The 281,630-nt window shown below is 49.5% G+C and overlaps 10 protein-coding genes across 16 annotated transcripts; 4 read left to right on the forward strand and 6 right to left on the reverse strand.

The window, feature by feature from the left end:
• Window positions 1–9,990: 9,990 nt before the first annotated feature.
• CORO2A (coronin 2A) lies at window positions 9,991–70,556 on the reverse strand. 2 transcript variants are annotated; one of them, XM_075411205.1, is made up of 12 exons: window positions 70,492–70,556; window positions 34,726–34,926; window positions 30,939–31,055; window positions 26,264–26,413; window positions 25,535–25,714; window positions 24,741–24,857; window positions 23,051–23,155; window positions 22,584–22,680; window positions 17,853–17,965; window positions 15,551–15,641; window positions 14,987–15,258; window positions 9,991–13,571 (listed from the first exon to the last, which is right to left on the reverse strand). In XM_075411205.1, exons 2-12 carry the CDS (start codon window positions 34,924–34,926, stop codon window positions 13,440–13,442), a joined length of 1,575 nt encoding a protein of 524 aa, XP_075267320.1. In that variant the 5' UTR covers window positions 70,492–70,556; the 3' UTR covers window positions 9,991–13,439. The 2 variants fall into 2 exon arrangements, with proteins under 2 accessions (XP_075267320.1, XP_075267319.1); XM_075411204.1 differs by lacking the exon at window positions 70,492–70,556 and adding an exon at window positions 63,824–63,945.
• A 4,858-nt stretch (window positions 70,557–75,414) lies between these two features.
• Window positions 75,415–96,721, reverse strand: TBC1D2 (TBC1 domain family member 2). 2 transcript variants are annotated; one of them, XM_075411102.1, is made up of 15 exons: window positions 96,441–96,721; window positions 94,835–94,928; window positions 94,211–94,715; window positions 93,417–93,513; window positions 92,365–92,506; window positions 90,110–90,246; window positions 88,938–89,125; window positions 87,443–87,829; window positions 86,493–86,603; window positions 84,666–84,853; window positions 83,007–83,477; window positions 81,735–81,855; window positions 79,526–79,711; window positions 78,732–78,853; window positions 75,415–78,042 (listed from the first exon to the last, which is right to left on the reverse strand). In XM_075411102.1, exons 3-15 carry the CDS (start codon window positions 94,562–94,564, stop codon window positions 77,841–77,843), a joined length of 2,706 nt encoding a protein of 901 aa, XP_075267217.1. In that variant the 5' UTR covers window positions 94,565–94,715; window positions 94,835–94,928; window positions 96,441–96,721; the 3' UTR covers window positions 75,415–77,840. The 2 variants fall into 2 exon arrangements, with proteins under 2 accessions (XP_075267217.1, XP_075267216.1); XM_075411101.1 differs by having other exon boundaries at window positions 75,416–78,042; window positions 93,417–93,549.
• Window positions 96,722–99,143: 2,422 nt separating this feature from the next.
• Window positions 99,144–132,770, forward strand: ELP1 (elongator acetyltransferase complex subunit 1). Of its 2 annotated transcripts, XM_075447247.1 has the most exons (36): window positions 99,144–99,355; window positions 100,806–100,958; window positions 102,704–102,785; window positions 106,573–106,653; window positions 106,998–107,083; window positions 108,347–108,446; window positions 109,349–109,439; window positions 109,935–110,058; window positions 110,741–110,831; window positions 111,288–111,518; window positions 111,808–111,978; window positions 112,624–112,723; window positions 112,976–113,158; window positions 113,944–114,050; window positions 114,554–114,657; window positions 115,493–115,546; window positions 115,648–115,753; window positions 116,419–116,534; window positions 117,258–117,331; window positions 117,955–118,033; window positions 118,305–118,384; window positions 119,247–119,387; window positions 120,470–120,555; window positions 121,133–121,281; window positions 122,135–122,258; window positions 122,724–122,821; window positions 124,005–124,206; window positions 125,565–125,626; window positions 126,134–126,196; window positions 126,315–126,375; window positions 127,177–127,290; window positions 127,988–128,099; window positions 129,247–129,374; window positions 129,778–129,932; window positions 131,192–131,270; window positions 132,241–132,770. In XM_075447247.1, exons 1-36 carry the CDS (start codon window positions 99,206–99,208, stop codon window positions 132,306–132,308), a joined length of 4,005 nt encoding a protein of 1,334 aa, XP_075303362.1. In that variant the 5' UTR covers window positions 99,144–99,205; the 3' UTR covers window positions 132,309–132,770. The 2 variants fall into 2 exon arrangements, with proteins under 2 accessions (XP_075303362.1, XP_075303363.1); XM_075447248.1 differs by lacking the exons at window positions 125,565–125,626; window positions 126,134–126,196; window positions 126,315–126,375; window positions 127,177–127,290.
• Window positions 132,771–134,831: 2,061 nt separating this feature from the next.
• Window positions 134,832–136,013, reverse strand: LOC104338457 (actin-like protein 7A). The gene has a single exon (XM_009944501.2). The coding sequence runs from the start codon at window positions 136,011–136,013 to the stop codon at window positions 134,832–134,834; it is 1,182 nt and encodes a 393-aa protein (XP_009942803.2).
• Window positions 136,014–137,617: 1,604 nt separating this feature from the next.
• Window positions 137,618–148,919, reverse strand: APTX (aprataxin). 4 transcript variants are annotated; one of them, XM_075411531.1, is made up of 8 exons: window positions 148,798–148,919; window positions 147,423–147,559; window positions 146,426–146,472; window positions 143,728–144,045; window positions 142,183–142,242; window positions 139,206–139,432; window positions 138,294–138,397; window positions 137,618–137,990 (listed from the first exon to the last, which is right to left on the reverse strand). In XM_075411531.1, the coding sequence occupies exons 1-8, from the start codon at window positions 148,818–148,820 to the stop codon at window positions 137,836–137,838; spliced, it is 1,071 nt and encodes a 356-aa protein (XP_075267646.1). In that variant the 5' UTR covers window positions 148,821–148,919; the 3' UTR covers window positions 137,618–137,835. The 4 variants fall into 4 exon arrangements, with proteins under 4 accessions (XP_075267646.1, XP_075267645.1, XP_075267648.1 ...); XM_075411530.1 differs by having other exon boundaries at window positions 148,786–148,919; XM_075411533.1 differs by lacking the exon at window positions 148,798–148,919 and adding an exon at window positions 148,354–148,436.
• Window positions 148,920–149,131: 212 nt separating this feature from the next.
• Window positions 149,132–157,630, forward strand: DNAJA1 (DnaJ heat shock protein family (Hsp40) member A1). Its single transcript, XM_075410558.1, has 8 exons — window positions 149,132–149,392; window positions 149,583–149,760; window positions 150,965–151,069; window positions 151,168–151,395; window positions 152,763–152,877; window positions 154,844–154,959; window positions 155,518–155,618; window positions 156,343–157,630. The coding sequence occupies exons 1-8, from the start codon at window positions 149,261–149,263 to the stop codon at window positions 156,559–156,561; spliced, it is 1,194 nt and encodes a 397-aa protein (XP_075266673.1). The 5' UTR covers window positions 149,132–149,260; the 3' UTR covers window positions 156,562–157,630.
• Window positions 157,631–164,028: 6,398 nt separating this feature from the next.
• On the reverse strand, window positions 164,029–187,085 carry SMU1 (SMU1 DNA replication regulator and spliceosomal factor). Its single transcript, XM_075411321.1, has 12 exons — window positions 186,922–187,085; window positions 186,160–186,370; window positions 185,902–186,054; window positions 185,229–185,339; window positions 184,203–184,331; window positions 176,123–176,242; window positions 175,576–175,692; window positions 175,250–175,377; window positions 169,209–169,335; window positions 167,731–167,898; window positions 167,285–167,437; window positions 164,029–165,954 (listed from the first exon to the last, which is right to left on the reverse strand). The coding sequence occupies exons 1-12, from the start codon at window positions 186,945–186,947 to the stop codon at window positions 165,856–165,858; spliced, it is 1,542 nt and encodes a 513-aa protein (XP_075267436.1). The 5' UTR covers window positions 186,948–187,085; the 3' UTR covers window positions 164,029–165,855.
• Window positions 187,086–216,360: 29,275 nt separating this feature from the next.
• B4GALT1 (beta-1,4-galactosyltransferase 1) lies at window positions 216,361–240,034 on the reverse strand. Its single transcript, XM_075447213.1, has 6 exons — window positions 239,745–240,034; window positions 227,723–227,958; window positions 220,241–220,428; window positions 218,814–218,936; window positions 217,174–217,278; window positions 216,361–216,590 (listed from the first exon to the last, which is right to left on the reverse strand). Exons 1-6 carry the CDS (start codon window positions 240,013–240,015, stop codon window positions 216,455–216,457), a joined length of 1,059 nt encoding a protein of 352 aa, XP_075303328.1. The 5' UTR covers window positions 240,016–240,034; the 3' UTR covers window positions 216,361–216,454.
• A 12,859-nt stretch (window positions 240,035–252,893) lies between these two features.
• On the forward strand, window positions 252,894–256,178 carry SPINK4 (serine peptidase inhibitor Kazal type 4). The gene is made up of 4 exons (XM_009944503.2): window positions 252,894–253,061; window positions 254,063–254,097; window positions 254,426–254,538; window positions 256,018–256,178. Exons 1-4 carry the CDS (start codon window positions 253,004–253,006, stop codon window positions 256,070–256,072), a joined length of 261 nt encoding a protein of 86 aa, XP_009942805.1. The 5' UTR covers window positions 252,894–253,003; the 3' UTR covers window positions 256,073–256,178.
• Window positions 256,179–262,771: 6,593 nt separating this feature from the next.
• HEMGN (hemogen) lies at window positions 262,772–268,263 on the forward strand. The gene is made up of 4 exons (XM_075411356.1): window positions 262,772–262,911; window positions 266,104–266,197; window positions 266,653–266,921; window positions 268,052–268,263. Exons 1-4 carry the CDS (start codon window positions 262,830–262,832, stop codon window positions 268,156–268,158), a joined length of 552 nt encoding a protein of 183 aa, XP_075267471.1. The 5' UTR covers window positions 262,772–262,829; the 3' UTR covers window positions 268,159–268,263.
• The last annotated feature ends 13,367 nt before the right edge of the window (window positions 268,264–281,630 follow it).

A 281,630-nucleotide genomic window follows, 5' to 3' on the forward strand; every position in this document is an offset into this window, starting at 1 on the left:
CTGGCTGGCACTTTCCCTTTGGAAGATTTGAGAAAAAGCATATGGGCTGGGGGAGACGAGAGAGCCATAGGGTGCTGCAAGTGCCCAGCAGCAGCCCCTGTGCCCCATATATGCAGCAGTTTCACTCATGTGTCCTTGACAGCCACCTTGCGCCTGCACTGTGTGACAAACTTCATCATCTGGTGGTCAGGTCTTGCAGCAGGGGAGGTGCGGGGTGCCATTGCAAGGATGCACAGCTCATACCTCTCCCTGATGGAAAGCAGCAGGGGCAGAGCCCTGTCTGCACTGCCTGCAGCAAGGCCTGGCCTCTGGCCATGTGCCATCCCACCTGTTGCTGCAAGGAGCCGCAATCCCATGGTGAATGCCACCAGTCCCCTTCCAATCACAGCTGGGATGCACAGGGGATGGGCTGGAGACATGTGTCTGTGGGTACCAAGAAGCAGACTTTGTCCCTGGTGGCCACGGCCCCCACAGTAGCCACATGGCACTTCACCCTGGAGGCCATTAACCTCACCTCCTGGCCACAGCTCCCACGCTATGTCCCAGGAAGCTGACCTGGTGTGCTTACCTCCATGCGAGGGCTCTGGGTCTCTCTGCTGTACCACCACCAAGCCTGAAAAGGAGAAGGTGAGGGCTATTCAACACTGGTCCCCTGCTGATATTCCCCAGGCTTCCTTGTTCTGCACTGGTGCCTTTTGGAGGCTCCTGGCTCCAAAGTAACATCGCACTGGATGTGGACAGTAAGCCTGTGCATGTCCACAATTCCTCCTCGCCTCACAGCCCTGCCTACTCTCTTCCTCCCCAGAGCTCTTGCTTGCCCACAGCCTCGGGAGGCTGATGGCACCCACAGACTGTGACTCCACGTCCACATCCCTGCACTTTCCACCCACGTCCCCACAGATGGTAAAAGATCAGCTGGTACCAAGCTCTCTGCAGGAAAGGGCCTGTATTTGACCAGAACATCCCTAAACAGAGATTGCTCAAAACAGTCTGTTAGGAAAGCACCCTCGGTTTGAAATAAAAGTGCCCCATTGAAAGGAAGGAGTGAGACTCTGTGGAGGTTCACATGGACCTGGGGAGAGTGAAAACTGTAAATCCAAGTCCAGCTCTAGAGCCTATAATCCAGCAAATCGGAGTCTTCATTAAATATCAGAAAGTTTTATTCAAGACTCTGGAAACTGTGCGTTAGCAAACTTGCCCAGCGCCTGGGCTGACACCAGTACGTCCTTCTAGCTAGACATGCAGAAAAGACAGATACGCTTGTCTTCTGTTTTTTCTGTGCTTGGTTGATTTGATAATTTTCTGAAAAAAAACAGAGTGAATTCTACCAGGGAACTGGGTGGCAACCATCCTTTTCTGCTCTGAGGTCTAAAATATACTGCTCCAAGAGATACATACTCCCATAATTAGTAACCCAATGCTTGCTGTTGGAATATATGATAAAAAGCTCATCTCCACACATACAAAGGAGCCTGGGGCTACAACAGCCCTGTGAGAGGAACATCTTCTGTAGCAACAGGGTCACCTTCAACTAGCTGAAGGAACAGGACTCAACAGCTGGGATATGAAACTGCTCCTTTCTGGTCTCAAATTAAAATAAATGGCTGTACATGTTTTCCCCCGTTGATTTCCAACAGGGAGAGAAGCAGATGTTTAGTCAGGTGTTTCTCTGCATGTGCTTTTTATGAAAGGATCTCAGACACCTGTTCCATCACTACGAGACGAACCAGGCTAGAGTCAAAGATTTTGCTCTTTTCCAGTGAGCAGTGGAACTGAAACTCATCTTTTCTTCACCCTGTATTAGTTGCACTTCCACTGACTGCATCTGATTTTCACAGAGGCTTTGCTGGTTTTTGTTGAGTCTGTCTTCCTCACTTTCAGAGATTTGCAAAGCTTCCCAAAAAATCGTGACACCCCTTTGCCCACAAGGGCCAGGGCCAAAAGCGCTGTCAGTGCCCGGGTATGAGCTGCTATAATTCCCTTCTGTGGCCCTAAAAACAACTCTCTTTTCACCACTCTTCTTGAATGAAAGGCAGGCTTTCTTAGCTGTCCCCCACTTTTTAAGGGTACTTTACTTCCTTAAAAGAGAGCTCTGTATTCAGCTTGAGAAGGGCCGCACTTGTAATTTCACCACCACCAAAAGGAATTGTGGGCTTGTGGGCAGTAAAAATTTGTGGCTGTAGAAAATTGTGCAACACACCTCAGATCAGAGTGTGTCCAAGCCTTAGGAACACCAGTGTACTCTCAGTCCCTCCCTTAAATCTGTTTTCAAGCAGTTTCAGCAGCACTGGAAAGCAAAACAATTTTCCTTATTTTGTAGCTCTCCATAAACACCACTGCTTCCACCACTTTTCAGATTCTAGCTGGGACAACGCTTCTTTGCTCAGTGTCCTTGTTCAGGAAAGTAGTTCTTGAGCATAATTTCACTCTAATCTTCTCAAAGAAGCTATCTCATAAATCACAATGGGTGTATTAAACATTCTTTTTGTTAAAGACTCAGATAAACTCACATGAAAAAATTCTGCAGGAACATCTTTGTGAAAATTGAACAGAAGAATCCATGGTCCCAGCCCTTGGCAAAAAAACCATCCTGCAATAATCAGGTTGAGTCGCAACTCTCCAGCCTGTCCTGGGTTCGGCCAGGACAGGGTTAATTTTCACTGGCATCCAGGAAGCGGCACAGCCGGGCAGGCTGACCCACCCTGGCCAAACAGAGCTGGGTATTCCACACCATGTGCCATCATACTGGGTTCTGGTTGGGGGAAGCTGGGCGGCGGGAAGGCAGTTGCGGCTGGGGAGTGTGTGCAGGGCAGCGGGCGGTGAGAGCAGCTCTGTGCGTTCTGCTGTTTGTGTTGTGTATTCTCCTAATCCATATTGTTGTTGTTGTTACTGTTCCCTTTGTTTGCTTCTCTGTTAAACTGCCCTTATCAGAACCCACCAGTTTCTGCCTGTTTTCTTTCCCTTCTCTTCCCCACTCCAGCGGGGGAAGGGGTGGCAGAGTGGCCCCATAGACCTTTTGTTGCTGGCCACGGCCAAACTATAACACAGCCTTATATACACATGCTAGACTTGCTGCTAAAATGTGCCTAAACATTTTGCATCACAAGAAGATACACAGAAACTGACATAGAAATTAGGCTTTCCAGGCATTGCAGTCCAGAGAGGTGAATGTAACAGGCAACATTTAAAGCAGTTGAAGGCCCAAGCTCTCTCCTATTAAAGGAAATAAAAATTATACTGACTCGAGCTACCTCTAACGCCCGTCCGCACGCCTTCCATATCTGATGGTTGAGTGCTGGGAAAGAAGCAAAACATGGATAACTCCTTGCGCTGTTAAGTCCCTTCCTCTGTGGATCCTCAGAGGTGTTACTGGATATGCATATTTCTGCTTAAGAAAAAACTTGCAAAAACAAGAGGAGAGAAAATCAGTAGAGGAAACCATCTTGACTTATGCATACATTGATTTTAAGAACTTAACTGAACAGGTTATTGTGCATCACTTTGTTGCAAATAGAGGTTTGAAAAGAACTGGGCATAGTGTTATTAGCCATGCTGTGATGCTAAAAAATGAAATTCAGAAACTTTTCTGCTCTACTTCTGCATGAGGATCTTATTCGGGAGAGCTTTCCTTGATGACAGAAGCAGCAATTGTCAACGGCTCAGACGAGTAGGATTTTAAGCATATATCCAAAAAAAGCAAAGAGAAAGATGCAAGAACTACAGGCCTGTCAGCCTCACGCAGTCCTTTAGAAGATGGTGGAGAAAATCCTCCCGGAGAGCATTTCCAAAGGCTTGAAGAACCAGAAGGTTCTCAGGAGTAGTCAGCCTGGATTTTTGAAAGGGAAATTGACAACTGTTTACGAAACAAATCCAGAGATGTTGAATCTCTCCATCTCCTTCAGGATGGAAAAGAGTGCACCCTCAGCTAGTTTGCAAAGCACACAAAAGTAGGAGGAATGGCAGGTGCTGCAGACAGTTGTGCCACCCTTCATAGTTTCAGCAGGGGGGGTGGACTAGATGACCCACAGAAACCACTGAAGATGAAGAGCTCTGGAGCAGAGGCTTGCGCTGAGGGACCCTTTCTGAAGTGGCAAAACCACAGCTGCAAGGCTGCAAAAGCACCGGGAGAGAGAGGACACCCCAGCCCCCCCTCCCCCAAAGCGGGAAAGAGGGAGTTGCCAACGAGCGGCAGCTCTGACTCAGCGGGAGCGGGATCGAGTGTGACAGCGGCCAAACACCCTCACATATAAGAGCAGCCCCCAGGGAGCGCCGGCGACCAGGAGCGCTGGTGAACAGAGCCAGCAAACAGAGCTGGCAAACAGGGGCGGCAAACAGGGGCAGTGCCTCAGCCAGGGAGCGGCGCAGCACTTTGTGCAGCAGTTCGTGCAGGGAAGGCATGCAGGCAGGGTGCGGTCCCCCCTCCTGGCTACTCAAGTAGTGGGCATCGCCCATCCAGGTGATATTCTAGCCATGGTGTCCACCCATGGGAAAGCCATTGCCAGAAGGAGCGTGGGGACACAGACTGAGGTCCTGCACAAACACACAGCTGTCCAGGTCTCTGGCTGCAGGGACTGCCTGAGCCTGGCGCTCGTACCGGAGGACAGCAGAGACAGCGGCTGTGTTTGGTGCGAGCAGGTGAATGACCTGCTCAGCCTGGTGGCAGAGCTGAAGGAGGAAGTGGAGAGGCTGAGGAGCATCCGGGAGTGTGAGAGTGAGATCGACTGGTGGAGCCGCACCCTGCCCTCCCTGAGGCCGAGGCAGCAGGAAGCGGCTCCACGAGAAGCAGAGGACCCCCTACCCTCTTGCGACCAAGCAGAAAGAGGGGACATAAGAAATGGGGGAAAATGGAAATGGGTCCCTGCTTGGGGTGGCAAGAGAATCCCCTCCCGGCCTCCCTCACCTCCCCAGTTGCCCTTAAGCAACAGATACGGGGCTCTGGAATGTGAGGGACCGGCAAAAGTGGATGTGGGTGAAGGTGAAGCTCCATCCAGGGGGTTGCCTAGGACAAGTCACTCAGCCCCACGTAGTATGACTGCCTCGGATAAGAAAAAAAGGAGGGTAATTGTCATAGGTGGTTCCCTTCTGAGGGGAACAGAGAGCCCGATATGCCGACTGCACCCATCTCACAGGGAAGTCTGCTGCCTCCCTGGGGCCCGGGTTAGGGATGTTGCTCAGAAGCTCCCTGATCTGGTGCTGCCCTCTGATTATTACCCCCTCTTGATAATGCAGGTTGGTGGGGACGAGATCACGGAGAGAAGTCCCAAGGCCATCAAAAGGGACTTCAGGGCACTGGGGCGACTGGTTGAGGGATCAGGGGCACAGGTGGTGTTTTCCTCCATCCCATCACTGGCAGGGAACAGCACTGAAAGGGGCAGGAAAACTCACCTGGTTAACAGGTGGCTCAGGGACTGGTGCCATCGGTCGAATTTTGGTTTCTTTGATCATGGAGAGGTGTACACAGCACCGGGCCTGCTGGCAACAGATGGAGTCCAGCTGTCTCAAAGGGGAAAAAGGATTCTTGCCCACGAGCTGGCAGGGCTCATCGAGAGGGCTTTAAACTAGTTCAGAGGGGGAAGCTGACATCGCTCAGCTCACTAGAGATGAGCCCAGGCATCGCATGCCAGTGTCAAGGGTGAGATCGACAGCCCAGCTCAAGTGCGTCTGCACCAACATACGTAGCATGGGCCATAAACAGGAGGAGCTGGAAGCCATTGTACAGCAGGACAGCTATGACTTGGTCGCCATCACAGAAACGTGGTGGGACAACTCACATGACTGGCATGCTGCCATGGATAGCTACAGACTCTTTAGGAAAGACAGGCCAACAAGGAGAGGTGGTGGAGTTGCTCTGTACATGAGGGAGCAAGTGGAATGCATTGAGCTTGGCCTGGGGGTGGATGAAGAAGGAGTTGAGAGCTGATGAGTTAGAATTAAGGGATAGCCTCGTATGGGTGATGTTATTGTGGTTGTGTACTACAGGCCACCTGACCAGGAGGAGGAGGTTGATGAGGCCTTCGACAGCTACAAGTAACATCACAGCCACAGGCCCTAGTTCTCATGTGGGGCTTCAACCACCCTGACATCAACTGGGAAGACCATACAGCTAGGCAGGCGCAATCCAAGAGGTTCCTGCAGAGCATCGATGATAACTTTCTGATGCAAGTGGTGGAGGAACCAACAAGGAAAGGTGCTCTGCTGGACCTTGTACTAACAAACAAGGAGCAACTGGTTGAGGATGTGAAGGCTGGAGGCAGACTTGGCTGCAGCGACCATGAAATGGTGGAGTTCAGAATCCTGTGTGGAGGAAGCAGGGCGATAAGCAAGATCAAAACCTTGGACCTCAGGAGGGCTAACTTTGCCCTCTTCAGGGAGCTACTGGGAGGAATCCCGTGGGCCAGGGCTCTCGAAGGCAGGGGGGTCCAAGAGTGCTGGTCACTGTTTAAACATCACTTCCTCCATGCTCAGGAGCAGTGCATCCCCCTGAGAAAGAAATCTAGAAAAGGAGGCAAGACCCCAGCATGGATGAACAATGAGCTTCTAGCGGAGATCAGGTGGAAGAGAAAGGTCCATGGAATGTGGAAAGAGGGGCAGGCCACTTGGGAAGAGCACAGCAATGTGGTCAGAGCATGCAGGGATGCAACAAGGAAGACCAAGGCCCACCTGGAATTGAAGCTGGCAAGGGATGTCAAAAACAACAAGAAGGGCTTCTTCAACTACATCAGCAGCAAAAGGAAGGCTAGGGACAATGTGGGGCCGCTGCTAAACGAGGCGGGTGTCCTGGTGATGGAGGATGCGGAGAAAGCAGAGTTACTGAATGCCTTCTTTGCTTCAGTCTTCAGTACCTAGGCAGGACCTCAGGAATCCCAGGCCCCGGAGGCAAGAGAGGAAGCCTACAAAGAGGATGACCTTCCCTTGGTGGAGGAGGACTGTGTGAGGGATCGCTTAAGCAATCTGGATGCCCACAAATCCATGGGCCCCGATGGAATGCACCCACGAGTGCTGAGGGACCTGGCGGATGTCATTGCTGAGCCACTCTTCATCATCTTTGAGAGGTCCTGGAGGACAGGAGAGGGGCCCGAGGACTGGAGAAAGGCCAGTGTCACTCCAGTCTTCAAAAAGGGCAAGAAGGAGGACCCAGGGAACTACAGGCCGGTCAGCCTCACCTCCATCCCAGGAAAGATGACGGAGCAACTTATCCTGGAGGTCATCATCAAGCAAGTGGAGGAAAAGAAGGTTACCAGGAGTAGTCAGCATGGATTCACCAAGGGGAAATCATGCTTGACCAATCTGCTTTCTATGATGGCATGACTGGTTGAGTAGATGAGGGGAGAGCCGTGGATGTTGTCTACCTTGACTTCAGCAAGGCCTTCGACACTGTCTCCCATAACATCCTCCTAGGGAAGCTCAGGAAGTATGGGCTGGATGAGTTGTCGGTGAGGTGGATTGAGAACTGGCTGAATGGCAGAGCTCAGAGGGTTGTCATCAGCGGTGCTGAGTCTAGTTGGAGGCCTGTAACTAGTGGTGTCCCCCAGGGGTAAGTACTGGGCCCAGTCTTGTTCAACTTCTTCATCAACGACCTGGATGAAGAGTTAAGAGTGTATCCTCAGCAAGTTTGCTGATGACACCAAACTGGGAGGTGTGGTAGATACACCAGAAGGCTGTGCTGCCATTCAGTGAGACCCGGACATGATGGAGAGTTGGGCAGAGAGAAACCTGATGAGGTTCAACAAAGGCAAATGCAGGGTCCTGCACCTGGGGAGCAATAACCCCAGGCACCAGTACAGGCTTGGGGTGGACCTGCTGGAGAGCAGCTCTGTGGACAGGGACCTGGGTGGACAACAGATTGACCATGAGCCAGCAGTGTGCCCTAGTTGCGAAGAAGGCCAATGGGATCCTGGCGTGCATTAGGAGGAGTGTGTCAAGCAAGTCAAGGGAAGTTCTCCTCCCCCTCTACTCTGCCCTAGTGAGGCCCCATCTGGAGTACTCTGTCCAGTTCTGGGCTCCGCACTTCAAGAAAGATGAGGAACTCCTGGACAGAGTCCGGTGGAGGGCTATGAGGATGATGAGGGGACTGGAGCATCTGTCCTGTGAGGAAAGGTTGAGGGAGCTGGGCTTGTTCAGCCTGAAGAAGAGAAGGCTGAGATGGGACCTTACAAATGCCTACAAATATCTTAAGGGCGGGTGTCAGGAGGATGGGGTCAAACTATTTTTAGTGGTGCCCAGCGACACGACAAGGGGCAACGGGGACAATCTGAGGCAGAGGAAGTTCCAGCTGAAGATGAGGAAGAACTTCTTTACCCTGAGGGTGACGGAGCACTGGAACAGGCTGCCCAGGGAGGTTGTAGATTCTCCTTCTCTGGAGATATTCAAGACCCGCCTTGCTAAGGTCCTGTGCAGGCTGCTGTAGGTGATCCTGTTTCGACAGGGGTCTTGGACTAGATGATACCCAGAGGTCCCTTCCAACCCCTACCATTCAGTGATTCTGTGATTCTGTGCCTTCCAACCTCTAACATTCTGTGAAATGCAGAATGGGGCAAGGAGGAATGTGATGAAGTTCAGCAAAGGCAACCGCACAGTCCTGCATCTGGGAAGGAATAGCCTCATGCACCGCTATGTGCTAGGGACTGCACAGCTGGCATGCAGCTCTGCTAAAAGTTCCTTGGGCTCCTGCTGGACAATAATCAGAGTTCGAGCCAGCAAGGCTCCTGTGCCTCCCACACTGACCTGCCAGCTGCTGCCTTTTCCTAGGCTTTGCTTGCAGCAGCGAGCCTGTGTCGGTGCCAGAGGAGGGACACAGTGCCCTGGTCCCAGGGCAGTACCTACCCAGCCACCCTCCCAAGGTGCCTTACAAGACAGGGAGGCCAGGAGGTGAGGCCAGGAGGTCACAGTGCACAAAGTTCCCAGCACAGACTTTCTCCAGAAATTTCCATGGGGTTTTTTCCCTAACACTGGCCTAAAATATGTTTTATCAAACAGAAGTTACATCCTGAATGCAGCCATGAACATTTCCACACCCAAAGCTGTGACTAATCAACAAACCCCCACAGCAGAAGGAGGCTCCGAGGAGATGGGCACAGGCAATGCACCCATGATGCTCAGGGATGAATACAGGGAACAACCACAGCTGTCATAAAGAAAGCTGAACTTATCCCAGTAGAAAAGGGACAGGAGGGTGGCTTTTGTTGTAGATCAATTGGCATATCAGTTCAGTGATCAACTGGTTGTGTAGGTGGCCTGAGTCAATCAAAAGGTATGATTGTCCTCCTGAGCCAGCCAGACCAGCATGGCGCACAGCCCAACATCAAGCATAAAAACTGAGCAACCAACTTTGAAAAGAGCTATGGGCTTGAGTTGGTTTCAACCCACATATTTCTTCCTGATGATTCGAGATACCCAGCATCATGACAGTAAGTGTATGGAGACCCGTAATGGGAGCTTCATTTGTATTGTGATCCACCTGGATTTTGCAACTGCTGTATTGTGCTTGTATTGTGATTGCTGCTTCACTCTGCTAAATCAAAATCCCATCTAACATCAAATGTCTTCAAATAACTAAATTTGGTAATAACACATTAAACCCTGCTCATATGGAATATGTAAAAGAGCCTCATCAGAGTGTATTGGACAAGAGAGCACCAGGACTGAAAGACAGCATGGTCAGGAAACCCCTCAGTATGCATCTCTAGGGGGGGCTCAATTTACTCAAGACAACATACACTGGAGTATAAGGCGGAACAGTTTGAAATGACCATACCTTTGTAGCATCAAAGGCAGACGGGGAAGAGGTAAGAAGACAGGTCCATGTCTTCTGTGCACAACCCGCCTACTACTGTAAGGCCACAACTTCATGCAAGCAAAAGAGACAGCAGGTGATACTCCTTTCTGGCCTTGATTCAGTGTAATTTTTAGTCGCTTCAACAGTACAACAATAATACGAAACCAATAACGTCGCATGTATGAAAAAGTAGAACTCTATTTATTATTCAGTTACATTTTCTTTTCATTGCACAAATTTGGTTTTTATCCCCATGTTTTACAGTTTTTTACAAAGCTGTTAGGAGTTTTAGAAACTATTAAAATGATCACTTAGGTCTATTTAGGCACAGTTCATTAACACGTAACTCCATTTCCTCAACTCTTTTTCTCTGTGTGAAAGATTTATGGTTGCATTTAAGCTCCAAATTGACATACATTTCACAGTCTATGCTTTTATGGGCATACCGTCCAAAAAATAAGTTTTGCTTAAATAGTCTTCCCTTATCAAGTGTTGCCAGCAAAGCCTAAATGAAAGTAACTTCTTTTCCAGGAATGTTGGAATCAACACAGCCCTAAGATAAGAACCATGGTGGCTGACAATTTTCTATGCTAGCTAGTCACAAGACAACAGAGGAACAGTCCTCAAGAGCATTTAAAAATCCCCTGGAAAAAATCCTTTCTAGAAATGCTGGAATCAACGCAACCCTAAGACAAGAACCATGGTGGCTGACAATTTTTTATGCTAGCCAGTCACAAGACAACAGAGGAACAGTCCTCAAGAGCATTTAAAAATCCCCTGGAAAAAGTCCTTTCTAGAAATGCTGGAATCAACACAACCCTAAGACAGGAACCATGATGGCTGACCATTTTCTATGCTAGCCAGTCACAAGACAACAGAGAAACAGTCCTCAAGAGGATTTAAAAATCCCCTGGAAAAAATCCTTTAACTCAGAAATAATTTAAATAATTTATTCTGTACGAAAAATAAGCAAAAAAAATCCAGCAAATAAAACACATACGTTGACAAGGAAAGTGTCCTATCCCGTAAACTGACGAGGCTGTCTCAAGTGCTCTCCTTTCTGATAATGATAGCTTGAAAATCAGAGTGTTATAACCCTGGGGCTACCCTCTGTGAAAATGGCTTTGAAGATTGAAGCTGTCAAGCCTGTTTGACATGGCTGAAAAACTGTGAGCTTCTTGATTTCTTACGTAGCTCTTCTCTTTGGTGAGAAAGCCTGACTACTTCTGGCATAAGATTCTTACGTTCGGATTAAAGCTCTGTATCTGGGGTTAGCTGCTTTTGCACATTAACTGCATTCTGCAGATCATTCCCAGGGCACAGGGAAGTCCATTCTAGAGGATCTGAAATGAGCTGAAGCTTGTTTCAACAACTTTGTTACAGTTTTTATTTTTCACAAAGAGAGTAGTGTTAAGCAAGTGACTGATGCTAAAGGACTCTTCCTGAAAAACAGAAAAAAAAAACACCCCCGCCCTGCAATGCTGCAGAAAGGAATAGTATTTGTGACTTTTTAGCACCCACATCTGTTGTTGCTATTTAGACATGAATGAAATATTTTTTTGACAGCTGGGTGACGTCTTTGCAGCAAAGCAAAAGAGATGCTGAAATCTTTGTGTGATTCTCCTGCAAGAGTATTCAGTGCCCATGAGCTCCCTGCTGGCTATTGCTTTCAGGGATAATCAGAGCAGCATCTCACATGAGCACAGGCAGTGCACAGCCTCTAGTCCCCTTGTTAAGATGTCTTCTTTTCAGGAATTTCTGACTAGGGAGCTTTTTTTTTTTTTGACTTTGGGAAATCATTACGCTTCTGAGAACTAGCAGGGCATAGTATTAATTCTTACATGTGTCACAACAGAGGTGTACAGTTACAGGTGAAACTGCGGTTCCTCGCTCTGCTTGGGTTTAAGTCATCTCCACAAGTTCTGCCTTTAGGACAAGGAAAAACACTCCCCCTCTGGTGCTGCTGCTCTGCTCAGACCCCAGTGCACCTGATGGCACGCTCTCTTGCCCCACCCAGGGGGAACAGATGAGAGCAGACCCCCCCGGCAGTGACCAGGCTCCCTTCAGTGCTGTCACCAGCCCAGCTCCACAAACTATGAGCAGACTGCAGAGAGCTGGGTGCAGGTGCCAGCCCTGGAACCAAGGATGAGACCTGCACCCTGCAGCTGCTCTTGCCCTAAGCAAAGGGCTGGGGAAGGCAGCAAGCTAGAGAGCTGGTGATGAAGGGCAGAGATGAGTGTAGCTGCAGGCCTCAGGGAGACTGGGCAGCCCTGGAGATGCAGGGGTCTGGGCACACAGCTAGGAAGGGGGAGCCTGCAGCTGTAGGTGGCTGCAGGCATAGGACTAAGCACTGGCACCTGGACTGAGAGACGTCTGCTGCACCTGCAGCTTCTCTGGTGAGACCCAGCCCACACCACTGCCCCTTTAAGGTAGGACCTCCAAACACCAGCGCTCCTTTGATGTGGGGAATTGAAAATTAGTTTGATTTTGCTATAGCTTTAGTTTAATTTTGTTATATAATTTTGCATCTATGTTAAAGTAAGAGTTAAACACTGTTACTCAGTTTAGTTCTGTTCTTTGTAATCTTGCTAACAAGGACTGTTGTGGCTCAAATGTAGCTAACAAGGACTGCTTGCGAGACAGACGAATAGAAACAAGGACTGATAACCAGAACTTTGTTGGCTGTAAGAAGCAACTCTCTAGCTGAAACTGCTTCTATGGTTTGGGACTCAGCCAACACAGACAACTTAGGAATTTTTGAGCCAAAGGTGAAAGCACACAGTGAGGAAGACTACGAGCCTTCATCCAGGAGACCCCCACAGACAACCACCAGACGACACTGCGCAAGTGCTAAAGGGGGGCGGAGTATGATAATGAATTCCTAGAAATAATTACAATAGTCCAGCCTACTTACATAAGCTTTGTAATAAATAGGTGCATGCTTCGTGACTCGGTGTGCAAGTTAGGAGGAGCGATCCCCCTTGCACCCAGCGCCGCAATAAACATACCTGCTTTATAACTCTCTGAGTTGTGAAGTTTGATTCCGCACATCACCTTTACCTATCACAAAAGTGCTGGCCCTTGGCAGCCCCAGTACAGCCTCCAACATGGAGCAAGATTACACCCAGCACCAGGTTTTGGCTAGCCACTCAGCTGCAGGGCCAAGCCTTGAGGCGAGAGGGGTGCATGAAGGTCACTTTGGAGCTAGAGGTGCATCTGCAGCTGAGCTGCAGAGTCATCTCTCAGCGCAGGAGGACAGCAGCCGCTGGAGCCGCACAGCTGGGTTCAGGGATGGGAAAAGAAGCTGGCAGCTGCCTTCAGTGTCCCATCCTCTTGTCATGTGGAGGGGTGGCAGAAGAGGTTGTTCATAGAGCTTGACAGTTGTTTTCTCCAGGACCAGAAAAGCAAAATTTTCCAAAGTCTATCACCAACACTAATGCATGAGCTTCTGACATGAGTAAGTGGGCAAGCAAGGGGAGCCTGAGGAAGTGCATCAATAACTGCCCAGTGATGATTAGGGAAATGTGACCACCACAAGTCAGGAAAGTCCATGCTGCCTGAAGCATCAGTTTTTCCCCCCAGCAAAATATCTGGGAGGAGTTATTCACAGGAATTGGAGTCTGCTGCAGTTGCTAGGGGTGCAAAGAGCTGGAGACCAGCACCCTCAGTAAATGCCAGTGTTCATGCAGATGTTTCTGAGCTCCAGCTCCATCTGTTTAATTTGGACATCTCTCTGGTTTAGCAGCTCACGTAGTCTACGGATTTCTTCCTGTTGCCGGTAAAACATCTGCAAAAGCTGTAAGAAAAGTCACATTTTACTTCCTTTACACTAAGAAAATGCAGGCTTAACCTGTCAAATGCCATCAGTTCTGTCACATGACTTCTGAGAGAAACAGCATCTAAGGAGGAGGCTTTCAAGCAACAGACTGAACATCAGCCACATTCCCACTGTCCACTAGTCTGGGTTATGAGTACAGGTGCTGTTTCTCAGCACCACTTAGTAATGCTACATCTGCTTAATTCAATGGAAAAGATCAGGGAAAAAAAATCTTCATACCACTGATCACTCAGAGAGCCTAGACACAGAGAGTATTTGGAGCCTAAATTCTTGGATCTGCCACATCGCCTACTCTGACCCTGGGCAAGTCCTTCTACTTTTCTTTTTTCCTGTTGATCATGCTCTGTCCTCTACAGTTGAGACTAGCATGGCCTTTCATTGTGCATGCAGCAGCGCACCCAGCTCTGCACAGATTGCTTCTGTAACCTCAGGGCACCAGCTCAGAAACACGCAGCAGAATATCCTTTTTCACATCACAGGGAAATTCAGCTGTGGAAATTCCTGCCCCATCAAGGTAGAGATGCTAAAATCTTGCAGAGCCACAAAGGGGACCTGAGCACGGCTATGGGAAGGAAATACTTCCAGGGTTCCTAAAAGCAAACAAGCTGCATGTAACTCAAAAATGTCCTTGAGCTTCCAATGATGGGGGGCTTGCAAATCACCATAGAGATCTACCACTGTACAGGCTTTGGTTACTACACAGGGAGGGGGCTGGCCATGGCTGAAGACAGATCATGGAGCTGTCAGGATCTTTTCTGGAGCCATTCCCGGGGCAGGTTGTGACCAGCAGCCAGCCTCAATGACACTGGACTGCCAAGGTGACCCCCAGCAGTGAGCTACCGAAGCAGAGGCACAGCCAGCCCCTTTCCCATGTCAGGGTCCACAACATGGTTAGGTGCTTCAGACTACACAGATGCGCCATGGGCCAAGGGAGCCAAGGGAGAATGGTACACCCACTGCTTCCACAGGCATCCTCGCTGCCTCACTGGGCTCTCTGAGTGCAGCTGCTATGGAAGGGTTACACCGCATAAACCGCTTTCTCTTCTCCAGAACCTGGAGGTCACAAGGACCTTGTCCCCAGCCAGCTACCAGACCGGCCTGTGCCACAAGAATGCCTAATAAGTGCGAATACTGATTACTCCCTCCTTTCCAGATCCTTTCTGCTGGGGTGGTGCTAGGCTACATTTCTGCTTGCCATGTGATAGCCAGGGCACGCAGAGCTTCTGCCCCTACAATGAACAAAGCGCTCGCACTGGCCCAGGTCTGCAAAATAAACTCTCCCCAGATTCTGTCACCCTGTGAACAGCATCCTTTTGCCAGCTGACTCTGGGCTTCCCCCTACGGCCCCAACCCTTCACCCCAGACATTCATACCTCATTTTCAGTTTTTGGTGGTGGACACTCAAATATGTCAAAGCCATTGGAGAGGCACATTTGCTCATTGTTCGGCAATTTCTGCTCCAGTTTCAGCTGTTTCCTGCTGTCTTCGATTTCATTTGGCTTCTGCTTCTCCTCCAGTGGCGTCCTTCCTCCCCAACCCTGCTGCTGGCTCAGGTCAGTAGTTGTCATGAGTGGCTCTGGCTCAAGAAACTGTGGTGAGGAATTCACAGCTCCAGAGCCTGGTCTCAAGGATACCAAGACAGGCCCTAGGAAGGGAGGCAGGTGACAGGTTAGCACTCACAAATTGCACTCAGAAATCAGCTGTAAACAATCCATTCAAACAACCTGCAGCGATAAACATGGAGGCAATTGATTGAAGTAGCTTCCATAGTTCACAGATGTGGATATTTTAGCCACCAAATTATTTTAGCTTATGGTCATATTTGTTATGTCTCTGCTTTTCCTCCCTTCCTCCTTCTCTGGCAGTTAGTCCAGAGAGCGATCAGTTTACCCAGGCCCTGGGGAGCTGAAGGGCTGGGGAGCTCTCCACGTGCTGACCTTTATTAACTCCATTCAGCCACTCTTGTGCTGTCAGTGCTGGATGGGATCCTGTGGTCAAGGGGTAGATGTCTTCCTGGTATGACTCCGACTGCAAGCAAACAGAAGTCCAGAGTCACTATGTCAGTGAGGTTTCAGGTTAGAGGGACCATGCTGGATTATGGTGGAGAAATAAGTTTGTTCCACCTCAGCACAGGGAGTGTCATGAACACTCACCCACAAGGACATAAAATCTTCTCACCTGCCCTGAGTCTCTCTCCTCCTCACCTCAACTCAGAAGAATTGCATCTGAAGGTCTATTTTAATCCCTGCCAGTAAGGCCTTTACAAATCCAGACAACAGACTAGGGGAGGCTGGTGTAAAGGTCTGGACAATATGAGGTTAAATGTCTCAAACACTCATCTAAGGTGCTAATGTGAAGGACAAAGCCTGTGAGTGTTGGATACAGGAGCGCTGCACTTCTCTTGTGCTGATCAGCACTGGGCGTAAGCAAAAGGCCTGCTCATCCTGCCGGTCTGATGCTAAATCAACCAAGTGACATCTGGACCGAGGGGAAGACCCTCACAGCCCGATGCTGCTCTGGTAAAGCTAAGCAGTCCACTCTCAGTTGCCTCCATACCCAACTCCCTTTTTACTGCTAACAAGCCAACAGTCCTGCACCGGGAAGAGGTCAAACAGAGGTAACTGTAGTAGGGGAAGATCACAACCACCGACTTAAGACCAAAAAAACTTGCCCCCCCACACCTGTAAGGAGCATGCACGCTAATTTACATGGAAAGTGAGGCTAACATAGCCTATAACAGAAAAGGTGGTTATCACCAACTAATTCATTAGCATGAGAAGCAAGAAACTCACCTAAGCGGAGGGGGCTAACTACCTACTAAGAAAATCACTGTAAGGGCGGCATCCCCCAGGACCTGGACCTCTGTTGGCCAGATCAACACTGGACCCAGGACTGGTGATATCTTTTTATTTCTTCGTCTTTACCTCTCTAACTTTTCTGCCCCCCCCTTATGTTCCTTTCCTTCTCATTTGCAACTATAAAAGCAAGGTTTATCATATTCATACCACAGCAGCTTGTTTATCAGAACTGTACCACAGTAGCTTGTCTATAATCATACTACTGTAGTGTGCTTGTTGTAACCGTACTACCATAGTTTGCTTGTCATAATACTACCACTGTAATTTGCTTATCATAATCGTGCCTCAGTAGTTTGCTTGTCATTATCATGCATAATCGTGCCTAAGTAGTCTGCCTGTCGTAATTGTGCCACAATAAGTTGATTTATAATAATCATGAATACACCTTGTAAAGTGATACATGATCTCTGGTGTTGTTTCACATTAATCCAACTGAGGGGATCGGCAAATCTGAGTCACTCTCATTAATGGAGTGGGACATTTAATCACTCTCATTATTGGGGTGTGTCAGCTGGTGACACAGGCTAAACCAACTCTCATGACCTCAGTGTTCCTGAGGATGAAGCAGTGGATGCAAAGGCTGGACACTTGTCGCAAATCATCAGCTGATCACCTGCTGACAGAAACTGGCCAAGGAGATAATGTAGGAGGAACATGCCTGATTGACTGGTAGTTGTAACAAACATTAGCTCTGCTGCCTCTCCGAATGCAAGGCACTAATACCTTTCAATGTTTCTGGAAGTACAGGGCACAGTGCTGACATTTACGGTGTACCTTTGCTCACAGAGTCACATGGGAGCTATCTTGGCTAGCTACAGATTCATGACCTGGGTCATTCTCTAGCCACGTCAGCTCCGAGACTCGCTTCTACAACACTCTCAGTGCAATGGGTCTCGTCTTGCACGCTGCAGAACAACTGTCTGTAACATACCTGCACCCGCTGGGTAGGGACCTAGGAACCCATTGTTCCCTTTTCCCAGGGTGATTCTTCTTCCTTCCACAAGGAGATTTTCATGTCACCCAACATCATCCCCAATCCCTCTCTCTCTTTCTGTCAAACAGATGCCACCAGCTGAGGAAGTTTACAGCCAGCTAGCTGACCTGACAGTCAGAGAGAACTCTTGTTGCACCCAAGCAGAGCAGATTGGTGAGCACGTCTTAGAAAGCTGGCCAGTAGACAGAGACCTAACTTGTGAGTTACCCAACCAGGGCTCACTGGCAGGGCTGCCGCACAAACTGACCAGCTTTGTGCCTCAGACCAGGAGAGAGAAAATGCCTTGTTCTACTTACTCTCCTGCCCCGCCAAAGTCAGAGAGGAAACACTGCCCTCTTTTTCATTGGTATTTGTCCCAGACATGAATGTGACCTGAGATTAACTTACCCGACGAGGCACAATCATGGAGATGGGCTCAATCAGGCTTTTAGTTGGGATCAGTTTGTAGAAACGGAAAATCTCACAAGCTGACACTTCAAGGCCTCTCTTTGGCATCATTCCTGGTGGGGTAGCATGAAAAAAACAGGGTGTAAATCTCCCCAGGAAAGTTAATGTCGTCTGCCATGGAAAAAGGGTCACCAAACAACAAAAGAAGTCACAGCATCAGCTCCACAGCAGCATGGCCTGAAATCTGCACCCAAAACTGGCTCAGTGGTACACACAACGAAACTAAATAAAGTTTTTTCTATCAGGCCACAGAGTTACGCACATGGTCTGTGGATCTCATGCTAAGTCTCCTCTTCCTTCTTCATTCTCATGAGCTGCAAGTAGAGTTACCAGGACTGAGCAAAACTGGCAGGTAATACCACAGAACTTGGCTATCAGTCAGGATCAGCAGGAAGGGATTCATCAACATCAGAATAGCTATACGGGTCAGGCTGAAAGCCCTTGCAGCCCCGTATCCTCCCGCCAACACTGTTTCAAAGCAGAATGGAGTACGAGAAGAGTGTGAACATCTGCTCTGTCAGACAGCATATTTGCATTTCAGGGACTAGCTACACCACACAAGGTCTTTAAGTATCTGGTAACCTCAGTGGATTTCTCTCCCATGAACTTGCACAGTCCAAAGCTTACAACCATGCCCATTTCCTTAAAAAAGAGATTGCCTCTCCTTGAAGACCTTCCTTCATGGTGTCCTACACAGGCTTTGTTTTCTAGTAATACCAAATTACTTCATTAAACAGTATATTCTATGTGAACGACTGTTGCTCGTTACTTTATGCATTCACTACGTAGGCTACATAGCCATAGGCTATGGCTACAACTTGGTTGCCATCACAGAAACGTGGTGGGACAACTCGCATGACTGGCATGCTGTCATGGATGGCTACAGACTCTTTAGGAAAGACAGGCCAACAAGGAGAGGTGGTGGAGTTGCTCTATATGTGAGGGAGCAACTGGAATGCATTGATCTTGGCCTGGGGGCAAATGAGGAACGAGTTGAGAGCTTGTGGGTTAGAATTAAGGGACAGGGTCACACGGGTGACATTACGGTGGGTGTGTACTACAGGCCACCTGACCAGGAGGAGGAGGTTGATGAGGCCTTCTACAGGCAGCTGCAAGCAGCCTCACAGTCACAGGCCCTGGTTCTCATGGGGGACTTCAACCACCCTGACATCAGCTGGGAAGACCATACAGCTAGGCAGGCGCAATCCAGGAGGTTCCTACAGAGCATCGATGATAACTTTCTGATGCAAGTGGTGGAGGAACCAACAAGGAAAGGCGCTCTGCTGGACCTTGTATTAACAAACAAGGAGGGACTGGTGGAAGATGTGAAGGTCGGAGGTAGACTTGGCTGCAGTGATCATGAAATGGTCGAGTTCAGGATCCTGCGTGGAGGAAGCAGGGCGATAAGCAGGATCAAAACCTTGGACCTCAGGAGGGCTAACTTTGCCCTCTTCAAGGAGCTACTGGGAGGAATCCCGTGGGCCAGGGCTCTCGAAGGCAGGGGGTCCAAGAGTGCTGGTCGCTCTTTAAACATCACTTCATCCATGCTCAGGAGCGGTGCATCCCCCTGAGAAAGAAATTGAGCAAAAGGAGGCAGGAGACCTTCATGGTTAAACAAGGAGCTTCTAGCGGAGATCAGGTGGAAGAGAAAGGTCCATGGAATGTGGAAAGAGGGGCAGGCCACTTGGGAAGAGTACAGCAATGTGGTCAGAGCATGCAGGGATGAGACGAGGAAGGCCAAAGCCCACCTGGAATTGAAGCTGGCAAGGGATGTCAAAAACAACAAGAAGGGCTTCTTCAACTACATCAGCAGCAAAAGGAAGGCTAGGGACAATGTGGGGCCGCTGCTGAATGAGGCGGGTGTCCTGGTGATGGAGGATGCGGAGAAGGCAGAGCTACAGAATGCCTTCTTTGCTTCAGTCTTCAGTGCTAAGACTGCCCTCAGGAATCCCAGGCCCCGGAGGTAAGAGAAGAAGCCTACAAAGAGGACGACTTTCCCTTGGTCAAGGAGGACTGTGTGAGGGATCGCTTAAGCAATCTGGATGCCCACAAATCCATGGGCCCCGATGGAATGCACCCACGAGTGCTGAGGGACCTGGCGGATGTCATTGCTGAGCCACTCTTCATCATCTTTGAGAGGTCCTGGAGGACAGGAGAGGGGCCCGAGGACTGGAGAAAGGCCAGTGTCACTCCAATCTTCAAAAAGGGCAAGAAGGAGGACCCAGGGAACTACAGGCCGGTCAGCCTCACCTCCATCCCGGGAAAGGCGATGGAGCAACTTATCCTGGAGGGCATCATCAAGCAAGTGGAGGAAAAGGTAATCAGGAGTAGTCAGCATGGATTCACCAAGGGGAAATCATGCCTGACCAATCTGATAGCTTTCTACGTTGACATGACTGGCTGGGTAGATGAAGGGAGAGCCGTGGATGTTATCTACCTCGACTTCAGCAAGGCCTTCGACACTGTCTCCCATAACATCCTCCTAGGGAAGCTCAGGAAGTGTGGGCTGGATGAGTGGTCGGTGAGGTGGATAGAGAACTGGCTGAATGGCAGAGCTCAGAGGGTTGTCATCAGCGGTGCTGAGTCTAGTTGGAGACTGGTAACTAGTGGTGTCCCCCAGGGGTCAGTACTGGGCCCAGTCTTGTTCAACTTCTTCATTAACGACCTGGATGAAGAGTTAAGAGTGTATCCTCAGCAGGTTTGCTGATGACACCAAACTGGGAGGTGTGGTAGACACACCGGAAGGCTGTGCTGCCATTCAGTGTGACCTGGACAGGATGGAAAGTTGGGCAGAGAGGAACTTGATGAGGTTCAACAAAGGCAAATGCAGGGTCCTGCACCTGGGGAGCAATAACCCCAGGCACCAGTACAGGCTTGGGGTGGACCTGCTGGAGAGCAGCTCTGTGGACAGGGACCTGGGTGGACAACAGATTGACCATGAGCCAGCAGTGTGCCCTAGTTGCGAAGAAGGCCAATGGGATCCTGGCGTGCATTAGGAGGAGTGTGTCAAGCAAGTCAAGGGAAGTTCTCCTCCCCCTCTACTCTGCCCTAGTGAGGCCCCATCTGGAGTACTCTGTCCAGTTCTGGGCTCCGCACTTCAAGAAAGATGAGGAACTCCTGGACAGAGTCCGGTGGAGGGCTATGAGGATGATGAGAGGACTGGAGCATCTGTCCTGTGAGGAAAGGCTGAGGGAGCTGGGCTTGTTCAGCCTGAAGAAGAGAAGGCTGCGAGGGGACCTTATAAATGCTTCCAAATATCTGAAGGGTGGGTGTCAGGAGGATGGGGCCAAGCTCCTTTCAGTGGTGTCAAGTGACAGGACAAGGGGCAATGGGCACAAACTGAAGCACAGGAAGTTCCGTCTGAAGATGAGGAAGAATTTCTTCACTCTGAGGGTGACGGAGCACTGGAACAGGCTGCCCAGGGAGGTTGTGGAGTCTCCTTCTCTGGAGATATTCAAGACCTGCCTGGATAAGGTCCTCTACAGCCTACTGTAGGTGACCCTGCTTTGGCCAGGGGGGTTGGACTAGATGAACCACAGAGGTCCCTTCCAACCCCTACCATTCTGTGATTCTGTGATTCACCTAAAGGTGACTCTAAACTCCAGTCCTCCACATTGTCTTTTGTTTTGGCAATATTTGGAAAGAAGCTACTATGCAATAACTTTAGCAGTATTTTTGATCAGCAAAACAGATCAGGTTAGGAAAGCAGATCTGAATCACTCAAGACTTTTAAAAACATTTGTACACTTCCTTTTCATGGAATGATTTTTAAAGAGACTATGACATTAAAATGAGGATGCTGTGCATTGGAAGGATTAAAAAAGCTGAATAACAGAGGGAATTTCCAGCTAAATTTTTAGTTATTTATTCCTTTTTAAGAACAGTTTTTTGAAGAAGACCTGAAGGCACAAAATCTAGCTGCTAAATATCTGTACCAATGTCCTAGAAGAATAGGAGTGCTTACAGGTAGTGTGGAGTGGTGGCAAACGGTCCTAAAAACACATCAGTCTGTAGAGGAAAATGGCTTACAGGATAGACTGGAGAAGGCTCAAGGGCTACCAATAAAGTCTGAGGGCCAAAAGTGAAATTCTGTAGCTTGAATTAGTTAAACAGTGGGTAGTATGCCGACAGGTTAACAAGCAAGGGTCTTCAACAGAGGAGAGGTGACCTAATCACAGCAGGTCTACCTCTAAATGGGAAATGGCAGTACAGAAGAAGGTAGGCAAGTGATAAGAGTAACGACATTAAGATTTGGAGTACCCATGGTCACTGAAATCCCATGGTGGAAACAATACCAACTGAGTTCAGTGCCAAAGATCTTGGAGCAGATTCAAAAAGGGCAAGGAGCATCTTGCACCTTTAAATTAAGACTACCTTCCCTTCCACCTTGACCAGGTGTGTGAGAGGGGATGTAGAATGACTGGTAAAGCTGCCCAGCCCATACTCTGCTTGTCAGAAGGGACCCCTCCAAGCTGTGACTCTGTAATACCACCTGTGATATACAGGTGAGCTAGGCCAATTTGACTGTTGCGCACCTGTAAACTGGGGTGGAGACTTGAATCTTATCCACTCTCTTTTCTAAATGATGTTTTGGATAGCCCTGGACTCTGACAGGCGTCTAAAACAGAAGTCACCATCCTCTTGTAACATGAGACGTACGCTGCCACTCACCAATTCCCTTCTGTGGTAAATGAGAACGATATTCCATCAGGTAGTTCAAGTATGGTTTCTCAGGGCTTATCTCATAATACCTTATATTTCCATCACCCTAAAAGCAAAGAAAATGAACATAAGCCAGGCTCTGCTGTTCGGCATGAGGGTCTGAGAAGAATGACTGGCCCCAGAAACCATGCAGGGTTAAGAATGAACCAAATATTTACCCCCAGATTACTCTGTGGGAAGGTTAGGGCTCTGCAGTGTATCTCCCCATAGTAAACGTGGTATATCTCCAGTGGAAAATGAGGCCTGATGCTGCAGCACCCTCAGGCCCCATGCCATCAGCCCTTGGGCCCCATGACATCAGCCCCTTTGCTTCAGGAGGTGAAATGCTTCAGGAGCATTTTTTACTTCAGCCTGACATAACGTAGACGGGAGAAGAATCGGACAGACCAGCATTTGCTGACGTGGAAAGCACTTACCTTTCCCACAACATAAAGCATATGTGTGTCTGAGTCGTAGAAGGGAAACAGGAGTCCTGAGGAGCCATCCAGATCCTCCTCCAGTAAAGGCACAGAAAGGTCATTCTGGGCAAGACACAGGAAAAACAGATAGCTGTGATCACCGCTCAGTCACCTCAAGTCAGGGACACCTTACCTGAAGCCCACCTGGCAGAGGCATATGAGCGCAGCCCTGAGAGAAGGGCCACACACAGACTTCTTTAAAGCTCTGTGGGTGGGAAACAGGTGCTCTGTCCCTGGCTCTTGACTGAGTGCAGCACCTCCTACCACTACATCATCTCAGGCACCTGATGACAGGTAGATCTGGTAAGAAACACTGCCTGCCTCTATGGGGGCCACCACTCAGACAGATGGAGGGGCTTTCGGGGCATTCCTGCATCGCACACTGAATTACTCATGTTCCCTCACTACCTCTAGTCAAGGCAATACCTCCACAATAGTACACCACCTTCCAAAAGAACAGCCTACATCAGCCAAGCAGTCTTCACACTGCACAGTGGGAAGGTACCCACCACAAGGGCAAAAGCTCCCCGTGGCCTTCTGCAGGTAAGCCATGTAGGAGCGCACAGCACACCACACACCAGGATGGCATGTCTTACACAACGCTATCCCTGCACTGCTGCTATTGTCACATAAACATGTATTTAGCATAGGGTTAAAACATGTATTTAGCATAGGGTTAATACATACTTTGTCCTGCAGAACTGCCCAGCTGCAGGCTCCAGAAAGCCAGAGCTTGTGTTCAGATGCAATGATTACATGGGTGGATGTGGACCTCAGATATGCCTGCCCCTAAGGAGGCTGTACATATCAGGCCTTCTCACTGTGTTCTTAAAATAAGTGTGGCCAGCTCCTCCAGCATCTCTGAAGCCAGTGAAACCCTGATGTGAGACCCATGTTCAGCTCTGTTGAAAGCCTCCAGACAGCAGCACAGTGCTTTGCCTCTCACATATGCAAAAAAGCCAAGTGGAAACATAGCCACATGGCAAATGGCAGACCTGGTCTACCAGCTTTGTCTGGTACAAAGGGTGACAGCACAACTAAGAGGCAGAAAATCATGCCGCAAGGTGGTTGACACAGAGGGACAAAGTGAGTGCTGACAAAGAAAAAGCATCTCACTGCATTTGAGAGGGGTAGAGGAGATCAGGGTTTCATAAGGCTAGCAGCCATCATGATAGGAGATCATCTCTTGGAAGTGACCGGTAAGTGCTACCTCAATACTTGACTGTCAGGAATCATCAGAAATAAAAAAATAAACCATACCTTTTGGGGGGTTAACCTGAGTAGGCTGTGTCTAGAGTTCATTCCTCTTTCCAGTACCAGTAACAATTTGCCAGTAAGATCAGTGAGAGCTGCTTTTAAGTCAGAGCTACAGTGAACACCCAAAGGTCCTTTGAATTATTTCTTCCTCTAGTGGGCACAGCACTCTTTCCATTCTGGGGGTCTTCTATGCTGAAAGCTTTGAGAGCTTCTTCAGAAACTCACACATAGTGAACAGTGTCACACCCATCAACCATTAAGAATTTGACAGATCACTTCTCAGTTGCAATTATAAACCAATTCTTGGGTATTTGTCAGGTGGAAAAGTTAAGGTGACAGCAAAAGAGAGAAAACTGAAGCTGGTATGGTTAAGGTTGCTGGTCCAACTCACTTGATCCCATAATGCAATTTGCCTGTTATTCCACCGAGAGGTTCCAGTAGAGAACAGCTTTTTCATGTTTCCAAGGAACAAGACTTTATTGACTCTGTGAGATTTGTAGCTGGCTTCCTATAGGAAAAGAAAGGACACTGCATAAATAAGACACCACCTACTGCATAGCTATATTTCATGTTACACGAGACCTTTGATTTAGTCACATCTGAAAGATCTGCTCAGTCTGGCTGAACTACAGTGAGCAGGATTTCAAGGGGACCCAAGAAAGGTGGCCTAAACTCTTGAGGAGCATTCCCAAAAGCCTAATGAATTTCTCTAAGTATTGATTTGTAAGACAGCAATCCCTATTAGTTGCAGGCAGGACTTTCTGTGTACACAAACCTGTGCAAATACCTATAAAATGCAGTCAGTTTCACCTTACCAACAGATATAAAGTACAGGCAACAAGAAGAAGCCTGGCAGCGGGACAAAAGTACACTCAAATCCACCTGTCCACCTGATCTCTACAAGCCCTCCCAAGGCGTCCTACAGAGTGCAGGAGGGAGCCATGAAAACAGTGCACTCCAGGAAGGGCTTCAGGGAGAAAGGAGCATGGTAGCAAGATGCAGAAACCCTCTTTTCAGCAATGACAGCAAGTGTTCCATGAAAAGTAAAAGGCAATAGCACCATCTGGAGCCTTGGGCAACACAGGGCACAAATGCATCTTCTTTAATGGCAATGAACATACCCAGAAGAAGAAAGAGTCCAATGGGTGAGATCAGCTGGACCACAAACCTCTGAACCCAACCTACTTGTAGGACTGTTCCTGCACGAGGGTCTATCAGCCGTATCTTTCTGTCCCTGCACGCTGTGGCAAGCAGACTGCCATCTGTGTTGAAAGACATGGAGAGGACCACATCCTTGTGAGCGTCAAGGATCTTCACTGGGTTCGAGATGACAGCCTCCTTGATGTCAAGGTTCCAGATCATTATCTGGGGCAAAATAACAAAAAAAATCAGCCCTTTGCTGCCTGACCAATTCAGGACTTTGTGTACCCTGCTCACTTCTTTCTCTCTTCTCTACAAACGTAAGTCTTACCATCGTAAGTGGTTGTTCTCCAGCATTTAAAATAATTCCTGGGACTTACAGCAATATATCAGCGACAGTGTCTGGTCAGAATGTCCAATATTCCAATTTCCTTTGCAACTACATTTTATACATAAAAATGGCCAGTATCAGTGCATGTTTGCACTAGCACAAGAACGAAGCCAAACAAAAGTGCATGACATTGCATATTGCATCCAATCCAGTAAATGAGAAGGGCAGACTAGACTTAAGTTCATTAAAGACTGGAAAATTAGCAAGTCCTTTTGAACTTGTAGCAATGTCCTTTTGCCTTTGGGGTCACCATGGAATTTCCCCCTGAAGAAGGCTTCTCAATTCTTTAGTATTATCTTACAGCTTGAAATTAAAACAAATTTCAAAACACTCTGCCAAACAGGGCATCCCAAAAGGAGAACTCCACAGAGAAGAGACCCAACCTTGTAGTCATAGCCGGAGCTGAAGAGGATGTTATTAGCAGTGGGATGCCATTCAATGAGGCCCACTCTTCGCACATGCCCAAGAAGTTCCTTCTTCGGACGGGTAACGTTTCTTGTCAGCAAGTGCTTGGGGATGTCCCAGATTTTAACCTGAATGGCACAGGATAGGTCTTTGTGAGATTCCTAAGAAGATAATTTGGAACTTGCCAATAACTATTATCCCCTTGGTACCACTATTCCCTTGGTAGTGAATAGGAATACTCCTGGCTTTATTGAATGCCCATCCTTTAAATTAGTATCTTTACTTTTCTGTGGGCCTGAAGATTACTCTTTCCCTCCTACCTTTAGCCAGTAGTTCTAAGAGTTTGTTCTAACTTGGCAATCCAACCCTTACACCTGGCCAAGCTGTCAGCACAATTACGAAAAGTTATTCATACGGATCTTGCAGACTTTGCCTCCTAACAAACTTTGAGCAGGAACAAGCAAATCTGAAACAAACTTCAGCAATGAGTCCCAGAAGGTATTATAGCCGTGATATTGATCCAAGCAGTCATCAAGTCAGTGCTTCCTGGTAAAAGAACTGAGAACTCCCCTGGTCAGGTCACAGCTATAGTACTGTTTGTCCCATAAAAAACTGCACCGGTGCTGAATACTTTGGAAATGACACAGCCATTTGTCAAAGTACACAGAAGCCGACCCAGGTGGCCACACGGCAGATGCCCTGAGCAGAGAGACTGGGCAGCACCCCGCTATAGTCACTCAACACTGGGAGTGTGCTGTCTCGTAACAGGTCTACCTGCAGCCTGGGATTCTAGAAGGATACTGCATGAAGACAAAAATCCTCTGTCCTCCGGGGCGGAAGAAGACAGTAGAGGAAACCTGCAAAAGGGGCTGAGCCTATGCAGATAAAACAAAAGAGTCTTTCCCATACTAACCGTAGAAGCACAAGTATTTAGGATGCTAACAGACGATTAGCCCTTTGGCTCAATGAAAATTGCTATGCTTGTCACAATTTTTCTAGGACTTAGCCAGAAGCAAAAGGGAAATGCTCTTTGAAGCAGATAGTTCATGGAAATTAGCCGCACCTGCCTGAGTCGCCCACTGTTTGGCTGATGAGGATCACACCTTGTAAGCCAAAGAAGGGAAGACACAAATTCTGGACCTGCTGGGAAAGATCATGAGCACCTTTCTCAACAGTGTTTAACCCACTGAGGAATCAAGCCAATCAGAAACCTAAGGACTGTAAGGCACCCAGAAGAACCACTCTACATGCTTCTGCTACACACCACTAAAGATAGCTGTGGTACCACCAAGACAAGCTCTAGAAATACTAGTTAACAGCCAAGAAACCTCTGAGGAATGAGTGTGATGGGAAACTTCCATCATCTTCACAGAAGCCTGTAGCCTTCCTCGAAAGTTCCAGGGTGACCCAGCCCAGCAACAGCAATTCGATGCATCCTTGCACACAAGAAAGAACAGTGGCTTATGTTAATGTTGAGAAACGGCAAAGAGCACCAGGCCTTTAACAACAGACTGCAAGGAAGGCTTTGGCTCTAATGTCCAGCCCAGTGGAAGTGGTGGACAACTCTGAGACCCTAAAAACCCTCAGACTCTCTCAGGACAGAGAAAGTGGTGCTGTGAAGGTGTCCCAACAGTACGTCCAATCTGAGCTCTCCAGTACAGGCCAGAACAAGTAAGACAGACATTGACCCCATGGAGTGAGTCTAACAGCAACCACTGAGATGAGGTGGGGATGGGAGCACAGCAAATCCAAGGAGAGCTGGAAAGAAACAAAATTATTTGGCCCAGGAGCGAGCAGGCTGCACTGCAGGAAGGCACACAGAAGATGAAGACAGACCCTTTGGAGGTGCACGAGGAGAGCACCAAAGGCAATGGAAACAAATGGCAAAATGGGCACTGCCTGGAGATCACAGGAGCCCTATTTTCCCCAGAAGCGTACTCAGCCTCTGGAAGAAGGGCCCAGTGAGGCCATGAGATCTGTAGCCTCAAAGATCTTACCAGCTTATCTGGGCAAGGCTTGGAGCAACTTGATTCAACCAGCCTGCTTTGAGCAGGGCTTGGACCATGTGACCTCCACAGATCTAGCTACCAGGTACCAGGAAAGACAGTCGCACTAAGAAACACAGTCTGCTGTCATTACTATTTAGTGGGAAGAGGTGACCCTATGCTGTGTCACTGTGGAGGACACCCCTAAGATCCCATTTCCTGGTGCCAGGACGATGATGGGAGAGTTGTACCAAAAAGAGAGAGTACAGTCACAAACAGCAAGGCCTCTTAGAACAACTTCTGGTGCTGAGACCAGCATCAAGCTCAGTGTTTCCATTCTTCAGCCTGAAGAATGATCCAGTGCCAAGTTTCAGCAGAAAATTGGAAAAGAAAGCAAACTGCCTTCTGCACAGATCTTGGGGTCCTGGTGGACAACAGAATAAATATGACGCAGCAGCATGCCCTGGCAGGGATGAAAGCCAGCAACATCCTGGTCTGCAACTACAAGAAGATAGGCACTAGATTAAGGGAATCGATTTTCCCCTTTATTCAGCAATCATCAAACAACAGCTGGAAAACTGCATCCAGTTCTGCACCTCCCAGTGCAAGAAAGATGCTGATAAACTTAACTGAGTCCAGTGGAGGCCACCAGGATGCTCAGCAGGCTTCAGCACTTGCCCTGTGAAGAGAAGTGAATGGAGAAGGCCTTGATCAGCCCGGAGAAGAGACAGCTTCAAGGCAAACTGACAGAAGCTTTCAGTACTTACAAGATTACTAAGAAAGTAGAGCCATGCTCTGTCCTGAAGTGCAGGGAGGGAGGACGGGATACAGCGGTCACTAACTGCACTATGGAGGTTCTGACTGCATACAAGGAAAAAAATTTCCCTGTGGGAGCAATGAAGAACAGGAGCAGGTTGCCCAGAGAGGTGGTGAAATCTCCGTCTGTTGGGGTCGATGTAGCTTGAGAATTAGCACAACTAGGCCGCTTAAGCAAAACAGTGTGATTTAACAGGCTTGCTGGAAAAGACAGCTAAGAATAGCCATTGAGAAAGTTCTGATAGCGCACATGGTGTGGGTTAGCAAAATAAGATGTGTTCAAGGACGTGGAGGCAGTCTGTTGCTATTAGCGTTAGTGCATAGTTGCCAATTATAAGGGAATGTGGGGCGTGTGAACAGCGTGTGATTTATGTCTGTAGCCTATCTGATGTAAGCGTAATCGTATGTACAGATATGGTAAATGCATATAACTGCACAAGTGAGAGAATAAAGTATTCTGACTGTGTATCTTAGCAATGCGTGTGAGAGTCGTTCCCGTCCTTTCACGGATGCTGAGACCCGGCATCCATCCTTGGAGGCTGTCAACACTCAGTTCCACAGACCTACACAGGAGGTGCGAGTAGAGACCGACCAAGCTCCCTTTCAACACGAATGGTTCTGTGATTCTGTAACTACAGCAGAAAGCTTGTGTGCATTCTCCATCTGAGGCTCAAAAGAGAGGACATGGCAGTCGGTGCCTTCCTGCCACAAGTCCTTCTGAGACAGCACGAAAACCTGGCAAACGGGTTGCAAGATAAAATAAAACCCTCATAGGCAACCCAGAAATTGAAAGAAGCCTTCAAAAAAGACATGAACATTGAAGGAAGCAAAGGCACGTCACTAAACAGGAAGGACAATTCCAAGAGCTTAGATTTCCAATTCAAGAGTGACTTTTGGCAAAGCTTAAACGCCAGAGGATGTGCACCAAGCCAGGGCTGGAGGAAATGACAAGGGAAACTTCTCTGATGCCGTGTGGCAGAGGGGGAATATACCCAGTGGGAGAAAACAGGTATGGGATCTCTAGAAAAAAGCATAGTAGTTAGTCAGATGTCCTCACTATCACAGAAGTCAGCATCACACATTTGACAGGACATGGAAAGCAACTTTTCCATGGGTAGATGTGGGCTAAACTGTCCCTTACAAGCACGAATTGAATCTTTCAATTCCTAATTAGTTCGCAGCTTCACTGAAGTAAAATTTATGACTGCATCTTAATTATACTAACTTCAGCCAAACCATTTGTTCCCTAAAACTTAAACCTGATGTGATATATTTGAAATGTTTTTAGAGGTTTGCATTAGCATGAACCTTCGCATTTCTGGAGTCTTACTGTGGTTTCAGCAGGAAAATGTTCATTTTATTTACGCCTTTTGCAGAATAGTATGATGCAGAGTCCTCAGCTACCACATAATTGATCCAGCATGACTTTACAGAGTAACTGAGTGCAGGAAGAAGTTCAAATTTGCTCTGCAGGGAAATAATCTGAAATAGCTGTTCCAGATTACATTGTGTTGAAGCTTTTATTCTAAAGTAAAGGAAAAGTTTCATAGCAATTAAACTTGAGTAATCATTCCATTTAAAAGTCACATTCTGCTTTTCTCATGCAAACACACCCAAAGACACGCAAGACCACACAAAATAGATCTCCCTCCTCACACTGATTTTGGTACATCACCTGGAAGGGATCACACAGGTCTGACTTCAAGAGAAAGACAGGAGTCTTACCTGACATTTTTATAAGTATCTATGTACTTTCACATCTCATCCATGGGCGTTTTGGTTTATGTTTTCTTTCTTTCCCCAAAAAGCACATTAGCCAGGTAATAACACAGAGACAAGCTGGTAAACTTACCGTGGCGTCTTCTGAGCATGAAGCTATTACAAAGTCATTGAACGGGTTCCACTTGATGTCCAGAACATTCCCTTTGTGACCACATATTTTGGGATAATGTGGGTCAAGCTTTCCTGTCTGGAAAAAACAAATATCACCAAACCTAAGGTGAGCCATGGAATTAGAGGACATTTTCGATGAAGATCCAAACCAGCTCCAGCAAGAAACCTCTTTATGTTTGTTACGTTCCAGATGCCCTGGGTGCTCCCTATCTGTTGAGAATGGGTTTTTGCTGTCCCTGCAAGGCAAGTCTTGATGATACCACCGAAAAGAAAGGCAAGAAGTGCTCAGGCCTTCCCAGGTACACACTGCTATCAAGAAATCCATGCAAACACAGCAGAGACGGCTGAAGTTAGAAGACAGTATTTCATTCAGACACTTAGAGGGGAAACGCTTATGAATGAGATGCATCTTCCACATTTTTTGAAGATCTTCCGGAAAAAAACCCAGAATCTCTTTCAGAAGACATTTCTTATAAGCAGGAAAAAAAATTAGTTTTATATGTTTCAGCCTCACCAGCTAGAATTTATTTTATTTTTTAAGCAAAAGACATCTCTGACACAAATTATAAATGCAGTGTTTCTTTCAACAATCTATTTATTTCTCTCTGACAGTGCTCAAATCCAACCATTCAATGGATTCAGTCAGCATTCTGGACTCTCAAAAAAAATGCTGTGTTTGGGCGGCATCTTCCCTGGTAAAAGTCCTGCACGAAGTGCACTAAGGAGTATTGAGTGGCTTGTGCCACATGGGGGCTGTGTTGGACCAGGATAAACCCATGCTGCAGGCACAGTTTCTGCTACAAAGTCAGTATAATTTATTGCATGCTGGTAGTGTGCTGGGGAATTTATTCTCCCTATCAGGAGCAGAAGTATGGGGAGCTCCGGGAACCACCTTGCATCCCAGACATCTCTCCAAGAGCAAAGGTCAGTAACCTAAGGAGAGAGACCCGGTGGTAAGCTGGAGATGCTTACCTGCTTACTTTTATCCCACCTGAAGGATCGTAAATCAAAATGAATGCAAATGCGTGGTCTGCTGGAAAGCAGACACTTCTGCTGGTGTGCTCCCTGCACCTCTCCAGAGGTGCACAGCAGAGGGGAACCGGTGCTGGCCCTAACCTGGATGTGGCTAGGATGTCGTTTCCCAGCCTTGAGAATTTGTACACTTTTGAATACAGAACAAGACAGGACAGGTGTAACTATTCTGGCTTCACCAGCAAGTTTGTCACATAGACTAGGACTAACATGCTTTGAACTGAACACCCAGAGGGCTTTGAGATGTGAAAGACTGTGCTTTTTTAGACTACAGTCTAAAACAATTCCCTTTTATAACAGTGACAATACAAAGTGGCTTGGGAAGGCAGAAGACAGATAAAAGGCCTTTAATAAGCAATGTTCCCCCACCCACGGTGTCCTTTTGCAGGCTTCAGGGTTTGGTTTCAAGCTGGCAACTCAATGGGCTGGGCAGCCAGCTCCACAGGGTTTCCTTGATCCCCATAGGAACTCCATTCCCTCCCAGAGCTGGCTACCTGTCTGCTCTCTGCTCCATTTGGGAGACTCCCAGACTGCCCTGAGCCCGCTCTGCCTGCCCCAACCTGCAAGGCTCTCCTACCCCCACATCCCCAGCAGGCTCAACAGGCCCTAGGAAAGGAGCCCTTGCCCTCCCAGCCACCAGTCCCACCTGCACCAACGCAATCCCACAGCCCTGGGACAGAGCAAGACCCACAACACAACAAGATGTCCTGGCTTTTAGCTGTTCCTCCACACTGTGGCATGCTTGGGGTGTGGCTTCTCCCTGTGAATCCAGTCCAAAGTAACCACGGATCAGCTGTCCGTCATGAGAGGGCAATACTGTCCTAGGCACATGCCTCCAGACCAGGCTGCCTTCAGTGCCCTGGCAGCCACGGGCACAAGCCAAGAGCCCAGTACGCTGTCTACCACAGGTCACCTCCACAAATACCATCACCAAGAGCACAAGTCGAAAGTTGCCACTTTTCACCAGGTGGCACCAGTTTGGAAGTGTGTCATGGAAAAAAAGTAACTGGTACCGCAGTCCGCAGACTAAGGGAATCCCTTTCTGTGGGTGGCTGAGGCCACTCTTTCCCCCCAGCATGCGTGAGGAACAGGTATTCGGAGAATGGCTGTATGAAGTACAGCACATACAACTCCTTCCTTGATCCACCACCAAAGGTCAATCCTTCAGAAACTTGCTGAACTAGGGGACCCATATCTGAACAAATACAGTTTGTAAACCAGCTCCTCTCCATAATTCCATCCTGTTTTGAACCCCTTCATTCTTCTGGGCTTGTCAGCATCCAGAGTAGTGAGCTCCTCATCTGAGCTGCAGAAATGTTCACATCTGCTTCTAATGATCTGCTTCCTGGTCTCCAGGATCCCCCTCAGCACACAAATCAAAAGAATTGCTGCTTACGCTTCTTGGCCACCCTCTTCACAGTTTTATGTATCTCCCTCATTTGTCTTTTTCCCCAGACTGACTGAGGCCTAACCCACAAAGTCTTTCCTCACATGAAAGCAATTTCACATTTGTGTGTACTTTAATTATCCTTTTCTGTATCTTCTAGTTCTACCATGCCTTTGACTTCTATAAGCAGTATTTCACCTCTGGGTGGAGTAACTGAGTAGGTGTTAAGAGTGGAAGAATTGCTACTGAAGGCTAGACAAACTGAGAAGAGGTGAGAAGACAGAAGAATTAATAGGGAGCAGTGCAAGCACCTTCAGCTCAATTTGGTAACACTCAGAGTCGAGTCCCACCCCACATCCCACAGTCACCAGTTGCCTGATTATAGATGCAGCTCTATGATAAAGACAAGTTCTTCAGCCTCAACACATCATGGTCGAGGGGGCAGAGGTGACTCAGTCAAGAGAAACAGGGTAGTGGTTTATTTTAGAAGGACTGTCTCTGAACAGCACCAGCGGTGAAGGAGCCGAATAAACAAACTCTAGAAGGGCCGGGAACTGTGCTGTGTTCTTCAAGCATAGCCAGTTCACCTTCATCCTTAGCAAATATATATTGAAAAAGTGGCATTGCAATAACACCATCAATTAACTTTTAATTAAAGGCTGAACTTTTGCCTTTCATCTGTTCTGCCCTGATTCCAGAGAGCTCATAATCTTATATTGAAGTTACGCCACATTAATGTGTGCCTAATTTTTCTGAAGCAATAAACATCAGACAGTCAGCTTCTCCCTCTCATTAGATACCTAAGCCATCAAAACCCATAAACATGGGATTTGTTTCTGAAAGGTAACTTTTTCCAGCATCAGCACTTGAAGCTTAAGAGCTTCATTGCCTGATAACCATGTCTCCATTCATCCACAAAGGAGAAGGTAGAGCAAAACATAACGTATTCTCCTTTCGTCACAGCTGAAGCCATGCCATTAGAGCACCTTTCAGTTTTTGCCCTCTGTACCTACTGCTTTTTTATTTGCAATTTCTCCTAGAAGAAAAACATCTGAACAGCACAGTTCCTGCTGAATATACAAGAAAGGCAAATGAGATAAGAAATGCAGGAAGGTGTTAAAAAACTGCAAGCAGCAATGTAAGACATGTAAGCACACACATGCCAAGAATAACCTGCCAGGGCATCTGGGGCCGCTTGAATCATTTTAAACATCAGGCAACAGCATTAAATGAATATCCTCTGTGCAACCTAGCTCCCTAGAAAGTCCATCGCTCCTCCAGTCTCTCAGTGTGCTTGTGAAAGCCATCTCACCTCGGCAGAGCTCACCTGGTTGATGGGAATGACGAGGAAGGCCCCTCCGCCCGCGCACTCAGTCACCACTGCAATGAAGTGGGGGTTCACAGCACAGAATTGGTTGTCATAGACGTTGCGCGTGATGGGCACACAGTCGTAGCACTTCTCCTTGCTGGCGGCTTTGCCATACACATGGCGGAACTTGGAGCTACGGTACTGTGGGTGCCACGACATCTGCAAGGGGAGAAACACAACACCCCATGACACACGGACCAGTCGTCCTGGCAAGACTTGCAGACCCCCACTCCCCTCTCCACAGCACAGGCTCACCCTCCCCATTCAGGATCCTTGCACCAATGCCCAGCCAGCTAGCCACAGCCGTATTTTTTTCTGCTGGCCCTCACCTCCTTGGCACGACCTGTCTCTGCACCCATTGCACACCTCTGATGGAGAGAGGAGAGCGCAGGAGAGAAAAGACAGCTCTCCATCACCACCCAGCTGGGCTATGCATGCACCAGCAGTCCCCATCGCTGGGGCAGGGCCACATGGCAGCAAATTAAAGACAAGACGAATCCTGGTTGCACAGAGCTCCGGAAGCATGAAAGATACAACATTTTGGATGAGGAAAGCCTGAAAGATGCCAAGTAAACAAGCCAGTCTGGACATTTGCTTTGTTTGGCCCTCAGGTGGTTTAGGACCAAAAACAAGTCTAAATTTTGCTCACATGAAGGGAAAAAAGAGGTTTGGTAGATCACAGGAATAGTTACAGCCACCTGTTGTTTTTTTTCCTCACTGACAATGACGTTCTGCATGTCTAGTCTATAACTGCACCACAGCCCTCTGACAGACAGCATTTTAAATGGTGCTTTAAGCATGCTGAATACAAGAATCCCTCCCCACAGTAACCAGTGAAACTTAGTGGAACTGATGCAGCTGATTTCAAATAGGAAACTATCAGTGTTGAGCAGAAAAGCCAATTCAGACTAGTAACTCCCGCTCTTTCCACAAGACCTAGACAGTAAAAAGCACACAGCAGGCACAGTGAGAAGATCCTACTGCCCAAAGCAAAAGAAATGCAGATCAGGCAAGAAGGTTATGGGTCAAAGAGAGCCCCACATAATCAGCTGGGAGTCTGAGCAAAGACTCTGAGAGGGCTTGGTTTTGCCCCATATCAATCTGTTTAACCTGCGTTTGTTGAACAGTATTATCAGTGGTGCTGGATCAACAATACCCCAGTTCGAGAGGGGAACCCAGCCAACCCAACCAAGTAGCTCTTGAGTTGCAGCAAGACTCAGACCGCTCACTCACATGGGTAAGCACTTGAAGGCAAGCACGCACTCAATGGCAGGAAGCCAAGCGATTCATTGTCTGACAAGCAGGGGTCTAAGCAATTCTAAACCAAAACGTCCTTGTTGTTGGGATGGTACTGCATCCTCCTGGGATGTCTATTAAATGCTAGGAATCCGTACTGCTTGATCCTGGGCAGTCAGACTGGAGTTTTACAAGCACTCTTCAACACAAAGATTCAAAAAGCTCACACCTCACATCACACTGGAAGACTTGGGCTGTGAATGGTGCTAGGACGCAAGTTCAGTCCTATTCCCTGTCTCCTCCCAGTCTACTGGCACAGCTCAGAGCCAACCCCACCTTGGACAAATACACATGCCTGTGAAAAATCAGTCCTGGTAGATCACTGGTCACTTTCACAGTCATTTTTGTTGCTCACTTTTACCTTGGCATGTTTTACCTATGTTAACCCTGCATTTGTCCATATTCTTAGCTCATTAAACTTCTTATGCAGAAAACATTAGGTGCAGAGGATATCCGACACAGTGAGGGCTACCTGTTCCACACACAAAAAAAAAGAAGTGCAAGGTTTTTGAAGAAAAAAGCAGCAATCCTGGGAAGCTAAACTTAGAAGAAGGGATGTTCACAGGCAGAAAGAAAGCTGAGGTTATATTCAAGTGGCTAGCTCCCCAAACAGCCCCAGAGGTGCAGTGTTCTCAAACAACTTCACGCTCATTACTGCTTTAGTAGTTATGTTCACTTACACCGGTGGGAAAAAAAAAAATCACTGTATTGTCTGGATGCAGCAGTTCCTTCTTACAGCTGGAACATTATCTTTTCAAAAGGAAATTAATTGCCTGGCTCCAAGGAACTTCTAGCTAAGCTGCTCTTGAGATGGGAGAGAGTGTGTGGTCTGGTGGCTCAAGGCTCCTCTGCAGAAAGGAGTCACCAAGCACACAGAAGATATTCATTATTGTGGTACAATATTGCAGCAGGTTCTCCAGTCACTTCTTATCCTCATCCTCCTCCCTCTACCTTCCTGGAAGGAAGGGGTTGGTTTATTCTCTCCTTCTCTTGTACATCAGCCATCTGGACCACCCTCCACTCTTTGTCCTGCTAGACACAATGCCATATTTGTTCCTGGGAGAGACAGTATGACTAGGTACCACGTCCACTCTCCAGGGCTGAAGGTGGAGCAGGGTGACTGGCCAGAGAGAAGAGAGGCATCCCCACTCCTTCCTCTTAACAAGAAGAGGGGAAAGCACCACAACAAAGGCAGAGCTGGGCAAAAACCACTCCTGGTCAGGCAAGGGGAAGAAGCATGTTTTCTACAGTACCTCCCATTCAGGGGTCAAAGAACCTGTTCTGGTGCAGCTGGAAAAAAAGCTGCACTTGCCTTCTTACACAGGTGTTAGAGAAGGCAGCTCTGCAAACGCTGTGTGGGAGACGAGGGTCCCCTCAGCTTACAAGCAAGCACAAGGAGATGCTGGTTTCTGATACATCTTCTGCTCCCAGAGGTGCTGCAGTGTGGCTTGAAATGCCACGACACGTTTGCAGTGCGAGAGCATTGCAGATGCCACTTCTGAAACCAGCTGTGGTGAGACACACAGAGAGCCAAGCAGCAGCCTGGAGAGAGAAGCCGGGAAGGGCTGGGCAAAACACTTCCCTGCAAGGCTGTACTTCAGCAGCTCCCCAGTGCCTGTTACAGAAAAACAACATAATGTTATCTGTTACTCTCCTGTACCAGGCACAGATAAATGGTCTGTCCTTTTATATTCTCCACCCCAGCAAGATTGTCGGCTACTCAAAACAGCTTCATTGCACAATGGAAACATCTTCCTGGCAGTGAGCAGAGGTGACCACCTGGGCCACCGGCAGCATTTCCCACTGCTCACCCGTGGAGGCAAGCCCACCTTGAATCCTCTCCCATCTTTGGTGAGTCCTGCAGTAGAGCAGTCCCTGCCTTCCCCATAAGGGTCTTTAAACTCCCAGATGACCCCCACACACCAGCTAATTTCACATCAAACGAGTCAGCCCAAGCCGTGCCACACTGCCACATTTCCACGTCCATCCCACCCTTGCCTACCACCCTGATATTAGGAGCAGGTCCTCTTACTGCTGGGGACAGGGGGCAGCCTGGGGCTGCCGCATCGCCAGAGTGGGCTCCCTGGGCCACACGGAGCTAACTGCAAAATGCCCCTGGAGCAGGAGGCAGAGGCACCTCCTCGTGATCCCTCCTCCACCATCTTCATCAGTACAGGCTTGGGGCGGACCTGCTGGAGAGCAGCTCTGCGGAGAGGTACCTGGGTGTCCTAGTGGACGACAGGTTAACCATGAGCCAGCAGCGTGCCCCGGCTGCCAAGAAGGCCAATGGCATTCTGGGATGCATCAAGAGGAGTGTGGCCAGCAGGTCGAATGAGGTTTTCCTTCCCCTCTACACTGCCCTAGTGAGGCCTCATCTGGAGTACTCTGTCCAGTTCTGGGCTCCCCACTTCAAGAAAGATGAGGAGCTACTGGAGAGAGTCCAGCGGAGGGCTACAAGGATGGTGAGGGGACTGGAGCATCTCTCCTATGAGGAGAGGCTGAGGGAGCTGGGCTTGTTCACTCTGAAGAAGAGAAGGCTGAGAGGGGACCTTATAAATGCTTACAAATATCTGAAGGGTTGGTGTCAGGAGGATGGGGCTAAGCTCTTTTCAGTGGTGCCCAGCGACAGGACAAGGGGCAATGGGCACAAACTGAAGCACAGGAAGTTGCGTCTGAAGATGAGGAAGAATTTCTTCCCTCTGAGGGTGACGGAGCACTGGAACAGGCTGCCCAGGGAGGTTGTGGAGTCTCCTTCTCTGGAGGTATTCAAGACCCGCCTGGACAAGGTCCTCTACAGCCTACTGTAGGTGACCCTGCTTCGGCAGGAGGGTTGGACTAGATCCACAGAGGTCCCTTCCAAACCCCTACCATCCTGTGATTCTGTGATCTTTCTGTGGCAAGCACGAGACCTAGTGTACGAGTAACTTTTCTCAGTTCTTCCAAATATGATGAGGCTCTGGCTGCACTTTCCACCTACCTCCCTTCATTCAAGGGCCCATCACTCTGCAGGACCTTCTCACCAACCTCCTGAGCACACAGGCTCACGCTTCCAGAGAAAAAGGGAGCTGGACAAGGAGATCCTGACAGTAGCAGGGCTACGTCTGCTCCCCTTCTTCTCACAGCACCAGCCAGAGCCCTGGGTAACCACCACCTCCCCAGGCCCATCCTGGGGTGATCGGATCTGCCACGGAGCTCTGCTCAGTGCTCCCTGCAGGGTCCTGCTTTTCCACTTTCGGATGTTCACTTCCCTCTTATCTGTTTTCAGGTTTTGTTAGTTTTATTTTATATTATTTGACTTCCTCCCAGGTTTCCTCTCCTTTACTGCCATCAGAAGACGGTGCAGAAGAACAGACAGGGGCATCAGGCAAAAGAAGGTGACCACTGTCCAGATATGCAGGGCTGGGCTTAGGGAAGCTAAAGCCCACCTGGAGTCCAGTCTGACAAGGGATGTGAAAGGCAACAAGAAACGTTCTTACAGGTACCACAGCAGCAAAAGGACAACTAGGGAAAAAGTGGGCCTGCTGAGGAATGGGGCAGGAGCCCTCATGACAAAGGACACAGTAAAGGCCGAGACACTGAATGGCTTTTTCACCTCAGCCTTTACTGCTAAGATGGTCCTTAAGCTATCCAGGACCCCTGAGACCTGTGGAAGATCCAAGGTAAGGAAGACTTGGATGTAGTTTATCTCAACATTAGCAAGAGTTTTGACACTGTCTCCCATAACAGCCTCATATACATATACAAGTACAGACTAGATAAGCAGACACTGACGTACGTAGACTGTAAACTGGCTGAACTCCTGGGCTCAAAGGCTTGTGATCAGCAGCATGAAGTCCATCTGGAGGCCAGTCTCCAGTGGTGCATCCCAGGAACAGACACTGGGGTCAATGCTGCTTAACATTTTCATTAATGATCTGGATGATGGGCCAGAGTGTACCCTCAGCAAGTCTTCAGATGACACAAAACAGGGAGGAGTTCCTGATAACACCAGAAGGTTGTGCTCCCATCCACAGGGACTTTGACAGGCTGGAGAAATAGGCACACAGGAACCTCATGAAGTTCAACCAGTCCAAATAATAACTCCATGCACCAGTATATGCTGGGTGCCAACTGTCTGGAAAGCAGCTTTGCAGAAAATAACCTGTGGGTCCAGGTGCACAACAAACTGACCATGAGCAACGTACTCTTGGAGCAAAGAAAGTCAATGGTCTCCTGGGCTGCAGTAGGAGGAGTGTTGTCAGCAGTTTGAAAGAGGTGGTCTTTCCCCTCTGCTTGGCACTGGTGAGACACACCTAGAGTGCTGGGTCCAGTTCTGGGCTCCCCAATACAACAGAGACATGGATATACTGGTCCAGGCAAGGTGCATGAAGACAATGAAGGGACTGGGAGCATCCCCCTTATGAAAAGAGGTTGGGACAGCTGTGACTGTTCACCCGTAGAAGAACAGGCTGAGGAGGATCTAATCAATATGTACAAATATCTCAGGAGGTGGAATAAAGAAGACAGAGCCAGATTCTGCCTAGCAGTACTCAGCAACAGGACAAGAAGCAATGGGCACAAACTGAAATACAGAAAACTCGATTTAAATACAAGGAAACCTTTTTTTTTTTTTCTGTGAAGGTAGTCAAACACTGTCACAGGATGCCCAGAGAGGCTGTGGAGTCTCCATCCTTGGAGATACTTCAAACTTGACCAGACATGGTCCTAGACAGCCTGCTCTAGTTGACCCTACTTTCAGCAGGAGGGTTGGACTAGATGAGCTCAAGGGATCCCTTCCAAACTCACTGTTCTGTGATTCTGTGACTTTAGGGCCTCAGGATCTCGGCCATGTGTATCTTGTGCTGCCCTAAAAATGCGACTGGCAACATACCAAGATGCACACTCATATGATGTGGACTTTCAACTTAATAAACCCTGAAGTTTGTCTTGCAGGCTCAGCTCTCCCATCTGTTCCTCTGACAGGAAGTAATAACAACACATTTCTTCCCCATTCCATGAAAACTGCTGTTTGGAGGGGCAACCATTTTAAAAACTATACAAATAGCAACAGTTATAAGGGGTGGGAGGGAGAAAGAGAGGGAAAATACACCAACATTTTGTCAACAATACAGGACTTTTTTTTTCATCACAAAAACTTGCATCATGACCTCAAAAAAAAAGGCACATTTCTGTGTTTTATAGCACCCTCAAATTAAATGCTTTGCATAGTCCCTTAACAATATGCCTTCCTGGTTATTTTTTAGGACTAAAGGCTTTCTCCCAGCACTGCAGGGCTGGCCCCAGTGTACAGAGGGTCTCTCCTTGCACAGCCATGTCTGAGCAGGGTAAGCCAGCACAGGCAGAGCCCAATGTCCTACAAATCCAGGGTGTGCAGCACCGGGCAATCCTTGAACCCACAGCTCATGGATCCTTAAGCTCATCCCACCTGCTTACGGGGCAGCAAGGAGCCAGGGTGCCCACAGCAGGGGCATGCAGATCATCCTGTTGTTTTGAGGAAACACAGACATATGGTAGCCTAATCCAGACCCAAACAAGAGCACCTTCTCCTCTGGTGCACAGTAATTTGTGAAACAGTCACAGCAGCCAGGTCAGCCCTAACAGTCCAGAAACTCAAGATATCGGCAGCACTTTATTAGCATCTTTGATATCCTTGTCATTGATGGTGCCAGGAGCTGGAGGGCGTATAAACCAGGAAGTTATTTTCCTTATACCCTGAGGAACGCCTGAAAGAAGATCAGTGGGCACCTTATCTCCTGGAAATACCAGACCTTGGGTGTGGCTCCATACACTGTCAAGAGCTGACCTCTCCAGCACACACTCCTGGCCTATTTGTGTTCCAGCACTTTCAGTCCCATCCACGAGCTGCTTTCTCTTGCTCAAAGACCAGAAAATTAAGGGGGCGGAGGGGGGGTCTGGAGGGGGCAGGCCGCATTTAAAAACAAACAACAAACGCACAGGGAATTGGAGTGTCTTTGGCAGCGATAAGATCTTCTCAGCCCACCAGGGAACCACGGCCGGGCAGAATGACAGGTCACTCCAGGAAAGGAGGAGTAGCTAGAACCAGATCCTGCCTCGTTCCCCTGTGAATGGGAAATGCCATGGCTGGGCACTCATAGTGGGCTGTGCTGCACCCAGTTGCGGCAGGGAGGAATTTAGACTACATCAAGGTCTGATGGGAGATCCGTCTGTAACCTGACGAAAAAGTTTAGGGGCAGGAAATCCCACCTAGCGTGCCCATCTCCTATACTGCACACTCTTCAGTGTGTGCTAGCCTTCTGCTCTTCTCCAGTCCTCAGCGAACAGCAAACTCCAAAGCACACACATACCATCTGCCACCCAGCATCTCCTATCATGTCATGCACACGAAATGTAACGGCAGATCCCCATACTGGGAAGGGAGAGGTGACACCAGAAGACGTGGGAGCCAGGACCTCCATGCATCAATAAGGTTGGAAAAGACCTCTCAGATCATCAAGTCCAACCATCAATCCAAACACCACCATGCCTGCTAAACCATGTCCTGAACATGTTTTGAACACCTCCAGGGATGGCGACTCCATCACCTCCCTGGGCAGCCCGTTCCAACACTTCACAACTCTTGCAGTAAAGAAATTTTTCCTAATATCCAATCTAAACATCCCCTGACACAACTTGAGGCCATTGCCTCTCGTCCTATCGCTAGTTACCTGGGAGAAGAGACCAACACCTGCCTCACTACAACCTCCTTTCAGGTAGTGGTAGAGGGCAATAAGGTCCCCCCTCAGCCTCCTCTTCTCCAGACTAAATAACCCCAGCTCCCTCAGCTGCTCTTCATAAGACTTGTTCTCTAGCCCCTTCACCAGGTTCTTTGCCCTTCTCTGGACACGCTCCAGCACCTCAATGTCCTTCTTGTAGTGAGGGGCCCAAAACTGAACACAGTACTCCAGCTGCGGCCTCACCAGTGCCAAGTACAGGGGCACGATCACCTCCCTGCTCCTGCTGGCCACACTATTCCTGATACAAGCCAGGATGCTGTTTGCCTTCTTGGCCACCTGGGCACACTGCTGGCTCATGTTCAGCCGGCTGTCGACCAACAACCCCAGGTCCTTTTCCATGAGGCAGCTTTCCAGCCACTCCTCCCCAAGCCTGTAGCATTGCATGGGGTTGTTGTGACCAAAGTGCAGGACCAGGCACTTGGCATTGTTGAAACTCATACAACTGATCTCGGCCCATCGATCCAGTCTGTCCAGATCCGTCTGCAGAGCCTTCCTGCCCTCAAGCAGATCGACACTCCTGCCCAACTTGGTGTCATCTGCAAACTTACTGAGGGAGCACTCAATCCCCTCATCCAGATCATTGATAAAGATATTGAAAACAAAACTGGCCCCAAAACTGAGACCTGGGGAACACCGGTTGTGACCAGCTGCCAACTGGATTTAACTCCATTCACCACTGGGCTTGGCCATCCAGGCATTTTTTTACCCTGCGAAGAGTACACCTGTCTAAGCCACGAGCCTCCAGCTTCTCTAGGAGAATGCTGTGGGAGACAGCATCAAAGGCTTTACTGAAGTCCAGCAAAGTTTATTAAGTCCAGCAAAGTTTACTAAAGTTTAGCAATGGCCATCATTCCTGCCATTAACAGGTCAGAGTAGCTCCTTTCAAATGTATTACTGTTCAGGGTCACTATTAAGAGTGGTATAATGGTTGGTGAAGGCCAAAAGTTTAATTTGAATTCATTTGTTCAATGCTGCATTTGAACTGAAACTTTCTCTACTGCCCTCATGAAAACAAGCAGGCCCTATTTCCCTGAGATTAACCTCAACAACTATATGGGACTGCAAAAAGGGCGTGTGGAGGCAAAGAACCATCCCATCCAGATGCAGACCTGAGGATGATGAAACCTGAAAGGTTTCCTTCACTGAAAAGGAAAGAAACCGAGGAACAAAAGCATTCAAAGTGGCACAAAACAGTATCTGGAGAACTCCCAGGAGTCGAACAAGCCCAGTGAGCACAAGAAACTTCTCATCTTGGCTAGACCACCTGGACCTCCTTTAGGGAAGGTGTCTGAGGTCTCTGGCTACAGAAACTTTTTCAAGCTAATCAGGAGGGAAATTGCCAACCTGTTTGCAGAGAGCTGGCTCTCCGTGCCTAGGGCTGTTCCTGGGCCACTCCAGTGCCCAGCTCCTGTGGCACCAGGCTCCAGACATGAACTAAGCCCCTCTCTCCACCTTCGTGCACAGCACATGTGGGGGCCTGGCAGCACCCAGCATGGATCCACCGAACATTCATCCATTGAGACACAAGTCCTTGGCCCCTTCTGTCCCCACGCCAACACATATTCACATTTCACTGACTTAAGGCTGTAGAGGGAGGAGGCTCACTGCCAACTCACAAATGGGTATCCTACTCTACTAGCCATAAGATCATCTTTATGCAAAGCCATAAGATACCTTTATGGTTTCAGCAGGGATAGAGTTAATTTTCCTCCCAGTAGCTGCTATGTTTTGGATTTAGTATGAGAAGAATGCTGATAACACTGATGTTTTCAGCTGTTGCTGTGAAATCAAAGACTTTTTCCAGTTTCCCATGTTCAGCTAATGAGCAGGTGTGCAGGAGCTGGGAAGGAGCACAGCCAGGCACCCAGCCCAAGCTGGCCAGTGGAAATATTCCATATCATGGACATGATGATAGTTTATGAATGGGGGTTGGCTGTGGGGCAGGAATCTCTCTTCTCTTTTCTGTGAGTTTGAATCATCTCTTGTCCAGGAGCTTGAACTTTTCCAGGAGTATGGTCTTTTTGGGGATTTCCACAAAACTCATGAAATCTGTGAGTTTTGGGTTCCACAATCGCTGCTTGGGGACTGACTGTGAACTGGTCATCGGGTGGTGAGAAAAATTATATTGTGTATAGTTTGTTTTGCAGATTCAGTAGTAGCAGTCATAGCAATAATAGTAGTATTTACTTTATTGTCTCATTAAACTGTCTTTATCTCAACCCTTAAGTTTTACCTTTTGACCATTTCTCCTCCCCATCTCACTGAGGGAGGAAGAGGAGGGGTAAACGAGCGGCTGTCTGGTGCAAAAGACTATATTACAATCCTAGTATGGAAGCAGGGCTCATAAAGGCTGCATGGGCTGCAGAAACAGCACTCAATTCAGACAATGCATAATTTCTAGCCTGAATAACAGCTTGTAAGCTCTAACAGAAAGCTCTCCATCTCTGCCTGCTGTCAGGTAAGCAAGGGGAGAAGCCTGTCTCTCCCCCTGACCTCAGGACTACCGCAGTGATCAAAGGACAGCCAGAACTCTTCTGGAGACCAGAATCTGGCACAGCATCTCCTGAAGGGACAGACTTGCATCCTCTCCCCATCCAAACACACACTGAGATGCTCTCACTCCTCAGAACACCCCATGCCTGGGCTGAGAGCCTTCCAGTTCATCATGCATGATGTGGATGGTACATGTCCCTCGACAAACATTTGTTTTCTGTTTTCTTGGACGGCTCACCTCTGAGCAGGGTACAAATACATGCCAATGAATTAATAAAGCTTATGCTTGCTTCACACTCCCCCAGTTGTGCAAATGAAGCCTCAATTCTTCTAGAGACCTGTTCTCCACATGGCCTGTATTGCGCTCCTGCATGAAAGCTGCCCTAGCATCAGGAGACATGGGCTGAAATCCAGCCATACCTCTGGAGACCTTGCCCGAGTGCACTCCTGGAGAAAGCACATAGCATGACAATCTCCCAAAACACTTTCAAATACTGTTTTCTATTGCTCATAGGCAGGTTTCCAGACTCTGCCTATACCTCAACTGCCACTTTGAAAAGTCCTTCAGATGTTCAGATGATCCAGCTTGGGAAAATGGACTGTCTTCCTCACCTGTCCTTATTGCCAGAGAATCAAGAGAATTTACAGTTCTGAAGGACTTCTCTGATGTCCAAATGTCTTGAAATAACTGATAATTTGAAAAGGAGAGGGACCAACAGAAAAAAATAAATTTACCCCTCATTCCTTCTCTTACATGTAGGGTCAAACAGAGATAAAAAGGGAAGAAAGGAAAGAATGTAAATGCTAATAAGGGGGATTTTGAAAGTTACAATGAACATTTCCATCTAAAATGCCACGAAAACTTTTCATTTATCTTTTCATTTTCTCTTTTGGAATGCTAAACTTGTATTGCATAGGTAATGCCTTTTCCCTCTCAGCTTCATTATTATTAGGTGACACTTCTATGGCCAAAAAACCCATAGGGCAGTCTTGCTAGTCTGTTAAAAGCACTGTTTGCAAGTATCCAAGGAGAGTGTCACAAGAGATTCAAACTTCCAGCTCCATGCAAATAAGCAGACTGAATCTGGCACAGGGATACATAACTAGAAGGCTCCAGACAAGACACACATCCTCTTCTCAGTCGTGTATCAGCACTCCATTAAATAAAATCTTTACATGCACTCAGGTCTGAGTAATAAAATCAAACAAAAACAACGATCACTGGCCTTCCCAAAATCTGCCTAGGTCCATGATTTTCTCTGGCCCCTTCTCTCCTACAGTGTTCAACTCAGTTTCATTCATCTTATCCTTCTCTCTTGCTAAATCCTCCCTCCTCCTCTCCCTGTCCTTTTCTTCCACACAGCTGATCCTCTCAAAATTCACCCCTCCCCATAAAAAAATGAATAATGTAACTTGCTGCCAAAAGACAAGAAGAGTCACTCTGGGAGACCTGAAAAGCCTTTTCAGCTATCTTGTCTCTGCCAATGGCAATTAGACAATGCTTAGAGCCAGATGACAAGAGCAAGATGTACATGAAGTCAGCTTCAACACTGCCCTACACTGAACACCAACCTGCATATGAGAAATAGGAGAGACATTCCCGTTCCCAGTACCCCAGGACTTGTCGAAAGGAAGCAATTAAATACATTATGTTAAATGAGGCAATTAATATATCATGAAATACTGCTGGTTTTCTGCCTGAGAGCCAGCTACATGCACTGTAAATTTCATGACATGACTCCATACAGAGCAGATCGTACAAGAGAGCTCAATAAAAAGTACACCCACCCTCCTCACTCTGCTGTCCCCGCAACAGACGTATCTTGAAGCAGGAAGAATCTGCTACCTGCTCCCAAACCAGGCTTGTGCATTCTTCACACAGGCACAAGGTCTCGGTTTCAGTGTTTCCACTTTACAGAGACTGTTGGCCCCTCTTCTAGTCAGAGAGGCGTGTTTCTTGCTGCATCTTGCTTCTTGCTGAATCACTGCAGAGCAGGCTGCTCCACCATTTTCTGTTCTTACCTAGCCAGCATCAGGGCACAGCTGGGGGGGGAGCAGTGCAGTACATACATCAGGTCAGCAAGGTCAATACTTCTTACACCTCCTGCAGAAGACATCTGTCACCTGGATGTGGTACACGAGCAAGACTCACATACAATCACATTTCACTGGGAAACAGCTGCTCTTAGCAGCTGACGAACTGACCAAGCCAAGTAAGTCCCAGGTCCACCCAGCTAGACTGGAGTGGTTTTGGCAAAGACAAATACATCAAATCATTATATCTATTCTGAATAATGCCACAATGTTTCCCCCACAGATCAAAGACCTCTGTCCCCGAGACCCGGTATTGCAGGCCACGTGCTTCAATACACCCTGGCCTTGCAGCTGAAGACGAGCGTTCAAAGTGACAAGCATTGAAAAAACAGCGTGTAGAGGAACTTTTCCCTCCCAGGTAGTTTTAAAACTTTCAACCTCACGCCACTCCACATGCACTTCTCACCCTTTCTTCTTGCCTTATGCAGAGAAAAGGCTGTTGGCTGCAACCCTGACAGGAGCACACTGATCACATAACAAGCAAGGAGCAAGAAAGGTCCCTACTTGTTGTGCTGGTCTGCAGGTGCCACTTTCCAGCTACAACCAGCGCTGGGTTTCAATTTCCCATCCCATGTGTCCTTGTTTGCCACCAGCCTTCCTTGCAATGAAAAGGGCTTCGTTAGAAACAGCTGAGTGGGAAAATGTGTCCTCTTGCTAAATCAAGCAAGTATTGTAATAAGATACAGTTTTCTGCAAGTTGCATGCGCTCATCCCGGCAGGGTTTTGGACAACAGGACAGGGTCTCTCATGCTAACATGGATCAGACTCAGGCAGGAGCAGTCAGCCTGTTGGAGCACTGTCTGGTCCGGCCATCATTCGTTCTACCCTACACAAACATTATTGCCAAGTGATTTCACCAGAGCAGCCATCTCTTTATACCTCACCCTGTTCCCACCCTCCTCTCTCCCCTATCATCACAAGCAGCAGTAAGGGACATTTTTATCACAGATGTTAGCGAACAATCCTCTGGCTCAGAGCAAGGCCACCCCCAGCACCACATCAGCGTGGCTGCAGCTTTCTCCAGCTGTACCTTGCAAACGCCCAGGAGGGAGACCGCCCTCACTCTCCTGGTGCCCTACACCACTGTCTTTAGGTTGATCTACCCCAGGGACTTCTGCTCACAGCTCTCCATGCATGGCCTGGAGAACGAGCAGAGCAGGGAGTACTTTCAGAGACAGCCACCTCCTGCCCCCAGAGCGGACTCACCAGCAGCCTGGGGGGAAGCCTCCTGGGTTGGGCTGGTAAGTCTTTTAATAACAGGGTCACTAATGACATGGGTGTACTCATAAACACCAAGTCCTATGCACCTATGCACCACCAGGCAGATGCCATCCCTGGTTTGTAGCTAGAAGGAAGAAAGAGAGAAAGGAGAGAAAGGAGAGAAAGGAGAGAAAGAGAGAGAGAAAGAGAGAGAGAAAGAGAGAGAGAAAGAGAGAGAGAGAAAGAGAGAGAGAAAGAGAGAGAGAAAGAGAAAGAGAGAGAAAGAGAAAGAGAGAGAAAGAGAGAAAGAGAGAGAGAGAAAGAAAGAAACTAAAGGAGACCCCTCAAAACACCATGGGAATCACTGCACTGTCGCACTGTTGCAAGAGCAGCTGGAGGCTTTGCCAAGAAACCCTTTCACACCATTGGTCTGGGACCATCCTCATCCTATTAGCAGCTCTTACTTCCCCATGACAGAGGTTTCCATCACAGAGGCAAATGCTCCCCTCTCCTGTCCTCTCCAGCTCAGTGACAGCTCATTTATATCATGCTCTTCCCAAGAGAACACACACCAATAAACCAAAGCAAAACCCTCATACAGCCATCCAAACCTTATGTTGAAAGGGTTATGCTGTCCTTTCACATTTTAAGCATTCCTTGCCTTGGGGTGTGAAAGGTTTTGGGTAAGGCTGTATGAAATGAACTGCTGTCACTATGGAGGAATTATTGCTAAGAACTGATCATGGAGATGAGCTGGTTATCTTGTCTCCAACAACCACCAACAGTGGTGCTGCAAGGGCCATCTTCCCGTCCCCTAGTACCTAGGAGGCTGCTCGCTGGTGCAGCAGGAAGATGCAGGTGTCGTAACAGATCTCCAGCATTTTGGCTTCTTTCTTAAAGGAAATGTAAACCTTATCCTTCGCCTAGAGAAGGCAGAAAGTGCAAACATTAACTGCAACTCTCTTTCAGCCCAGGAAGTAGTTTCAAGCACAAATAAGAAAGTTTGTTGCAAAGGAGCGATAGAAGCAGCAGCTAAAATAGTTAAGTCCTTTAAGGTGGCATGAAAATATTCAAGAGCACTACACTGAGAGCAAGAGAGGCTAAAGTTGAAGCCAAATTAAGAAAATAGAAAGGGGCTCAAGTTTAGGCAGATTTCATGTAAAAAACCACAACTAAGGGGATGAGGAACAATTTCTAAATGGCACAAAAGCTACTAAAATCTTTCACAAGCACAACCCCAGCAGGATTTTCAAGATTCACCTCCTGCAAGTTCATAATGGTCCATCCCAAAACGCAAGAAAGCAAGGGCTGCATAGATGAACCAGGACATCCTCATAAAATTCAACCACAAAAAAGGTACACACAGGCCGTGGAAGCAGGGACAAGTGTGCCGGAAGGAATATAGAGACACTGCCCAAAGATGCAGGGCTGGACTTAGAAAAGCTAAAACCCATCTGGAGTTGAATCCGGCAAGTGATGTGAATGAAGGGTAACAAGAAAGGTCATCAGCAAAAGGACGACTAGGGAAAATGTGGGCCTGCAGAGGAATGGGAATGTTGACTTGGTGAGAAAGGACACTGGGAAGGCCGAGACACCGAGTGCCTCCTTCACCTCAGTCTTTACTGCTAAGACCAGCCTTCAGGTATCCTGGGCCCCTGAGACCTGTGGAAAGTCCAAGGCACGGAAGACTTACCCTTGGTGGAGGAGGATCAGGTCAGGGAAGATTTAAACAGACTGGACATGTACAAGGACCTGAAGGGACGCACCCACAGCAGCTGAGGAAGCTGGCCCATGTTGTTGCAAAGTCATTCTTCGTTTTCTCTGAAAGGTCATGTCAATTGGGGAATGTCCCTGAGCAGTGGAAGAAAGCAAATATCCCCTTTATCTTCAAAAAGGGCAAGAGAGAGGATCTGGGGAACCACAGGCCCTTCAGCCTGAACTTGATCAGGCAGTTAAATGTAAGAAGAAACATCTACTGTTAGAGTGGTCAAACACTGCAGAGGTTGCTGAGAGAGGCTGTGGAGTCTCCATCCTTAGAGATACTCAAAACCCAACCAGACGATGCCCTGAGCAACGTGTTGTAGCTGAACATGCTTTGAGCAGGCAGTTGGACTAGATGATCTCCGGAAGTGCTTTCACCCTCAGCCATGCTACGACCCTGTGAAATCTGCATATTCATCTCTAGAGAGCGCACCATGAGCAGAAACAGTGAAAGCAGACCAGAACTTTCCATGTGCATTCAGCACAAAGGAGATGGGAGAAGCTCCCATTACAAAACACTGCCTCCAGGGCCTCATCAGATAGGCCATGTTCAGGGGCAGGAAAACAAGAAGTAAATCAACCAGCTGACTTAAAGCCACAAAAATAGCCGGACTACAGCGTGCACTCTCTTCTTTGTTTTTAAATCGAACGATATGAGGAAAGCAAGAAAGCAATGTTAGGCTTTTGGGGGAGGCTGAGGAAAGGAAAATGACATCAAAGAAGTAAAATACAGAACAAAGTCAGCAGATACACAGATAAAAGTGAGATAGATGGAGAGTCAGCACAGCTTCTGTGGACCCTTGCCAGGTCTCACAAGCCAAACTGCACTCCAAAAGCCAAAATCTTTGTGACACAGTGCACTCAGTTTCCAGTACTAGTATGGTTCCTCACCACAGTGATAAGGCAGCATGAGGTTAGCAAGAAGGTCCTCAAATGGATAAGTGGTTGGTGAAAAATGAGAAATACCTACTTTTTGCATGCTGCAGGGTTAAGTTTGTAATCGACTCTCACTACCCTATTTATATGCCTACATGTCTCCCAAGAAGGATAAACTCGTGCAACAGAGACAGATCGTCACAGGTCTTTTTAGGGCACCTTTTTTCCTCCACGTCTCATTCATTTCTCTATACACTTTCCTAAGCATCTTTTTCTAAAATTCTCCAGTAATGGACAGACCATCATCCTCCTGTGAAACTTATCCCAGCACTCAGCTGTCTTTATGATTACAAAGCTTTTCCCTGCTTTCAAAGTTAAATCTCCTTTTGTGCAATCAATGTCCCTTGCCTCTTCTCCTATTCAGCCAGATCACAGGAAAAAGACTATTCCCTTCTTCCTGCAGCAAGCTTTCCCCTGTAGTTGACACATAGCTTACCTGTCTTCTCCACTTTTTACCTCATTCTCCTTCTGTCAGCCACGTTTTCTCAACAGCTCATGAATTTGTCTTTGTTGCTTCTGCACTCTTTGGCTGATCTGTATTTTTCCAGAGCGGCTGCACCTAAAACTGGCATACAACTATTTTACGAACATGGATGAACAGATGCTTCCTTTATAATTTACCAGACACTTTCCTTTTCATATTTATCATTTTCTTGCTACAGTATGTCTCTGGGTCGTGCTTAGCCTGGAATGAACTGCAGCCCCTGGACACTTTTCTGCAGAATGGCACTGGGTCTCACGGTACTGTGTCATCTGAAGATCTGAACCTCTCACTACTGAACTGCATCCTGATTTTCCAGTGGCATTTCTTCAGCTCACCAAGGCAGTTTCAAACCAGAGCCCTGTCCTTCTGCAGGCTTCCTGCTTCTTCTGGTTTCCTATTTATTATTTATTTCTTTGTCCTAATTACTAACAAAAAAACAAACAGCACCAGATGGCAGGAAGAACCCCGCAAAACTCTTCTCTATAAATCCTCACATTTTGGTAATTAACTGTCACATAAACTCTCCTGTATAGTTCCCTCACCAGATTTACATGTACCTTACCATAGGCACATGTATCTAGTGCATATTCCTTTATCTTAATGCTGGCCATCACAGGTCATGCCAAGCCTGCTGGGTGGAAACCCACTGTCTAAGCAACCTGTGCCCCAGTACCCACTGGGGTCCAGGGACTGGCCTGCATATGAGACAGAAAGCTGCTCGTTGTTCATAACAGCCTACCACGGGTGCAAGTTCTTTGGGATCGCCAAGCTTCTGTTCTCATGCAGCTTCAGAAATAGCTTTCTCCAATACAGGAGACCAAGCTCCAGGTCCAGGACATCAAATATCTGTATCACCAGCAGGCCACTCACAGAAAGTCTTACCTGCAGCAAGAGGAGAGCTCCTGTCTCACCTGTGACTGGAAATCTAGAGCAACACCCAGGAGTCCAAATTAAAAATCTGTGACCCAGGACACCTCCTTGTCACAGCACACCTTCTCAGGCTGCACAAAGTCTTGCTGCTCCTACTGCGGAAAGTCATGCCAGCAATGCTGTGCATCCTGGTGGCTCTCTGCATGACAGGCTGTCTCACACCCCTGCTTGCACTGCATTTTGCTCAGCACACCAACAAATCCCCTGGGCAGACATGCTTATCTACAGGCAAGATGGGGACGAAGAGCATCTTCATCTTTTCCCCTGTGAGAATTACCCCTTTTGGATTAGTTTCCGCATGCCAAGGTGGACCAGCAACACTGGTGCAATTAATATGATTACAGGCTTTAGCTTCTACTGAAAAAGTATTCCCACATAAACAGGCCTGGAAAGCGCAGTGGTAGTAACAGGATAAGTAAAGGTGCCTGCGCTTTGCAGTACGTGGAAAGCAACAGCTCTAGAAATCCAGAGAGCAATCACAGCTTACACTTTACAGCTCAGCAGGTAATGCTACCAACCTCTCTTTTCCTCTTCCTTTTATTTTAGCCACAGCTCTTTGATTTCAAAATAGAAATTGTCTTTTCCTGCACAGGAAAGGCACAGGGGATAGCTCCCAGGGAATTTCTTCAGAAATTTTATGCATTCCTGCCAATTTGATTGCTTTTGCAAATAATCTATCATCCACCTCTTCGGTCAAGCGTGTCTGACTGTTGCCCTTTGCCAGCCGTTTCCCTGCACCCAGCAGCGCAGTCAGGGCACAGGCATACGCTCACAGCAGCTATACCATATGGGCCTGCTGGCCTACACTAGGCATTTCACTTGCCCCGGTGCATGGATTTGCCACAGCCATGTTACAGGCTGGCACGCTGTCTCCAACCCTCATCCAGGCAACATTTTTCACTAATTTGATGCTCTTTGGTTTAGATCTTTGATTTTGCGGGTTTTGGGTTTTTTTAAATCCACCCACATGCTTCCATCCTCAAAGTTTCAAAATGTAAGTATGTCCTCAAAAAGGCAGCCCTGAAGGCAAACAGAGGAATATAAGTATTATCTACAATTTGTAAGACGAGCATACGAAACAGTCTCCTGCCTTTTACAGATGTTTTATCACCGTTTGTGCAGAGCTACTACCTGAAGACAAAATCGGAGCCCCCAGAACTTCATCACCAGCCGTGAGCCTCCTAGGTTGGGTGCCAAATAAGCACAGGCTGTTTTGTCCCTGGTCCAGCTTCTCCCAAACTGGCCACACCAAAAGGTTTGTGAGCCTCAGAGCTTAAGCTGGGCTCCCCTCCAAGCCACGGACACTCTCCTAGGCACAACTGCAAAAGAGCAGGTCACAAACGCTGGGACGCACCTCACCATCCAAATTCCATTTCTGCTGTATAATAACACTATAAAGGAGAAATTATCAGTAATAAAATCCTTTGGATCCAAAGTCGACCAGACAACATGATTATGCAGCAACCCAGAGCTTTAAACGCCATCTGTATGTGTCATCTCAAACAATACTACAAGCTCAGAGGCTACAGATTTATTGTTACGAGAGTAATAAACAGTACGGATACGGTGGTTTTCACCTTTTGGTTCACAGATAGGTTTCACCTAACACCAGGCAAACAGAGGCAGTTGCCTCTTCCACAACCATACACTGTGAAGCAAAATCCTGCCTCCAAGGATGTCGCCTTGGAGGTGAGATTTGTCAGTTCAGAGTCCCCGCATGGACAACCTGACCACTGGACCCATGGCCTTGGCCCTGCCACTTGACAGCCAGTTACTAAAAAGACAGCGAAGCTACAGAAAGAGACATGTTCCCAGGCTGGCTTTTTACGCATTTGGTCCACAGACTAGTGGAACTACAGTCAGTGGCCACAACTGGGAAACAAAGTCTGCCTTGCTCAGTCCAGTAAGGTCTTGTCCCCACCAGCTGTGGTGCAAGCAGGAAAAGCATTTCCCATCTTCGACTCCGGGGTTTGCAGTACAATTTAAAGCTGTTTCTGCAAGAAGCGCATGCTGCTGGCTGCCAGCAGCTCAGAAGCAGATCTCTGGGGGATCAGGCAGTCCAGGCACAAGCAGACATGCTGCAGTTGTGCCTCTTCGCACAAAAAAGCATGTGGGGTATCTCAAAGCATGGCACCCTGAATGCTGCGTGAGGTCCTGCCACCGCAGCCAGCATGCAGAAATGCAGGAGCTGTCTCCCACAGCCCTGCGGCTGGTGGTGGGTGCCCCAGTATCTCCATTCAACAGCAGCAATCTTCATGAGTAAGACTACGGAATATGGATTAATGGAGGATCCAATGTTGGGCACTGTTACTGCAGACACTCAGTTTTCAAACCGAGCGTTGGCATGCATAACACACCTCAGACACCTGAGCAGCTTAAGCTGGTGCCACAAGCAAACTGTGTTACCAGTGAAGTTGCACAGACAGGACCAGTCTAGCAAGCAGTTCTGTATGAATAATGAATTGGAAAAAAAAAAAAAAAAAAAAGCCGGGAATAGTTTGTAAACAAGCAAGGAGGTGGGGAACCATTAGCTAAGTGATCTCCCATTCCTCAGTTTGCCTTATGAATCTCAGTATTCAAAAAAAGAGCTTAAGAGCAGTCCAGGCTCTCCAGTGAATCAACAAAACCACACAAAGGACTGTACCACTTCTCTCAGCCTCCAGGCTGTGCATTAGCTTTTAGCAAAGGTATCTACCACATGAATAATGCAGCATGTCTTCCAGAGCATCTGTAGTCCAATCAATCCACAGTAGCAAATAAAAACCTTTCAGCACGCCTTTCTATCAGGCAGCAGGACCTTTTTACAGCTGCTCAGAGGCATATCCTTGGAAAAACAACCCTATCTGCTACCAGAGCTGGAGGCTTTTTAAATCGGCCAGCTGGCAACGAGCCTTTTAAATCAGCCATCCTGCCATGGGTCTTGATTTTATCAATTGCCTTTCTTTGTCTTTTGTTCCTGAAGGATCCACACCCGTGGTTACAGGGCTCAGATTAAGGGAGCTCACACTCAAGGATTCAGTCCACTTTCGGAAGCAGACACGAAGCAGACACACGCCACCCCCCAAAAGCAGCAGCCCACAGCCCACCGCCTGCCCAGGCGCCTGCTCCTTCCCGAGAGGGACCAGGTAGCCCACCGGCCGCACAGCACACATGCCGCATTCCTCTCCTGCATTGTGAAGCAGCCTCCTAACCAAAGCACCCTTCCGCAATGCTGGGGTACGGGCAAAGAACCTTCACCAAACCAAGCCTCAGTCACACGCTGAAACCTCTGTATGTTCAAAGGCAAAGCAGGTGATGGGAAGTGGTGCTTAGACCATGTCCATCACTAGCATCAGTTTGAACATCAGTCCTCTGCAGAAGCACGACGGTGCCTTCTCCTTGGCAGCCCACTAGGAGCTGAGGGAGCCACCTCTGTCACCTCTTTTCAGCAGCACAACTCACAGGACACTGGCTACCTGAGGAGGACATGCTGCTGGTGTGGATGGACTGGGATCTGCAGGGGTGGTGTGGGACAAAACGACAACAGTGAGCAAGATCTCAAAGGAGACCGTGATGTGTTATCTTTCATCAGAAAATCCATCTCTAAATACCACTCCAAAGTATTTGCAGTTCTCCAGCGTGGCAAAGATACTTAAATACAGTGCCCTGGAAAGCTGGTTGTGAAAAAACACCTCTGCCTGTAGTATAAACACTGCACAAACACAGAGGACATGAAGCAGCGGATGAACAAGTCACTCACAATGGAAATGAGTTGATTTTCTCATCCACAAAACAGCAAGGGCCAAACTTTCCTCTGAGTAGGCACAGCAGCTCCTCCTGCCCCTTGCTTTCAGTGCATGCTGGCCAGGGCAGGACCTGAGCTCTCACACGTGTCCCTGGGAGGACATATTGTCAGACCTACTCCCGTGCTAGCAGCAGGTCAAAGCTGACGCAGAGGGTACTGGGTGGACACAGCCCCAGGAGAGGTGAGACAGTGGCTCCTCCACTGACATAGGCATCATCTGCTTGGACCACAAGCAGAAGGGGGTTCCAGTACTTGTGGCTCCCCCAAATATCTGCTTGGATTGTGGAAGGCACACATTGCATAGAGACCTGGCCTGTACTGAACGGCAAGACTCCAGCTGCCCACTGCAGCCCTGCACCCTAAAACTTCATTACCAGCTGGTAGCACATAGTCTCAGGGCATCTTTCTAGTGAGGGACCCCAAAGCAACCCATAAAGGGCCAAGGGCATACCAAAGCCCCAAACTTGGCAAAACATACGTTGTGCAAATTTTGTTCATGTTAAAAGATACATCAAGTGGTGTGAACCTCAAAATAATTTTAAGCATGTCCAGGGGCAGGCTAGCGCTGCCACAAGTGAAACAAAACCACTCTCCACAAGGCAAGGCTGAGACAGCAAAAATCCAGTGGCTATCATGGATGAGCTTTCCATCTGCATTTTTACTCAGTCAAAGCTGAAACCACAACACACTCCCCAAGGCAGGCAGCAATGCCCAACATGGTCCAGCATAAAACCTCCCTGATGATGACAGCTGCTCATAGTATTGCACATCCTCACCACCTGGTATTACTTCATGGCTGTGCTCTTCTGCACAGTAGGGAGACGAACAAGGGAGCATATGTGCCTCACAAAAATAGCTCAGCCCATGTTATTTTTAACTGGGTCATCCCAGCACAGCCAGCGGCAATAGCCAGGAGCAGAGAAGAAAGCAAAGAGAAAAACTGGAAGAGACCACAACCTCAGGCAGTTCCCAAGAGGTTCAGACTTTCCTGTCACCTGACCTGAAGAGGAGCCCAAGACTGCATTTTGGGTAGGATGCCCCAGAACATTGTAAAGTGTAGCCACACCATGAAGTATTGGCTGAACTGTCACCCGTTCTTTATTTTATTGCTGGGGTCACTTTCAAGTCTGACACCGAAGGTGTACTTGAGCCTCCCCTGGGACAAGTGGGAGAAGCCACATTAGTCCTATCCTCGGCCACCAGCAAAGCTCACTGCAAAGGCAGGTCATGTTGCTTAGACCGTCCAGCTGAGTTTGGAAGACTGACGAGGAAGGAGATCCCACAGCCTCCTTGGGAAACTTGTCTGCCTACAGTCTTGTGGAGAAGCCCAGGCTGCAGTTGGCCTGCAGGGCTTGCAAAGTTACCCAGATGGCTCCGGTCAAACTTGCTGCACACCAGGACGCTCATGGCTTTCACTGAAGAGCTGCCAGTGGGACCTAGCCTGCACCATTGCAAGGAGCTGCTGCAGAGCGGGGGCAGAAGTTGACATTTATCTTTACTGAAGTACATGAGTGGCTGCTTTTCCCTTCATGAGAGGCTTAAAGCAGGCTGGGAGCTTCCAGGTTGCTTAGGAAGCCCAGGGGCTGGGAAGTGCCTGTGGAGGGTCTGTTGCCAGACCTTGGGCTCAGACAAGCATCACTCCTCCCACAAGCAACCTAAGTGATCCACCCTGAAGCAGGGAGCCCAAGACAGCTGTGGCATCATTGCTCTGCTGCCAACGGCGCCTGGAGCTCCGCTGCCTGAAGGTTCACACCTCTCACTGGGGCACAGGGAGTGAAACACCACCTCGCTGCACATGAATTGCCCCAGGCCACAGGAGAAGTTGCTTCATGAATATTTTTAAGCAAACGTCAGCTAGAAATCAAGTGAAGAGCACAGCCCACCCTCCATCGAGTGTGAAGAAACTTGTGCTCGGTCAATGTAAAGTCAGTTTGTACCTCCCAGGAGGGACAGGGGAATCCTACGGGGATGATCCCACACTCGGAGGCAACATCATTTTCTGGCAGTTCAACCTCGCCCTTCACCACACATCCCATATTTGCTTCACACGGTGCCCCTACTCTGCAAGTTCTGACAGAAAGAAAGATGAAGTATTGAGGACACAAATGGCTTCAGTCAACATGGCCTTTAAGGAATGCAGTAGTGGGTCGGGGTGGGGGGGGGAGCGCGAAAGGCTGGCAAAACCCAAAATGACACTGAAACTCATCCCAGTTTCATTAGGCTTATCAGAGCTCCCACAAAGGGCAAAAGGCAGTATATGACTGAAGCAGAGGATGGGGCCACCCCAGCCTCTTTGGAGAGCAAGCCCCTCCTTCCCCTGGTTCACCTCCAGCTTTCCAAGATAGCCCATGTACTCCAGCAGAATGATAAAGCCGACTTGCCTGCATTTTCCAGAGACAATACCCTCTTTCACTCTGCCAGTTACCTGGGCAGCAAAGAAAATATTATTGCTTATCAACTTCCTTGTGAGTACTAATGTGCTGAATTCAATGAGAGGGCAAATTCCACCTTACAGAGCTTTTCTACCCTGGCAAGATCCTGCTCTGTTATGAAAGAAAAGCAAATACAACAAACCCAGTTCAAAGAACTATAAAAACTGGAAGCCTCCTCCACCCCCCTGCCCCTACAAAAACTCATTATGAAAAGGAAGTGGTGAAATGCATAAACTTTAAGAGATGTTGCCACATTTCTTGTCAGAAAGGCAGCTTGAAAAACTCATCAACTGACCCTCTGCAAGCTCAGCAGTTTCTCCTGAAACCAGAGCACCATGCTTTCATTCTCTTATTTCACAGGAGGAAGCTTCCTGCTATTCAAGGCCAAGCTGGCTTCTGAGTTTCAGGAACCAAAGTTCAGCTCCCTGTCAAAAAGATGCAGCTGGGTCTCAGTAGCCTGCCATGTTGTTTGGGAAGACAAAAAGAGCTTGGTCCCGCTCCCTTTTATCTTGAGGTCTAAGCATGCCTGCAGATATCTGGCAGATTGGGTATCTCTGCTAAAGGCTACCGTACAGAAGGCTTGCCTTGCAGCAAAGCTGAGCGTCACTGCTTTTGGGGGTTTTGCCACCTTCAGAGAACCCCAAGACCTTGGTTAGTTGCACACAGGAGTCCAAGTGTGGTCCATTGGGCTAGCCAGAGTTCTTCACAAACCTCTTCTGCCTAGCTGAGGAGTTGTGGCTGCCACCAGGACGTAGACGCATCAGGAAATCTGAAGTGGCCAGCAGGATCGCAAGGCAGTGGAAATACACCAAGTACGGATGTTTCTCCTGAGCTCTGTGAATGTTTGCAGGCTACACGCTTCACTTGAATGCCTGAAGATACTGCCCTTACATCTAATGTGATCTAATGTAACCACATCCCCCCATGACTGAAGGTTTGTGCACTAAATGCTTGCAGGGTGTGATGAGATCCTTGTCAGCGAGATCAAGCCTCGCCTTAGGATGTCGTCTCTAAGGCTACCTGGGAAAACTGAGAGTCTGATCAACCATGTGAAAATGGAAACTGCTACAGCACTGGGGCACTAAGCAGGCTCTGACTGTCTGGGCAGGAAAGCAGAAGCACAAATGCAAGGACACAGTCTAGGCGACCTCACCTCTGGTGGTCTCCAGTCCTGCCTCACGGTGAACCTGCTCATAGCTCTAAATCAGGGCAGATGTGGAGTCTTCAAAACCCCTAAGGATGAAGGGCTCCACCTGCCTGGTCCCGGAGCTGCATCACACTCCTGGGGATGCAGCTTTCTCTAACGTCTGACCTACTTCCCTCCAGCTGCAGCTTGTGTCCTTTTCTCCTTGTTACACTGTCTGTCACTGCCAAGAAGAGTCTGGCTCTGGAACTGACCTCCTGGAATTTTATCCCACTGTCAGTAAATTGGTTTGGCAGCAAAAACCACAAGTACCTACTACCATGGACTAGAGGAGAACCAGCTGTGGGTTTCCCAGGTGTGAGCCAGAAGCAAAGGGAAACAATCCCTGTTCTTCTGGGAGCAATGATAGCAGGACCTTGTTCTCCAAAAGGTGGTGGGCAGCATCAGAGGTCTTCTCTGGAGCCCATGGCTGCAGAGTTCTTCCTTGCACCTCCCTTGCAGCATCATCTGCATGCAAAAAACATTTAGGGGCCCACGGAAAAGAGTAGCATGGGGAGCTCTCCCACACCCATGCAGCACCTGTGGAATTGCTTTATGGTTCCATGTGAGGGTTTTCTTTTTGACTGACTCATTAAATCAGAATTGACATCTCCCTGTTCTCAAGAAAACTCCTAACACACTTTTGAGCTCCGTAACAGCAGGCCCCATTTATCTGATGCACGACAAGCCAGCAAGAAAGTGTGGCAAAGGCAGATGTTACAGACACAACAGCCAATGGTTTTAAAATCAATTCACTATTTAGAGCAGAAATAGCAGGTTTAGTTTTGCTCATTTTGGTTCTTAGTCTTGGCTTTGATTGATGCTGACTAAGTGGGAGCACTACCCATGTTTCCTTTGCCAGGGAAATGAGATTCTGTGCCCATTCATTCACGTGCTGGGCTTGGTAAATGCACAGTCTCTGGGAAACCAGTGTCATCACTCTGAACCAAATCCGTCGGTGCAAGTGCAGAAGCAGTGTTTGGTTCAGACTGGGAGCATGCTTTTGAAGCAAATCTCCTTCTTTCTGCCATTTACTGCACTCCAGTTTGCACTGTAAAGCCATCTTGGAGCATGCAGACAGGATTCCCTCCAGATGAAACTAATATCATTCCAGCATCAGAACCCAGTGCACTCCGTCTGCTAATGCAACCAGCTGGGTCAAATTAAAATGTCCAAAATGCCTGTGGATATGAAGTCCTGGTACCACCTCTTTCACTCCACAGGTCTACTCTTCTTGCACTCTAGATGTGGCTGTAATCAACAAAGAGGTGAGGTCAGTCACTGCACAGACACTTTTCCATAGACATCCCTCTCTGTTTGACCTTCAGCCTTGCCTGTCTTCAGACAGACCACTTTCTTTACCTCCTCTCCTCCAGGTGTGGGTCTCTTATTCTGGTTTTGGATGTTCCTCCATCTCTGATCATTTTGTTCAGCATCACTGCTCTCCTCTGTGACCAGTCCCTCACTCCATACCTCCCATCTACCAGCGATGAAGACCAGCATCTCCTCCCATATAGTACTTCATTTCCTACCTATTTCATTCCTGCCAGCCTCTTTGCATATCTCCTCCAGTACCAGTTTTCATCACCTTCCAGCTCCGTCCCTCTGCACCACCCCTCTCGCCAACCCTTCCAGCTGGGGAGCACCCCTGGCAAAACCTCCACATCCCAGCTCAGCTCCCTGCTAGAGGCTCACCCTCGCTCCTTCTACCACCGCTACTTTCCATGCCAGCCTATTTCTCCAGCATAGCTGATATCCACACCAATAAGATGATCTTTCCTCTGAGTCAGCTCTGGGCATCTGTGCCTCAGGGACTTTTTGAGCCAAAGGCTTATCTGTCTGTTTAGCCACGCCCAATGGATTTTCCACCTGCAGATTCATCTAATGGCATTTCTTGAACCACATCCCCAACATCCTGTGTCAATGAGTTCCACTGTTTATCAGTATCCTGTAGTTCCGGGCAGTGATAAACAAAGGAACAATCACTCCCTATCTGAACTCTCCATCCCATCATCCTACCACACGTCACAGGCCATATTTCGTAACGTTTTCAGGCATACATTTTCCAAGATAAACAGTTGTCCCTCCCTGGTGTCTCTTCTGCACTACCAGGTTCTCAATGAGCTGCAGAAAGCTAGCATTGCATGAGGCATTCAAGACATAGCTGGACTGTAGAGGTATCCAGACAGTATTTGATCTTTTCACGGTGCCAGGGGAAAGGAAAAAAACAAAAAACGCCGGGGGGGGGGGGGGGCGGAGTGGAGATGGGGAGCGGGGAAGGAAAGGTAGCACAGCCCTTGAAGTCTGCCTATGAATTAAAGCAGCATTGGAACTCCTGGCATAATACAGGCCAGGCAGCTTGGGGCATGATTTCCGCATCTTCAACAGCAAAAACAAAGACTGTCTGTGTGAAGAAGAGTGAGAAGAAAAGCACTGGGTAGGACACACTGGGCCACACTGCAGCTAACTCAATATGCAGTTTTCTCTGGATAACTTATGTGCGTTCATGAAATTACATCTGCACCCTGGGCTTTTTAGTACATCTCCAGACTCCAGGAAACTTCTCCAGACTGCTCAGATCCAGAGGAGAGTTGGTGGAGTGCTCCCAGCCCTTGCTGGGATTGCAGAACTTGCAGATTTTGCGAAATTCCCTAAAAAGGTCAAACTCCCGGAAAAGGTCGAACTGCCAGACCAGAGAGGATACCAACTCCTAGCAATGAGAAGAGCTCCCTGCCCCCTGGCCAACCCCCATTGATATACCGAGCATGGTATCCATGGTAAGGAATATTCCTGTTGGCCGGCCTGGGCTGGCTGCCTGGCTGTGGTCCCTCCCAGCTCCTGCACACCTGCCCATTAGCTGAATGTGGGAGACTGGAAAAAGTCCTTCATTTCATAGCAACTACTGAAAATGTCAGTGTTATCAACATTCTTCTCGTACTAAATCCAAAACACAACAGCTACTGGGAGGGAAATTAACTCTGTTCCTGCTGAAATCAGGACAACATCGAACAGACCTACTCTCAATTAATTTTAAGAAGTCCTATTCCACTAACAGCCCACAAAGGGCTGGGGACCAAAACCAAGCTCTCAATAGTATGGGATTCCCTGAGCTAACAGCAAGATGAGCTTTATCGAAACATTTTTTGAAACCTGAAGGATGGCCACAATATTCTTAAGGACATCCTTTGATATTTTGCCTCTGTCCAGTCAATGGACCCGTAAAGCAGATATGTGTGCTGCAGCAGAAGGTTAGGGATTCTCAATATTCATCCAAGTTCAACAGTCGGCATGACCATTGGGCAAGAGCCCGGGAGTTAAGGACCGAGGTGGACTTTCCAGGTGGACTTTAGCTATGGGTTTCCATGTTTTAACTCCTTGACACTTTGGTTCCTAATATCATTACTAGGTTTTCACTTCTACTATCATCACAGAATCACAGGCAAATTTAGGATGGAAGGGGCCTCTGTGGGTCTGTAGCCCAAACTCCTGGTCAAAGCATGGTCAGCTTCTAAGTCAGGCCAGGCTTCTCAGGGCCTTGTCCACCTGAATTCTGAAAATCTCCAAAGGTAGAAGTACTACAGGCTAGCAAACCATCCTAAGCCCCTGCCTGGCTATTAACTGTGATCTCAGTTGGTCAATACACACCAGCCACAGAGGAAGGTACTGGTCCTACACAGTGCTCTGCCTCCACAAGGATGAGTCACCTACCCCTTCCTCTCCAGATCTCCAGCCAATGCAGTCAGCGAAGTCCATCTCCACTTACAGGCAATGTCCAAAGTGGCTCAGAGGACTCCTGCCTTCAAATTGTCATGCCTTCAGTGACTGTAAAACAAAACTCAGGAAAGAAAGTTAGCTGTCATGTTGAGGAACAACAATACCACCTTGAGGCCCTCAAGGCAAAGCCCAGCAGAACATGCTGAGAGCTTGAAGAGAGGAGTGTATGCTCTCCACTATGGTGAGACGGGATGCTCTGGAAGTGACAAGCTGCGGAAAGAAATCTCTGCAGGATGGCAGGTAGCTGCTGTTCAGCTAATGGCAGGCTGAGGGATGTCACCTACTTCCAGAGAACACTGCTGTCTGCACTGAATGTCATTATTTAGAAGATCATCCTGTTCAGGTTTCTAGCAATGCATCATCCTGGGAAGCTCTTCCCACGATTCCTCCTCTTTGCTGCTAAGAACACAACTGCCTTATTACTTTGCCAAATAATAAGTTCTGCTTCCAGCTACTGGTTCTCATTCTCTTTTGTCAGCCAAATTGAAGAATCCGTTATCTGTAAAGACACAAGAGACTTCTGATCTTTTCAACTCCACAGGCACCAAGAGTTCACCAAAATACAATCTGGACGCCAAGAAAGATGGAAGCGCCAACTTTCCACTTGAGCTTTTACTTATAAAATCTCAGTGAAGGGTTGGGTTTTTCGGCTCCGAGACTTGGTTTGCCTTGACAAAGGGTGAACCACGTGCACAGCTATTACACAGGGCTTAATGTATAGCGGGGGCAACAAGCCTGAAAGAGATGCAAGGGCCCAAAAAGTCAAGGCCTTCAACTCCTATTAAGCCTTTAAATGAATGCCATGACTTTTAAAACTGTGAGACACTGAACTCTTATTGATTTCTAGGGAAGCTGTCGGATGCTAGGCTATCATTAGAAAAATCAATCTTTTCAATTAAGACTTCAGGCATCAGTTACTGACATCAAGACTTCCATAAGTTCAAAGAGGAACATGAGCCACAGCCACAACCACAGGCAGGAGGGGTCAGAAGATAGTCTCTGATCCTCCCCGACTCTAAGGAGAAGAGCCTCTACACGTAGGAGGAGCTGAATATTATGAGAGCAGGAACTTGGAGCAATGCTATTCTGATTTCGGTTTTGTTCCTCTGTGTGTGTATTTTGGTATTCAAATTAAATTAGAGAAAATGGCAGAGAAAAATAATGTGAACTAATTACATTTAAGTAGATGTTAGCAAGACAATCTTTGACTACTTCTGTTTATCTATTGCAATTAAAGAGCTCTCTGGGTTCTCTGTGCCTATTACCCTGCAATTTTGCTGCCAGCACAGGCTCCTTCTAGGGGCCAGATAGAATGGAAGAAACCAGAGGATGACATGAAGATTGGTCCTTCCTGGCATCATTCACGTTACCAGACAGTGTTCATAATAACATCAATGTGAGGTTCCCTAGAAAGGAGCGCTGCAACTGTGCCAGCAGTTCAGGCAAAATGGTAGCTGCACTTTTCTAAGGCAGTATGTTTTATATTTTTCAAGATTCGTGTATCCTTGCTCAGGGCAAACACAGTGAAACACTGGTTTAAATAAGTGGGTTTAGACAACCTTACACACAACCACATGGAAGGTGGCTGAGAGCTGAACTGGCACTGGCAGAGCGGAACATTCCACAGCCTGGAAAGCAAAACTCCACGGATACCCGACGGCAGAAGAGCTACCGTGCTACAGGGAGTGGTGAAAAGCTGGTTGCTGGATCTTTTTGGGAGATGTGCAAACGATCCCTGGCTAAACAAGACCCAGGCGAGGCTGCAGTAGGACAGGCAGCTTCGGGAGAGATCTGCTGCTCCCAGCCCCGCACTTCGTTCACCTGCTGCATCAGTCCACATCCCAGCCCAGCCAGAGGGCAACGTCTGAGAAAAAGGCACTTTACCTTGCCTTGGCTTCTGCCTGCGCCTTTTTTCTGACTGTCTCTGCTCTGCTCTATGCACAGGCTGGAGCCAGGAGGCTCACATTCGCTTTGCTGGTGTAACCCTGACCTGGAGAGCCTTGCCTGGCCACCTCTTCCTGGGAGGAGATCCCCCCTAGCGTTGCCTCCTCTCCTGTTTAAGCACAGCTCCCAGAGCTGCAGGAGAAATAACAAGATGGAATTTGGCCTCCCCTGCTTTCCTGGAAGCTATCTAACCACTTTCCAAGGACCTTGTCTCAATCCCAGTGATAAAAACATGACAAATGCTGAGAGTTTCTGCTGTTTTGTCTTCCTTATCATTTTCCTCTGTGACTTTGTCCCACAGAGGGAGAGAGGCAGCACAGAGTTATCGGTGCGAAAGACCTCCTCTCTGCAGGTGCGAGGCACGGAGATAAGGAGCACAGCGACTCACCAGACTGGAAAGAAACACTTGCACAAACCAGGGACCAGAAGGATGCTTGGAAGAGAGAGGGAGAGAGAGGCTAAACTTTGGGCACTGCCCTGGAAAATGTGAAACTGTGTGAAATCAGGCAGGGAGTGGGGTCAACAGGGGAAGAGAGAACAGGGCTTGGAGCTGCACATTGTCATTGGTTCTACCCTCAGCAGCAGCATGTCTCCAGGCTTTAGAAAGGGCTTTGCTTGGCTGAGGGTCAGAGAGTCGTATTTGTGAATTTCAAAGCGCTTTGGAAATAGTAAGCATCAGCATTGCCCTAACAGCCCTGCAGGGTGTATTTTCAAAATGGAGAATTGCTGGCAAGCCTTTAATACCGCAGAGGGGAAATCCCTGGAAATACTAGGCCAGTCTGGCTTCTACTTGCAAGCCAGCGTAACCTTGTGCATGTCAAACTCTCTCAGCCCGTACAGCCTCCTCGATGATCTAAAGGTCTTTCCTGTTTCTCCTGCGGAGAGGCAAAAGGCGCGTCAGCGTAATTGCTGTGTGCTGCAGGCTGCTTGCCTCAATCAGCTCTCTACAGCCAGAGCAGCTTACTGATGTGCACTTAAGGGAAGCCAGGTAATGATAACACGCAAAACTCCTCACCGCATTATCGCTCTGGTGTCCTCTTGCCGTGGGAGCAAGACACCAGACCACCCACGGCCCTGTTGTGCATCCAGAGGCTGTCCAGCCTCACCAGGGATAGGTCCACAGGTCCCCTTGGGTCTGAGCAGGAGGCTTAGCAGCAACTTCCTCAGCAACTGCCCAGCCACCAACCAGCCCCGTAGCCAACTGTAACACTGGCTACCATTTTATTGCCAAAAAAGACTGCTAATGTTTATAACTGGCAGATGGGAATACTCAGATAAGGTAGTGGGGTTTTTTTTTCGTTCAAGCAAACACTTCAAGCAAACTTTCTCGGAGAAGGTTTATTTATGAGAGTGGAGGGACAGGGTCTAGCCATTAAGGATCAGGACTCTGCTGAGGTCCCCTTGGAACAACCAGGAGTGGCTGGTGGGGATGTGATCTGGCATAGTCGCCCTCCACTCTGTTTCTTCATAAAGGTCTCTGTCACACCCTGTCACAACCCACCCTCCAACAGTTTCCCCATCAAAATCCCTGCTGTGGAAACCAGGGCCCGGCAGGGTGGGATGAAGAATTCATGTTGTGCAGCTGCTGTGGGCCAAGGAATGCAAAAGCATCAGGGGCAGCAAACTGATCACAACATAGAAGGAGTCTTCGAGGTCATGCGCAGAATCTATCTTAGCTTGTCCTTGAGGCAGCTGCCTCTCACTCCAAAACATCACCTTCACTTCCGGGGATTTGCCAAAGCCTTCAGTTCTCTCCCTAAGTCTCTGGAACACTGAAGCATCCATGTGCCTGGGCACCTGCAGCTCACAGCACAGGGACCTGCTCCATACTCGAGCGCACACCCCCAAAACACAGCCCGCACAGCACTCAGGCATCTGGCAGTCCAGAGAGCACACAGGCATGGGAGAATGGCCCTAGCACAGGCACCACAAACCAGTTCCAGGGATCAGCAGCCTGGCCAGTGACAACCCACCTAGAAAGAATCGCAGGATCACAGGATCACAGAATCACAGAATGGTAGGGGTTGGAAGGGACCCCTGAGGGTCATCTGGCCCAACCCCCCTGCCGAAGCAGGGTCACCTACAGCAGGCTGCACAGGACCTTGTCCAGGCGGGTCTTGAGTATCTCCAGAGAAGGAGACTCCACAGCCTCCCTGGGCAGCCTGTTCCAGTGCTCCATCACCCTCAGAGGGAAGACGTTCTTCCTCGTGTTCAGACAGAACTTCCTGTGCTTCAGTTTGTGCCCGTTGCCCCTTGTCCTGTCGCTGGGCACCACTGAAAAGAGTTTGGCCCCATCCTCCTGACACCCACCCTTCAGATATTTATAAGCATTTATTAGGTTCCCTCTCAGCCTTCTTCAGGCTAAACAAGCCCAGCTCCCTCAGCCTTTCCTCATTAGGAGAGATGTTCCAGTCCCCTCACCATCCTTGTGGCCCTCCGCTGGACTCTCTCCAGTAGCTCCTCATCTTTCTTGCACTGGGGAGCTCAGAACTGGACACAGTACTCCAGATGGGGCCTCACTAGGGCAGAGGAGAGGGGGAAAGAGACTCACAGAAATCCTCCGCGGAGTCAGACAACCCAAAATCCACTCACTATCCAGCTATGAACAAACGTAGCAAACACAGAATCATTCAAAATATTATCCACTACTGACATTTTCTGAGCAAGAAATCTGCTTAGAGGGGACAAACCAACATACTCAAGAGACAGGCAGAAATTACCCAGCGGGGAAAAACAGAGTGAGAAACCCACCACACTTGGAGACAGCCTGGCCCGCACCAGGAAACCCACCTGCCGCACAGGCACAGCCAGTGACCGGCCTGGTAACGGGACAGGGGTGAGCAATGCTGCCGGCCCGGCTGATGCCGCTGGCGCAGAGGGCAGTGGTCTCCCTCTCCCCTCAGACTTGCAAAACCGGCACACTCAATGTCAGAGCCACTTTGCCTCCGAGGAAGAGAAGTCAGGAGGAGCTTGGGGCAGGGCTGGGGTGCAGGCAGCAGAATTGTCTGGATTTTTGTCCAAACGTCTCCAGTGCCTGGGCCTCGCGTTTCACAGGTTTACGGCAGCTCTACAGAAATGACGGCATTTGATTTGTGACTGTGGCCTAATGGACTGAATGAATTTTAAATACCTGTCATTATGGGAGCTATAGCTTGTCTGCAATAACGCTAATTCACGAAACAACGTCAGCGCAGACGGAAACACCTCCTTTTTGCCTCGTCTTTAAGAAGCAACCAGCTCCCCCCCATCCTGCCTCCCAAAGCTTTGCTCTAGAGTTTCCCGAGATGCTCACACCAACACACTGACTCCCTGCGCGTCCCCATCAGTCACTCCCTATCTCTGATCGAACCAGGAGAGATCCGAGCTCTCCAAAGAGGGCACAGCCAGCGGGAGAACAAAGGGAACAGCAGGACTACACAGCCTGCTCCTTTGTTAACCCACCGGGGAGCCTGTGCTGGGAAGCCTAAAAGGCAACCAACACCCAAAATCCCCGCGAGTGTTCTCTGAATGCTCTGCAGAAATCGTTTCCCTTGAGCACCCAAGAGGCCAGAAGAGGTTAAGCCTGTCCAGGCAAACTGCCCTTACAGGGACTTCAGCTAACACGGTGCCTGCTTAGGAGGTGTACGTGAACCGGCGTGGGTTATCAGGAGCAGCCGGGATGCTGCAGGGCTGTTTTTCCGCGCTCCAGAGCGAGAGAAGGAGGGCACCGCTCCCTGCAGGGTGAACAATGGATGCTTGGCAAGACCCCGTACACAGCCGGCCTTCCCAGGCCACCGGGGACTTGTTTGCGAAGCGCTGTCATCACCGCACACCCCTCCGCGGCAGGCTGCCTTCGTCCCCTGACAGAGCCGCGGCGTCGAAGCCGGAGCCGGGTGGGAGAAGCTGTACCCCAAAGCTGCGCCGCCTGAAAGCCAGACCCCTCGAGGGGCTTGCACCGAAGGGAGAACCGGCGCCAGGAGACCCCGCCGCCCCACAGCCTTGGCCCAGACGTCGTGCTGGGGTCTGCCATCGGGCTGCCACCGCGACCCGCCCTGACACCCCGCACCCGGCACCCCCGCGACTCCAGCACGGAGAGGCCAAACTGGACCCCCGGAGCGCAGGCACACCCGGCCGCGAGGAGGGTCTGCGGGCAGCGGGCGGCCTGCGGGCACGCTGCGGCCTCCCCCCCCCCCCGCCTCAGGCCGGCGAGAAGCCGCGTTGCTCCCCGCATCGGCCGCGCACCTCGGAGCGGAGCCCGGCCCGCTGCAGACCCCCACACACATACCCCCGCTCCCGGTCCGCCACGCTCCGCGCCGAAAGCCCCCGCCACGGCCACCCGCAGGAGCAGCCCAAGGGCAGCGAGCACCCTGCCCGTCCCGGACACCGGGGAAGCCCCCCTCCCGCTCGGACGGCGCCCACCGGGGGATGCCCAGGCCCGCGGCACCGGGCGGCCGCCGCACCCCGGCCCGTCGGTGCCTCCGCGGGCAGCGGCTCCGGCTCCGCACAAAGCGGGGTGGGGCTGGCGGCGGGGGCCGCGGCACCCAGGGGCACGGGTCCGGCGGGCGGACCCCCGCTCCGCTCCCCGGCACCGCCGGACCCAGCAGGCCGGCCGGCCGCGGCAGGTGCCGCCCGCTGCTGTCCCAGCCCCGCGGCTCCCAGCCCCTTCCCCGGGCTCGTACCTTGAGGTGGCGGCAATGGTCTCTGCAGCGAGCAGAACCCGGGCACGGGAGACAAGCACCGCGCCCCTCCCGCCGGCCCCGCCCCGGACCGTCCCGTCCCGCCCCGCCCCCCGCCGCCGGGAGGGGGCTGCCGGGAGGGGGTGCCCGCCGCCCCGTGAGCCCGCAGAGCTTCGGGGGGTCCGGTGCGCTCTGGCGCCCGAGCCCCGGCGCGATCTGGCGAGGGAAGCAGCGAAGCGCGAAGCGCTGCTCCTTCCCCGGGTCGGGGAGCCGGCCGGCCCACGCTGATGTTGCGCGGTCCCGCAGGTCGGCTCCCGGAGACACATCGTGAGGACCGGGTGCGTTTTGCTCGGGTGTCATCCCGACGGCATCAGGACTCGGCCGCCATCGACGTGGAGGGTAACCGCAGGCCTCGTCGCCTTTGCTGACGAAGCTGCTGAGGACACGGTGGCACGTTCCTGCATCCTCGGTGTGACCCACCGGGCACCACTCTCTGGACGCTGCACACAGCCTTGCCGCACATGTTAGTGTGTGCCAGCCTCAGCTGGCAGCCTCTGGCCGGCTTGGCAGACCCTGGCAGATGAAGAGACACTGGCTCGTGTGGACCCAAAGCTGTAGGGCCTCCATCGATGGCCGATGGCTCTCAAAAGCTCCTCATGCCTGCAGAGCTCATGCTTAGACTTTGGGGTTAGCTGGTACACTGGCAGCACTACAAGCCCACCTCGTACTCTAGATGAGGAACATGGCAGGCAGACAGCAACGCCCAAGATCAAAGGGCAGAGGAGATTTCCTCTGTCAGATCACCCACCCACCCACCTGACACCACTCTGGTCCTGACTGAACAGAGCCTGAGGCAGCAGGCCCGTCTCCAAGCTTTAGTCCCACCAGTCTGTGGGCAGCAGTGGCAGCTCTAGGCTGAGCCGGCGGGTGTGAGAAGACAGTAAGACTGGGTGTCCCCCACAAGTGAGATGCTGCAGTTCAGGTGTCTCTGCTTCAATTCCGTGGTGGTGAGACGGGAGTCTGCCAGTCCCTCAGCACAGCTGAAGTCCTCTGGGGGAAGGAAGCGCAGGCCCTTAACAAGAGCAGTTCCACTGAATCCTTTGAGAGAGCTGATCAGAATTTCAGAGGCAACAAGCAGTCCCCAAGAGTGATCTTCATGCCAGTGCCAGGCTGGGACAGCTCGGGAGACTGAGGCAGTCGAGCAGAGACACGGCTGTTAAGTACTGTCCATGGATGGAGCGCAGGAAACAATTCACATATCGTACACAATATCAGACACGAATCGTGGCTGCTTGTGCAGCAGCTGTCCTGGACCTGCCCTGCCTACAGGAATTGAGATGATTTCTGGAACCCCTCAGGATCCTCAGAGCGCATGTTCACATCTCCATCACGGAGAAGTACAGGGCAGGTCAGATGCACGGATAATGCCTAGTGCTTCTCTTCATACACACTGTTCTCTGGCCCCGACTGAGCTGGAGAGGATGGCATACAGGACTGATGGGGGGAGCAAGATTTCTTTGCCTGAGGTTGTTTGTGGGAAACACTTCTACTGCCTGCAGCCCTGTCCACTGTAGGCATCTAGCTACGCTAGCCGTGCACAAGTGCTGCTCCTCAGAGCTGATTTAGGTGAGGACAAAGTGAATGGTTTTGCTGCCCTTTGCCCTTTGCAGTCCGAGTGGCTGGGAGTGGTGTCTGTACCAGGGTGACCTCGGTGACTGGGGTGAACTCTACTCTCTGTCTTCTTTCCTGGGACTTCCCAACAGGTCATCCAGCAGCAAGGGCCTGGCTGAAAAACTGCTGTTGGCAGCCGGTGTCCACGGCGGTGGCTTGTCACAAAGAGGACCCTCACACACCACTTGTCCTGCTGTGTGGAAAGCCTCCAGCAGCTCCAAAGAAAACACTGCTGTCAGTGCTTTCTGTTGGGATCCAACAACACATCGGAGCAATGTGTCCTGTAACTCTGCCATCCCACATCCTTAAGTGCCAGAAACCAGGCCAGAGGCAGGCGACTGTCACCTCTGGACATCTCTTCCCAGCCTGTGCAAATCAAGGAGAAGCAGAGAGATACCACCGCAGACAGCAGAGTTCATTACAGAGAGGAGCTGACAGCAGCGCAACCAAACAGCCCCGTCGGCCCACCGCTAGCCAGAAACCACGTGCAGCACTGCGGCCCATGGCAAGCCACTGGGAAGAGCAGAGCCAGCATCCGTTGTGGCTGCTCTGGTTGCAGGAGCTATGTCGGTGTGCCCGCGTTCATGGTATCTCCGCAGCTATGGGCAAAGCACCTCTCACGGAGCCGGGGGCGGGTGCCAGGGAGCAGGGTCCTGCCTTGCATGGAGCATCTGCAGAAGTGGATGAGAGGAGAGAGAAGGAAAGCAGCTTTCTGCTCCGTGGTACGCCTTGCAACCCTAGGAAGGGCTGACCAGTTTGCAAACACAGTATCCTCAAGTAGATTGAATTCAAGGCTACACTATACTGGCGCAGAGCCCAGCACACCTGCACTGAGGAGGAGGTGCTGCAGCGAGCACTGTACTCTGCTCCATCCCAGGATGAAGGGATGAAGGACAGGGGGCCTGATGTGCACGGGGCAGGTTTGGATAGAGCCGCTTGGAGGAAGCCACTAATTAGCTACATCCCACTAGCATCATATTTAACAAGAACTTCCCTAGTTCCCACCTCTCCTGCTGCAATTATTTCCAGCCCTGCAAAGTTCAAGATCGCTGGCTCTGCTGCGCGTATGGGGGTGGGTGGCACGGAAGGGTAGGATGGTAGCTGGGCCCACGCAACACCCACCAGCTTCGGGGACTGATTTAAAACGCCATTGTGATGGCAGTGTCAAAACTGGAAGCCTTTTCAGAGTCTGGAGCATCAGCATTCCCCCTCAATACGCAAGAGCTTTTATCACGTTGAAAAATGTCAAAGTATCAGAAGATGAAGCAGAAAATATCAGTTGGTTTTAATTTCCTTTTGGAAATTTCCTCCCTGCAAAATACCGCCATAAATAATACTTCTGAACTAACAGCATCACTTTACAAAAGGAGAAATAAAGGTACTATTTTCAGCAGGGGGCTGTGATGTTGGGCTGAGTACTATTTTGTCCCAAGGGACCCTGAAATTTAATTTTACTTACCTTGGATGTTGCCTCAAGTCTCAGAGCTTCCTACCAGCTTGACGCCAGAACGTGCCAAAAAGGTTCTGCATTACGAAAACTAAGCTTAAAACCAGAGCAGATACCGATCCACCAGCTGGAACCTCAAAGCCAGACTTTGCACTCGGCAGGAAGCCATCAGCCAACAACAAGAGGAAACGGGGACTTTGTCTCAATGGTTGTGGACCACGCACCTAAAGTAAGCACCTGGCTGCAGCGGGACAGGGGACACCTCACCACAAATGTCCCTGTCACAGTTAGTGACATCTCCTCTTCCACTGCCTAACCTGGTGCGCTGCTTTCCTCTCTGGAGATCTCCTGAGGCCGGGCAGAAAGCACACAGGGGTGTTCTCACCATGTAGCGTCTCAGTGCGTTCCGCAGCCGCTCACTGAACTCCAGTAAAGGGGTTAAATTACCTCGGAGGGCATTAAATTACGTCAGCTCCACCACTATAGCCCTGGCGTGGGAAAGCTGTTTGTCTTCTCGCACTTGGCACGTCCCTAGGCCAGACAGAGCTAATGTTCTGTAGAGAAGCTCTTAGCACTGAGAAGCAGCTGGAGAAGTCCCAGCCCTGGCCAAGGCTACCAAAGTGAGCTCTTAAATGGGAAAAGAGCCAGCCCCAGGTCTTGTGTCTGTGATGGGGGCAGGAGGTTGCCCAGCCTGCAAGCTGGAGGAGAAGCTCAGCACCTTGCAATAGCTCCTGCTGCAGGTGTTGTTGCTTCCCACTCATGGTCAATGCCTTGTCCCATAGCTCTCTCCTTCAGCCTAGAGGAGAAGCTCGAGCTTGGGATAAACATTAACCTAACACAGAAACAACCTCCCTGCGAATGCCTCTTTCCAGGGCAGTGTGCCAGGATACAGGAGTGGATCAAGTGTCTTTGCTGTGCACTATTGCTTTTGCATGCAAGGGCTTAGCTGCAGCATACAGAGGTATGGTGGTTCACACCAAAGGTCCTTCCAGCCCAACAGCACCCGGGGGCAAACAGGGGTGAAGAAAGGAAGCCACCCGGCCTCTATCTGCTTGTGGCTCAGGGACTTTCAGAGCCAGCCATGGCTTCCTGTGTGTTTGGCCACTCTCCAACAATTTGTCCTCTCAGAACCATATAAAACCTTGGTGGCCTCAAAGTTCCGCAACAAGTTCATCTACAGATTAATTGCAAATTCTGGGGAGAAAAAAATTCATCCATCCTTTTTAGTGTGGGATCTGGAATTTGAAGTTTTAGATTAATGCAGAGACAGGAGGCTTAATTCAAGAAGTAATGAAGTTAGGCATACAGCAAAGCTCAGCAAATGCTGACTCTGGGTGGAAAGACACCTATTTTATCCACAGGCACCAGCCCAGACAGAGTAAGCTACTGGGCTGTGCAACCAGGTCAAACTGTTTTTCAACCACAACAGTTGGCCGCAGCAGCACAATTGTCCTTGTGCACTTCGTGCAGGGGTAACCTCTGTTCAGACCACTCCTGGCAATGAGTGATACGCGCTGCAGGTCTTGAAAAGGCCTGAGGGACTTGCATAGGGCTAAGCTAACCTCTGGGGCTGGCTGGCATTTTGTGACATGAGTTCAGTGCTTTTCAGTAGCCCTAAAGTTTGTGGAGCAGCAGGGAAATAGGGCAGGGCCCATGAGGACATGCCAGCTTGGCTCCAGGGTGCAGGTCTGCACAGGCCTTGCAGATATCCCCGCATCCACCCCATTTGAGTAAAGAACGACCGCAAGTGACTGGATGACAGTATGACCAGCGGAAATGGCCCTCAGCGAATATACATGTGGAGCAAAGCCGAGAGCTGGTGTCATGATTTAATCCAGCAGCTGGCAACTATGCACCAGAGAGCCGCCCAGTCACCCCTCCCCTTCCCCCCAGCAGGATGGGGAGGCCAAATGGACAGAAGGGGAAACTCATGGGTTGAAATAAAAGACAATTTATAAGACAACAAAGGAAATACTAGGGCTAATACTACTACTAATACTACCACTAAGAGTAATAATGATAATAATGAATACGCAAAACAAACTATACTCCATACAATTTTCTCACCACCCAGTGACTGATTTGCAGCCAGTCCCTGAGCAGTGATTGCAGAACCCAAAACTTGTGGATTTCGTGAATTTCACAAAATTCCCTAAAAAGACCACATTTCTGGAAAAGTTCGAACTCCCAGACAAGAGAGGATTCAAATTCATGGAAAAAAGAACAGGGAGATTCCTGCACCCCCAGCCAACCCTCACTTATAAACTGAGTGTGACTTCTGTGGTATGGAATATTCCTGTTGCCCAGCTTGGGCTAGCTGCCTGGCTGTGCTCCCTCCCAGCTCCTGCACACCTGCTCGTTAGCTGAATGTGGGAGACTGGAAAAAGTCCTTCATTTCAGAACAACAACGGAAAACATCAGCGTTATCAGCATTTTTCTCATACGAGATCCAAAACACAGAATCTACTGAGGGTGAAGTTAACTCTATCCCAGCTGAAACCAGGACGAGTGGAAGACACAACAGAAGACAAACTTCTAACAACTCTGAGACGTCCTTCCCTTCTGATTTCAGAATAGAAATTATTATAGAAATTATTTTCAGAATTTCCCATCAGGGACAACAGCATTGTCCTTACATCTTCTTCAGAAAAGTTTCTTTTTTAATGGGTCATTATATATAGCACTATCCTGAGTTCGGCCAGGACGGGGTTAATTTTCACCAGAAGCCAGGGGGGAACACAGCCAGGCGGGTTGACCCAACCTGGCCAAATAGAACAGGGTATTCCATACCATGCACTTAACAGTATGAGTAAATTAGATTAACAATATAATCTGTGGAGAAGAACCTTCTGCCTTTTGAGCTTCTCTAGCAAAGTGGCATCATTTTAAAGCCAGTGCATTTTTCTGAGATACTGTGGTAAGACTTCAGCAACATTTTCTTCTCATTCCACGATTTCACAGCTGTCAGGGAGGCAGGGGAGAAGGTTATCAGACCCCACTCTCAGAGGCATGCAGAGTATCTCTGTGTGCTAGACCCATGGAGGCCAGCTCCTTGGTTCAGGGGAAATTAATGTTTTTCTAAAGAATACCAAGCCATCTTTTGTGACCTAGCCCAAGTGGTTTGCAGGTTCACCCCCCGAGTGCCATATTCCATGGGTCAAATACCTTCAGTATTAGAAACTCCCACAGAAAAGACCTCCTCCCTTCCAGTATGAACAGGAGTCAGAGACAGGGATATCAACATAGAAACCTGGCACAGGAGGAGCATAACTGTGAGGCAGAGAAAGACGGCCACACACTCATCCAGGCCAAGTATCAGGCAATCAGAAGACCCGGGTGTCCCCAGCAGTCAAATTCTCCGTAACATTAGGCCCTGCCTGCAGCCAGGCTGTGGCTGGTTTCACACTGAGATGAGAGCTCCTCTGTTGAGCAAACTCACCTCTAGAAGGCACAGTGCTGCCAGGGTCAGGCCAACCCAGAGCTGGCTCTGGTCAAAGCTAAACAAAGAGGAGAGGTAGCTCCCAGCATCTCTCAGCCAGGCAGCGAGACACACCTTGTTCTCCCATGGACTTCCACAGGAACCAAAATAAAGTGGAGAGGCAACTCCGCTCTCCCACAACCCATTTCACTTGTCCCAGCCTGAGTCCTCCAGCTTCCAGGACTTCCTCAGGCCCAACACTCATCTGGAGACAGTGTCATGACTCGGTAACTGCAATCTTAAGCGCGCACTCTCTTGGCAGGGCAGCCACTGAAGGCACTATGCCTTCAAAGAGCAGGTTTCCTTCCTGACCAACTCAGAAGCTTTACATACCCATGAGGGAGTGCTCTCAGTTTATTATTTCTGGTGATTTTACTTGTACATAAACATCTCTTTCAAGCCTCCATCAGAATAGGTAGAAAAGCCCTGCCTGGCTGGGTCTTTTGCACCATGTCAACTTCTGTCACAGTACCACAGCTGGTATTTCCTACAGACCTTCACCTGTAATCCCGAACTGCACAAGACAGAGTGGGCTGAATGGGGAGAAGTACAGAAGAGGATGAAACTCCTTTGACATCTTCCAATCCATTACAAAGTCTGGCTTGCTCCACAGATGGCGCTATATCTACAGCCTTGCTTCCTGGGGCAGATGAACTCCTGTGACCACCTTTCCCCCTCTGCTCCATCTCTTACAGACAGTTGCTACTGCAGACCTGCTGCAAGGTGGGAGAGAAGTGAGAAGGAACTCAGTTTTCATTAAAACTCTTCTTCCTCTTCACTAACAACTTCCTTCAGGTCCTGAGGTCTCTGCTCTGCTCTCTCTTTTACATAGGCTGCCTTGATCTGTTCCAGCTCACGCAGCTCTGCCTCCAGCTCTTCCCTGTGCATTGACCGTCGGTTCCTCAGCAGTTTCATGGGGAAGGGGTTTAAGTCATTGAAGGCAATGTTCATCAGCTTCCTACAGTGGAAAAGACAGGTCTGGTGAACCGATTTACTGGCTGGTAACAGGTGGTAACAGACACACCAAATGCATCCTGGGATAGGCAAAGAGTAGGGGCTCAGATTTCAGCTCTCTGAGCTCAAAAGTCACCAAGCAGCAGACCCTTAAAGGAATCACAGGCAATTCCGTCCCACACAAGCACCAACGCAAGCAACAATTCAAACAGTCTTACACCACACCACCTTTTAAAGTACTGGTGTGCAGCCACCAGCCAGGAGACAGTGGATCAATTGCCAGTTCTGACGGCCCCTGGGAGATGAATATTCCAGATGTTGAGCTCTTCTGATCACACAAATCCTGCTCTCAGATGCACGCTGCCGTTAAAGGTTGTGAGCGTTGCTGTGTTCCCAAATACCCCAACTACAGTTGAGAGAAACCCAGCAAGTGGCAGCACAAGTTCCAGCTGCTGCATAAAGGAGGCTGGCCCAGACTTGGTAGCCTGCTCTGCTGTAGCATGCCTTTGCCCAAGACCCTAAGTAACACCATGAAAGGGAAGTCAAAGCGAGACAAACTGATCCGTGTCCCGTGGACCTGCCAATGAGCATGCATCTCTCATAACAGTCTGGTCACAATTCTTTTTAGGCTGACCTAACAGGCAAGCAAGTACAAATCCAGGATGTAAGGTTGTTTGCAACCCACCGTCCTACCTGCCATCCATGATCATTCTCGTGAAAAAGCGTAGGTACTGGTAGATCTCCACACTGTCATGAATTCTTAGGATTTCCTCCTCATTGTATTTAAAAATTGCAAGAGCATAGCGGAAAATCACCTGGAGGATTGAAAGGTATTTGAGTTGACAAAGTCTTAGGCAGTTAAGGGACCAGGCCACCCCCCCACCGCCCCCCTCGGTGTAAAACATGGGGTGGGGCACAGAGCACTGCAGTACAGGCTAGACACTGGGCTTCTCCTGCTCTCAGCAGGCTGCATTAGGGCAGGCCTAAAGAAGCACAGAGCTAATCCCAAGAGAATGTCCCTCTGTAAGCTAATTTACAACCCCAGAATGGACCAGCTCGTCCAAAAGGACGCCACAGGGATTTCGCAAGGGTTCTCTAGTCCTCCCTACGCACAGGGGCAATGGAAGACTCACGTTTTCAGATACTAACTCTCTGCCCATCTTCTGCTCCCTGTATCAGACTCTCAGCTGTGTCCAGGTCACAGAGCAGAAGACACCATGGCCTGTCAGAGAGCTGTTTCATAGCAGGACTAGCTGCTACAAAGTGCCAGGGACACTGTGCACAGTGTCAGGCACTAGGTCTGCCTACTGGCAGCAAGTACGCAGACAACACAAAGGTTGGAAGGCATCAAGGCACCCCACCAAACAGGCAGGATAGGACAAGAGCCTCAACCGCACATCTCTTTGACACATGCATATGTCCATTGCCCTGCCATCATGTCACAGAGGTGGTACAGATGGGAGGAAGGCCTAGACTGAGAGTTGTACCTTAGTTCCCTCATACAAGAAGGCATCCCACACTCGCAGGAGGATGTCACTGACCAGGCTGTCCACAAAGGCCACCAGAAACCAATTGAAGGTGATGAGTGAAACATCAATCCGATACTGCTCAAAATGAGCCATGAGGCGAGGCAGCTTCTCTGACAGGAAGTCTTTGAAGACTCTCTGATCTACCTAAAGTTGTCAAAAAAGAAAACAATGAAGTCCTAGTCAAGAGCAGCCCTGGTGTTGGAGAGGAGCGGTGCAACAGGTCAGTGGACCACACATGTCACAGTAATCACTGGTGCTGACTTGTAGCCTAACCACACCCTAGGAAGAACAGAGCATCCTTAGTCTCACAACCCTTCAAAATTACCGAGCAGCGTACTTGTACTCTGTGCCCAGTGCCAGGTGTGGAGTTCAAACAGAGTCAAGAAACAAGCAGAGATAACATACATTCTTCTCACTCAGAGGATCATATTCCTTCCCAACCTCAAAGTCAAGAGGGAAAATGCTGCCACATCTTCCTGCATAGGTCTTACCAGGATTTTCTGTGATGTCATGAGCATCCAATTGAATAACAGGGATTAAAACCTGCCCGAGTCAAATGACTGCACATGGCCTAACAGAATAAACACCTAGAATCCCTCTGAGTTCACAGGCAGGACCTGATCTTCTCACTTGGCTTCTCTTTGTGGTCTGAGTACTGTCTGTGCTCTGCTTCTGGTTGCATGAGCCGAGACACAGACATGCAGCTGGGGAGATCCTTGACCCAGGTTTATATAGGCTTCATCTCAGGGAAGCTGTTGTCTCATGAGTGGAAGTGCTAAGGAGCAAGATTATGATTAGGGCTTCCCCTATCCCATGTCATACTGCTATCCCAGCTGTGTCAGCCCACTTAGCTGCGGCACAGTGGTACAAACCAGGCGAGGTGATATGCTTGGTCTTTAAAATCTGCAAGAGCTAAACTTTACGTTTTCCAGTCAAACCACTTTCACTTTACCAAGTCAACCCACAAATCATCACCCTAGACCTTCCTTTTTATGTGTGTCTTGGTTAGACTTACAGAGACCAACAATGAGGTCAGGAAGTCTTTCTGAAAAAGGCTCCCTCAGCTGAGAGTCTTTCTCACCAAATGCAAAGGAGCCTCTATATCTTCAGCCTGCCATGTTCTCCCTGTCAGTCACTCATCTGCCAGGTGTTGAGCACTGCCTATTAAATCTCACAGCTAACACTACCTGCTCCAGATAGACATTTGGCTCTCTGCATAGTGATTTGGCTGCTTCCCCAGCCTGTGGGTTGACCTTTCCACCAGCACAACACTGTTCCAGTAAACATTAGTCAACCAGTTCAGTGGTACAATCAGTCACTCTCGGCTACTGATGCATGTAGCCTTATCTATTGTGGGCCCACAGATACAACCCTCTTCTCTCTGAAAGGACCACACACAATAAAGACACCAAGGTCACAGCCGGGCTCACCAGATTGGGCACTGCTGAGTGTGGGTGGTATGGGCACACAACTACAATTCCATAGGATTATTTGGGATTTATTTGGCTCTGTGTCTGCCTGGGAGGACATAGCATATCTGATACAAGACAACACATCTTGAAAACCTTGAAATCCAGCAACTTTGAACCAGAAGGGTAACTTAGTCACAGAACAACTTTTTACATCAAATGGCCAGAGGGCTTTCTGATCTGCAGGGAACCCCAAAGCTGCAGTTAACACTGTATCTGATCACGAACTCAGGCAAGCACAATGAATACAAAAACCTCAGTATTTTCTTCTGCCTGCACATGGCACTCCAAAGGTAGGGTGCAGCTGCCAAAAAAACATCTAAAGGGCTGCAGAAATGGTGCCTTCTTCATACTTAGTTCTACACACGTTGGAGCTTGCTGCTTCACCTCAACTAGGCCCTGCTTAAAATAAGTACCATGCAACTACTGGGCACCTTCCTTCTGTCTAACCTGACCTGGAGGTGATTACTCAGGAGCAGTGCCCAGTTTCCTAGTGTTGGGGATCAATTTTGCTGCTCCTGTGTGTATAACAACTTTGTGCTCTTAAGTCTACAACACCTCTGCAATGGAAGGGATTGCAAAGTGGTATCAGTGGCCCGTGAGAAATCAAACACGCTGCAAGCTGACTGCTTGCTTTTAAACCTTTGCTGTAAATCACTGTATCAGAGTCCAAGCAGATGTGAGGGTGCCCAGCTCACCTGTGATGTTATCAGTGTGTCACTGTAGTAGTCTGCCGGCATGAGGTTCTCCACAATATGGACTAGGCACCAAAAAGCACTTTCCTCATCTTCCAGGACCAGAAGGGCAACAGCTGCCAATCTGTGATGAACAAGACATGGTGAGGGAATGCAGCAGTGCAGCAGGAGACACAGGCCAGCACAGGAACTGGAGAATCCAAGATTCCTCTTGGTTTGTCTCTAGCTCCATGAGCATCCAAAACATCAAACGTGGCAGGACAGGTGGTCAGAGAGGCAAGTGATCTGCTCTGCGGGTTTCTGAAGGAACCATGGGGCTGTGATTTTCTTTCCCATGTGCCTCTGTCATCAAACAGGAAGCATCAAATACAGAACTGGTGTGACAAAGCTCTCAGTTAATGGGATGTTCTGTAGGTCTGCTGCAGTTAGCAGTGTGCTGATTTTTGGCTATTTCAGTGCAGGAAAGAGCTCATTCAGAGATACTCCATATTATGTAACATAGCTCACCTTCCCATACATTATTCTACAGCCTTTACCCTCGTCAGCTCTGACTCACCCCCTTTCAGCCAGACTAGAAAGATGGTATCTAGTATCAAGGGCTCACTAGAGTGGAAAATGCCTTTCTGAAGACCATCCAAAGAACAACACGAATAGCTTACACAGATTTTCCTCACGAGAAAAGGTCCAACCAGAAATTCCCTTCTTGCAGCTAGCGCCCAGTGTCTCTTTTATTTGGCGGCACACTTCTAAGAAGTCTGGTTTTACCTTTCCTATAGCCTTCTTTGGGAAGTTAAAGAAGCTTTTAGATTCCTTGAACCTCCTCTTCTCCAGACAGAAACCCCCAGTTTCCTCAGCGTCTCCTCATGTCATTTGCTGCTACTCCCTCATCTCTAACACTTCTCAACATTTCCTCGAACTCTTCTCAGCAAAAAGGGGAATCACCAGGGTGGTGTTCTGCGGAGTACATTAAGACTTAGAAATTCAGCCCCAAGCCTCATGCTGTTACTCTGGGACTGCCTCACTACTTCCTACAGCTGCTCCTTCCTATTCAGTAACTATGGAGATGCCAAACAAGTGCATCCTGCTGCTTGCTTGATACTAGCAACAACACTGGATGCAAAAAGACACCAAATGCAGAATTCTGCGGGAAAACACCTAGAGCCAGGACAGAACTCTAGAGGTAGGAGCCTGGGGTTGCTTCAGTCACAGCCGAGAATATGTGTCTACACCTTCTCAGTACTATCCCACAAAGAAGCAGCATACCTGGCTCCTCACCTGTTCAGTCCCTGGCAGTACCCAATGGCAGGATTGTGCCAGGAGAATGCCAGCAACACCCTCCGGAGCTTGGGGATGAGCTGGGAGGTGGGAGATGAAAAATGTTTGTTGTTGGTCAGTGTGCGGGGCAGGTCGAGCTCAATCTGCCGGCAGGCAGGGTGCTCGGTGCTCTTGCTCTGCCGTAACAGCCGCTGGTAGTGGTCAGGCATACGGCTGCAATGCTGGCTGACAATCCACCTCCAGACCCGTTGCCGATACTCCACTGGAATGCCACTTCGGATCAGGCTCTTCAGCTCTGCAGAGGGGCTCAGCTCTCCAACGCTGTTCCACCTGTCACGGAGGGGCTTCTCCACTACTTCCTGGCTCCGCAGGTTGTTGGACTTTATCTCCAGGGCTTGTATTTTGGCCAGAAGTTTCCAGTCCTCAACTTCATAGTCAGGTACAGTCATAAATCCATACTCATCATACTCACTGGAGGGACACAAGGCAGAGGTTAGTTCAGAGGACAGTGCAGGTACCTGTGTCAAGGGCCACTCACTGCTTGGGGCCATGACAGCTACAGCCTGCTGCCAGGTTCCTGTCACCCATGCCGGAGCACAGGTACCCTTCCTGCACTTCTCTGGCAGCTACATGTGACAGCCTGCCATGCCCACCATCTCAGAGCCTTGAAGACCAATGACAGCCTGTAGCAATGGCATACACACACGAACCCAAGTGTAGCTTAGCTCTGAGCTACAGCCCAGCCTCATCAGACCTCTCTAACCTCGCCTGCTCCCCTGCCCCTAAGGGAGTATCTACCTCAAACTGTGTACCTTCTCCCTGCCATGTCCTAGTGCAGGGACAGTTGTGTAGCAAGGGATTGCAAGGCTTTGGGGCATCAGACCAAAGAACAGAGATCTACAGTGCCTGCTGATGTCTCCCAGTACACAACGCGAATCTCCGACTGATCAGAAAACACCAGGAGTGCTCATTGAGGGTTTGCGCATCGTCAGTCCACAGGCTGGGATACCTGTAAGACACCTCATTCTTCACAGAGAGATCAAGCCTGGCCTTGAGGTCTCATCTCCAAAGCTACCTGGAGAACCCACGAGTCTGACCAACCAGATAAAATTGAAACTGCTAAAGAATTGGGGCACTAACTGGTCAGGAAAGTATAAACACTAATGCAAGGTCCCCAGCAGCACTGGTAGCAAGGCTCTCTGGAGGTCTCTAGTCCAGCCCCACTTCACTGCAGGATTGTCCGCAGCACCAGAACAGGGCAACGGTGGCTTTGTATGGCTGGGACTAGAAAACCCCAAAGGATGGAGAACTGCCACCTCCCAGGTGGTGTCTTCTCCTACAGAAGTTTAGAGTTTACCCTCATGTCCAGCATTCATCTCCCAGGCACACCAAGGCTGTTGTCACTCGCCATACTGTTTACCACTGCCAAGAAAAGTTCCGCTGCACCATCTTTAACTTCCCCTTCCTATAGTGATATGCTGCTATCAGATACTCACGGTCTCCACACACCAAACTAAACAGCCTCCTCAACCTCCACTCCTAGGCCATGGCTCCAAGTCCCTGCTATGGAAATGTCCCTGCACCTTTCTTGCCTGCACATTCACCTCCATGGCCAGACTCCTACAAGGGTGTGAACATCCCCATGCTCTTGCCTCTTACCTTACAGGGTTCAGGTTAAAACCTTCTTCTGCTTCTTCCTTCACATCCCACTGGAGTGCTTCCTGGATGAGGTTCCTCACCAACTCAGCATGGGACCTGGGCAAGCCAGGCACAGCCTCCTGCAGCTTCCGCAAGACTGTCAGGTATTTGCTCTCCATCTGGCAGTTTCGTGCTTGCAGGCAGGCACACTGATGGGGAAACAAGTGGGAATAAGCTGGCTTATCGGTGGTTCTTCCTGCGTTGCCACTGCTCTCTGCTGGCCTGGTGTGCGCATAAAGTGAAGACTCCTGCACAGCAAAGCCCCAGAAAACACATCCAGCAGTCTTCCATAGTCAGTGGAATTGCAGCCATGAATGAATCACCATGGTCTATGAACAAGCATGAGCTGAAGTAGCTAGCATGTGACAAAGTTGCTTATTGAGTGGGAGACCTGCTACAGCATCACCTACTTTAGCTACTGCATTGCATCAGCAGATAGTCATATCCCAGCCAGCTCTGCTCAGGACCCAACCAAAGAGCCACCACTGCAGCCAAGTTCTCTGCAGGCCTTTTCCTTGCTCCTCAGACAAGTTCTCTACCCCACATTGAGCTGTATCCTGAAAAAACACACCACTCCTGGGACTGGGCTATGACCACGCCATTTTAAGTATACATGGTAGCACCCCAGACAAAGTGACCACATGCCCCTCAGCAATCCCAGTCCCATGGCACTGGTACACAACATTTCTCAGGCACAGGAAGTCCAACGGAGTTCAGACAGGAGGACAGTCCCTGCTACCACCATAGTCCTGGGCACACAAAGCAGAAAAAGGGAATGAAGACGGTTATCCCTACTGAACAAGTGGGAAACCGAGGCCACACTGGTGACAAGACTCACCCACAGTCTCACAGGAAGCTCACTGAAGACTCCTGCTCAGTGGGAAGCAGCAGTTGGAAACAAAACAGAAACCACAGAGAGAATTAGGCTGCATATAGAGCAGACAGAAATGAGTGTAGGATTCTGTCATGATACCACTTTAATGAGCATTTTGCCTCACATGGAGCATGTTGGTCTGACTACTTCCTTTCTGAAGGTTATGGCAGTTTCAGAATCGGAGAAGGGCAGTAAGTTAGGAGGTAGGCCGGGTTTCAAAGGACTAGAAAGTAAACAGATGTAAGAATGGCAATAACACTTCAGAAGCAGCTTTTTGCCCTGTTCCAGAATCTAAGACTGTGGAGACATACCTTAAAACCCAGGGAAGTAAAACCCAGGGAAAACCCACAGATCAAATGCCAGCACACACCACCAGCCTCGGGAAGTGGTTCAGGACCAGCAGGTAGGATTAGACAAGTCTGAGAATAACCAGGTTATGCCCACTTACAAGGCTATAAATAAAAGCAGAGCTTAAGAAAACATAAGAACTCTGATCCAGCTGCAGGACCTGAAAGTGCTGCCACCTGACAGTGCCAAGCCTGGCAGAGAAATCAAGGCTAGATGGAGCTAGGGCTCAGTCAGTCTGCCAGCTCCCAGGAAAATTTCCTGATTCCCTACACATAGTGTTGCTTTTTTTATTTGTAGTCAAAAGCATAGCTGAAATACAGAAGTCTGGGTTAAGTTTCAGCATCCTTAAGACTGAGCTTTGCAAATATTTTACTTATATTGAAGAATGAAAATGATCACATTTGATTTGGGAACCACACAAAGCAGAAGAAAAGGTCACACTAAAAAACCACATTGGGAAGAAAGCTTATTCCTGGTGTGCTTTGGACCAAAATCCATTCCAGTGCCAACTTTGAAAAGAAATTAATAACAACTCCCACCAAGGAAAAAAAGTCATTTTGCCTCACCTTCATCAGAAGGGCTTTTTCATTCTCAGCAACGCTTGTCCAGAGTCGAGTAACCTGGTGGATCTCCGAGTTGAGAAATTGATTCTGGGTTTTGTATGCATCAATATCATCCTGCGACAAAGCAAAACAGTCACACAAAGAGAATTCTTGAAGGGCTTGGAATTCCCTCCCTGTTCAGGGACCTCAGGTGTGGACTGTGTTAAGGACAAAAAAATACCTCAACAATTTTGTGTTCTGGGGAGAAGACAGGACTCCCCAGGACAAATATTTCCCTACAACGGCAATCCAGGCACAACATTAAATAGGAGTGTTATGCATAGACAAGACACGTGAAAATGCCAAGTGCACTGCATGTACATGCTTAGAGAACACAGAGACATCTGAGTGATATAAAGGTAGAGAAGTACCTAAATAAGATGAATAATATATGTGTTTTGTTCTATCTTTTTAAAAACTGGCACAAATCTCAGACCCATGGCTGGCAGCAAAACCAAACACCATCTCACAATGCAGTAAGTGGCTCTTCTGGCAATTCTCCACTACACGGCAGTTGGTCATTATAACTGTGCACAGAGTGACATACAACAGGCTGGATCTCAAAGAACCAGAATGTATTGGGCAACTGTTTGCAAGAGGGAAACACAGAAGAACAAAGCTACTGAAGGCACCAAGTGAGACTGCAGCTGTGAAACAAAAGAAGGGCAAAGAAAGAGGCAGGCACCTAATAGTGACACTAAGTCAAACAAAACAGGGGCTGAACTGAAACTGACCCAGGAGCTTTTGAGCACCCTGTTGGTACCAGGTGATCCCCTTCCAGCCTGCCTCTGGTTTGGAGACAGATGGAGCAACCAGCAGAAGTACATTCTGTGCTTCCCACAAGGGACACCCTCCCACCGAACCAGAGGGCACAGAAATGAGAGCCCCCAAACAACCTGTGCCATCTCACACACCTTCAGGTGCTCAATCTCCTCCTGCTGCTTATACAAAGTCTCTGCAGCAATAGTGTTGGCTTCTTGGAGGGGGTCAGAGAGCTCACGGGCCATCTGCTCCGTCAAGGCCATGATGACTTCCTGTTTGGCATGGTTCTTCTCCATCAGAAGCTGCACATGCTCCTTGAGTTCCTGGATATGGCTGTCTCTCAGAGTCAGTATCTCCTCCAGTTCCTTCTTTTCTTGCTCAAGGGCTTCCAGTCGACTGGTGAGATCAGCGATTTGTCTCACTTTGTGGCGCACCAGCTCCAGCCTGTCCTTCTCTTCCACTGCAGTGAGATACATATTAGATACTCGCTTCTCCTGCTGGGCTGCCTCCAGAGCTTTGTGGAGAAGTTTAACCAGCTCCTGCAAAGGAAATGTAAAGCCATTATATCACAGTGCAGTACAGACCCAACCAGTAATGAGTGAACAGTGAAAGGTCCTCAGGATCTTGAAATTGACTCCTTTCAGAAGAAAAACCAAATGCAGTGATCTTGAAATAACAGTGCTTCCCCAGCAGGGAAGCTCTGCTCTTAGAACTGGGCCTGAAAGGTCTCTGCAGCAGGCCACAGATGACTTGACTTCAGGTGGATTGCTAAAAGACAAGCTGCTGCTCACACTGTCTGAATTCTCACTCCTACAGTCATCCTTCTTGGGAGGCCCAGACCAGTGAAGCTGGAGATCTGGTCAGCAGTACAGTAAAATATGAGGGGAAATAATGCAGTCTGCATCTATCTATTCTACCAGAAGGAAACTGCTGTATCAATTTTAACCTTCCTTCTGCCAGAGTGGTCCCTCACTCCATCCCACGTCAGGGCACAAAAGCTTTCTCCAGCAACATACTGCTGGTTCAGGCTCTGCCATCTCAGCCATTTAAGGAAGTAAATCAAGGATGTAACCGATTGCCCACCATGGGACCTGGATCTCCTGCCTCTTCTGCTGGAAAAGCTACCAGCACCATCAGCGGAGAGCCTGGCATTGCTCCAAGCTTGTGAAGAAGAACAGTACCATTCAGGAGAGACAGCCCTTGAAGTGACCCATGTGCTGACTTCTACAGCCAAATCATCTCTTAATAGTGGACCACTGTTCGAAAAGAATGACCTGCTGTTAATGGCATGACTTAACCTGGCAGTTCCTGCCAGTGTCACGGTACCTATTCAGGACTGCACTTCATACATTCACTGAGTAGTAGAGATCTATGAGCAAGACACCGACAGAACACATTTGGATTTGTTCTATCTCCCTTTTCCAGCCCACTTGCTAGCTGTACTTCCTAGCAATGGCTGAAGGACAGCCCATTCTCCCTTGCACTGGTCACAATCAAGCAATACAAAGGGGTAACACCAGAAGCTTCAACTGGTCCCCAGTGAGTGCCTGCTGGGCACCTGTCAGCCTAGCACCAAGGTATCAGGGAGTCCCTGTGACCATCTCAGGGCCCTGCCCCTAGAAGCAGCAGACTCTTCGCCACACTTACCTTCTGTGACTTGACTTCCTCTGTGAGCATCAGGATCTGTTGCTGTAGGACACTCACTTTATCCATTGGGTTCCTCTCCCCGGACTGTTCTTCAGGCAAGCCTGGGAAGCCACTGTTCATCCACCTGGCTTTCCTAATCCAGTTCAGCCTGGGCTCCATTCTCCCATCCTCCAGGGTCCCCTCCTTACCTGAAGGGAAATAAGGTTAATTTACACAGAATTGGGTTTCTATTATGGAGTCCTGGGTTGTGCTATGGGGGGACTCACAGCAGCTCAGCAGAGAAGACTGACACACAGGACAAGGAAAATCGACCTGCTGGGATCCACAAGGCTGAAGCACAGACAGTGGTGATCAGCCACAGCTACCCCCACAATAAACAAAGCTCTACAGTTTTCAGGTGCCTGTTAACCCACCTTGCACACCACGCACCTATCTTGCACACACCAAATGCAAGTTACCATCATGGAGAGGTAACTTCCCTGAAGAAGAGAAGGCTGCGAGGGGACCTTATAAATGCCTACAAATATCTGAAGGGTGGGTGTCAGGAGGATGGGGCCAAGCTCTTTTCAGTGGTGCCCAGTGACAGGACAAGGGGCAATGGGCACAAACTGAGGCACAGGAAGTTCCGTCTGAACATGAGGAGGAACTTCTTCCCTCTGAGGGTGACGGAGCACTGGAACAGGCTGCCCAGGGAGGTTGTGGAGTCTCCTTCTCTGGAGATATTCAAGACCCGCCTGGACAAGGTCCTGTGCAGCCTGCTGTAGGTGACCCTGCTTCGGCGGGGGGGTTGGACTAGATGACCCACAGAGGTCCCTTCCAACCCCTACTATTCTGTGATTCTGTGATTCTGTGATTCCCGAGCATGCAGTGGAGCTGCTGAGCTTAGCCTGTGACCGTGCAGCAATTTAACTTCTACCTCAAAGAAATACCAGTATGGGCTGGCACCATGAATGGTATTTTTGCCTCTGTTGAAGGTTCCAGAGGTAGGAGAGATGCAGAGCCAAAAGGGTCAGTCTTGTGCCAACAACACAGGAAGGGGCCTGGGACAATATGATAAGAGTTTTCATATCCCAAGACAACTTGCTGCCGTCCCCCTCCCTTTCCTGGCAAGTCTGACTCCCTGCTAGAAGGCGTCATACTCAGACCAGCTCACACAGTTCATTAACAAGCACCTGCACACCCTGCCTCCACTTCTGCCTCTTGCTCCTCATCTGGGTTCTCAGGACGCTCCTGGAATTCACTGAAGTTAAATACGTTCCCGTTGTTCCCCCAGAGCTGCTTGGAGCCACAGATACTGTGGACAGTGTTTCTGAAACAAGAAGAGATCAAGACAGACTAGTGAACTGCAGAAGGCATGATCACTGCAGTCAGTGCATATTCAAGCTATTCCACGCCTTACCTCTCCTCTTGTCCCACCCCTCCTCCTAAAACCTGTCTCCTTCATGTGCAGAGGAAATGAACTGTTCATAGCACTGATGGATCTGGGGGGAGCAAGGTTGTGACTGGTGTCAATCAGGAAGATGCCACAAAATCAGTACCAGCACAGCAATGTGAATCAGCCATAGATCTTTCCCCATGTGCCTGAGCGCTGTATGTAAATGTATCAGGCTGGACAGAGGGATCAAAGGAAACAGTACATCAACCATATCCCTCCCTTCCCTCCCTCCCTCCCTCCCTCTCTTCCTTCCCTCTCTCCGTCCCTCCCCACTTTCCTTAGCTCTCCGCAGAAATCCCCAGGTGTCAAGAAAAGCTCAGCTATCTCCAGCACAGACAAAACTGCCACTATGATCACATTTGAAGCAGCCATAGGTCCTGTGCTCTGAACCACATTTAATAACCCTGCCACAACAAACTCGATAGACTGATGCAGTAAAGAGATTCAGGAATAAAATTGCAATCAGACCCAGAACCAGTTTGTTGCAGCTGCTACTATCAGATATTGCCAGAAGCACTAAGAGGTGACTTCACAGCATCACACAGATACACAAATGCAAGAATATTTTCTGTAAAACCTATACAGGAAAGTGATACATTTGCCTGTATCTGTACAGGTCTTTTTCCTTCTCCTTCTGTGTTGTCCATCAGCTAAAAGGAAAAAAGTCCCTTGTTTTGAGATCTACAAAAGACTCCGTGTCAGCTACTCCCTAACTGTAAATGAAGCTGGCATTTAGATATTGTTCTCCTTTTGCCTTTTTACTGTAAGGCTCCACAGCAGGATAGCAGACATTTCTGACCTCAGGGAACATATTGGCACATAAGATCAGCAGACCTTACTTCCCTGTAGTCTGCAGTCAGCACTCATCCAATGCAACTTTCCCACTTTTATCTACCCCATGCTGCATGTTTTTTTCCTCTGAGACAGCAGCAGCTCAAGGATACGATGAACTTAGCTGAAATCTGACATGCTACACTCATGAAGACCTAGCCTAACAGTGATAGAGCCTGAAGAAATGTTCGCAGAACGAGGGGAACAACACAATTTGAAGCTGAAAAGAGGCAACTGTTATTCAAGCTAGCAAACGCAAGGCTCGTGTGGGGGGAAGAGGTATGATGATATTGTTTTTAATCAAAGTAGGAAAGAATGCATAGCCTGCAAGATAGTACAGCCGATTCTGATCCTCTTTGGCCTCATGGGGATCTTTCTTCCTATCGGCATCAGAGTGTAGCCACAGTAGAGGTGGTAAAAAACTACAGCAAACTTTCCCTCCAAAAACATTTATTTGGCAGGTGCCAGGCTACCTACCACATCTGTGGCCACTTACACATTTTTTGTTATATGTAAATAAGTGACTAGGACACACTTACGGAAATAAGGACAGGGGTTGTCTTTGTGCAACTGTAACTGCCCAAAGTTTGTAACCTGTAGCCCTAACGGAACTACACATTGCAATTGCAGATAGCAGCACCACTGCAGGCAGTGGGAGTATCCACATGCTTGAACCTCAGCAAGGAGTAGCAAGCTGTGCAGTGTCAGGCCATATTACAGGCTAAAGAGCCTTTTGCTTTGGAGTTCCTGCTTTAGAGAGTGCTCTACATTCCAGGTCCTTTGAAATCACTGGAAAGTGCTAACAGGCTTCTATCACTACTCACCCACAGACTACAGCTCAACCTGCCCGTGTGCCCTTCCAGGAGACATGTGCAGAGGCACCGTAGCAGGCAGGCAAACCATTACCTGCACTGAAGAAAGCTTAAGCAAACCTCAGGTCTGCCACTAGGATCTTTTCTAAGAGACCTAGATGATGTGAAATGCATTGGAACAGGGGGATGTGAAAGACCCTCTGGCAGGAAGCTTACTTTTGCGTGAAATGTTCTTCAAAAAGCTGCTTCACAGTTATTCCCCCTTGCCAAGAATCCCATTTCACACAATATGTGACAGGCAAGGAAGGCACAAAGTTGCAGGCCAGCATGTCAATCGCACTGCACTTACTGTATCTCTGTCCAAGGGTGCTTAAGAGAGATGTTCTGCAATGCAGTTGATGTTTGGGGTGCAGGCAAAGACGCTGCCTTTAAACCCACTGCTTCTGTTGGTGTTTTCACTGGAGGCAGAAAGTCTTCATTGTCAACAACACCTGTATAAAAAAAAACAGATCACAGAAGCAAGTGAGCAAGACAGAATTCCATTGGACTTTGGCTCCTTCATGTAACTTGAGAGCCACAACATTTTACTACAGATATACACTCCATGTTCAACTGGCCAGGTGGAATAAGGACAGGAGAGCAGCTTTCCTTAGTTTTAGCTCAAGTTACAGAAGCTTCCACGTACAAATAAAATCACCTATTCAAGGACAATCAAGTGACTTCAACCATTTGTGTATGAAAATGACTAACGCTAAACAATCAAACTTTAACCACCTGAAGGAATAAGGAAGGGAGCTGTTGTTGTTCTTTTCCCCCACCCCTAACAGTGTTTGATAGTTCTAATTTGCAGGTAACACTCCAAAAACCAAGTTATTGCCTGCTGTAGCAAAATGCCGAGGTACCTAGAACCTTTTAGAGCAGGTGCTTACTAGGGAGAGGGTTATTTGTTTCAAACAAAACATGCATCTAGTCATAACTAAACAGAGGGACACCCTGCTTGTGCCCTCCCCTGATCCACTGGCCTGAGTACTGCCACTGGTAAGAATGCACACCTTCATCCCACTATTGCTGAAAAATATACTTGCTTGCTGTAAATCTCACAGGCCTCGCAAGAGGAAGAGGATATACCAAATGTGCACATTTCACACGCATGAGGAAAATCAAGATGGAATTCATGATCATAAGATACCGGAGCATCTCCAGCCACATGCTGTGGATTAGGAGACAGCCTATTCATATTCATGCATAATAAGACCCAAAGTTCCAAACATTGACCAAGCATTAAGAGTTGCAGCTGCATTTAAAAACCTGGCCAAAACCTCTGCCCACTTACAGATGAGGAGCATCGTTCATCACTGGGGTGCTGAAAGCAAGAGGAAGGCTGACATGTGTCACACTTACTTGTTCCGCTAGCCAGAGGTTCATTCACGAGCTGGGAGCTGCCCACAGGAAATCTGCTCTGAGCGTTGCAAAATTCCCAACGTCTCATTTGTAGCTGCTGCAGCCAGTACATCATTGCCTGTTTGCTGATTGCCTAACATAACACAAAACAGGAAAGGAAAGGGAGTAATCTCCTCAGCATGAGACACATCCTGAAGGGCTTACCACCACTTTGCCGCCCAAGTCAGCAGAAATAAGGGCCAGCTGTGTCAAGCCTATGCTATACCCTCTGGTCCTAACACAGATTTGGGATGACAGAGTAGATCTTCAGCATGGCCTTAGTAACAGAACCCCAGTGGACCGCTAACCTCATTTTAAACGTTTTTTGGGTTACTATGCTCCAAGGCTAAGCAGAAATGCCGTGATTATTTTAGCTAGGAATCACCCACAGAGCTTCCTAATAGCGATTTTCACAGAGAAAAAAATCTAGCAAAGTTTTCTGCTGGAGCAACCATTTTAGACAGGGGGAGCTCATTTCTGTTCTGCAAATTGCATGTGGACTGCAGGACTCCTTAATGATTTTGATTCAGCACCCAGTTCGGCTTTTACTCTTCTTCTGTTAAACAACGGCCATCTCACAGGTAATGGAGTCCCAGTCTCGCAGAAACAGTGCAAGTAATTTAGGTCCAAATGGTAACAGCCCAGGCTGGGAGGACTACAGTGAAACTCAAGCAAAGAGGTATTTTAGCAGAGATGTGACTGTCCTAATTGGGAATGTTTCATAACAGCACCCACAAGAAGATGCTGCCCCTTACCTTCAAAGTAAAAACTCTGCTTGGTGTTCTGATCTCAAAAGCCCCTTCCCCATTTTCCACCTTGCAGTCAAAGCTGGCGCTGGAGAGATCAATGGACCCCAAAGGGTTGATGTCCTGGGCAGTTCTGTAGTATAGTAAATGACATCTGTTTTCATCATAAAAGAACCAGCGAGACTTCCATGTCTTGATTGGCCCCTTGATGCCCAGCTTATTTAAATAGCCACAGAGCTTTTTTCTGGGTGTTTCTCTGCTGTGCTTCAGCTGTAGGTTTTCCAGTTCTCCAGAAGAGGAAAGCATGTCTTTCTCTTTTGCTGAGGCTCCATTGCTGCTGTTATTGTCTGGACTTGACTCCATTACATTGCCTGGAGCAGCAAGTGGACAAGCTCCGCTATCTGGTCCTTTTTTCAATTCTTCGGGAAATATACTCAGAATTGGACTGAAACAGGAAACTCTCTAGATAAACGAGTAACAGCAGATCCCGACTATATCATCACTGTTATAGAACCTGCAGCAAACGAAAAAGCAGAAATAAGCTCAGGTCTGGCATACGACAAAAAACATTCCTTAGCTTTCAAACTGCCCAGCCAAGGTCCTTGACTTCCACTTCTGGTCATTGTTCCTTACCTTTCTCGGCTCAGATGACCTCCACGTATCTTTTTTCTCCCTTTTCCATTCCTAAATTAGCCTGGAATAGCAGCCAAGAAGCAGTACCACAATCCTGAGTGAAAAAAAAGTACAGTCCGTGGGCATACCAAATCAATAGCAATAACCAGGGCACCTGAAGCCACAGACAACAACGCTAAGTAACAGTTGCAGAAAACATGGCAAGATAACAAGCTCTGCAGGGCACATGCTCAGGTCAAGGGATTTCAGGTATGTGTGTCCTGGCATTTCCACTGAACATTCAGCTAATATTGTAAACTGTGCTGTCTGAAGAAAAATCCAGGCTTATGCAGCATCCTTCTAAACCATTTGTGTCCGTAGAGGATTGCTGTTAAAAACCCGGCATGCCATGTGTCAGGCCTCCATCCAGTAGGCCTCTTACGATGGACTATCCACCAGAGAAAGTAATTCTGTGATCCTTGTAAAAGAGCCTTCATTGCTCACTGGCCAAAGTAACCGGCTGCATTCCCAAGAGGAATGCAATGTGCAAGAGAAAAATCGAAAAATAAGGATGGAAGCGGTCTGTACATCACTCTAGTCTCACTTCCCTCTCAGAGAAGGGGCCAAGTTCAAAGCCATAGCCAGCTACTCAGGTCCACATTCAGATGAATTTTGATCATATGCAACAATTTCAATTCTGCCACATATCTAGGTATTTTTTCAAGTGCTTAACCGTATGTCAGGTGGGATTTTTCGCTCAGAGCTGTAGACACCCCTGGTCCTTGTGTAAAGACAGCTAACAACACTCCAGAAAAACACCTATAAATAATTTCTTGCTTTTTTTTCTTAAGTAAAAACATGATTTAAAGATCAAGAAATAAAAAGACTACCAGTGACTTCAGTTTAGACGCTAACATATCTGAAGCAAACATGTACGCAAGTAAATTGTTGCAGTGTTAAGTTAGTGGGAATCCAACTGCAGACACAAAACTACTGACCATGACAGCCAGCTGTGTGACAACAGGTGAATAGAGATCAATACAGTGGAGCACACAGAGATGTGGCCCAGGCTCATGCTTTTACGAACAACTTATCCTCATGACTGAAAGAAAGCTTACCCATTCTAGCGCTGGCTAAGCCCCATCACTTTTCTCGCTGCCCCGTCCTTTTCCCACATTAGCTTTTTAGACAACTATAGGTAATGTTCATTCTTTTTGGAAAGCTACTCAACTTCTTTTAGTTCACTCCCCTGGTGCCACAGGTTCTGTTGCTGAACGCATTCGTAAAGGCCTGGAACAAGCACCTTCATGCAGATGTTGCCTCAGCTAAGTTTCTGAAACACCCAAAAGCTTCACTTCCAAGCTAATTTTGCCTGGCACAAAGGAACCATCACCAGGAGGAAGCAGCAGTCTCAACTCTCCCTAACAGGCCCTGGAGCTTTTATGGCAGTACCAGCACAAGGACATTCTGTATTGTCTAATGACTCCATCACACTTCTTTGCCAGCATGACGGCGCACGGGTCCACGCTGCGAACAGGACCAAGTAAGCATTCGGGGTTCAAGCACCAAGTCGTAAGCAGTCACCTCAGATCTGCACTGCAGAGCACTCTAGAGGAGAAGACCTCACCGTGAGAGAAGCGGCGGGATGCCTCTGGAAGCCACTGTCCGCTGCCGCAGAGCTGTCGCCGTAGGCACCACCAAGCAGGGAACCACAGCCTCCACCTCCAACAGCCGCAGCAGCGGGGCTTCTACCTCGGCTCTCCCTCGGTCCGCCCGGGAGAGAGGTTTAGCCGGGGGCGGCTCTGGCACCGACTCACCAACGGGGAGAGAAGGTCGGGGTGGTCCCCGCGCAGACCCCTCCGCAGCCGCTGCTGCCGGCGGCACGGGGCACCCCCCGCGCCCCCCCGCCGGAGCCCCTCCCAGCCCAGCTGCACCGCGCCGGGCACCAGCGCAGACTGCGGAGCCTGGCACCGCCTGCGCGGCGGGCACCGCTCCGTGGCACGGCGCGTACGGCCGGCACCGGGCCGGGGGGGCCTGCCCGGCCGCCGCCGCGCTTCCTGCCCAGCCGGTCTGGCGGCAGGGCCCGGCGGGGCGGAGCGCGGCCCGGGGAGGGCGGCAGGGACGGGGGAGCGGAGCGGCGGGAGCGCCAGGCGCGGGAGAGCCCGGGGGGGGCGGCTAATGGGGGGCACCCCCCTGCTCCAGGGATGCGCCCCGAGCCTGCGAAACCGCCGGGGCAGCCGATGCGGACCGATGTCCCACGGTCAAAACGGAGGTACCTGGTGCCGCTGGAGGCTGGGAGGATCGAGCTAGACCACAGGCAAACCCCTGCCCCTCCCCCCCCCCCCCCCCCCGAAAAAGCCTCTGGGAAGAGGGGAGTCAGGCTGCCCTGGCCCCGCAGCGCTGGTCCTGGGGTGCGCGGGGGATGGGGAACACTGCACAGGCAGGCACGCTGCTGGGCTGGCCGGGGCTGGCAAGGCAATCCTTGTCAAAGCCTGTATGGCTTTGACCTTCTCCGCATGCAGGCGTAGCTGAGCCTGACGATGAGACTCATTTCTGTTGGTCTCAGTAAACCCTTGTCTGAGTTTAGCCAACTTCACTGAGTTTTATCACCAGCTTTAGCCAAGTCTAGTACCTGAGCAGCAGCAAGCAGAACTGTCTAGATGTGCAGTGGCCCATCCTTCCACTGGCCAAAGTTCCCAAACTATAGTGCACACGTGAAGCTGATTACAGCATGCAAACCCTACACATTTCCATTGCCAAAACCGGTTTGACTCAAATTCAGCTTGCACAGCGGCTGGCCATTAGACTGGATCAGTGCTGATGGAGTCTAGCTCCACTAGGCAAAACGGTAAAGTGTGAAGGCTGTATCTGCGGCTGCACGAAGTCTTTCTCCCGTCTGAAGCCTGAACTGCCTTCTCCTCCCCTACAGCTGCCGCTGGAGGGAGAGGACCAAGTGTGACAATAACAGTGGTATCAGGGCAGCCCAGGTCTGTCTATGTATAAGGCTGTCCTGGAAGCACCTTAGAAGTCTCATCTGGAGTTGCTCAACTGGCTAGTGCCAGAATGGCTGCAAAATAACCACCCTGGTCCCAATGTCACCTTATACCCTGCCACCGGCACAGGCATACGCAACCACACAGGGAACCGAGCTGGTGAAAAGCCAAAGCACTGGTTTTGCTGTCTAAACCACAACTCCAGGCAGCTTCCAGACCTAGCAGGCGCTGCCTGACTCACGAAGGGGAAGGTGGCCGCAGGACCAGCAGCCACAGCAGTGCAGGAGGAGCGCGGGGGTGCCTGCTGTGCAGCCACCGCAGAGCCGCCTGCCCCGCGAGGGTCAAACATGGGTAGAGAGTGCCAGCCCTCTCCCCCCCGCACAGCCACCCGTGACATGGCAGCCCCGAAGAGATGCTCGGGGAGGGGTTCAGCAAGAGACCTGATGAGAGCAGCTCTGCAGAGAGAGACCTGGGTGTCCTGGTGGATGACAAGTTGACCATGAGCCAGCAGTGTGCCCTGGCTGCCAAGAAGGCCAATGGCATTCTGGGATGCATTGAGAGGAGTGTGGCCAGCAGGTTGAGGGAGGTTCTCCTTCCCCTCTACACTGCCCTGGTGAGGCCCCATCTGGAGTACTGTGTCCAGTTCTGGGCTCCCCAGTTCAAGAAAGATGAGGAGCTACTGGAGAGAGTCCAGCGGAGGGCTACAAGGATGGTGAGGGGACTGGAGCACCTCTCCTACAGCGAAGGCCTGAGGGAGCTGGGCTTGTTCAGCCTGAAGAAGGCTGAGAGGGGACCTAATAAATGCTTATAAATATCTGAAGGGTGGGTGTCAGGAGGATGGGGCCAGACTCCTTTCAGTGGTGCCCAGCGACAGGACAAGGGGCAATGGGCACAAACTGAGGCACAGGAAGTTCCGTCTGAACATGAGGAAGAACTTCTTCCCTCTGAGGATGACGGAGCACTGGAACAGGCTGCCCAAGGAGGTGGTGGAGTCTGCTTCTCTGGAGATATTCAAGACCCGCCTGGACAAGGTCCTGTGCAGCCTGCTGTAGGTGACCCTGCTTCGGCAGGAGGGTTGGACTAGATGACCCACAGAGGTCCCTTCCAACCCCGAACATTCTGTGATTCTGTGATTTACCAGTGGCAGCTTACCCCTCCCGCCAGCACCAGCAAAGCTCTAACGCCTCTAGGACCCCCTAGGAAGGGCTGATGCAAGGCCGCGCTGCGGTGCCTGAGATGGCGGCCCTCCGGCCCTGTGAGGAGCACCCTGCGCCTGCGCCCTGCGCCCTGCGCGCACCGCGCCTGCGCCCACGGCCGGCACATGCGCCGTCGCCTCCGCCCGCCGCGGAGAAGATGGCGGCGCTGTGAGCAGCGCGGCACTGCCCGGCGTCCCTTCGCCATGAGGAACCTGCGGCTGCTGCGGAGCGGTGGGCGCCGCTTCGCCACCGCCGTGGGCACGCCGCAGTGCTTCGGCCTCGGCGCCGAGACCGGCACTGTCCTCGTGGGCTGCCAGCACGGCCTTCTGGAGCTAGGCCCCGCCGGCCAGGCGGTGAGAGCCGCACTCAGGCGCACCGGGAGCCGCGGCCTCTTGTCGCTGTCAGGCTCGGGGGGTGGGGATGCCAGTGCCTGTCAGCTCTCGGGCATCGCTGCGGGCGTGTCGTTAGGGGCGACTCTGCTCCGCTCGTTGCAGAGCTGGGATAAAGCGTTTGGGTCTCCGTCAGCGGGAGCACGTCGGTGCCCGCCGCCGGGAGCTCGCCTCTGGGCCGGTGGCGGCTGCCCTCCGAAAGGGCTCGCTCTGCGGAGCGGCGTCTGAGAGCCTCCTGCTGCTGCTGCCTGCTTGCTGGGTGTCTCATGGTGCCTAGAAAGTTGGCTGTGAGGCCGACCTGTGATCTTAGGGGCTGAAGTGATTTGCTGTGCTTTTAAAACACTAAATCTGCCTCCAAGAGGGTGGTTATATTTGGCACGGGTCATTCCTCTTGTTTAGTCTTAAGTATGGTCCAGTGAACTGTTGCATCAGAGACACAACTCACAAAACAGAAGTAAACAGGCAAAGGGGTATTGAAGAGTACACGAGGAAGCTTTTGAAACTGTGCTCTAGGGGGGAATAAACTCCAGCATTCACTAAAGAAAAGTGCCGTTGAGCTGTGAATTCCTGTTAGAGCTGAGCTGTAGTGTCTTCTCTGGAAACACACTATGCAGCTCTTAGGCATCTCGTTCCTTCAGTGTGTTCAGTTCTGAAGTTAGCTGACACAAGAGCTGTCGGGCTTCCCTGGCATCTAATTTTTAAAGAAGGATGTTTTCTAAAAATCTCCATTGTGGTCTGTTTGTGAAGACTGTGAACTAAAATCTTTTTCAAATTAAATTCCAAAGCCTGTTTGAAGTTGCTAAGTGTATCAGTTTCCTTTTCTGTTTTGGGGAGGGGGTTTGTTTCAGGTCTTTATTACTGTGGTTTTTTCCCCTGATGACTGGATGTGTAAGACACTCATGCAACTAAGCTGGAGAGAGCTATTTTAGCCAAAACTTTATTGTTTTGGTGTACCTGAATACACATCCAAATGGTTTTCCTTTGGGTTTTTTTGGTGGTGTGTCTGCAAAGTCTGAATGACCCCTTAGGAGTATTGGAACACTTTAAGCAGCTACCCATTTGCCTCTTAATATTGATGCTATGTGAAGAAGTATGAAAAGGGGGTTCAAAGACGATTAGCAAGACAAGTTGGAAGCTATAGTATTGCCATTTATTATTTGCTCTCTTATGTGAGTTTTCTCATTGTCTGTCTAGCGCTTTTATCATAAGAGGACCTCCATGGTTTTCTATGGATAAGTGAAGATAAGTACTTGCACGTTGGCTGTTTCCTGGTGCCACATCCTCAATTCTGCTGTGTAATGCTTTGTGTAATTGCAGTAGGATGAAATACCCACCGATGTTACTCTGTCATTTCTGCAAAAAATCTCAGAGAAATGATGTGTAGTTAATAAGTCATCGGCCTCTCTATGTCAAGGTGACACGAGAAGTTTCCTTGACTGCGGAGGGTTTCATGCCTGAGGATGGAAGTGGCCGCATCGTGGGTATCGAACATATTCCAGAGCAGGAGTGCGTGTGTGTTGCTACAGCAGCTGGAGACATCCTACTGTGCAATCTCAGCACGAAACAGGTAACATGGCAGGAAAGACACAACAATACTGAGGGATTTCAAAGAAAAAGGTGACACTTTTAGTTTCTTCAGGGGCAGTTGTATGTTTATTGCATGCTGTTCTGTGGTTAGTCTCCCTTTTCTGTGCAGATGAGCTGATTTCTGTGGGAGCCTTGAGCAGGATTAAGGGCAGAGTGTACGCCCTGTAAAAGAACAGGAACTGAGATGATGGCTTATCTACCCACAGCCTTAGTCCTGTATGTTTGCTTAGGGGGCTGTTTGGCACAACCCAGCAGCACAGGGTCCGCTGGACACTCTTACAGCAGTACGATATTGCTGTGACTAGGTACAGGATAAAGTAATCTGTTCATGACTCACCGTGTAGCTACCTTTTTATTGTTATCAGTCTATACGGAATGTCATGCTGACATGACTTAATTGAGGAGAGGAGAAAGTTGTACGTGTGACCTGAAGAATATTTGGAATAAAAAAGCCTAGAAAACATTAAAAGGAAACCAAAATACCTTAGCTGAGTAAATATGGCAGGAACTAAGATACTTGCTTTATGTTCCTTCCTCACTGTCAGATTTGTACAATATTCAAGAACACAATTAAACACCACAGCAGCACCCTCTGAAATCTCCTTCAGCTCCCACAGTACCAGCCCAACAGTGCAGGTGTGGGTGGGCATGAGATGACAGTGGTCTGTCTGGGTTCACTGTCAGATTGTGATTATTTGCAGCTCACCTGTTTTGGCTCTTGTTTGGGTCTGATTTGCAGATACCGTTTAAATACACAATCAGCTGCATCTGAAAAATATGTCCCATATTGCAACTTACAACATCTTATAAGGGAATTGAGATTAACAAAAGATGTGGGTTGTGAGACTTTCCTTGCACTGATATATGGGTCAGAGTTGAGGTTTAACTTCAGATCCTTTATTTCAAGGCTTTTTGGCTTGCTTTCTCAATTTTAAAGTTATTTGCCTTTGATGCAGTCTGGGCACCAAGAAAGAAGTCTTGAAGGTTACTCTTGCTTGTTGTGAAATCTTTTGCATGTGGGTGATGGTTACTCTGCCCACTGGTGCCCAGTCTCACTTTGTTTACGTGAAAAGATAGGGACGCCCAAGCTTAATTCCTTGAATGGCATCATCTTGCTGTTTATCACAATTGTTCTGTTCCATGCCATTTGAAAATCAGAATAACAGTGTGTGACAGAAGTTCTCTGCCCACTGTTATTGCTGGTGACCTGGTGAAACTGGCCCAGTTTTTCATAAACTGTGAAGTTAGTGCAGCTATATACAATTATCGAGTTCAGCATGCACAAGCTGATCAGAGTTTTAATGGATGCAGTGTCCCTTAACTGCATGTTGGGTTTCTCTAGGTAAAAACTATTATGTCTGTGTTTTGTGACTTCAGGATGTTTGTATGTTTACCAATGTAACCACAGACCCAATCAGGCAAGATTAGTATTAATATTATACATGCTACCATAAGACTGAGAGTTGCAGAATAAAGCTCTTCCTAAACTGTGTATGGAAGAAAGTGCTCATGTCTAGATTATCTGTGGTCTCATACATAAACATTCTGGAACCGTCTTTGTGTAGAAATGTTTCTTTTGTTTTGTTCAACACAAAGGGTAAAGTAAGACTTGTGACTTTTCTAAGTACGAGAGGACTTCCCTGCCTTGGTGACTGTATGCTTTTGTGCTGGGGTGGTGCTGCAGTGGTGTTCCTGCAGTTCTGTGATCTTATTTTGGTCTTGCAGGTGGATTGTGTTGGAAGTGTGGACAGCGGTCTGAGTACCATGAGCTGGAGTCCTGATCAAGAGCTTGTTTTACTTGCAACAGGTATCTACAACAGCCTGTAAGCTTTCTGCCTTTAGGAATGAAACTCCTTACAGCCAGAAGATGAAACATAGTTAAGTTTAAGATGGAAGAAGCAAAATACAAAGTAATCAAGTTGGGACTAAGACTTACAGAGAGAAGAAACTCAACCTGATCCTGTATGTGAGGTTTCATGTCATGACCCATGAGGCGCTTTGGTGATCCAAGCAGAAGCAGGCCCAAAAAGAGGAGTTTTGTAGAACAGTGGTTAGTCTTTCAGATTTCCAAGGAATTGTATTTGATCTTGCCTCTAAAACATAAAGATTGCTCCTTTATATCTGCATTTGATTTCTTAGTAACAAAACCTGCTGCTTGTCCTTTGGTATGAAATATGTGTGTCACAGGCTCAAGTTAGCCACAGATGTGTCTCACCTAGAAAATAAGGTTAGCCTCAAGCAAAACAAAATAATGCTTGAAGTTGAAAGGTAACTCTGCAGATCACGTATTCCAACTCCCTTGCTCAAAGCAGGTTACCTGGAGCAAGTTGGGAACCATGCCCAGTCAGATTTTGGATGTCTCCAAGGATTGAGACCCCACAGCCTCTGTGGGCACGCTGTTCCTGTCTGTGACCACTGTCACAGTAGAAAATTGTTTTCTTATGTTTTGATGGAATTTGTTGTGTTCTGTTTTGTCCCCATTGCTTCTTGTGCTGTCACTCGGTACCACTAACAGTCTGGCTCTGTCGTCTTTACTGTACCCCACTTCCCTTATAAGATATTTATACAGACTGATGAGATGCCCCCGGAGCCTTCTTTCCAGAGCAGTCTCACTTCTCTCAGCCACCCCTCAGATGACAGATTCTCCGAGCCCTCAGTCGTCTGTGAGACACTTTGCTGGACTCATTCCACTATGTCCTTGCCTGTCTTGTACTGGGGAGCCCAAAACTGTACCCAGTATTCCACGTATGTCTCAGCGGCACTGAGTAAAGGAGAAGGATAACCTCCCTCAGCCTGCTGGCAACACTCCTAATGCAGCAGCCCAGGATGCTGTTGGCCAGCTGTGCAGCAGGGACATACTGCTGGCTCATGTTCAGCTTCGCATCCCCCAGCAAACACCGTTCATTTTTCTGCCAAGCTGCTCTCCAGCTGCTTGGCTACCAGTCTGTGCTAGTGCCTGAAATTACTATTTTCCAGGTGGAGGACATGGCTTTTTCCCTTGTTGAGCTTTATAAGGTTCTTGACAGCTCATCTCGCCTACATGACAAGGTTCCTGCGGACAGCAGCACAGACTTCTGGTGTACCTCCTCCCAATTTTGTGTCATCTACAGATTTGCTGAGGGTCCCATCCTCCAGGTCGTTAATGAAGATGTTAAACATTGGCCCTAGTGTCCAAGGGCATGCCACCGGTGATTGACTTAAGGCTGGGCTTTTTGCCACTGTAGCAAGCTTTTGAACTTGGCAGTTCAGCCAGTTTTCAGTCCACTTCACTGTGCTTGTATCTGTCCCATCCTTCTTGAGTTTGTGATGATGTTATGGGGAACAATGTCAAAAGCTTTACTAGAATCAAGGTAAATGACATCCACTGGTCTTGCCATATTCACAAGGTAGTCATCTCATTGTAGAAGGCTATCAGGATGGTCAGGTATGATTTCCCATTCATAACCCCATGCTGACTGCTCCCGATTACCTTGTCCTTCATATCTCAAGAGAAAATGTTTAAGAGTGCCAGGTACTTACTTTGAAGGTGGAAAGAACTTGCTAAGGTTAGGCGAGGAAGCATGGTTTTGAAGAGAGAGACTTGAAACTGTTCTTTTGTTCCAGTTGGAGATTTTCTGCTTTGAATGATGTGTTCTCTTCACTGTCATATTACTATTAGAAACATTTCCATATTCAAGTCCATGACAGAACAATAGGACAACACAGGAGAACACTGAGTTGGCAAGGGATGTCAAAAACAACAAAAAGGGCTTCTTCAACTACATCAGCAGCAAAAGGAAGGCTAGGGACAATGTGGGGCCGCTGCTGAATGAGGTGGGTGTCCTGGTGACGGAGGATGCAGAGAAGGCAGAGCTACAGAATGCCTTCTTTGCTTCAGTCTTCAGTGCCAAGGCAGGCCCTCAGGAATCCCAGGCCCCAGAGTCAAGAGAGGAAGCCAAAAGAGAGGATGACTTTCCCTTGGTCAAGGAGGACTGCGTGAGGGATCGCTTAAGCGATCTGGACGTCCACAAATCCATGGGGCCCGATGGAATGCACCCATGAGTGCTGAGGGACCTGGCGGATGTCATTGCTGAGCCACTCTCCATCATCTTTGAGAGGTCCTGGAGGACAGGAGAGGGGCCCGAGGACTGGAGAAAAGCCAATGTCACTCCAATCTTCAAAAAGGGCAAGAAGGAGGACCCAGGGAACTACGTGCCGGTCAGCCTCACCTCCATCCCGGGAAAGGTGATGGAACAGCTTATCCTGGAGGTCATCAACAAGCAAGTGGAGGAAAAGAAGGTTATCAGGAGTAGTCAGCATGGATTCACCAAGGGGAAATCATGCCTGACCAATCTAATAGCTTTCTACGTTGACATGACTGGCTGGGTAGATGAAGGGAGAGCCGTGGGTGTTGTCTACCTAGACTTCATCAAGGCTTTCGACACAGTCTCCCATAACATCCTCCTAGGGAAGCTCAGGAAGTGTGGGCTGGATGAGTGGTCGGTGAGGTGGATAGAGAACTGGCTGAATGGCAGAACGCAGAGGGTTGTCATCAGCGGCACTGAGTCTAGTTGGAGGCTGGTAACTAGTGGTGTCCCTCAGGGGTCAGTACTGGACCCAGCCTTTTTTAACTTCTTCATCAACGACCTGGATGAAGAGTTAGAATGTACCCTCAGCAAGTTTGCTGATGACACCAAACTGGGAGGTGTGGTATATACACTGCAAGGCTGTGCTGCTATTCAGCGTGACTTGGATAGTCTGGAAAGTTGGGCAGAGAGGAACCTGATGAGGTTCAACAAGGGCAAGTGCAGGGTCCTGCACCTGGGGAGGAACAACCCCATGCATCAGTAGAGGCTTGGGGTGGACTTGCTGGAGAGCAGCTGTGCGGAGAGGGACCTGGGTGTGCTGGTGGACGACAGGTTAACCATGAGCCAGCAGTGTGCCCTGGCTGCCAAGAAGGCCAATGGCATTCTGGGGTGCGTTAGGAGGAGTGTGGCCAGCAGGTCGAGGGAGGTTCTCCTTCCCCTCTACACTGCCCTAGTGCGGCCCCATCTGGAGTACTCTGTCCAGTTCTGGGCTCCCCAGTTCAAGAAAGATGAGGAGCTACTGGAGAGAGTCCAGCGGAGGGCTACGAGGATGGTGAGGGGACTGGAACATCTCTCCTATGAGGAGAGGCTGAGGGAGCTGGGCTTGTTCAGCCTGAAGAAGAGAAGGCTGCGAGGGGACCTAATATATACTTGCAAATATCTGAAGGGTGGGTGTGAGGAGGATGTGGCTAAGCTCTTTTCAGTGGTGTCCAGTGACAGGACAAGGGGCAAAGGGCACAAACTGAAGCACAGGAAGTTCCGTCTGAACATGAGGAAGAACTTCTTCCCTCTGAGGGTGACGGAGCACTGGAACAGGCTGCCCAGGGAGCTTGTGGAGTCTCCTTCTCTGGAGATATTCAAGACCCGCCTGGACAAGGTCCTCTACAGCCTACTGTAGGTGACCCTGCTTCGGCAGGAGGGTTGGACTAGATGACCCACAGAGGTCCCTTCCAACCCCTACCGTTCTGTGATTCTGTGAGTTTTTATTTGCTGGAGATACTATTACTGTACTTAATGTCTACCCTGCAGGTCAGCAAACACTCATCATGATGACAAGAGATTTCGAACCAGTGACTGAGAAGCAAATCCACCAAGATGAGTTTGGGGAAGGTGAGAGGTGCACTGAAATGAAGTGATTCAAACTGGTGTCACTGGTGTGTTGTAAGCATGTAGAAAGTAAAGAAATCAAGCTGAGCACTTACCAGGGCCCAGGAGACATTTTAGACTGTAATGCTGCTGGGCACCTGAAAGGGAAGGCCAGTATTTCACTTGTCAGTGTAAATTCAAGTAAGTTCCCTGTACTAGAGGACTTCCTCGGCAATGTAAATTTCCTGCAGGTTTTTAGAATTAAACTTGGATGGAAGGCGTGGGTGGCTTGGAGCTGTGGTTGTGTTCACCGCGCTATGAAGAGTAGTGCTGTAAATCTTCTGCTACAATTATTATTTCTTCTTCAGGAAAGTTTGTTGCTCTTGGCTGGGGTAAAAAGGAGACACAGTTCCACGGATCAGAGGGAAAACAGGCAGCGCATCGGAAACAGATGGTATTATACTCGTTCTCTTATGTTATGCCCGTACTGTCTCTGGGAAAACACATATAAGGAGAGTTTCTGTTATTCCTGCAGTGCCAGTTTGCCACTGCCTTTCTGGTAGTAGGCTGCTTCTGTTTGTTTCTGTTGTTACCTGAAATCCAGCATTTTTATCCTTCTCTTAATTCAAGACAGCAGCTGGGAATACTTAGGACTGTTCATACAGAGCTCAAAGCAAGCAGATTGCAAGCACTAGTATTTGCAAAGGTAAAGCCACTCTTAAATCAGCATGACTGATTTTGCTGAATGTGTGCTATGAACTGAAGTTTTCCTATGACCAAGAGAAATAGCATGCAATTTGACTGAGAGGAGCAGAAATAACAGTAGTTTGAGCTCCCAGAACGCAAGAGTAGAAGGATTTGGGCTGCTGAGCATGACCAGTCATGTGAGACAGCTCCAGGTGCCTCCACATTTTAGCTCGTTGCTCCTTTGTCTGACGCTTCCTTGTTTGGGTCTTGTGTTCTCTACTTTTTGTTTGGTGAAAAAAAGACATCATCGCTAAGAACACTCCACTGCTGGATTTCCCTTCTTATGTTTAAGTTTCAAAATTAAAACTGTCCTGCTGAAGCATGGCAGGCTAGAGTGCAGAGATATGAAATGTGGCCTGTTCCAGCTTTAGTGGTAGGAGGGACGGGATGAGACTTGGCTGTATCTGGGAAAATATGCCTAGTTTGGCAAAGTTAAATAAAGCTTTAACAGCTGCCACTTTACGTGTATTCTGTTGCGATTTTTTTATTTCTTGTGTTGTTCGGCAAAGAAGCTGTTTGCCTCAAAGAATGCTACTTCTCATCCCAGCTTCTGTCTGCCATACAGACTGTCTGGGTGGTGTGCATTTCTTGCCTTTCTCCTTCCAAGGGGTTGTGACTCCAGGCATCGGTCATGAACAAACCTTGATTCACCCTTGTGTCCAGCTTATGCGCAGCTGGTCTATGAGCAGAGACCCTGGTGGAGGGGAAGGATAGCGTGTGATCATGTGAATAGAAAGTCATATGCGCTGGCAGGAGGAGCAGGTTGAATTTACAGACAGTTTTAATTCTGTCATTTCCTGAAATAACATTCTGAGTAATGAATTTTTTACTTTACATCCTTAAGATTTTTTAATGGATTGATTTCATGGCAAGGCTCTTGAAGGAGCTGGCTTAGTAATGTGGTCTGTTTAGGCAAAGACAGCAGTTATCTTCCCAAGCTTTGATGCAACTGTCTTTTGTGTGACTTCAGGAAGCGTCCCCTACTTCAGCCTGGGATGATGGCAGGCCTCGGGTGACATGGAGAGGAGACGGGCAGTTTGTTGCAGTGAGCGCTGTCTGTCCAGAGACAGGTATGGCACCAAACTTCTTTGAAATAACAACGTGTAAGAAGCTTGTTAAGCAGAAACTAGGCAAGGCAAGAACTGGCTGGTGTTTGTGGTCTCTTGGCCACTTAAAGCAAGGGTACGCTGAGCTAATTAATTGCTCTTTTCTCTGTTTTGGTGTTTGCAGAGGCATTTTATAGACACAATCTTTTAAACACTTTATTTGCAGTTTGGTTTTCAGTCTGGTGAGAAGCCAGGAGAGGTTACTACTGAGCAGTTACTATCTGAACTGCCTCTTTCACCAGTGTTAAATCACCACTCGAGTTCTAAGCAGTCTCTGATGGGCTCCCAGTGCCAAGTGGAGGAATCTGTTTGGATTGCCATACACACTGTCCCTCATACTGGCAATCTGGCCTTACACAGTTTTGTTTAAATACTGGTAATACTTTTCGCTAGGTTTTGCCCTAAAGCCAAGGAGGTCATGAGCACATAGTTTACTTGTAAGACTGTAACTGATGTCTTCCGTGATAAATACTACTGAGCAGTTTAACTGTATTGGTCAACATATTGAATGGCACCAAGCTGCACTGCCCTTCTGCTAGTTTGGATTCTTACCTTCAGTACTTCAGATTAGGGAGGATCTTGCATTTATAGGAAGATTTTAACATTTCTGTGTTGAAAGTTGGAGAGGGAAGTGGCTATGACTGAGCTACATCAGACTGAAATTCCTACTCGGTTCCTTTAGAGTCCCTCAGTTACTATGGAACAACTGCCTGAGACAGAGTAAGTTCTTATTTCTTAAGGTGTACAAGAAAAATCTCCTTTTTATTCATGTGCATCAAAATTTGCTCTCCTACCCTCATAAAACTAGAAAAGTCTTTTCCCAGTGCTTTGTTACACCTTTGTCTTACTGCTCTCTCAACCTTTAGGTGCTCGGAAGGTCCGAGTATGGAACAGAGAGCTTGTTCTGCAGTCAACAAGTGAGCCTATCTCAGGATTAGAACAAGCGCTGTCCTGGAAGTGAGTAGCAAAGCATTATGCATGCTGGCAGCGGAGCGTCGCTTTTTATTCCCTGGTCACAGTCTTTGATCAGCATCAATTTCATTTCTCCAGTGTTTGTTTACTTTCCCAAAACCTGAAGAAAGGTTCTTTCTGATTCAGCATGAGGAAGAGTAGCCCTTTGAACCCTGAAAAGTCTAATACTTGTGTTACATGTGGGAGGAAGGGATAGATTCTCTGCACAGTCTCAGTGTCAAGTGGTTGTGGACTCAACTGTATAAATAGGAATATTATAGATCCTTTTGCCAGTGCTGACATTTACGTGCTCACCTGAGGGTGTCATGAGCCCTGGAAGATGTCCTTGCTGGACTGATGACTTTGTCTGAACAGTGCTGAGGAAAACACATCCTCTGCTGCCCTTTTCTTCATGTCTCTGGAGAAAATGTGTGATCATTGGTGTTATTGACAGCTAGTGATTATGTGAGCAACCACTTTTCATTTGGCTCTTTTTTTAAGGCCCTCTGGAAACCTGATAGCATCCACACAAGAAAAACCCAACAGACATGATGTGGTTTTCTTGGAGAAGAATGGACTTCTTCACGGGGAGTTCACCCTCCCATTCCAGAAAGGGCAGGTCAAAGTAAGTGCTGTGTCTGGGCTGCTTTGATTAGAGTATAGTAGAGAGGAGGACTAGATTTTCCAGATTTTAGGAGGAAGTTTTTAAATTAACACTTACTGCTGGTCCTGATGGAAAAACTGACCTGAAAAGGGAATTAAGAAGTGAAGAAGCATGTGAAGAAGATGCAGTGCTCTCTTCAGGCCCGTAGTACGGGGACAAGTACAGGGCGATTGTAGCCATGGGGTGCATCCGGCCCCTGTATGCTTTCTACCAGGCAGATGCTTCAGAAATGCTGTTCAGGATGTCAGGTGTTGCACGAGTGAGGTGAAATACTCACATTATCCTAAATAGTGGTAATTTATCACTATCACTAAAGTGGGACTTCACTATAGAGAAGTGAGAAGCTACTGCTGAGGTGTTACTTCAACTTCTGTGCAAAGGAAAGCAAAGAGAACGCTACTGTAATGTTTCTGGTTTTATTGCCTCTTCAGCTGTGTGAAACCACTGTGACAGGTTCTGCTCCAGGATGCTTTGCTCCAGCTGTTAGGAGCTTTGCAGTACACAAAGGCTGTGTTAGTATATTAAGCCATGCCTTACGTTGTTGAAAATAAGGAGCCAACTCATGGTCTTGCAAACCAGTTGGGAGCATACCCACCCTACACGGAAGCAACAATATCAGTAAGAACTGTGTTTGTTTCTGCAGGTTAATGAACTGCTTTGGAATGCAGAATCTACGATCCTGGCTATATGGATGGAAGACCTGAAGGTGGAAGACTCCAAACCAAACAGTTATGGTGAGAACACTGTGTGAGGCTCTGGGTCTTACAGATGCCTGCAAATGCGGTTAGCAGTGGGTACTCCTCGGCAAGTTAGGAGACACTAGGGAGCCCTGCCTACAGCTTTGAGGCCCCTGTGCAGGTCAGGAAAAACTGGTAGTTCAGCCTGAGCTCAAAGCATCTTCCAGGCTGCTGCAACTGGAAGTGTTATTAGTGGAATGCTAAACGTGTGAGCCCTTCGTAAAATGTTGATACCTTCTCACAAGGGGAGCTCAAAGAATTCTAGGATTGATGCTTTTGGATGAAGTCTGTTGTTTTCTTGTTGGTGGGTGTTGTGTGCCACAGCCTGTGGGCTGAAGGCTAGAACTATTCTTTTTATTGCACTTAACTGACCCCTAGAAGAGCAATGGTGGTGGGGAAGGTTTGAGATGGGTCTCGAGTAGTAGTCTGTAGTAACCATTTGTTTTTCTATAGTTCAGCTATGGACCACAGGGAACTATCACTGGTACCTGAAGCAAACTCTACATTTTGGTAGCCTGGAGGAAAATCAATTGGTGTCGCTGCTGTGGGACCAAGAGAAGCCATATAGACTGCATGTACTCTGCCAGGGTTGGCATTACCTCTCCTATGACTGGCATTGGACTACAGATCATGGTATGGGGGAGAACAGCCAGCACGTGGCAAATGTGGCAGTGATAGACGGAGGTAAGCAGTAGGACTGCTTTGCAGCTCTAGATTCAGAAGAGGTGGTGTAGCCTTTTGGATGCAGGCTGGATGGGATTCTGTTAGCTGCTGTTCCTGCAGAGCTGTTAGTGAGAGGGACCATGTAATTGATGGAATCTGCAGAGGTGGTTCAATGGAGTTAACTGCTAAGGGTGCAGCAACTGTGTGTTCCTGTAACATTGTTTCTGCTTTCAGTAAGGAACCTAACCAAGAGCCTCACTAACGTTTATACTGGGTTACAACTTGGGTTTTTCTCTCTCTTCTTCCACAGATAAAGTGCTTGTCACAGCGTTCCAGCATGCTGTGGTGCCTCCACCCATGTGTACCTATGAGCTCCAGCTCCAACAGGCAGTTAATCAGGTTGCGTTTCACACAGATCCCAAACATAATGGAGACATGGCTGTCCTGGATGCTGATAACAGGATCTCTGTGTATAGATATGGTGAGAGCATGTTGCACTGTCTTGTTAAAGGAAACCCTCTGTCCGTGAGAGCAGTGCCCTAGGGGACTAGTAGGGTGATGGTCACTCAAGCCGTTAGTAGGCAGGAGCGAGATATGCCTGGTTCAGCTGTGGGTTCAAGCTCAGTTCCCTCATCTCCAGTAGTGTGGGTGGCACAGGAGCAATTTGGTAGTGCGTTGGCTGTGTGAGAAGGCAGCGTTCAGCACTTGCCTGTGTGCTTATGCTACTCATATCCCCCTGCGTAGCTTCATTTTGAGTAGAGTGCAGCCAGTGGTATCTCTTGCCATCGGTTCTGATGGTATGTTGCTGATTGGCACTGGAAATGTGTAGGAATAGCTGCCTAGGATCTATCTGAGGCACCCAGCACTTCCCAAAGCAGTCCTACGTACAGTGAATATCGAGTATGCTGTTGCTGCTGTCTCTTGAGTTCTGTACTGTGACATTACGAGGTAACTGTGTTCCTCAGGGTAAGTGCTAATGGGGATTAGGTGGTGGCTGTACATGTAGGGGTAATATTTTCTGACTTTTGTAATAGTTTCTTGTAGCATCTACTTTTTGAGAATAATGCAGATGAAAGGAGATCTGTTGGCAGGATCTCTAAACTCTTCTTTGTTCTGTGTTTGCTAGGACAGAGCACAATGAATGACCCCACTGTCAAGTTTGGAGCTGTGGGTGGAAATGGATTTAAAGCAGCTGTGGAAACACCATACCTGGATAAAACTTACAGGTAATATAGAACTAATATGGCTGTACTTGGGGAGAAAAGGGTGGTGCCTGGCTGGATGTTTTAGAGGTCACAGCTCTGACCACTTGTCTCAAGATTTTGAAGAGGCTGTCAGATAGCATGGTTTCATTGTTCTGGCACTGGGGCTGCAAGTAGTGCTAAGGATTAGGCCTAGGAAGACCTCTGTCTCTCCAGTGAGGTGGCCTACTGAAATCGGGTTCTATTTGCTTCCTAGTCTTTCTTATTTTGTGACAGAGTTGATGTGGGTGGCAGCAACAATGAAGTGATGAATCCTCTGGGCCTCCAGTTTCTCACCTGGCTGCCAGATGACAGCTTCCTGGTGGTTGGTCAGGGTGAGAGTGCCGCTCAGTCTGTCCTTCACCATCTGACTGCAGTGCCTCATGTGGCTGGAGCTGAGGAAGAGCGCCTGAATTTACGGTACTAGAGATCTGTTGCAGGTGGAGTCTGAGAACACCTCTGGACAGTGCCTAGAAGGAACTGAGTCTCCAAGCAGACAGGCAGCCTGGAGGCTGTGGGTTGGGGAATCTGGCTCTCTTCTTGCAGGAGAACCAAACAGCTCATGAAGCTGCCTACTGGTCAGCACTTTCCAGTAGTCTTAATGCCCACACCCAGCCTGAGGGTGTATGCTAGCATGCCTGTGTCAGTACAGCATATCTCTGTTCCTTTGTCTGAGTTCCACGCTCTTGGGAGTACGGAGTTCCTCCATTCTACCCTTTGCTGACCATTATCAAGGTCCAGAAGAGGACTGGTAGCCCTCGTTACTCCTGTCCTCCTCAGCTGCTGGGCTTTGTGGGTTCAGTCGAACTAAAACCAGATGACAAAAGGAAGTCACCTGGGGTACAGAAATCTGCTTCCCAAAGGGATTCTGAGAGTTGCTTTCTGCAGCACTCACACAGCAAAGAGAGGCTGATTTGCATATGAACTGTAAATTGTAACAAAGGAGGTGTGGGCTCTGCAGAGTGCTAGAAGTATGCAGAGAGTGACCAGCACAGTTAGGCAAATGCCTGTTGGGTGTAGTTGCTGGTGCCCTGTGGTGCCAACATCAGCTGACAGAGGTGTGAAAAGACTACAGAAGATCCTTAACATGAACAAGGTATCTGCCCATGCTGAAAACGCGCGTTGTTCTATCCGGCCACAAAGGAAATGCAGGGTCTAAGTCTTAAATGCATCTCCTGTGACTGATGTTCTATGTCTTGCTCCAGGTTGTCTGTGCCTGTAGATGGAGAAGTGATCAGCCTGTGCTGCAGCCCAGTGACCAGAACTGTAGCTCTGCAGCTGGCTGATAGACAGATCCTGAAATACCTCTGGGGTAAGCTGGGACCTATTAAGGTACCTGATCTGAGGTGTAGTTACTACAGGTTTCTCAGAAGGTTTAATGAGATGATTTGACTTTCAGGGACATGGGCGACTCTTGCTGGTAATTGGTCCTGCCTTTCATGCTCCCTCTGCTCCCAGAAATGGGTCAAAATCAGTAATTTGTGTCAGAGAGCCGTTAATGTCATTGAGAATGATAGTTCAGACTTTATGATTTGAAAAGAAGGTGACTGGTTTAGTGATTTCAGAAGTGCTGGCTGACTGTCCTGTCCTTGGCACTTCTCTCTTGTACCACAGTGGAATAAAGGTGCTGCTGAGCCCCTAGAAGTTACCACCTTCTTGTCTGCTCTGTCCTGGACTTTTGTGTCAGCATTTCTCCTGTCTGTCAGATAGTGTAGCTTATTTCTAGCTCTGGTTTTCTTGAGATGTGTGTCATGTGGTTGTACTGTCAGAGTCTTTGATTGGCTGGGAAACTGTTTGATTGTCTTTGCTCTTCAGAGGCTACTACTCCAGTCCTTGAGCCCTGGCGGACTAGCAGTGGCTGTGCTGTGCGGTTCCCCTACCCTTGTGTGCAGACTTCCATCACAAGGATCAGTGGCGAAGTAAGTAAGGCTGCGAGCAGATTAAATTCCCTATTCAGTTGTTCTCTGTGTCAGATGTGCGCCATGATCCTCCACCCAGGGTCCAGTGATACTTCTTCACAGCGCTCTTCATAAGGCTCTGTGCAGAGCTGAGAGCATGTCTTTGCTTGTCTTCTAGAGCATTTCTGATGGTGCGCGGTTAACACCCAGTCTCCCCATTCTATGCATACAACGAATAATGTCATTGAAGAGTGAGGAATTTCAGATTTAAAGTTTCCAGCAGTCACTGCCCTCCTCTTTGTGAAAACAGTATTTTGTTCTGTTTTTTTGTGAATTAACCCTGTTAGCAAATATGTCTGCATTGAGTTATTGCAGATCTCCTACTACTGGTGTCTCCTATTGGTGACAGTTTCTTGATAGTTACATACTTCAGGAACGACTAGCTATTTTGCTGGTAGTTTCAGGGTTTCTTTCTTTCAGCGTGCATCCAGGTGAATGCTATATGGAGTTGCTTTGCTCTGCTCTGTACTAGTGCTTTTTCTCTGGTATTTTGGACTAAATGCTGCCGAATAAAAACCTAAATTATTTGGCATGGTTCTGCTTCTATTTTGTTACTGTGCAGCCTCTGTTACAGGGTAGACCAAGCTGGATTTACCAGCCAGAAGTGTTTAAAAACACTTAAGTAAGCCCTCCTGGTATTGAGGTTGCATGACTTCCTGTCCAGCTTCTCTAAGCAATTCACGTGAGGTACTCAGTACCTAATTGTAAGGTACTTCAATCCAGTGCTAGTCAGCGTTATGAAACACTGGAGGTTGTGACACTGATAACTTATACTTGTCATCCTTCTAATTTACAGGAGGTGATCTTGGGCCTCACAGATCGATGCCGTTTTTTTGTTAATGATATTGAGGTACCAAAGTTTTCGCCCCTCATTGCGTTCCCTCTTCCTCTACCAAACACAGCTTTCCTGTTCCATTCTATACAGCACTAAACTTCATCATTTTTCTACAGGTTGCTTCCAACATCACCTCATTTGCAACATACAATGAATTTTTGTTGGTGACAACCAGCTCCCACACCTGTCAGTGCTTCTGCTTGAAGAACGTATCAGTGAAAGGTAAATGCCAGCTCTGCCTGCTGCTGGCAGCTCATAGCCATTGTCTTGGAACCACAAGATGTCCCCATTTTTCACATCCAAACCTGCTGAATTTGGGTCACTGAGAGCAACTGCTTAAGAGATGGAGGAAGAGAGCTGCTTTCAAAAGTCTTAGCAGAGAGCAAGCAGCACAGGAAACTGACTTTGTATATCACATGCCCCTCCCAGGGAGGAGGGTTTGTCCTGTAGTTGTTGTCCTTTCACTGTTTTCAACAGCTTAGACCTGCATTCTCTCCTTCCTTTCCATGTCCAGAAAAAGAAAGGGCTGTGTGCTGTTTGAGGGTGTGTGGTAGAGAAGGGATCCCAGTAAAAATTGTTTCTGTCTATGAGAGGTGTGAAGACCCTGGGAAAGGCAGGATGACAACTTGCTGGTCCTTTACATCTTTCAGTGCTCCTCTCATCTGGTCTGTTGAGCTTTGTGATCCTGTGGTATAGAGGACATATTTCTACTTTGTGTACAGCAGTGCTTAGCATTAAGAGGTCCTCTTCCTGTTGAACCACTGAAGATGACTGCTGTGTTGTTGACTTGTTTGGTCCAGTACGACCTTGCAGCGCCGTGTAGGAAAGCCTGACCGGGGCACGGTGCTGCAGTGTACCATGTGTGCTGATAAACATGCTGTCTTCAGCCCTGCAGGCTGGCCTGAGCAGTGCTGCTGCACCCAACAGTGAGACTCTGCGCAAGGTGGAGCGAGGTTCACGTATCATCACCGTTGTGCCCCTGGACACAAAGGTTGTGCTGCAGGTCAGTGCTCTGCCCATGTCTGCTGAGGTCTGCTGTCAGGGAGTACAGGGGGCAGCTGGCCAGCCTGCAGACGATGTGTGCAGTGCTGCAAAGCTGCTGCCCTGTACTGCTGCAGCACAGCGCCTCACAAATCTCCAGCTGCCTGGCTGGATGCGGAGGGATTTTGGACGTGCCTGTGGGAGTGAGGTTCAGCACAGGCAACTGGGTATGTACAGAACTGGGAAGGGCTGTTGAAATTCCTTATGGTGCCTACACATTGTGGCCTCTCATAGTCCATCTCAGACTTGCCTCTTAGTGCTTGCTGTATTTGCTAGCAGCCCTCCATTAGCCCTGGCACTAAGTTTGTCTGAAGTGCTGAGCTCAGTCTTCAGAACCAGCAGAGGTTCACGGAAAGCAGAATGATGTCATTTGACAGGCACCTCTGGAGGTGTGTAGCCCAACATCCTCCTCAGAACAGGGCTAACCTGAAAGCTTGATGAAGTTCCTCTGGGTCTTACCCAGCTGAGTGGAGTCCAGCTTCCTGAGGAAGGAATGTTTCTGAGCTGAGAGAATTTTCAGATGTTTTTCCACAGTTGTTGAAATTGCATGTCCTTTGAAGTGAACCAGCCAGCCCCTGCATCCGCAAGTAGTGGACAGGCCTAGAAAATTGACCAGTCTTCACTTTGCCTACTAATGTAGGCAGAATAACTGCAAATAAATAACTGTGTGGTTCTTGTGTTATAGATGCCGAGAGGAAATTTGGAGACTGTTCACCACCGAGCTTTGGTTCTTGCCCAGATTCGGAAGTGGCTAGACAGGTAAATGGCACTGGTGTATCGTGGTCTTCTCCCTGTCTGAGCTGTTAGAGGCTGGCTGGCCGGCCTGGTTTGGTTGTGCTGGAGAAGAGAGCGAAGCTGATTAGTGTAGAGTGAAACTGTTTCTGGGGCTACCAGCTAGGAGTCCAGCTTTCAGCAGTCCCAGGGGCTTCTCACTTCATCAGTGAAGGCCTTATGTGTATGCTGAGACTATGTGGGTGGGAGAAATCTTTGTTTGCTCCGTTCTCTAGACATCTCAATTGCTTCGTGACAAAGCTTGCTGTTTTTCAGGTTTTGTTTGTTTAATTGATTTACATTAAAGTTTTCTGAAACAGATGTTGGTTCATTAGATTGAAATAGGGTTCTCTGTTTTAAGAGAGTAAGAAACTAATGCAAGAAATAATGCAAGGCCTGTATTGCTTCCTCAGCCTGGCGTGCAGATCTGTCCCACTGCAGAGGCTGGCAATGAACAGAATTGACCTTGCACATTTTTTTGTGGAAGGCAATCCACACAGCTTATTGTGGCTATTGTAAGAACATCTGTACTTACCTCTAGTCAGTTGCTTTATTCGCGGATATTTCACCTATCCACTCTGTAAACTATCCTACTTGACTCATTCCTCCAGGCTTATGTTCAGGGAAGCGTTTCAGTGTATGAGGAAGCTACGAATTAACCTCAATCTTCTCTATGACCACAATCCCAAGGCAAGTATGCCCAATTCTGTTGTGTTTTTTTTCATAATCGTGTAGCCTAGAATCCATCGTCATTGAATAGTGGGCTCGAAGGAGTAGGTGGTGCTGTCAGTTCTGCTTTCAGCAGAGGTGGCTGCTCTGCGCTGCTGCATCCTCATGCAAGCAGATCAGATTTAGCATTTCCTTCATCTTATCTTGTACCTTCAGAGAAGGTCTTTAAATTTGTTGTTGTACTTAATGTACTTGATCAGAATAACAGTAGTAATACTCTTGTTTATTTCAGATGTTTCTGGAAAACGCAGAAACCTTTATCAGGCAAATAGACTCTGTGAACTATATCAACTTGTTTTTCACAGAATTGAAGTGAGTATAATGCTGAAAATGGAAGTATGCATCTAATCAGTGTCGCTACATTATTTTGTCAAAATACTGGCAGCTCTTCAATGAGAGTACAAGGAGTCAGTCAGAAATCTGGCATGCTGGGTCATAAAGACTCAAGTAAGCTTGGTAGTTTTCAAGGACACTCAGTGTGTCTTATTGAGAATTCCAGCTTGCAGGCAGCCATTAGATTTTTACAGCAAGGGATTTGTACATCATCTGACTGCTTTGACTTGTCTTCTGGTTTGCTGTACAGGGGTAAATGTGAGAAGAGAAAGTTTTGTTCCTTCATAAAGAGGAGCAAGATGGCACTGCTTATGTGAAGCCTGAGGCCAAGATACTTGCTTAGATTCCCAAAGCAGGTCCCCTGACTTCTTTCTTGAACGTTGTCTATGGCATTGGTAGCTTCAGGACTTCTCAAGCTTGCTGAAGTAAATAGTTGTTTAGGAGCTGATTCTGTCACTTAGTCGTTCTGGGTTTTCTTCAGTTTTGACCTGACCTTAAATCTTTGTCTAGAAAAAAAAGCAAATGGTTTAATTTTCAGAAGTGCTCTGTGCTCAGCATCTCCATGGTGCATTTAGTAGAAGACAGTTGTATCTTGGAAATCATGCCTTCTGATTTTTTTGTGCAACTAAGGTAGTTGTTCTGACCAGTTTTTTTCAGTGCCTCTCAGAATCAGGTGGGATGAATGAGAAATGTTGGAGAGCTTTCTGGTAGTGCAGTAGTTTGTGTGTCAGTGCTGAGTGACGTACAAGCTATTTTGTTGAGTAGTTATTTTCTGCATGCATCTGTGTTTCTTAATGGTATTGTCTTTGTGTTGGTGTTCATGGTATCTGTTCTTATTTAGAGAAGAAGATTTCACAAAGAGTATGTACCCATCTCTGAATGGTAGCAGTAATGCTCAGCCACGCCAACATCCTGATCAGAAAAAAGTAAACCTTGTATGTGATGTGATGAGAGTTGCCATGGAACACATTGACCCTCAAAAGTGAGCATTTTCTTATTTTAGGTGAAGGAACCATTAGAAAAATTTCTAGTAAGTCATTTGCAGAAAGCGAAGCTGTCATGAACTTGAGTTATTTTGATTCAGATCCTGTGCTGCACAAAACTTGTGTAGCCATACCTTCCATCTGCTGAAGATACTGTTCTGAAAACTACAACATCTAATAATTCCACAGATAGCAAAACAACTTTTCACTGCAAGAATTAAAGTAGTAGATGCAGGATTCTTACGAGGGTTTAAGAAATACATTCAATTTAGGAACGGTCTGTGTGGCATAGGGGACAGAGAGACATGAGCAAGATTATCATCTGAGGGAGATGCGGGCTTTTTGGAGCAGCTGGCCTTTTGGAAAGATCTCAGCTGTTTCATTTGAGACTGAATTACTATTGTAAATCTTCAGCTGCGTATTTCTGAATGATTACCTTTTTTGCTAACCATCTTCCTTGGATGAATCTACACCAGACAAGGATAAAGGGCGGGAAAATAGGATAATAACAGTGGTTAGTGAAGCAGTGTTAAACCTTTGGCAGCTTACATGTGAAGCAGTGGATAGAGGAGCAACAGATGGTGGGTCGCTGCTGAACGCTTTTCAGCAGCAGCTTCAGGAAACAAAGCATCCTCTTAGCTGGGAAAGCTGTTTCGAAATAGTACGTATGAAGTGTGTGAAAGTGGAAATAACCTCCTAGAAAGCTTTCTGTTTACAAAAAAGACCATTTTCATGCCAAATTTGATTTGGAAAAGTGTGTTCAGCTATCTGAGCTTTCAGAGAGAGTTGTTGTCTCTCCATTATGCTGGCAGGCATGGTAAGGAAGCTCGTTGTACTCAAAACACACCTCCAGTCTTGTGACATGTTTTGGGGACACATGCTGAGCAGAAAAATCTTTCTGGTGTACTCTGTTCTCTTAACTGTTTTTCCTGCCTGCCTTTGAAAAGGTTGAAATACCTGAGCGGGTTTGGGTGTTTTATTACTAAAATGTAAACTGAAACTTGAACAAACTGTGCTAAAACAGGAGTAAACAGTGTTTCTGCCTTCTCACTTTTTCATTTACCGCTTCTGTTTTCTTCAGATACTGCTTATCGATACTGACAGCACACGTAAAGAAAACTCCTCCAGAACTGGAAATTGCTCTCCAGAAGGTTCATGATCTTCGAGGTGTTGTATCAGGAGCTTGAAATTTTTGAAAAAGAGTAGTTTGCAGGAGTTTTCATTGTTAGCATGGTTCACCCTGAAAATTGTTGTAAGGTGGCTGTTCATGGAGTCAGCCAGAAAACAGAAGTGTGAAAATAGCTGTGAGTTCATGGAACAGCAGCACATCAGCTAAGATACGCTGCTGTACATGCCCTCAGCCCATTCTTTTATCTAGGTATGACAGCAGATAGCCGAGAGTTGGACGTGTTTTCTCTTTCCAGTCAGAACTCTGGTTCTCTGAGCATGGAATAGGAGGCTCCTGTTCTGAGTCCTGGTATTTCAAACTGGCAAACTTTGCTTTTAATCTGTGCTGATACTTCTAACTTGTCACTGTTGCATGCTTAACAAGTTACTGTACTTGGGCTGGTCCTTGAAGTTGCCCAGGAAATGCAAAGTAACCCCTCCTGCAAGACAGAACAGGCCATTAGTTTGATGGTCCCTATCTGGTGTGAGGGACGTGCGTGATAATGCATCCTGCCCTCAGAGCGAGGTTCCACTGCTGATGGTGTAACTGATCATATGATTCTTTATCTTTTTACAGAAAGCATTACTCCAGATGTCAAAGCTGTGAGTGCAGAAGAAGCACTGAAGTACCTGCTTTTTCTTGTGGATGTCAATGAATTGTACGATTATTCCTTGGGGACGTATGACTTTGATTTAGTCGTCATGGTGGCAGAGAAGTCTCAAAAGGTCTTGGCTTATAGTTCCAGCCAAGGAACTATTTTTCTGCTTTCCCAAAGGTTCTTTGTAGTCTGTGGGTCAACCTACATGTTTTCTTAGTCATAGCGGTCTACGCAGGCAGGATTCTAGTTGCTCAGAAGTCCTGTGTATGCTTGGGATGATGCTGGGAAGATGGCAGGTCTGTGCATCCTGTAGTACATTGTGAGCACAGCTTTGGAAACTTGCTCTTGCTGAAGGTGAAAGAGGGCTCTTCTAGAGCAGGACAGCAAAGTGGCTGTGGGGAATGGAGGGACTGTGGTCTGTAGTGATGTGACTGCATGCCTTACATTCCCAGTTCTGTACTCTTTTGATTCTTGCTTAGTTGGTAGTGTTCACAGTAATAGTGTGTATCTTCTAGCAGGTGTAATTTGAAATCTCTGAATGGAAATGCCCATCAGGATTTTCAGAGGTTCCTAATGTTACGGCAGAGCCTGCTGTCCATTATTTAAACACCCTGTTCATCTTAACAGGTTTTATGACCTTTGGTGTGGGGGAAATTGATCAACTTTACAGCTGCAAATTTATACATGATAATAGCTAGTAGAAAACAATATTTGATATGATACATAGCCTTGAATTTTAAATGTCACCAGCCTGTAGATACTGCTGAAGTCTGTGTGGAAGCCTGGTAGTTGAAGTTAGTCACTGCTGGCAGGAGTACATATACAGAATTGATTCTTCAAGATGGCTTACGTTTAAAAAAACAAAAAGGCTTTTCAGTGTCTTGTACAATTTCAAATATGGGACTGTCTGTTGGTGAAGCTGGGGACGAATGAGGATCTTACCACATTAGCTCAGCTGCAGTTTTTGCTATTCTTTGCAGGATCCAAAAGAATACTTGCCCTTCTTAAATGCTCTCCGGAAAATGGAAACCAATTATCAGCGATATACAATAGACAGACACTTGAAGAGATATACAAAAGCTCTTGGGCACCTCAGCAAATGTGGTAGGTGTCCTGCACATGCAGCGTCTCTCAGGAGAAATTCTGTAGTGGAACATTTCCATTTTGTAGCGCTTTTAGGGGAATATAGCTGAAGAAAGAAGGATTGCACAAGGTCATCTTCCCTCGTGATAGTGCCTGGTTAACTTACTTCTGCTACATGATTTTTGTGGTATAGATTGGCACTGGGAGAAAGAGTTGAGAATGTGTACTGCTCCGTGGTCATGAAGCATAAGTCTTGTTTTGTTCCTGTTGTAGGTGACTTGTCCCTCGTTAATACTGCTGGCAAAGTGGAGCAGACCTCAAGGAAGTGGACGCCTTGATTTTACAATAGTAGAATTAGGTGCTTTTATGCTCTTCCACCCAAGTGCCTCTAGTTGCTTCTTAATACAGTGAACCCAGACTGGTTGGGAGCCATGAGAGCCATGTGCTTCCTCTTTTATTACTATGAAAAACGAATTATTTTTGCAGGTCCTGAACACTTCTCTGAATTTCTGAACTTAGTGAAGGATCAGAATCAGTATTGTGAAGCCTTGAAGCTGTACCCCTCTAACACTCAGGAGTATAAGGTGTGTAAGCACATAGCAGTGCATCATGCAAGCTTTTTATTCTTTCACGTGTGTGTTTGCACATCCTTGGCACCTTGCGTGAGGGAAGGAATGAGACAGCAGCTGCTTGTGTGGAAGTTCTGCAGGCCATTGCTGTTCCTGTGTTGTCTGAGACCCTCCTCTGAGTTAATAGCTGGAATAACTCTCAGCACTTACCCTGCGAGATCTGGTCATTGGAGGGAGTGGCTGTTACTTCTTTGATCCTGTGACCAGGAGAGTAACTGGGAGTCCGGTTTCTGCTGCACTATCTTGTGGTGTGCTGCAGAGCTCCCGTTACCACAGAGACTTTTCTTCCTGTCTTGACCTTTGTGATACCAGCTTTCTGTCTGGCACTTACAGGAGGTGTGGGGACACTTTGTTACCCTTAAACCCTTCTGGAGAGTGCTAGAGGGCTTGGGGCATTGGTGCTGTATCCTAACGTGGTGTCCCTCGCTGGTTTCAGTATTACTGAAGAACTTCAGTTTGCCCAGGACTGAGATAAAATGTAAATGAATGCATTTAATATAATTTAATTTAGATATTGTAAATACACAACGCACAAGACTTTGTAAAAGAAGTAGATGAAGAAGTAAGAGGAGAAATACAGAAACTCAGTCTATTTGCAACATGGTGAAAGCAGAAAGGACTCTTTCCTCATGTGGGAGGTCTGTTCCTGACTGGCTCATTGGGAGTCTTTCTTTATACTTTCTGTATTCTTCCAGTCAAATCCACCTGCCCCTTCCTGATGGAGCTTTGAATAGCATAGTGAAGCTCAGGATATTGATTCACAGCAGCCTGTGCCTGTAGAGTTTCAGGGCTTGCATCCTCCCTTGTGCCAGCGTTTGACTCCTGTAGTAAGTTTTTCAGGGAGACATTCTAACAGAAGCCACTCCTGTGAGTGGGGAAGAACGGACTGATTTCCTGCAGTATGTAGTTTCCAGAGCCTTTGGCTTGGAGAGTTAGGTATTGCCCTGTGTCTCGTGCTTCATCTCTGTGAAGTGTCTCCATGTAATACTCACGATAGGCAGTTTGAAATGGGGTAGGAACATTGTGCTTGGAGGTTCCTTGAGGGGGGGAGGGGGAATAGGCTTTCATGTTTACTAATGGAGGACTGCTACTGACTCTACAGCTAATTTCTTATTTCTCTTTTGTCCCCTTCTTGCAGGATATCAGTGATGCGTATGGGGAGTACTTGATTCAGAAGCAGCTATATGAGCAGGCTGCATTGATACTTGCTCGTGCTGGCATCTTTGCAAAAGCCCTAGATGCTTTTCAGAACAGTGGCAGCTGGCAGCAAGCACTGTGCATGGCGTCACGGCTTGGTTACACAAAGGATAAGCTGTCCAGCCTGGCACGGAGCATGGCAGGTAGGCCTTGAGGAGATGGAAGCTTGCAGAGCAAAACTGGCAGCTGTGATTCTTGGTGCATTTTGATTTTTCCTAAAATTTAGTGAAAATCTCAGTCTTCAGCAGTATTTTTCTTAAAGGGAGAACAAAGATCCAATGTTTCCCAAGGGCTTGTGTGATTGCACATCACCTTTGTTTCTCAAAGGAACCAAAAGGTGTTGGAGCTGAGCTGGTAGGCACCCAGGAGTCACCAAACGAGCTGTACCCTTGTCTGCCCCATGCTGACTGCTTCTTGCACTTTTTCCTTGTAACTGGTTGCTGAACTGCTGTTCCAAATTGCCTCCTTGGTTATCCTCAGGGAATGGAGATTCTTTGAAGCATGACTGAGGCCTCTAGACATCATTGACAGAAGTACTGTGGCTAGTCACAGACCTTAAAGGCCAGTGGATAATTTAGAGCAGCATCTTCGTGTTCTCTCCTTGAAGCCTGTTAGCAGCTAGGACTGACTGGCACATGTAAGGCTGTGTGCTGTCCTACTGCAGGAAAAAAAGGTAGCTGGTCTCAGAACTTGTGCTCACTAGGACATACTAGACTGCATGTGTGAGATGTGTTGTGGACCTGGCATACATTTCAGCAACAGAAATAGAGCATCATCCTGATATCAGAGGCAGAGTTTGTGAAGGGCCCACTTACGCTGTGGAAATACACATCCTGGGATTGTAGTCTTCCAGAGTTGGATATTCCAGTATTTTTTCTGTCACTTAGTGAAATTTGGATCCTTCGTGTCTTGCCTTTACAAATTTTTCTGGTGCCCCTCTTAAATCACAGCTGTAATTTAGCAAAATGAGCAGGCACAAGCTGTCTTGGATGAGATTGTGTTGCTTGGGTAATTTAATTTTTTTCTTCTGGTGTTGCATATCACTTGCTCTCTTACATTGCATCCTAGCATGTAACCGGTCCCAAGGCTGGTTCTGACTTTTAGGGGACCAGAAGCCCTGAATCCCACAAGCTTGGTGGTTGCTGTCCGTACCACAGAGAGCAGGGAGTGAAGTGCTCTCTCTTTCAAGAAAGATTTCCTTTTTACATCCTGGCCCCTTTCACTTAAGAGACTCTTCACGATTTCTGTCTCAGACTGAGGGGAAAGTGTTCTCCAGTTGGCCTTCAGGGAAGTGCATCAGCAGTTTCACAAGCAACTGGCTGATGATGTTGCAAGTTACTGAATTCTTGGCATCAGGCAGCCCTTCTTGTTACAGGATGGGTTAAATAAGTGTGTGAGCAGGTAGAAAGTGCCTTAGTGTGTGGGGTTTTCCTCTACTTTGTAGTTTTGTGGTACAAAATCCAGCTACTTCTGAAAAGATGAACTCTGCCTTTTCTTGTAGGGAAATTAGTTGAACAGAGAAAGAATGCAGAGGCAGCCATGCTCCTGGAGCAGTACACTCAGGTAATGTAATCACCCTCCTGTCTGTGCCCCAGTGATAGGCTCTGTCCCAGAGATACACCATCTGTTTTCTCCAGCCTCCTGGGCCACACGTGACTCCATGCATGCAGACCGCAAAACAGTCTGTGCCATGGGCTTTCTTGGGGAGGGCAGAGCAGGTCCAGGTGATGCAGTAAGCACGGTGGGGATGAATGCTGCATCCCTGAGTTTTTCCACTTGTGAAGCTGCCTCTGCTTTGGTGTGAAAAGCTTTTGGTTTGAAGAGCTGAAGTGTGAGGGCTGGAGTAAGGAAGACTGAGTTCCAGAGGGATTTCTCCTCAGCATGGGAGAAGTTACATAGTTTGGCTTTTGGTTTGTTTTTTTTAATGTCAGTACTTCAAAGTCCATGGGCACAGTAGTGCTTTCCTGTCCCGACTGTGATACGGCTGTGTAAAATATGCATCTGAATAGGTGCTACCTGAATGCGTGTTACTAGTATCAGTAGCAGTACATGGTTGCTATTACCTTCTAGGACTATGAAGAGGCTGTTCTCCTGCTCTTAGAAGGAGCTCTCTGGGAAGAGACTTTAAGACTGGTAAGACATTTCAGAGCACAAGAACTAGAGTGGAAATACTTTTTCAGAACGCAAGAGCAGAGAGATGGGATCTGGGTTGGATTCTTAAATAACACCTTGTTTTCTTTCCCTGATCCAGATTCACAAGTATGGTAGACTGGATATCTTGGAGACCAACTTCAAACCTGCTATTCTGGAAGGTGAATCTGTACAAGAATCTGAGACTTCTCTGTGCTGTAGAGGCTGAAGATCTTTACTGGGTCTGTGGGAAGTCAGCACTCCAGTACGAGAAGCTGTGTGGAAGGATGCTTTCATTCTGTCTGACTGATGCCGCCCAGATACCTGTTGGGTCGTCTTAATGCAGCCTGAAGCCCTGCAGTGTCATGGGCTCTGTTTAGCTTAGTGAAGCTCCTTTTGAGCTTGTCCAGACCTCGCAGTCACAAACTGCAAAGGGGTCCGTGTCTGCATGTCCATGAACAAGTAGGACAGTCCTTATTCCACAGCACAGGTGGCAGCAGAGCTATAGACGAAGAAAATGGCTGGCTGTCCTGTAAGCTTTTAAGAGTAGTTTTGAAAAATAGGATTTTTGTATCTGTACTCTCCCTTCCATCCAGGAAGGATGGTTCGTTCCTATTGGTTGTTTTTCCTTCTCATGATATGGGCAGTAGGCTTTGAGTTGAGGGATTTTTTTCTTTAATCCAAACTTAGTTAATGTAAAGAGGTTTGGCCACAGAGCTTTCTGCTCTTCCTGTATCAGAAACAGTCTCTTGTTCTAGAAGGTGCTTGTCTGGCAGGTTAATTGACTTTGCATCCAGGTGCATCTTGTTTGGTGAGCTCCTGTGGTATTAGCTTTGAATTTCCTTCCACTTGAGTGCTTTTGTGTGCTTGCACCTGTCTTCTGAGCTTGCTGAAGGACTGTGCTCCTTCAGACTTCCTGTGTAAAAAACACTTTTCTGGTTCTCTTGCATAAATGTTCATGTTCTGATCTTCTTATTGAGCAGCTCAGAAAAGTCAGATGATCTTCCTAGATTCTCAGAAAACAGCGTTTCTTCGCCATAAGAGTCGCCTGCAAGTGGTCCGAGAGCTGAAGGAGAAGGCTTGTGAGAGCCTGCAGGGTTGGTATTGAAATGAGTGTGACTTTCTCCTGCAGAAGTAACTGTGATCATCTTTTTCTTTGTAGTTTCCATTTGCCCTTGTGGGTCTGTGCTCTCTTCTAGCTCCAGTGGTATCTGCAATTAGTAGAACAGCATTCTTCTTACCCCCTTCTCACTCCATACTTGGACTGTGATTGTTTCACCTTGCTCAATTCTGTAAAGACAGCTGTAATTTCAGTGCCATCTGTGTCACAGCTTTCATGGGATCAAAATGCACCTGAAAGCTCTTCAAAATGGTACAGCATTGTCTCCACAGTGCCAGCTTGGCTGGGTCAGACAACGCTCAGCATGTTCTCTGTGCTGAGTACGTACCAGGCATATTCATCTGCCAGCTCAAACAGGCTCAGGGAAGCATTCTAAAAGCAGAATGCTTTGTCCTGGTCCAGATTTGCTGCAAGGAGATTGTCATCCCTCTCATTGTGCTGTTTAATATCCCAGTCCCCACCAGCACTGAGGAGCGGTGTTCTTCTCACTATTGCTGTTTTTTCTCATGTGCTGGCTGAGTGGGGTTGAGAGCCATAAGGCTCCAAAACAGCAGCAGGTAGATTGAATCTGCCCAGGCTGCTTTTCCAACAAGCTTCATAGATTACCCAGAGAGAAAGCTTGGAATCGCTGTGATCTTTTTCCATACTGTGACAGTTCTTAACATGTTTTGCAGATTATGAAATGCCAAACTGCCCAGAATTGGATCTTTTCTCTGAAACCAGCAGTATTGTGACAGCCAGCGACATGAACAGCAAATATTCACACAGCAATTCAAGAATATCAGCGTAGGTGTCTGCCTCCAAATTAGGTAGTGGCTGCCCTGGCATCAGCATTTGGGAGGGCGGCTTGCTCATGCTTGGTATGCTTCTCCTCACAGCCGTGCATGCCTTGGAGCTGCTTTAATTACAGGCATTTCGTGGTTATTTCAACTCTTATTGGGAGGGAGAGAGCAGAAAATGCCAGAAGATACTAGTGCAACAGGAGCTGAGTGCCCAGCAGAGGAGCTGTGAACACAGACTCTGGGCAGGAGCTGGCTGTGTGGGTGTTGGGCACATTGCCAGAATAGCTGGCTGTAAGAAGCTTGACACAGAATATGGGCAGAGCTTCTCAAACATTAACAGCTTGTGCGCATGGCTTGTGCTTCTAGGTACTGCGCTTGATGGGTGGGGATTGCTGCTAAATCTCATACTGATGTCTTCCCACGGTGGGCGTCTGTGTTGCTTTTGAGTGCTCGTAAGAATGTGGACTGCAGTGTTGAGTTGGTTGTGGTAGAGGCTGGTGTAGTCTGTGGGACCGCTTCTGAATTCTTTAGCTGAAATGTGGAAGAATACAGCGGTGGGAAAAGCGTGGACTTTTAAAGGCATTTTCTGTGGCCCAGATGAGGAAGAGAATGCAACCTTAATATTCAGCATACCTGTGTCAGAGTGTGCTGATCGTTTGGGGACATTATCCAGCTAGTACTGGCCTATGGTTACGAGATGCTTTTCTTGTGATAATGGGCAGGATCTAAGCTGTATTAGTGCACAGCTTGTGTAAATAGCAGAAATGAAAATATGCACAGGCAAGCACAGACACTGGCACCAAGTTGTTTTAAGAGGAGCTCAGCTTTGCCTGGTAGTGACTACTGCCAAACAATTTACCCTACTTTGTGCTTAGAGCAGTGCTTTAACCTTGCTGGAACACAGAACAGACCTTTTTGTAGTAGTGAAACTGCCCAACTACTGACTTGTGTTTCAGACCACAGAGGATATTGGCTGAATAGCACGGATAACATTGACACAAAGATGCATAAGCTTACATGCAGTCCCCTCTCACTGGTGAGAGTGAGGAATTGAGTAACAAGTTTCATGCGCACTGCTGACGTTCATTCAGAGTCACGCTGTTACAGCTAATCCTGTAGTGCACACTGTAATTAAGCATCCTCCTTTTCAGGCGATCCTCAAAGAACCGGCGCAAGGCTGACCGCAAGAGATACAGCTTGAAGGAGGGGAGTCCTTTTGAAGATATGGCCCTTCTGGAAGTCCTGGGAGAAAATGTTCGTGCTGTTGAGACTGTGAAGGGTAGGACACCTGGTGACCTTCATCCACTCCACAGCTTGTGAGGACAGCTGGGGCAGTGTGCCCCTTCTTGTTCTCAATGGGTATGCTGGGGAGAGAAGCTGTCTGGTCTGTAAGACCGTCTGTATTGGACCATGATTTAGTTCATCTGCCTCTGCGCCTGGAAGAACACGTAATAGCATGACCTCTCCACATTTGAAGTTTGCGAGCAGAGAAGTGAGGCCTTCTCAGTGCCATGACAAATTTATCTCACATTTGTACTCAGGCACCGTAGGGGCTGGATAGGGACAGAACCATTTCTGATTTGCTGCTCCCCTTCCTGCACCCTGATACAAGAGAAATACAGCTGTTTATTTAGTATACCTGCATCAAGTGCTATTGCTTGTGCTTCTCTTCCCTCCTGCAGGAGATACACACGTCCTTCTGAAGCAGCTTGTGCTGTTTGGTTATGATGAGGAAGCTGGGGCACTGCAGCAAGTCCTGGAAGAGGTTTTGCAGTTGATGGAGACCTCGATCCCGGAAATATGGACTCCAGACCTGCAGCACAGCTCTGTCAACCCGGTCTGTGCTCATCCATAATACCTATCATGACTGCTATACAATAGCAGTATTTTGCATTCTCCAGCAAAGTCTGGAATTCCTTGGCTTTCCATATCTGTTTTCATAGAATCATAGTTTGGAAAAGACCTTGAAGATCATCAAGTCCAACCGTCACCCCACCACCACCATGCCTACTAAACCATGTCCTGAAGTGCCACATCTACACATTTATTGAACACCTCCAGGGATGGTGTCTCCACCACTTCCCTGGGCAGCCTGTTCCAATGTCTGACCACTCTTTCAGTAAAGAAATGTTTACTAATATCCAATCTAAACCTCCCCTGATGCAATTTGAGGCCATTGCCCCTCGTCCTATCACTAGTTAAGAGGTCAAACAGATACCCTATGCAGTACCTGCCAAGTCGGGACACTAGATGTGTACAACAGGTATAGCCTGCTGTGTCCCTTGCACTGAATGCCGCGTTGGATATGATGCGGTCTCATGAGGCTTGGGTTACCTTGTCCTAGCGGTGCCTTTATAAGCTCTATCTTAAGTAATCTGCAGAACATAGGAACACTGTTTTGTTTTTTAGGCCTGATGGGTGAAGTGTTATCATAGCTTTTATGTACTGGAGTGGTGGTTGTCCAACCTGGTGGTGTGAAGTGAAAAGCTACCAAACTGGTCAATTTAGTCTAAACCAGAATATCATAAGGAATATATTGCAAAAAGAAGGGTCATGTCAGGCTTCTAAGCTTCAGCTTAATGCAGAATGAGGAACTCACGAGGAGTGCACTTGGTTCCCTTCCAAAGTCTTTGTCTTTATCTCTGATAAGTAGTTTCTGAGTATTCATGGTGAACACAAGATATTCCCTAGTATCTTCTCCCTCACTAGAAATTAGCAAGACTCTAAGGACAGATTAAAACTGTTCTATGTGACAGGGAGCTGAGACTCTCAAATGAACTTTAAATATTGCTGGCACTGTAATGAACGTCCTGCCAAGTCATGATGCTTACAGTGCTGTGAAGAAGTAAGCGCTGGGAGAAGGGTTCTGTGTCCTGAGAAGCTGTCCAAAAGCGGTTCTTTCTGCCTCTTGTGTTAACTTATTCTGAGACATTACTGGGCTTCGATCACATATTTGTTGTCAGTTTGTACTTTGAGGTCTCCTGCAGCCAGCTGCTTCTGCTTTTGGAGACTAACAGCAGAGTTTTCTTTGTAGGTACCCCTTCTCTTAGCCTTGCTTTGTGCAGGTTGGAACATGGGTATTGCTTCTTCGTACAGGTCCTGGGACCCAATTCAACTGCAAACAGCATTATGGCTGCCTATCAGCAGAAGAGGATCGTGACTCCTGTTGTGCAAGGTTAGTTGAGGCTCCGAGTTAGGTGTGGGTGTGAAATGTCATTAAGGTCGGTGGACTCTGAGGCTCTCCAGGCATTGCTACCTGCCAACAGTTGTGGCATTTGTTCAGTTGTAGGAGATTGTTGCTTTTCTTGTTTGGTGTACCCTCCCACCTTGTGGCAAGTGAGCAGCCTGCTTAATAAGGTTTTGTTTGGTCTGAAGTCCTGTGCTAAAACTACTGTCTGAATTGTGCCCGTGGCTTCCTGTGTGCGTAGCGTCTGTCTGTTGTGAGGGAATTGGAAGTCTGATTTCTTAGGGAATGTATTAGATAATTCTACTTGCAACTCACCCGCTGAATTTTCTTATCTGGCTTTGGCAGCGAGGCCAGGCTCTTCACCAGACCAGGCTACAGTCTGTCGTGGTGCTCTGCCATCTTGCAGTCTTTGCAGCTAATACAAACTTAGGGCTGAGAGACATAGCAAGGTCTGGTCCCATCTCCCCTCTGTCTTCGCTCTTCTCCTCTAGTCCTACAGTCTTTTCCCCTACTAGTCTTGGAATTGCCTGGATAAATCCTCTTAATAAACCTGTACATGCGGCCTGCCTATTGCCCCTTGCCAGGGGTGGCTCCAGAGAAGACCATGTGCCTCTTACTCACCCTTAACAGAGCCAGCTGGCTGTTGTGTATGAAGTCCTGGTTGTTGGTGGATGAACAGAGTTCTGCTTTCTGCCATTGATTATTGCTTTCTCGTTCTGAACAATAATGCTTAATGGAGAGGGGACTTCATTTGCCCCAGAGACTTAGTTCTGTAAGCAGTTCTGCCGGGGGCACTCTTCCGTGCAGGCTGGTGACCAGTCACTAAAGAGAAATGCTGTGTGTTAAAGACTTCTCAGTGTCGTTCGATGTATATAAAAGTAGACTAAGTAGTTTACAGCTCCTGAAGAAACCATACTGCTGTTACCCTGTTCTGACACTTGTCCTGTTTGCCTTTCAGATCCAGAATTACTTATTCCACCAAAACTCAATAAAAATCTACAGTGGAAACTGCATCTTCTCCAGTAACTAGAAGCCAAGGAATCCCAGTGTACTCTGAACTGAGACTTTTTCTGTAATTTCATTACATCTTTACAGAAACTGTTGTGGTCCTGGTGTTCCTGATACACTGTTCTTAGGGCTGTGCAAGTGAAGGGTCCCTCCACCTGATGCAACTGTGGCTGTGACCTGTATGGCATCAGGCTAATAGGGACAGTCACTCGCGTCCCACTGCAGAGGTGGTTTGTGAGCTTGGGGAGTAGTGGGGTGTGCAGCTCTGAACGCTGCTGATGTTGACTCCAGCACCTCCCACCACTGTTCCCTCCCTTCTGGGTGAAGCAACGCCGCCGGGGCTGGACGGGCTGTTTTCTCCGCCATTGCTCCCTCCCGTGGATGGTACCTGCCATGACGACAGGTCACATTTTAAGCTGCTCAGCCCATTTTAGAGATCTCAGCAGTAAGTCTGTACCAAATAGCAAATTGTTGTAATTGCTAAACAAATGAGTTGTGTTTTCTCTGTCAAAGCTGGATGTTGGCAATACCGGATTTTCATCAGAATCACTGTGTTACGTCAGAGAGAACTGTGCAGTACCAACAGCCATTACTGTCCTGAGAGTGTGCCCGTTCACACCGGGGAGATCTGGGGTAGAGGAAAACATGAATAAAAGCAGGGGGAGGGGTTGGGGTGGGGAGTCTCAGTGTCACACTGCTGGGTAATACTACCCAGATTGTCCGAGTTTAAAGATGACCTGATGTTGCTCTATTGCATGGACAGGTCAGTGGTGGTACCTGGATTGTGCTGTGTGCTATTGCAGAGCTGTTGCAGCTGGAAAATGATCTAACCTCATACTGGAGAATTAGTTTTTACCCCAGAATACTTCTGCGGTCTGACTCAAGAAGTAGCAGCAGCAGTCCTGGAAGTAGAGGAAGGGGACAAACTCTTCAGGCAAGGCTGGAAGCCCTGTCAGCGGTAGCAGCCCCCCTCTCCCTCAGTTAATTTTGGCCTGGCAGCCACTGTGTTCAGTGCAAGCTGTTTCAGCTAGGTGCTGTGGGAAAATGCCAGCACAAACAAGGCACTTCGTGTCTGTTGGGGAAATCTAATGGCACTGCGATGGGCTGTGTTCTTGCTGCACGGCATTGGCACGTGTCTGGTGCCGTTGTTCTTTGTGACGCAAGAACTCTTACCAGATTGGGGTGGCCACATGGGCTTGGACTGTGTGCTGTGCTGGCTTGGGGTTGTTGGAGTGGTAGAACATCCCTTTGTCAGTGCTGCATGAAGCATTGGAGTGGTCTTATGTCCAGCTGTTCTGAGTTATGTGGCCTTTTCTGGGTGGTGTGGGGGTGGCTTAAGCCTCTTGTCAAGTGCTGTGACTACACTGGAAAGAGATTCTCCAAGAGTAAAGCCCTGAGATAGCAAAACATGTGAAAGGCTGCACAGGGTAGGAGTGTTTTACGGGATCTGGGTCTTCAAAATGGTAGCAGAACATAGTCGAAGATGAAATACAGAAGCTGTCTCTCAGATCTGGAGAGAGGGCTGATGAAGGAGTCCGCAGTCCTCTCCAGGGTATGAAGGGCTCTGGCCCTGCCACTGAAATGCAACACTGACACCACCGATTCTTGACATTGCTAATGCCAGGAAATGCTGAGGTCTTGCCTAATCTATGGCCTAGACAGAAATTCCCTCTGTAAAGAACCCAAGAAAAGGTGAAACTTACTGCCAGCTTACTGAGGATTCATGCTTGTGCCTGAACACAGCAGTTCCTTTAGTGTATGTATATGGGTTCTTCTGCTTTTCCATCATGGTGATGGTCAAAGCTGAAGACCCTCTGGTCTTAGACATGTTTTCCTGTTGTCCCATCAAGGCAAAATCACGTTGAATCTGCCATCTAGGTGGAAGATCAGTCTTCTAAATCATTCATATGGTAATGCTTCACTGAACTCTGTTGTCTTCCGCTACCCTTCTCCCTCCTGAGTGAACCTGGAGTAAGGAGCAGTGGAGCTGGAAGCAGCACCTAGTGTCCACGAGCCTCCAGGGCGGATGTCCTGCCGCCTCCTTCTGCAGCTGCTGAACCTTATTTTCAGCAGCAGCCAGCAGCCTGCTTGCCCTTCGTTTCTGCTAGGACGCTCCTTTGCTTTCTTAGTGATGCCTGTCATCTTGGAATGTGTTCTGGCCTAGCTGCTGTCTTTAGAGACATGTTGAATTTTTGAGTTCTGTGGAGGCTCTTACAAGCAGATGCAGTTATCAGAAACAGAAGCAAGCCATTAATGCAGAAATACGGAGTTAGCCTAAGAAATGTCCCAATATCTAAGCAAATGTGGTTGTATGGAAGCCTGATTGTCTCATTAGAGGTTTGTCAGTTGCCTGCTGTCTAGCTTCATTAAATAGAAAATACAAAAGAAAAAACCTATTATTTCAGACACACAATATCACAAAAGTAATACAGTTCCAGCAGAAATCTCTTAATTACAGCAAGGGACATCAGGGAGGTCCTCTCAAACTGGTTGAGGTACACATTGTCAACACTGGTCTTTCTAAGGCACCCAGTGTCATCCTCAGAAGCACTTCTTAAAAATGCAGGAAGAACCATGTTCTTCGTATTCACTCCTGTCAACCCAGAGGTCCTGGAAAGAGTGGAGTGAGGCCAGGATAGACCCACCAATCCAGACAGAAGACTGTCTTTGAGGGGACGCGGCCATGATGAAGTTGTCATTAGGGCACAACCTGGCCAGTTCCATCTGGAAGCGGTTGGCAAAGCCCTCCATCATCGTGCTGCCACCGCACAGGAGGATGTTCCCCACCATTTTTTTGTTGATGTCAGCACTGCACTTCTTGAGACAGGAGAGTGTCAGCTGCAATAGCCCTGGCTGCTGTGAGCCAAGTAAGGCTGGTTTGAAGAGCGCTTCAGCACAGAGGAACCTCTCCTTGCCTACAGTGACAAGGCGTCCGTCTGGCAGCTGGTAATCCATTTGTTGCATCTGAACAGGCAAACTCAAGTCCTGTGTGAGGTCCAGGGAAGTGTAACAACACTTCTCTTTGAGATCTTGTATGATGTTCACCTGGTGGTCTGTGAATGCGTTTCCAGACTCATTTAGTAACTTCATGAGATAATGTGTGATGTCCAAGCCAGCATAATCTGCTCTCCCAAAGATGCTACGTATAATATAGCCTTCATAGATGGGAACCACATGCGAAGCACCGTGGCCACTTTCCACAACGAGAGCTGAGGTTCTTCCGTAAGAGTACATGGATAGAAGGGACTGGTAGGCAATGTGGACAGCAGGCACGTGAACTCCTTCAAACATCATCTCGGCGTATCTCTCCTTGTCAGTGATGGAACACAGGGGAGGCACCGACACTAGAACAGCATGGTCCTCTGGCTGAATCTTCATCTCCGTCTGGAAAATATACTCCAAAATATCTTGGACACAGTTCCAGTCCACCACTGTGCCACGTGTTACTGGTTTGATGAGTGGTAAGGGTATGCTGCTGTTCTGAAGCTCTCTTCCAACGAAGGTTGCTTTTTGGTTGCTCCCATTCTCCCTCATGGGCTTACCAACTGTAGATGAAACAACAGAGGAAGGCCATGGGTCCCCTGCAAAGCCACACTTGAAGTAACCTGTGCCAATATCTACAACTACTGCTTTGGTTTCCTTCCTGGCCTTGAGGTCACTCTTGGTTGCAGATACGTGGCTGTCCCTCGTAGCTCTCAGAGGGCTTCTGTCCTTTGCTGCCATTCTTGCAGACCTTTGCTGTGCAGCTGTGGCTTCACACAGTGAAGTGTGAAGTGCTGGAGACGCTTCTTGGTAGCATTGCCCTGCCACCGCTCCACCTGCGGCCAGCAGTGCTTGGAGCCCTAGTGGCAGTGGTTCTACCGATGTCACTGACTTATGACATCACGTGTCGGCTCGCCCCTTAGAAACCAGTGCTCTGCATGCAAGTGTGTGACAGCCATGGCTTAGTCAGTGGCGTGCCGTTCCTGTATGGGTGGAGTGCAGGTGTTTGTGCTCTGAGAGGCACTAAGAAGCCTGGCACCCACCCAGATGTGACGCGCTGTGGGGCACAACCAGCACATTTAACTGCGAAGCAGCATGGCTTTCCTTTCTGGCCTGCATCTGCCACGTGAGGAAGACCACAGTTCTCCAGCATTTGCAACCGCTTTTGGTCCAGAATGGTTCCTTGGCTCAGCATTAGCACAACTTCACCTCAGCAGGGGGGGATGAAGCCCTAGTTTAACCGCATCAAGATTGAGATCCCTAGACTGGCTGCGCTTTTGCCATTGTTCCTCTCTTTTTGTAAGTTATGCTTTCTAAATTAAGGCATAATGTTACGCCAGCAAAAAATAAAGTGTGCCTGGTGTTTGAAATTAGGCCGCAGCCAGCCCCTCACCTTTACTGTCCCCCATTGCACTACAGCAACATCCTTGTTCTTTGCCGGCAGCAGCAAGTGACTGTGTGCCCCATCGGGGTGGGCGTAGTGACATGCTGCAGCGTGGGGGAAGAGGACACCCTCTCCTCAGCGTTACAAACATTTTCCTTGTGTAACGAAAGCCGTCTGTGCTCTTTTACTGAAAGCCGTTTCACCCAGGGGGCATCTGACTTAGCAAGTCACAGCTGGGCCTAGAATGAAACCGAACCCTGCACACCAGTTCCGGACCCAGAAATGGATTTTTGTTACTACTGGTCTGCTGCCTGTCGGAGAGTTCACATCTCAACAACAGTCCAATGATAGGGGCTCACCAAAATCCCAGTGTGGAGAAACAGGGCAGCGTTAAACCACACAGTTTCTGTACCAACCTTCACACATGCAGCCAAGCAACTGCAAACCTTGATAGTTTATTACTCTGGGGAGCGGCAAAGCTGGTCATTGTGCATTACAGATGTATTTTATGTAGAAATGATTAAATACATCCTTGTACATGAAAGAGAGAGGCTGTCCCTCTTAGAGCCTGAGCAGTGACTGCCCTGGCACCCTGGCGAGGAGCGATGCCTGCTCCATAGCTGAGGAGCTCAGCAGCATGGAAACCTTCAAGCCATGCAGTGGCACAGCGAGGTGGGAATGCTGCAGCTGATGCTCCTTCCCATACACTCTCACAGATTCCTTTGACAGTTTTTCAGTCAGCCGCACCAGCCTCTGCAACATTATCACTTAAGAGAAGCTTCAGTCATCAAGAGAAAGACCTCTAAATCATTGTTTGCTTTTTTTTCCTTTCTCAGTAGAAGCCGAGAACTGGGCTCCACACCTCAGCTTCTCAATTAAAATAAATCCTTTCATCCAAACAAAACACTTCTTCCAGACTTCGGTTCACACACAGATCAGTGTGACAGTACCACAACAAAGCTGCAAACACACCTACAGTTTCAGAAGTCACTTTATTTTATGCTGGGTTTTTTTTGTTTAAGCTATTACAAAGTTAGTATACTGCTGTTTCCAGGCTACTTTTTCCCACGTTACATCTGTCATTCCAGTTAACAAAAAACATACACATCCACTAACATTTTGAGGTCTTTGTTTTAGCCTGAAATCTGAAGACAGGTTGTACGAAGATTTTTTGCAAAGTCATTTTGGCCAATGTTTCCTGAGATGTTCCTTTAACTGCGGGATAGTGGACAGCTGTTGTTTGCAACAATGGCATCTGAGGGGCAATTTGAGAAGTTCAGAGATGTGATCCTTCACCACCACCTTTCCTTTGCCTCTTACCATCTCTATCACATCTGAAAAAAAAACCAAAAGAGACGGGAGGCACTGGGACCACGTAGCGTCATGAAACACATGACACTGCAGAATCTCTGTGCACTGCTTCGCAGGCACAGCATGTCATCGCTGCATTCTAATTTAAACCAGTCACAAAATTCTGCTGACTTTTACTTAGTGCTATTCCCCAGTATCTGAAATGACATAAAACCTTTCACTTATTACAACAGGATTTACGGCTTACACATTAGTCTGGGAAAAAAGCCAAAGCCAGAACCCACCAGCAGGACTGCGTGTTATGAAATACCTTTTCCAATCATTACCTTGAGAGTTTAAGAAGTAGTCTGTAGTAAAAGAGTTCCAGTGCTTTTTGGTTTTCAAGGCCGGAGAATCAAAATCCTGGCTGATTACATGCAAATGTAGCTGACTGAAACAAATATGTTACGTAAGTAAGAGAGAAGAAGAATGTTAATGCTCCAAGTTCTTCTGCAGTAGTTACCAGCGGCAAACGTGATTCAGCAGGGTTGGACTGCCAGCCTTGTGGGCCAGTCCTGCCACGTTTGACCCACCATCTTGTGACAGCAGAAACCCAGCCTGTTCTGGAAGCGCTGTCTCATGCCAAGCGTTTCACCCAAACAGTCAAGGTCACCAGTCTGCATGTTCCACCGGCCCCTAACTACAGTCTACTTTTCTGCAAGTCTCCAAACAGGCAGAGGCAGTGGTTTCAATAAACCAAAGGTTTATACTTTCTAGAGTACCTGAATGGGGCTTGACCAGTGACTCAAAGCTTCGTCCAGGAACGGGAGAACAACTCAGGAACACTGACTGCAATACCCACGGGCATTTGGATGCTGTAAGACCCGGACCTACCTACACACAAGACTCAGGTCCTTGCTCAGCATCAGGCAGGACCTGCTGGGCTTACAAGTCACCCTCTGATCCCAGATCAGTGCTCTGGGAGGAGGGATGCCCTCGCACTCGGCCACTGCCAGCACCACCTCTGTCGCCGGGACTGGGCTGCAGCCCCAGCTGCGGACCTCCACCGGGGCAACCCAGCGGGCGTCCCCACCAGCATGTGCACAGCAGCACGTGCACAGCTGCACCCGCAGGACTTGGACACCCAGCTGCAGCATTTAGGAGGATTAGTCATTCTTTAGCAATGCCAGACCATGTTACAGATTTAGTCCCAAATGTGTGTAACGGGGTCTGCACCTGATGACTCACCTAGGTCTTACCTCATACTGGGGATAGCATGGTAACCCAGTCTGAACTCCAGACTCTCTCTGGCAGGGCACTGTTCGATCATTTTTTGCCCAACTGCGTGCATATGTTCCAGGAGCTCAAGATGGTCCCTGGTGAGTGACTTCAGGCTTGAAATGGGTTCCCATGGTAAGATAAGCCAGTGGTAACGTGCTTTGGGATACTTATCCTTGATGACTACAGTCTTATCATCTTTGTAAACCTTGCAAAACAAGTAACTATATTATTTACTGATTGAAGGTTAAGTATCTTATTCCTATAAGCACTATATTTAGTGGATTTTGTGATGTTATCCATCTGCATGTCCCACTGTGGTTGCAGCAGTGCCTAAGCACACGCATCTATTGCTAGTGCCACTGGGACTGCCAGGAAAAAAGCCAGGAGAGATTACTAGATGGGGAGAAATACCAAGCCGCAGAGCATTCCACTTCAAGGATGACTTTTGCTGGAACTAAGTTGGTCCAGGATATGCACCCTCTTCCATACCACGCACCAGGCAGCCACGGAGAGATGTTCCAGCACCCCTCTTTAAATACTTTAAGGAAAAAGCTTTCTGTTCTTACATAGCAATAAGTTAACCATTGCTACAGGTGGATGTGAACTCTCTTGAATATCACCTGGACTCAGAAAGCGGTGAGGTTGAGGAAACTCCCATACGGCTACATTCAAGCTTTGCGGTCACTGAAACAAAAATCATGGCACTGTGCTCAATATAGAGCACGTAGGAACACACTGCCTCATCCTTCATGGATTTCTGCAGTGAAACTCAAGTCTCAGGGGTGCTACAAATAGCGTGCTCGGCGCTTCAGACCTCCACCGGCATTACAAAAACATTCAAGTCCAAGCTATTTCAGTTCATGCCACCCAATGCGCCCCTTCGTAAGATCACTCACAAAAAGGATAACAGATTCCTATCTATCATGCCCTTCTTCCTGTTTGTTTTTTTTTTTGCCTTCTGCAACAATTTGATGCAGGTGATGAAGAGAAACAGTAGCAAAGCATATGGAGAACAGGGGGAACAATGGCCCCTGGCAATAAAAATCTGTCAGGCTCTGAAGCACAGACTGTGTGCTGTGTCTCTGATCTCTTAGCAGCACATCTATTGGTGAGAGAAAGATGACTTCTTTGTCATCTTTGCTAATTGTTCTCATATGTTCACATACAGAGCTGATCCGTCTTGCTCTACAGGAAGGAAGATTAAAATTTTACCAGCACATGAATCATAGGACTGATTCTTTCAGCAGCCAGACTGGTTGATGCTGTCATATTTTTATACACACACACTAGCGTCTGCATATGCAGCCAGTGGGAATGGGATCATGATCAAGTGTTTTTAGAAGAAAGAAATTTTGACATTTATTTAATATGTGCTTGAAAAACAAAGATAGGAGTTCTAATGTTTGTGTATTTAGTTCAGAATCACAACTAATAAAGCTAACACTAAGTCACAAACAGTTCCTTGTGTTCTAACATTCAAAGAACAGTTTTAAAACCAGCTTATCTTTTGGGTCAAGAAAGCACTGTCTTGCTAAGTGCTATATGAAATTCTGCTTAAAGAATGAAAATGAAGCTTCACACTTGAAAAGTATGCAAGTAATTCAACAGCTTTTATCACTCTGCATAGAAAGACTCGTTTGAAACTGCTGGCATTCCCAGGGGAACGGGCATCCAGTTCTACAACTCGACACAGTTCAACACTTTAGTCCTGGGCGGTGGGGGGGAATCAATCAAGAAGTAGGGACCTTCTGATTAGTTATCAAGGAAATTATTTTCAGCCTGTGGGTGATCATCACTTGAAGGAGCCCAGTGAGGCTGTGGGGTCCTTGCCCTTGGACATCATCACAACTGAAATGGACAACAGCTGAAGCAATCACACCAAGTGCAAGTGGTCAGACTGGGTGACCTCCAAAGGTCTTTTCCAACTGAAATTATTTGGTGATTTCAAGAACTAAGTATCACAGGTGTCTGCAATGTCCATCCTCCTGAACACATACTCTTGCTGAGAAGTACAAAGGGAAAAACACATCTCTAGTGTTAAGATGGTCGTGCAGCAGTCAACCAGCCAAAATACAAGCTAAATGGACTCAAGCTTTAGGCCTTGCCCTGCCAAACAGGGCAATTTTGATGGAAAGCACTCTCCCTGTTTTGGAGTTGAGCTAAAACACTTGGTTTTGAGAAGGAGTTGTCTATGTATTTGCCACTATGTAAAAATAAAATGAAAGTAGGTTCTGTACATGGATAGGGAAAATTCTCTCAGGGCTCCATCAGAATACAGTAACAAGAAAGTGTGTATACACTGCAGCCACACAAGACATTTGTCAGATTTCTGCAACTCAAGTCTGACCTCCCCAAAAGCAGGCAGCAGACAACAAAAAAAAAAAGAGGCCAAGGAAAACTACTATGCAGCCACAGGGAAGCAGAGGGAGGGAAGAGCATCTGCAGAAGGATAAAGGAAACCACCCAGGAAATTCCCGTTGGCACAAAGAAACCGGGTGGAGGAGGAGCCAGGGTCACATCCTCTCAGCTGGCACAGAGGTGTTGCAGTCAAGTTTGCTGGAAACCAGGAAACCGCACCAGGCTTGGAAACAAGGCAGCGCTGACTGCCATAAAACAGGAACCTCCACTGCTTGCTCAGCCTCAAACCACACCCCCCTTTTAGTTGGTTTCCCTGAGGAAACAAAGCAATTGCACTGCTCACCTGCTCTCCCAGCAGCCTTTTAAAAACCTGCTGGCCAAATTCGACCATGAAGAGAGCTCAAAGATAATTAAGATAATGACAGTCTGCAAAATCAGTATAGTAGACTCCCAAGTGGAGATGCAAGTACAATTCAGCCCTTATGCAGTACTCCATTGGTTAATCAGATCATTAAAGTAAACTACAAAAGGAAGAAAGAAAGCTCAGATGACTTTGTTAGACAGGAACTACTGTAAAGTACAGTGTACAGCACTTACCTGCATTTTTGGATCTTGCATGGAGCTCTTCAGGCCCTGACTCCAGTGCCCTAAATGTTCCTAAAGCACAGAAGGAAAAAAAAAATTTTTATAAGAGAATTAAGAATCAAATTATATGTTTTAAAGCATTCAGTACTTTCATTAGTATACAACAGTAAAATAACAGCTGAATGACAGCTGAATTACTTCCTTTCCATAAATGCCAACACACCTACTCCAACTGCCCCCACAAAGGTACTTCTGAAAACTTTTAACAAGATACTGTTAAGATTCAAAGCTCAGTCATTCAAATGTTGGAAATTTAACAGCAGAGAGCTCTAGACCTTTCTGAATTTAATAATTTGCATGCACATATTATGGCACAGTCCTGGATTACTATTGATGACAGATTATTTTACTAAAAGACCCTCTGCTTCACAGATCACAAGGACCAAAGGAAGTATAAGGACCTCCACTGACTGTCCTATCACATGCTGCTCTGCACAGAAGAAAGAAGTAGTTGTGGTGTGTGGCCCTGCTCTTAGATGCATTTAATTTTTGATATTGTGCAAGGAGTGGCTTGTACAGAAAACAAGATAGGCACAGCAAGGCCAAGCCAACACTAGCAGATATCTCTTAACTTGGTTACTGAACACTTAATGCAAGGTTGTCTCGAGTGCACCGTTTTCAAAACAGATAATGTTTTATCTGTTCAGATCACTTTATAGGCATTATTGTCTTCATCACTGTCTTACAGAGTAAGATGTTCAAACATTATTACCATGCTAACAGAGAAACAGTGTGAGTCGTCTTGCCTGCCTGCTCATACCACCACAAATCTGACCCTAATAGAACCAGCCTGAGTTCACAAACTAAGTGGTTAACCCACCACAACCTGGGACTGAAATTTTGTCCTGAGGGGTTTAATTTCTGTGTCTTCTCCTCCAGCAACTCTACTGTTATAGTTCCAGATGCACTAAGCAGTCTTTTATTTTGTCTGTGTCAACAGGGTTAAAAACTCCCTTTCAAAAGATTTTGGCTCGTAACATTCATTAACATAAACATCATTCTACTGTAAGGAATGACCAGGAGGAGGAAAAAGCCCAAAGAAATAAAAAAAAAAATATGTAGGGTCAAGTTGTTCTGTTCTCTGTGCGTAAGCTTGTAGATAACCACTGTTCTATTTGTAACACAGCAGATTTCACCTCAAGAGCCAGGACAGTATCTTTGCGCCACTGCAGCTACACTGAGTGCATGTGGACTGCCCTTCCAGCAGAAGCTGCAGCAGGAACCAGAGACTAAACCCTCACTCGCTACAAGCAAGCTCCTTCACACCTACCCACTTCCCAGCCCAGGTCAGAATGGGTCCCTAACTTTCTCAGGACCTCAGTGATATCAGGAGCAGAGTCTGCCTCAGTGCATGTCAGCTCACGTGCACTGAATACTCTGAGGATCTGTGCTCACCCAGGATGCTTCCCCACCAGTAGCACCCACAGAAGACCACAGCCCTGACGAAGGAGACAACCCCAGGAGAAACAGTGCAAGTACTAATACCAACACACTTGCCTTTTTGCTCGAAGGTCCTTCATGTGGAGATACACCACTATTGCTTAGCTTGGGATTTGCAGAACTGCCTTGTGTATCCACCACCTCCATCTTCATTGTTTTTCTGGGCACAAGCTCTACATCATCGTCCTCACATGGCATCCTCTTGGCCTGTATTTTCTCTGCTGCTTCTGTAAGAGTTTTCCCTGACTCTTCACCAAATTGTACTGTGTAGGGATAAAGTTTATTCACAATATGCAGAACCTGGCCTGGCTTCATTTTCACCTCTTCATCCTTGCCGATATTCACGAGATCAACACTAGTTGGGTTGACTCCTATCTTTGGTGGGGAGAAAAATGAAAAAAAAAAAAAAAAAGCAAATGATGTTGTAACTGGAATCGCCAACTACTACTCCTTTGTCCTGGAATATCACTATCCTGGAAAACAAATGTGTGTTGTGTTCACTGCACCATCTCCCCACAGCGACCTGCTCTAAAGCATCAGGGACGTACAACACTGGAGACACCTCTCTATGGGCTGGTCTTGGAGCCACAGCTGTCAGCACACAACCCGCAGGGGCATGGCACGCTGGAGCTGCTGGCTACAGAGCCACAGCAAGACCCACATTGCACTTGGCTCAAAAAAATTAAAAACCACATTAAACAACTGTTAAAATAGTAACAGCTTTTGTAACAATTATTTCTGAAGAGGAACAGTGGTTTTAACAAATTACTTTAGTCCAATCATCCCCAGCAAGTTTCCTGTTTTCAAATTATTTTACTCTCTCTTTCTTCTCCTTTCTATTACATTTTGTTTTCTATTTCTACCAAATGCTGTCCCATCAAGACATTTGTCTTCAAATACACAAGCACACTCTTCTGTCTCATTTCAAGAGAGAAAGGAGTTCAGACTCGCAACCACTGGCTCACCAAGCACAGCCAACACTTGCAACACACTGCCTCCGCTGTAGGGGAGAAAAAAAACAGAAGAGGAAAAAAGTCTCTCTGAGCCCCCAAAAGACTCCACTACACAGGGATCAGCTCCTTACTCCGGTCTTTTTTGTTCTTTCCCAAGCCAAATCTGACAACCCTCCTCCAACACAGAAGACTGTGTTCAAACACGGTGACAACACTTGCCTGTTCCTTCAAGAGAGGCTAAACGTCTCTGTCCACCTCAGCTTGCGCAAAGTATATACCAGCCTATCTGCATTTTAATGCTTTAATTTTCATTTTGCACCTTACACTTTCACAAAACCAACTCTGTTATTTATTCTGTTCTAGCAGAAAATGAGCACAGCAAAGTCAAATTTTTATCTGCCTCTCTCATTGCATCAGTTTACAACCCTATTAAAATAATTTTCCCCTCAAAACAGTGTTTTAAAGACTGAGAAGATACCTGACGTTTAGGTAATTATTGAAAAGCAACACATTTTCCTCTGTCTCAGGCATAGCTTATAACAGAAAGCGGCGTGGGCAACCTACAGCGACTGCTTGATAGACGGATTTTGCCTGATCATGAGGGTGACCCTAGGGAAAGAGAACTCTCTGACTTCAGCAAAACCCTTTTCGTTAATGTTTATGCATTAAACCAGGTTTAGGAAACCAGTTCTTCCTTGTGACTGATAAACTCTGTCACAGAGTGTTTCTTTAGCTTTGTCTCTGCGATACCTGCCTGTTTCACCAGACAGTACTGCGCCTCTCATCACTTGGTGTTCACTGCGATGAAGCACCCGCATGATCCCAGCCAGGATCTCTTCAGTCTACAGCTCCGCAGTTCCACTCAAGTCAAGTACACTTCACATGCCCCCGGCCAACATGCTATCAAACAACTGACCACTGGAAGCCTGTACCACACACAAATCACTCCAGCGCAGGCAGTGAAAGCGTGCTAGCACCCACTGCCACAAAGTATTCCAGTTACACAGTATTCCAATTGTGGCTAAGGCTGACTCCTGTCACAAACTGCCTGAGAGACCCTCACGGGATTCAGCAGGTACTGGTGGGGTCCCCCTGCTTACTGAGCTCTGGGGGTCTTTTGACGGATGTTACTCCTCAGTAGGCAGAACACATTGATGTGTTGTCTACACATGCTGGTGCTGCAGAGGCACATACATACCCCAGCACCTGAAGCCAGAGAATTTTACCTTCATATTATCTCAGGGATACTTGTCCTCATAAGTATGTGACAGTGGGCCTACATCAATCCAGTCAGTAACATAAGAATGCCATCAGTGCTGCCTCGTGTCCCTTCCCAGAGGTGAACACACCTTTGGCTCTATTAACCATCAAAACAAAGACCTTCCACAACTGCCCAGTCCCATAAACACAAGAACCAATTTGACCTTAAATAAAGGGCTGCCTCAGCTTTAGAAGTTTAAGGCTCAGGAGGCAGATCAGCAAGTTTAGAGGAAGAACTCCAAGATCTCCCAAACCTAGCGCCTGGAAGAATAGGTTGAGGACTGGGAGCAGTGCGCCCCGATGCTGCAAGTCTGGAGCGTATTTGGAAGTAGTGCAGTCTTTCCACTGAGGTACATCACAGTAAAAAAAAAAAGACAGATCCCTTCTGAGGACCACTCTCTGTGCTCTCCTTGATCATAAAACAACCTCAGGCCCTTCAGACCCAGTGATCAGAAACACCATTTGCAGCACTTGTGGAGTTTAAGTACAAACAACCGTCCCAGTAAGCAACAGAAATATTGTACACCCATTTGAAAACATACCTGCTTAACTGTGACATATCCCTTATTACAGTCTGCTTTTAACTGAACTGGAAAAAAAGAAAGAACAAAGTGTCACAAAACTCTGTGAATCAAAAGGCTAGAACTCTGCTGAGCCACCCCTTGCAGAAAACAGTCCTGTATTTTAAGATCTGCTACCTTCTGAAGCTGATCTCTGTGAATGTACGCAAAGAATACTTCTCCCTCATCCTCTGTTTCCAGGACCACAGGTAAAACAGAACCAGTCCATACAACTGAGTCACACCTGCATATTTCACGTCATGGATCAGCAAAATTACTTCACCTTTATTCAAAGGTGAAATCTATGGAAGTCTTCTACAGGTTCTTGCTATTCTCACCAGCCCTCTGTGACAAGAAGGCATGGAGCTGGACGGAGTCCAGAGGGAAGAAAGATAAGGCAGGGAAGACGGGGAGTATTTTATAGATCACAGATATTTTTATGTATTCTCCCAGCGCATCGACAAAATAGCAAGTCATACTAAAAATCAGCTGGTGGAAGACCAGGGAGATGAAGTGCCACTCACAAAGCAGGAGCACAGGCAATGGAACAGGACTGTGGGCCTGGGGACTCTTGTTAAGGTGCAATGCCTTAGATTACAATGGTGAACTTCCTGTTATTAGGTGTCTCCTCTGATTTTTTAGGACCCAGAGATCTCCGTAAATGCTTATAAAAAAAGCTTGATGACTTCCAGAATCAGGCAACACTATAGACCATGCAGATCACAAGCCAGTGACTGCAGAAGCCACTCTAGGGAAAGCCTGATTAGATTTTAAGGAAAAATTGTCATTTCCCATTTAGACCCTGCTCAAAGCAGGCTTATGAATCAGGCCAAAACACTGGTCTGCTAGCTTCACTGTAATCTGGCCAAAAAGAAGAAAGATGATTACCAATAAACACGAGTGCTGTACTTGTATCTCACACTCTTCACAAGTCTGGTTGCTGCTGCATGCAGAAAGCAGCATTTGAGCTAAACCTCACCTTGCTGCCGTGAACACTTCTTATCCGTTATCCCAGTCTCTGGGCCACGCCCAATTACCACCGCTTCCAAGTGTGGCAGTTTCACACGCTGACTGCATTTCTCCTTCCCCACGAGCCAGCACACGTGCATCACCGTGCTACAGAGTGAAACAAACAGCATGTTACTAAGCAGCGTCCCCAGGGGTCACCTTCCTGTGGAAGGGGGTCCAGGAGATCCTGCTGCCAGTCCATTCGTCAGCCAAGTCACTTCTGTGAACCAGGTTCACCTTTCTGAAATTCACAACAAAGCATAGCATCAGGGGGCCTACAGGACGGAAGGACAGGGGCTCTTTACAAGGGTGTGTAGTGATAGGACAAGGGGGAATGGCCCTAAACTAAAAGAGGGCAGATTCAGATTAGACATTAGGAAGAAATTCTTCACCATGAGGGTGGTGAAACACTGGAACAGATTCCCCAGGGAAGCTGTGGCTGCCCCCTCCCTGGCAGTGTTCAAGGCCAGGTTGGATGGAGCTCTGAGCAACCTGGTCTGGTGGAAGATGTCCCTGCTCATGACAGGGGGGTTGGAACCAGACGATCTTTAAGGTCCCTTCCAACCCTTATCATTCTATGATTCTGTGATTCTGTGATCAACAGTAGCGTATTTCCCACTGAATCAGAGTTGATCTGAGAGATGAACACGCCCACTAAACAAAGAAAGCGGCAGCAGGCAGAGGGCGAGGGACAGCTCCACATAGCAACTGCCTGCAGATGGGCCACGCCACCACCCTAGACCCCAGATTCACGCCTTCCCGCCCGCCTGCCGGCCGCTCCTCCTTCCAGCTCTGTGGGGAGCTCATCCCCGGGGAAAGCAACCCTCCTTCCTCACTGCCACACCGGCACTCCCTCGGACACCCGCGACGCGCGGCCGGGCCCAGCCAGCGGCACCCCCCACCTGGCCTGCCACTCGGGACGGGCGCCCTCCGCCGCTCGGGACGCCGCCCGCCGCCACCCTATGGTCCGGGTGGGGCCCCCGCCACACGACAACAGCCAGGGCCAGAGCCAGGGCCCGGCACCACCTCCCCCCCGCCCCGCCCCGCCCCGCCAGGCCCCGCACGACGACGGCCACCGGCCCGCGGCGCCGCAGCCCGGGAGCGGAGCCGGGCCCCGTCCCCATGGCAACGCCGGGCCCCACCCCCGCCATAGCCGGCCCAGCCAATCGGCTGCCGCGGCGCAGGCCCCGCGTGACCAGCCGGCCGGCGAAGGCGCGCGGCCCGGCGCAGGCGCGGTGGCGCGGAGCGGGGCGGCGAGGCGGGCCGCCATCATCAGGCCTGCACGGTCGGGCCGCCCCGGCCGGGAAGGCGGCAGGCGGGGAGCCGCTGCGTACCGGGCTGCGTACCGGTGCCTCCCCGCAAGGAGCATGCGGCCCGGAGGCGCCGGGGCGGGGCTTGCCGCGGTGCGCGCGAGGCACGCGAGGCAGCTGCAGCGGGCGCGCGCCGACACGCACACGGCGCGGAGGAAAGTCCCCGCCCCCCGCCGAGCGCCTCAGCGCGCCCGGAGCATGCGCAGTGCGGCGCACTGCCGGTGCACGCCGGGAGTGGCGGCGGCGGCGAGCGAGCTGGCCCGCCGAGGGGCGGCGGTGATTGGCCAGCCGCCCTCCGCCTCCCGTCCCTATTGGTTGCGCGCCCTCCGCAGCCCGACGGCCGGCGGGGCGGGACTTCCGGGGCGGGGCGGTGCCGTCTCAAAAGCGCCCGGATGCGGGACCGGCTCGGAACTTTCCAGAAAAGTCGGGATCGGCGCTGGGTGAGGAGCCGCCGCCGCGGGGTGCGGGACCGCCCGCTGCTCAGGGGCCGCCCTCCGCCATGGTGAAGGAGACCACTTACTACGATGTGCTGGGCGTGAAGCCCAACGCCTCCTCCGAGGAGCTGAAGAAGGCCTACCGAAAGCTAGCGCTGAAGTACCACCCCGACAAGAACCCCAATGAGGGCGAGAAGGTCGGCGGCGGAGCCGGACGGGACGGGGCGCGGGGCCGGCTGCCGCGGGGGGGGGAGGGGGAGAGCTGGCGCGGAGGGCGGGGGGACCGGCCGGGGAGGGCTGGGCTCGGTGGGGCGGCCGGGTCCGCAGGCCGAGTCCCGGCTGTCTGTCTGTCTGTCTGAGGCTCGCCTGTCTGTCTGTCTCCCGCAGTTTAAGCAGATTTCCCAAGCTTACGAAGTGCTGTCGGACCCCAAGAAGAGGGACCTGTATGATAAAGGAGGCGAGCAGGCCATCAAAGAGGGCGGCTCCGGTGGTGGCTTCGGGTCACCCATGGACATATTCGATATGTTCTTTGGTGGCGGTGGGAGGATGCAGAGAGAGAGACGAGGTAACTCAATGTGCCGCTTTCCGATGCTTTCCCAGGCTTTACCGCGTAATCGCTGTGTTGGACGGGATCAAGAGTCTCTGAGGAGAATGCCGTAGACGTAAGACTTTAAATAGCGTTAAAATGGAGTTACTGGCTTGCTCTCAAAATCGGAGAAATCGTGGTCCCTAGCTCTTAACACCTGTAATGAGCAGGGGAGGGCATTTGGCTCGTACAGTGGCAGTTTGGTCTCGCGTTAATAGCTAACCAGAGTCCGTGCTTTTAAAGCCTTTGGCGGAGCATAAGCCCCGCTGCTAGTAGGCTGAATAGGAAATGGAATGCTAAATTACCTTAAAATGTTTTGGTTTGGTTTTTTTTTCCCACTAAGCTACCATAAGTGTAGTGTCCAAAGGTGAATTTGGTCTTTAATTGTGAGTAACTATATCTAAATAAGATAGCCAGATCAAATTCAGTCTGTGAAACTGTTTTGTTTTCCTGTGTTTTCAGTGGAATTGAGCTGAAGCTGCAGTAGAATGCTGCTCAAAAATGAAAGTCCAGATTAATCACACTGGGAAAGACTAGTGTTAATTAAACTGTTGAAGAGTAGTGCTGACCCTGTCACCTCTTAGGTTAGACCTGGTGACAAAGGGAAGAAAAAAGAGTCTGTATCAAAATGTTACAGTATTGTATCAAAGTATTCATAGTAAGCTAGAAATTGGTATCCTGTTACAAAATTAAACGTGCAAAATTAGCTAGAGTTCTAATTAATTCCTGAGTGTATGAATGTAATTGCTTAGTTCAGTTTCTAGAAACTACCCTGGTGAGAGGAAGAAAGTACTCTGCTGACACTAGGCATTGTCTCCCACTTCCTTGTAGAAGACACGTTCAGTCACTGTGTTAAAACTGAAGTCCTGCGTTATAAAACTGAAGTGTCTAAGTTTCTACGTATTTTGTTTCTGTTATTGTTTGTGCTTTCACAGAACAGTCTCTGACTTACTCAAACAGAGAAGCATTACTGACAAAGCCATTAGAATTGTTGCTGAATTTGACATCAGATAGGAAGGGGCTATTGAGTAATACCAGCAAAACAAGGCAAAACTATATTAGAACAGGATGTTAAAACTCATAGGCTTGGTTTATTGTGATGTGAGCATAGTCACATGGGAAATTTGCTGTTACTTGGAGACCAAGCTTTCAAACTTGAGTAAATACCTGTTTTCTTTTATAGGCAAAAATGTAGTACACCAGTTGTCAGTAAGTTTAGAAGATATGTACAATGGTGCAACGAGGAAACTTGCACTGCAGAAGAATGTTATCTGTGACAAATGCGAAGGTAGCTGTGAAGCCAAACACAAGTTGCTGCTAAAGCTTGGGCGGGGGGTGGATTCTGGCAGCACATAACCATTAGCCTCCAATTTTCATTCTCCCCAGGTCGTGGTGGTAAGAAAGGTGCGGTAGAATGCTGTCCTAATTGCAGAGGAACAGGCATGCAGATCAGAATTCACCAGATCGGGCCAGGAATGGTGCAACAAATCCAGTCCGTGTGTATGGAGTGCCAGGGGCACGGGGAGCGTATCAGCCCCAAGGACCGGTGTAAGAGCTGCACTGGCAGGAAAATTGTGAGAGAGAAGAAGATACTAGAAGTTCACATTGACAAAGGTGAGGTGTCTTGCTAAGAGGAAGTGTTGAACTTGGATGTACTGACTGACTTTGCAGCACTAAAACAGAAGCTTTAGCAAATGCATGGTGTCGATTTGGTGAGTAACACTGCTGAATATATAAACAGTAAAATTGCCTGTTGCTGCCTGTAAAAAGTAAGAGACTTGTTCTTAGGGAAGGTTGATTGCTTCTGCGTTTGCATCTAATACTAGTGCACGTAACTAAGAGTGAATTCTGAAACCTGTAGTATTGTAAGCGGTGAATTAATTTTAAGCAACCTTACAAGCGCAAGTCTTGGTCAGGTAGCTGGACCAATTAAAAGAGAACTCATCGTTTGTTGGCTCAGCTTGCCTAATGAGTTTTCCCTGCCTGTAGGGAAACCCTGCAGACTCCGATCACTTCTGCTGTGTTTCAGTGTGAAGGGGAACCAGGTCTGCTATAGTAATAGGGTGCAGAGACAGTGCTAAGCCTCTCGTGCTTAGAACTCTGTCTGCTATGCAACCCTGACAGTGCTGCGCAGTGCAGCTACGCTCTGCCTGGCAAAATGCATCCCTCTTGAGGAGGGTGCGCAGAAGCTGGTGGGAGAAGTCTCTGGTGTAATGCAGCTTGTAAGACAGAGCAGGCTGACAAGCACGTGGCTTCTACAGGCTGGTGCCTGATTATCACTTGCAACTGTTGTGTGTGTAAGGACACCTTATGCAATGCCTGGATTTGTTTTTAACAGGGAAAATCCTGCAGTAACGTTACATGTGAGGGCTAGTAAGGATATGTTAGTGACATTTTAAAGAGGGAAATCACTGAGAAGAGTTTCGTTTCCCTTCCTTACAGAAAACCAGACTGTGAGCTAGCGTGAGGCATGTAGAACTTGCAGTGGAGAGACTTTTGTGTGGGTGAGACAGGTTTCTTACATGATGGTTACAGTCCTAGGGAGAGTGCTTCTTGTATTCGGCAGGCACTGAGATCATGTTTCATAGGTAGCTCTGCCACATATAAAACTGAAGAAGCTGATTGGTTACCTGTTCCCAATGTATTTTGTACGCAGTGGTTCTGTTTTGTTTTTAGAGCTTGTGTGTAGAATGAAAGCTGTCTTTGGTAATATTTTTCTTAAGGACTTTATCGTGGCAGGTGGCTGTTTTGCAACACAAGCTTTATAATCTTGAGACCTAGTTCAGGTTGGCACCACTAAGCTCTGTTGGACATGTGAGTGGTTTTACAGAAATCATGAATGCGTCAAGGGAAGGTCCTGATGTTCTAATTTAAAGATCCAGAGATCTCTTGGTACCAGCTAGTGCCTATAAGAATATTTCTTACTACCATTTTTCACTTAAAAAGATGAAAAATATTTGCGTGTTTGTTCTCTGCAACAGGAATGAAGGATGGTCAGAAAATAACATTCCATGGTGAAGGGGACCAAGAGCCAGGACTAGAGCCAGGGGACATTATTATTGTCTTGGATCAAAAAGACCACTCTCTATTTACAAGGTAAGAACTCTGGAAGTTCTTTGTGTTCCTTGTCTATTTGCTTCCTTGGTAACCACTCACCTCTTACCCACTGGAAGTACCAGTAGATAGGATCACATGGCTAGAATTCACCTGTGAGTTTGGGTGGGTGGCCGGAGGAGCACTGAGTGTGCAGGAATCCTGGTACAACTAATCACAGCTGCTTGTGTTCTGGTAGTATGAGATAGTCTTACGTGGAATTTGTTAGTGAAAGGGGATGGAAGGCAAAGAAAACTAGTTACAGTTGCTAAGAGTTTTTGAGAACTCTTAAAATACTGAGATTTTGTTTAATATATATGAATATTTGTGATTATTTTCTTCCTCTTTCTAGAATAGTGCTCCATCACTTACTTCAGAATATTATTTAGTGTAGGCAGCTGTTCATTGCCCACTTGGCTTCAAGGCACAGAGAGCTGCTAGTGTGTTCTCTTATCCTCAGGGATCTTATTCATGACAAACTTAATGAATATAACATCCACCCTTCTGACCAAAGGTGGTTTCTCACACTTCATTTCCTGCCTGAATGCACTGGGCAGGGTAATCAGTCCTGTCTGTTCTTTCTTGCAAAAACAAAAGTGACTCAAGCAGCGTTGACTGTGGTTTGAATATTTTGTGTTACTGGACAGTACTGCTCGATTCAAGTTACTGTGTGTGGAAGGAGTCTGTCCAGTACATTTTGGTCCGATTAAAAGCAACACTGGTCATCTCACAGAAATGTGTTGTGCTTGGTGTCTCACTGCTGCTGTTCAGAGCAGTAAAAAGGGAGTTGGTGGGTTTAGAGAAAGCATTTGTCTCAACACCAACCACTGGCACTGTACTTGGAAATAGGAACGGTGAGTCAAAGGTTCTTGGGAAACCTGCAGCTGGCCTGCCTGACAGTCCTTCGTGGTGCTGAACTCTGGAGGTTGGTGCCAGAACTCTGTGCCAAGGAACACTGAGCTCACAGGCTAAGAGTCAAGTTCTGTTTGCTTTGGACAAGCTTACTTAGCTGATTTTTCTTAACTTCCAGTGAAACCAGATACTTAATCTGCCATGCCAAAGGGACAGTCTGGGCCAAACTGTTTGCATGGTTACATGGGACTTGAAGTCGAAACTCTAGTGGGTTATTTTTGTCTGTCTTTCTGCCCACTGCCTTCAGATCTAGTGTCCTTAGATAACGCTTGATACTACTCGTCTTGTGGGGTTGTGCTGAGGCCATGCTGCTTCTGGGACGAGTGGAATGTTCCCCTGCTCCCATCAGAGTCTAAAATAAACTTTTTGGGCAAGTCTCCTTCCAGAGACCTTTAGAACAGGGTGAGTGAAATAACCAAGTTCTTTAAGTAGGCTGGAGGATTTTGTAGCCCTTGAACATGCAGTGCACGCAGACATCACTAGCACTGCCATACTGAAGTCAGAGTAGGCAATTAAAACAATTACATCCTCTCTTCCAGATACTTTTTGATGCTTTCTAGAAGGTACTTTCATCATAACCCAGAGTGGCCATCACCTGTTCAAACTTCCCTAGTACCAGATCTTCAGAATGCGAGTGTAACGGAATAATGTAGAGCTAGCTGATGCACTGGAGAAAGTATTAATCCACATAAAGGGAGGGATTAATTATCCCAGTTGCAATGTTCAGGAGGCGGAGAGATAACTTTACTAGAATTGGGAAGGAGCACTGAAGTGAAACTGGATGCAATTGAGCCTTGCTGTATTTATTTATTTTCAGTAGAACACTCCTACACTTTGGATAGCTAGACTTGATCAGTAATGGCTCTCAGCATGGGTATCACTCCTGTAATGGCCTGCATGAGGTGCTGCCTCAGTATTCAGTGTTCTCTATTTAATTGTCCAGGCTTATATTGATATTGCAGCTTTATTGTCCTTGTCAAGTTAAATACTGAAGTTGAGTATGATGCTTTTACTGCTTCTCCCTCCCTGTGACTGTTGTTGATTGCTCCTGCCTTAGACGAGATGAAGACCTCCTTATGTCTATGGATATTCAACTGGTTGAAGCACTATGTGGCTTTCAAAAGCCTATCACAACGCTGGATAATAGGACTATTATTATTACCTCCCATCCTGGTAAGTGTTGATTTGCTTTCTGCTAAAAGTCCAAGCATACAGTGAATGTAACCTGAAAGTTTAAAAGAACAGAAGCATCCCACCTTTATGTACAAGGGATGTGTGCTGGTATCAAGCTTTTTTCCCCTAGTCTTTGCAGTACAAATCTTTAAACAAAAAAGGATTTTTTGATAGCAGTCAGCAGTAACTTTCTCTTTGCGTGATATAGTAACAGACCTTACCTCATGGACATACTTGTATCCTGAGGATGCCTCATGAGAATTGAAGGCCTTGGGTCTCTGAAGACCACTTTTTCAGCCTTGGAACTGATGGAGCACTTAATAAATTTGTAAGTATGCTTCCCAAAGGAAGCATAATGATGTTACAAGAAGGTAACGTAGACATCAACCTGCTTTCCTACTCAGAAATTACGAGGCAGTGAATCCCTGTTAGACTACTACATATTGGTGTAGCTGTCTAACTACAGTGCAGAAGGTTACATAAATACTGAAAGGAGTTAAAACTAAAGCTGCTTCTGATGCTTGCATGGATCCCTTCCTTTTTTTGATCTTTTTGTAGGCCAGGTTGTCAAGCATGGCGCTATTAAGTGTGTGTTGAATGAAGGTATGCCAATTTATCGCAGACCATATGAGAAAGGACGTCTGATCATAGAATTCAGGGTAAGTAGGTCAGCTTATTTCCATGGCACAGTTCAGCACTGAATATCTGTCCAAAATTTAGCCTCTAAGCACTATCTCAAGAAGAGATACCAGTTATCAGTTGTCCTGGTTTGGTATTTGTTGTTGACAATGGTGAGAACATGTAAACCACCAAACAGAATTACAGTTCAGAACAAACAAAAAACTTCTGGAACACTCTGTGCTGAAAGTACTTCAAGTACCAGAAGAATTTCTTTGGATACCTTGTGAATTTCTATTTGCTTGACACGTCCTTTAGTTTACGTCATCCTGTAGGAAGGATGGCTTAGTAACTTCCCCTGTGCTGGAGCAAAGGAGTGGGCTGGAAAGTGCTTGTTCCCTCTCTGGAGAGAAGCTAATGCTGGGAGCTGTGGCAGCAGGCTCTGTCTGCTGCAGTTTCAGAGGAGATTCAACCATAGCTGTAATGTTGATACACCCTGTCCTTGGCTTCTAGGGTGATTCCAGAGGGCAGCCTGAGGCAGAAGAAATGTTGGATAAGACTTGGTTAAGCTGACAGGGTTAGAAGTTAACTTCTGGCAGGCATTAAAAAATAGCCCAGTGAGTTAGATATTTATTTTCTTTTTAAGTGCTGAGTTTAAGTCATCTGTGATAATAAAGTGGACTTTGGCAGGTACTTGACCTGTAGTGGGATAGAAAAAGGCCCATTCAAGCAGACTCAAGTAACTCCATTTCTTCATGTTTTCAGGTGAACTTCCCAGAGAGTGGCTTCCTCTCCTCAGATAAGCTGTCTTTACTTGAAAAACTGCTACCTACAAGGCAGGAAACTGAAGAAACTGAGGAAATGGAGCAGGTGGATTTAGTGGACTTTGATCCATCTCAAAAAAGAAAACACCACTATAACGGAGAAGTCTATGAAGATGATGAGCATCACCCTAGAGGCGGTGTTCAATGTCAGACATCATAAATGGGCCAGTGAATAACTTGTGATGCTTGTTTTGTATGCGTTAGTGGATGAGTGAAGAACTACAAGTAGTACACCCTCACTTCCTGCTATTTGTTGTTCTATCCAGCCATAGCTGTTTTTGAAAGCATAAAGAGATAAACTAAGTAATTAAAATGACTTTGCAATTTGCATAAAGCTCCAGGATGCAAGCTCAATGAAGTTGATTGCACTTCACCCCTGCCTCTTGGTCAAGAAAACTCCCTTACCTGCTTGTCTTTTGTTCCAAGCCCTGTAATTCCTGTATGCCTGTATGTGTGCAATTGCCCAGGCTTAGGCTAAGATTGTGGTGTTCTTTTTAGGAATTCTAGATCTTATACTCTGTTAATAAAGTATGCACAAGTACTTACTCATGGTAAGATATAGTTAAGTTTTGTACCCGTTAGGATAACATGTTAATGTTTTGGGCTTGTACTGATGTTTGTTCAGTAGGGACTGGCAACCATGTAATACATGAAGCTGACAAGGATGTGGTCGGTCTTCACAGGCCCATTAAAGTCATGTGATCCACAAGCTCTCTGATGCTACTGCACTTAAGGTCGAATAGTCCCTTCCTCTGCCAGCTTAGGTCCTGACCCTGGAGCTAGATGTGAAGCTTGCTTTCTTCATCGCTGGCTGCTCTTTGCCTGCTGTCCTGCACCATACTGCATATAGAGCCAGTGGTTGCCTGGCTGCTGCAGGAGCTTCCTTTGCTACCACGCATGAGTAAAAACCTCCAGGCTTTGTCAGCACACATGCGGTTTGGAGTCTGTCAGCCTGCTGGCGTGTGAAGCTTGACTTCCACCTTGATTGCTGAGATCAGATACCCCTCAGTGGTGTGGCGTGGAAAGCAGTACCAGCCCTGTTGGTGGGCGTATGTGAACCTGCAGAGGAGAGAAACTTGCTGTCAGTGAATACAACCAACTGATGCATCTAGGATGTTTTGAAATTAATGTATTGTGTGCATTATTTTAAGCTGACTCTTGAAAAATTCTGTATGAATGTTCTAATTATTGTAGATGAAGCATTTCCAATATAATAACAAAATTGTTCATTGCCTCTTTTCTTAGACCAGATGTTGATTTAAAGACACCACCCCCTTCTTTTTAGACAGCTATTCACACAAAAATCTTAGCAAAACACTTCTTTCGGAAAACATGCTGAGAAGGCAAGTCCACATTTAACCTCTAGTATGGTAGTTTAGTATTGCTCTGCCATCTGGCTTGGGACAGCTTATGCTTGTTCTGCTCTGCAGCAAAAGTGGCTTGAAGAGAACTCAGTTTTTCTTCCTGCAAATAGCTGCTAAATGACAGTACATGTGTTGTAATGTGAATATCTGGAAACCGTTAGTCTATAAAACATCTCTAGGTCTTGTAAGCATTACAGGTTTCATTTTATAAAGACAGCTGGTATTATGGGTTTTGTACCTCAAATGTATTTCCCTTTTGGGTACCTACAGAGCAGTGATCCCCCACATGTTTCACCTACTCTTTTTTTTTTTTTTTTTTTTTTGCTTTTTTTGTCTCAGCAAGATTAAAATTCTGTAAGCAAATTGTCTTTCCACATTCTGCTTGAATGAGCTCATCAATGAGCTGTATAAAGGTGACCAGCAGGAACCTTTGCTGTATCAGAGGGACAGTTTGGCTGAGTCAAGGGGAAGAACAGAAGGTAGCCCTAATTCTGGCGAGGGCAGAGACTCCTGCACGACTGCCTCGAGACTAAACAGCACTAAAATACTTTTTTTTCAGTTCGGTAAGCACCCTTGTTTCTTTTTTCACTTAAGCACTGTATCAAAACAGATAGGGCAGCCACATCTCAGTGCAGTGCCTTGAGGGTGACAACAGGACATCATTTGGCTTCAGATGATAGTCTGTTACATAAAAAAACATTCCATAGCGGGTTTTTTTCCCTCCAGGGACACTTCCATTTTCCTTTCACCACACCCATAGCTGCATCAACACAGTGGAGGTAATGTTTCTGCTCTTGACTTACTTGACTTAGTCTGTGGTGGCCAGTTCTGCTTCATGCTTGAATTCACCACAGCTAGTTGAGCGGATGGCTCAGGCCTAGCTTCCAGGAGGGTGGCTGACCAGAAGCCTTGGCAGAGCAGCCCAGGAAAGGGTGCTACCACTGATGTGGGAAGGGCAGCAGATACACCACCAGATTCACATTCTGCTTTGAGATGACCTAGTGACTGACGTAAAAGCTATGTCCCAAAAAAATACACTGGCAGCAGTAGAGGAAGCCTTCAGCAAAAAACACTAGCAGATCAAGGCAAAAGCTAGCAAGGAGGACCTAGCACTTAGACCTTCAAGCAGGATATTGAGTACAATATATGGTCTCTTCCAAGCTTCTTAGTTCTCCCGTAATATTCTGGGTATCCTGCAGCTACAGCAAGCAGAAGAACATGTTCTGTGCCACTGAAAAATAAGACAATTTTTTCTGACTTCTTGTTGCTCTACCTGGGATACAGTTTCCCATTTTGGGGAATGAACTGAATGGACAGCTGTAGAAATCAAGGATACCCTACCACAAAACACGCGCTTCCAGAACTACCAGTGCAGTAATCCAACTTATCAACCTGAGCTGATGTTTGCAATTACTTCAGTATTTCAGTTTCAACATCACCAAATTCATATCACCAAGTCTTAATGTCTTTAGTATCATTACCAGTCATCTGGATGAGGGGATTGAGTGCTCCCTCAGTAAGTTTGCAGATGACACCAAGCTGGGTGGGAGTGTCGATCTGCTTGAGGGTAGAAAGGCTCTGCAGAGGGATCTGGACAGTCTGGAGTGGTGGGCCGAGGCCAACTGTATGAGGTTTAACAAGGCCAAATGCCAGGTCCTGCACTTCGTTCACAACAACCCCATGCAATGCCACAGGCTTGGTGAAAGCTGCCTGGTGGAAAAGGATCTTGGGGTGCTGGCTGACAGCCAGCTGAACATGAGCCAGCAGTGTGCCCAGGTGGCCAAGAAGGCCAACGGCATCCTGGCCTGTGTCAGGAATGGTGTGGCCAGCAGGAGCAGGGAGGTGATCGTGCCCCTGTACTCAGCACTGGTGAGGCTGCACCTCGAGTACCGTGTTCAGTTTTGGGCCCCTCACTACAAGAAAGACATTGAGTTGCTGGAGCGTGTCCAGAGTAGGGCAATGAAGCTGCTGAGGGGTCTGGAGAACAAGTCTTACGAGGAGTGGCCGAGGGAACTGGGGCTGCTCAGTCTGGAGAAGAGGAGGCTGAAGGGGGACCTTATCGCTCTCTACAACTGCCTGTAAGGAGGTTGTAGTGACTCAGGTTTTGGTCTCTTCTTCTATGTAACTAGTGATAGGATGAGAGGCAACGGCCTCATGTCACATCATGGGAGGTTTAGATTGGATATTAGGAAAAATTTCTCCACAGAAAGAGTGGTCAGGCATTGGAATAGGCTGCCCAGGGAGGTGGTGGAGTCACCATCCCCGGAGGTGTTCAAAAAGCATGTAGATGTGGCACTTCAGGACATGGTTTAGTTGGTAGTGTTGGGTGGATGGTTGGACTTGATGATCTTAGAGGTCTTTTCAAACTTTAAAGATTCTATGATTCTATGATTCTATTCTAAGTCTATAGTCTACTCAATTACAGTGATTCTTTCCACTGTGTGTCAGGCATGTAGGACTTCTTGTTTTTTTTCCCAAAAAATCTAGCACGTCCACTATTCCACGTGTTTACTGTGAAACTGAGAACACTCAATCCGGACTTGTTTAAGAGCCTGCTCTCATTTTTGCTTTTACCTGTAAGACTTCAGTGCCCTAACTGTCCTCACCTCCCTGTGCTTTGTCTGCCTACTACCCAACAGCAGCACAAGAAGTTTCCTCAGCTCAGGGAGTAAACTCAATGATCCCAAATCTGCTTTGAACTTGCCGTGTGATGCAAGGTGGAGTAAGCAAGCAGCTTGCCCTATGTCTTTTTCATTAGCAACTTCATCTGGGAAGACGTGTTCCTGCTTCCTTTTGTGATTGTTTGGTGCTCAAAGCATTAGTGAGGCACACTGAGAGGAGCAAGGTTTGATTTAAGCCATCCTTATCCAAAACCACAGACAAAGAAACACCAGGTTCCATGTTTTCTTAGGAGGTAAGAGAAGCACTATTATAGTGCCCAAAGAATCAGGGATTTCAACCACCCTGATATCTGCTGGCAGGACAACACAGCAGGACATTATCAATCCAGGACTATCCTGTAGTGCATCAGTGAGAACCTCCTGCCCCAAGTAATAGAGGAGCCAATGAGGAGAAGTTCTCTGCTGGACCTTGTCCTCACTGGGACTGTGAACGCCAAAGGCAGCCTGGCCTGCAGTGACCATAAGATGGTGGAGTTCAGGATCCTGAGAGGAAAGAGGGGCGTAAAAACAAAAGCTCTGGACCCTGGACTTCAGGAGAGCAGACTCTGGTCTCTTCAGAGATCTGCTTGGAAGCATCCCATGGATTAAGGCCCTGGAGCGAAGAGGAGCCCAAGAAAGCTGGTTAATATTCAAGACCCTCCTCCTCCAGGCTGAAGAGCAGTCCATCCCAGCAAATAGGACATCAGCAGAAGTGCCAAGATGTCTGAGTGGACAAGCAAGGAACTCCTGGCCAAACTCAGAAGCATCCAGAGGGTGTAAGCAAGAACAGGTAAGTTGGGAGGAACATGAAGATGACATTTCAGCATGCAGGGATGAAGTTATAAAAGCTAAAGCTCAGCTGGAGTTGAATCTGGTCAGGGTTGTCAAAGACAACAAGAAGGGCTTCTGTAAGTACATAGGTACAAAAGGCCAGGGAAAATGTGGGCCCTTTGCTGAATGAGACGGGGGGAACGTGGTTACACGGGACATGGAAAAGGCTAGGTACTGAATGCCACCTTTGCCTCAGTCTTACTCGCAACACTCGCCTTCAGGAATCCCAGGTCCCAGAGACCAAGGGAGAAGTCTGGAGCAAGGAAGATGTACCCTTGGTGGAAGAGGATAAACTCAGGGAAGACTTAAGTAAACTGGTCATATGTAAGTCCATGGGCCCTGGTGGGATGCACCCACAAATGCTGTGGGAGATGGCAGATGTCATTGCGAGGCCACTCTTGATAATCTTTGATCTATCATGGTGACTGGGGAAGTGCCCAAAGACTGGAGGAAAGCAAATGTCACCTCTGTCTTCAAGTAGGGCAAGAAGAAGGATCCAGGGAACTAAATGCTTGTAAGCCTCACCTCGATCCCTGCAAAGGTGATGGAGCAGCTAATCCTAGAAACTATTTCCAGGCACATCAACAAGAAGAAAATCATCAGTAGTAGTCAGCATCGCTTCACCAAGGGGAAGTCACGCTTGACCAACTTGATAAACATCTACAATGAAATAAGTCTACCACTGGCCTGGTAGATGAGGGCAGAGCAGTGGATATTGAGTACCTGGACCTCAGTAAGGCCTTTGACACCATCTCCTGTGAGATGCCCACAGAAAAGCTGTTGGTGTATGGGATGGATAAGCAGATAGTGAGGTAGACTGAAAACTGGCTGAACGGCCAGGCCCAGAGGGTGGTGATCAGCTGCACAATGTCTAGCTGAAGGTCAGTAACTAGTAGTGTACCCCAGGGGCCAATATTGGGTGTAGTCCTGTTCAATATCTCCAGTAATGATCTGCATGTTGGGGAAAAGTGTACCCTCAGCAAGCTTGCAGATGACACAAAACGGGGAGAAGTAGCTGACACGAGACAGGGTTGTGCTGCCATCCAGAGAGACCTGGACAGGCTGGAGAAATGGGCTGACAGGGACTTCATGCAGTTCAACACTGGGAAGTGCAAAGTCCTGCATGTGGGGAGGAACAACCGCAGGCATGAGTGTGTGCTGGGGGCCACCCAGCTTGCAAGCAGCTGAGCAGAGAAGGAACCCGGAGGTCCTGATGGACGCCAAGCTGAACGTGAACCAGCAATGTGCCCTTTTTGGAAAGAAGGCTGATGGTTATGCTCCCTTCACTTCAGCAGCATCCATCTCCTTCTGTCTTGCTCCACGGGTAGCCAAAGCATTCCCACGTGTGATTCCTACTCTGCCTCTGAAATAAAGCACTAAGCCACCTTTCTTCTTAGGATTCGCCCACAGCCTATGCTTTTCCCCCTGACATTCAGATGCAGCTTTGCTCAGCCTGTGTCTCCCAAGTCACCATGATCCGCAAGGTCAGAGGGTTTATTCACAGCTATCCAATGAACACACACTGGAGCCCGCATCACCAACAGGGACTGGAAATGGAGTAACCATGCCTAACTCCCAAAACTCATGCTGACATTAGGCAGAAAGTGATGAAAAGCTGTACCTGAAGAGAGTTTATAGCTGACTTCTAGCATCATCTTTCCTATAAATCTCTGCAACGTATTTTCTTTCTCTTCCTAATTGCGACCTAACACTGGTGTTACCAAGCTGCCTCAAATCAGAGGCAGGCCTTCTCACCCAAGCTTGTGGTTCTAAATCCTCAGCAACAGGCAGAATCACGGATTCACAGGGGCCGGCAGACACCTGTTGAGATCATCTGTTATCTCAGACCTCAGGAGAATTTGGCTGCTTTGTAAGACATTCACAAAGGATCTTTTCCTTTTCAGATCAAGTCTTCAGTTTTCAGCTGGTCTCCAAATCTCACTAGGGCTCAAGGGAGGGTTTGATTCTTCTCTGCAGATGGCAAGGTGGTAGTGGTACCAGAGCAGGACTACACCCCTTCTCTACAGGCTCATGTGTTACTTGAACAAAGTATTACCCCAGTAACATTTAAAAAAAAAAAAGTTACATCCACCACTTGCATAACTGTGCAGGAACCTAAGCTCGCGTGTTTTTTGCTGAGATGGCAGCAGGTCTTCCACAGACATTCTGCAACCATGCACAGACAGGCAGCTGCCTCCACCTGAGCAAGGCTGAAATTCATTGATCCCCAGTTCAGAAACAGGAGGATGAACTGGCCTAGGAGCATTTCACTACATGGCACTCCCCTCACAAAGCATTTTGCGCTCCTCTATGTATATATAGGGAACTCGCCAGCTCCAAGGAAAATGATTCAAGAATAAAACACGGCCCATGGGTCAACAATGCTTTTTTAATTTTAGTTAAAGCACTAGATGTTGCCTTCTTCAAGTCTTACACACGTGTAAGTGGCGTAGCACCTGGCTGATTCTCCAAGGAGAAAATGTCTTCCTAGATTACATTAAAAAATTTACATTTAAAATAAAAACATTTTCAATATTATAATTGCATTTTTGTGTCAAGTGCCAGCTATTTTACAAATTACAACTGCAGCCAAGGAGGTAAGTTTTACCATTGCCCTTTCATAAGTGTTAGTACATTTTGCTTTATTGTCTTGAGTACTTGATACAATAAATTCTGAAACTCTTAAATAAAAAGCATAAGAAATGTCAGATTTCCCCACATTTTTAAGCTAGAGAATGTACTTCAATCTTTAATCATTCAAGATTCTGACAGTTTTATTTGTTACAACTACTTTTATTTTAATGACAATGTAGATATAGTTTACATTGAGGGTTAGCATTCTGTGTAATCTGAAGGTAAAATGAACCGCAAGTTAGATAATATTAAAAATATTCTGTTGAGATCTTCTCCTGTATCAAAAGTACTAATTGCCAGTGGAGCTTGTCAGATGTATTAATGTCAGGTGTTTCTGACACACCAGTGTCTTTTCAAGCAGGAAAAATAATCACTTTTTGCTATCCAAAAAATAACTTTATTGCCATATCTAAGGAAGTAAAAAACAACTCAGGAATTAAAACATTACAGCTAAACACAGAACTAAACACTACAACTGTAGTGAACACGCAATGCTATGTGAGAAGTTAAGCTGAAATTTTTCTGCATTTCCTTAGACCAACAGACCAAAGATCAACCATTCAAGTGCACCAGTCAGTGCTGAAGGAGGCCAGTCACCAGCTGCCAACCAACACCTGCATCAGGATCAAGCCCTCCAGCTGAAAAAAATCTTGAGGTTATTCAAATTGGAACTAATTTATTGAGTCAAAGAGAAGTTATTACTGTTTGAAACATTACTGTGGCAGGAAAGCATTCTACAAGAGATGAGGACAGGAAACAGTGCAGCAGATACAAATCTACATGTGTTTGTCTCATCATTACAGATACAACCTCATTTTTTGCTGCATCCTAGAAAAAGTATGGTCAGACTTTAGAAGATTCTGGTGTAGATTCACAACAGTGTGCATTAGTCAGGATCTCAAACACAATCATCATCTGTACCAAACCGAAGAGCCTGAAAGCTGCTTTTTATCATAGTGTGGGACCTAAGTATCACCTTAACTAGGTCCACAGGTATATGAAATTAAAAAAAAAAAAATCTTACAGATAATTATTTAAAGCTTAAGTATGCCATGCCCTTTTGGGAAAACAGGAAGCTAAGCTGAGTAAACTGGAAAAAAACAAACCAACTGCAGCACGTGCAGCACCACGGCACTAGGAGCTTGGCCTATGTAAACCGGCTTTTGCAGGTTTTAAAATATTGATCCCCTAAGGCCTGCTTCAGTTAAAGCTGCTCTGAAGACAGTATGCACTCATAGGAAGAGGGCCCAGGAAATAATTCCTTTTACCCTGGAAGTAAAGTAAAACAAAAGAAAAACAAACCCAAAAACAAACAAACAAAAAACCCCACCCCAACTATATCTCACTGCCACATTCAGCAGGTTTACAGCAGGAAGTGCAGAGAGATGGGGAAAAATAGTTCAGTTCTGAGGAATCTGTGTGACACTACTTAATAACTATAATGTTTCCAATTATACATAAAGTTGAACACAGCAAGACACACTGGACTAGGAAAGACTCTGCCTTCAAACCGAGAGCAGAGCATCCTCATCTGCATCCCAGGGAAACTGTGCCTTTGTTTCAGGAGTGGAGAAGAGACAGCTTGCCCGTTCCACATAATTCACTCCAATAAAAAAAGTATTTTACTGTATTCTAGGAAGTCAGCAACCACTTCTAAGTGTGTATATTTCCTAGCTCATTCAACTTTTATAAACACTGTTGGAAGAGCACAGACTTCAGGAGACAGAAAAAACACTCTCACTGAAGTTGCTTCAGCTACTCTGGTAAAAATAAAAGTATTTGAAATTAACTGATGCTATATTTAAGCATCAATCTACCTAACTTTAGACCAAGAAGTAAAAATGTCATTTTCTCAAAATCTGAACTGAAAATTGAGCAAATATCACACTCTGTGCATTTGTTAAAGCACAAACATCAACAACCTGCAACTAAGAGGCACACTTCATAGCTCACTGTAAAATCAAGCTATGGCTTCCAGAGCTTGAGGAGGCCATCTTCACTGTAAGTGGCAATCAGGTTCTGGTGGGGGTGATGAGCAATGCCAATGACATCTTTTTCATGAACCTAGAGAGGAAGTAGAAAGATGCATCAAGAGATTCGTTGTTTAGCAGGTTCAAGCCAAATATTCTGTTCGAACAAGACCTAGAGGAAAGCTGGAATGAGGTTTAACACGCTTTCTGCATATAGCAAAAGCAGAAGAACGTACCCTCCCCCGAGTATTAAGTTCCAGCTGCAACCAATTTTTGTGACATAGCAGTTACTTTTTGTTGGGTGAGGGAAGGTCCAGTGAAGGTTTACATCCACTGAAATCCACAGCATCTAAGCGTTCCCTGTTAAATTTAGACATTCAAGCTGGTATCCATCTTTAATCCAAGGCAAATTCAAGCCTGACAGCTTTAAATCTGACAGCTTGGTTGGATTCTCCATCAGCTTGAGCCCAGGTCAAGACATGCTCTAGTTCAAATCAGTTTGAACCAATTCGCTCTGGGCTTGGTGGGTAAACATTTTCATAGCTTTTAAAATTAAAATGGCTCTGAAAAAGCCTACAGACATTCTACAGCGATGTGTTCTGGAAGGCGTTTGTTACCAGTCATGGCTGCCCAGCAGAAAAGGACCTTAGGGTGCTGGTCGACAACCAGCTGAACATGAGCCAGCAGTGTGCCCAGGTGGCCAAGAAGACCAACGACATCCTGGCTTCTATCAGGAATAGTGTAGCCAGCAGGAGCAGGGAGGTGATCGTGCCCTTGTACTCAGCATTGGTGAGGCTGCACCTCGAGTACTGTGTTCAGTTTTGGGCCTCTCACTACAAGAAGGACATTGAGTTGCTGGAGCATGTCCAGAGAAGGGCAATTAGGCTGGTGAAGGGTCTAGAGAACAAGTCTTATGAGGACTGGCTGAGGGAACTGGGGCTGCTTAGTCTGGAGAAGAGGAGGCTGAGGGGGGACCTAACTGCTCTCTACAGCTGCCTGAAAGGAGGTTGTAGTGACTCAGGTTTTGGTCTCTTCTTCCAGGCAACTAGTGATAGGATGAGAGGCAACAGCCTCATGTCACATCAGGGGAGGTTTAGATTAGAGATCAGTATAAATTTTTTCACACTAAGAGTGGTCAGGCACTGGAACAGGCTGCCCAGGGAGGTGGTGGAGTCACGATCCCTGGAGGTGTTTAAAAACGTGCAGATGTGACACTTCAGGATATGGTTTAGCAGGCATGGTGGTGCTGGGTGGATGGTTTGACTTGATGATCTTAGAGGTCTTTTCCAACCTATGATTCTATGATAGATTGCTTGGTACGAGACTGGTCCTTACGGACTTCTCCTTAGGGACTACATAAATAATGAACATTTAGATCATCCTTGTGTTTAGAACTCTGCAAAAGTTCAAAGCTAAGAACTTACAGTCAAAGTTCTCTCCAGCTTGCCGGTCACTGTGCTAAAGCAATAGAGCACAAAATCTTCACCAACACAGTAGATCCATTCACCACGAGGTGAAAGCGCACAGCAGACAAAGTCACCACCTTCTCTCTTACCAGAGCTAAAACTTCTTACAATCTGTAAAGACACCCCCCCAAAAATATTTTGCAGGATTAAACTACAGCACATCACTAGAAGGGCAAAAATATTTAGGCAGTACTAGGTCTGTTTAGAACACAGGATCTCCCCATAGCTGCAATTGCTTTCTGCAAGTCAAGCTGTTCTACAACCCAGGTACGGCACAGTTTGTCATGTAAGCAAACTGGAGAAAAATCAGGTTTAACCCAAAGCTATGTTACTAACTAGGTTTTTGGCATTCTTACAGTGGCAGAGAGAGAGAGAGGTGAAAGGACACCAGTAAGATCACATACTTGTCCTTGCATATTCATAATGACGACTGTATTTGATCTGTTGCAAACAACAAAATGTTCTGGGTTTTTAGGCAGGAGAATGACACTGTTCACAGTAATGTCTGTCCCAGCAGTGCTGCCAAGAGATTTGAAGGTGTTTGAGCACTCTGTTGTCTTCACATTCCAAACCTAGTAAAAAAAATAAAAGTAAAACCAATTAGCTTCAAAAAAAATAAACAAAAACGAGCTGATTCAGGAAACAGGATTCAGATTTTTTAAGGCTCCTGAAGGCAAATATGAATTACAAAACTGTAGTTTAAAGCAGAGTAAAAAAAATCACATCTATTTCATGGACACCATGAACAATTTCACTACAACTGTACTGAAGGCAAATTTCTATTAGCCAAATTCAGCCTGGCTCCCTTTCATTAAGCACATTACCTGGTTTCACCTGGTATCTGTGGATATACGTGCAGCCTCTGCACATGCAATTTGCCTTACACAAGACAGACATGAAAATTGCTGAACAAGCAAAGCCCCACTGGTATTGGTGGGAGTGACAGCTTAGAGCTGCTTCAGGCTCAACACCAGGCTGTTCTAGCTGTTTAGAAACAGGAAATGGAACTGCTTGTTTGATATTTGAAATAAAATGTAACCCACCATCTGTGGAATATTTTTGCTGTTTACATACCAGTACAATCAGAATCACAGAATGACAGGGGTTGGAAGGGACCCTCTGTGGATCATCTGGTCCAACCCCCCTGCCACCTTCTTCTGCTATTCCCACAACTGGGGCAGTCTAGCAAAGAGTGCAAGTTTGAAGTAACGCCCTATTGAATATGAGCAAAATCTATCACACTCTCCTAGGCCACACATATAAACCACATCTGTTCACCCACGCCCCATCCACTGTATTGATGCCCTACTTAATGTAGCTGTTTCTATATTCATTTACTGATTTAAGTCAGTAATGCCCTATACACAACAATGCTTTATTCCTCTTAACTTCTACACACTACACACAGAGTTGTCCCACTCCTTGCTGAGACTAGAAGCCAAACCTATCACTTCTCCAATCAGTTTCATACATGCTAGATTACACAGCTTACATGGCAAATCACTCCTGAGCACCAAGAAATAAACAGGTGTCCAACACAGTAAGCAAGAAAATGCCATTATTTCAGACAAGGGAATCCCCACATTCTAGGACAAGAGGTGTCACAATACTATTTCTAGAATAAAGCAGGAACAGGCAGGTTAAGTACTGCACTTACGTCCCCCTTTTATAAATACAGCAGAAACAGGCTCTGCAGCAGTCTGCAAGCACAGTATGGAACTTCACCAGTTCTCATTTACACCAATCTACAGCAAAGCTCGTAAGCAGAAAGACTTACTATTACAGATAACCCCAAGTCCTTCTCCTGCCACTGCAGCAGTGAAACCAGCTACGGCATGCAGAGTCTGAATGTGTTATTTACAAAGGGCAAGTACTATCTTACCTTCACTGTGCCATCAGAGGATGCACTGATAATATAATGGCCATCCTGGGTAAAAGTTGCTTCATTGACGAAGGACGAATGACCGCGGAATTCCTTTAAAGTTTTCCCAGATTTTAAACCATGAATCCTGTCACACAACAGAGGTCACAACTCAGTGAGTAGCTGAGGTAGTCTGAACCACCCTCTGGCTTCACCATACTTTAAATCTGAGATAACTTTGTTAGGCAACAATAAAAAGTACTAAAAATCTGCAAGTCGTAAGTCTTTATCACAAAAGCCCATTTCACCAAAGACATCATGTTTTCCTGTGAAAGGCTTGGGGAAATACCATGAAATTTCAGCCTCAAGCACCTGTATGTAATATACACTGTACATGTTAGATGACACGACTACGAAAGGGGAAACCATGAAGCTGACAAAACAAAAATTACAGAATTAAGTCTGAAAGTCTCCAGTCCAACAGACTCTTCAACTTTAAGTGAGGTCAGGGCCTTGACCAAGGCCTTGTCCAGTTAAGAAAAACTCTTTCCTTACACCCATCCAGAATTTTTCTCTTCTGCAAGCTGTTGCCATTGCCTCTTACTCTGTAACTGTGCAAAGAGTTTACACAGTAATCTAGAAGGAAATTATATTGCTCATCTGCATCAGCCTTAAGCTGTAGTACCTAATGGCTACAGAAATACGGTTTTCAAGCAGAAGTCCGAAGCCTTGAGCATGAAATGCCTTATTCCATTTGAAGCTTGCTGTCCTTGATTCAGCGTCAAACCTTACATAATTTTAATTAAAATGCTTATGCCACAATTCATATATATCAAGATTTAAACAGGTTAACATGTCTCATTAAGATGTTTCGTAATGCCTGTTCACTGTGCAGTTGCCTCCAGATCCACACACTTCTTCATTTTCATCTAAAGCAGTACCACTGGGTTTTACAGTACAGGCAAGAGTCTAAAGTTATTAAACATATTACATAATCCATTACATAATAATTACATAATTACAATTCAATTAAACATCAAACATATTCAGTCATCAAGCACTGGATTAATCTGATTCACAATGTAAGTCCCATATTCTGCAACTCCATTTTGAAAAAGACAGATGAGGAAGTTGGAAACCTTGACAAACCGGACAGATGGACTGAGAGAAACCTCACGCTGTTGAGAAGAGATTGTTGCAGAACCACCTCAGGCATCAGAATCAACTGGGGGCAGAGGAGGTCTGCAATGAAGGACCTGGCAGGCCTTGGGGACAATGAAGCGAGGGCCAGCAGTGTGCTGTGGCATTGAGGAAACGCAGACACACACCAGACACATTAGGAGAGGCACAGTGTGCATACCAAGGTTCCCCCCTGCTTGGCAGAGGTGAGGCCACCTCTGGAGGACTGTGTCCAGTTTTGGACCCCCACTAAGAGGCCTCTAAGATGGCCAGAGGGACAGATCACAGGACGCATGAGGAGGGGCTGAGAGCTCTGCATGTGTTCACCCAGAGAACTGAAAGTTCAGGAGCATCTAATTGCCATCTTCCTCGTAGTCAAAAAAGTTAAAACAAATTACTATTAAGTAAGTCAGAATAACCCCAAAGAAAAATAACTGTCAACTAGACAAAACCAGTCTAGGCTGCTTTCAACTGCAGCAAAGTGCCTACATAGCAACAGAAGAGCTTTGTTGCACACCAAACCTACCCAGCAGTGAGCAAATTCCACTGAGTAACAAGACACCAAACAGGAGCAGGACCAAAATTACTGCACTACACAAATGATAAGCAACACCTCCCAGATGCAAAGAGCTGCAGGAACAAGGTTTTGATGAGGTTGCTGCCCATCTAGTAACTTAGATCAGAACAGAGTTTGAGTATTTTTGTGACTATGTGCTAGTATTAAAAGTTACAAATAACTTCCATTCTTGCTATTTTCCACCCTGCAATGATGCTTAAAAAAAAGAAAAAAAAAAAGATATCCAAGTCCTTAATAAATACCTGGAAAAAATGTAACAATTTGGTTAACATCACTACCTAACAAGTTTTTACAGAATAAATGGAATCAGATTCTTCTCAGACGTGCACAGCTAAAGGAGAAGAGGCAAAGTTACAGAAGAAACCAAAACAAAACCCCCTTGTGTCCAAACACCATTTTCTCCAAGAGGGTTGTACAGCCCTAAGGACAGATGCCAAGAGAAGCCGCAGGGTCTCCACCCATCAAGATTTTGAGAACTCAGCTGGACAGGGCCCTGAGCAAGCTGTCCTAACTGAATGGTTGGTTGTGCTTTGAGCAGCACATCGGACTAGAGACCTCTAGAGAGACCTTCTAAATTTAACTACTTTATAACTTATGCCTAGTCTGCCCTACACAAGTTGCACAGACACCTGAGCTTTCTCAGAGCACAGATGCAAGCCTAACCACCTTCATACCTGTCCCACAATAATCCACTGCTTTATCACGTTGTCACTTAACAGATTATCTGCACACAGGTAAACTGCAGTAACTGTATGCATGTAAGTCTTAGCACGTGGGAAGTGTCAGGTAAAGCAATGTTTGTTCAGTTTAGCCCAACCACATGAAGATTTTCTTTGTATTTTCTGTGGACAGACCTCGTATCCAGTCACCATAACTGAGCTAACACACTGTCAACTTGCTAAACTACACTAACTGGATTGCACACCAAAGCAGCTCCAAAGCTTGTGGAAAGATTCAACTCCCATTCCTGCATTCTGAAGATCTCAGCCTGTGAGCCTTCCAACACGATGAAGGGTTTCACTGCCCAAAAGGAATGCCACAGACACTGGGAAATTGAACTCTACCGTTTTTCAGTTACAAAAACATTCATATCCCAGCATAGTGCTGGTACTACATAGCAAAGGATGGTTTGCATGAGAAACGGAAAGAATTCCCATGCCCAAAAGCAGAACTGCAGAGACAGCCTGGAGAAATGGGAACTATCTTTGGGGAGTGAAGAGAAAAATGATCCTGCCTCTACGGCTCTTTTTCATCACTGAAAAAAGCTTCTCTCTCTTGGCAGCACAAATGTGTAAACCATCTGGCCATAAGATTTTTCTCTAACAGAGATTCCAAAACAGTGGTAGATGTCAGAAAATCACAGAATAACTTAGGCTAGAAGACCCCTCAGAGACCTCTGTTCCACTGCTCTCCTCAAAGCAGCATCAACTTCCAGGTCACTCATGGTCTTGGTCAATTTAGCTTTGGAAGTCTTCAGGGGTTGAGATCCCTCCCCAGCCTGAACCAACTCTCTCCGCACTGTCCAAGCACTGCTTCTTTCTCAAGGAAAAAATAAAACATTTTTCCTTACATAAAATCAGAATTTCACTTCCTGGAGGCTGTCCATTTTAGGAACTGTGCACTTGAGAAGAGTCTGTCTTTGTGTTATCTATGATTACCTCTAGATGAGGCAACCAGGTCCCTTCTCAGCCTTCTGCTTCCAGGCCGATCAGGCCCAGCGCTCTCTTGCCTTCCTTCCCTTATACACCACGGACATCTGAAGAGATACTCAGATAAAAAAACAGCACCCTAAATCACAGGGAAGGCTATACTGCCAATTCCAGACACAAATTGCAACTCCCACTCCTGAAGCTCTCAGGGTCTTCCAGGGTCGGATCTCTAGTATTCCATGTCAGACCGCTGGGAAGACAGTTCACAGGATCACAGAAGGGCAGGGACTGGAAGGGACCTCTGTGGGTCATCTAGTCCAACCCCCCTTCCAAAGCAGGGTTACCTACAGCAGGCTGCACAGGACCTTATCCAGCTGGGGTCTGAATATCTCCAGAGAAGGAGAATCCACAACCTCCCTGGGCAGCCTGTGCCAGGGCCTGTCACCCTCAGAGTGAAGTTCTTCCTCATGTTCAGACAGAACTTCCTGTGCTTCATTTTGTGCCCATTGCCCCTTGTCCTGTCGCTGAGCACCACTGAAAAGAGTTTGGCCCCATCCTCCTGACACCCACACTTACAGTATTTATGGGCATTTATTAGGTCCCCTCGCAGCCTTCTCTTCTTCAGGCTGAACAAGCCCAGCTCCCTCAGGTCTTCTTCACAGGAGAGACACTCCAGTCCCCACATCATCCTCGTAGCTCTCCACTGGACTCTCTCCAGTAGCTCCTCATCTTTCTTGAACTGGGGAGCCCAGAACTGGACACAGTACTCCAGATGCAGCCTCACTAGGGCAGAGTAGAGGGCGAGGAGAATCTCCCTTGACCTGCTGGCCACACTCCTCTCAATGCACCCCTGGATGCCACTGGCCTTCTTGGCAAACAGGGCACACTGTTGGCTCATGGTTAACCTGTCATCCACCAGCACACCCAGGTCCCTCTCCACAGAGCTGCTCTCCAGCAGGTCCGCCCCAAGCCTGTACTGGTGCATGGGGTTGTTTGTCCCCAGGTGCAGGACCCTGCACTTGCCCTGGTTGAACTTCATCAGGTTCCTCTCTGCCCAACATCTCAGCCTGTCCAGGCCTCGCTGGATGGCAGCACAGCCTTCTGGTGTATCCACCACTCCTCCCAGTTTGGTGTCATCAGCAAACTTGCTGAGGGTACACTCTGTCCCTTCATCCAAGTCATTGATGAATAAGCTGAACAAGACTGGGTCCAGTACTGACCCCTGGGGACACCACTAGTTACCGGCCTCCAACCAGACTCAGCACCACTGATGACAACCCTCTGAGTTCGGCCATTCAGCCAGTTCTCTATCCACCTCACTGTCCACTCATCCAGCCCATACTTCCTGAGCTTCCCTAGGAGGATGTTATGAGAGACAGTGTCAAAAGCCTTGCTGAAGTCCAGGTAGACAACATCCATGGCTCCCCGCTCAACTATCCAGCCAGTCATGCCATCGTAGAAAGCTATCAGATTGGTCAAGTATGATTTCCCCTTGGTGAACCCATGTTGACTACTCCTGATAACCTTCTTTTCCTCCACCTGCTTAGAGATGACCTCCAGAAGGAGCTGTTCCATCACCTTTCCAGTGATGGAAGTGAGGCTGATAGGCCTGTAGTTCTTTGGGTCCTCATTCATGCCCTTTTTGAAGACTGGAGTGACATTGGCTTTCTCCGGTCCTCAGACACTTCTCCTGCTCTCCAGGACCTTTCAAAGATGATGGTAAGTGCCCAGAAATGCCCAGGAAACATTTTTTGGGGGTTCTTCTTCCTCTTGTTCACACTCTAAAGTGAGTTCTCTGGATCCAATAGATAGATGGGTGGATCTGGGGGCTGGGATTACAGAGATGGATTCAGGGTGTGAGCTGAGATAAGAAAGCTGGCAATAAGGGCTGGCAATGAATGACTTAGGAAGCAGCAACACGATGCAAAGTGATTGTCCCTCAATGTGTAGGGAGGCACCTTATCTCCTCTCACCCACATGCGGCTCACAGAGCCACAGACCCTTATTCAAGCCCACAGGAGAGCCATGACTATTGCTAATTGAGATTCCCTAGCACTTTCACACTTTTGGAAATTTTGCTCCATTCAGCAACTATCAGGGCAAAGCAGAGAAGATGCACCAAAATATTTAAAGCTTGTTCTTAGACGATTTCTCTAGAAGGTAGAAACAGAGGAGCTCACAACACTGCTTCACAAGGAAAATAAACTGGATGGAACCAACTACTGTCATGTCATCTGTTAAAGCTACTAAGTATGATTAGGCTGTTTAGACTGTTTTAAAAAATGTCGCCTTCCTATTAGCCTCAGATCTTTTTTACTCTAAGTTTATTATAAAAAATGTTATTTTTGAAGGTTGACACAACTGTTTCTTAAGCTAGGAGTTTCCCAGAAAGAAAATGAGCAAGGTCAATGCAAATGACAATAGAGCAGAAGTACTTGGTCCCCAGCCTTGTAATAATGCAAGTTAGGCAATGCGAAAGGTCAAACTTTTAAACCGTTCTTCTCCAACCCTCAGCAGTCGCCCCCACCTACTAGTATCAACACTCGAGGCAAAAGGATCAAATCCCAGGTCAAATATTCAAAAGTTTAACTGCTTAATGCAAAAATTCTGTTTTCTTTTCTCCTGCACTGTGTCTCACACATTCTCAGTTTATTTACCTGATTGTCTGATCAAAAGAAGCGCTAAGAATTTGGCTGCTGTCTTTAGAGAAACTGAGGCATGTAACACCTTTACTGTGTGCTCGTTCAAACCTTCTCAGGCACTGACCACTCTGGATTTTCCACACCTGGAAACAGCAAATGAAATAGAGGTGGTTACTTTGTTACGAGATCACAGAAGCTCAAACATCAGAGCCAATACTTATCTGCTTCTGAGCCATGCTAAACTTTATTTGTTTCTATATGGAATTGCAACATTACTGGAACTGCAAGTGAATCTTTCTGCGCACCACCTCTACCAACATACCATACAAAAAGATTTATACCTTGATCTTTCCATCTTGTGCTCCAGTTGCTAGCATTTCTGTATCTCTGCTGAAGCACATGCACAGCACTGCATCATCCATCATCATAAAGTTATCTTGTGCCTGGTATTTCAGATCCTAAACGAAAGCAGAAAATCCACCCATCAAAATAATGAATTCAGTTAAACATATTTTAAGGCAGAGTGCAAAAGCACTAGCAGTTTTAACTTCAGTTGTATTTTATAACCTATCATCAAGCAGACCTCACAGCCTTAGAACAGGGAAGTGCTACTGTCACCATTTCAGAGGCAACAACGATGAACCAGAAGGCTTAAAAAAAAAAAGTTATCACAGACTGAAGTCTATGACAAACCAGACAATTAAACTCATGTAAAGATTCCAGTCCTATATTTGAATCACCCAAGCAGATATCCTTTTCAGATTCACAGCACCTGAGAAATGAAATCAAACAAAGAATAATCTCAAACAATAAAGCCCTGGTCAATAAAGCCCTGGTCAATAAAGCTCTGGTCAAGGAACCATCTGTGTGAAATAAGGGGCAATTTACCTTTCTGATCTTTCCAGTAGTGAAGTTCCATACTTCAATGAAACCATCAACAGAGCCAGTAACCAGATACTGTCCATCTGGGGAAAACCGAGCACACTCCACATGCGACTTCTGCCCAAACTGTTTTATAGAAGAATACAAATTAAGCCTAATGAGCAATTTAAAAGAAGCAACTCATTAAAAAAAACTAATCTCATTTTGGTGGCAAAAATACAGTATTTTCTAGCAGTGTGCATTCACAAATTTAACATTTAAGGTACAAAAAACCCTGTAGATAACTACACACTAACACTTCAAAAATAAACAAAAACCCCTCTCTTTGATCTGGTGGTATCTGTGAAACTTACATCAAACACTCCATGCTTACAGCAGCAGTTGGGTTAGTTGTCTTAGTATTTTTGGCTTTGCAGTGAATTGTGTATGTTAACAAACACCTTTGCCGTTCCCAACATAAATCCCTAGCAGACTTCACGAATTTCTGAAATAGTACAAGGTGTTTCACTAGGAATGTTCCCCCAGTGAAATTTTCGCAGAAAATGCTTGGTATTTTTAATATACTATTTTTAAATTTTACATTTTTAAATACAAGCGACTATGACAACTGAGTATAGAAAAAAGTTTTCACTAATCAATACAAAAATCTAAGATCAGTACTGGTAAACAAAACAAATGCTAATAAAGCATATTTACCAAGCTGCTACTGAACACAGCAAACTGATTTCAACCAATTCCAACTCATGACTTCTGAAAAACATCTTCCATTCAGTGTGATAACTGGTAGAGCTACTACAATGAACTGACACTTCACACAATACAGAACTGCTTGGTGAAGCTGAAAAGTCTTCACAGGAGGAAACTGCCTATTCCGTTTTGAGTGCTGCAGCACAACTATGTCATTACAGCACAGTTTTATTTCTCTTTTGAAACCTGTATGATAAAATTCTTTCAAAGGAGATACTGATCATGTTAGTTTGCTGATGACGCAAAACTGGGAGGAGTGGTAGATACACCAGGAGGCTGTGTGTTGGGGTTGATGTAGTTTGAGAGTTAGCATGACTAGGCTGCTTAAGCAAAACGGTTAGCATAGCATAGGCCGCTGGAAAGAACAGCTAAGAATAGCAATTGAGAAAGTTCTGATAGTGTGCATGATGTGGGTTAGCAAAAACAAGATGTGTTCAAGGATGTGGAGGCGGCCTGTTGCTATTGGCTTTAGTGCATAGTTACCAATCATAAGGGAATGTGGGGCGTGTGAACAGCGTGTGATTTATGTCTGCAGCCTATCCGAATAAGCGTGATCCCGTGTACAGATATGGAAAATGCATATAACCGCACAAGCAGGAGAATAAAGTGTTCCGACTGTGTATCTTAGCAATGTGTGTGAGAGTCATTCCTGTCCTTTCACGGATGCTGAGACCCGGCATTTTGGTGACCCTATGGATTTATTATCGCAGCCAGAAAAAAAAAGGCACGGGACTGCCAGCTGGCGAGGTAAGCCGGGCTGCCCGAGAAAGGCAGGAGCGGATCCGCGGCACGCCGGGGGGGGTGTGAACATCGGCAGTGTGGGTTCCACTGTATCAGCGTCAGAAAACATGGCACTGAAAAGCCTGTTGGAATTGGTGGATCGAGCCAACGCTAAGTTAACTGAAGGAGACATAGCGGGACTATTATGGTGCCGCTGCCGAAAGCTGATAACAACAATGGATCAGCTGTTCGATCTGGATGCCTGGCACAGAGTTGGGATGGACTTGTGGGACTCTGTGCAGGTCGGAAACAAAGAGGCGCGACACTTAGTCCCTGTTTTCCAAACTGTTAAAAATATGATTGCTGATATGAAGGACGATGCTACTGTGGCTGCAGCTGCCGTGAGAGCTGTTTCTGCAATCAGTCAACCCGCTGGAGAGTGTCAAGATCCCTGTACGGCGCCGTGCGCTTATCCCGTTCGTCCTAGTGAAAAGGAGTTTTGGGGAGGACCGAGTATTGAATTGGGAGACTGAGCACCGGCGCCACCTACAGCTCCACCACTGCCGGAGAATGTGCCGCTCCTGGACTCTGATTTTCAAGAAATGGATACTGACTTGCCCGAAGGACCAACATCACTGTTATACCCAAAGATTCATAAAAGTGAACCTACGGACACATTGAGAAAGCAACAGGATCAAATGACAAAGCTGTTGGACGAGATGCAACGACTAGATAAAGGATCCCGTAATGTCATAATTAAACGGGCATATCGAAAGGCTCACGGTTTGCAAGCGGTCGAGCAGCAGATATGTGGGGAGTCGGACGGGATGGGGGAGGTGATTTCAGGGGGGTCAAATAATGGAAGCATTAACGAAAGTGCGCCGCCAGACCATTCGCAACGGCGCTGGGTTAGGGTAATGCTGGAAGACGGGGAAATGAGCTTAGCTGACGCCGATCACTATTTACGCAGTAAATGTGGTAAGGGGGTGCGGGATGACGAACGTGAGGCGTGGAAGAGGGGCGTGAAGTGGAGAGAGCCAGGAGGGGGGGCATCCGGTGTTCAACAGCCTGATTGCGCGCACGGTGGGTGTGGTCTGCAGGGACCCGGCGATACAGAGGGTGGTGGTGTGGCCGCCGGAGGTCGGAGTGGAGACGGGACGCCCCCGATACGCGACCCTAATTTTAATATGGGACAACGATGGAGGGGGGGTAATAGAAAATGCCGTAATTGAAGGACAAATGCTACCAAACAGTTTAACAGCATTCCCAGTGTTTACGCAGGGGAACCAAGGGATATGGGCTCCTTTTGACTGGAAAACAGTGAGTCAGTTACAAAAAACCATAATGAACTATGGTTTGGATAACAAGCAAGTTATGACGCTGGTTACCACCTTTTTCAACAATCAGATGTTAGTGCCAGCTGATGCCCGAGCCTTGTTAGAATTGGAATTCCACTGCCTTTATGTTGTGGAAGGATAAGTGGTGGGATAAATGTGAGGTTGCAATGATGCAAAACCTTCAGCTAGGTGCCGATGATCCTTTACGTGCAGTTACACTAGACCAGCTCATGGGGACTGGCGCTTTCCGCGATGGGGTGGCTCAAGCAGCGCTACACCCTCGCATATTGCAGCAGTCACAGAGCTTAGCCCTGGCCGCTTTAACTGAGTTACCACAGATTGGGAAGCCTGTATTACCTTATATGCAGATTCATCAGGGTCCTGATGAGCCGTACATGCACTTTATAGACTGATTAAAGGAAGCATTAGATGCGGCGCTGAATTTGCCAAGTGAAGCAAAAGATGCAGTAGGAAAGGATTTAGCTTTTCAAAATGCCAACACTCAATGTCAACAGATAATTGCGTCCCTACCTAGTGGGTCTACCCTTAGTCAGTACGTGGAGGCTTGTTCCCGATTACCTCGCTTAGCGGAGGAAAGAGAGAAGGCCGGAATACATGCGGCTGCTATGGCCACTGCTTTACGACCTGCCACGCAAACGGGGAAAGGGGATCGAGGTGCTAAAGCAAAAACTGGTTGTCTGATTTGCGGAGAGGAAGACCATTACAAAAGAAACTGTCCTCAGATCAAGAAGCAAAAGGTGGTGGCTGACGAATTTGTAGGGACATGCCCTAGATGTGACAAGTTCGGGCATAAAGCAGCTCAATGCAGGTCGCAGTTTAAAAAGGATGGTACCCCCCTGTTGGGAAACGGGCAGAGCAGTGCCAGGATGGGGGGCGCGAGGACAAGAAAGTTCCCCACAGCTATGGCTGTCTCGACGAGCTCCGAGCCGCCACAAGCGGCTCCGCAGGAGTCGCTCTGGCCGTGGGACAAGACATCACTATAGAAGATGATAAGGTGCATGTCGTCCCCTCGGTAGCCACAGGACCTTTAGGTCGTGGGCTGAGTGCATTGTTGGTGGGGCGATCCTCTGCATCTAGACAGGGAATTTTTGTCCTGCCAGGGGTAATTGATGCAGATTCCACAGGCCCAATAGGGATTATGTTAAAGGTATTCACGCCGCCATTAACCATCAAACGAGGCAGCAAGGTTGCCCAATTGATTCCTTTTATTGCTCAGGTCCCCCCAACTGACCCTAACTATAGGGGAAGTGACGCCTTTGGCTCAAGTGGACCCCCCTTGGTGGCATTCATACAATCTCTTTCCACAGAACAGCCCATAAGAAAGATCACTGTTAAAGGACCGAACGGCATTGTACTAAAAGACCAGAAAATGTTGTTAGACTCCGGAGCGGATGGTACTATAATGCCGAGGGCCCAATGGCCAGAGTCATGGCCATTGATGGTAGTGTCGGGCATGGTGACAGGAATCGGTGGTTCAACAGCGACACAAATGAGTACTGAGTTCATTACCTTTGTAGACCAAGATGGTAAGTTGCTGGCACAAGCACGCCCTTATGTCTTGAATACCACTATTTGGCTATTAGGCAGAGACGTATTATCACAATGGGGTTGTGTCATTCAGACGCCTTTTTGACAGCGGCCATTGAAGCGAGCGCATCCAGGCCTACACTGAAGCTCACGTGGTTGACAAAAACGCCGATCTGAGCGGACCAATGGCCGCTGTCTACTGAAAAGTTCACCCATCTCCAAGAATTGGTGGATGAACAAGTGATGCTGGGGCACTCGGTCCCGTTCACTAGTCCTTGGAATACTCCTGTGTTTACCATTCAGAAAAAGTCCGGAAAATGGAGACTCTTACAAGACCTAAGAGCAACAACCGTGCGGACCAACTACTGACAGCCACTCCCGTACAACTGTCCACAAGCTTTGATGCTGCACGAGCAGCACATGATTTTTTCCATCAGTCTGTGGCGGCGCTGCAATGACAGTTTTCATTATCCAAAGCAGATGCACGTGCTATTGTTGCAGCCTGCCCTGACTGTGCGAGACTCACTCCTATATAGGATGGTGGTGTAAATCCTCGAGGTCTACAGCCCAGACAACTTTGGCAAACCGATGTGACCGAGTTCCCCCAGTTTGGGCGTTTGAAGCACATCCATGTCTCTGTCGATACGTGTTAGGCTGCCATCTGGGCAACAGCAGCTACTTCTACCAATGCCAAAGCAACCCAACGACATTGGGCGCAAGCCTTTGCTGTGTTGGGAGTACCTGAACAAATTAAAACTGATAATGGCCCAGCCTACAGGTCTCAGGTGGTAGCCCGTTTCCTTCAGCGGTGGGGTGTTAAGCATGTACGGGGCATCCCATACAACTCCACCGGTCAAGCTATTGTTGAGCGTTCCCATCGCTGACTAAAAGATCATTTAAATATTTTTAAAAAGAGGGGAGAGCGGTCCGCGATAGACTGTCTACACAAAACCCTTTTTGTCCTGAATTGGTTAAATGTTAGAGGAGGTCATAGTGACTCCCCAGCTGTTCGGCACAGGGGAACAAACAAAAATGTCTATGACAATGATGTGGTGTTATTAACGGTATTCCGCCCAGATAAAGGGGTTTGGGAAGGTCCAGTACGACTACTCACTTGGGGGAGGGGATATGCTTGTGTTTCCACAGATAATGGACAGACGGAGTGGGTGCCGGCAAAATGGATCAAACCCACCTTGAATGAACACGGAAGAAGAAGGGGAGGTGATAAAAAGACAGTGGGCCCGGTGAACAAAGATGCTACATCCTAACGATGTATAGCTGTTATCTGTACTATCTGACGAGTGTCAATATGAGTGCCTGCTTTCTAGGGCTCCGGGGTTAAGTTTTGGAGAGTGAATTATTTTGCTGCTTTCTGGTAGTAGAGTTTGCGTACCCAGGTAGGACCCTGCTCTTGAACATCAATGGTCCCAGGGATCGCAGGGCCTCCAGCTGGCACCGAGGGATTCTCGGGGAGAACCTCTGATCACTGGACCAAAAAATTCTGAGCACGGACTATTAATAAGACAAAGGCATTCTTCCAGTATTACTTTTGTTGCCTGCCTGCTGTCTGTTCATAAGTCTTTGTAATATTTGGATTTATGTTGAAAACTTGGTGTGCCTCTGTGTGTGTGTGTGGTCGCAACGATAAATGTGTGATTTTATGTTATGGTGTTTGTATTTATGTGACCTGATGGACTGATTTGGTTTTTGTGATCTAATGGATTTGTCTGGACTAAGTAACTGCCTTTGCATCTTCTGGTTTGGTAAGTTTTCGGTTTTTGACTTTAGACTATTGTATCTGCATTCTGATTTATTGGGGCTGCGGAAGTATTTGATGCAGCAGGAAACCGATGGCAAATTTCTGGCTGGTTAATGTCACTAATCAAAATTATATTGCTTATTGTTGTAATAATTATGGCAGTGATTATGTTGGTCCCGTGTATAATACGCATAACACAAGAGGCACTAGAGGTAACTGTGAAGAAAATTTTTGTGATGCAACTAACACAAACTGAGTAAATGTTTTTAAGGCAATGATAAGATAGCTTAGCTTTTTTTGAAAAGAAAAACGGGGAGATGTTGGGGTCGATGTAGTTTGAGAGTTAGCATGACTAGGCTGCTTAAGCAAAACAGTTAGCATAGCATAGGCCGCTGGAAAGAACAGCTAAGAATAGCAATTGAGAAAGTTCTGATAGCGCACATGATGTGGGTAACAAAAACAAGATGTGTTCAAGGACGTGGAGGCGGCCTGTTGCTATTGGTGTTAGTACAGAGTTACCAATCATAAGGGAATGTGGGGCGTGTGAACAGTGTGTGATTATGTCTGTAGCCTATCTGAATAAGCGTGATCGTGTGTACAGATATGGAAAATGCATATAACCGCACAAGCGGGAGAATAAAGTGTTCTGACTGTGTATCTTAGCAATGTGTGTGAGAGTCGTTCCCGTCCTTTCACGGATGCTGAGACCCGGCAGCCGTGCTGCCATCCAGCGAGACCCAGACAGGCTGGAAAGTTCGGTGCAAAGGAACCTGATGAAGTTCAACAAGGGCAAGTGCAGGGTCCTGCACATGGGGACAAACAACCCCATGCACCAGTACAGGCTTGGGGCGGACCTGCTGGAGAGCAGCTCTGTGGAGAGGGACCTGGGTGTGCTGGTGGATGACAAGTTGACCATGAGCCAGCAGTGTGCCCTGGCTGCCAAGAAGGCCAATGGCATCCAGGGGTGCATTGAGAGGAGTGTGGCCAGCAGGTCAAGGGAGGTTCTCCTTCCCCTCTACTCTGCCCTAGTGAGGCTGCATCTGGAGTACTGTGTCCAGTTCCTGGCTCCCCACTTCAAGAAAGATGAGGAGCTACTGGAGAGAGTCCAGTGGAGGGCTACAAAGATGACGAGGGGACTGGAACATCTCTCCTAACGAGGAAAGGCTGAGGGAGCTGGGCTTGTTCAGCCTGGAGAAGGCTGCGAGGGGACCTAATAAATGCCTATAAATACTATAAGTGTGGGTGTCAGGAGGATGGGGCCAAACTCTTTTCAGTGGTGCTCAGCAACAGGACAAGGGGCAATGGGCACAAACTGAAGCATAGGAAGTTCCATCTGAACATGAGGAAGAACTTCTTCACTCTGAGGGTGACAGGCCCTGGCACAGGCTGCCCAGGGAGGTTGTGGATTCTCCTTCTCTGGAGATATTCAAACCCCAGCTGGATAAGGTCCTGTGCAGCCTGCTGTAGGTAACCCTGCTTTGGAAGGGGGGTTGGACTAGATGACCCACAGAGGTCCCTTCCAGTCCCTACCCTTCTGTGATCCTGTGCTTCTGCAATAGTAGACCTGGTAGGTAGTAGTTCATGATCAAAACTTCAGTGGTTCACAGAAGCTGACATGCATGCATGGAAGTTTAAGACATGAGTATCTCCTTGCGCAAATAAAGCAGGGGACTAAGCAAACCACTTCTGAAAACTGAATGATTCTGAACTGTGAAGTCAAAGAGCCAATTTATATATTTATCATACTGACAGATATCATAAGCACTCAATCTTGTTAAGGGACCTCATTTTAGACTCTCATGAAAAGTCTCCCGATGAGAAAAAGTGTGGAGAGGTTAAAAGAAAAAACAGAGAGAGGGAAATGACTTGCAAAAAAGAGCACAGAAGAATTCAGAAGGAATATGCTTATCTCCCAACATAAAGCACAGGAAGGAACAAGCAGCAGTAACACACATAAAAGCAAACACAACATCACCTTAATATGTCTGCTCAGCTGCGTGGGGAACTTTTCTTCTTCTACGTCTTTCACAGCTGCTTTGCCTCTGAACAAGTCAATTGTCATACCAGGAGGAAGCAGACCCTGATGCTGCTGCCATTTCAGTGCCTTTGGAGGAGTTGAAAGCCATACAGTTAAGTATCAGTTAACATCAGAACTTGCTCCTAATTAACACAATACAGCAACAGTTTTTTGTACCCTTACAAACTGCACACCTGTACAGTTCGAGACAAACACGCTGCAAACAATTACTTGAAAGAAGACTTACGAGATTATGCTTCCTAACTCATGACCAAAAACAGAACATTATCCCCAAATGATTTTTGCAAGTGAGAATGACTCACCCCACCTTTCTCATTCTACCTTTAGTATTCAGTATATAGCGCATACACAGTGTGAGTTCAATTTTGCATTCATTTCAATTACCCAACCTGTTGTCTATTTGCATAGAATTGCATACATTACAGTTAAAAATGACACATAAGCCTTCTTGGAAAGCACAAGTGAACTTCATTCAAAAGACAGAATCTTCTACAATGCCTTCAGCAGAGAGCCGCCTTCAGTCACAGGACACGCCTGTTATGCTGAGAGAATTTATTCAGCATATTTACAAGCTTAAAAAGTAAGATGTAAGCCATAAAACAGCAAAATACATGAAATACTGTCTGCACAGAGTTATCGGTGAACACATTCTGAGAATGAAAAAAGACTTGTAAGCACAGCAACAGAAACAGCATGCGTTACTACGTACTCTGAAAATAACCTTTTCTATGCGCTAGGCATTTATTCAACAGCAAGAAATCTGTTGCTGCAGTGCTGACTTCCTACAAGTGCTAAATCCTGGCCACATGGAGAATATATTGTTTTTAACTACATCACATGCAAATGCACAATATTTAAACTTTACCTTTATAGAGCTGGAGAATCAACTAAACCATAGTTAATTTAATGTGGCAAAGATCTACAGGAATCGACACAGCTACCAAAATATTTCTCAAGAATTACCTGTCCCAACAACGCCATAAGACGAGATGGAGGTACCACGCTGACTTCTCCAGCTAAAGCTTGTGCAATAGCAGCTCTCCGCTTCTCTTTGCTACTTCCATCTGGGTATGCCTAGACAGAAATTATTTTTATGAAGTGATTCTTCTGAACTATTTTTCCATAAAAATATTCATTGCTCTGAACTGAAGCCCCTTACAGACTGAATTTCTATTAGGCCTTCAAAACAGCCCTTCTCTTTAGCACCAACCCTTGAAATGTTTGGGATATACTTTCACTAAAAATGTCAGACTGACATAATCAGTCAGAAACAACACCTCATTATTACTGTTCCTATACAACAGCAATTTTATTTACAAAGTGTATATTTTCTTCTGCATATATACGACAGGAAAAGCAAGGCACAGGTGTCATCCTGCGGTGGGATACAGGTACAAATCCTGAAGCTCCCACCTGAGGCATGCTTCATAACCACTGCTCTGCTGCCTCATGATCAGGTGCTACACATCATTTCCCAAACACTTCATAAAACGTGTAAAATCGTCAAAATGGGAAGCTGCACATTCTCCCTCCCAGAATGGAAAAGAAAAGATGCTGCAGGCTGTTAGAAGTTGGGACCAATATGAGGGGTCACGCAAGGCAGCATTGTCAGGTCTCTAGGGAAGGTGTCACATACCTCACGGGGATCAAAGTAAGATCTGGCCAGAAGGTTTTCAAGGTGGATGTACCGCTCCGGCTGAGTTTGTTTCAGCATGATCATGGGATCTGTTTGTCTCAGGAGAGACCTGGCAGCACCCAGTTCCCGGAGCTCAATCAACTCCAGCACAACCTGCACCAAGAGACAAAGATCTGCGTCAGCCAAGGGTAAGCGGAGAACTCCAGAGAGGGCCTTCCATCCAGGTCAGAAAAGTCCGCACAGCCTGCCCTCACCCACCTGCTCGTAGAGGTCAATGAGGGTCTTGTCGGGCAGCTTCAGCGACTGTATGGCTTGCAGCACCGTGTCCCAATGCCCGCTGTTGATGTCAGCCACGAAGCTCTCAATACTGTCCACAGTGTTGAGGGACACTGTAGTTTCCTCCTGCAGGGTGGCGAGGGCTCGGTGGAGGCTGTTCTCCTTCAGGTATTGCATGATCAGCCGGATCACGCTGCACGGGAACAGTGCGCGCTCACTACACTGGACCCACTGGCCGTCCCGCCTGGGTGAACCAGCCACCGCCCTACCATCCCCCCAACCACCTCAGGGACAGAATCACAGAATCATAGGTTGGAAAAGACCTCTAAGATCATCGAGTCCAACCATCCACCCAACACCACCATGCCTGCTAAACCATATCCTGAAGTGCCACATCTGAATGTTTTTTAAACATCTCCAGGGATGGGGACTCCACCACCTCCAAGCGCAGCCTGGTCCAAGGCCTGACCACTCTTTCAGTAAAGAAATTTTTCCTAATATCCAATCTGAACCTCCCCTGACGCAACTTGAGGCCATTGTCTCTCGTCCTATCTCTGGTTACCTGGGAGAAGAGACCAACACCTGCCTCACTACAGCCTCCTCTCAGGCAGCTGTAGAGAGCAAAACCCCCTGCCCCAGGGCCCCGCCGCCCCACAACGGCACCGGCCCGGCCCGTCCCGGCCCGGCTTCACCGCCCTCTCCGGGCACCGCCCCGCCGGCCGTCCCCGCCGCCGCCTCACGCACTCGGAGGACTCGATTTCGATCGACATCTTGAGGCGCCGCCACCGCTCACGAAGGTTCCCCCGCCGCGTCCACCGCCCAGGGCCGCTGCTTCTGGCCTCGCGCCCCGCCGCTTCCGCTTCCGGCCCGCACCAGGCCGTGCGGGACCGACCCCCGGTCCGCAGTGACGTCACGAGGCGGGGGGCGGGGAGCCGGCGGCGGGCATGCGCACTGGGACAGCCCCGCGGCATGGCGGCCGGGAGCATCGTGCGCCCCCCGGCGGCGGCGGGCCGTCACCGCCAGGGGGCGCCCGTTGGCAGCAGGCCCGGGCCGGGGCCGCGCTGGGGCCCGCCGGGGTCTCCCCGGGCAGAGCCAGCAGCCGCCCTGTGTTGTCACGCGTCTGGTCGGTGAGTTGGAAAGGACGTTGGGCTGACGGCCGGTGAGGGAGCACGAGCCCCTGGCGGGACCGCTGAGGGGCCAAGCGCAGCGCTGCCCCGGGGCGCGGGGGCTGAGGGGGGCAAGGGAGTAGAGAGGCGCGTCGAAGAGGTTGGGACCGACAGAAACGGTCCGAGGGCTGGAGTCCTCTCTGGTGAGGATAGGCGGAGGGAGCTGGGGCTGTTCTGCCTGGAGAACGGCAGGCTGCGGGGAGAGCGCATTGCGGCCTGCCAGTCCCTGAGGAGGCCTGTGGGAAAGAGGGGGGCAGGCCTGTTGTGACAGGACAAGGGGTAACGGTTTTAACCTAAGGGAGGGTAGATTTAGGCTGGATATAAAGAAGAAATGTTTTACACTGAGGGTGGTGAAACACTGGAACGGGTTGCCCAGAGAGGTGGGAGATGCCCCATCCCTGGAAACATTCAAGGCCAGGTTGGACGGGGCTCTGAGCAACCTGGTCTGGTTGGAGACGTCCCAGATCACTGCAGGGGGGTTGGGCTAGATGACCTCTAAAGGTCCTTTCCAACCAAAGCATTCTGATTCTATGCATATTCTCCCAGGAGTGGCTGTCAGTTCTGGGAACTGAAAGCGTTTGGGTTTTTCCTATCCCTCAGAATAGCAGCACTTGAAACAGAACAGCTGCTTCAGTGACAAAGCAAGTGTAGCATCAAGGCAAGAGCACTAATGGAAGTTAACCTACATCGTTAATCTGCAAGTTCACGTTTCAGTGTTGTCTTACAAGTATGGTCTGCACCTTCACCTGAAACACTTGTATGAGTGTTTTACAGTTTGAATACAGAACTCTGGTTTTCCATCTGGTTTCCCTCAGAGCTTCAGTCCACCCGCTGTCCTTCCCTCATCAGGATTTCAGAAGATTCCGTGCAGTGACACAGACATGTCAGACTGCATGATGCGGAACAGCTCCTTGGCCACCTGATTCTTTGCATGTGGAGGTTTGCAGAGGCCAACCAGGGATCTGACTTGCCGTTTGCAAGCCTTAAGTTAGTGTGAGCTCTGCATTTCGAGAGTGTGGTCATGCATAAAAGAATGACAGTGCATAAAGTTAATATTTTCTTAGTAGGGAAATTGACGGCGTATCTTGGCTGCTTTAATTATGGACTAAGAATTGGAAAAATGCTGCTGTACCAGGCAGAGCCCTCCATTGGTGGGGAGACACATGAGAGACGACTGTCCTTTAAACACACAAAGGGTGGCCGTGGCAGTCCATCTGTGCTGCTTGGACTCTGACCGAGGCCAAAAGTCTTGAAGCCCCCGTTAATGCTAGAAGATGAGTAAAGCTCCGTGTCCGTCCTGGCTGCGTGTAGGTGTAGCTGGCCTTTCCGGGAAGGGAGATCCTCGCTCCCTGGGCAGCACTGAGGATCTTGCCGCCCTTGTCTCCCTGGTGTTGGGCCCTTCCCACCTGCTCCCAGTAAGTGCCCGACACTGGTGCTAGACTGTCAATGCACAGGGATGTGAAATACTCTGTACTCAGCCGCTCCTGGATGGACTTGTTCCATGCTGTTTTTTTAGGCTTAGCATACAATTTGCTGGATGAGCCATGGAAAATAGAGCCAATGTGTGAGAAACTGCCTGCCTTTGCCAATGAAAGCTGTTCTTTGCTGTCTCTGTCCCCAGAGTGCTTAAGAAAGTAATCCAATAGCACAGAGTTGAAAAAATGGTGAGTGAGGCACACGGCTAACGTTTTGCATGCTGTTGTTTCCTCTCCGTGATCCCAATGCATGTTTTTTAACTGCTGTTACAGAGGTGCAGGGATTACTGAAGGGAAGTATTAGTTAATCATTCCAGGCATATTTGTTTTCAATGACAGGTGTATTTATGTCTGATGAAGGTTTTGAAAACAATTCTGATCCTGACTGTAACAAAGCAAAGCCTTAAAATCCAAAGATAGCAGCTATTTTTGTGCTGGCGGCGCATAGGAATCTGGCTCAATTCGTCAGTGAATTCAGCCAGTGCTATCCTGCCTGCCCTCTCTCCCATGTTACTGGCCTCTAGCAGGAAAAGCCAAACAGACAGACTAACTGGTCCTGAACCATTACAGTCCTCAGGATGGTGTTTTTCTGAAAGTGAAGACAGCACAGGAAAGCACTTACAGACTGGACGGGTGTTGGTGGTGTATACTCCATCTGGCCTTCCTCCTCTGAAGCTGCAGGGGGAGGTGGGCATGCCAGCTAAACCTCCCTGTGTGGTGAGTTGGAGCTCGCCATGAACTTCATCCGAAAAAAGGGTCCTGACGCACCAAGTGCTGCGCAAGCACACGAGAAGCAGTCTTTGGCTTTGTGGCTAGACACAGCCACGGCCAACCTGATCTCGTGCTGGCAGTAATCCTGTGTCTGGAAACGTCCAGAGGTCTTTCCAGCCAACACTTGCAGGATGCCAACTCTGGCAGAGCATTACATAAAGGAAGGAAAGGTTTCCATTATATATTTTGGCTCCACGGGTAACTGGATGCAAAGGGAGATAAACAATCGTACTGCAGTTAGGCAGCACAGATGATCTGCAGTAAAACTGGGAGTTGAACCCAGTCCTCATTGGTCTCAGACCCTCTCTTTAAGTGAGAGCTGAGTGAGTGCCTTGGAATCAGAATTTTTAAGGGAAGAATTTTACCTTTTTTCCTGGCAGAAAATTTAATAAAATATTTTTCAAATCCCTCCTGATTCAAAAGTAGTCAGTTTTCTGCACTCCCCTCCTGCATCGCTTCTGCTCTCTTGCTTTACTGAGAGAGCAGCCTGAGCATCAAGTTGGGAGTGAGCTGTGCCTTACGCTGACCAGGTCACGCATCTGCAGCGGCCAGGGAGCAGGATCCGGGTGCTGTCTGGGGTGCAGAATCGCAGCCCGCAGCTTAGGGTGGCTGTACGGCCATGAGGACCTCACTTTCCCTGCCAGAGGGCCATCTGCCTTCATGTGCCATTGTCCGCTGCCTCACATGCTGCAAGACTTAGTCTCCTATGCTCCAGAGTTGTGCTGTGGCACCAGGCCACATCACCTTATGGTGACAGTGATGTCCTTTCTCTGCTCTGCAAATTACAGCCTAGTGACCTGCAGCAGGGTTTTGCTTTTCTCAGCTTTCAGACCGCAAGGCCGGAAATGAGTCCTTCCGTCAAAGCGCATTTGCTGTAGTATCAAAATAAGATGCACCCCTCTGAGGCCAGCGTCTTGAGAGAGGCTGTGTGGAGGAAACTGCCTCTGTCATTTCTGTCTCTCTAGTCTTGAGAATATTTTTTACGAGTTCCAAAAAAAAACCCCCACCCCAAGACCTGCATCTTGCAGAGAGAGACGTGTGACTTGAAATCAGCGTGTGGTTCCAGAGAATCCTTAAACCTGCACGAAACCAAACTATTTTCTCTCGTTGCTGACGAGGTAAACCACATGCTGGGCTATGTGAGGAGAGGCAAATTGAGGGACGTTGTTATCCCCTCTCCTGGGTGTCCCTCCAGAAGATGGAGGGGGGCCAGCAAAGAGCTGCAAGGCAGGAAGGGGCGTGAGGCATGTGGCCTGCAGGCAGAGCTGGCAGGAGCCGGGCTTGGCTTGCCTGGCCGAGGGGAGGCAGAAGCGGGTTTTAACGTCAGCCTAAAACTGCTGAAAGGACAACTGCAAATGGCTGAGGGCTCTTTGGTCACAACGAGGGGCAACAGCCACACGGCACTCAGGGGCTGTATTCAGCACAGCTCCTTCGCCGGCAGCCCTGGGACAAAGGCACCAGGGAGCTGGGGACGACCCCTGTCCTGGGGAGGGGGTTTTAGCTGTGGCTACACGAAGCCTGGAGGTCTTGGAGAGCCCTGCCACTGGTGGGGCTGGGGCCGAGACACCCCCCTCCCCCCCCCAAGCCTTGCCGCTGCTGGGGCCCTGCAAACTGTTAGACCACGTTCTGGCTTTGTCCAGCCCTCGGCAGCACGGCGGGGAGGATTGGTAATTTAGGCCTGTCTCTGAGAGATATCCAATGAAATGTATCTTGGGCTAATTAGGCTTTAGGGCTCAGGAACTCCGTTCCAGTTGCCTGGCCTCTGTTTTGACCCCTCTTTTCTTTGAAGTTTGTAGAGAAGAGGGGAGAGGAAATGAGAGGAGAGGCCCTGCTTTTCCTGTAAAATGCCTCATTCCTTATAAAATCGTTTGGCAGAAATCTCTTTCAGCTGGACAAGCTTGAATACTTTAATACATGCCTGCAGTCATTTTCCTCCTTTGTCTCATTCCTCTGGCTGCTCAGTCACTGCTCTGCATCGGTAAAACCGTGGATGCACAGACAGAAATGCTTCTCAGAAACGTAGCAGAGGAGGTCTCCTGAAGCGTGTTAGGGGGCTCTGAGTTGTAGCAGCTGTGTTATTTCCCAGGCTGGCTGGAAGTGCACAGCACTGTGCAGTGCAGCGGGTCCAGCTCCAGTGCAGCACTGGGTTTTCAGACCTTTCTTCCAGGCAAACCTGCTGGGACACATAGCTTCCAGACTCTGCCAGGCTATGGAGAAACCACACCAAAAATCCTCCCTCCCACTTTAACCCTGCATGAGGATGAAAACAGCCCAGGCATGGTGAGGGAGAGCCACATAGTGTCTCAGATCTGTCCTGGGCACTAGGGATGTTTCAAAGGCAGGGGCAGCCAAAAGCCCCAAAAGAAGGCAGCTATATTCCCCCACTCCGACTGTAATGCAGTATCACCAAGAGGTCTTGTTAGGAAGGCATCTCTGGAGGTCTGTAGTACAGCTCTCTGGTTCAAAGCTAGATCAGGTTGTACTGGGCCTTTTCAAGTTGAGTTCTGCTCACCTCCAAGGGTGGAGATCTGGTCTCCTCACATGGAGGAATTTTCTTATGCCCGGCTGGAATGTCCTGTGCTGCAATATGTACCAGTTGCCTCATGTCCTGTCCTTGTCTGGCTCTGAGAAGTTCTGTTTTTTCCATAACCACCATTTAGGCAGTGCATGACCCCTAGGAAGACTCCTCAGCTGTGTCTTCTCTGGGCTGGGGAAGCCCAGCTCCCTCAGCATCTCTTCATATGCCCTGTACTGCAGCCTCATCACCACTTTAGTGGTCACTGCTGGACTCTCTCCAGTTCGTCAGTGTCTTCCTTGTACTGGGTAGCCCTGAACTGGACACAGTACAGAGATGAGTCTTCAGCAGTGCTAAGTGGTGAGGAAGGGTCACCTCTCCTGTGCTGAACTTCTCAATCTTGCTTCTGGCCCATTCCTCCAGCCTTTTCACACCAGGTGGCAGGCCTTCCTTCCAAAACATAGCGACTGCTCCCACAGTTGACGTTAGCTATTGGCTTTTTCTCATCTTTTCTTGTGACAGGTTGAAACCCACCCTTCCGCCATACATATGTGCAGTGAGTCGCAGGGGTCCCAACAGCTGCCCAGGGTTTCCTCCCCTCTTGGCCAGGCATCCAGGGCGAGCTGTGGGAACCTCTGTTTCCCTGGAAGGTGGCCTTGCAGCAAAAGGTGGGTCTGATGGTGTGTGGTTAGAGCTGGGGCCACTCTTACTTCTGCTTTTGAGAGGTGAAAGGGTGGCCCGAGTGCGGTCAGAGATTTCCTGCACCTACATTCAGTGGTGGGCCACCTGCAGTCCTTGAGCCAGAGGTTTCACATCCTCTTTCGGACCACGCCTGCCCTACTGCCGTGGGGACGAGGACCGAATCTGGCTGCAGCAGGGCCTGAGTTCTCGTTTGGGTGAACAGCCAGTGATGGGAAGTCTCCAGCTTGCCCGGTGTTCTTTGCATGTGCCTGGTCCAAAGGGGTCCGCAGTAGCATGTAAAGGGCTCGTTCTCAGACTGTCCACCAGCTTCATCCCAGCCCTCTGACTTCTGGCTTGGGCATCTTGGAAGCACTGGCACCTTCCCTAGGCTGCAAGGAGTGACTGACCTAAGGCTAGTTAGGGAAGGAGGGTGCTGGAAGGAGGTGGCCAGGGAAGGTAATGCTAGCGTCAGGTTGTGCGGGGAAGTTTTCTGCCATTTGCAGTGAGGAGCAGCAGCTGAGGAGCATGGGGAGATCCAGCGCAACTTGCAAATGGCCAGGCAGTTGCTGGAGTTCCCACGGAGGGAAGCTTTCAGGTTCCAGCCCCGGAGTATTTCCGCATGCAATTAGCACAGAGTGTCTGCAGAAACCACGCATGCAACTGTGCACTGGAGTGGGGATGCAGGGGTGCATTAAAGCCATAGTGCCACAGGCACCCCAGCACTGTTTTCACAGAGATGCCTGCTGTGCTGCTTATCTGCATGTTTTTTGAACTCCTAAACAATTCGTGGCATGAAGACAGCCGGGTGTTTATTTGGGTGAGCAGGGGAGACCTCCTGAAAGCAAAACGTGCGGTGGTGTGCTTAGGCTGTATCATCTTGGAGAGGCAGACCACGTTACAGATGTGTCTCTGAAGCTGGATGTTGCGGCCTGTTGGACGTTGCAGCCCACTGGAGTGGTTTTAACATGTGACTCATGTCAAAACTGCTTCAAGGTTAGAAATGAAATTAGGCTGAAAGGGCTGTTATTCACAGGCAAAAATTGATTCAAGACATTTGTCTTTAATTTTTAAGGACTGCGGGCAGGGGAGAGCTGTGAGAAGAGTAATTTCTATGTAACTGGAGACTAATCATGAATAATGACACTCCCCGGTGATGTTAAATAGAATAGATTATATTTAACTTGCAGGCTGTGTTATATTTCCAAGTCATCATCTTGGGCTGGGCTCTTGGACGCTTTTATAAATGAGGTGAGTTGTGGTAATGTGAGCGACAGGAGTAAGGAAGGGACGGGGAATGGTGTTTGTGGCTGGGTGGGCGGCAGCCTTTCTTCAGGGTTAGCCCCAGTCCTGGCCCGTGCCTGGAGACCCTCAGCACCAGCAAGATGCTCGGTCTGCTCTCCCAGGAGCGGCGGCTTCGCCGCTCCATCACCAGCGTGAAATGCCTTTGCCCGTGACAGGCTTGGCTCTGGACTGAAACAAAGCGTGTGACTGCGCTGAGACTCATCTGCACCCAGGCTGCAGACCCGCAGCGCTGGGGTTTGATGTCACACGCTGGACGCCACGCTTTCCTGCGCTGCATGGCAGGAAAGCGTCCGGGTGGCTGGGATCTCAGACGCCGGCAGCGCGAGCAAGAGCTCTCTCTGCAGGCCGTTTCTCCCAAACACACCAAACAAAAGCAGTTTCGGTGCCTCAAAATGTCGGAGGTGCCTGCTCTTAGTTTGGCCGTGTCCGTGCCTCTGGGCGTCTCAACTACTGGCCCTTTGAACAAGCAGCGTCCCGCTGGAGAAGGGTGCTTTCTGCCAGGTTGAGCGGGTGCAGGACCGTCACAACTCCCCTCACCTGTCTGTGTGGGAGCCTGGGCCAGGGGAAAACTCACCAGGCATTTTCCCCAGCTGGCAAAGGAGGGCTGGGCAGACAGGAGGGACTGCAGCCGGGACAGAGAGATGCCCCAGCAGCGTGTACTGCTGCCGGGCTTGAGGGTGGCAGCCTGGGTGCTGGTGTGCTCTTGCTGCTCTGTGTGTAGCCTGACCGTAACAAACCTCAGTGGGCAAGGCACACTTTGCAGACAAACAGAATTCTCCAATTAAAAGTGTTGTGGTTTGCTTTTTTTTTTTTTTTAATTAATAGCTGCAATATTAGCATGCGGCAGGGTGGCTGGCATCCTGTCCTTGTCACTGAGGAGCACACACCTCGTGGGGGCTGAAATCAGAGAGCTTTGGAAATACCTGCTGGGACCCTTCCCTTACTGTTTCTATAGCCAGGACCCCAAGCTGGGTGGGGGGAAGCCCAGCTCCGCCTGGCAAAGAGAGAAAAGCCAGCTACTTGACATTCTGAAAACGCAAAGCTCTCTCTGAGTTGTCTTGTTTGCCTACAGAATACCCTCTAAGCCAGGACGGGAACGCCACAGCTGCCACGGTGGGTCAGCTTGCACCCATGTCTCCTAACAAAGACAGATTTAGCAGGTATTTGTACCTAAGCAGGATTTTCTTTTATTTGTAGCAACATGAGAAGCTGTAGGCATTGCTTAGTGATTTAATTTCAGTTGTGTAACACAGACCATGTTTTGCGCTTCACTGAGTAACTTAGTAAAGCACCTTCAGCTGTTGCTGTTTATGACCAGCTTGCCTCACCTGTATGGTTTCAGATCGCCAGCATTGCTGGTGGTGGAGCCTCTGGAGGTCTCCAGTTCATCCCCCCTGTTCAGACCAGGGCTGAGTGTGCTGAAGCAGCTGAGCTCAGAGGTGGCAGGGGCTGGAGACAACCCTGGGATAGTGGAGGTGAACGCCTGGGGGGAGCTCCCGGTGCACCTCGGGCGGTGCGGTGTGTGCACACCTACTCGTGCTCTCACCTGTGCATGCACAGAGCGGCTGGGCAACGGGGCTGAGCCCAGGGTGACACGCAGGGTCACACGGGACCCAGCGGCACAGGAGCCCTCAGGGCCCTCTGAAGGTCTCCAGCCCCGGCATGCAGCAGGTCTCTCCCCAGGACGAGGTGAGGACAACTGTGGCTTTGTGCAGCCGTGTCTAAGAACGCTTTGCAAGGATGAAGACCTCCCTCTCTGATGCCCTGTCCCCCTGCCCCTCTGTGGTGACTCGGGTGGTGGATTCCTGTGCTCTGAACAGTGTCAATAAACACACCCACAGCACCTGCCTATGCTGAGGGTGTCTGCAGAAGCACAGCATGCAGTTGAGTGCTAGTTGTGAGTCTGATGTTCGCACTGCAAAGAGAGGAGACGTGCTTGAGACCTTAGAGATTTTCCAGCTTGAAGCTGTCCTTGCTGTGAGCAGGGGTTTGGAGCTGGGCGTCTCTGGAGGTCCTTCCCAGCCTGAATTTTCCTGTGATTCTGCTGTCATTGCAGGTTTGCTTGGCTTTCATTCTCATTCCTCTAAACAGGAGTTTGTTGAGAACAAATTTGCCATAGCTTGAGCACTGTTGCAGTGAGAAGGCTGTACCTTCTTCCTTTAATTACTGCCCCAGGAGAGCTTTCTCCTGGCTTATACCAAAAGGGCAGGTTGCCACTCAGTGTGAGAAGCTTGAACACCTTGGGCCTTTTGGACTTGTTGGCCAGATCACAGCACCACACCAACACACAGAGGCTGTGGACTCAGCAGAGGATCCAAGTATGGTCACAGAGACTTGTTGTTGGTGTTTTGTACCTCTGCGGTGATACGTATATGAAGGGGAACCTCTCCTCCCTCCCAGCCCCACGTGGCCATGGGGAGTGTGGAAAGTCAGTATTGGACCATCTCCATCCTGATGTTCCTCTCCCGAATTGCACCATCACGGAGCACCCCATGCTCCAAAACTCTGCTCCAGGAATCCGGGAAGGCCTCTCCATGACTGACTCCGTTTTCTAAAGACAGTGTTGCACTCTCATTCAGATGCCTGAATGAAAAAAACGTTACAACAAATACCTGTGCTGGCTGTGCTTCACTGTGATAGGAGTATGACTTCTTTCAAGGCATGTTTCAGCTTCAGGTGTCAGTTTGCTGTGCTTTTACTGGAGCCTTTAAAAGAAAAATTACTTGGATAAGGAGCCATCCTTCATCTGGAGAAACTCTGTGGACACCTTTGTGGGGTAAAAATGAAAACAAAACAAAAAAACCCTGGCTAGGACACACCCAGTGATGACAGTGCTCAGTTACAGGCTGGCTTCAGGGTGCGTGATAGCAAATGTTCGAAAAATAAGTATGGTAACTATTTCATAAATAACCTCATTGCTTTTCAATTGCTTAATTAAATTGCCAACAGCATCGTGTCTCAGGGAAAACTCTGCTATTCAAAGTTGGACTAGTCAGGGTAATGATTATAAGTGTCACAGGGGGTCTACAGGTAAGCCCTTGAAGAAAAATCTGGCTCCTGTTGTTTTCCTCTTTGTAGATTGGATGTTTCTATTTTTATTGCTTTTAACAAAAGTCTTCCTTTGCCAGGGAACATCAAAAAACAGAAGTGGTGCAGGAACATGTCTGCAGACAAAAGATGAAGTTATAGAAAGCAGGAATGTTATATGTATATATACACGTGTACATGTATGTATATATACATATATGTATATATACGTGTATACTTACATACCTCTTTTTTTTTTTTTTTGTTTACAGTGCTGGAAGTAATCATTGTGAGGGAGTGGCTGACACGGTGAAAGGCAGAGCCTCAGTCCAGAGTGACCTCTCTAAATGGGAGGACTGGACCACCAGGACGCTCACAAAGCCCAGCAAATAGAAGTGCCGTGGTGCCCAGTGCACAAGAGTGAGGAAGAGATAACCCTGAGCATCGGTCCAGGCTAGGAAATGACTGGTGGAGCTGCTGGGTAGGAATCAGAAGTAACCGAGAACACAAGCTTGAACATGGGCCAAAAGTAATTCTCATTGTGAATAATGCAAACTGCTTACTGGGGTGTAGGGCTACGAGGAGGAGTGTGGCCAGCCCAGCCGGAGGGGTGTTGAAGACTTCTGTTTCTGTGAGTTCAAAAAGCTCTTCAAGACGATGCATTATAGTAAGGAGAAATGAGTGATGATGCTGGCAAAGTGCAAGAAAGGTTCTGTGGCAACCCTCCACGGACCTGCCAAGGTTGCAGCTTGTCAGACCAGTGGAAACCCTAGTGTTTTGGCAGGGAGACTGAAGTGGGAGTGGGCAGGTGTACTAGCAGAAGGCAGCAGGCAAGATGTTTTGCTGTGTGTTAGGCACCAGAGTGAACACTCTACACCTTGCTGGCATAGCCTAAATAACTCATTGTCTGGATGGGGCAGCCGTGAGAGCCTCACTGGGGTGCAGGGTGCCATCAGCATCGTCCATGCTGCTTTGGGGCCATCACTCACAGCATGCTGGAAAGGCAAAGGTTAGGGTAGGTCTTGTGACACAGCCTGTTACTTTCTCAGTCAAAATAGGAGGTTTTCGGCACTGTCTGCTGTCCTTTGTCTCGTTCTTATGTTTTGCTTCTGCTAGGCCTTGTTTTCTCTGGAGGTCTTGGATCCTTGGCCACACTGTGTTTCCAGTGTTGCTCTTGCTGATACCACCGTGTTTTCTGCTGGGTGGGTTTCTGACTGTTGTGCTATGTTAGTGGAGCAGGGAGAGGGTTGGTGAAACGCTGGAGCAGTCTCCACCCTGAGCTGTTGGTGCAACAGCAGCCCATGGAGTTAAACATTAGCAGAAGTTACTTATTTCCCCTAAAGGAGGATCTTTATAGCTCTGCCCTTGTTTTGTGTTGTAGCCGCAGCAATACTGTAACTCTGACAGCAGGGGTTAGAAATTTGATTTGTTAAGACATTGCAATGTCATTATGTCTAGTGCTTTTTCAGAGTTTCCTGGATGTTACTTGAAACAGGATAATCACTTACTCATGTGCAACCAACGACCACGTGGAAGCTGCTCACAAAAGAAGCCACAGCCTTTGCTCCTTTCTGTTTTATTTTTCCAACCAAAACTCTCAAAACAAAGTAATTAAATTTCTCCCCTTTTTCTGGCTTTTGTGTTTGCTCTCAGTGACAAGCAACCCCTGTGGGGGGAATGGAAGATACAGGACTTTGGTCTTACAATAAGGACCTTGGTCTGAATTTTTTCCTGTAGGTAATTATTCCTGGTCAAGAAATGTCAGAATGAGGAACATTTTTCTTCTTTGGAACCATTTGTCTAGTGCATTCACATTACCATAGATGGAATACTTTGGAGAAGATCTAAGAGAAGGATTTCAGTTTAATCAGGTCCAGGCACAAATTTTGGACCAACAGTTAATATAGCAGAGCATCAGCAACATCTGTCTCCTCTCTGCACTCAGATCTAAGAGGACTCAGGAGTTATCCAGGCATTTTTATGACAGAAAGATTTGCTTATTCAAGAACTGCCTCCCCCTTTTTCCTCTTCAGTTTTCCTCCTCTTCTCCCAAACACAAGTCAGTAATGTTTAAAACACCAGATCTGAAAAACATTTCTATGTTTAAATGTGAACACAGATGGCTGTTTGTTTTTGGGGATGTCAGTCAACCAGGAATGATTAATCAACACAAGTAATGAATTACACACCCAGCATCTCCATCTGCTTGGGCATCCCTGGGAGCCCGGAGCTGGACTGGGTCAGAATTCCTGGGATTGAGAGCTCGAAGCAGGGTCAAGCCAGGGAGGAGTCAGCCTCCTAGCAAAGAGTGAAGCTCTGGTGAGTTGGGGTGGAGTGGTTGGTGCATGGACACAACAGGGTCGTTAGGAGATACGGCAGGAAGACATGCTGGTGCAGGGAGACATTACATGGTGGATGAGGTGGTCTGGAAGATGGGTGGGAGGGGCTGGGCTGGGATCCTGGCCCCAGGCAGGTGTGGTTCATGAGATGGACCTGTGGTGGGGTACAGGGGGTGGAGGATGCTGCTCGGGGATGGCTCAGCCTGGGACATGCCACAGGAGCTACCCCAGGGTGAGGGGCCAGACCACTTTCTGTCAGCCACCGTTCTGGAAATGGGGCAGAGAAACGTATATGGGGCCTCACTCAGCGCTGCCTCTGCCCATCTGTTTTAAGGCTGGACATAGCTCCTCCAGAAGGGAAGGGGAAGGGGAAGGGGAAGGGGAAGGGGAAGGGGAAGGGGAAGGGGAAGGGGAAGGGGGGGGTTGCATCTGCCCAAAGGATGTGTCTGAGATGAACTGTCTGTGGGAGGTGCCCAGCGTGTCCTTTTCACAGCTTCAGCCTCTGTGAGTCATGGTTTGTGGCCTTTTGGCTCTCCCTTCACTCTCACCTTTGCAGATTTCGTGGGCCCTTGCCAGAGGCAGCCAAGACTAAATCGGTATGGTGTCAATGATGCACCCCGTAGATGCTGGGGTCCTAAAGCCGGGGGACCCTGCAGGTTGGGCTTTTGCAGCTACTGTGAGCCACTTCTAGGCCACATCCTCATCCAGTGAAATGTTACATCATCTGACATCAGCTGTTGTCTCTCATTTGTCTCTCTGGGGAAGGACACCAGGCTAATTTATAGCCCTTCATGAGGCCCGCTCTCCTGGGAGGTTTGCTGTGACTGGAAACTTCAGCAGCCACCAGTCACTCAGCGGGACGTGTCCCACATCTTTGCAGTGGTGAGGTGGCACAAGTGACTCACGCAGCATTTGGTCACCGCAGTGGGAGAGGCGACTCGGTTGGGTGTTGGGCAAGTTACAGTCCTGAACGTGGAGACTGGGGATCTTCCACAGGACATGTCCTTCAGAGGTCCTGTGACACTTAGCCAGCCAGCTGGCTCATACTGCCAGGAAATCAGAGGAACACTGAAATCAGCAGGGAGCTCTGGTGCTCTCTGACACTTCCTCTGCTCAAAGCAGGCTAACCCTGATGTCAGGTCTGGTTGTTCTGAGCCTTGTCAGTTTGAGTTTGGGGTATCTCCAAGACCTGCAACACTGCCAGCCCTGTGGTCCCTGGCTGCACCCCGCTGGCAGGGAGGCAGCTTTCTCTTGCATCCAAACGTAATTTCCCCTGTGACAACCCTTTGTCCAGACGATGGTAAAGAAAACGAGTATGTCCATCTTCCTGTGGGCATCCTCCTCTGTGGGCACACAGGGACAGCAGCAAGAGGTGAGGCCACAAAGCACTGTGCGCCCGTTGGTGAGGGGTCTTTGGGGCAGGGAGGCAGCTACGTGCTGTCTGACTGCAGGAGGAAGCAGCAAGGAAACCCAGTCCCCGAGTCTGTGCTGGGGCTGGAGCCAAAACAGAAAAAAAGGGCTTCCTGAAGCTCAGACCTGCCTTGCTGGCCCTCCAGCTCTGCCTCCCTGCTGCAGGGTGACCGGACAGACGGACGGCGGTGGGGATGGGGCTGTCTCGCTCTCTGCCTTCCGCAGGCAGCAGTGCCGGGATGAGGGTCTCCCTGCGGTCGCAGCAGCAGGCAGTGGCTTGGAGCCATGCCTCCCAGGTGGTGGTTCGGCCCACGGCTGGTTTTTTCCGGGGCTGGCAGAGGTTGGTATGCAGAAGGGAGTATGACGGCATTTCAGGCGTGATGACTGTGGTTTCCATGGCAACCTGCAGGCGTGAGTCAGCATCTCCCTGCTGCGGTGGCCGGGAGCGCGCAGAGCTGCCTGTGACCAGCTTCGCTGTGGGCATGGCAGACGAGAAGGCAGTGCTGGGGCAGGGGGGGGAAGTGTGTACAAGGTCTGAGCAACCCTGAGAGCAGGAAATGCGTCAGAGAGGATTGAATCGGTTTTTCTGCCAGCTAAATGTGGAGATCCCTTTTGCAGAATGGGTATTGCTCATGCCCACCTGAAGGATGCGTGCTCTGCTTAGCGTGAAGCTCGTCTTAGCTTCCTCCAGGCGTATCTGCTTGTGCTCTTGCCATGTGCTGGCTGGGGCTGTGCAGGTATGCAAGCTGCTGCGTCCGGATACACACTGGCTCAGGCCCACAGGCAAGAGCAGCGAGAGGGCAGAGGCATGGTCCTTCCCTAGGCACAGAGATAATTGTCTCTGCAGCTGCAACAAGAGAGCGGGAGCCGTCAGTGTGAAGGACTAGCAAGCACTGCTTTGTACGCTGAACGTGACCCACCGCAGCTGAGGCCCTGCACGGAGTAGGGAGCTGCGAATCACCATTAGCAGCAGCAGTGCAAACTCCACCTTCTGCTCCTGTGGGAGCCAGAGGGCATGACAGCCCCCAGGCAGGTCACCATGCAGCCCTGGCCTGTGAGCATCGGCTTATCATGAGGGAACAGGAGGGTCAGGAGAAAGTCAGGCTGGAAAGGCAGGATTTCACCCAGCATGCACCCACCCACACTGGGCCTCCCTGTCCAGGCTGTGCACCCAGTGAGTATCCTCGGCAGTCACTGTCCTGGCTTTGGGTGCCAGAAGAGGTTTGTTGTCTTTGCTCAGGGTGTGCAAGGAGCCAAAACTAAGCCCGTAACAAATGGAGAGGCTGTTCCCCCTCCCTGGGCCAGGAGAAGGCATAACGTCACTAGTCATGTGAGCACTGTCAACCTTTCTGGCATTGAAGGTAGGCTTCAGTCTTACATGTGAGGCAAGATATGTGTTCTTCTGTTTGGGAGGGCTTAAGTATTCAGTCCCCACCCATAGACTGTGTGAACAGATTCAAATTACCAGTTCCTTGTCCCCACCTGGGCAGCAGGTCCCAGTGACAAATGCTGCTGTGAGGATGTAGGGAAGGACCCCAGTGTTTTCTTAAATGCTCTGTTTTGAGATCAGTAAGTGAACACTGGTGTGCTGGGAGCAAGCTGTTCTTGAAACATACAATGCCTCTGAGAAAGGTCGTGTGCTTCCCCCGGGTGCATCGCAGGATTGCTAGAAGGAATCAGCCGAAATGAAGCACAAGCTGGAAAAACCTGTCCCATGTCCATCCGCCCAAGGCAGGCATTTGCTGTTCCCCACCCCCAGCCAGTGTGGTCCCTGTCCCTCTCTGCTGTGGATGAACTGGCATCTTGCTTCTAAGGGACCATTGCCCTCAGCCCTCAGCCCGCTGGTTTCACATGTCCAGAGCTGTGGCCAAACTGCTCTGAACTCCTTCAACCTGCAGGCCGTCTCCTTGCCCCATCTGCTGCAGAGGACATCTGACCCAAGCAACAGCGGACCAAGGGCTACAGCAGCCTGAGCTCCTCTCTCCGGTACAGCCACAGCTCCCAGGACTCATCAGCTGTCTCACAGTATGTTCGTAAATCTCTCTGCTTGCAATGAGGTGAGCCTAATTTTTTTCCTGGAGGTTGCCCAATAAATGTTGCAAGTCAGCCTTTCTCTGCTACAGGATTTTGGTGTTGAGCAGGGTGTTGCTGCTTTTCTATGCACTGAACCACAGGACTGACCCTCCTGTGTGGAGGTTTGACCCTCCACAACTGCCTAGATTTGCCTGGAGCCATGAAAACGGCAGCTCCCTAGTCCAGCAGCCTTGTTCTCTGTCCTGTGGTCTAGCGCAAAATGTCTCTGCTGCCTTTTTAAATACTAAGACCTTGCAGAAAGGCATACATGAACAAAGACGTACATGATCTTGGGGATGGTGTTTTGCCAGGTACAGCAGATCCAGGCTAAGATACACACAGACGTTGCTCTAGACACAGTGTGGACCCACAGCACGATGCAATATTTGGGCAGGTGAGAGTGGGGACATGACCAAGGGTTTTCAGCCTCTGGTCCATCCCCAAGCTGCCTGGCTTTTGGGGCATCCTGCAAGCTGTTTCCCTTCCCTTGCTCACCTGATAGTGTGAGTCTGCAGTTCAGAGAACTTGCCCTCTTGCTTTAAGGACCTTCCTGGTGCAGAAAGTGCCTCTGTGGCTGAAAAAAAAGCCCACGGCCTGCTGGAAGCAGCACAGCTTTGTAGCAGGCAGATTTTGGGCGTCCCGGCACCAGTGCCTCCAGGCTGTCTGGCATATGGACATCTGCATGGTCTCTGCTGGCAAGGGATGTGCACTCACTGCACTTAGGTAGTGACAGACCTGGATGTCCCTTGTTCAGCCTGCCCAGGGTTTCAGAGGCAGGAAGGTGTTCTGAGTATGCTGTGCCATAGCTCTGCCCTGTGCATGAGCCCATTTGGGTGCTTCCACTCCCCAGCAACAGGGCAGACAAGTCCCTTATCTGTGACACTGACCTGCTCTCTAGTCAAGCAAACTATTGTTGGCATCAGGCTGCGGCTAAGAGTACAGCTGCTCAGTGCCAACAACCCATTCGTCCATTGAGTCCTCTTTGGGTCAGGATGTTCCCTGTGTACGTGAATTGCAACTGTCTCTTGAGGGGGCTGCGACACCAAGCAGCCGTCCAGGGGTGAAAAGTGTACAGCCATGCCACAGCTCCTTTCGCTCCCTTGATTCTTAACTTTGCAGGATGCGGTTTTCAGCCCAAAGACTAATGTCCCTCTAAGTGTGCTCAAACACCAGCCAGGAGCCCTTTCAGCACCAACTGTCCTCCAGAACACCCATGCTCACGGACTCCTCTGTGATTGCATAGCTTCCCCCCACCAGCACAGCTATCAATGTCTCGGTGGGCAATAACACAAAATAGAGAACGGTGGCCCCTAGAGAGAGCAAAACATGCCAGAGGGCTTGGCAGCACTGCTGCCGCTCCCTTCTGTGGAGCTGCAGTCCTTCCACCACAGGAAGCACTTTCTCTTTCGGCTTGCACGGTCCTGAAGCCATGGCAGGGGTTGGGACTTGGGGTGGAGGGAGAGAGCTGCTCTGCCATGCCACCACTGCTGTGCAGCAAAGTTCTGACCCGCAGAGGGACCCTGAGTGATGGGACTACACAAACCACATGCTTAACAGCTGCAGAACTGGGGCATTGCTTCCCACAGCCACACTGGTGGGTGCAACGTGCGTGACATGGGGCAGCCTGTCACACGGGACTGGGGCAAGTGCAACCTCTGTCCCTGTCCTGCTCCTGCATCCTCCCAGATTTCCAGCCTGAAACTGCTCGGAGAGGAATTTCCAAAATAAATGTTGCTATTCGAGGAATGCAGCGGGGGGGGAAATAATCACAACAGAGATAAAGAGAAGTCTGTTGACCTGACAACTGCACCAGGCAAACTCCTCTGACTCTGGCTGGTTTAAGATGGGATTGTGCAGCCCACCTCTACCTGCCCTGGGCGGCTGGTGCTGCATTAACCTCAGCTCTGCTGGTGGGAGCTGGGGGTCAGCTCTGGGGCAGGCGCAGGGAAAGAAGAAATACAGCGGAGGGGTCAGGGCAGTAGGGAAGCATCTGTCCCCGCTCCCCTCTGCGTATGAGCCACCCCAGCTCGGCTCCTCGGCAGCCGTCCACCGGGCTTCCTTCTGGCTTTGTGGTCACAAGGCTCTGTCACCAGAAGCACACGTGGGTTTCAGGCATCTCCTCTGAGAGCCGAGAAGCTGTCCTGCCCCGTCCTCCCAGTAGGACTTTTGGGGGCTTATCTGCTTTCCTCCCTGTCCTGGGCTGTGTTACACTTAGCTGCCAAGATTCCCCCCATCCTCGCCACTGCTGCCCTCGGGGACCGGCTCTGCTTAATGTCTGTCTGGCCACGTGGCACTCTGCTGGCAGGCTGCTAAAGGCCTTGTATAAATGTTCTACTGGAAAACATCCGAGGTCCAGGGTCTAGTTCCCTCCTCCCAGGGACAAAGAAAAAGCTGCATTGCTCTTGGCTTGGAGTTCAGGAAGAACTGGTTTGCTAAAACCAGATGTCTCCATCCACTTTTGCTGACCCCACACTGGGGCTTTTGCACCTGACGCTTGCGGAGAGGCTGTTCCCTCGCTGACAGGCAGTGAGGGATTTGGCAGAGCCGAGGTCGCTCTCCTGAGACTGTGCACATCTGTGGTTTGGCAAATAAATGGTAAGAGAAAACAGATCCCCTAGCTGGACAAGCTGCAGAAGGAAAGATGGACAGACGGTGCTCAGGCAGGTGGATGCACAGCATTTACCTGGCTGTTCGGACACACTCAAGTCATGGAGCTCATGCCGTGTGGCCAGAAAGGAGGGGGATGCCCTGAGTGTTGAGATCTGGGAAATGCCTGCGCAGACAACATTAGGTATTAAAAATTTCAGCCCTTCAAGATGAAATCATCACACAGAGGAACAGCCTCCAATATGGAGTTCTGTCCCAGCTTGTGAGTGTGCTGAGCTTTGTTTCTTCACCCTGTGCCACTTGAGCATCCTGCACACGTCGGTCATCTTAACTCACTGCTGTACCACACTTGCTCAGCGCTTTCATCTCTGATAAAACAGATGTGAGGGTTTGAAACAGAAAATACAGTTGGCCAGTACAGAGGATATTCCCCCTGACTCCTGCAGGTAGCCAGCTCTGCAGTCTGAGCCTGGGTTTATAGCCTCTGTCACAATGCAGAGCTGCAGAAATTAACCTGCAAAGTTGTCAGTGCCTCCTCCCTAGAGACATACCCAGTGTCAGGGAAAAAAAAAGGAGCAAGGCAGAGACCTTATTGATGGAAAGGCTGAAGGCCAGAGGGGTCTGTCGGAGTGTTCCCTTTTGTGCGCTGTACCTCTGAGCAGGGCTCAGAGACGCTCTCTCCCTTTGGGATGTGTCACACAAGGCAATCCTCCTGCCGTAGCACTCCTTGCTCATTTCTGTAGCCTCTTTGAATATGCATGTTTCCTTGTTCCTGTGGAAATACAAACAGCAACCGAGTGCATTTCCTACCAGGGCTGCGTACAGAAGCAAGATCCCTCTGTTTCTAGCGCCGTTACCCACTTGCTTACAGCTGGGAGTTGCATTAGCCCTATTAACTGCAGCACAAAGAGCTCATGGTGTTACCCACAGACACACTTCAGTCTCTCTGCAACACTGCTTTCCAAGGCAGATCTCACATCTGGCATTACTGGCCTCTGGTTGCATTTCTGTCATTTATTTATTAAAGTTAATTTCACTAGACTGTAATGATTTATTCAGATCCAGAGCCTCCTGTAACAGAGAACCATTATTTGCTATTCCACCATGTTTCTGCCATCTGCAAACTTCATAATGGTTTTGTAACAGCTACTTTTTGAAAGGTCACTGAACCACTTTTTAAGCTCTGTTTCTTTTGCATAAGGCATGGGTCTTACCAAAGCATCAGGTGATATTGAGTCAAAAATGCTTTGAGGAAATCCAATTATGTAACAGAAACACCGTTCCCTTTATTGGATTGAAACAATAATTCTGTACTGTTTTTTTTAAGAAAGAAAAATAGAAGAAAACAAGTTTGTCTGACAATGCTGTGCCTCACGTCTGACTTCAATAGCAGTTTTCAGCCTCTTTGTTGATCCCGAGTGCCAAACTGACATTTGGATAAGGGGCCAACTGTTCCCTTGCCCTTGCTTCTTTTATCTTCATGCTGGAAATACTGCAGCACCAGTTTTCTTTTTCGGCAAGGAACTGCAAGGAAAACATTGCATGATGTGGATGGAGAGTGTGTGGGCATGGGAGCACCTAGAAGAACAGATGGCAGGAGCAGCTGCAGGGCTGGCAGCCATGGATGGCACCTTCCTGAGCTGACTACAGGGGTCCTACTGCTTTCCATACCACCCTAAATCCAGGGATGGTCTCAAATACTCAACAGCCTAAAGGAGACAAAGGGCAGAAAGTCCGTCTTAATGGTTCCCAGAAGAGGAGCCGGATGGAGAGACAGGAGACCACAATCACTGTCAGCTCCTAATGGATACGAAAAGGGAAGATTCAAAAGCAGCACATAGTTCCTGAGGTAACAACCCAGGAGCCATGGTAAAACCTCAGTTGCAAGTGTCCCTATTAGTATGAATCGTTGTAGAGTGTCACTGGACAGACCGCTTGCATTTTGGTGTTTGCATCCTGGGCAGACCACTTGGGTGCTCCCATCTTGGACATCCTTGTGAGTAAGGGGAGGTAGGAGGGGTGGCAGCAAGCAAAACCAGCTTAGTTTCAAAATAAATATACCCCTTTCCCCTATGGTCCCATGGTGAGACTTGCTGCATTGTTGCAAGATGAGCTTTTGCCAGCATTTTTGTGGTGCTCGGAGTCTTCAGATTTTCTTTTCTACCACCTGATGCTGTCACCCAGGAAGGACATTGCTGCTGCTGGTAACAGCCACGGTCCTTACACTAAAATGGTCACTGCAGTAGGACCCTGTCCTAGCCTGTTGTACTTGTTGCCAGCTTGTCACAAGTGCTTGGTGTGTGAACTGGTCCACAGGACCAGGTGTCCTTTGTTATTAATCTACGATGTAAGTGCAATAGCAGTAGAGGCCTTGGAAGCTCTGGAACAGGTCAAAAGCAGAGGTCTCAGGACTATAAATAACTCACTGGCGGCCGATTAGGTGTGCAGCCTCAAAAGCTGGGAAAAGCCTGTGTCAAGCGTACCAAAGAAAAGCAGCAGCAGCTCAGCAACGAGAAACACATCTGAGCAACAGGGTCAGGCACCTGCTGCGGCATGGGAAAGCCACACCGGCCAGCGCTGAGCAGGGAAGGGGTGGATGAAGGGGGCTAAAAGCCCTCTAAAGAGCCCTCTAGAAACATAGACAGCGCAAAGAAGTGCCCAGATGCTGAATGTGGTGTGTTTCTGGGGGTTTCTGTCCCCAGAGTCACCACAGCATGATGACTGTGGGTCTGTGAGTGCCAGTGCTCCATGCAGCCCTGCTCTCCTGGGGACCACACGCAGCCACAGAGTGGCTGAGGTAGGCATGGACCTCTGGAGGTCATCTCATCCAAGCTGCCTGCTCAAGCAGGGCCACCTAGGGCCAGTTGCCCAGGACCATGTCCAGATGGTGTCTGAACATATCCAAGGATGGAGACTCTCCCCATCTCTCTGGCTGTAAACCCTGACAAAACCCTTCTGAGCTGCCAGCGTCACCCAGACTGGTGCATTGTGCTATGAGTGTGTCTGAGCATCGGTATTTGTGCACATCTAATGCTCCAGTTCTCAGTGAAGCTTTATTGTGTATCAACTCAATGTGTCTAATCACGATTTTGGGCAGCGTTATAATTTAGCAGCTGTGGGATAGAGCAGTCCTTACCAAAATGCTTCGAAGGCGGGCCACTGGCAGTGTTTGAGACACGCTGACTTCGAAGCAGCTCATTCTGCAGAGGCCAAACTCCCGGGCAGAGTGCTGTGTCAGCTGGGTACTGCCCTGCAGTTTGCAGTTGCCACCACTGACTCCAATGTTCAGCTGCCCTTTACGTGTTAAAGGTTTGTACACTCACTGATTTCACACCACCTCTAAAATCACCTGGCTTATTGTCCACCAGAAATTCTCATTTTGGTGAGATCATAGCTTTGTGGGCTGCTAGGTGGACATCCCTGCTCAACACCTAATGCTCTTCACGTTCCCCATGTTATCTGGGCAATCCTTGTCATATCAGCGAGGCATGCTGTGATGTTATTTCTATAGGATTCCTGGTGGGAAGTACCACAATGTTCATGCAAGTTAGAGGTAACTAAACCACAATCTATTGCCGCTTCAGCAACTGTGTTTTCTGAGGGAATTACGGAGTTTTAGAATAAGTTAGGCAGGGAAGGATCTTTGGAGGGCTCTTGCTCAACCCCTTTGCTCAAAGCCAGGGTAAATCTGAATTTAGATGAGGCCACTCGGGGCTTTGTCCAGCTGAGGTCGAAGCTGTAGTCTTCCCCTTTCTATTGCTCCAGAGACACCCGATCCATCCCCTCAGCTTTGTGCTCTGCAGTAAGACTCCTGCTTAGATCAAACTTTGGAAAACCTCCCAGACCTGGAAAATGCGTAGTGCAAACTTTTAGCAGCTGGGTGAAAAAGTGAGTTGTACAGAGACAGGTGGAAAGTCAGTGTTTTCTACCCAAAATGGGCAAAACTGAGACACTCTCAGAGCGCGACTGCATCTGTGGACTTGTTTCACTTCCACGTCCCACCTCACATTTGCCGCTGAAGTCCTCACACTTCCTTGTCTCAAGCATGTTCCCAGGCATCGATACTTAGTGAGGGGATGCATGAACGACATGCAGACTCCAGCGCCTGGGCTGAGCTTAACACTGCCTCCTCTGCAAGAAGATATCTGCCCTGGTCGTACTGCAGCCTGGAAGGCAAAGAAATTGGACCACTGACAGAAAAATAAGCTCTTCCCTTGAAAGCTGATTTTCTCCAGTGCTGGTCTCTGCTCTGGCACATCACGCTCTTCACTGGGCCCACATTTCCCTGAGAGTATTTCTGAAAATGGGGAGGACCATAGTTGTGCTACAGAGATGTCTCCTCCTAGGCTGCCCGAGCACACCCTGCCCCTGGAGTGATGCTCTGACCCCAGAGCGCCTTCATCAGCACTGCTCTTCCATGTGAGGGCTCGTCAGTGCATTTCCCTTAGAGCAGCCACTAAATCCCATGGGAAAGAGATATAGTGCTGAAGTGCTGATGGCTTTTTTTTTCTTAATTTTCTTTCAAATTAAATTTTTTTCTGTTCCAGATTGTGATTTGGAACAAGAAAACTGGGGCATTTGATAGGTGGGGTGCTGCTGGAGGGATGACTTTTCAGCCTGTCTCTGTTTCACATGGGAGTCTGTCAATGTTTTGCATTTTCTGACCAAACTGTTTTTCTCCTCTCAAGAGAAACTTGGAGGGTGTAAAAAAATCCCAGTCAGTGAGCTCTTACTGCAATGTGCTACATGCCATCAGCCAGCACCTCGACAGACGCCTGGAAGAAATGATCCCAGACATGGGCTTAGCATCCCGTTGCCAGCTCTGGATGAGTTGGACCCAAGCGTGGAAAGCTTCACATCTCCTCCCTTTCTCCTTGCAGCTGGGCAGACACCCACAGTGGTAAATGCCATGCTGAGGTTTGGCTTTTGAAACACAGTGCAAAGCGGGTTTGGAAAGCACAGGCAACCGTTTGGCTCCATACTCTTTCGCTGACAGTGGCCTGCAGGCTTCTCCAGGCTTGCTGGCATCATCCACTGCCCTAGCTCCTGGCCACCAGAACGGCAGTGTCCTTTTGCACAGGGACTGCGTTCTCCTGCTGCTCCACTGGCTCCATCTTGGTGCTCCCAGAGAGCTGGTCTGTTGCTGTATCAGTCAGACAGCTGGGGTTCCGCTGACCGACCCTTGAGGCCTCCCAAGGATGGAGAACCCCCTCCACACCAGTATGCTGTCCCAGGGCTGCACCACGCTCCTGGGGAACGGACTTCTCACAGCATCTTCCCTGAGTCTCCCAAGCCTTCCCTTCCACAGGAAGACAGGGAATTTCAGTAGAAGTCCTACTTGACTAAAAAGGGAGCTTCTTGCACTAGAATGGAAAAAAGATGTGTGTAAGAATGGGAACTACAGTACGTAGATAGCAAAAGAATGTAGTAAACGTTGCTTGCTTGGATATTTAGAGGTGGTATCAGGCAGGTCCAAGACCATCTACAGCACAGGCTAGAGAAGGTCATCAAGGCTAGTACAACAGGAGTCTACAGGCATGCTAGAAGTTGGTGAAAACGCATGTCCACTGACAGATGGAGGAGACACCGTGGTGCTGGACAATATGGGAAAGATGACAATGATCAATGGATTGTTGTAGCATCTTCACAGCCAAAGCCTGCTCCCAGTCATCTGCATTCACCAGCATGGTTTGGGAAGGAGATGGCGGGCCCAGATGTTAAGGACTGCTTATAACGCTGGACGTACTTGTATCCACTGGAATGTGTGGCACTCACCCACATGAGCTAACAGTGCTGGTTGATGTGAATGAAGCTGCTGTCAGTCATGGTGGAATACTATGGCAACTGTGAAAGGGCTGACTGAAAAGACCAATATTATGTCCACCTTTAAGCAGGACAAGGAGAGGGATCTGGGAAACAGCAGTCTATAAGCAATACCTCCATCCTTGGAAACATCATGGAGCAAGACTTCTTGGAGATCATTTTCAAGCATGTGAAGGCCAGGAAGGTAACCAGGAAGAGTCCACAGGTCCAGGCTTTGGATTTAGTCCCAGTCCCTTGTTTTCCCCACTCAGCTCTCCACTGCAAGATCTAGTGCAGGCTTGAGAAGTCAGTCACCTCTGACTCTGCAGATATCTTGTCTCTATGCGCTAACATCTGCGTTGCTGGTAGTTACATTGAATGCAGCAGATGGAAAACAGGCTCCAGAAGTGCAGCTGCTGCCTCGGGTAGAGAGAAAACAGAGGTCTTGTACGAGTGCATTATCCTTGAGTGCACAGACATCCTGCAAACAGGATGTAGGAAAATAAGAACGGATCCCATGTCAGCACTGCTGTGCTAAGACACAGCGCAAGAGCAAAGGGCAAGTACACCCGCCTCAGACTGCTTCCAAGGGGGTGGAAGGGGTCAGCAAACTCCAACTTAGTCCTTTTCTTCCTTCTAACAATAGTGTCTTTTTTTTCTTTTTTATTTTTTTCTCCCATGGGCAGGAGAACAGGAAGGTGTAGCGGGGGTAAACATGGGATAAATGTCAGAGACCTCTGCTCACCCACCCTGGCCAATGGCAGGCAGATAGAGCTGGGGGCGGGACAGGAAGTTCTGCTAGGGCAAGTATGGTCTCACAGCAAAAGAGTCAAGGGATCCTTTACACGCCTCATGCTGATCTGGTCCAGGGAAATCTTGGTAACCAGTGGGGAGAAGGGTGAAATCCTACTGCCACATCTCAGCTGTTTCTTTCAGCAAGGGACAAAATTTCAACACAGGGCTTCTTCCAGGCCTGTGACTCCTGCACATTCCTCAGCCACCCGAGCAGAAGAGAGGAGGAACAGCTCAATACTCTGGGGACAGCAGTAGGAGAAAGTAGAAGATCCCTCTTGGACCATTTTTCTGCCCGCAGATACCAAACTTTGCACCATGAGAAGAAAATGCCCACGATTCCTGTGCAATGCCTTTCAGGGTCCAAAAGCCACGGAAAGATGCCACGGGGACCACCTACCCTCCCCTGCCGCATCCCTGTCCAAGCTCTCTGCTGCACCCCGGTCTGCTGGCAGCTTCCATACCATGATGCCCCTGTGCTGTCGCCAGTGCCCCAGCAGCCAGCCTGGAGGGATGAAACAGGCGGAGGTCAGCACCCTCCTCTAGAGTCCTCTGTCAATGTGGCCTTCAGAGCATGCCACCAAGCTACCACAGGGGCTTGGGCATGTCCTGCCCACTGTGCCAGCGTGGGCCCCAGAGGCTGGTAGCTGGTCCCAGCTGGGAACAAGCCCACCTCCCCCTGGAGAGCACTGGGGACCTCACGCCAGCTGCCTAGCCTTAGCCACAGTCTTGCAGCCAGAAACATCTCTTCTACGGAAATTGTTTTCACGAGAAAGTGCCAAGGAACACAGGCAAACGATTGCATCAGTTTCCCAAGAATGACTTCTCCACTTCCACACTCTAGCCAAACCCATAAGCACTCGGGGACCAAGCAGTGGCCTGCTTCCCCCAAGCAGCCGGCAGCCTGGGTGAGGGCTTGCATCCCCTGCCTTGTTTCAGGTGGGGTTTGCATGCTGTCCTCCTACCCACAGGTAAACCACACACCCCACACTTTTCTGGTGTCATCTGGGGACTCATGGACCCGTTTCTCTAATGCCAGTAAAAATTTTGCAGTGCAGAGAGAAATTCACTTGGCGGGGGGAGCAGCCAGTGAGGGCAAAAGCTGGAGAAAGTTAATGCAAGGAGGCTAAGGCATGGCTCAGTCCACCCCATCAGCCAGAAGCCCACCCAAGCCAGAGGGGTAATTCAGAGTAATGATGCCAGACGTCATAACTGAAAATACTTTATTTGACATCCATAGCAAAGTAGGAACATTGGATTATACATCTGTTGATATATAAACGATAAAAATGCAAAAGCAAAACCATCTAGCGGAAACCCATAAGCAGTCCAGTAAACAAGTAACGTCCCAGGGAAAAGCTGCATGCCAGGACCCTCCCTCATCCTAATAAGTAATCCAAGACAGTAATCCCGAAGAAACCCACCATTAGCATTTCCTTCGCAGCTGTTTGCTCTGGGCTTCAACCGTCTCGCACAGTATCACTTTGAATGTCGCTACCAGTACGGGAGAGGGAAAATCACCACCCACCACAGGTCACGGCCATAATTCACTTCTGTGCAACATGAGCCTTTGTAGAAAAGGCCCCCAAAAATCCCAGGGAGAGAAATTTCACGGCCAGGTTGAGTGAAGAGTTCACTCTTATGAGTTCAATCAATACAGTTTACAGAGGGACGATGAGATCTGGAAATCACGGGTCAGCATCAAAGGGCGAAACACGCAACGAAAGGCAGCTTCAGCTTTTACATGGCTTGTGGCTTTAGCAGTAGAAGAGAAACTACGCGACAGTTTCTCGCACCGCTAGTGTCTCTCTGCTGAAAATCGTCTTCAGGTTTCCTGGTTTTCCAGTTTACGTTTCTTTCCTCTTTCAAGGCACGTGTGTAGAAACCTTTGATTGCAACAGCCAGAACCAAGTGCTCAGACCACCTCCGTGACATTCAGTGATTTCGGCATACAGTGAAACGATGAGTTGTGACACTAACTCTTTTCTAATCTTCAGAGAACCCTAATGCAAGGAACATAGCCCCCCCACCCCCTCATCAACCACTGAATTACAACAGGTAGCCCCTTTGCATAGCCTGTTAGCAGACAGACACTGTTACAGCTGAAGGTCCCCACTCTTCAACTTAGAAAAGGCTCAGCACAAAATCAAGGTGCTCTCTGGAGAGACCTGGGATGTTCCATGGAGCCTCGGTGCGTTTTGGTGCTGATCTGCAAGCTGTGGGAGTGGGGCCCTGCTTCTAAGGCACCTTTGAAAAAATAAAAAGGAGTCTTTTTTTAAAAAAATAATGCAACAATCAGCACAAGAGAACAGCTCTTAAACACAACCCTGCTTCCTTGTGCTTCGTTCCCGCTTCACGCAACCCCACCTTCACTCTGCTCCCAGCAGGACTGAAGAAGCAGGTCTGGCCAGCAACAGCTTTTAAGCGAAGGGGGTGAACACTTGTTCAGTGAGACAGAAGAGCCAGCTGGGTGTCTGTCTCCCTAGTAATTAAAGTCTCCATGCATACTCTGAGCTCTGCTAGCCTGAAAAAAAACCGCAGTCCCCTGGGCCCTGCAGGATCCCACCCCTGCAGTGCAAGGGTTCAGAAAAACCTTCAGGTCTCAACAAAAACAGAAACCGAACATACAAACAAAAACCCCCCCAAAAAATAAAAAGGGAAAAAAAAAAAGGCAGTGCTGAAGATGATCCCCAATACGACGAGTGTCCCTGATTTCAACAGCCTTCAGCACAGGCCAAGGAAGTGCAAATTGCTGTGGTCAGAGCTGGTGGCAAAGCACTCACCAGAAGGAACTCAGTTCTCAGCTCTGGCTGAGAGCTGTAAATCACTTAAACCAGCTCCGAGGGTGTCAGTGCCCGAGGCTTTCATATGGTCATGGGAGGGAAAAGCAGGGTGTCTGTACAGGTGGTGCCCTGGTGCACTGACAAAAAGCAGTACTCCGAAACGTGCATCTCCCTCGGAGCCTGAGAAAATCAGGAAGGAGTTTCCTGACAGAAGACACACATTGCGACAGGCTTTATGCAAAGAAAAATCGACTGTTTGTCAGCCCCGCTGTGACCATCTCAGCACCGCAGGAGATTGCATGAACAAATATGCAGAGCAAATATAATACATGGCTTATATCTAATGACGCACACAAAAAGCGTACTAGTCTGAGGATAAAGGAGGCCTTGAATCATATCCTATTATGCTGCACCCTAGTTTAATCTGGTATTAAATATACTGCTTATGATATACAAACTAGTTTAAAAAGTTATTAAAATGTTACAACAACAACAAAAGTAATAAGTCAATTCAAGTCTTAAGCATTACATTGCAAGAAATATTTTGTTTTTAGGAAGCTTCAGACAATGTTTAAACAGCGTGGTAACTTTCTACCACCGTTAGCAAGTGTCAGCAAATTTAAGGCCATAATGTCATCATGCAATTATATTCATTCATCTTTATTTCACCAAAAAACACCCCAAACACCCCCCTCCACCCCACCCCCCTCCAAAAAAAAAACAACAACAGGTGTTGCTGTGCTGAGGCAAAAAGTCACTACCACATACAGGAGTCAGGATATCTAAAGCCAGTGGTTTTTGCAGATGCCACCTGTGTAGCTCTCACCCTATGCAGAGAGCTCACTGGCAAGTTCTGGCAAACTGTCCCAACTCAAAGTCTCCTTTGAGACTAAATGAAATAATGACATTCACTGAATCCAGACTTTGTTGTTCAACACTTGCTCTGCACACAGAGATGTCTGTTTTGGTCACTATAAGGAAAAAAAAAAAGATATTGTCTCCATTAAAAAAACAAAATCTAATGCAAAGCGTAAACTTGTACAATTTTAGCAGCATTTTCCAGTCCTTCATAAAGTAAAACCAGGAATGAATTAAAAGGAATGTTTTCATCCACCTCATTTAAAATATCGAAATATTATGGGCTGCAATTGCTGATGCATCACAGTTGTAATCGGTAAAATTTGGGTCCAGCAATTAACTCAACATGGGGAGCACTGCAGTAAAGAGCAGATTCAACATTTTCTGGCAAAGTAAATATTTACAACTCTTATGTACAGCTTCTGGACTTACAAAACAACGGAGAGCTAGAAAGTTGTGTAAAGTCAAGTCTGGAATTTAAAAAAAAAAACCCCAACAAACCACCACTTGTCCAACCAATCTGGAGACGCTTTGGCATGCCAAAAGAGGCTTCCCCCCCCCCCCCCCCCCCCCCCACCCCGTTCATTGCAACTGTTATAAAACCAGCAGATATGAAGCATCGGTGAGGCCAGATGTCCCGGGCAACACAGGCAAGGTCTCTCTCGTGTCTGTGATGTTAGCTGTTCGGCGAGCCAATATCCACTGTGATCTTTGTGTACAGAGGGTACTTGTCAGTTCTTAACACCTTGTACGACAGCGTGTTTAAGCCGTCAGAGCCCATTGTCTCCCTTGTGTGAGCAATTCGGTCAAACCTGCGGGCCAATAAAAAAAAAAAAAGGGGGCGAGGAAAAAAAAAGATGTTTAAACAACGCAAAGCTCGCATGACGTTTTATCGCCTCTCAGGCGGCATCTCCGGTGTTTTAAGAACAACGGGATTATCAGTACGGGTCCCACCAACTCGCGGACTTGGGCAGCCTTGAGCAGGGGGCAAAGGCATCTCCGTGAGGACAATCTCCACCCAGGAACTAGCGGCCAAGCTTCTGAATCACGCAGCTCCTTCCCCAGCCCTGCACTAGAGCACAGGTTTGGCACGCCACAGACAAGCTGGAAACAATCGCTCCGTGCTTAATTTGCTGCGTTTACGGAAAAAACCACCCCCCCCCCCCAACGAAAACAAAAACAAAACCAGAAAAATCCAAAAAACTCCAAAAAGGCAAGAGGCACTTGGGCCGTGGAGAAGCCCTGGGGAAGAGACCGGCACCCCGGTGGTCAGCCGGGGAGGGGAAGGGAGGGGAGGACAGGCAGGCGGCCAGGCCCCAGGGTGCGAAGCGAGGGGAGTGGGGGGCGGCGGCCCCAGCACCCCCCCGGTACCGGGTCGCGGCGGGTCGGACGCACCTCTCCGGGTTGGGCTCGTTCTTGCGGTCCCGGGAATGCCGGATCATCCTGCACTTCCCAATGACGGCGTCTGGACGGGATATCCCCATGCCCTTGAACACCAGCCTGCGGAACCAAGCACAGCAGACACCCGTGACAGGGGACAGGCGTGGGATGCTCTGACACACCTTCCACAGACAACCACTGGTTTGTGGGGGGGGCGTTACTCCCTTTTTTTTCTAGGCTTGCTAACAGCGGAAGTGGGGAAAGCCAGTCCCTCTCCATGCGGGCACGTCAGCGTGGGGAAAAGACACGTTCCCCCTGCCCACACATCAGGATCTGCTAAACCACCACACCCTCACCTGCGCCGCCAGCTCCTCAAACGCCCAGCGCATTAACCTCGCCCCAGGCTGCAGACTGGGATTTGAACACGAGGCAACTAAATTCTCAACCTGTCTGGAAAGGAGCCAGGGGAGAGTTCGTTCTTCCGCATGTGAAAGCTGCAGTGCTGGAAGGAGCTGGAGTGAATGGCAGCGCGGGGAGGGGACACGCACACACAGTCAGAGCCACGACGGTCCCAGCTGGGACCCGCCGGCCAAGGGGCAGCCCATCTTTCTTTACGTGCTTTCTGCAAGGCACCTGCAGTTCCTGGACACCAGTGCTGGAAAAGTATCTGGTGTCTTCCTCTTCACATGTCCCTTTTCATTTCTGCGTAGCGCCTTCTGCTCCTCAGAGCCTGAGTGCCCCAAAAAGAGAGGACCACCACCTTGCTCTGAATGCCCTGCCCCACTGGAGGGCTGTCTCTTGCGCGGTGCATTAAACATGAGTGCTGAACCTCAGGAAGGTGCAAGCACTTCTAGGAACACCTCTGCTGAAGCCCAGAAGAGCTTGGAAAGCCCAGAGAAAAGACAACACAGAGTGCTTTTGCCATGGAGAAACATGAAGAGGGTTCCCAGATCTGAGCTCCCCATGGTGACTTCTCACAGCAACCGCCCTGGGGACATGCAGCCATGAGGCAGCACAACCCCACACGCACCCTCTGCCCCAGGCACGGGTGGTCCCAGCCTCCACTGTGCGAACGCCTCCCTGCTCATCTCCCACAGTTCTGAGCCGCGCTTGGCTTCCTTCCAAGCAGGCAGTGACGGCTCACAGCGTTACTTGGAGCCGCTCACAGCCCGACAGATGAGGCTCTCCTGGGAACAAAGAGATCCACCACCAAGCCGCAGACCCAGGCAAGCCTCACTGGGCTGGGTGGGTCAAAGTCCTCTTGGCCCCACCACACACCCTGAATCCCCCTCCTTCAGCTAGTGCTAGCAGACGCAGGAGCACGCTGCTCCAACCTGCGCACTGGTGTGGGTGCTTGCAAGGCTGCACGGTGAACGAACGATGCGCATGCGGGGCAGGTGTGGGATTTTCCCAGCTGGACCCGCTCCCCAGCACACCCTGGGAGCTGCGAAACGGGGTGCAGCACCCAGCAGGAGCACGCTTTCGCTGAGCCAGCAGATCGCCCACGTGCCACCTCTGTCCCCGAGACAGCGGGGAGGCTCCCGCTCTTGGGGTGGAAAGAGACCCTGTGTCCTGCCAGACCCAGGCGAGAGCAGCAGGTCTGTGCTCATCCCTGCCCCGGAGGCACTCCAGGTGCCAGGGGGGTATTTATTTACCTGTTATAAATGTCGTCATCTTCACCACCCCAGCCCCAGTAATTGTTTGGGAACCCGTTGATCTTTGTGAACTGCTCTTTGCTCAAGGCAGACACGCCTCCGAAATACTGATTGTAAGGCAACCTGGAAGCAGGGAGAAAAGGCCATTAGAGAAGGAGAGGTGGTAGCCAAGGAGCAGCCTGCCCACCCGAAAAGAGCTTGCCACTGCCCTTCACTCCAGCCCACGGCGAGCCAGCGCCTGCCTGAAGGTGCCTCCCTGCAGCAGGGAGCAGCACACGTTTTGGTCCCCTGGACTCGGACAAGGCAGAAGGAGCTGGTGGGCTCGGTCCCAAATAGAGCTGGGAAGATTTTTTGCAACTGCCAACAACGGCAACCTTTCACCAAGAAGTACGCTGTCCTCAGAAGACAGGCCGGTGAGATGCACATCACCTCGCCAAAGGACAGACGGGTGACATGCATGCTCCGGCAGCACCAAGAGCTCAGCGAGGCATCCGAAGTGCCACGGAGCCTTTTCTTTCCGCAGCTCTGCTGCTTGCCTCCATGCTCCCCAGTGGCCCAAAGGAAAGCTTGGAGCCCAAAACCAAGCTGGCAGTGTGACCCTGCCCACACAAAGCCAGCCAGCTCCCGCTCGAAACAGGGGACGATTCACCAGGGGATCGGGGACAGATGAAATTCATACCCCCAGTGCCAGGAGAGTGCCCACGCAGGGATCTCCAGGACCTACCACAGACCTTGTCTTTGCTTCAACAAGCAGAAGAAACCCCTGGGGCCTGCATTTCTGCTCTAAGCTTCACCAAGCTGCAAGAAAAAACGGCAGCTGCTGCGGTGCTGGAGACAGTCCTGCTCCGAGAAGGGCTTTGGGTCTGGAGTGGAGGTGTGCAGAGGTCCTGCCACTGCTTTACCTGCAGCAGCTTGCTGGACCCAAATGTATAACGAAAGGCATTTCGTTTTGTGTTGTGCTCAGATAGCAGGGCAGGTCCCTCAGTAGCCTGAAATCAAACAGCCAAAAATATTCCATTTTGCTCTTAAAATAGCATCTGATGCAGTCTTTTTAAAGCTGCACATAATTCTCGCTGGGTGAGAGTGTCTCACTTTTCAGACTGGGTGGAAACACTAGCTGTCTTCCAGCCTGAAACTCAAGAAGGGATACACGGGCATCTGCAGAAGGACAGGCTCTTAGTTTTTCCCCGCCCTACGTTTCACTTTCCAGAAGCCGTGAATTTTAATAAACTGCTCAGCTGTGTTTCTCCCCCTTGCTCCCCTCCAGCCGATCCCGATCCCTGCAGGGACGCGCACGCCAAGACAGGCTTTTGCCAGAGACATTTTCCCATGCTTTCAATGGTGGGTGGGGATGTGTAACGCCGCGCCTGGCCCGCTACGCTAACGGCGGTATTAGGAACAAAATGCCCCTCCAAAAGGCGTCTCACCGAAATCCAAATTTGTCCATGGATACAGAGAGGTGCCGTGGCTGGCTGTAACATTTGTAGGTGTTCCTGTCATCCATTGGGATGAGGTCTACGTCACTAAACACAAAGCAATCATAGTCATACTCTTTCAAAGCCTCTGCGAATCCTATATTCAGCAGTTTAGCACGGTTAAATTCTTCTTCTCCGTCCTAATTCAAAAACAAATAAAAACAGTTAAGTGACTTAAATTTAGCAGTTGACATCAGCAGTTTCTTACCTGTCGCTGTAGGCCAGTGTCACCGCACCGGGTTGGTGTGCCTGCGATGGACTGAGCTCGAGCCCGAGCACCCCCCGCGCTGCACCCACAGGCTGCCAGCAGCAAGCCCCCCGGAATGCTGCCCGCGGGACGATGGCATCCCAGCCAGCGGCAAACTGCAGGGCAACTGGAGCGGCCGAGGAAAGCCTGGACCTGGTTCAGCTCCCCTCTCTCTGGGGGAGGCTCCCAGAGGTCAGGTCTGATGCTGAGAGGTCCCCCCATCCCATCCCACGCACAGGCATTTCGGGATTGAATCCTGCGAGAAAGTTTAGCGACTGCCAGGGCAAGCAGCTGAGGCTCGCTGGAGCAGTGGAGAATGGCAAAGAGAGACGAGCTCCTCTGGAAGAAGGGACCCTTGCTACAGGGAGAAACCTCATCAGTGCTTTAGCTTACAGCCAGGACAGGGGCCATGGACCAAAACCTCTCCGTGGCTAGGGTTTCGGCGCCCCCAGCTCTGCCACAACACGGCTGCGGCAGACCCGACGTGCAAAGCGCGGGGTGGCACCATGTCTGCCGCTCGCCCCGTCTCCTGCACCAAGCCCTGGGCAGCCGTACACACACAGGAGCAGGACGCTCCCCAGGCCCGGGAAAGGACGCTGCTAGTTCGGCGCATGGCCGTGACACACAGCCCTGTTCACGGCAGGCCGGTGCGACTGCGTCCTGCAAGGGCTACAGCTTGTGTGCTGGCACTGCTACGGTGCACGGCCCCGTCTGTGCGTGGCCCGCCATCCATCCCGGGGGTCTCGCCGGGAAAACGAAGCCAGGAGGGCTGTCACCATGATGGGAAGGACCCAAAAAGAGCTGATGTCGCAGCAGGGCACATTATCCCCAAGCAGGCCCAAGGGATGAAGGGACCTGCAGAGAGCAGGGCAGGAAACTCTCTGCCCTCCTTCCTGAGCAACGAGGCGCTTGAGGAGACATCGGTTTGGCCTCTTTCAGGCAGAAATGTTTCAAAAGCACACGAGGCTTTGAGCACAAGTACAGGCTCGCAAATTGCTCGAGTACTTTTGAGAAACAATGGGATCATACCCATAAACCCGAGAATACCGGTGGTCTTAGAGTATGGATTTCCAGTCCAGTACCCAACTTTGCAGCAGCAGCAGCTTCAAACCCAGACCCTGTGCAGGGGAACAGAGCAGGTGGAAGGGAACCCAGAGGGCATCGCTGAAGGAGACTGAAGCTTTTTGCCAGCCTGGAAACCAAGACTGCCAAATCCTTTCTCTTCTACCACATTCCATCTTTCCCCCTGCACACCCTCGGAGCAGTGTCGAGCCAAAGGACTCCCCCGCTGTGCAAGGCATCCCCCTGCCCTGCGGTACCCGCACCCGGCGTGGGACACGAATGAAGGACGGATAAAATACTGTGCCCAAGGAACAGCAACTTAAAACATCACCTCCTCCCAAATGGTTTTGCCTGGTTAATAAATAATCAGTTTGGAAACTGTTTAATCCAGACTGGTTAATAGATCTGCAGCTGGAGAGCCAACACAGGTTCTTTAAACAGCCACAAATACCTTTCAAATGAAGGTTTTAACACGCAAGTGTCAAATCAAGGTTTTCAAAAGCATTCAACACCTGCCTCAGGCGTAAATGACTTCACAGAGAGGAGTTAGCTTTCGTGGAGGAGGATCTGAGCAAATTCTCAGCATCCTGACCTGAAACAAAAGGGTTCATGCAATAACTAAGGTGGTGGGAAGATGATCACCATCATGCATAACCAAGAGCAGCGAAAACTTCAGGGCAGAAAATGAAGGCAAGTGGAACAAAGCGGCGGGGGAGAGGGAGTGGCTGAGACTGTGGGATCAGAGGTTTTCTTCCCCCTCCCCTGGCAAAGGGGCTGGCCAGCCCCAGCTGCTGAGTGCTCCTCAGGTCCCACGGCTCCAAACCCACGCCTGGCTCCATAGTCCCAAGGGGGACTTTTCCCAGGGTGCTGGTGCAAAGTGCTCACACCTCGAAGCCCCTGCTGGGTCCAGTATAGGAGAGTGTCCTGGTTCCACACCCTTTGGCTGCTCTTTTTGTAGTGGAATTTCAAAGCAAAGGGCACTTCACACCTATTTTATCACCAGCAGAGGCTCAGCAGTAATAAACCCACACCTTCAGGTAGCCTCTGTCTCCTCTGGGTGACACTTTTGGATTAACAATGCTATGAAGAGCTGTTTTTAAACCTTTCCCAGAACACCCCAAAGCAGAGCGCAGTGACCGGACCCAGAGCGCGTGAGACCTCTCCTGTCGCCTCGCCCACCAGACGCTGGCAGAGCCCGCACCGGGCCCCGTGCGTGGAGAGGTACCAGACACACAGCAAACTCTTCCCGTGGGCACCACCGCTCTCCTCCCAAACGGCCACACAGCTTCACGCTGTGGGAGCCAAGAGACGTGGGGGGAGGGGAATCACAACCTAAAAAGGAAACAAAAACCGCTCTCCAAGCTGTTTTTTAGTAACTTTACAGCAGACAGGTAGCTCATGCAGCAAACCTTGCAATGCTGTTAACCATCTTTGAGGGCAGGAGGCTGGTTTTCTGTCCCAGGCGGTATGCAGGGCTTTACAGCGTGTTATCGGAGGAGAAAACAACTGACAAGAGGCTTTGCTTTTCGAAGAAAGCTGTGTTTCTTTACCTAAGGCAATGTGGAAGCACCAGCGTGCCTGCAGTATCTGAGATTCAAATCTCTCAAAACTCAGAAATGTGCTGCAGGCTTCCATGTTTGACTGATTCCCAACTCTTTGAAAGAGAGAAAAAAACCAAACCAGAGTTGTGAAATCTCTTTCCTGTGCTGCTGTCCCTTCCAGGTCAGTGCAGGGCACAGTACCACAGGCAACCTTCCAGAGAATAGGTAAAGCAGAACTGGAGAAACCTCTAGCCTTCACCCCTGCTTGGCAGCACCTCATCTCACGGAGGCTCCCTGTTGTTTGCCACAAGGAAATGGATCAGTTTGGACTTGCCTGGACAGAGGAGCATCATCCTGAAGAGCTAGGCAGCACACAGGGGACTGCTGCTTTGACAATGCAGCCAAGCTCTAGACGTAGCCTCCAAGCTCACTTCCTAGGCTTTCAACCACGAAAGACGTAGTCCAAGCACGTTTTTGCTGGTTTTTTTCCCTGATAATTTTTTCCCCCCTGTGTTCTGTTGTCCTTGAAACTTAACCCATGTCTGAGTTCAGTGCTGGTACCCAGCAGGTGTTTCTGGCTCCTGTTTTAGTCCCTACGTCTCTCTCAGCACCTCCAAGTCCATCCCCATTCCCTGGTCCATGAGAGACTGGCTGATGGGGGACAACCTGCTGCCTCAGTCCTTCAGGGTCTGACGCCGACTCCTTCTCACACCTGGAGATGATCAGCCCGAGCGAAAAAACAGCCAGGCTTTTTACTTCCCACCCTTTACCTTTGCTGAATCTGGTTTGCTCAGCCAGACCCACCAACGGATGCTGCCTTTTTTTAGTGCCAGACAGATAAACCTGGGGTTTTTGGAACTGTCACTTAAGCTGAAGGGCTTGCAAACCAGCAAGAAGACATCTGTTCCAGTTTTATCCTCCCACTTCGATGTAGGAGGCAGCTCTGTGATGCCTCCTGCAGACAGCACAGCAGTGCAGAGGACCCGTGACTGCGTCTCTCTCACCCAGACACTAAACTCGCCAGGTCTCAGGGAGGTAATGGTGAGGATATGTGTTTCTGGCCAGCTAGGAGAGAGCCATCACCTCCAATGGGAGGTTGCCAGGTAAGTCTGTGACCCCCCAAGAAAGCCTGAACCACACGCACAACGTCCATGTGAAAGTCCATGCTGCAGTGGACTTCAGCAGGTAGGAACAGATCTCCAGGGCCATACAGACAGGCCACACAGGAGACACTTCATCGCTTTTTTCTGTCAGAGGGTGTTTTGAGGCCTCAGCACCATGGCACTGGGCAGCAGGAGAGAGCAGCCACAGGGGAAACTCGCCTCCTGCACCACTGCGGGGGTAAGCAGGAGCCGAGCACAATAAATTCCCTCCTTTGCCCAGATACCTGGGGGTCCTGACACCCCCCTGCAAAATAACATGAATAAGTGTGATGCCCCAACCACTCCGCACTCACACGCACACACACTCCGGAAAATTGCTGCCGAGGATGTTGCAAGTAACACCAGGGGCCAGTGGAAAAACGGTTGAGCAACGGCACAGTTTTCAGGGAATTTGCTAAGCCTCCCCTTTTCCAACCTTCAGCCTGGCTGCACGGGCATTTGCACAGGCTGAACTGCAGCAAGAAAACTCGTTTCTAGACCTGAGCACCCAGGCGGCAACGGCTGAAGGTGCCGGAGAGCCCGTGGGTAACGGCGGGAGCAAGTGGGACGGAAGGAGATGCCACAGATTCACCGCTGCCTTCTCACTTGCTGAAGCCAAGCTTGCACGGCGCTGGACGGGCGCTACAGAAAGCGCGCCCAGCCACACGTCCTCATCTAGGATTTATCTGGAAAAGCCTACAAGTGCTACTCCACGCATCAGGTTTGGGTTTTGCTTGGAGGGGTGTGTGGGGCGTGAAGCATAGTATGTATTTTCCACTGGCTCCTGTTACACACTGGACATTTTACAAACATCATCCCCCTGACTTCAGCCAAGTCCTAGTCTGAGGCAGCATTCAGGCACGCAAGAACAGCATGGTGGAGACACAACGGACTCGTGACGGAAACACATTGCGCTGAAAGGAAGAAGTTTGACATTACCAGTGCAGCAGTAGCAGGGCTCAGCGCTCCTCTTTCTTTCTATGAGATGCAGAGCACAGAAGAGCACGTAGGCAGCGTGTAAGAACCAGATCACACAGTAATTCTCCTTGCTTCAGTGACTGCTTTGCTATAGACAGGATTAACAAGTAAAGGTAATATTTCCCCACTAGAAGGAAAAATAAAATAAAAAAAGGAGGGCAGATGCAAAGGGAAGGACAGACAAGAAAAAGAGAAAAGCAATTGTCAAGACAGCAGAGAAATAAGACCATTTTGCTCCTGTACATCTGGCAGAATTAATACATTTTATGCAACTCTCTCTATTCAGTATTCCCACTCACCCTCAAGAGACACATCCAGTGGGTTTACTACCACTGACAACTCTGCCTCTTCCAGACACAGCTTGTTTGAGGCACGCAGAAGGAGCATGTTTATTTTACGAATCAAGTGGTCTTACTTGCTAACCCACATCTGACTGCTGGATGTGTCCAGGACATATACAGCCTGTGTACTAGATGTCACCCCCAGGCCAACTCTGCTCAAGGAACGCGTCTGAAAAAAGCATTTGCTTCAATAACATTTGTGAGGGTTAACTGCAGAGCACACAGACAGCCCCACATCCCTAGCACTGGAGGACAGGACTGGAGCAGAGGAGGAGCCAGCAATGCAGGGCAATGCAAGCCAGCATGCACCGTCGCAGAAGCAGTGGGAACTCCGACCGGGCTGCGGACACTGCCTGCCTTTCCGGGCGCCGGCACAGCTCCACGCGATCGGGCCCCTCGCTGTCCTTACCCTCGCACACCACTGACGGGGAAACACCAGCCCCAGCTGCACCGACGGCTCTTTGCGATGGAGATGGCTGCTCGCCCACAGCCCGGACCGTGGGCAGGCAGCTCTCCCCGTGCCACCGCAGAGCTGGCCGCCAGGCTACGGCTGGCTGGGAAAGCAGCAGCCCCCACCGCAGGACCGCAGCTGGAAGCCACATTGCACCCTCGCTTCCGAGCCACGCTCAGAAAAGGGAGGCGTGCTGCTCTGCCACCTTCACCCACCTGCACCCCTGGGACCGGCGGGGATCGTGGCTCGAGCAACCTTACGGCACCAGCAGCTTGCGCGGGCAAACACTGCATGTGCAAGGAAATGCGGCCCGAAGGATGAAGGGCTGGGGCTGGCCCCGCGCTGCTGGACCGCAGCGGCACCAGCTGCTCTTTGCATTGCATAGGAAGGGTCGCCTTACAGGGCATAATTTCAGGGAGCAGTGTGCCAGCCCGCAGGCTGCAGAAACGCCTTGTGCCCTTGGCAACGTGGCCGCAGGCCACAGGCACAGCTGGCCGCAGACACCGGAGCACCTCGGCTGCTGTGCCTGGGAGCTAATTCCCCACAAATTAATTTTGCCCAGATGTCTGGCACCCTGGAAATGAGCAAAGTAAGAGAAATAGTAGTAAGGGAGCATTGGTTTCCTCTCTAGATAGAAAAAGGTCTCCCCTTACTTTCAATTCTACAAGGAAATCTATCGCTTGGGCGACCATTTTAAATACTCATGGTGTTTGATACACCCAAACACATCACCTGATCTGCAGATTTAAGGAGTTGCATTTAAAGAAGCATGTTATTTCATCTCAGTTTTTACAAGCTGAGAAAACAGGATATAAATACATATCCAAGACAGAAACTGCGCCGTCAGATTGTCCAGCCAGCGGTCTCCACTGGGGCTCTCAGAACTGCATCTGCCCTCTCACGCTGCACCCCATCAAATGCCTACACATTTTAAGCTTTTCCAAGTGTGGAAAACACCCGCTCATTTAACCACCACTATGGTATATATGAAGACAGCTTGCTTTGAGCGGAATATCCTTTTTTTTTTCCTAAAGACAGGTCTAAAGCCACCAGACATCAAGAAAAAAGAACAAGAAGAAATCCCCTGTCACTACCAGTTTATTCTCCGTCCTATGCACCTGAAGACAATCACTCACCCGCTCACTGCCACAGCTTTGCCTTCTCCATCCTGACACTCTGTGCACTATTACCAACATGAACAGAAGTTGCTCAAGCAAGTACGTTAAATCCTACAGCTTTATGGCACACCCAGTGCCAGATTAGGCATTAATGCTGCCTTGTCACTTAAAGATCTCTATGCAATTCCCGCAGCAGTTGCGAAAATGGAACATTTGGAAAGACCTATTAGATTGGACTGTGCTAGTAGAGATTTTATTCCTCCTCACCAAGTGGTTTCTTTAAGCAGAAGCTCTTTAGAGTGAACCGTGTCTGACCAGAGGAGGGGACTCCAGCTTTTCAATCAAAATCATCGCAGCAAAATTGCTCACGTTCCTTTTCACTTTTTTTTTTTTGGTGCTACAGCCTTCCCTCGCCTCCCCTCCCCCCCTTTAAACAACCTTATCCCTTCCCACCAGCCCACTGCCATTCAGCATAAAGCAACAACTCCTCTGTTTTAGGGGGCACAGGCAGTGTCATGACTGTGTTGTAAAGCTCTGTGTCTTTAGCATCTTACCTGGTTGACAACATACACTCCATAATCTAGCTGCTGCCTTTGGAGAATTGGGTGCAGGTAATACAGCCAGTACTTCAGGTGCTCCTCTCGGTTCCTGAATGGTATGATTATTGCTACTTTCTGAAGTGCTACACAGTCCTTCGGAGCAAAACGACCTCCTGCTTTGACCTCTGGGTTTGCTCTTGCCACTTCTTCCAGGTTCACGGGCTGGGAAAACTCCACGCGTAGTGCACCGACTGGAAGAGAGGAACAGCACAAAGCGAGTTAGCACACACTATCTACTTCTCTCAGCACGCACCCTTTACATGTTTGGTTTCTGTTTTGTTTTTTTAAAAGCAGAGGGTTGGATCCAGACAAAATCCCAGTGGTGCACGGAATCGTTGAAGCTTGGACCAGTCATGCCCAAAGCAACCGCACAACACTATTCAGAGCAAACCCGCAAACCCTGTAGCCTGTTGATACCAGATCCTGACCGAGTCGATGAGGCCAAACAAGTCTTGAAAATCCTCGTGTCTGCGTGGCAAACCAACAGCTGCGGTCCCACTGGCACGTGCGCCATGAAACCAGCCTGGAGATGAGCGCTGCCCTCTGCGCTCTCACTCACCTTGCACAGCATGAGAGTCGGGCGCTTCAAAAATAGTCCTGCTCTCTACCGATGTAATTACTTCTGCCAAGGCTAGCCACATGCAAAGTGAACAAAAACCCCTTTCTTGCTTTTTTTTTCTTATAGATACTTTCAGTGTTCTGGAGGCACACCCATTATTTATTAGAAGTCCTGTATTAGAAACGCTAAAAGCAGCATATCCAGATTTGCATGCAGGTTGGCAATTCCTGCACATGGTTTCAGCAGCGGCAGGTTTTGAAACCACCGAAGCAGTCTGTGCCAAAACTGGTGTGTAAAACCAAGAAGCCCCCCTGGCAGCACAGAGCTGCCTCTGACCTGCTTGAGGCCGAGCTCAGGGAGAGAGCGCAGCGACAGCCCCGGGCACTGACACGGCCGACGAGACCCACTCTGCGAGACTTCGGCTCACACGTCTGCACGAGTGCTCTTCGCTCGCCAGGGATCCTCTGCTCTGCCGTGCCGGCCCTGAAGTGGTCACTCCCATGGAGCTGCACCTGGGTGTGGGGCTCAGCACAGCATCGCTGACCATGACCCTTTCGCAGATGCCCTCCCTTCACATCCAGGCTGGCCCCTCTGCACTATTTTGCTTCCAGCTGCTCCAGCCCTGATGAACAGGTTTGCTGCAAAGACCTAACGAGCGCAGTAGCCTCCCACAGAAGGACCTCTCTTGCTGTCGCTTTCTGCTCCCAGCAGTGGCGAGCTAAGAAACTGGGCTGTGCCGGCACGCTCAGCTCCCACTAACACCTCTGCAGCGAGCGGGGATGCTGCAGCCCCCACGCATAAAGCAGAAGGTCTTCACCACAAGCACTAGGCTGGGGAACACTCCTTAAAGATTTGGCTGCTGTACCCCCCGCCCCTGCTTCCCCCCGGGTGCAAACACACGCACCCACTCGCACACGCGTCTTACAGCCACCGTCTCCCCTTTGCGTCAGCAGAAGAGACCCCCAGGCTCCTCCAAGGGGAGGCACAGTGCACGCTTCTGCATGCACATGCGGCAGCAGGCACGCTGCACTTATAGAGCCCCTTGAGAAGGGGGCACAAGGGGTTTTTAGAGCTATAAAAATCTAAAATGAGGGCTGCGAGTGGCCCTTGCAATCAGCCCTGTGCGTACCCCAACAGGTGACTACTAAAAACACAGAAATAATGCTCCAGCCTCACAACTCCTTGCCCGGTTATTTGTCTAGCAGAAGTTCCTTCGGTTTGGTTGTGCTGCTCCACAAACCTGTCCTCACTCAGGATGGAGACGGCAAGGAGACCGGCCCAACAGGCAGAGGTGCTCAGCGTACCCCCGAGGCAGCAAGGAAGCTTTGCTGCCTGATCTGCTGCCCGCAGAGCGGAGGCTGGACCTTGCAGACACCGGCATCACGGTCAGGGTGCAAAGGGATCCCCGGATCTCTGCGTTTTGCACAGGTTACACGGGCGAGCTTGCGCCTTTCCCTCTTGCACAGGGAGAAGGCAGTCATATCCCAGGCCCCAGGCACCGGGATCCGCCTGTCCATGCCCCCAGCAGTCCTGCCGTTCCCAGTTGCACCCCTGATGTCCCTGCCCAGTTGCCCCACAGCACACGCCGGTCCCGCAGATGCTCGCCCTGTGGCCCCATGGCCGGGGCTGACGCCTCTCTGTCCGAAAAACAGCTTGCAGTGAGAGCTGCAGTGGGAGGAAGAGGCAAGAATGGCAGGAACTGGGGCAGGAAGGAACACGCAGCAGCACGACCAGGACTGGGGCTCGGCAGCAGCAGGATCGGGGGCCATGCACGTCCACCCTGTGCCGTGGAACAGGCGGAAGGCAGGCAGCAGAGCGGCGAGGCCAGCGGGGATGGGAGGGGGACAGAGTGCATCGTTTCCTCCAAATTCGGTGATCGCCTCCCCGCTGCTCTCCCAGAACAGCCTCTGGCCTCGACCCACCTCCATGCCCGCTCCCCCCTGCCCAACCCTCTGTGCCCCAGCGTCACGTCCGCTGGGAGACTGGGGCTCGCAGATGGGACGATGCTACTTTTGTGCTTTTAAAGCAGCAGAAGGCGTTGCTCGGGGCACGGTGCAGCCAGCCGGTCACGGCCAGCAAGCGGGACCGTGCTGGGGATGGGTGAGCAGGGATGTTTAATCTCCGACCCGCCCGGCAGGATGCCGCGGGAAGCAGCAGGGCGGAAGCAGCACGCCCCTTCGAGGGGCCCTGCCAGCCCGACCCACCGAGCAAACCCTCCCCGCTCCCAAGAAACAACGGTGAGCCCCACCAGCCCGGGGGATGCTTTCTGGTTTAACCAACAAACGCTCTTTTAATGTCTCACACTCGCTCACGCGGAGTAAGGGAGGAGGAAACGCAAGTTTGCCACTCAGGCGAATTTACAGGGAAAATCCCCCACTGGTGGCCTGTGAGCTCCAGCTGGGCAAGGACAGCCGCAAGCGTCTGGGCACCGCGAGCGGGCTTTCTGCAGGATGGCACCCACCAGCCCCCCGGGCCAAACGTAGACCTCTCGCCCCGCCAGCCCCTGCCCTTGATCGCCTTCAGGAGGCTGGAACATCAGCAAGAAAAAGACGGGAGGGCAGAACACACTCGTGGTAAAAAATAGCTGTGGAAGACAGAGGTTTAGCAGTTTCAGAGTCTTGAAGGACCCTGCTGAGAAATTATCTGTACTGCTCTGAACCTCCAGTTAATCCGGTCAGTTTTACAGGCAGAACACCTTCTTGCAAACGCTGCCCCAAGGGACGCAGCCAGCATGCAGGTCAGTGAGGAGACCCCAGGCACCAAAGCAGCTGCTTCTGAGACAGGCTGGATGCAGACTGCCCGGTGAATACGTTCACTGGCGTCAGTAAGAATACAAAAATGTACAAAATCTGAATAGGCTGTTTCAAATACGGAACAGCTAAAACAAACGAGACGTCGTAAAGCCATGCGGCTGGCAAAAAGCAGCAGCAACACACCACCCGCTGCAAGTCAAGGCTCTCGGTTCACTTCCCAAGCAGGACAAGGCTAAAGCCAAATCTGCAAACACAGCCTTTCCAACCGGTGACCAAAGTCACGGTTGCAGTTGCTAATTTTAAATTGTTTTGACTGAAATTTGACTACCTGGATAGCCAGCAGCCCCAAGGCTGCTGTCTGCCAAGGATGCTGATGCAGGACACAACTTGCCGACGCCAAGAAAGCGTGTGGTGTTTTCTGCGAGTGCTGGCCTGTGGGCCAAAACTGTATCCCTATCTGTGTTTACTGGGTAAACTTTCCGGCCTGATTCACTCCATCTCAGTCCCTTCTGCTTCTGTTCGAGGTGACTGCCTGACATCAGAGCCACTGTATATGGAGCCCCAGCTAAAACCAGACAGGCATGACACAGCCACGTGGACTCGCAGCTCCGGTCACCCACGCAGCCCAGGATTTGTAGGCAGACACCTCTGGAGTTCAGAGTTACAAAGCTCCAGAAAGTTACAAAGCTTCACAAGCCTCTACTGTACATTCCTAGGAAAAGAAAACCCCAAAAACACGAATAAGCAACTGCCGGAAGCTTGTGAAAGACCCAAAAGCACAGCATCACCTCCAGACACCTCAGAGATTGTAAAAGGAGGTTTTAGGCAGTAGGGCAGGAGACAGACACACACACAAAAACGCAAGCCAGCCCCCCCCTCCCACTCCCACCTCCGACACCCAGAGGCATTTCTGCTCAGAGGGAAGGTGCACAGGAAAAGGTTGTGCCAGCAGTGCAGACGATGCCGGGGCCGTCGCGGTGCACACAAACAGGAAGCAGCTCCTCACATGAAGCAGAGAACAGGCTCGCAGAGGAGCCGACGGCGGCCTCAGGAACTGGGCCCACAGCCCCGGCCATCTGCTCGTGCTCCGCTTCCCGACGGCCACGCTTGCCACAGCAGCTAAACCTCTTGGCACGCGTCCTCCCTGCTGCTCATCCTGCTGACTCGAACAAGAGGGCCCTTGAACGAAAAGCCCAGAATCCACTTGGCCTGATGCTATAATAAATCTAGAGGCTGCTCCAGCCTCCCTGGACCACAGATAGTAGAAGCGTTGAGAAAACTGAAGCAGCAATGCCCCGCAGAGCATCCCTGGCGGGCTGCAAACGGGACGGTGCCACGCTCCACCCGAGCGAGCAGTAGCAGGCGATGCCACATAGGGAAACAGCCCCAAATGGCAGCCCCGGGGAGGGGTCAGGTGGGATGGGGTAGGGGGGAACCCCTTCCCCAGAAGGGCAGTGCAGCCCCAGCAGAAGGAGATGGGAAGGAGGGCAGCTGGGTGCATGGGCAGGTTTGGAGAGGCGATCCAGCAGACTGGATTGCGCTCCCAAGCACTTCACCGGGAAAAATGGCAAAATTCACCTGCGTGCTTTAAGCCAGGTGCGAATCTCAGATATTTAACTTAGTGAGAATGAAAGCAAAAGGAGTAAAATGGAGGCTGGAAAAAATCTCTCCCCAAACAGAGCAGAAAAGAACGTTTCCATTGCCCTGGCCGAGAGCCGGGCGCTGCTCTCTAGCCGCCGAGCCACGTGCACACCCGTACTGCCATGCTCAGACAAACCGCACGCAAAAGGAAAGCTGGAAAAGAGAAGTAGAACTCGTAGAAAGGAAAAGAAAAAGAAAAAAAAACCGAGGCACCTCTCTGCAGGGGCCCAGCAGAAAAGGGAAGCACCCATCAGCCACACCAAGTCTGCCCTGGCTGGGAAAAACAAATCCAGCTCCACCTTGGGAAATGTGGGGGCAAGTCCCCCCACCCCGGGCTGTGGAGCAGGGGTCGCCCCAGCCCCCAGCCCCACGTGGCAGCTCCAGGGCAGGCAGGTCGCTGCATCCCACAGCTCAGCAAAGCAAGCGTTTGCTATTAAAATCAGCTAAACTTCAGAGATGTGCCAGTGCCTACGCAGGCGGCACCAGCCAGGCTCGAACTCGGGTTCAGCCCCGGGAGGCGGGGACAGGATCAGTGGAAGGGACAGCCCCAATGCCCCTTGCCCAGCTGGGTCCTCCAAGCAGCCCGCTGTCCTGGCAGGCGACCCACCGGCCAAGACGTGGACATCTCCGTCTCCTTGCAAACTGGCTGGCAGCCGCTGCCCCTTTCTGCCTGCAGCTCTCACTCCCCCACAAGTGTTTTAAACAAAAAAACATCCTTGGGTCTGGCTAGAAATATCCACGTTAGGGAAAAAAAGCCTTCCCAAGGACTGGGGTACATTTTCTTTGGCTGGCCTACACTTGCAAAGTTGCATTCCCACCGCCCCCCACCCCCCCAAGATGTCAGCTACGCTGTTGCAAGGCTTGAGCCTGCTACACCAGCACATGCCCGGTCCTGGCCAGGCTGACACAGTGCGTGGCATCTGCAACTGCAGACCCCAAAGGGAAGCAGGATGAAAAAAAATGAGGATGCATCACATGCGCTGGCAACGCTGGTTCTGCACGACGGCAGGTTTGCACGACTGAGGGACTACAGCCAGAGAAAAAAATTTCTTAGTCCAACTCCAAACACTGCCTGTTCCAACACAAACTCTCCCACTAGCACACAGAGTCTTCAAAAAAAAAATAAAAAGATTGCCATTTCCACGAGAAGGTGCTTTTGCGAGAGAAGCAAAGTCCTTATCAGTGGCTCGAATCCAGCACACACTCACTGACGCGGCTTTGAACTGTCTCCCTTTGAGGCAGGCAATCTGCATGCGATTAGCCCTGCTCGCTGCCGCCCTGAAATTGAATTCCAGGCCCCCAAACAGCAAACTCAAACCAGACAAATAGAGAGGCCCAGATCAGAAAAAGGCTGAGCTGCCCCCCACCAGGAAGCCGGACGGGATGGGCGGACAGGAGCTCTCCTGGGCTGAGCAGCATCCCAGCGACGCGGCTCTGCCAGGAGCAGACCCAAATCGCAAGGCAGCCCCCAGTCCTGCTGCCCCATCCCACCCATCCCACCCCACCCCACTCCACCCCACCCCATCCCACCCATCCCATCGCCGGTGGCTGCACCCGGATGCCAGCGCTGCCCGGGGCTGGGGCGCGCTCCCCTGAAAGCAGGGGCGAGGGCCAGCTGCCAGGCAGGGCGGACGTGCATCTGTCTGGCCGAAACCCAGCCAGGGTTTGTGCACCCCCAAAAGCACGGGGTGCCACCAGCAGCGGGGAGCGCTGGAGGCGAGGACACGAGCAGGGCATCGCGTGCCTGGGGAAATGGCTGCCCAAACCCCGCTGCTCCCGAGCACGCAGGTTTGCAGAAAGCTGTCCCGTGAAGTCCTTACAGGGCCATTTCCAGCTCCAGCACGACGCGTTTGCAGGTAAGTGCCCTCAAAGTGGATCCAGTGACACCCGGCCTGGGGACCGGTGGTCAGGGAGGTGACAAAAGCATCCCTGTTTCAGACAAACATCTGCAGGGGCTTGGGGACTGCCCCGGGCTCCTGCAGCTCAGCTGCAGCCGGGAGGCAGCCAGAAAGGCTGTTTGCCTTGCCCTGGCATCACCGGCCACCACGGCCACTGCTTGCCCGTCCCGAGGTGCTAACCCACTCCTGGCTCACCACACACCTCTCCCTGATGGGCACGAAGGAAAACGCTGTCCTGGTGGGGACGGGCTGAGCAGAGAGACCTCCTCCAGCCCAGAGAGACAGGGACACTGCCACTGCTCCATCCACATCCCAGAAAACCCCACATCTTTGGCCCCACCACCACTGTGGACTGGTCGGCTCTGTCCCCAAGAACTCTGCAACCAGAACACCTCCCGCACCGCAGACAAGGGTGTGCAGGAGGGAGGGAGGGGAACAGCAGCTGCAGGGTGCTGGCTGGCAAGGAGGGTCCATCGGCGAGGAGAGGAGGTGAGCGGTGGAGTCCAGTAGCCTAGTGCCTTGGGCTCGCTCCTGAGGCCACCAGACCCAGAGCTGAGGACCGTGCACCCCTCTGGGGTGGGCCCTCAACACAGCGACAGTGTCCTGCATCTGCTGAGCGAAGCCAGACTAAGCAGCTCCACATCAGAGGAGGAAAGCTGAGAGCTTAACCGAATTCCGCATCCAAGTGCGGTTCGGGAAGCTGGAAGCCTCTGTCTCTTTCCAAACACAAACTTGGCCCACTTTGCAAAGAAACTAGCTGTTGCTTCAGATCCACACTGGCAGAGAAACAAGCACGTTATAAAACACTAACTAGATGCACGAGACGGAACACTTTGCTTTTCTCCCCAGCTCAGCCCATCTGTTGTGACGTGTCCCTTAAACAGCTGCTCTCCAGGAAGGCACCCTACCTTTCCGAGTTACTTTGCAACGCAAATTGATAGTCCTTGACCTTTGCTTTGATGAGGTAAGAGGATGCTAGGGATGCTCTCACCATACAGGCAGCTCCCTGCCCACCAAGAAAGCCTGCGCTTCAGAGGTACGAAGTGCTCCCGACCACACGGGTAGCTGTGGAGCTGTCGGTGGTGTTGCCACGATCGTGCATCTGCTCCCTGCCAAACGTCTTAAACATATTCTCTGGAGAAGTTTAACTCAGTTTCTCAACCTCTCTTTTGAGGCCAAGAAAGCCTAACTTTGAGCAAGCTGGTCCACGTGTTAGCTCCCCCTCCCCCAGCCCTCTCTGTCCTCTTCCCTTTGAGTTTCTCTTTTATTTTTTCGAAACCAGGCAGTGGAGGGGCACAGTACAACCCCAGCTTGTGGCCGGGAGCAAAGTCATGCCCGTAGCACCGGGGCTGGGGGGGAAAGGCAGGAGGGAGCAGAGACAGTGGCTGTATTGGAAACGTTCAAAAAAAGCAACAAAAAAAGCAAAGCAGATAATGGCAAGTTCAGATGAGAGGAGGGGGAGATGCTGCCTGTAAAGCACGTGCTTTCTCCACCGCTTGGCATCATAAGCAACCCCACAGATTCAGAGCACCCCAGTTTCTGGGGCAGAAACCCCCACAGGGAGACAAGAGCCCATGACCGCAGGTGGGCAACGCGACAGGAGCCAGACCCCAGGCACGCCAAACCTACCAAACCACTCCGGCACAGTCACCACCAGAAATCTTCTTTTCAGCACCTCTTAGGTTGTCACTGTCTCGCCCCAAATTACATGACACTAGGGTTCTGCCAGTGCGAAAGCACCCTCTACCCTTGCCCACGCAACGTCCACACGTACAGGGGCCTCCAAAGAGGTTATCTGAGCATTCACTGATCCCTCAGGCAGCACAGAACATCCAAAAACTTCCGTAATACAGGCACTAAGCATCGCCAACGATTGGACAGGCTACCTCTGCCTCCTCCGAACAAACCTCAGAGCATCAGAACACTCTCATCACTTATCTTCAGCATCTAAGTTTAGATTGACTGCTTGCACTGACCGCACGGGCATCCGAAGCGGTGCATTGAAGAGCAAGCCCACGCCATCGGTCCTTCCCCCTCCAACCGAGCGACGGCTGCTCACCCACAAGCTGGTTGAAGGAGCTTCTTTCTCTCAATCCTCGCTCTTTGAAACACACCTCGCTAACAGCGGGAAGCACCGGTTTCTATCCAGGACTCTGGTACCTCGAAGAAACAGTCGATTTTCCTGCATGCCGAAGATCTCCCAGCAAACAGCCGTTTGGAAACTGTATTCCTTTTTAAACATTAGTAAAAAACGAGTACATCTCTGGGGGTTTGTGCCTTGGACAGTTCACCGGTTCATATGTTTACCCTAGATTTTTTTGTTTTGTCGATATCCCTTAATTATTAGGGTTTGGGGATGTCAGCTTTCTGAACTTAAACCCGGTGGGTGAAAAGCTATTGAGCCAGACACCTGACTGCATGCAGCATGTTTAGCACCCTTGGGTCATCTTTGTCCTGAGATGCTCACAGGGCTGACAGTAAGAACACATCTTTTCCATCTGCCATTCCTTACCAGCCGCACCTGGTATCGAAACCTGGGTCAAAAAGGGCTAAAGGAGACAGCTGTATGCCAAAATAACCTCCATAAACAACACGTGCTCTCGATCGGGCAGGACTTGAAAACGACATCCCTGAGATACAGCTAAGCCTGTCATGAGATTCTGCTTTGCAGACTTCTGGCACCGTAAGATAAGCGTTGCTATAAGATGAGCTCTTTTGGATCGGGATCTTTGTACCAAAGAACCTGCCCGCTTCCGCATTCCCTCCTAAAAACAGCAGGCACGTAACCACCCCACCACCAAAACACAAAGACCTCATGGAAAAGGCAGAAGAAAAGCACTCAACTGTTTTGAAAGCGCTTAGGCCAACATATGCGCTATTTCTACAGAGCAACCTTTTAACTTTTTTTTTTTTTTTTAAATATTGTTCTGCAGCTCCTAAAGTACATAACATTTTGTGGAATGGACACCTCTGGAATATATTTGGATTTATTTGCTTTGGGGCTTCTCAGAGGCTGAAATTTCACTGTGGCAAGCAGGCTCTACTTCTCGACACCACATTTAAGATACTTGTTGGCATGCGGCTCTAAACTGGAGTGTAAATCCGAAATGCTTATATCACCTTGTAGTAAGAGAATTTCATAGCTGTTAAGGACTTTGAATTCAAAGTTGAATTATGGTATTATTTCCGCAGCCCTGATTTATGCTTTTAAATCATAAATAGAGGCAAGTGAACCATAAAAGCATTTTAAATTTGTCAGCTTCTTGTGGAGATGAAACCTCATTCAGCTAACGCATTTGCTGCAGAGCAAGACAGCAGGGATTGTGAACTACTCTCTCTAAACATCGCCGGAAAGCAAACTCAGGGCCTCTGGAACGCGTACCTGGCTACTTGACCGTTCAACAGGCCCGAGCAGCTCGGTCACACACATCCTGCGTGATTCATCACGTGCTTCCCAACGACGGAGGGGGTGGGAAGGAGGGGGGCAGAAAATTTTTTTAAAAAAGAGTATGAGGAGCGTTTCAACAAATTTAGGTTTACGCTGAGGGAACGGGGCAGTTGGAGCTACCTGTTCTCATCAGAGCACTTCTCCACGGCTATGGGAAGGTGGGAATCACAGGAAGGTCCTTGCTGGTTCCTGCTTCTTATGCTCATATCAATAAGGAGCTTTATGCACAAAAAAGATTTTTTTTTTTTTAATACTGGGTGGGTAAATTAAGCGTCAGAAGTGCATGTGGAGTGAACACCTCTCCATCCCCAACACTGGCCTTAGAGATACGCGAGATGTTGATCAGGGCAGCTCTGACCAACATCTGAGGCACGGACAGGATTGTTTTACAAATGCTGTTTGCTACCAAAACCTGTAAAGAGCAGGAAAAGAAAAAAGTAAATGCCCATCAGGTTTCTCGCCTGTAACTGGCTACAGACCTCGAAGCTGTGACGGTACCAGCCTGCACCCAACTGCACCACCCCACAAGTACGGACAGTAACACAGCTAGAAACCGTCCGGCTGCCGCACGGTAAGGAGGCAACCCGGCCCCGTGGCTCTCCGAACATCTGTGGCCACTTCCAACAGCCTCATCATTAGACGGATTCCGCAAATTGCACTGAAGATACCACAAAGACGGAATAAAATGTTTCAACTGATCCTTCAGTGACTAAGTCTGATAACGCTCTGAATCTCGGGGACTCTAAGAGCATTTCTCTCAACTCCAGGCATTGCAGGGCACATGACTCACTCCTGAGAGGATCAGGGTAAGTGGAGACCACTCAGAGCCAAGCCACGCTCACGGCAGGCTCCCACCTCCACCCGGTGAGGACAGGCTCGCACGGCCACTTTCGACTTAAGAGTGATCTGGGGCAAAAAAAAAAAAAAAAAAAGAAAAAAAAGTGAAAGATACGAATCAAACACGGCAACAGAAAAAAACACAGCACAGTTCCTTTTGGCGACCTCAAAACCGCCTTCCTGAAATAACAAACCAGACATTTGTTATTCAGATGCATCGATCCATCGGCAGCTGACCAGCCAGCACCGAGAGAAAACACCCGTCTCCGCGTCGGTTTCGCAAACCGAAAACCACAGGCAGCTCTTCGGAAGTCTCTCCCCCCGCCGGGACCGCCGGCACCGGAGCTGCCCCCGCCGAGGCGGCCGGCGCAGGGGGGGTGGTCCCCGGCTTCCAGCCCCTGCAGACCCCGCGGACGGCTGGCTGGCGGCTGGGACGTCACGGCAGGAACGGCGGGGAGCCCGCGCCACAGCGGGGTCTGCCGGAGGAGCAGCGGCCACCGGCAGCGCGTCGGGCGAGACCCTGTGCGGGGAGGGAGAAACCCGCGGGTCCGCACGGCGGCGAAGCCGGCAGCCCGCCCGCGCCGGCCCCCGCGGCGTTGCGCAAGGCCAGCCTTTCGGGTAGGCTTCCCGGGGGAAGTTGCCCAACCGCCCCGGCCCCGGCGCGACGGGGCTCCGCTCCCCGGGTACCCGCGCCTGCCCCCGCAGCCCCCCCAGCGCCCGGCGACGCTCCCGCACCCCCCTCCGCCGGGCGCTGCCGGGCTGCCGTCACACCCCCCACCCGGGGACGGCGGGACCCGCGCCGCGGAGCCCCCCCCCACCCCCCCCCCGAGCTCCGACTCACCGAGCAGCGGTGAGGGCTCGGGGCAGCGGCCCGACGGCGGCGAGGCGGGCGGGGGCCGGGGCCGGGCGGCGGTGGGCGGCGGGCGGGAGAGCGTCAGCGAGCGGTTGGCGGGCGGCGGGCGGCGCGGCGGCGGCTCGGGGCTGCCCGGCGGCCTCAGGGCGCTGCCGGCCATGTAGTAGAGCAGGGTGGCCGAGAGGTGCAGCGCGCAGAAGGCGACGAGGAGGCGGCAGGCCCGCTGCAGCGAGGTGCCGGGCAACGACGGCTCCTTCATGCCGCTGCCTGCGCTGGCGGGGAGCGCCGCCCGCCCCGCGCCGCGCCGCCGACCGGGGACGGGACGGGGCGGGGGGGGGGGGGGGGGGGGGGGGGGGGGGCGGTGCCGGCTCCGCCCACCGGGGGGCGGCCCCGTGGGCCGCGCGCCGACCGACCCGGGGAGCACGGGGGGGGATCCCTGGGACCCGGACCCGGCATCCCGCCCGCGGCATCCCGCCCCCCGACAGCGCACCCCGGCATCCCGCCCCCCGGCATCCCACTCCACCCGCATCCTATCCCCCAACATCCCACCCCAGCATCCCAACCCGACATCCCACCCCGGCATCCCGCCCCCAGCATCCCGCCCCCCGACAGCGCACCCCGGCCCTGGCATCTCGCCCCCCGACATCCCACCTCGACATCCCACCCTGGCATCCCGCTCCCCAGCATCCCACTCCCTGGCATTCCCCCCCGACATCCCCCCCCGACATCCCACCCCGACATCCCACCCCCGGCATCCCACTCCCTGGCATCCCACCCTGACATCCCACCCCCGACATCCCAGCCCCCGGCATCCCCACCTCGACATCCCACCCTGGCATCCCACCCCCGGCATCCCACTCCCTGACATCCCACTCCCTGACATCCCACCCCGACATCCCACCCCCGGCATCCCGCCCCCGGCTGCTAGCTGCTGCGGGGCAGCGCAGGCCGTGTTTGGGTTCGTGCCCTCGCAGGGCTGCAGGTAGTCTTCACTTGGCACCACTGAGTGTGAACCATAGTGTTCTGTCAGCTCGATGGAGCTTGTTCCTGCAAAGTGAAACAGGCCAGGACCACCTTTTTGTTGAATAAATCACAAGACTGGTGGCAAGGCCTTCTGGAGGTCTCCAACCAACGTCCTGCTTTGAGCAAGACTACTGCCAGCAGCAGGTGAAGTCATCTGTGGTTTTGTCCCACTGAGCCTTGAAAGCTGCCCAGCACGGGGATCTCCACCTCTGCGGTGCCCTGTCCCAGAGCTGTCCCAGATTCCTGAGGAAGGAGTTTCCCCGTGGCCATCATCAGGCCAGTAGACACGCCTGGCCAAGCAGGTCTGGGCACCATCCAACTGTCCCTCAAAGTTATGCGTGTTTCTTACGTGTGGTGAGCCCATGAGCCTGGAAATAAACCCCCTTGGAGCTGCCCTGCGACCCTGTCTCAGCCAGCCGCAGTGACGGTGGGAGGGTTCAGTGCTGTCCTTCGGTGACAGCAGTGGCAGTCAGGAAGCCGGCACTGGCCTTGTTATTTCCCTGGCTGCTGCAGGCACCTTGCTTGTGGCTGGCTGGAGGGGGGTCAGTGGGGACAGGTGACTCACGGGGTGAGCGAGGCTGATGGCTGACCAGTCAAAATCCTGCCGGCGGTCTGGCAGGCTCATATGGATCTGGTTAGCCCCATGAGCCCCAGAGTGCTTCAGGGACACCGGGTGACACTCAAGTGGTTTTCAAGTGCAATAAATAGCAGCGATATCACTTGCCAGTAGTCCTTCATACTACCATTTAATGTTTCTGTTTATTTTGTCTCGTGAAAGCAAAGTCACTGCAAGGAGAAGTGAATCTGCATTCTTCTCATTGGTTAAGACTACTTCCTGACACACGCATGCACCACTCCCACTTCCCTCAGCCGTCGTGGTCTGCTGATCTCAGCAACCTCCAGTGCTGCTTGGTGGGCTGCCAAAGCGCTGGTCTGTGGAGCTGGGCTCTCATCCAACGCACTTGGATGCTCCTTCGATGTTCATTCAATGACTGCTCACAGGTACTCTTCCAGGTTAACAGGCTGACTGTGGTCTTTGGAGAGGTCTACGGCATCCCATCCTTTGACCTCCAGCAATACCACAGTTGCTTAGACTCAGGACCGGCACTCTTCTGTCAGATCTGATGCTGCGTGTGGCTGTTTCTCTTGGTTTGTGTTGAGGTTTGGACCAGCTGGACCTCACGAGACTGATGATGACTGATGTCATCTGATCCGATGGACTACAGCTGTTCAATGCTACGCACAAGCAAGTGAATGTGCTTTTTTCTTACTGGCTGTAGTGGAAACCATCAGGGCGTGGTCTCGGTTTGTGACGCTGTGCGGAGAGAGCGGAAACAGGAAGGGAATGCCCAGGAAGTATGGCTGTTGCCATCAGTGGGAGTGTCTGCACTCGTCTTCAAAAACTGAAAGTCAGTGACCTCTGGGAGCAATCTTGAATCTGGACAAATGTACCTTGTTCTGGGACAAAGGAGTTTCCTTTCTCTGGCAGGACAAGGAGTCGACTTCAGTTTCAGTGTCTCTTTGCCCTTCCCAAGTGGCTTCCACTAACCACCTGAAAGCTCCTGTGGAAGACGGGCATCACTTTCGCTATGAGGAAGCTCAAGGAGAAAGAGTTATCCTGCAGTCGAGGTGCGTGACCAGAGACGCCTGCTTCCTCTTTTCTGTTCACTTACACATTTCTCAGTTCTTTCTGACACCTTCTGCAAGTCAGTTCAACAATCCCCTTGTGCTTCAGTTAAACCTGGTGTTGTGAGCATCACGATGACAATGCTGGTGTCCATGATACTAACACCATCACTGCTAAGCATCACTGCTCAGTCAGCGTTCAACTAAGGACCAGCTTGTAAATTGCCATCTTCAATGAGGAAACGCAGCTTCCAAAGCCTCCAGGCTCTCTGGACATCTTCAACGGATCAGTCAGCGAAAGGCAACCCAGCAGTGTGACTCTCGGCAGACAATCCATTCTTCAGAACTTGCAGGTTGGTCCAGAGTTTCCACGTTGCTGTCAGCAAATACCTGTACTTGTGCTAGTAATACATGTCTTTCCTGTCTTTCAGCTTTGAACTGGGCACTTATAGAGAAAGTTCCCTGTTGTGCATTGAGAGTTAGGCCTCAATTGTCACTCAAGGCAGAGTCAGTTTGATTTCCCGTGACGCTGTTACATATATCACATCTTAAATTTAGCAAGCAATAGCGAAAGAAGTTACAGCACAGTGTTCAGTGCAAACATCAGAGGGTCAGGAAGTGCCTAACACATTTTTCCACAGGTCCGTTGTAGCACTGTACCATGAACGTCTGCTACATTTTGTGTGAGCGGTATAAAAATATCACCCTTTTTTTCATGGGATCTACTGCCTTCCTCACACTCAACATGGGTCTGGAGGTAGAGCAAGGCTTTGTGATGAAAGGAGCCTCTGTCACAGCCAGGGATCGTTTGGACTCTGCACGCGCACAAGCGTGCAATCACATGTCTGTGGGTAAATATAGGGACATAAATCTCAGTACATAACGGCACACCTTCTTTTGGTAAGACGCCTTACTGAACCCGTGAATGAGGAAGTAGAAAAACCAGGCCTTACAGGAAAAATGCACACATGCATGTCCCCAGGCAAGGTCCGGCTGCGCACATTGCACGTTCGACCTCTCCAGCTTTCCACCATTCAGTCTCCACCCCAACCCCATCTGTGAAGAGACCTTGGAGATCTCACTGTATGAGTCACGCCTGGATCAGCTTCTAGTTCCCAGACTTCGTTGTGGTGGTGATGTTCTTTTTTGGTGAAGCAAATTTTTAGCCTTTTTCTCCCTGCAAAAAACTGCTGTGTGACTATACTGTTTTGCTGCACATGAATACAACTGTCCATCTACCATGTCTAATGACTTGTAAGTCTGATTTTAATCAAACTTGGCAGTTGGAAGAGATCATAAACATCCAGACTACTAGCTGAAACAAGCCATCAGAGTGCAACAGACTGAAAGTTTACTGGTAAATTGGTGAGCCGTTTGAAGCTAGGCGTCAAAGTATGAGGGCGAAGAGGGAGGTTATAAGTGCCTTAGTCTTAGGAGAAGAGCAAAGTTCTCAAGGAGCATGGTAGAGTCCAGAAAACGATGTGAATATGTGCCAAATGGGAGTTTATGAATCCTGCAGCTCATGGAAGGATTTGTAAATTGGTGAGCCGTTTGAAACTAGGCGTCAAAGTATGAGGGCAAAGAGGGAGGTTGTAAGCTCCCTAGTCTTAGGAGAAGAGCAAAGTTCTCAAGGAGCATGGTAGAATCAGAAAACGATGTGAGTATGTGCCAAATGGGAGTTTATGAATCCTGCAGCTCATGGAAGGATTTGTTCCGGTGTGATCTAGCTTTCCAGGTCCGTGCTGAGGTCAATGTTTTAGCCATGCTGGTAGGACCAGCTGCTGCCAAGGGGGAACGACTCCCCACCTGAAGAGCAGTGGTCATCACAGCGCAAGGCTGTATCCACATGGAAGTGCCCTGCCCCCGGGTCCACAGACAGTCACGGCCCCTAAGAGCACATGGCCTTGTTGAAGGTTGCTGGGACAATAGAGGTGCAGGAGCTGGTCTAGCCCTGCTGAGTATCCCTGTGTCAAGCCTCACAAGCACTTTTCTGGCCAAGGAGGGCACAGAGAAGCACAACCCCCACAGCAGCTCTCCTGCAAGCTTACCACAAACTCAGCATGCATCATGTTGTTGGCTCCTCCATAGAGAGTGGGAGTTTGGGCTTGTGACCCCACTCTTCAGTGTGGGTGCAGTGGCCCTGGGTGTCCAGTGCACAGCAGCAGGTTCCACACCTGTGAGCTGCCTTGGGTTGCTCATGAGAGCAAAAGCCACACAGCATGGCACGGAAGTGATACCTGGGATGAGCGTAGCTCCAGGGATGGAAATGGTGTCCAGGATGAGCATGGCTTGGGGTATGGAAGCGGTGCCTGGGATGAGGCATTTTGGGGATGGAAGCGGTGCCCGGGATGAGTGGCTTCAGGTTTGGAACTGGTGCCCGGGATGAGCGTGGCTCCCGTGACAGAAGCGGTGCCCGGGATGCGGGCGGCTGGGTTGCGAAGTGAGGTGGGAATGTGAGGCTGGGACCTGTGGAAGGGCCTGGTGAAGGTGGCTCGCGAAGGGCCGTGGGTGGCAGCATGGGGGCCATACATGGGGTGCCCCGGTTCGCTGATACCCTCTGCTGGCACAAGGCACCGCAGCGCTGGCCGCGGGCCCCATGAGTGCCGGTGGGCTCCGGCTCCAGGCCTGGCACCGTGCTGTGCAGCTGCACGCCCAGGTTAGCCTACTGCAGCTCCCTCAACAGACATGTTGAGGCGGGACAGACAGACGGTCCACCTCCAGCGGCCTGGGGTGGGGGGACCCTCGTGGGGGTCACTCCTGCCTTCAAGGCATGCGGACCCCAGAGGTATCCCCAGCATTTGTCTCTCCCTGACTCTGGGCCCTGCTGAGGGGTTGGGTGGACGAGCACCCCGGTGCGTGGTGCCACACCAGACAGGCACGTTCCTCTGCTTTTTTTTCCAGCCACATCGCTACAGCAGTGAGTGTGGAGCTGTGCATCTCCGCGGGGCAGGGGCCAGAGGCAAGGGCATGGCTCTGTGCTGCTTGCAGGTCACCCTGCCGCAGAGCCACGAGGCTGAGCGTCCCAGCACGGACCCCTGCTCTCGGCACCCCTCTCCACGAGGCCACCGCTCGCTGCTGTGTGGGCTACAGAGCTCTTCTGCCGAGGCGCTGGTTTAGCAGGAGTGTTGAGAAGAGCTGCCTTCAGCTGGAGGGACAGGTTGCAGGCAAGGCAGGCAGACAGCAGAGGAACAAGTGAAGAGAGGCAGAAAGCTCTGGTGACCCAACAGCAACACCCAGCCGCTCTTTGCTGAAAGCCCAGAAGAGTCAGATCAGGGACAGCACTGCTTCCATGGGAAGAAGTCTCATGAGACATCAGACAACAAGATTTGTCTACAATTTGCAATGCTCACTACTTGAAATAAAGGCTTGAAACTGGTCCAGCTTGGCAGAGTGCAAGACTCATGTTTGACGTCATCCTACAAACCTGGAAATCTTATTGCACAGTTCCTCTTTAATTTCTGCTGCCAACAGTGGCTCAGTTTTGTGGGGTGGTTTAGCATAGTGCAGCAATTTTGGGGGAGCAAGCCAAGGAGCCCCAAAACAGCAGGTGCTGACTTAGACCAGATCCTGCTGACCTCCTTGTCTCCAGAACGGTGCCAGCAGGTTCTGCTGCAGGATGAGGGTGTCCCGTGCTTGTGACAGGAATGGTGCCTGAGCCTGTACCTCCTTTCCAGCCCTCCCATTTCAGTGGCAGTCAATCCTGTGACAAACGCACGTGTGGACTTTTTTAACAGGATGGTGCTAAGCTGTGTCTCCTCTCGCAGGTCCCGTTTGGAGTCCTCACCGTGGCAGAGGAGTGAGGGTGATCTGCTGCAAGAGGCACACCGTCAGGCCTGTCAGAGGACAGGGAGGTGCCTGCAAAGCTTCAGCTGTGTGCGGATTGAAGTGTACAAGAGAAAAAGATAACTTCATCTGCAAAGAAACTCATCGCCAGGCAAGAAGCCATCTTCTGCCTTCAGTTACATTCATCTAAGTGAAGAGTTACAATCTTTGGCATTTTAACCTGAATGTTTCCTTTACCGGTTTCGGGGGGGGGGGGGTTTTACAGCTAGTTATCACGGCTCTGCCCAAGGTATGGTGCCACACACATCCCATTCTAGCCACCAGAATAAGGTTAAATAGGCCTTGCCGAAATCTACCTCTGAAGCTGGCTCATGTTGGGTCACTGCTGCACTTGCCCAGTTCCTTGCAAGGCTCATCTTCTGTTGGTTTGGGTGGCTCCTGCTGTAGTACTTCCTATAACATACAGCCTGAATCATGCATTGTAACAATTTAAACATAAATCCATGGCAAGGGTGCTCAGGCTTTGTGCTTGTCATTATCAGCAGCACATTTCTTCTTCATGCACTGCTTTGCCTCCCGAGACAGATAGCAGCAAGAACAGCATCTGTCCAGAGGTGCCAGGACCTGGCTGGGTGCTCAAACAGTGTATTTTCCAGAGCAGAATCTTGGGTGAAGGTTATGCACAAAGATGTATTTTGATGCCACTGTGGAGTCCTTTGGCCTAACAGGTTCACAAAGGGGAAACTTTGCATTAGCATCTGGCTACTCAAAAGTAAGCTGCTTGCACGGTTTCTAGTTCTGCTCTGATCTGCCAGGACAGACGTAGATGGCCATAATGTGAGAGTAAAAAATAAAGGAAAATGGGGATTTACTGAGGATACTGCTATCTCAACGTAAATGAGGTGTCTCAGAGAGAACTCTGCCCTGCAAACTGCCAAGTTCACTCTGCAACTCCCAAGAGGAACAGAAACCAAAAGCTGCAGGAATGCCCTGGAAGAAAGAGCACGGATTTCACTGGGAGTGACAGTGCCTTTCTGTTCCGTGACATTTGTTGTGGCTCCCTCCTGGTGTCAATTTGTTCATACCCAAGTAGTTAACAGGTCATTTGGAAAAAATGATACCTGCACAGTAGGTGGGCTCTGAAGTCAGAAGTAGCAGGCAACCTCAAGGACACACAGTTCTGCTCTTAGTATCTACGTGTAAGACATGCTTCTTCCTCCTCTGGCAATTTAGCTAAAGTGCCGAGCAGCGTGTGTGCCTGCACATCTGTTGTGTAAACAGCACACCGGAGAGCCTTTCATTCCTTCAGTTTTCTTCAGAAGCATGGTGCACCTGAGATGTGTAGAATAAAGTGGAGATAAGTGTGAATGTTACCAGCAGCGATGTGGAAAATTGGCCAAGCATTCCTGGGTGACCCTGCTGCCAAAGACCCAAATGCAAGTGTCACCAAACAACACGCCCTCAATGCGTGGATAAGCAACAAGACTTCCCTGATTCTCTTATGTTGCATCCTTCCTTCCATTAATTCATCCCAGGCTAGCTCTGGGGGTGTTAGCAACCGGCAGACTGGGAAGAGCAGGCCTTTCCTGCCAAAGCTAAGGGACCTCCTCCACAAACACTTGCCCAGAGCAGCTGTCACTTCGCAGGGGTGAGGTGGCATGCGTGTGACCCATTTTCCTCCAGTGTGGTGCTAAACGCAGGATGAAGACAGCATTCAGTCCTGCACAAGATGGAATCAGCGACGCTGAGAAAGGCGAAGGTAGAAAAGATTGAGGCCCAGTACAGGTTTGTTTGTCCAGAAGCAAACTCCAGGGAGAAAGAGACTCCGAAATCTGATTTTTTGTGTGAATTACAGTGGGTGCAAGTTCACATATAGACAAGAGTGAACCTCAGCGTGCTTGGGCCAGCTGATCTACCTACTGCTGCTGCCAGCACCCACATTACCCATGCCAGCTCGGAGCAGGAGGGCGCAGTCCTGCAGCGGTGCTAGCCCAGCTCACTCGGAGCTCTGCCTGTCCCGGCCAGCCACACCTCCTCACCCCTCCCTGACGCCAGCACGGTGGCTCCGTTTACCCCATGCCGAGCATTTAGTGGGGAAAAAGTAAATCCACGGCTTTCTGCTGTCTTATCTGCCACACTGAGGGTTTGGATGCCCATCCCTCTTGTGGGAGCAGGAAGGTCAGCAGCATCATTAAGCTGCCAAGCAGCTTCAGGGCATTTGCGGGCTGCCGGTGCATTCAGAGCGTGTCTTGCAGTCCAGAGGCCTGAAACGGGCAGGGGCAAACGCCAGGGAGAGGAGAGGCAGGTGTCCTGGGCGTGGGGCAAGCTGCAGCGACTTCTGCCCAGCGGCCGTGACTCCATCTGGCAGCTGAAGCAGGGGAAAAGGGCATGCAATGCATGGTCCCTGTAGCTTGCTGCACCTCCAGCGCACAGCCTGGCATGGTGGGAAGCTCTGACCTTCTCCAGACCAATGCCACCATGGCCCCGTCCCCTCTGCTGGCAGGAGTGTCAGCAGGCAGGAGGACTATTCCATGCGCTCACCCTGCCTTGAGCCCTCGCAGATGAAGGTGTCACTAGGAAATTTTTGAATCATCAAAGAAATAATCAGCGTTACTCACTGCCTGCCACGTGGGAGTATTTACCCACAGTAATGAAGAGAGGAGAGAGGCAGCCAAAGGTGTGGTCTGGATCCAGAAAGTCTGGCGACACTGCTGGGAAGTGGTGACAGCTGATCCCTGCCCCAGTTACACAGGGAGACCTCCTCAGATGTGAGGGTTTGGCTCCCCTGTATATCCAAAGGAAAACCCCTGGTCACCTGTGTCTCCGCTGTGGTTTTTTTTTTGCATGCAATGGAGAATAACAAATCAATCCTTCTCCCTCCCACTCATGGAGCAACCTCAGGGTGAGTGGGGAGGCAGAACAGAGACTATCATCATCTCTGTAAAACCCGTCTGGCAGCAGGGAGGGAGCTAAGGATGAAAACGAGTGTGGTACTTGCCCTCCCCTTTTTGACTTGCCCCCTCGTGCAGCGGGAGGATGACTGTGGGCTCTGGGCTGGGGCTGCACGAGAAAGGCAGTGCTCTGTTCCCGGGGTACTGCGGTGCTTGTGGGTCCCCAGCATCTGCTGGTATGCAAAAGCTCTGGGAGGAGCAGCAAGACAGGAGTTAAAATACCGGTGAGAGCGCAGAAAGCCAGGAGGCCGAGAACAGCCTTGAAATCCAGGAAAGGCAACAGATAACAGCGAGGAACTGGCAGGTGCTGGGTGGGGTGGTGACAACACCAAGGCCACACCACAGGTAAGGCCACCAGGCAGAAGTGAAGCAAGAGCGATGTGGTGCAATCCGGCTTGGCCTCCCGCCCTCGGTGCCCAGCCAGATGGACAGCCTGCAAACATCTCCGTGGTCCCCTGGGAGGCAAAGGCCTGATGAGGGCTCTTGGTGTGATGAGTTGATCCAGGCAGGCGGGTGGCACAGACACGGGCGGGTGGGTGACCGTGAGTCCTTCTTGCAGGGCTGCAGCTGGTGGGGGTGTGGGGAGGTGGTAGCAGAGCCAGGACCCTTGCTCCTGCCCCAGGAGAAGCTGGAGGCGAGTCCGAGTGCAGCCCCGGACACAGGGATGGGGAGCAATCCCAAACACAAGTACAGGCTGGGTGGAGAGTGGCTCGAGAGCAGCCCTGAGGAGAAGGACTTGGGGGTACTGGTGGATGAGAAGCTCAACATGAGCTGGCAATGTGCACTTGCAGCCCAGAAAGGCAGCCGTATCCTAGGCTGCATCAAGAGAAGCGTGGCCAGCAGGTTGAGGGAGGTGATTCTGCCCCTTTACTCCGCTCTCCTGAGACCCCACCTGGAGTACTGCGTCCAGCTCTGGAGTTGCCAACATAAGAAGGACATGGATGTGTTGGAGCGGGTCCAGAGGAGGGCCACGAAGATGATCAGAGGGCTGGAGCACCTCTCCTATGAGGACAGGCTGAGGGAGTTGGGGCTGTTCAGCCTGGAGAAGAGAAGGCTCCGGGCTGACCTTCTAGCAGCCTTTCAGTACCTGAAGGGGGCCTACAGGAAGGAGGGAGAGGGGCTTTTCACAAGGGTATGTAGTGATAGGACAAGGGGGAATGGCTGTAAACTAAAAGAGGGCAGACTTAGTTTAGCTATTAGGAAGAAATTCTTCACCATGAGAGTGGTGAAACACTGGAACAGGTTGCCCAGAGAAGCTGTGGCTGCCCCATCCCTGGCAGTGTTCAAGGCCAGATTGGATGGAGCTCTGAGCAACCTGGTCTAGTGGAAGATGTCCCTGCTCATGGCAGGGGGGTTGGAACCAGATGATCTTGAAGGTCCCTTCCAACCCCTACCATTCTATGATTCTATGATTCTGTGATTCTATGATCTCCACCACACGCTGCTGTACTGCTGGGAGACCGGGATTCCCTGGGGACAGCAGAAGAGTACCCCTCTGTGTGATACCTGCAGTGTGAAGGAGGAAAGCCCAGGTTCAAATGCTTTACTGTCTCGGAGGCAGCTGGAGCTGCGTAGCCAGTGTGAGAGTGAGCAGTCACCAGAAAACCTACTGTGCCACCCAAGGAAGAATTTCCCCACCTCTTCTTCGAGGGGGACAGTAGGCAGGACTTCTGTCAGGGGCTGCAAGCCTGTGCTTGAGCGAAAAGCAGGAAGAGACAAAGCCAGTTTGCAAGAGGTGATTTCCCCACTGTCATCTCTTAGCATGTGATTCTGATTTGCTCTGTGAAGGTGGTGGTGTTTGAATACCACCGAGGAACCAGGTGGAGGAAGATCAAGCCTCATAATGGCCAGCAGTTTTTCCCCAGCACCTGCTGCCTCCGACAGAGGAGATGCAGAGGCTTACTGCTAGCCTCCATCTAGGGACAGTGATCTGGAGAACACGGCACGTCCCAGCTGCACAGCTCCAGTCCATCGCTCCTGCACTGCTGCCACTGTGACCTGAAGAGCCAGGCCATACTCAGGGCCAGCAACACAGCATGGTTCGCTGCAGAGGCAGCACTGCAGGCATTATGATCAGCATTTGGGTGGGTTTTTGGTAGTCAAAACATTGAAGAAGACTGTAAGATCCCATGATAGCCCTCATGCAGGGTTGTGCTGAGTGTTGGTGTGGGAGCAGCTTGCAGGATGTGGCCCCATGATGTCCACGTAGCCGAGTGTTGGCTGGGACCAGATTTGCAAGGTGGGCACCTGAGGAAATACATCTGTGTGTGTTGAGAAGTGAGAGCTGCTGTGTCCCCAGGACCCAGCATGCTGGTGGCAGGGTCCTCCAGGCCTCGTGCACAGCAGGGCTTGCTCAGGCCATCCACAGCTTTGTACATAGACCACTGAGGATGGAGATCTCCCGCCTCCCTACTGGTCTGGGTTGCTCACCCTCTGGGGTAAGGTTTCTTTCCTACCTCCCAACCTGAACGTCTCAGGACAGCAGTTTGTGCCTGTTGCTTTCTATTCTGTCCTCTGGCACTACCAAGAAGAGGTTGGCTCCATCTTCTGCTCTTCCAGCAGCTATAGGCTGCTATCAGATCCCCCCCTTGGCCTCCCCTGTACTAGACCAAACAAGCCCAACAGGCCCCCATATGCCTCAGGAGCAACTGCTAATGCAGTTAAATATTTACTTTAGTTGAGGGATTTCCAAAGTGGAATAATAATAAAAGCCAAAGGTTACTGAACTGTGTAAACTCCGTGAAGAGGGAATATAAAACATGTGCACAGCCGCCTCCTCTGAGCAGAGAAATGGTTCTGCAGGGGGAACCCTGAATCGGTCACCTTCCTCCTTCCCAAAACCCAGTCTCAGCCCTGCTGAGGTGGGTGGAAGGACCGCCCAAGGGTGAGGATGGAAGCAGCCCCGTGCAGGGCCCATACCCCTCTGACGACGGGAGATGCTCACCAAGCCATTCCCTCTTGTCTCAGCCAGCTGGGCACAGCGTGTACCTTCCTAAGCCTCAGGTAAGACTGTGGGGAAGAAACGACCTGAGCACGGTCACGGTCAGCTCCTCAGCAAGTCCAAATGTGCATGCTGTGGGCGTCTGGAGCTCTGCCAGCCTGCTGGTGGTTTCTGTAGGACACCTAGCCCATGGCTGCCCCTTGCACACGCAGCAGCTCCTACTCACACCCAGGATGAAGGAGGCACTTGGTCGCTTCTGGCCCAGACTTCCATCTTGGCAAGTCTGTCCCAAAGGAGCTTTTGGTCAACGCTGGCCTTTAGCTCTGACACCAGCTTTCCGCCCACTGGTCCTCTTTTCCGTCCTTCACCAATTGATTGTGATTCACCAGAGACAGGTGTGGACAGATGTGGAAAATTCAGTTTCTCAGAAAGAGGTGGTGAGGATGCTCGCACAGAAAGACTGATCTCGAGCGTCCAGTCTTGTAGGTGAAGTAGCTGTTGTGCGGTGGTGATGCTTGCTGAGAAGTCCTTCACTGAAGAGCTGGCATCTCTTACCACTGAGGATCCTCTCCGGCCTCTCTGTCGCCTCCCTGCTGTGTGTGCCACCTCTGCGTATTTAAACTGGGTATCCATGCACACAGCCCCAACCCAAATGCAGATACCTGCCAGGTATGAAGAAAGGGATTGTAAACCAGCCCCCAGTGCCGTCACCTGGAGCTGGCTGGTGGCACTGGGGTGGTTTATCAGTTACATGATAGTGCCCGAGTGATCCCTCCGGGTGCACAGTCCAGCTGTTCCCGGCGCAGATCAAACGCTGCTCAAAATGCTGTTTTCCCAGCGCCGCTGAGATAAAGCGGTGCCCTCGCCTATAAAGGCAGCCACGAGCGGAGAGAGGTGCACGAGCGCATGCGCCTGAGCCAGCCATGCCTGCAAGGGAGCTGGTGGTGGTGGCAGCACTGGTGACTCTCATCGCTGCTGGTGGTAAGTCCAGTCTGCTGCCAGCAGTCGGCTCTTTGGTGGCGGGTTGGGAACCACGGAGGGACCAAAAATGTGTGGGAGGGCAGAGAGACCCAGAAACTCTGGTTTGGTGAGGGGGTGAAGAGAGCAAGTGAACACAGCGGTGGCGTGGTGGTGAAGAAGGACTGGAGCAAACAGACCATGCCTTATTAGCAGTTCTGGGCAAGGGTTACAGGCTGGTTCGTTGGCCATATTGCACTTGGGAGAGGGATGGGATAGGGGACAGCCTGTGATGTGAACAGAAACTGGGATCTGGGAGGGCAGCGTGTGCACTGGGGTAGCAGGTGCTGTTGTTCCTGCCTCTGCAAAGACCTGCAAGCCTTTGCAGGAGCACAGCATATTCAGGTGAGAAGCAGCCGTTTGTAGGCTCTGGAAAACCTGTGCTACCTAAGGTGCACATAGCGGTGGTTCTGCAGCAGCCTGCGTGCAGCCCTCACACTCCCAGGACATCCGTGCACCACACAGACAGGCTGTGAACTGTTGCTACTGCTCTGCCTGCCTCCAGAAAAGCAACCCACTGAATGCAGCTCTCCCTGGGGATGACTGTTGTCCAGCTGTGCAGTGTCACCCAGCCTCAGCCCTCTGCAGATACCCCACATCCCCATGCAGTGCTGCGTGGGTTCACATTCCCTGGGACATGTCTGATGCTCTGTGGAGCTCCTGGTCCAGGGACTGGGAGAGAGGGCTGTCAGCAGAGGGGTTAGGGGTGGGAACAAGCATTCCCGGCTTTGTCCCAGCCAGCTTAGCTGTGGATGGCAGCTGCGCACTGTGCTGCTGGGAGGGTGGGGGGTGGCATGAAGCGAACAGATCCCCCCTCATGAAACCCACACAACTGATCAGGGTCCTGAGTGGGCTATGCACAACCCGGCCTTCCCGTTGGTTTGGACACAACTCTCTGCTGATGCCTCACGCTCTTGCCACCGGTCACAGGCGTGCCACGCTCACGAGTCTCTGCTCTGTTGCAGGGGCAGATCCGAATGAAGCAAATGGTCTGAGAAGGGTAAGTGGTGTCTGGTTTTTATTGATCATGACTTGAGATGGGGTTTAGTGACTAGTGTGCCTGGGAGAAAGGCTGTTCCTAGCAATCATCCCCAGCCTCATGGGTACCGGTCCTCCAGCATCCAACATGCATCAGAGCCCGGGCTGTGAGTCCCACGGAGGGATGTGGTGTCCTCTCCTCCCTGCTTTCCCACTCTGCGTGCACGCCCTGCCCTCCCCTGGCCAAGCGCACTGGGTCGCCAGCAGCACTCTCTCCTGCCTGGGTGCTGTGGGAGGGAGAGGTGGATGCTGCTGGTGCTGAGAGCTGTGCTGCGGTTTCTCCCCTCCAGCCGGTGTGCGGAGACATGACTGAGCTGCAGGCCTGCCCACTGCTGCACCTGCCTGTCTGTGGGACCGACGGGAACACCTATGCCAACGAATGCCAGCTCTGTGTGCAGCAAATGTAAGCTCGTGCCCTTGGCAGAGACCTCCAGGGGTCTAATTTTGTCTGCCTGAAACTGGGCGCCTGCCAAACAGCATCGTTCAGACTCCCCCACACCTGGGAAAAGCCGCGGCACACAGGAAGCACGAGCGTTCCGGCTAGCGAAGTGGAAGAGGACTTTTTCTTGTCATCTGATCTGGGTGCTGGGCTATGAAGCCTGTGAGCTTCACCCTCCTGCACTGTCAGTGCCCATGGATAGGTGCAGGCATGGCCCCAGCACTTGCCCGCAGGTTCCTGCCCCATCCTTGGCACCACGTTCAGTGACTACTGTGCAGCTGCAGGCTGAGGGATTTAGCTCACTGTGTTGGCAGCAGGCTAATACCACAGAAGAGATGAATATTCCATTGTATCAGCTTTCTAAATCAGACAACTCTGTGGCCGAATGATCAGCAGATCCAAAAGGTGAGGTCAGGAGTCTGTGGCCAGGAGACCCTCCAACAGGAGTGCCTGCAAGCTGGAAAAAAACCAGATGCTCCACAGAGGATGGGGAAGGCCCCAACGTCTGTGCTGCCTGCGATTAGAGAAGAGAGAGTTGAACTTAGATGGGCAAAAAGGTTGACTAGGCATCTAGTCTGGACAGTCAAATAGCACAACTAAGTCCTTCCAAAAGACCTCTGTGAATGCAGATGCCCAGTTATGTCCCTCACGGCTCTTTTGGCAGAGCTTCAAACCAAAGGCACCACCATAAACTTGAGGACTAGGGCAACAGTGGCCTTGTGAGAAGCACAAGGATTGCTTTAGGGCAGTGATTTTGCCCAGGTTGGGAAGTGACTGAGCGGGGGTTCCTGCTAGAAAGGGAGCAAGGGCGAAGACCAGGTTGAACACAGGTCAGCAGTGCACTTGCACGGCAAATAACACAGACCGTGTTCTGGGCTGCAGGAGGAGAGGGATGACCAGCTTGTCAAGGGAGGCTGCAGGAAGGCATGGAAGAGCTGCATCCGGCTAGCCTGGGGAAGGAGAGGCTTGGGGGCGTCTAGCAGCAGCCTACAGCTGCAAACGGGATGGAGCCACACTCATCACGGTGGTAACAGGCGATGCAACACAGGGTAACAGCCACAAGCAGCAGCCCCAGAGGGTAGAGGTTGCGCGTGGGGAAAACCCCTTCCCCAGGTGGGCGGTGCACCATGGAGGCAGGGGGGTCTCCGTCCTCGGTGGGGGGTGTTTAGGGCTCAGACAGAGCCATGGCCACCATAACCTCACACTGGGGACAGCCCTGCTGGGAGCAGGTTGGGCTGGAGACACACTGCCAGTGCTGTACGCCCGGGGAGGGGACATCTGTGGGCCAGGATGGCTTGCAGTCACCTCAGCTTTTTAGACAGGAAAATGAGCAAACCAATTTTATAACAGCCAGCTCCATTCCACAGTCTGGATGGGAGCCAAAGTATGACTCAGGGAGGGATTTTTTTGAGCTCTTACTCTTTTTTTTCTGCATTATTCTAGGAAAACGAGGCAAGACATCCGGATTTTGAAAGATGGGGAGTGTCAACGTATCTGAGCTTTCTGGTAGCTTTCCTGAGCCTAGAAACAGGTGATTGATTGATCCTGTGTGCTCTGTGCTGGTTGCACAATTAAGGTAGCAATGATGAATAATAAAATGACATGCAGAACCTTATTTCAACAGCACTTTTCTTGATGCCAGGCTGAGGGAAAACAACACAAGCCAGTTCCCACAGAAGGCTACTAAAAGCGTACAGTCAGAATGTTCATTTCAAATCCACATCACATAACATGGCTGTGCACTGCGTGTGTTATCTCACCCATGTTCCTGTGAGAAAGGCCATGTGGGAGCAGCAAGAAACACACAGATTCCGGTGAAGCAGGTGCTGAACAAGTCCAGTTTTTTCTGTAGGAGGCAATTTAGAGAAGGGAAAGTTTCTTCAGCATGGGAGAAGACAGGTCTCTGGCTCCCTAGTAAACAGCGCTGCTTCCAGAGCTCATGTAAATTGCAAACAGTATAATCTGCACTTCTCATACTAGATGTTATTCAGCTTTTTGTCCCAGAGCTAATCAACCCAGATAACACATGGGAGCACAGAAAGAGCCTGACTGGAGACCCTGAATGCGAGAGACCCTGGATCTCTCCTCCCGCAATCAAGAGCAACCTCCAAACTAAACTAACTGCCCAGAAATGCTCTCTGGGAACTGCAGATTCCCAGCTGGTTGCCAAATTTCAGGTCTAGGTGGCTCCTGGTGTCCAGGCCGTCTTTGGGACTTGGCAGGACACAGTCCAAACAAGGTAGCAGTGTAAGTGTGCATCACCAGTCCTTGGGGCTCCTTCTGCTCTTTTGTCTCCCACCTCTACCAGATGCGACACAACTCATCTTTTACGGAATACCTGTCACGAGGTTGTACAACTTGGGTAAGCAAGGGGCTTCCTGTGCTTGCAGTGGCAGAGATCAGAGGGCACTGGCTAATCCAGGACTTGCCTCCTGAATTCGGTTCTGTCCTGCACCAGATTCTGTGCTTCTACAGAGTGACCAGCTGAGATTTCTTATCAGCTTTATCAAAGCACTGGGTTGCTTTGAAAAGTGCTTCAGTGTGAACTGAAACCCTCCAAGGGCAGGTCTATGCTCACCCACATGGGATTGCGCTGCTCTGACTTGCTACTGTACTCACACAACTGATTTGCAGTCATCTGGGGAAGGATTTGGGGTGCATGCTATGGTCAGTGACCACCCTGTGAGTCTGGGAGCTGCGCCAGCATCGTGGCCACTGTGCTTGGCCAACCAGTCATGTAATCCATCCTCACACACCCCTTCCAGTTCTGCACCTTCCTGGAACCACCAGGTGGGACACCGCAGCACCGCAATGCATGACAAAGCCATTGCTGATAGATTCAATGCTGCAGCTGGAAAGAGTGTTGAGGAGCATAAAACAGCCGTGCTTGGTCGGGTGGGAGATCCATCTGACTTGGTGCCCACCATTTTCTGACCCAGGGGCAGATGCTGTCATTAAAAGCTTTTTTCTCATTAAAAGCTCTTCCTGGGGCTGAAAATCCCTAGCCTGGCTAGTTGCTCAGAGTTGCCCAGAGCTTTGATCATACCTGTTTTCCTTCCCTGGACCCTTTCCACTTCTACAGAGAAGGGGACACAGCTTGCCCATGTGTCCAAAGCTGCTGTGATTACACCATTTGCTCATTTGTCCCAGGGCTTTTCAAGCCCATTTGCCCCCTTCCAGTCCTCAGGTAAGGAGGGAGAGGTGGTCTGGCTGCCTGTTGATCTCTGCCTTGCCAGTCCTGTGCAGAACTTCAGATGGTGTCTCCCCCGCACTGCAGGGAAGGGTTTTGGTGGGGTCAGCACCCCTAAAACACTTCCATGGCGAACAACACAAATGCACTGCTGTCCTTCTGCCTCGGGTGTTCCGCTCCCGCTGCTGCCAACCCAGCCGCAGGCAGGATGTATTCGGGCAGCCCTGTCCCAGCTCTCTGCCAGGGCTGAGGGAAGGTCATGTCCAGCATGCCATGGTGCAGATGTGGGACCCGTCCTCCCGGGGGGTGCACCAGCATCTCAGCCCCATGCGGTGGCTCGAGACCTGCAGGCAGAGTGGCTGCAGCCCATCGCTGCGTATTCCCCGAGAGCCATGTCTATTTATTTGCAGAGGCTAGGAAAAACCAACACAGACAATTCGGGGGCTCTTCTGAAGAGGGAAACCGCATGCCGCCAGCACAACATGGAGTGTTTATTCAGAAACTGCAGAGCTGAAGCACATACTTTCGGGCCGGAGCTACAAGGTCAAAGCGTGGGCAGCCTCAAGACAGGGTCAGTGTTGACTCCACATACAGTGAATTCGGAGATACCTATCCTCCCCTGGGACTGGTGTGTTTGCCTGTTTATTTCACACGGCTCAAGAACGAGTGGCACACCAAGGGGAGGCAAAGGAAGAGATTTAACACCACCACAGACCTCAGGGGGTGGTGCAGGACGGCTTCATCCAGCCAGGTGCAGTGAGCCTGGCTCTGAAGCCTGGCAGATCCGTGTCTGGCAAGGTCAGGCGAGACTCAGGAGGCAGATGGTGGACAGCTGGACACCTGCAATGCCCTGGTCTGTGGCAGGGGCTTTGCAATTTTGCATACAGTTTTGCCTCTTGAATTTACCCATCTGTTTCCCATCTTTTCATGCTTTGGTCAAGGCAAGGGGAGGAAGGGATTATCTGCTTTCACAGGCACCACAGTGCAACACACAGGGATGCTGGCAGTCCTGCTCCCAGAGAAGTGTGTTGCAACCAGGCAAATTGCCTCCAACCCGCCTCAAGTCAGGGAGCAAAGAACAAGCTTGAAAATTGCTTCTCTGTCCTTGCCATGCAAGACAAAACTGGAGGCAGTGCCCTGACACCCTGCTAGAGTGACAGCGGCATAGGTCTCCCAGCCACCCATGCTGATGATCCCCAAGATAACCTTGGGTTCAGGGCTGTGTCCATGACTGCAGGGAGGGATAGACAAGTCTCTGGATATTGCCTTGCCATAGCAATGTCAGACGGGGGTAAACAGAGACAGCACTGAGGCTCATAAAGATCTCTGACTTCTACATAGATTCAAAGCCTGGTGGTCCTGCATCTGCAGTGACAGCAGTCCCAATAGTGCCAGGAGACAGCCCCAGCGTCAGAATCCAGCCCTAGGTCCAGCTGTTCCTTGGACAAAGCATTCCCAGGGCCTCTGGGCAGTGAAAGCTGTGTACGGGACCAGCACAGTGAGAAGTACCCAAGGGTGGGGGTGTTCCCCTACTGAGCAGCTCCAGAGACACTCGAGGAGCGTGTGACACTGGAGCTGCTCAGGTTGCTGGACATCTGGTTGAGCTCCTCCAGGTCCTCTCCTAGGAGACTGGACGCATCAGTGAAGGTCGCCCAGGGCTAGCTGAACCAAAATGTGGAGACAAAGGGCAGGGAAGCAGCACCTAGCACGTCATAAATTGTCCAGCTGCAACATTCCGTGCAAGATTTACCCTACTTGTATATATTCATCCATGGCAAAGGGGATGCAGCATTGGCCACATCTGCTACAGAGCTCAGCTGGAGAAGAAGAGTTGCTGGTGCTGGTGGGGAACAGAGAGGCAACACTGGGCTCTACAATGAGCCCAGTGTCCCTGGCATTGTGGGCAAACCTCTGCATCTCAGTCCCTTCGCTTCAGAGCAGAGACAACTAGAAACTAGGCAGTGGAGTCTGTAATTTCCACACTGTTATCCATCACCAAAGCCTTCCCATGGGGTAATAAAACCACTTCCTTGGGATTTAAAGTAATTCACACACAAGAGCCAAATCTTAACAGAGATTTTGTTCCAGAGAGATGCGAGTGCAGGCTATATAATATTTTAAAGCCCATCTACTCCATTAAGCACCATTAAAGACTCTGAGAGCCCTGTGACTCTTTCTTTTACAAACATTCTTCATGAATTTATTGGTTTCTGCCCAGGTAGAAGATGGCTGGAATGGAGAAACATTCACAGTACCAGTTCTGCAGTGTCACACGGCAACGTTTTGCTGAGTCAAGAGTGATTTATCAGACCTCACCAGGCTTTGGAGTGACTGAGTAGATGGGTGGTGTGAGAAGCTGAGTTAGCCAAAGTCTGAGCTCCCATGGAGCACGGAGACACCCAGGGATGTCCACCCTTTCTTCTGTGCTTCGTATCATCTGCAAGCAGCCCAAAATACGTCAAGCTCTTTGTAAGAGTGCACTCACTCATTCATAAGGGGATGTGATGTCCTCTTATGGCCAAAGCATACAGAGTCATAGAATAGAATCATTTAGGTTGGAAAAGACCTTTAAGATCGTTGAGTCCAACCATTAACCTAACACTGCAAAGTCCACCACTAAAACACGTTTTTTGAACACTTCCAGGGATGGTGACTCAACCACTTCCCTGGGCAGCCTGTGCCAGAGCTTGAGAACCCTTTAGGTTAAGAAATATTCCCTAACATCCAATCTAAATCTCCCTTGATGCACCTTAAAGCTGCTTCCTCTTGTCCTCCTAGCACTTGTTACTTGTGAGAAGAGACCAATACCCACCTGGCTACAACCTTCTTTCAGGTAGTTGTAGAGAGCAATAAGGTCTCCACTCAGCCTCCTTTTCTCTAGACTAAACAACCCCAGTTCTCTCAGCTGCCACTCAAAGGACTTGTTCTCTAGATCCTTTACCAGCTTTGTTGTTCTTCTTTGGAAGCTCTCCAGCACCTCAATATCTTTGTTGTAGTGAGGGGCCCAAAACCAAACACAGTATTCAAGGTGTGATGTATTTTCCTCCTCCCCAAGCACTATCTTTGCGTGTTAGAGCATCCTGCAAGATACAGTTTTCAGGATGTCTGCACAAGGCAGGGTGACCCCAGGGCCGTGCAGCATCACACAGTGCTGGAACATGGACATTCTCACCAGCATGGTACACCTTGTCTTGACTTGTGACTGAGCTACAAGAAACTACCCTGTCAATGACTTGGAAGCCTCACATTTCTTCGTGCCATACATGCTCCTGGCCCACCCTCTCATATCAGAGCCTTCCCATATCTGCTCTGCTACTACCACCCGGCTGCTTCTTTTGGGGCTGTTAAACCTGCCCCACCTTTCTGGAGGTACCATGTAATCTGCAGTGGACACAGGGGAGGAGCCCTAGAGTGAAGTGGTAACTCAAGGGATAAACAGAAAGGCAGCAGAGATGACCATGGACCCACACAGTATGTCTTAAGCAACCCACATGCACGCAATTTCAAACTCTGGAGCTTCCAGGGATCTAGGGGGAGAACCTGCATAGAGTGAAGTCTGTATATTAAAGCAAAGAAAAAGCCTGTCAAAGATCTGATGACCCCTGAGGAGCTACTCTGCTCCAGGGCAACTCTTAGGACTGCACAAGTAGGTGGGATCACCCCTGCCATGAAAGACAGGCAATTCCCAGAGGATCCGGGGGCAGTCACATTGTCAGGTTCTTCCACCAACCTTGGAGCCACTTTGAATTCACTGGGGGGATGGGGGGGAGTTAGGGCACTAGCACCTCACCAGAACATAAGTAGTTGAGTATCTCACGGAGAAAAATGCTGGTAGAAGCTGGATCCTAAATACTCTGGCACCAAGTGTGTTAGAAAGTGGCCGAAGTGGTGACTTGTCCCTGGTTCAGCAGAATTGTTACACACAGGTATAGTCTTAAGCTTTTCTGCACTATCTCTGCATGAGAAACTCTGCAGGCAGTTTACAGAGGAGGCCAGGATTCCCACCTCATCTCACATGCAGGGAACTGAGGCAGACTGACCTGGGGGCCCAATCATGCAGATCACAGAGCAGGGAGCAGGATCTCATGATCGAAGCCATGATACCAAGCAGAGGCTTCCCCCTTGCAGCTATACTGGCCCCAAAGATGGTCCTACAGAGGCTGCGTGAGCCTGCATGCTGTGCAGGTCTGGGGCTGCGACGGGCAACAGGGAGCTATGAGCAACAGCTAGAGGACACCCTCCCATGGGAGTGATGGACCAGCTGGGTCCCACTCATTTTACTAGGGCTGCCCACTGCCATCCTGCTTCACGAGGGAAGTAATTTGCTCATAGCCTTGATGCAGTGGGTACTGGACCAGCAAGTCACTGGGAATACCTCGACACGCACAGGCTCTTACCTGGAGTCGTGGTATTGATCCATCATTCTGTCTGGATTTCCCAGGAAGGTGGTGAAGCCTTTGGATAGGTCAGATGAACTCGGCAGTCTCCACCCATGCGGGTTTCCAAACCATATGATGCCACAGCCATCCTGACCTCCTGCAGCAGACAGCCCTGCTGTTAGTGGGGCTGCAGTGGAGATGGAGGTCCCTTCCCACCAGCACTGCTAGGGTCCTATGCAAACACCTTTCAAACAGCATATGTTCCGTTTCAGACCTTGCAAGGGGTCCTCAAGGACTGGCAACTCCTCCCTGCATCTCACTCTGGACACCAGCAGCAAGGCAGCGCCACATCCTGCCCTGCCATGCAGCTTCTCTCTACTATACAGGAGGGAATTTTAGTCACAGTTTAGCAGCAGAGAGTGTAAATTTCCTATCTGAAGTGGAATTATTTGCCGTGTAAAAGCACTAACATATTTTGTAATTCACAGAGTAGATACTGCGCAGACACTCAAGCACCTTTGCACTCTGATAAGGAGAATATTATTGCTCTCCTAGTGGCCAGGCCAGATAAGAGGTTATGGGCGGGCAGTCTGCATTTTTCTCAAGTTCTTATTGTGCTGCACCAGTGTCTCCAGATGCCATCCCCAGGGAATTAAGCTGCTTTCTATTAAAAACTGCAAAGAGCAATGGCGAATTCAGGCAAGGACCGTACTTGTTTGGACTCTCCCATGCCATCCTCTTCCATCCCTGAGGATTATGCCATGCCAGGTAATGATGAGACCACTCCTTACTTGAGTTTTCAGAGAGAGGAGAAAATGATCTTTGTCACTAGCAGTTTCTAAAATAGAAGTTAATAATTGCCAGTTTACTCTTAGGGGATGGAGGATGCACATTTAACTGCAAATGTATGTGGTTTTTTCCATGTTGTATTTCAGATTACAAAGACGGAAGCACCTATAAAGGCTTTTCAACTCAGACAAAGTTCCTCAGACAGCATCAACATATTGTCTGTTTGCAGACTGGCAATAATATCTCATTGTTCTCCTAGCCTGATGGATGTTTTTTTTCCTTTTCATTTCATCTCTGTATCTTTGTGTCCTCTGCTAAATAGTTTTTCATCAGGATGCAGATGTTTTACTGTGATCTTTCCTGCCTTGTGCTAGCAGCTGACAGACAGCTTTGGAAGAGCTATGGGAGTGCTCTCTTGGACCAGTTAGAAGCAAATGAGGGGTGTTTACTACCTGTGGAAAACTATTTTCTTAGGGTGGTTTGGGAAGGAAACTGATTGCACACAGCTAAAAATGCCTTCATGGCTCACAAGACATTTTCAAAGGGGAAGAAAGTTACCTTGGATACAAAGTGATGGTGCAAGGGGTTGTGTACTTCAGCAGTCAGACTGGAGCCCTGCACAAATCCTGCTGCTGTGCAACTTGTAACCCCATCTTCCCAGGCATATTCCTGCCTTTTGCTGTGTCGACAGCAGAGTCGTCTCCTCTAGCTGTGCCCTGCTGCCTCTGATACTTCTTCATGTCGGGGATCAGCCTCCTGTTTGGGGAACGTCTACTGAGCTGTACGTTGTGCAGTCCGAGCGCAGTGCTTCTCATCTCAGAGGCTGATGCCGTCTCTGGTCATGACTGAGATACTCTGGCACTGTCGTTTCATGTAGCCTTCACATCTGTATTGCACCCTGCTGTGACCCTTCTCTTTAGTCTGGTTAGGATGGAATTTTTTTAGGAAAGGTTCTCCTGTATGGCTTTACTGTGCTCAGAGCAAAGGAGGCTCCTGGAACTACTGTACGAAAACGGCAATAGAAGAACATAAAAACTAATAGGCAACAACAGAAAGTGGGATTATTTTTTATTTCTGGTTGTGATTGTGGCTGTTGTTGTTACTAGACAGCACTTGGAATACCATGCCCAGATTTGGGCAGCTCAGCACAGAAAAGACAAAGGCATACTGCTAAAGGCTGAAGCAGATCACATTTGAGGACAGACAGAGGAAATCAGTCTTGCTCAGCCCGGAGACGAGAGAATGCTGGGGGCGGTGGTGTCACTGCATGCATCCTCTGCTGAACAGGGACTACAGAGAAGGGAGAGCCAGACCCTTTTCAGGGTTGCACGGGGAAGGGACATGAGGCACCAGGTCCACCTTGCAAACGTGTCTGGATAGAAAGCCAAAAAAAATTGACAGTGAGAGTGGTGGGGAGACCAGAGAGGTGGGCTTTGAGGTGTTCTCAGCTTCTCTGCACAAGGTCCTGGACAGCCTGATGTAATTTTAAAGTTGGCCCTGCTTTGATGAGGACATTAGAACAGAGACCAAAAGAGGTCCTTTCCACGGTAAATTTCTGTAAGACTATTATTAATTATCAGAATTGTCTCTTGTAAAGATCTACTTTGGGTAAAGGTTGGCTCCTGCTGTCAGTTTTGCTTTTTTCTGTCCTGGACTAGTTTTTCTTGCATTTAACAGACATGTGGGATACAAGGGCTGTAGGCCCAGCTCAGCCTGGAAGTCTTTCTCGCCTTGACACTTCTCCAAGCTGGACAAGGGAATGATAAAATGACGATTCTTCACCAATTTGGTATAATACTTTAGAGTGAGCTGAGGCTTTTTGTGGAAGGATCTGGGTCTGATTGCATCTGGAAGGAGCAGGTTATTGTTTTGCCTTTTCATTGTATGGGTTTTGTTGAAACTCTGAAAATCAGTGCTTTTGTAACCTCTTCAGTGCACATGTTGGAAGAGTCCCTTCTCCCTCCAGGCCTGAGGGAAGTGGTGTTGCTCCTGAACAATGCCCTTTTTCTCAAGGGAGCGGTATCACTCTACTTGATCTAAGCCAGGTCTTTATTATCAGAGGCTGGAGTCCAAGCTAGAAAATTCAGAGCTGACTGGATCAGAAACCACAAGACCTGTTGCCACATCATCAGGGATGTTGCCTGTTAGGACAAAGATGTGGTGGAGGAAGTTCAGTGCTGGCTTCAGTGAAGTTGAGGAATTTATTCGCCGGGGTGTAGATGGTTGAGACGTCTGCCTCAGGAAGCCATTTGCAGCCAGCGAAACGGGCACAGCTTACCTTGGCCTAAGGAGGCATTGCACAGGGTGACTCGGATGGGGTGGAGGGGTGCCCTTTTCTCCTGGTGACTGTGGTAACCTGTACTTCTTGCTCAAATGGTAAAGTCGGCACTGGAGCTTTCTCACAGGGGTCAGACTGTCTTCAGCCCTGACATGGTCCTCTTCATAGCTGCAGTCCTGCTTGAGGCTACTTGTGTGGTATTTGAGACCAGCTGGCTCACCCCCAGCAGCGGTTACTAGCCCTGTTCTGGTCTCTGGCTGGGTCACCATGCCCTCCAGGGTCTCAGCCTAACAGACATGAGCATCTGTATACAGGAAAGCCAGTGCCTGCTGGCTCACCCCCTCGCCCCCACAGACCTGTTCCTCTGCTTTAGGGCTGGCTGTTTGGCAGGGCAAGGCTTTCTCCTCAGTTAGTCAGACGAGCATCTTAATCGCAGCGGCAACCCGTTGCAGCTATCTGGGGAAAAGTGTAACAACGGAGCGAACACAAAGAATTATCTTGCAGCCTGTAGTGACATCTGGCCAAGGGATTTCACAGTGTCCTCATGGCACGGTAAGCCTGCCCCATCCTTCCCTCTAGACCCAGGTCCCTACAGTGTTAAGTAGGTTGGACAAGGGTCACCCCAAGGCTTGCAGCAGCAGGAAGAAAACTGCATCTAGAAATTTAGAGTTACTTTCAGCACAGAAGCCTTTCAGCATAGTTTTGGGTGATGTGTCACTGGACCCTACCCAGTGAGGCTGAGCTGGAAGTACAGCGCCCAAGCCATTTCGTATCAACCTGCTTCATGACAAAAACAGTATGGCCTCTTGCATCAGTGCTGCATCACCAGGCAGGGAGGGATCGAATTGTCCCTCAGCCAGGATGACATGTTAGCACTCAATTTGTTCTTGTAGATGTCTCCAACACCCGCCGCTTGAGAGACCGGGAGCTGCTCCGGAAAAGAAAAGCAGAAGCCCAGAAGAAAAGCTCAGCTCAGTGGGTTCAGAGGTAAATCTTGCTTATCCTGTGGAGTGGTTTTCTTGCTGCGCTTAACTTGAGCCCAGGCGTGGCAGGCCAGCCCCTCCACCTTCACACAAGGGTAGAGCCGAGCTGGGCCTCATGAGTCTTCAGTGGGGAAAGGTGACCTGCAGCCAGTAGCTGCTAAAGGTCTGGGCAGGCACTGGGGGGCAGAGATGGACGGGGGGTGGGTTATGAAGGTGGTGGGTTGGGTGGCAAGTGATCCTCAACCACAGCATGGGGTTGAGGAAAAATTTTGTGGCCAAGCTCCCACCCCTCTGGTGCGGCCACAGGAGGCGGCTGTGCAGGGCTGGGGAGGGGGGCTGCAGAGGTGCAGCTTCTGCGGGGGCGGGCTGGGTCACCATCCCAGCCGGGGGCCCGGCACAGCAGCCTTGGGGCAGGAGGGAAAGTCCTCCACTCCTCACCCCTGTGAAATCCCCTGGCAGGGAGCAGAGAAAACGTGCAAGGAGAGGCAGAGGAGGCAGGCAAGGATGGAGCTGTCAGCCGGTGGTGGAGCTCATCCTGGAGGTAGATCCAGATCTGGGCCCTCAGCCCAACGCAGGGAATGAGGCTCAGCCAGGGCCCTCCAAGCCAGAATCACCTGAGACCGTGTGTCAAAAGAAGCCACCTGTGCTGAGGAACCCGGAGCCGGTCAGCAGGATGCAACCAGGAGCGGCAGAGGGGGAGCTGGCGGACGAGAACCAGGACACCAAGGGTGAGCTGCCGGAGAGCCGCTGGCCCCATGGGGCTGGCGGGGCAGAGCAGTGCTGTCTCTTGAGAACTCCCAGCCAAGGTTGCTCCCCCAATCAACAACAGGCCCGCGGCACCACTAGTGCACAGGTCACTACCCCACCAAACATGACGTGGGCAGCTGTGAAAGTGGCGGGGGGGGGGAGGGAGATGTTGGGTCTGTGGAGGCAGATGCTGCTCTGGAAGTCATGAGGAGTGACAGAAAGCCCAATACTGTCAGTAGAGTCGTTGGCATGAGGTCTGTGGTCCCTAGTCCTAAACAGCTCCTTGTCCTAAGGACACCTCTGTGGCTCTGTCAAAAGCCAGGTTAGGGCAGAGATGCAGTGGAGAGAAGTGGTCTCTCAGTCAGGGACAGCCAAAGCCTGGACGCGCTTTGTCCACAGTTCAGCCAGTTTTGGGGCTGACACCAGGGTGGGGAGGAGGGAAACGTGGGTACTAGGGCAAGGGGTGGGTGTCTGCAGGGGACCACCTCTTTGGGACCTGCCAGGACTGAGGCACGGAGGGCACTAAGCTGGTCTGAACAGCAGATTGCTGCCTGAGCACGGGAAATCCACTTACAGCTAAAGCAGCTTGGGCCAGCAGGAGCTTCTCCTAGATCTGGCTTGGGAAGAGAACAGTGCATTTACTTTAGCAGTCAGTGGGCCAAGTGTACAGGTTGCTTTAAAACTGGGAAAAGCTAGGATCTGCTTCAGAGGAGGTGAGCATCCTCTGATCCACAGTTATTGCATTTCCAGCAATGTCTATGCCAGGGGGGAAGAAGCCTCTCACTGCAAGGTGTGCAATGACTTCATGCTGTGGAAAACAACTATTATGCAGCCTGGAGCCTGGGGCTGACAGGGATCCTGAAACGGGAAAGAATCAGGGCTGCGTTTATTTCCCTCTTGCCTTTAAATCCACCAGGGCTTTATCCTTCCCAACTCCCCTGCACAACCCCTGGGTCTGCCGTGGCCTCTGAGAAGCAGGCAGGCCACCAGGAGCTGCCTAACATCACAAGCAATTGCAGGAGCCTGGCCGCGGCAGCTTTAGCACAGCATGGAGGGGTAACGCACGACAGCCCCCCAGTCTGAAATGATCTGTCTCTTACATCCCTTACAGGTGAAGAAAAAGCACTGAAACCAGCAGAAGCAGAAATACTAGAAGCATTGAATACTTGTCTGGAAGATACCCCACAGGAGAAGGAGAAAAGCACACAGCTATCTTAGTTTGGTGTTTGGGTCTGTGGATTTTTTAGTGTTTTGTCTCCTGCCTGAGAAAGTCTGACCACTGCGGCATAGTGATTTTGATCACCTTGTTCCCTTAAATAATAAAGCACACACTCTTCTGCTTGCTCCACTTTCTATGCTTCTTTCAGGTTACGATAAGGGGGAATGCCGTCGCTCGTGCAAAGGCAGTCCTTTGCAAACTGCCTGCTGCCTGCGGCTCACGAGCCCCCCTGCCCTCTCTGCCGGCAGGCTGTTTCTCCTGGGGGGTGGTCCCGTGGGGGGCTGCACGGTGCCCTGCGACGCTGCAGTTTAAGCGTAGAGACAAGCACCCATCCATGTTCCTGAAAGGCATTTCTGATTCGCAGAAATGAGAGTGGCATTGCGAAGCTGAAACACATCGTGAATTTTGGCTGGCTGGAGCTGCCCGGCTTGGCCTTTTTCCTGCGCTCGATAAGCCCGACAAACCCTGGTGTTGTTATCTTCACTCTTAAGGTCTTTCTCATGGCCTGTTTTCCTCCCCGGTAAACAGCTTGCTTTCCTAAAGCCTGGAAAGCATTTTGTTTTTACTTTCTGGGCAACCTCACTTCGACCTTGCTGAGCCACTGCGTTAGGCAAACAAAAGCTGCTTGAAAACAGATGAGTGCGACAGGTCGAAACTTGGCTGAACCGTACACTTTTGTCAGGGAAATGCCATCTGGGGCAAAGAGGGGAGCCACCCCGCGCAGCTGCTGCGTCCCTGGATCCCCAGCTGCACACCCGGGATTTCTGCTGAAGCCAGGAAGGTATGGGGCACCCTCTTCCCACGTTTTAGGCCCCGTGGTCTTCTCTCCTGTGTGTGGCAGAGGGGGTGGCTCTCTCACACTCCTGTAATATCCTGATACAAAGGGTCTTTCTCCTCTCGGGGTGTGGTGGAGGTCTCTGTTGCCATTATGACTTACCAAGGGCCTGTCTCCCAGAGCACAGGGCTGGCCAGGCCCTGAGGTCACCCTCAAATTGAGGGATTGATGGATTTTTCTGTGGCTCTGGAGATTCTGCTGCCCCTGTCCCAGAGCCCTGCAGGCTCTGTGTCTCAGCAGATGTGACATCTCACCGGTGACACCAGTAACACTGTCTCTCCAGTGACAGGATGGACGTCGCTGTCTCCCGCCCCTGCTTCGGTCCCAGGGATGTTCACATGAGGGGCAAGTGCTCAACGCAGCCTCCCCACCCCGAAATCCTGGGATGACCTCTGCAGTTACACCATCAGAAGCTCTAAAGAACCTGGTGGGTGCCAAAGCAGAAAGCTCCCATAACCAAGCAAACGCAGTCCATTCCCCATGGGCAGCTCCTGGAGGAACAAGTCTCCCTATGCAGGTGTCCTGACACTGTTATGGTCTCCACAGATTTCTCAGCTAATGTAATGTTGTGCCCCCCCCTTGAGCAACTGATACTGGTGGGAGCAGAGCAAGACCTCTCACCTCCCGCCATGAACTACCCAAACCTTCTCCATAACTCCACATACCTAAGGCATAAGCAGATGGTCTCCCAGAAGCCCTGCAGCAGGGAGGGAGCTGTAGCTGGGGAGGATGCTGGCCCCAGACCAAGGCACTGTGTGAAGGCAGGAGAAGCTGCACTGGCCTGAGCTGGAGGCAGGAGGCCACATTATGGTTGAGTACCATCACAAAAGCTGTGCTGGGGTCCTCCTGCAAGTGTGGTGTCCACACCACGTTGCAAGGAGGCGGGGCTGTAGGGACTGCTGCTGCCAGGCAGGCCAGGAGACCCTTCTGCCGAAGGCTCTTTCCAGCTCTCCAACCCTCTGCAGTGCTCACAGGGAGAGGGAATCAGCCTTGCTGCCCACTTCCACATCTGCAGGCATTTAGGCTCACCTGGTTCCCACAGCCCTTTGGATTTTGGGGAGAAGCAGCTTCCGGGAGGCTTCAGAATCCTCTCAGAGCACCCGTCAGTCAAGGAGGGCATGAAACAACCACATCCCCTCTTCACTCTTGAAGCAGAGCTGTAGCGGGTGGCGAAGGCCTGGCAGGGTGAGGTCTCTGTGAACATGGGGCAAGGCTCATTGCTGAAACACACGTGGGCAGTGGTGCCGATCCTGCGCCGCGAGGGCTGGGGAGCTCCCTGAGGGCAGAGGCTCGTGGGAACCAGAGAAAGCACCTCCATCCGCCTCTGCGGAGATGCCTTTGGTGCCGGTGAGGTCCCAGAGTCACTCCAGGTACAACACGCTCCGTCTCAGAGCTGCTCTCACTCTAACTGGCTTCTTTGGCAGCCAGTAAGGAAGCCGTACCTGCAAGCAACAAATCTTATCACAAAACAGCCAGGGGAAAGATAAAGCCCTCCTTATCAGCACTTTCACTCGCAACTTAGTGTTTCTTTCTCTGACAAGATGACAGATAACAGATCTCTTGCTCATACAGATGGGGTTCAGGTGCAAAGCTGGACGGGTGCGGGTGCACGCCCATCCCAGAGGCAGGTCCTGCTGCCTGAACGGAGCTGGGGACAGGCTGGCAAAGGGCAGGTCTATCTAGAGGCGGGAGGCTGATGTTGCAATGCATCACCTGCTCCCTCCCTTGCCTTCTTTCTGAGCCCCCGAGAGATGTCTTTACCCAGAATGTCCAATACAGGAAATTTTCACCCTCTGGGATAACAAGGGTCTGGGTCTGACATGAAGAGGACGTCTGGGGGAGGTCAGAGACCTTTAACTGATGGTAGCCTTCTTGGTGACGAGAGAGGGTGATGGGTGCGGGGAGATGGCTTCCAAGCTATGGGGCCAGCACAGGGAGCTGGGTCAGTGCCTGACACAACGCCCTACTCCTTGCTGTGCTGCACTGGTGAGAGGGCTGCGTGACGCTCCTCCAGGAAGCTCTGACCTGTCACCTGAGCCACACAGACCCAGGCAGGCATGCTGTGATATGCAGAGGCCACGGCCACCATGATTGTCTCCTCACTCCTGAGATTCAGCTTGGTGTTTGCTCATGTCAACTGCGCCGGGATGAGCATGCTGCTGAGAGCTCATCTCAGGGCCACAGGTCCTGTCCCCATGTCCTGCAGAGCGTGGGGAGCCATCTGGAGGGCTGGCAGCCATGACAGAACAGCCAAGAAAAAGGAAGATGACATCATATCCAGGAGAACCAGAGTCTCCTCTGTCCACTCCCAATAACCTTTCAATATCCTTCCAGGAAACACGCTTCCAGCCCTATGAGAGAAGTTGTTTGTAGGCTTCCTGCTTCTCAGATTGCTCCTGTGAAACAGGGTCCCCTGCATTTGAAGACAGTCAGGCGTGATTCGCGGCAGGCTGTTGCTCACGGGTGGTGTTTTGAGCCAGAAGGGTTTTCTGGGCCTTAGCGTAAGTAAGTCATTGCTAAGCCCAAGCAGAAAGCAGTGGGCCAGCAACCCAGAGCCAGAGGCCACCAGAGGTCAACGAAAAGGCATTCCACTCTGCAAAAGCTTGGTCTTGCAGAGATAAGAAAACTTTCTGGTTGATTTACCAATATTGACTTTTAGCAGTAAATCCTGGTGACAGCAAATACCCACTCCCTTTCAGCCACACCTTCTTGTAATTTCCTGCTCGGAGCATGTTAGCTCTGATCCTTCCTGTTCCGTGTTCCCCACTTGAACAAATACCTGCCTAATGCTGCCAGGGCAGCCACAGACCGCAACTGTGTACACGGCTGTGCTCAGCAGTGCTCCACCAGCTGGCCTGGCTCTCCTGTTTCACCAGTAAATCCTGTAACTGTAGAAAAGGTTCAGTGGGAAGAGATCTCCGGAGATCTTGAATCCAACCCCTGCTTAAAGCATGGCTAAGGCTGACCAGACTGCTTAGGGCTTTTTCTAACCATGCATTGACAATCTCCATAACTGGAGATCCCTCACTCTCTGGTCCCCATCCCAGGGCTGCCCCGCTCTTCAGGGAAGAAGGTTTCTCCTCATGTCCAACCAGATTCTCCCTCGTCACAACTTTTGCTCCTCATCTCTTGCCCCACCATGCTGCACTTCAGAGAAGACCTCAGCTGCAGTGGCTGGAGCTGATGGTCTTAGAGGTCTTTTCTAACCTATGATGATTCTACGATTCCACCTTCTCTGTAACACTTTTTAGGACTGCAAGTTAAGACTCCATGCTCGCCTTCTCTTCCCCAGGTGAGCACGCTCGACTCCCTCAGCCTGTCCTGTTCTCCGACTCTCTATCTTGATGGTCTCAGCTGGGCTCCAGTACAACAACCTCTCTTCTGTACAGCGTTACAGCACTCCGCATGCGGGCTCACCCTCACCAAGCAGGGGACACGACTACTGCCCTCGGCCCGCCGGCGAGGCTGAACCCACCGTGCCAAACGGCGTGGTCCGGGCTTTGCCGCCTTCATAATGGTTCTTTTTTTCAACTCTCTTCCGTACAACCCGTCTTCCGAGGGTGCCGCAAAGGCACCAGACGCGTCCTGCCCCGCTTCCCGCCTCCCCGCCCGCCCCACCCCCTTCGCACCTCCCCCCTTCCCGCCTCCCCGCCCGCCCGCGGCCCCCGGGGAGGGACGGTCCGGCAGCGCCCTCCAGCGGCAGCGCCGGCCCGCGGGGTGGCCGCAGGGCCCGCCGGAGGGACGCGCCGTGAGGTGACGCCCTGTCCCCGCGGAGACGGGGATTGGGTTTTGCCTTTTCTCTAGGCGGGAAGGGGAGGAGGAAACCTCCACGGAGATGAAACACGAATGGCGTCGACCCAAGAAGGGAAATTGCTCCTCGCAGCGTGACCTTTTTGTTCACGTGAATGTCCCCTACGTACAGGCCCAGGCCCCGAATCACCGTCTGCTTCCTTCACGAGTAAGGCCGCCAATATGAACATTAACACTCCAGGCACGGCCTCTCGCAGAGCGGGACCGCTCGCCAGGCCTCTGTGGCCCTTTCTGCTCTTGCCCGGGGAATGGAGCCGCAGTGTGAGGTCAGCCTTCACACAAGGCCATGTGAGGACATCTGGAGAAGGTGGGATTTTCACATGACCACCCAGTCCGTTTTCCTCTGGCCCAGCCAAACTCCATCCCCTACAGGCCCGCAGCTCCCTGAGGTGCGACGTGCATGGCAAAGGGCAGGGGCTTGGGGCACTTTCTGTTCCATCTTTCCTGGTTTTAGGATAACTATCCCAGCCAACCTGAAGGGCATTTGCTACAGAGCGTTTTTGCTCAAGCACACAACTCAGACTCCCCAGCACTGCTCAGTGCTCAAGCAAATAATTTACATTAGCTGTAGTTCGCTTCATGAAGGAAAAGTCTGGTCCCTCCACTCTGCAATCGGACCTCGGCAACCACAAGCTCAGGCAGGTCGTTCAGAGAAATGCTGTATCTCCCCTCTGCTTCTCCTTCCCACACAGCTGGTGTTCAGGGCTGTCGGGATCCCACACTGTGGGAGCTCTCATGTACGGGGCTGCGTCCACATTTCTCCCCTCCACGTTTCCTTTTGTTTGATAAAGTCACATGCAGCTGATCAGCAGAAAATCCACGGCCTCTCCGTGCTTCCCCAGCCTCTGGCCCTGCTCCCAGCCTCCAACCCATAGCAAAGACTCTGGGTTGGTGCCAGTGGGCACAGCCACAGCAGAGGAACCCTCTCCCTGGGCTGTTTCTGTCTCACTTATACCACCAAGACCTGCCCACTGGCAGCACAGGAGACTGGGTTGCAACAGATGTAGAGCCCCAAGATACAGCAGAAAGAAGAACTGGAGAGCTGGGCACAGAGGAACCTGATGAAGTTCAACAAGGGCAAGTGCAGGGTCCTGCACATGGGGACAAACAACCACATGCACCAGTACGGGCTTGGGGCGGACCTGCTGGAGAGCAGCTGTGTGGAGAGAGACCTGCAAGTGCTGGTGGATGACAAGCTGACCATGAGCTAGCAGTGTGCTCTGGCTGCCAAGAAGGCCAATGGCATCCTGGGATGCATTAGGAAGAGTGTGGCCAGCAGGTTGAGGGAGGTTCTCCTCCCCCTCTATTCTGCCTTGGTGAGGCCCCATCTGGAGTACTGTGTCCAGTTCTGGGATCCCCAGTTCAAGAAAGATGAGGAACTACTGGAGAGAGTCCAGCGGAGGGCTATGAGGATGATGAGGGGACTGGAGCATCTCTCCTACGAGGAGAGGCTGAGGGAGCTGGGCTTGTTCAGCCTGAAGAAGAGAAGGCTGAGAGGGGATGTTATAAATGCCTACAAATATCTCAAGGGTAGGTGTCAAGATGATGGGGCCACACTCTTTTCAGTGGTGCCCAGCGACAGGACAAGGGGCAATGGGCACAAACTGAAGCATAGGAAGTTCCGTCTGAACACGAGGAAGAACTTCTTCACTCTGAGGGTGACGGAGCACTGGAACAGGCTGCCCAGGGAGGTTGTGGAGTCTCCTCCTCTGGAGATATTCAAGACCCGCCTGGACAAGGTCCTGTGCATCCTGCTCTGGGTGATCCTGCTTTAGCAGGGGAGTTTTCACTAGATGATCCTCAGAGGTCTCTTCCAACCCCTACCCTTCTGTGATCCTGTAATTCTGTGAACAAACTTTGCACAACTCAAGAAACAGTCCTCTCCCCAGCCCACTGGTGTTGGTGTCTTGGTTGTGACGGTAGATGAGACCTGGTCTTATATGCAGCTTTCAAATATGTTATTATTCAGCGATCACGGCTTTGTGTTGACCTCACAGTGCAGGGGATTGGGACTTGGCTGGTCTTGTCATTGCGTAAGCCTATTTTAGCTTGCTTGGCTGTGACAGCAATCAGTGGTCATGTAACTAGTACCTACATTTGCTTTCATTTATAGTGATAATGATTATTTATTTTGTGTGGTTTGAACTGTCTGTGATTCCAGGGCAACACTGTGGGCCCCAGCCTATCACAGTGGTCACTCATTGCTGCAGAAGTGTAAACCTGTGTTACTCAGGTAAAGCTAATTTTAGAGAAAACAAGGAGAACAGAAAAAAAAACCCCAAAACAATTTGGGAACATCAAAAAACAACACACATACAGAAATAAACTCAAGAGAACCCCAAGAGCGAAAAAGAAGAAATCACCAACACCATGTGCCTCCTGATGAAGAGAAGGAAGACTTCCTGGTGAAGGAAGACCATGACCTGCCTACTGCAGGCACCAGGATGCTGGTAACTTGTTGTAAGACCACCTGCTCCCCACCCCTGCAGCCATCAACCTCAGGACACAGGAAGGGTGAACAGAACAGCAAGAAGCAGGGATAGATACTGAGAATTGTGTGCGTGCGTGTGTGTGTGTGTGTGTGTGTAGCAATCTCAGCTGCATTACTGAGGTTTTTCTGTATTAGTTTGGACTATGAGACTAACGATTGGAAATACTATATTGTTAGAACTTTTGCATGTAGTAATGGTAAACCCTTGGCTTTACTTACAGTGCTCCCTCTTCTGTCCATAACAAGATTTTGAGTGTTGTGCAGGAAGGGGCAGAGACAGGAGTTAGGAAGAGAACAAATTCACACTGGTACATCTATGCCTGCATCCAGCTGGGTGCTGCTTAAACAACTGGATCATGATCCATCCCACCGCCGCACTCAAGCAAGGGGAATGTTTGTGGAGCCAAATATTCTTTTCCAGAGTCCGGCATCGGGCTGTCACTTGCACAACCCAGTATTCGGATGCTCGTAGTTAAATAATGTGCCGTTTTGGCACAGCTCTGGGGATCCCCCACATGCTCAGATGAGACGGGCAGATCTTCCAGTGGGTTCATTGCCTCCTGCTGCTCCCATCACAGCAGACATCTCCACGGTTGCTACTTCTTGACTAGCCTATCCCGGACTCAGTATGATGGGTTGCGATGGGGTGGCCAGGGAGACAGTGTTTTAATTGGCCAAGTCTAAGGCCAGCACTCCAGCGAGCACTAACCTGATGACAGACTATGTGCCAAAACATATAGCTACAGAAGTGCTGTGAAGCCTAGAACACAATTTTTTAACCTCAGAAGGTAACAGCCTGGACTCATGAGTGCCTTTTCCAAGAGGAAGAAGTCAACATGAGGTGCAGACAGTCTCCTTGAAAGAGCCAGCCACAGCTATGATTGACTTGAGGGCTTCAAGCGATGCGAGCTGCATCTCTCCCATCAGACCAAGAGCTCTGGTGCTGGCTCAGGATTTGAGCCTGAACAAACAGGTCAGAAGCTTCTCGTTAGCTCCTTTGTCAGTTAAGATTTCTTTAGGTGGTTCACATCCAGACAACAGCTTTGCAAATTCCTGACTGGCTAGAAAACCTGAGCTTTCTGGCATTAGAGAAAGAAAGGATAGCAGTGTGGTCAGTGAGGTCCTTTGAGCCAGCCCACAGCTACCATTCCTGCCTACTCCATAGCCACTTTCAGCTAGACATCTGGCCCTGAACACACAACGACCCTCTGGACTTCCACCAGCAGATGAGGCTAGAATACAACCTCCTTTTCCTCCTGGCCCAAGTTGTGTGGTGAGCGTACTTCATGCTCACTACATCACTGGTCCCTCTCTGCCCTGGAGACCACCATCTGTGTTCGAATACTGATGGAGGCAGTGAGAGTTCGGAGTCTGGCAGCCCTGGGCTGGGGCTCCCCATCAAGATCCCTGTTCCCTCCCTTTCAGTATGCCCGCACGAGGAGGAGTTGAGGCAACTGCTACAGATCCAAAAGTAGCTCCCAGAAATAACCCCAGCTTCCAGGTATAGATGGTGCCACCATCTTCCACCTTCACTTCCTGGGCTCGGACAGAGGGAAGACATAAATTCAAACAGGAGGAGAGAGTCGAGAAATCAGCTCTCCTCGGTGCCTCCTATGCATCAGGGCTCCAGGCCTACACCAGGACAAGCATGTACAGCTATTCTTTGTGGCGGCGTGGGCCACTGCATCCCCGTACACCAGACTCTGTGCAGTCAGTCCCCCAAAGAGCATCAGCCTTCCTATGCTCACGTTAGTTCACATCAGTTCCCACCCAGGCACTGCGTGAGGGGGACATCCTCTCTGATCACTAATGCTGGCATTGCAGTTCTAGGTAACAGATGCAGATGAAGCCCATTTCCAGCTGCCAGACTGACCTCTAACTACAGCTCACTAAGCTTTGGACTGCCTCCAAGGCACTCTCTCCCGGACAAATGGCAGCTGCCTCCGCCGCCCACTCTTTCTCATAAATCTGATGCATTTCTTGGCCTCTTCCAAGGGCAGATAAATCATACCTATTGAAGATGACCTTCCTATCTGCTCTTTGATAACTTAGCTGATTAAACTACCCATTCCCATCTCATTCGTAGCCCTCCAGGCAGCTTGGGCTGTTGACAGGGCACCAGCTGCACCCCTCAAAACCCCTCGGGAAGCCGGTCACCACCCTCCCAGCAGGAGAAGGGGCAACGTCTGCCACTGTCCTATCCCTGTGCAAGCCTGATCATTCCCCTGAGGTGTGGAGTTGCCCCTGAAGGCCTGTTACACCCCGCATTAGCTACATTTGCTGCTTGATTAATTGTTCCCACAGATGTTGCTGTTGCACAAGGTGAACAACACAGTGTCAGCCTGCGGCTGCGGGAGCTCCATCTCTGCTGCCAAAAAAACTCACTGGCCTGGGGTGCAGGAGGCAAGACCAAGCATTTCTGGTGATGCTGCCACAGGATGGGCAACATAACGTTGTCTCCAGAAGTTCAGCCCTCTCCAGCTGGCCCGGCTCCACACTGGAGCAATTGTTCGAGAGTAATTAACGCCAAGCACGATTCCCTTGCCCATCTCTCAGCTTGTGTTCTTATCACAGGTAGTAGCCCTGGCTTCCCTACCTGTGCCTTTTCAGCAGAGGCACCCAGCTGAGCTGGAGCTTCATGCACTGATATCCGGCGCACACTTATGGCCCGAGAGGAGTCCCGGAAAGCAGGCTGGTGACTCGGGGTGGGGGGGGTTGCACAGTTTTGGTAAGCCATCTATAGCCTGGCCTTGCTGCCCCCTCCCTCCCTCTGACGTCTTCAGCAGTCCTAGAAGACCAAAAAAAGCCAAGGTAAGACAGACACAGTGAAATGCAGGGAGCGGCATGTGGCGTGAATCGTGCTCTGTATGATCGCTCTCCTGGTCCCTGGAGTGCGTGGAAGGCTTCAAAAACTGAGAGACGACTCGTTACAAACAACAGGACAAAGATTTATTTCCATTACATGTGAAGTAGAAGAGTAAATACAAAAAATCTCCAATACATAATAAAATGTTCTCCTAGGCTGTAACAATCCACCTCTTTCTCAAAGTCAGCGCAGGGCCCGACTGTACCAGAACACGGTCAGAATAAGAATCGAGAGGCTCCGTCCCTTGAGGAATGAGCCCTTTAAAGGCCCTTCTCTGTTCTCATCAGTGCTTACACTTGGTGTTTCCTACAGGGTTATAACCCTAACCTATTGGACTCATCTCCCAGAAATCAAAAGAGCAGTTTGAAACTTAGACTAACTTTGCTAAAAGCAAGGCCCTCAGATATTTACAATAAAGCTTCCAGAAATCAAAATTTTCCTTATTCTGGATGGTGCCTGATAACTACAGGCAAAGCGCCAGCCAAAATTACATCAAGATCCAAATGTTAAAACATATCCCCATGGCACAAGCATACATTGAGATCCAATTTTCTAACATATCCCCATGGCATATCCCCACATCCTCACAGACAGGCCCAACCCCACGTCTCCCCAGGGACGCAACAACCATACCTTCCTCCGCCAGCGGTCACGCAGCCACACGAGACACAGAGCCACATGCACAAGCGCAGGGTCAGCACACCCCGCTGGTGCAAGACACAGCCTGGACAGACCTGCGATGTTCAGCACACCCTTTGCGTCTGTGGTGCAATAGCTCGGAGCGGTTGCAATAGCCACAAAACCACGGCAGTGCTGGTGGGAAGGGATCTCTGTAGTCTCCAGGCCTGCTGCAAGCAGAAGGTTGGAGTATTGCCAGCACTAGCACCAGGCAGGTATAGCTTTGTCTATCTTCGCCATGAAAACCCTAAAGGACGGAGACCCCACATCGATGTTGCGTCCCTTGAAGGGTCCATGCAGCTCTTCACTGAGCACAAAGCTCCAGCCCAGGGTTTCCAGCTGCTTGTGGCTTAAGTTTAAGCAGTTTGTGGCCATATGTCTCAGGTCCTTGACGTAACAGGCTCATCACTGTACCTGCTGCAGAAAGTATACTATCTAGGTATGTCTGGTTTGCCTAGCTTGTAGGTATAAAAGATCTAGAGAGAAAGAAGAACTAGCATCTAGACCTTATCTGCAAACAATACACAACCGCACCTTCCCAATTTGTGCCTTCTGAGTCCTCAACATCTATGATGCATGTCCTCCAGACATTGAGTTTTGCTCCCCGAACTTGCCACAGATGTTACCCGAGGTCAGGAGCAGCTCACACAAGACTTGTATCATCACTGGCAACATTTTTTTTTAGATTGAACCTTAGACTAGCACCAGAGCTGGAGCAGAGAATAAACCCAGCTTGAAGTAATGGGGAACAAGGGCCAGAAGGCTCTAGGCTCAGGAAAACGGTCCAATCCCACCTTAACGACTACTCCTACAGGACGGAAGGCAGGCATTAAGAGGCAGGACAATTCCTCTGCCAGCTACCCCCAAACCACAAAGAGGTCAGCACGCCTTGCTAGCAAAGGGATGCAGTCCAGTCCTTGCAAGTGATGAAAGCGGAGAGCCAGCAGGCAGCTGTTGAAAATCTAAGAGCTGGCACCACTAGGTCTATGGCTTCTCTTTCAGCTGGTGAAGGGAGAAGTTAGGAGAGGAGCTAGCACAGCTGCCAGGCAGACCTGCCCTGGGCTGAGGCAGCCAAGCCCCAGAGACAGGACTTGGCTCTCTCCAGGATTGAAGCAGCTTCTGGGCGCGCGAGGACCAGAAAGGACATCGAAAGAGACATTGCAGTTCTTTAGGAGGGAAAGCAAGGAAGGGAGAAACCTGATTCATCTCACCACTCCAAAGATTTTAATGAGGTCTACACTCACTGCCGTGCCCCCCACTGATGGCAACGCAACTTCCCTAGCTCTGTGTATGGGCAGCAGTTTCCTGCAGTACCGCAAGAAGGTCCAGATGGACAAGCGGCACCAATAGCAGGCCAGCCTCAGCCTCCCAGCCCATGAAGGGGATCACCCACCACATGGCATTCTGAGCGAATGAGGGATGGGTGCCTTGAATCCAACATCCATCTTCTACCTCAGAGCCCCACGGAAGGCAGACATACTTCCCCTGGCTACCTGCTGCAGAGGGCTTGAGCCTCCTACACCCCAAACTGTGCTGTGGGGACACCCAACCGCCTTCCCGCTCCACTCCATTTCCCCCCTGTCATGTCCCACTTGGATACCTGGACCTTAGCACCCAGAGAAGGCAAGGTACCTACACAAATTTCATCCTGGTGAGGACACCATCTGAAAAATCCTCCACGGAGCAGAAGGTGCAGGTGTCTTCATGGGATCAGAGCTCTTTGCAGCAGCGCGTAGCAGCAGGACACGAGACAGTAGGCATGAAACCAGAAACTTCGCTCTGATGAGGACAGTCAGGTTTCCCAAAGACACTGTGCCATCTCCATCCTTGGAGGTTGTCAAGACTCAACACGACAGCCCCGAGCAACCTGGTCTGAATAATAGCTGACCATATTTTGAAACTTCCCAAGGTCTTTTCCAACCTGAGATACACTATGATCTGCACCCTTTTGTGGTGAGAGAGACCTCAGTGTATGTGCACCCTCTCTGCTCCCCTGAAGTTCCTGCCGAGGCTCTGGCTGCACTTTCCACCTACCCCTCCGCATTCGATGCCCTACCACGCTGCAGTACCCCTCACCAACCTCCCCCTGGTCCGGGTCACACAGGCTGCCACCTCCACAGGAAAAAAGGAGCTAGATAAGGAAATCTAGACAGCAGCAGGGCTATGTTTGCTCCCTCCCTGCTCACAGCACCAGACAGAGTCCTGGGCATCCACCACCTCTCCGAGCCCCTGCCAGGTGTGGTGGCAATCTGTTGGGAGGGATTTCCTTGAGTTTCCCCATGGATCTATTTTCAAGCCTTTACCTCTCACAGCCTTTCCTATCAGTTGTCCCCTCTCTTCATGTTTTCTTTTAGCCTTTTTTCCATCCTAGGAGAGCTTGAAAGGGAAGCAATCGAAGACGAAGAGGCACCGTGTCCAGCCTCTCTCACTTGCTTTGCGAAGGAAAGTTTGGCCCCATAGATGCTGATTTCTCTAGTCTACAGACAGAGCTGGGCTGACCTTGGGATCAAAGTAATTTCGGATGCAAGGACCTCCACAGATCTCTGGACCAGGTCTCCACTCAAAAGCAGGTCCAAATTCAATGTGGGATCCAGCTTGAAAGACAGATCAGGTCACTCGGGTTCTGTCCGATAAAGTCTGGGAGACCTCCAAGGGTGGACATCCCGCAGCCTCGCAGGCTCCCTCTTCCAGGGGCTGAACATGTTCCTGGTGAAAGTTTGTGACACTTCCAGTCCCACCATTCTCCCACCCCTGCAGCGCACACCATGACCGCCGGAGGGGTCTGACTTGC

The sequence above is a fragment of the Opisthocomus hoazin genome, chromosome Z (genome assembly GCF_030867145.1).
Source record: "Opisthocomus hoazin isolate bOpiHoa1 chromosome Z, bOpiHoa1.hap1, whole genome shotgun sequence".
NCBI lineage: Eukaryota > Metazoa > Chordata > Aves > Opisthocomiformes > Opisthocomidae > Opisthocomus > Opisthocomus hoazin.

Coding starts and splice junctions, on each gene's coding strand:
- CORO2A (XM_075411204.1), bottom strand. CDS start 63,868: ATGGACTTCGCTGACTGCATTGGCTGGAGATCTGGAGAGGAAGGG. Junction 31,056..34,725: donor TCGTCATTCCCATCAACCAG/GTGAGCTCTGCC, acceptor TGTTTTTTCCAG/ACAGGAAAGCTTGACCCACA. Junction 22,681..23,050: donor TGCTTTATGTTGTGGGAAAG/GTAAGTGCTTTC, acceptor CTTTGCTTTTAG/GGTGATGGAAATATAAGGTA.
- TBC1D2 (XM_075411101.1), bottom strand. CDS start 94,564: ATGGAGTCAAGTCCAGACAATAACAGCAGCAATGGAGCCTCAGCAAAA. Junction 79,712..81,734: donor ACACACTGATAACATCACAG/GTGAGCTGGGCA, acceptor TGACAACTTTAG/GTAGATCAGAGAGTCTTCAA. Junction 78,043..78,731: donor AGAATGATCATGGATGGCAG/GTAGGACGGTGG, acceptor TTTCCACTGTAG/GAAGCTGATGAACATTGCCT.
- ELP1 (XM_075447247.1), top strand. CDS start 99,206: ATGAGGAACCTGCGGCTGCTGCGGAGCGGTGGGCGCCGCTTCGCCACC. Junction 113,159..113,943: donor GAAGAGCGCCTGAATTTACG/GTACTAGAGATC, acceptor GTCTTGCTCCAG/GTTGTCTGTGCCTGTAGATG. Junction 131,271..132,240: donor CGTGACTCCTGTTGTGCAAG/GTTAGTTGAGGC, acceptor TTTGCCTTTCAG/ATCCAGAATTACTTATTCCA.
- LOC104338457 (XM_009944501.2), bottom strand. CDS start 136,013: ATGGCAGCAAAGGACAGAAGCCCTCTGAGAGCTACGAGGGACAGCCAC.
- APTX (XM_075411530.1), bottom strand. CDS start 148,820: ATGCTCCTTGCGGGGAGGCACCGGTACGCAGCCCG. Junction 144,046..146,425: donor GATATGTCACAGTTAAGCAG/GTATGTTTTCAA, acceptor TCCCCACCAAAG/ATAGGAGTCAACCCAACTAG. Junction 142,243..143,727: donor AAGGACCTTCGAGCAAAAAG/GCAAGTGTGTTG, acceptor TCTGTGCTTTAG/GAACATTTAGGGCACTGGAG.
- DNAJA1 (XM_075410558.1), top strand. CDS start 149,261: ATGGTGAAGGAGACCACTTACTACGATGTGCTGGGCGTGAAGCCCAAC. Junction 149,761..150,964: donor GATGCAGAGAGAGAGACGAG/GTAACTCAATGT, acceptor TTTCTTTTATAG/GCAAAAATGTAGTACACCAG. Junction 151,070..151,167: donor TATCTGTGACAAATGCGAAG/GTAGCTGTGAAG, acceptor CATTCTCCCCAG/GTCGTGGTGGTAAGAAAGGT.
- SMU1 (XM_075411321.1), bottom strand. CDS start 186,947: ATGTCGATCGAAATCGAGTCCTCCGA. Junction 176,243..184,202: donor AGCTGAGCAGACATATTAAG/GTGATGTTGTGT, acceptor TCTATAAAACAG/TTTGGGCAGAAGTCGCATGT. Junction 175,378..175,575: donor CACAAGATGGAAAGATCAAG/GTATAAATCTTT, acceptor TGCTGTTTCCAG/GTGTGGAAAATCCAGAGTGG.
- B4GALT1 (XM_075447213.1), bottom strand. CDS start 240,015: ATGAAGGAGCCGTCGTTGCCCGGCACCTCGCTGCAGCGGGCCTGCCGC. Junction 220,429..227,722: donor GAGTGTATGTTGTCAACCAG/GTAAGATGCTAA, acceptor TTTTTGAATTAG/GACGGAGAAGAAGAATTTAA. Junction 217,279..218,813: donor GATGACGACATTTATAACAG/GTAAATAAATAC, acceptor TTGGTTCCGCAG/GCTGGTGTTCAAGGGCATGG.
- SPINK4 (XM_009944503.2), top strand. CDS start 253,004: ATGCCTGCAAGGGAGCTGGTGGTGGTGGCAGCACTGGTGACTCTCATC. Junction 253,062..254,062: donor GACTCTCATCGCTGCTGGTG/GTAAGTCCAGTC, acceptor GCTCTGTTGCAG/GGGCAGATCCGAATGAAGCA. Junction 254,098..254,425: donor AAGCAAATGGTCTGAGAAGG/GTAAGTGGTGTC, acceptor TCTCCCCTCCAG/CCGGTGTGCGGAGACATGAC.
- HEMGN (XM_075411356.1), top strand. CDS start 262,830: ATGGCGAATTCAGGCAAGGACCGTACTTGTTTGGACTCTCCCATGCCA. Junction 262,912..266,103: donor TGAGGATTATGCCATGCCAG/GTAATGATGAGA, acceptor TTGTTCTTGTAG/ATGTCTCCAACACCCGCCGC. Junction 266,198..266,652: donor TCAGCTCAGTGGGTTCAGAG/GTAAATCTTGCT, acceptor ATCCCCTGGCAG/GGAGCAGAGAAAACGTGCAA.